The following is a 288,358-nucleotide window of genomic DNA, read 5'->3' as shown; positions in this document are numbered from 1 at the left end:
TTATTATTAAAGTGCCATTTCCTTTCGCATTGTTTACGTTCATATCATGTCCTGGTCTGGTTAGCTGAATATACATACTTTTGCCATTGTTATGTGTTATGTCACGTGCTACCAAGGGTTTTGTTTTTAGGCAAGATTTTAGCTCCTTTTGTGCGAAGGAGAAAACTCTCCCTCCAACTTGTTGTAGACGAACCTTCTTATATTGCAATACATATCCGTTAGCGCATATAAGCTAAGCGCTAAGCTAAGCGCTAACCTTTACAGCCATGCTATTGCTAACAACATGCATTCGCCTATACTGCCTATGCCACGGGCCAGCCCTAAAACGTAAAACTGAAATATCGTGGTTAAACATGATTAGTAGAAAAACGACAGCATTAATTAAAAGCGTAAACAAATCAAATGAAATACAGAAATCAGATTTACCACTTGTAAAGCTCTGACGCTCTTTAACAATTCTTCTTCTTCTTCATATTCTTCTTCATCTTCATCTTCTTGGCTCGTCGCACTTTTATTGATGCGCAAGGTTGAAGTTCACGGGATTACGATCGTGACAAAACGTGACAAAAGGTCGTAATAAACTGCTGCTAGAAATGAATAATGGGAAAGCTACGTGGCTATGGGTCGTAATATCGTGATCAACACTGCTTCGACCTATTTGGTCGTTTTTTGTAGGAGGACAGGCTGGTTGAGAGATGTATCCATAGATCTCTTAATGTTGCTCTCAAAGTGCACCAGATTGATGCTTTTAACTTCAATATTTAAAAAAAATCTTTCCGGGGGAGCATCCCCCCGGACCCCCCTAGAGGAGGTGCGGTCCACTCCCCACTCGTAAAAAATAGCACTTTACCCCTGCCTATATGCCGTGAGCTGATTATCGAGCCTTCATTGTAACAGTCGCGGGTTTACTGTGTGTTTGCGTGTGGGGAGTTTTTTTCTGCGTGCTCTATAGTGCCCGTAATAGGGTTCACTGGAGTCCAGCACCTCAGCACCCCCACTCAAAATACCTTCCCGCGCCTCTGCTGGGATCCGCTGGGCTTTCGACTGGGACACACCCATGTGGATCCTATCTGGAGTGCTACATCTGTATCTCAGCCAATGACAGCTCTGCATGCATCCCCTGGATATTATTTTATTAACTGCTTTCATCGCGACGCAATGTTTACAGTGAGAACAGCTGTGAGGTCTGTGCAGAAAGCAGAGCAGTGTGTATAATATATATCACTCAGTATAACAGACCTTCTCTCTTTATTTGCTTTACTTTAGTAGATATCTACAAACAAAGAGTCAATATCTTTCTAAGACCATTTAGTGCTTCACATAATAAAATACACAACGGCTTTAGCCTGATAATGCTTTAGGAGCTGTAGGTGTGCGTGGTACAGTGTGTAGGTGTGTGTGTTGTATAGTGCGTAGATGCGGCGGACATACGGTTCTCAGTTGGTTTGGTATCCTATGCTTCCTTTAAATACTGGTAAATACAACTTTTAGCCCGTAATTTCAATTCCCCATTTCAGCGACCAGAGAGAGAGGGGGGGATATATCCAGTCTCTGATTGTGTTAAGTTATTATGAGAGTGCTCTCATACTTGTTTGATTCTGAAATTGTAAATTTATATAAATATATGTGTGAGTATACAGATGTAGCAATTCATTTCAGACAGTTTGAAACGCGAGGGCCGTGATTGGTACGTGATCTGCCCTCGCTCAAGGGAAAACCTCCAGCTTGACTTGAGACCGCCCCCGTGATAGATAAATGTAATTATAATGAAGCCAGCTGCAATGGATCATTGATCCACCAGGGGGTGCAGTGGGGTTCCACACTGGAGCTGATGTGAAATAAAGTGAGATACAGTATGCTGGATGTACAGCGGAACTTTGTTGAGATCCATATGTCACGGATCTCATACTACTGTGCTAAATAAGAGACATGTAATCATTTACAAAACATCACCATGTTGTTATTTAACAAAATAATTGTGTTATTCGAAAAAAACGAACGGGAGGAAATGCAGCCCGGCTCTCGATTTTTAATCCTAATTTAATCATCAATCTTCACCACGATCATTTATGTTTATGTTCGCCGAATTGACATGAAATCACTGACACATATGACTATACTGTATTCAACTTCATTAAAACGTTATTAACGTGCCTAAACTCAGTAATTCACCAAAAATATGTATATTTTAATGGAGCTTCGTCGGTCGATCAGGATCCCAAAGTGTAGCGCAGGGATCCTCATCTGGATGAAGGGTGTTATTTTCCCCATAAGGAACAAGTCGCTGCAAATTATCCCGCTTATTACATGGCCACATTCTCAACAAAGTAACGACATGACTCCCAATATTAATTTAAATGCTTTTATGGATTTAGAAAATGTTTTTATTGATTTAAAAAATAGTTGTATGTATTGATTTAAATTGACATGCATCCGCTAAGAAAAATAGTCCGTTGTTACCTTTTTTAAACAGTCTGAATGAAACGGCAGCTCTCAGCTGTGTATTTACACAACAAATGGCCCATCAACCACAGCTCTCTCCCCCCCTCCCCCCCTGATCTTTCTTCTCCAGCAGCTAAATTAACAGTAGGTTACTCTGAGTGACCATAGACTGTATGTGACAAGTTTACAGTTAGTGACGTAACAACACCATAAAAGCTGGTGGGTTGAAAGCAATACGGGAGGTAAAAATAACTAGAATAATTGTGATTTATTTATTGTGGCTTTTATGTTTTTAGGTATAAAATGTTATGTAATTCAGGCTTATAGTTCACCCTTCTCTAAAAGCCTTCAACAATGACAATATTCATTGTAATTTAATAAATCCTTCCAACACATATTGTAAAATATAGCCGACTGTAAGTTAAGAAATCATTTCAATATGTACATCTTCTGATGTAACAACAATAACATTATAAATAGTAACATAGCTGAACATGGTATTGCACATTTAGCTTTGAGTGTTACTGACCTGAGATGTTTTTATTACATGAATTAAGGTGACTGAGGCTTTTTAACATACAGGGATGCAAACTCATCAGGTATGAAAAAGGTAACAAGGATCCGAGCCCCCGGCTCCCCCACCCCACGGAATGACAGAGGATTTTAGCAGTCAGAACTAAAGCAGCAGTGTTAATAATAACAGAAACGCCAAAGAGTCACATCTAATAGAAATATATAAAAGCATTTATTTTAAATTGTGTAGCAGTCAGTTTATAATTTTGGCAGCACTGTTGAGCATTTTGAAAATGTATTTTCGTGCCTCTGTGCAAGGCTTAAGTCTTTTTATCTTTATAGCCACATGGTGTAAAGTAACTAAGTTCATAAACTCAACAAGTACTATACTTGGGCACAATTTTGAGATACTTGTACTTTATTTAAGTATTTCAATGTTTTGCTACTTTGTTCTTCTACTCCACTACAGTTCAGAGGTACATGGTGTACTTTGACTCCACTACATGTATTTAATACCTTTAGTTACTTCACAGATCTGGATTAATTAAGTGAAATATAATCAAGTGTTAAATCAGACTTTAGTTCCACCTGGAGTAAATCCACAAGCTACTCTGCAGTATACAAAGTCATTCAAACTAGCTGCACCTTTACCAGCTTTGAGAACACTTTCATGATCAATCATTATAAAACATATCATATATATAATTCTGAAATGGACCAATCTGCACAATGACTACTTTTACTGTCGCTACTTTCACTATATTTTGATGATAATACTTTTTTACTTTTACTTGAGGAACATTTTGAATGCAGGACTTTTACTGTAACAGAGTATTCCTACACTCTGGGACTATTACTTTTACTCAATTACAAGATCTGAGTACTTCTACTTTTACTCAAGTACAATATATATATACTTATACCACCTCTGTTTATAGCCTATGAAAAAAACTATTAGAAATAGAAGGCTAAAGCTAACGTTAGCAGATAGTGACAATGTATGCTAGCTAGCTAGCTCAACGATTCCTTAAATAATATTGCCACAGAAAAACTTTTCAGTTCACATCACGCTCTGCCGCTCCGACAGGGAGCTCCGCTCTGAACATCTGAACGGCCCGTTCTAACAGCTGTTCACCAGCGGTCCAGTCTGTGCCACAGTGACTCCGGACGCACAGTTAATATTAACGAACGCACCCGTAGGTAATATAGCTGCTGAAGCTAGACCATCATCTCGGAGCAGCAGATCCTTATTATACATCCATGAGCAGAGCCGACAGGCAGGAAGACTCGAGCACACAGCTCGTACTTCATTATAATATATATAAAAAAGAACACCATGCGTGTCATGATGGCACATAACAGCTCACGGCCGCAGATTACTCCGGGTCCCAGCCCCCCCCATACCCCAAAAATATTTGTATTGCAGATCTACATGAATCACACAAACAACTTATTTTGGATTCAAAACGGCGAATTTCGCCGAAAGGTGACAAGTTTGCATCACTGAACATAGACAGAGCACAACTGAAACATAACATCTGAGATGTAACAACATATTACACTTTTCGGGGATGCTTGGGATGTGAGGAGTGAGGGACACGGCTTAGAACGGGCGTGTCGCCTGGCAGGACAGGAGAGTGTGTGCACCAGTCTGCCTTGATCTATGAATTCATGTCCGTGACACTCACTGCTGCCCACAGCTGTTTTATAGAAGGACATTCCTTCACTTCATGAAAGTGTTTTAACCACACACACCTCTACACACACGACGGGTGTTATTTTCCCCATAAGGAACAAGTCGCTGCAAATTATCTCGCTTATTACACGGCCACATTCTCAACAAAGTAACGAGATGACTCCCAATATTAATTGAAATGCTTTTATGAATTTAGAAAAAAAATTTATCGATTTAAAAAATAGTTGTATGTATTGATTTAAAAAATAGTTGTATGTATTGATTTAAATTGACATGCATCTGCTAAGAAAAATAGTCCGTTGTTACAGTTTTTTAAACAGTCTGAATGAAACGGCAGCTCTCAGCTGTGTATTTACACAACTAATGGCCCATCAACCACAGCTCTCTCCCCCCCTCCCCCCTGATCTTTCTTCTCCAGCAGCTAAATTAACGGTAGGTTACTCTGAGTGACGGTAGGTTACTCTGAGTGACAAGTTAGAAGTTAGACACAACACTGTAATTGCAAGTGACCCTCAGTTAGTTGACTTTTATGTTCAACTGCTAAATTCGTTACTGATAAAAAAGGGCTTCTACTGTACCTAATTACCTTAACACTAGAACCGCCAGAGGTTTTTGTATAGGCCTACCTAAACCCGTCAAATCCCGCTATTAGAATGCAATTTTTAACAACATAGGGTGCTACATAACACACTTTCAGGAAAAGTCACGGACTGGGAGACTTTAATATTTTATTGAAAAAAAGTTACATTGCACACACACAACACACATCACACAAATTGACCCGATTGGCGGTTCTAGTGTTAAATAAACTCACTAATTAATTAAACCAGTTCAATACGCATTATTCTTATTCTTATCATTCTTTATGAGCGCAGAAATAGTCTTAAAATCAGATCTGTTTTTTAAATGAAATCTGACGGCAGGCAGTTAGCTCTGATCACCTATGATAAATGCGCCGCACCTAATCACTGGCCATTCAGCCACAGACACTGTTCGAAATGGGGGGGAGCTAAGGGGAGCTTGGCTCCCCAGAAGAGGGAGGGAGCTCCCCTGATGGCTGACTTTGAGATAAATAGGGGGAGCCCAAAACAATCGTGCATATTTGTGTCACACAGATTAGAAATGTTGAGTTTCTGTAAATAACAGTTCTTGAAATAAATAATAGTTATTGTTCATTACAGTTTCTGAATATTGGTTTTATATTTGTGAATATATCTGGGTGTTGCCATCTGTACGTGGCGGCGCTGCATTCTTACTTACGTTGCTATGGTTATGCCGGTGATGCCGGCGCGGTATTTGAAATGTTCATATTGATATTTTTTTAACTCTGGCTGTGTAATAAAAAAATATGGCAAAACGAAAACAGCCAAGCGTCACAGCTTTTGGATTCACAAGCAAAGAAGCGAAGGAGTCTAAAAAGGACAACGTGAACGGAAAACAACTTTTAGTTGGCCGGCTGTAAGCGGCGTTAGGGTCGAGCTTGACAGCTCCAAACCGAGGGAGAGGCCTGCCGATGCGGAGCCTGAAGAGGCTTCAACAACGGCCACATCCGCCGGCATAGTGACACCGTCTGTATTAGTAGAAGAGTGTTTTTATAGCAATTGATCGCATCCGCGCTGCTGCGCCAGTCAACAGAGCGTGCGTGTGACATATTTAGTAGCAGGATGTTCTCTGAAAAATAGGGCTCCCCGAAAGCAAATGGGTAATTCGAAAACTGACAGAGCTCCCTCTATACAAATCAAACTGTAGACGGTGTGAAAGCACCTATTGTTTTAAATAATGGTCGGAATGTGACCTGTGAGCCTTCTGAATTACCGTGGGACAGCACATTCTAAACTAAAATGTTCAATCAATAAAGTTTCATCTTATCTTATCTTAATAATATCTTCATATTAATAATAAATCATGCAGTATGTGTCCGAAAGGGAGCAGGAGGAAGCAAACACAAAAATATACTGCATAATAAAGCAAACGATTGTAAAGGTTAAAGTATGAGCATAACAAATAAAGAAGTGTAATGTAAACATTTACATTATAATTATGATTATTTAATATATAAAGACTATATATTATTGAATTACAAGTTTAGATATACTTTAGTTGATCTAAAATATTGATGTGTTCAAATGCTCTTCAAAACACAACTGAAAGTCCATGAAACTTGTCTTTCTGTATTTGTGAATGAAGCGCCATCTCCTGGTTAAAACCTGAAATTGAAAATCTGGCAACGCCCTCTTGGAAAATAGTGGGAGGGCTTAACATTCCTCTATACTGGTTTTAGGCAGGTCGTAGGCAGGAAGCTGTAAGCTGGAGTCTGAAACTCAGTGCTACATCTGTATGCTCCGACCGTCCACACTCACAACAACGGCCTATACAGACATAAATAAACCAGCGACTGTATTCGCCATGACACAGGCAGTCTGTGGTTTGTACTTGTTTAACTTTTGTCTAGTTTCTGAACAGATATGAAGAGCTGTGAGCTCTGAGTGCTAAGAGCTAACGGCTATGTTGTTTTTCTGGGGCGCTCATTTAAGATGACGTCACGGCTCCGCCTACACTGCGTTACTATAGATACTACCCCAGTTCCTAAACTGTAATGTGAGCGCAGCATTAAAGTGAGCCGGGCCTAATAAGGCCTAACCAAACCGAGCGAGGCCGAGCGAGGCCTGCAGTGTAAATGCGCCATTAGTGTCCAGAAGTGACTACTGAGCCGGGAAGAGAAGTAGCTTCGATGGGATGTAGCTTAAACCCTGCCTGCCTGCAGGAGGGGTTGTGTTTGGAGCCAGAAATGGGTAAAGCTTTGCATGCGATGAGGGCCCGTTCCGCGTGAAGCCGGAAGCGCCGCATTTGAGCGGCCCTGATGCCAGTGATGCTAATCAGACTGAAGGCGTGCGTCAATTGTTTGTGTGAAGTAGGCCATTTCTATTAAGCCGGAGGAACTTCCGTGGAGCCCGATTTCCTTGTCTTTTCCTCCCCCGGGGCGGCCGGCTGGAACCGCTAGCCGACTGGGGAACGCCGCCTGTAGCTTAATCCTCGAGACTGCGGAGCTGATGAATATATGCCTGGAGCTGGGACGAAGCCCTACTGCTGCTTGCGCGTTGACACCTGAAATGACAACTGGCGGAGAGGGAAAAGCAGATTTAAAGGGGTTAGCGGGTGCGATGATTGGCTAGCCGGGGAGTAACGCCCCTGATCACTTAATGAGAGAGGAGAGAGTATTGAAGTGACGTGTAACACCAGAGGATGTTGGTCTTCCTGATTGAACTTGCGCTGAGCTACATTCTCCAAACTTTTTTGCTGTTCCAGACGAGCCTTTCTCAGCCTAGATGTTATTTCAATTATTTTCCCTCTTATAACTGCTTTTCCAGCCTCCCATAAAGTTGATGGTGATACCTCTCCATTATCATTAATTTGAAAGTATTCCATTAGATTTTGTTTTATCTCCTTCACCACTTTCTGGTCCAATAGAATTGACACATTAAGCCGCCAATATTTAAAAAAAGATTCTCTTCCCATGTCTATAGTCAATGTTATAGGAGCATGGTAACTTATGGTTATAGTCTCTATGTCACAATTCAAGACTTTGTGTATATGTTGTTGTGACACACAAAAAAGGTCTATCCTTGAATAGCTACCATGTGGGTTAGAATAGAACGTAAAATCCTTCCCTCCGGGGTTGTTGTTTCTCCATGGATCTATGAGACCCAGCTCTTTAACAACATTGTTCAACACCTTAGATTTTTTGGAAGTTGGTCCTTGTTCTGGTGGCAACCTGTCTAATTTGCCGCTCTGTATAGTATTAAAATCCCCTCCAACTATTATCATGCCTTTTCCATTAGTAGTAATAATCTTAGCTATGTTTAAAAAGAAATCCTCGTTCTCTTCATTTGGGGCGTACACGTTCAGTATGGAAATAGCCATGTCTCCAATAGAGCCAATTACCATTACAAATCTTCCCATGTCATCTTTTATCACTTTCTCTGCTGAAAATGGCAAAGATCTATTAATTAGAATGGCCACGCCCCTTCTTTTGCCATATGAAGCATGAAATACTTGGTTTACCCACTCTCTTTTTAGCTTTTGGCTTTCAACCTCGACAAGATGGGTTTCTTGAAGCAACGCAATTGAACATTTTAGTTTCTTTAGTTGGCTCATTATCTTTTTCCTTTTTATGGGGTGATTTAAACCGTGGACATTATAGGATACAATATTAAACCTACTCATATTGAATTATTTTGAAACCCCTCAGTTTTGCACCTCATGTAAATCAAAACAACTGTGCAAAACGACACACAGCGAAAAAGGTAAACAATAAACATCTCCATCAGAACACATAAACAATGACAAAACAACATGACTCCCAAAAGTCCCCTAACCAGAGAGGTGTGGCGAATTCTCCCTGGGGAAATAGCACGTGCACTTGCAACTTCCAGCTGTTATGTAAAGTTGCTACTTATTCAAAGTGAGTTGTGAATTTGCTCTATATTACCAACATTTTCAGTAGTTTGCACAGGTAGTATATTACTCTAAAAAGCTCTGCTTGTGTTATACGTACACTATGTTAGGCATATCTCTAATTGTCTCACTATGTTTCAGGACCTTCTCCTGGTTTTGTATATATTTGTTTTAGCCCTTTTTCTCGTCATTACCATAGTGATCATGACCGTGAGTTTATTCTGTGACGGCCTGTTGGTCTGGCCCTGTGGTGTGAGGCTGACTCCTCTTCTCCTTCTGTCTCGTCAACATTGTCCAACTGCTTTGCGTTCTCAGCCTCTGTAGTTCATCCCTCTCCTCCTCCTGTACATGGATCCTCATGTCCCTCAGCATAGGCGCAGCCTCCGTTAATGTAGTGAATATCTTATATTAGTCCCTGATGCCAGGAACACTTTTAGCTGTGCAGGATATGGGGACAGTGCCTTGACGTTCTTGTCCTTTCACTTTTTTATTACGTCCCGCACCTGCTTTCTCTTTTTCTGAACCTCATTCGTGTAGTCTGGATTGAAGTAGATGGTCCGTCCCTCATATGTGGTCTTTTGTTTCCATGCCTGCTATATGACCTGCTCTTTCACCCTGTAGTCTAGAAAGCGAACAATTATCGCCCTCAGAGGAGCCGTGTTCTGCTTCGGTTTGGCGAGCAGCGAGCGGTGCGCTCTTTCGATGCGAATATCCACCTCCGCCAGGATTTGCAGTGATGAACGAATAAAGCCAGATATAAACCCTATTGTGTCATTTTTCTCAGAGCCCTCGGGTATGCCATGTATCCGCACATTGTTGCGTCTCGACCTTGATTCCAGATCGTCACACTTGGCAGCTAACTTTACCTCTTGGTGAAGCAGGAAGGCAACCGAACGTTCCAGCCACGCCATCCTGTCTTCCGTGTCCCCTAGCCTCTCTTCACTATAGAGAGCCGCAGTGACGCGTCCTTAAACCCGGAAGTAAACTTCTTCCGGTTCCTTCGTCTAAAACGCAATGCAATTTCTCCATAGGATTTTGGAAAATAGCTCGAAATAAGGTCTGTGGTTGACACATATTTAAGAGATGGATCACGTTTTGTTCAGCCGGATAATATCCACATGTCAACCCTACTTTTATAATTTTTGAATAATAAATTTAGTCGGCAGAAGCAAAATGCTAACGTTATGCTATAGACGAACTACAAGCCAGTACAGCAGCAGGGTCGCACGACTTCAACGTCACGCCAACTTAAGATCGTTTCAACTGACTTGCACTGAAACTGCACTTTGAAAACTTTAAATATATTAACATTTTAAACTGTATGCCCCGGTTATCTAGGCCCGTTTTGTTAAATGTATACCACGTTTATCTAGGCCCTTTTTGTTTTATGTATACATGTCACACTGTGGGAAACGATATTTCGATATTTCTGGATGTATAACACATGTAGAATTTTTGACAATAAAGCTGAATTTGACTTTCGCGTGCTTGCATATTTTAACAAAGCTTTTAATTTTAGCCACACTGAATTTAACTAGAAGTCATGGCTGTGTCAATTACCAGTCTGATATCGTTTTACAAAGATGACAAGAAGAGTGTAGATAGAGGAGAGAACCACTACAAGTCAGGACACGTTACAGTGCAGCCTAGATGAAGGTGTGCTTACCGGTGTTGTCAGGGCTAGCATGAGGGACAAGGTTTATAGTGTCGGTGAGTAGTGATAGCAAGAGTACCGTTAACCTTTTAAGACCGAGTTAATTTATTCACATTAATTCCCATCAACAAATCAATTTTATGTGTCACATGAAATCTTTATTAGGCAAGGCAAGTTTATTTATATAGCACTTTTCAACACAAGGCAATTCAAAGTGCTTTACAAAAAATGAAAGACATTAAGAAAATGGCATTTAAAATCAGTCATTAAAAAGAAAAGCTAATAAAATAAACATTAAAAGAAAAAATACATGGATAAAAGTTACAGTGCAGTCTAAGATATTAATAGTTCAATTAAGAGCAGCGACAAAAAGAAAAGTCTTCAGCCTGGATTTAAAAGTAGTAAGTTGCAGCGGACCTGCAGGTTTCTGGGAGTTTGCTCCAGATATTTGGAGCCTAATAACTGAACGCTGCTTCTCCATGTTTAGTTCCGACTCTGGGGACAGAAAGCTGACCCGTCCCTGAAGACCTGAGAGAACTGGATGGTTCATCATTTAGCAGGAGGTCAGAAATGCATTTTGGTCCTCAACCATTCAGTGCTTTATAAACAGCAGCAGTATTTTGAAATCTATTCTTTGACACACAGGAAGCCGGTGTAAAGACTTCAGAACAGGAGTGATGTGATCCACTTTCTTAGTGATAGTGAGGACTCGAGCAGCGGTGTTCTGAATCAGCTGCAGCTTTCTAATAGATTTTTTAGTGAGATCTGTGAAGACACCATTGCAGTAGTCCAGTCTACTGAAGATAAAAGCATGGACACGTTTTTCCAAATCCTGCTGTGACATTAGTCTTTTAATCCTAGATATGTTCTTTAGGTGATAGTAAGCTGATTTAGTAACTGTTTTAATGTGACTGTTGAAACCCATAACTAATTTAACCCGCTGACAAGAGAGCCTACCTCCGAAGATCGTGACTGGCTGAGGGACAGACTCGGGGGCAGGTTCTCAGGAATTTCTTGGCTTCTCTCCCCCGAGCCAGAAGAGGAACACTACAGCTTGGAAACACTTACTGTTCCTGAAATTATCAAATCTGTTGGGCATCAGGGACCTGAGGCAATTGTGGCAAGCATGGCATTGTCTGAAGAGCAACAGAGGGCAATTCAGGTGGCTACCACTGGTCGCGAACCAGCCCAAACTGGCATTTGTTCAGGAAAGGAAGGTTGACTGCCAGCAACTTTGGAGCTGTCCTGAGGTCAAAGCGTGTGACTGCTTCCTTTATTGCCAGGGTGCTAAGGCAACAACAGGCCCTTGATGGTGTTTTGTCTGTACAGTGGGGGACGATGAATGAATGTGAGGGCGTCAGGGCATTCACCACTGCAACTCAGATGCAGGTCCATGAGTCAGATTTGTGGCTCTCCCAATCAGGAATGTTGGGGGCATCTCCAGATGGTCTGGTAGGGTCTTCCGCTGTGCTTGAGGTAAAGTGTCCCTACGGAGCAAGGGAAATGACAATTAGTGAAGCATTGCAAATCAAGGGCTTCTTTGTCAGTAAGGAAGGAGAAACATTCAGCCTGCGTGAGGAACATCCTTACTGGCACCAAGTGCAAGGTCAGCTTCACCTCACTGCAAGAAAGAAGAAGAAATAATACAATTGTGAATTGTTTTTAATTTACATTTACTTGCCTTTGCAATGTTGTGGTTGTTAGAGTGTTAGGTTTTCTGTCAGCTCGTCTGTTGGGAAGATATAAAATATAGTTTCATGGAAGTCACACCGTCACATATACTGTAAGAGCATTAAGACATACAGTACATAGGCTAAAACAAAACATCTAAAGATATAACCTTGCACTTTGATAAGTCTCGTGAACATTTTCACTATTTTGAAATTTTTATAGATGAAAATTGAACTAAAGAAATAAATGGTAGATTAATCCATATTGAAAATAGGTGTCAGCTGCTACACTAATTATAATAGTTATATTTCTTAATTAATTAAGATAAGATATTACTGTATTGATCCCAATTTGGGAAATGTTTGTGTTGCAGCAGCATAACAAGAAAAACAAAATATAAGTTATTATATATACAAAAGTATGTGAGGGATGGAATATTAAATTGAATATAAATGTAAAATGTACATGTGATTTTACATCCAAGAGAAGCTATGGAGCAGAGAGTTCTCTGCCAGCCAGAGGTGATTTGTTATTAGTTCAATATGTCAAACTGATTTCCCTGACTACCATCTTTAGTTACATGGTGAAACGTTATGCTGCTTGTACTAATTAGACTTATCATATAAGCCACACAGGTTTTAATAGGATGTATTCATTATCTTTACTTATGTTGCGGTCTTTTCAGCAGTGCCATCTCTATAACGGCGATACAGTCACTACCCATTATTTACATTTCACCGTGACATGGACAAAAATGTAACGTCAGCTTACCTCATGGCACGAATCCAGACTCTCCTTTGGAAAACATTGGCCGGGAAACGATAGAACAAGCACGTTTCATGCGAAGACCTGTGGCTGCAACCCGGAGCAAAGCAACAAACCATTGCGTAGCTAACTAGTAGCGCTAGCTTTAGCTAACGTTAGCAAACGAAACGAACTGCCGAGTAAAATTGGAAAACACTACGGTGTTAAAAACGACAATTTCAAAAATACAGATTCTAATGGTCAGATATAGATATACAGATACTAAAGATAGGCAGGTACTTGCTTTTAAGCAGAACACAGGGGAAAACAAACTTTGCGGGAGTGTTTACGTGTTCGGCGTAATGACGTACAACGGCCTCGACAATTTCTGTAGTCCTATTCAGCCATTCGGTAACAACCATCGTTTTTCAGACACGTAAACTCTTCAAAAATCCCCAGTTGGGTTACTGCTGATGTATTTAATGTCGTAGAACAAAACGTCAATTACCTCTTAAATTTGTGTCAACCACAGACCTTATTTTGAGCTATTTTCCAAAACCCTATGGAAAAAATGCATTGCTTTTTGAGGAAGGAACCGGAAGTGCTAAAAATGCTAACTTAGGCTACTTCCGGGTTTTACGACGCGTCACTGCGGCTCTCTATTCGCTGCTCTAACAAGGCTGTTCTTTCCACCATGTCTTTAAGGACATTGTCTAGTCGTGTCAGAGCCTCTTTCGTGTCGTTAGCCGCTTCTGTGTGCTCGTTTCTCAGCTTGCGTATCTCCGCCAGTATCACCGAGTCCTCCTCTCCGCTCACACGCTTCATCTCCGGCCTCGTTGTTTCGGTGTGTCGGTCGCTCGCAATATTTTTCTTACCAGGTTTCAGTTTTTTATCCATCCTTTTAAAAAATTACTTGTATCCGTCAGGTTTTGTCTTAGGTAAAGTTACTGCCTTAAATATTGTTTTAGTTGGTTTTTGGACGAGTTAGTTTTTACCCTCTGTTCTACCTCATGGCGCCACCGGAAGTCCCCGGACGTGGATTCTAAAGGTACAATATACACTTCTCGCTAGAAATCTAATCAAAAAGCGGTTTAATGGCCAAACTATCCTACAATTTAGGATTTTACAGGGAGGGTTATTTGTGAATAAACGACCATCTGTAACGTTTGCATTCAACGGGAGCACTAGAGGGCAAAAACTTTAAAACGTAATTATAGGACGTATTAAGCGCTTGAACAAACGACATATTTGGTCGTAATAATTGGGCCTGAACAATCTGCCCATTTGGTCGTATGAGTTTGAGGACTTGTTGTCTCTCAACTATAATACACTATATCATCAGGAGATTGCACCTCCCTTTATGCCATACCATCTTTGAGAAACATGGCACACCCTCCACCATTTTGATTATTATCTCTATCATGCCTTATACAGCTAAATCCCGAAATGACAAAGTCTAATTGAGGTCGTAACCAGGTTTCTTGCACACATATTATTGTTTTGCAAATCCGAGTCAAGTCTCAAGTCTTTGTGCTCAAGTCCGAGTCAAGTCTCAAGTCTTTGCGCTCAAGTCGAAGTCAAGTCTAAAGTCTTTGCGCTCAAGTTCAAGTCAAGTCCAAGTACTAAACTTTGACAAAACGAGTCATAAACAAGTCATTATGTGCTTTTCACCAAATGTAATGACATCGATCAACAGAATAATACTTAATAATCCAACTGCTCTTTATTAGTCACATTAATAATTTAATAATCAATTTACTCTCTGCTGGTAAAGTAACGTGTTTTTTTCTAATTTAAGAGGGATCAGTAAGGTAAGGCTTCCGTGACGGTTTGATTCAGAAGGAGTTTAATGTGCAAGATCCCTGATGTTGAGGTGACCAGAATGTTTATTTCCACTGTGTACAACATGTTATAAGGGACCCACAATCTATCTTTATGCAAGGGATAATGTGCACTGAGGCGGTCTCTATGGGGAAAAGAACACCTGAATCTAGATCCCTCTGCAGTTGGTACTTTTAGTATATTTTGATGCTAATCAGGGCTCGACATTAAGGACTGCCCGATGGCCCGGGGCCATCTAGTATTTAGCTCGGGCAATGTAGCCTCACCTGCTGGTTGCCCGATCGGGCAATCTATTATGCTAGTATCATGCAGCTCACGGATCCAGTAATGAGTGACCTGACAGCAAAGCTAAACGTATCTATAACTAGTTTAGGTAGTTTGAGAGGTAATTAAAATAGCTGTGTGATATTCTAACATGAAGTGTGTGTTTTGTCCGCTCACTGCTGCATGTGATCATGCGGAGCTGGGTGTCGACTCGTCAGCAGCAGCTGATCTCTCTCTCCCGCCAGTTTAGACTTCACTCGCGTTTATGTCCATATTGATCAGATCTAGCTAGTTCTAGCTAATGATAGGACTACCTGCTTATTAAAAGACACCTAAACAATAAGCGTCGCTATGCAACTGGGTGAGGCCACAAAGTATAGCGCAGCATTATGCATTTGTTTACATGCCCACCGGAACCTCGAGGCATTACCAACAGATCAACGCACAATCAACCCATACAGGACATCTCTTTCTCCACATTAAGTGTTAGACATTAAAATTGACTATTCTTGTCTGTCACATACTCTTCTTGTCTGTCACATAAGTGGCGCTAAAGGGAAATTATTTTGACCGAAGAGATTTAAATTTGCCGGCTAAAGGGAACTCTGACGTCGCTTCGCGGATGCGCTCGGCTCCTCTCAGCTCCTCTCGACTGCTGCTTGGGTCTGCTCCGTCAGCTTCCGCATGAGGAGGCATTCGTTCGACCAACTTACAGTAGATAACATTACAAACATTTTTAACAGGGGCCATAATAGAGTACATAATGTTTGTTTTGGCAGTTATAATTGAATGTAATGTTTTCTACTTTTATACATCTGGGAAGGCATTTGCCTTCATCAGATGGAAAGTGTCTTGACCAACAACTTAAGTATTTATTATAGCTATACAGGGCATGCAAGAGAGCAAACACAAACAAGAACAAACAAACAAGTGAAATTAAGAATAACATTGAAATTGTACAATATAATATTGTGGTGGTTCATCTTATAATTCAGTCTAGAGAATGCACCAGACAGCATCTACAGTAAGACCTGCAAAAATGGAAATGTTCTAGGGGGAGGCCCCTCAAAATCTTCGTGCAATTTCGTCCGCGCGCATTTTTTAGGGCAATCTCTATTGGGCTCAAGGCCATCTGTAAATTAGCTTAGATGGCCCACAGGGCCATCTCCAAAAATCCTTAATGTCATGCACTGCTAATACTTTTGTACTTTTACTTGTAACATTTTGAATGCAGGACTTTTTATTGTAACCGATTATTACACTCTGGTACTTTTACTCAATCTAAACTTCTCCCACCTCTGACAATAAATCCTGAGTGCCAAAAATAAAACCTGCTCTGAAGGTTATTTTCATTTTACAAATCCTGCACTCAGCTTTGCTTTCTCCAATATCATTGAAATGCAGCCAAATGCTGCTTATTTTTTCGGTTTTCTCTAATTTCTTGACTTTGTCCGACGCGCTTGCATTTAAATCCGGCTCCCGTCGCTCTGTGCAGCTGGCCTGTACCACTACACCTGCTGTGCCCCCCACCCTTCTTTCACATAATGGTATGATCCTAGTGTGTCCTCGCATATGATTGGCCGCATGGTGGCCCAGCTAAATAAAGACTGCATGCAAGGATTCTCAGCAAGAGTAGAAGCGGCTGGAGATTCTGCTCTCCCCGACGGGAGTCTGCTCTTCTAGCGGTATCTCGCGATCGGCGTGTTGGAGACCCCTGAATTAAATTATCAAGTCACCTCAAAACAGAAGGCTCAAGTCCAAGTCAAGTCCCAAGTCATTGGTTTTCAAGTCCAAGTCGAGTCGCAAGTGTTTTGTGATTTTTTCAAGTCGAGTCTCAAGTCATCAAATTGATGACTCGAGTCTGACTCGAGTCCAAGAAATGTGACTCGAGTCCACACCTCTGGGGACTACCATAGGTCATATATATATATTTCTTGAATTCTTGACCATTAGCTATGAGGCTTCTTGTCTTGCATTCCACTGTAGTATGTGCAGAACCATGATTAAGGCTCTAACCCTCATCCTGATTTTCATTTCCCCCAGCTCCATTTATAGGTAGCATTCCATGTATCTGGTCTGCTTTAATATCTTTCATGTCAAGGAATTTTCCAGCTGCCTCCACAATGGCTTTGATTCTATTACTTTTCTTTTTTAGCTGTAATGCAACATTTACAGTATGGCATATGAATACAACAAAATTCACCTTTTTCACTCCTAAAACTATTCTTGTTTTGCTCGATCTCAGTGCTGCATTTGATACTATCGACCATGATATCCTATTGCAAAGACTAGAGCACTTAGTTGGCATAAAGGGAACTGCTTTAGGCTGGTTTAGGTCCTTTTTGTCTGAACGCTCTCAGTTTGTGTGTCAAGGATGAGTCTTCCATGCAAACCAAAGTTAGCCACAGGGCTCAGTGCTTGGACCTATTTTGTTCACACTATATATGCTTCCGCTAGGCAATATTATAAGGAATTATTCTGTAAATTTCCACTGTTATGCGGATGATACTCAACTATATTTATTAATCACCTAAATAAAATTCAAGACTGCCTCAAGGACTTAAAAACGTGGATGACCTTAAACCTTTCGATGTTAAACACGCCTAAAACTGAAGTTATTGTACTCGGCCCAAAGAATCTAAGAAACATACTATCTAAAGATATACTAGTTATGGATGGCATTAATTTGGCCTCCAGTGAGACTGTAAGGAATCTTGGTGTTATATTTGATCAGGATCTATCCTTTAACGCCCACATAAAATCAATCTCAAGGACCGCCTACTTCCATCTACGCAACATTGCCAAAATTAGGCATATCCTGCCTCAAAACGATGCAGAGAAACTAGTCCATGCATTTGTTACTTCTAGGCTGGATTATTGTAACTCCTTATTATCAGGGTGTACCAAGAAGTCAGTTAAGTCGCTTCAGTTGATTCAAAATGCTGCAGCACGTGTACTAACTAGAGTTAGGAAAAGGGACCACATTATCCAGAACACAGGATATAATTTAAAATTCTTCTTCTCGCCTACAAAGCCCTTAATGGGCAGGCGCCATCTTACCTTAAAGAACTCATTATACCCTACTGTCCTACTAGGGCATTGCGTTCCAAGAATGCAGGGTTGTTGGTTGTTCCTAGAGTCTCTAAAAGTACAATGGGAGCCAGAGCCTTTTCTTATCAAGCTCCACATTTGTGGAATCAGCTTCCAGTTTGTGTTCAGGCGGCAGACAGCCTATCCGTTTTTAAGAGTACGCTTAAGACCTTCCTTTTGATAAAGCTTATAGTGATAAAACAAAATAATCTAATAAGAGTGCATTGACGTAGATATGTTGTGCCTCTTCACCTATACATTTTAGTTGTTACTCTTTCACTTAAATCTTAAAAACTTAGATCTTATATTTAAAACTTTATCCAAAAACCTTTCCCCTCTCTGACCTCTCGAGGTTCTATTAGAGGTTGCAGAGAACGCCTAGCCCGGCACCGGGAGTGTGGAATGTAGCCACCGACCTACTCCTTACCTCTAACCAATTCAGGTTCCAGTGGGGACCTTTCTCCCTGTGTGTGCCTCTCCACCTCTGTTTCCTACTTCTTACTTGCTACCCTTTTCCCTCAACCATCCTAAGGGAGTGCATGTATGTAGTCACGTTAGTTTATCTGCTATAGGCTTGGACTGTTGGGGGGGGTACCTTACTCCGTCTTTCTGGCTGTTTGTACCTGTGTACTCTCATGTTCCGATTAACCCAGTTTCCCCAAAATCTCTTTTTTGTGTCCATATATACGCCGGGATCCTGAGTCGAGGCTAATCCTGTTGCTGTGGTCGTGTGTCCTGGATCCTCTATCCTGAGCACTGGATCTGAGTCCTGGACTTCGAGTCGTGGCTGAACCTGTCTCTGCGGTCCTGCCTGACTCTCCCCATACTACTTCCCTGATGGCTCCCACAAAATTGCTGACATCCTCGTGGATTCATCTTCTTATTATAGCCACATGCATTTCCAAACATTTGGTCTACCTATGTTGTAAATTTATTATCTTTTCGATTTACACACGGCATCTATTGCACGTCTGTCCGTCCTGGGAGAGGGATGCCTCCTCTGTTGCTCTCCCTGAGGTTTCTCCCATTTTTCCCTTTAAACTGTGGGTTTTCTCTGGAAGTTTTTCCTTGTACGATGTGAGGGTCTAAGGACAGAGGGTGTCGTGTTGTCATACTGATATTCTGTACAAACTGTGAAGACCACTGAGACAAATGTAACATTTGTGATATTGGGCTATATAAATAAACATTGATTGATTGATTGATAGAACATCATCATCCTCTTTACTCTTGGTGGCGCTGTGGGGTTGGATTTGAAGATTACTTTTTGGTGTGTTCCTGCCATTTTGTATTGTAATGCTCTGCTCCATTCCACTAGGGGTCTTATTGATTGTTACTGTTCCGCTTACTTTCTTTATTGCTTCTGCGTATGAAACTTTTTTTGTAATCTTAACTCTCTGCACCTCTCTGGCCTCTCTCTCCACTTCACATCCTCCAAACGCAGCACTGTGATCTCCTCCGCAGTTACAACATTTAACCTTTGCATCCTTTTCACATTTTCCATACTCATGTTGTCCTCCGCATCTCGCACACCTTAGCTGTCCTTTAAACTGCTGCGCTGTGTGCCCCATTTGTTGACATGCGTAGCACCTGAGAGGTTTGGGGATGTACTCCCTAACAATGACGTTCAAATATCCCATTTGTGCTGCCTTAGTAAGGTTCTCTCAAACTGAATGAGAACTGATCATGTTTCTTTGAGTGTGCCATCCCGTGTGCTTTTAAGCCTTGTGACTTCCACTACTTTGCCTCCTTTTAATTCACTCTTAACATCTTCCATTGACATGTCCAATGGTACTCCTGAGATTACTCCTCTCAGTTTTGCCATTGCTCCTGGGACATGCGCCTTCAATTTCTCCCCATTTAGTGAGTTCATTCCCAGAATCTTTTCCTTTTTTTATTGGCATGTATCAATACCCGCTTGTTGTTCATGAATTTAGCTAATTAAATGTTTCCAATCTCTTTTTCAATTGCTTTGGTAAATTTAATCGGGTGGTAATGCCCACCATCCTGATTGAATTCTATTACAACTTTCCACTCGTGTTCTACAGTAGTTCTTTATTCAAAATTGCTTGGCTGTCATTTTGACTGACTTTAGATTTTTGGCTTTGGTTAGTCTGGTCTGCTTCACCCGACCAACTTCGCGCTCTTACTGAGCTATCTCTTTCTCTCACAGCCCTTTTCTTCCTCGCGGCTTTGGATATAATCCATTCCATATCGTTTATTTGGCTACCATCTGAGCTGGTTGACATGATGAAACAGTCAATGTACAGTTTATGCAAATCCGCCAAAATAACAGTCCAATGCTACCGTTTCTGTATGTTTCCGAGTTTTCCAATCCTCTCTGAGCTTTCTGCAACGCATCTCCGATTCCACTTCCTTCTTCCAGTCCGAACCCCCTACATTGGTTGGGATGATGACAGGGTTTTGTTCCCCTTCACAAGTTGCTCTCGGCTGGTGAGGAATGAGGAAAACCAGTAAATCAGGTATGCATTGATATCCATTTTGGCCATTTTTGACACCAAGATGTCTGCTTGTATTGTGTTGAATGCTGATGAGAAATCTAGGTAGAGGACTCTTGCATAGGTGTGACCTTTATCTAAATGTTTAGTAATAATATGAACCAGAGTATCACACCCTTTCTTATAGGAAAATTGGTATGGATCAAGTTTGTCTTTGTTGTACTGATAAGAAATCGGAGCAGAATTATTTCTAATAATTTCATAATCACAGAGTTGAGGGCTATTGGTCTTTAAACCTTATGTTATTTTGGGCAGTGGTTTTATGCGTGAAGTTTTCCATGACAGAGGGATGGTGTGCATGTTGATGGAAGCCTGAAAGTTATAGCCATCAGCTGCATCAGATCAAAATCAGCTCAAGTCTTTCGAGGCCACTAGATATGCATCATGAAGCCTCAGTTATCTACCACTTACTGTCAATCTGTTTTCAGATTATTTTCTGGTATCTAATAACAGATTGTAATGCTTTCCAGACCACAGGGGATTCCACCCTTTTGTCATGTCTTTGCAATAGCTATTTCCTGGTTTCGTCATATTGTGTTTCTTGTATGTTTGTCTGTCTTGGAAAATCTTTAATAAAATCCCAACAAACGAAACAAAATACGATACAATTTGAAATAACATTTAAGACATTCATCTGCTTTGAATCCGACCAGGCCCGGACTGGCCATCGGGAGCACCGGGAGGTTTCCCGATGGCCTGGCCTGTTAAGTGGCCTGCTGGCCTGAGGATTCTTTTTTTTATGTGTGTATTGTGAACGCAACGCTGCGCAAATGTGGTTCTTACTCTGCCTCACAGAGGGTGACTGGCTGTCTACATGATGTGGCCTGCCGACATGGCCACTTTCATACAGATCATCATAAACTAAAGCCCTCGATTGGTCTCCGTGTCATTCAAACTCGGGAGGGTGTGTGTGTATGTGTGGCGCGAGCGAGAGAGAGAGAGAGAGAGAGAGAGAGAGAGAGAGAAAGAGAGAGAGAGAGAGAGCGCGCGCACCAGTTACGTGTATTGTTGCTGTTAGCATCTGGTGCTAGCTAGCTGCGCTAACGGATATAAGGAGCTGTTTCAACAACAAGGTGGAGGAGAGTCCTCTCCTGTCAGACTGAGAGGCTGATAACTCAGCTCAGGTGAGGTAAAGGACTCTCTGAGTGTTTAGATAGTTAACTTTGTCTAAGTTATCTCTGTGGGTCTCAAACGGTTTAAACTATTTATGTAAACACTTAGGCCTATTTCCATTTGAGGGGGGAGTGAGATTAGTGAAATATGCATGAATAATTAAAAACAAATGTTAACTAGGGGAAAAAAGGTAAGATAAACTTTTAAAACTTGTTGAGAGCTAAAACTAGTCTTTGCTTCTGCCTCAAACAGGAGCAGGGGGGAGAGGGGGGAGACAGGTGAGGCTGGTTGAGGAGCTCAGACACACTCACAACTATAAATGAACCAAAAATAAATAAATAAACAAATTCAAATGTTTTTAAATATTGGATATGGTATGTTATTGGTTATGTCCATGTTCTTATGATTATTGAAATGTTTACAGTTCTGTTTCATATGGGAGTTTCCATAGATCTAGTCTCTTTATTTCCCCCTCAAAGTGCACCATATTGATGCATTTAACTCCAACATTTAACAAAAAAATCTTACCGGGTCAACAATATGTTCACATGAATAGATTCCTAAATAGATTTTCACATTTTTTAAATAGTGACCCATGTCCATATGTTTATCTTTGGGTATAGTAGATTTAAACTATAGGGCTATCACTATGGGCAGCAACACTGTAAATATTGACAAATAAATCCAGCAAAATGAAACAAAAAAAACTGGTCGTGGCCTGGCTGGGTGTATAATTCCCGGCCTGATTTATTGTCCCAGTCCGGCCCTGAATCCGACTCACTATGAGCCACATGTTGCTGATGAAGTGCCAGACACCCAACCTTCAGAGCCTTGAAAGGCTGATGGCGCCATCTGCTGGAATTTAAACACTTCTTGGCTCACCATTCATAAATAATTGTCAAGTTTTAAATCTCACAGAGCCTGTTTTGGTGTAGTTCCCGATTATTGAATCTTGGTAGTTATTTCATTTTTTTTTTTAAAAACACCCTAAAATCTTAATTGTTGAGAATCTTTTTGACCTCTTTGTGAACTCAGAAAATCAAGAAACATTCATATAGGATTGTTCTTCATAATTGTTATCCTTGCATGAACCAAATATTATAGAATAGGCCTATATAGTAGACCTACATTCCATATATAGTGGTACAAAGTACAGGGTTCTTACACCTTTTCCAAAGTCAAATTCAAGCACTTTTCAAGCATTTTCAAGGTGCATTTTCAAGCTTTTCAAGCAGCGTACAGCTGTTGTAAATTACATATTTATATGCACATATTTATACTCAAATGATTATTTCCCTACCTCACATTAAATCCGATGTTCTTTATGCTATAAACAACCAAATGTGTGTTTCGTAATAGAATTCTACATAAGGATGAACAATTAAAGATAAGAAAACAAAGTTTAATATTGTAAAATGAGTGACCCATATCATATATAGTAGACTGGGCATCCCATATAACTTAGCTGAGCCAATATAAAACAATCAGCCAACTAACTTTTCAATAAATTCTTTATTAACATTTTTAACATTTTTGAGGTCCTTTTAGGGTGGCAGTAAACATACGGCTCTCAAAGGTTAGGACAAAACCATTGAAACACAAAGCTGATATAAAAAAAAGCGTGTGCAGAGATCCTCTTTCTGTGTAAGGGTTTTGGAGGTTTCCAGGGAATTTTTTGCAGAATATGAAACTTTTATTGCCAAAATCTCCTGATAAATACATGTTTGAAGCTTGTAAAGGGAAGATGACAGCTCTCCCTCGCACTAATGTTTTTCGTAGCGATGCTCCCCCCTCCCTCCCGCTGACATTATGAATGTATGGCGTATAGCAGGGGTCGGCAACCTTTTTGATATGAAGTGCCATTTTAAAAATGTTATCAGCGTGCCAACGATCGATAATTATCAACGGCGGGGGGGGGGGTTGAGGAGCTTGACGCTCGTCAACTATCAGCTGGAGGGCGGGGGAGCCTCGCTGCGGGGAAGCAGTGCGTGGACCTGTCAGCGCAACTTACATGATGCCGAATTTAACAAACACATTTAAATAATTGGTTTAAACGGCATAATAATAAGGACGATCGTCCGTTCTGTGATTCTCCAGAACACACAAGTTATGATATTAGGGTCATGCAGAGTGAGATGAGATCGCTGTCCCTTTAAGAGAGAGAGAGAGGGGTGCGGCTTGTGCATGTGTGTTTGTGAATGGTAGAGCGACAGTGAGGGAACGTGTATATGTTTCTGGAAGTGAAATGCGAAAGCAGAAAAATAGAGGTCTGTGATGTATTTTGTGAAACAGAAGAACAGCTAAATAAATGCAACGTCCTCCCAAGAAGAGCTCGCCTCTCTCCAGTCATTTAAGCTAAAGTGGGTTATTGAACCTGAAGCTTGTTGCTTCTGCCCTCCTCGACTACGGTCTGGGAGCCGACAGGAAAGTTCAACACACAGATGGCCAGTCCGCCCCTTTGTAGCATATTATTTCGATGAGAGATGAGCAGATCGCCACTGGGCTTTCAACTAAATACACAGCCACGCACAAACTGCGGCATTTGTACAGCTCCTTATGGGTACTGCAATTAGTGAAGTGCTTTCCTCCGTGGTGAAACGATCAGCACTGCACCACGGAGGAAAGCGGCAGAAAGTCAACTGGAGATAAAGAGAGCGGGGCTGCGTTGCGTGCATGGCTTCCTTCTGCAAGTTACGGGGAGACGAGCTCTGGCGCCGGTCTCGCGTTCAGGATCCGAAAATTAATTTAAATATTTTGCACACTTATTCCACTTATTCCTAGTGTGCCACTGGTTATGCCAATGCTGGCACGCGTGCCAGGGGTTGCCGACCCCTGGCGTATAGTAATCATAGATAACACGGCAGGGTCCGTTACAGTTTGTTTTCATCTGATTTCAAATAAACAAAGTCTTGGCTTTCAGAATATTAAACTTGTTTCGGCAAATTCAGATGATAAATACAACTTTGAAGCTTGTAACGGCATAATTACAAGCGGAGAACGGAGTAACTTTACGTCAAAGCAGGCATAACAACAGCCGGTGTTTCTCGTGAGTGTTTTCCCCGGGAAACTAACACAATACACACAAACGCAAAAATACACAAACACACAAACACACACTCGCGAGCTTCCCCCAGACCATTAATACAAACGAAAATATGTTTCCTCCGTTAGAAAGCTAGGAATATCCTCTTTCCAACAGTGTATAACTCAAAATGTGTCTTCGGGTCAATGTGACTGATTTCGATGGAGCAAGTTTAGGCACGAAAAATACTACCAGTAGAAATACATTGCTTTTATGTGCTTCATCCTCTGAAAACCACAGGATGGCGACTGTCGCAAATACTGACATAGGTACGCTCCTTTTTATTATTGTCACCTGCATAAGCAATTATCCCACATCGAGTTCGCTAACGTTACTAGCTTAAACAAACGTAACATGCAACGTTAGCCTAATCCAAAATGCTCTACTACGGCTTACCTTTCATATGGCTCGTCAGCGCAGACTCTCCCATCGCGAATAATTGAAATTCTTTGTGGCAAACTGTGCAGAAGGCGAATCGTTGGGTTGATCCTCGTTTTAGCCACAGCTTGTATTTCTTTTCGGATAGCCAACGCTCGTTAAAACAGCAACCTCCTGGCATACTGTCATTCTCTCATTAGAATGCCCAGGTCACACAAAATAAAACACTAGCAGGTCGCGCGCATAGCGCGGGAAGGCCAGAGCGGAGCTGTTTTATGTAGAAGCGAAGCAACTAAGCGCGCTCCGACTTCTTTATTTTCTTTTAATCTAAAAAGCGAACTATTCAGTCAGACAGCAATTTATTGTAAAAGTAAAGCATTTACAATTTCAAGCACTTTATCTCAAATTCAAGCACCATTCCCAAAATTCAAGCACTTTTCAAGTCATGAAAACACCTCGTAAAAATTCAAGCATTTTCAAGGATTTCAAGCACCCGTACGAACCCTGAAAGTAGAATATTCTTGAGTAGTGTTAAAATGTAATGACTCTTAGCTAAATTATACCTCCCTCTTAAATATTTGAATGTTAAAGTTTTGAAAAGTAGAAAGCTGTGACATATCTTATTTGGCTTCATTATGGTATTTAATTACTATTAGATTGAATCACATAGTTTTTTGTGTTGTGCACTTCTTGCAGTAAGTTGTATTTGCAGCGTTTTGTTTATGCAGTGCTTTTTGTGAACGTCTGCATGTTTCACAAAGTTGGTATTTTTTAATTTGCATGTGTTTTGGCACATTGGTGTTCTTATATTTGCATAATTTCATGAAGTTGATGGAGCTCAAATGCTTTCGCTCTTGCAGGTTTACCACAAGGACAGTATACCTTTTATATCCGGCTTCTTTACACATACTCTCTCCAGTACAGCGTTAGCTCTGAATGTTAGCGATGCTTGTTAATGTAAACACAGACCATATTACTTCCAGAACACGCCGCCCATTGTTTCTGATACACCACATAGCTTGACATGTTTTTTATTCAGTCTATATGATTTTGGCCGCTACAAAGTAAAAAAACTGTGTCGTTAAAGCGGACTTGTTTTTTCCTTTGTAGCGGCCAAAATCATATAGAAATGAAACAAATAATTAACTTAAAATAACACTCCTGCTGAGGCACTAGTTAGCAGAACTTACGCAGGGCAATGATCCAGGTCCAGACAAAAATGTCCGTTTACACCTTTTATTCCAATAACCATGTACATTCTACAGGTTTCCTTATTGTTTCTTCCCTAAGCCTTTCCTATGGCTTTCCTTCTTTTTCTGGCTTGAAATACCCTGGTAAAAAAACATGTGCCTATAGTGCTCTGCTTCCTCACCTGTCTTCAATATATACAATTACACCAGGTGCTCTAATCACCCAGTGCCCAAAACTGCCTTCAAAATAAAAGCATAGAAACGACTTTAATGACTAAGAATACATTTACTATAAACACTATAAACAGCAAGAAAATAAATGTTTAAATATTAAATAATATAAAGAGATATATAGCTCCAACAGACTGTATATGCGGACGATAGGTTGGGCCGTGGGCAGGACGTTGCCAGGAGTTCAACGTACAGTAAAGCCAGTTATGACGTCATGACCAGTGGTGTAGTGGGCGTTGGACACGGGTGTACACCGTACGCCCACTTATTTGAAGCATGATTTTTTTATAATAGTCTAATAAATATAAAATCATTGCCAGTGTTATCAGTTGAAAGTGTGTATTTGTTGTAATAATGTCGAAAACATAATAAGCAGATTTCACAGTAATTATAATAAAAACGTAGCTCAAGCATTTATGCAACTTAATTTGAAGCGTGTGTGTGTGGGGGGCAGCACCGTGTGTGTGTGTGTGTGTGTGTGTAGGGTGACACTGTGCGGGACTGCACACACAAACAGCATTTTTATTATTTGTGCCGCGTCCCACAAATTGAGACTATGTCCCGCATTTGAGTGACAGTCGCGCAGAAAGGCCAGTGCATTTATGCATAATAGGTGACCTTTGATGTCAACTGGGCAAATTCTGACAGGATAGATAATACTGTGTAATGACCTTGGCTTTAGTTTTAAACTTTTCATGAAAATATTCATTTGCTTTTCTCTTTATTTCTTGTATTGTTTTACTTCCTGCCTTAGTAATTGTTTGCCCTGGGCTGCAGTTGAATTGTCAGTTTAGCTTACAGCTGTAGGAACATTCCTAACGGAGTGAAATGACCCGGAAGTCCCTCAGTGGCAGCTATGATAAGAGCCGTTCGAATTCTCTAGATGATGGGAAAGGAGGTTTCAAACTTCCTTTATAACCTCCTTTAGCTTAAGAAACACTGGTCCTTCCTTTATGAAAGGAAAGGAGAAAATGCTGCCCCATAATGCCTTGCGGCCGCAACATTTACCGTGACACAACATTCGGCCGTTCACGGAAACAACCGATTATTACCAAGAAATGATATCATGAAAGTTACGGTGCTTATTAAGCATTTTAAAACGTATGTGGTAAGTTGCCAAAGTGCTTTGTTTTGAACGTTCATAAGTATTATAATCAAAAAGAGAAATATGAACGTTAGTTTTTTACTGAAATTATCAAATAAAGTCAATGCTATATTAGTCCCTGTTAAACCATTGTTAGCATCCATAGCACATCAACTAAACAGTAGTATTAACAAAAACATATTCATATAAAGATTTAAAAATGAAAACTGAATTGCCTGAAACCTTGAAAACCTCTTTGATTCGTTCACGTAAAACTCTGACTAAAATAATGTCAGATGGCAAATAGTGAACACAATATGAACATAAATTATCTCAAGAAAACATTTGAATTATTTTTAAAAATAAAATAAATACAAACATTTGCCCTCCAATAGTCGATTAAGAGTGCCTCCCTTTAAACAGGCAGGATAAGTATTGCATACAGCAGTCTATGCATTTGCTAAACCAAAGTCAGTGTGCTGCTAACGGAAATATTAATCCACGTGATGTGTTTAATTTGTCGTGCTTCATGTGGGTTTTTTTATGTCTACAAAAGTGTTGTGTGTGTAATTGTATGTCAAACTGTGTGAAAATTGTGTACACTTATGTGAATAAAATTGTGTAAACTTATGTAAACTAAGTTATGTAAACGTATGTAAACTAAGTTATGTAAACTTAAAAGGCATGCTTTGTATTAACCTATTTTTTTGTATTTGTGTGAACTCAATGAACAAATTAAACTTAAATATACAAATCACCAGAACTTAACCCTTTTAAATTTGACTAACTCGTAATTTCTAAGGTTTACTATTAAATTAAACAAACTAATTCCTGCTAACTAAGATAATTGTACTACAACAAATCTCTAAACACGTTTTCTAAACTCCCAACAATCTCCAAAAAGAAGGCATTAAAAACACAAATTGATTCAGTTGCAATATAACATTTATTTTCAAGTGCCAACAAACAGTGCTTTTTAAGTACTAAAAACCCTTATCTTAATAAAAAACAGCAGTGCACAACACACCAATTGTAAACATGTAAAATCTATAATGACCACTATGAAGAAGAGTACTTTAAAAAAACAAACATTGTACTTTGCTCTCAACAATTAACAGAGTTATAACAGTGTCCCCCATAGTGACAAACTTTTGTCATAATATTTAACAGTGCAACTTTTTTAAGTGCCAAGTTCTATCTGATAGCTGATGACTATCTTCATTAAGGTCTAATCCAATAGAGCGTTTCGTAGCGTTAATAGCTTAGGTGAGAATGTATTGGTTCCCAGTCCAAGCATCACTCTTTGTAGGAACATCAGAGTATTTGCCATGCATTTTGGGTAGTCTAAATGCAAAGCATATATCAGGCCAAATAACAGGCAAACAGCCGGTGGAAAGTTTTTGATATTTTCCATCACAATACCTCCCTCAAGCACAATGTCAGTGGAGATGGGCTCGAGTTGCATTGAGCTTGGACCCTCCTGAGGACTGTCTTCGCTGAGAACAGTCAGCACACCAACGGTGACGGATGATAGGGCCTCATCTCTCGTTGTATCCTGCAAAGAAAAACACGTTATTTAGAATATCATCGCTACCTATTAGAGTAGGTCTTCCTATGAAAACATTCATGTTGCATTTGCTTTGAAGTATTTGCTAAAAATGTAGCTCAAGTACACACTCAAACGGCGTTGTAACATTATATCCAAGAAGGTTCTGTAAATGTGGTATGAGGAAACTAATGCTATGGATGCATATACAGCTAGGAACGTACATTTATTTTACACCTCATTTCTAATCTAGACTCCTGGTCATGGAATTTAGTGTACAGTATTTTGAACATACCAAATTAAATCTTTTGGTTGCAAGTTTGTGTAAATAGGGGATATAACTTTTCAATAAATGCAAACCAAACCGTTTTTTGTTTTCAAGTACTTACAAAGCATGTCTTGAAAAAATCCCTGGAGTCGTCGCCAAGAACAATTGGAATGCCTTTGAGGACAACAGAGCGCTGTTCAGTCACGTCCGGTGTCTAATGATAGAGATAAAGAAGATACAGATGAGATTAAATGACAAACTCACAAGATGAAACATTTTGGCCTTTTCCATCTTTTTGAGGGGTTGTTTTAATTATTTTAGAAGGCTTTTTAAGTAGTACCATATCGTCATCAATGTATGTGACAAAAAGTTGCTAAGTTATATTACTTACCGGCCAGTTGATGCTCTGCATCAACTCTGTCAGTTTCTGTCCAACCGATCCTTTTCTTGACTTGAACAGTTGGATGAAACCTGGGGTGTGCTGGTCCAGAGCCTCAAAGAAGTCTGCTTCGAAGTTCCGACTGGTAATCCGATTAAATTCGGCAAATACATGAAAAAGTAGAGAAGGGGGTGGGGTAGGAGATGGAAAACCAGCACATTAGGAAGACATCAGTTTAAATCATAACAATTGTTCAAGCAGGCAATCACTATGGCTTAGATAGAAAGGCAGGGTACACTTATAGCCCACAACAATATAATATTAACATTAACATATATAACAATAATATTTGCCAAATGTTATGATAATGAATGTGGTAAGTAATTTTTCATGAAAAGATTTTGGTAAAAATTCTTCCTATCAATCAAAAATAAATTTGACATCATATTAAAGTCAATATCTTTAGATGTTGAACTTACACAACAAAACATTTTAAAAAATCACCTTTTATAGACCATATCTTTAATCAATCACCGAATAATTGGATGAATAATCGATAATGAAAATAATTATTAGTTGCAGCCTTATTTTGATTGGCATTATATTAGTGGTTGGGAAGTTGGTAAAGTGAAATGCTGACATGGAGGAAAGTCAACCTTAAAGGCATTATTCAGTACAAACTAAAAGTAGCCTACCTGTCTCTCTGTGAAAAGGGCCGGCCATCGTTCAACCATGTTCTGTACAGCAGGCTCCTTTTTCACAATCTTTCGTCTACGCAGTGGGAATGTTTGGTCCATCATTTGTGAGATGAGAGTGCCATTAGGTGTTTTTTTCTTCATTTCCTCCGTGAGAATCTTTCTGGCATTTTCGAGGCTTGTTTCATCCTGTCCTTCAGGTAAATTAGGCAGATCATTTGCTTCACCTCTTTTTGGTCGTTTTATATTCTTGCTTGACGATTCACCCTGTGGGTTGACTTTACTTCTTTTTCCTCCGTTGATTGCTACATCCTCACATCCAGCTTTTCGAAGTTTTGTGCAATAGTTGGCCATTTTAAATTTCAGGCTATTCTTCCAGCCATACCATCCAGGCTGAGAACCAGGCTCCGTAAGGCAGGGATGTTTGCTAATAAGGGATTTTGCAACACTGCTGAAGTCATCATCATCAGGATAAGCCTTGAAACTGTACACTGTTTCAGCAAGCTTTTGTAATATGTCATGCTTCATATCTCTTGATGGAGTCAGTCGTGTTCCATCTTTCATATAGGCAAGATCTCCCTGTCTAAGTCTTTAGTTCACATCAACTGAGAAATTTGGTGTGTTAAAGAACTCTGGCCATTGTTGATGTCTTAGCAATGGTGAGGTTCCTGCAGTCGACAGGATCTCAGTGTCTGCTGTGCTGCACTCACTCGTTTCTGATCTTGTTGAGGGTGATGAAATGGTAGTTAAATGGAGAGTCACGATAGGGATGATTTTCAGTGTAGCTCTTTCAGGCAAATCTGATATTTCCGTCAAATTGCAGAGTGCGTTATTGAAGTCTTGGTCTTCATACTGAAGTTTAAATTCATACTGCAGAGATAATTTATCCCTGAGTTGAGCAATCAATTCTTCGACGGAATCCGGTCTCTTATTTAAAGTTAACTTCATAATAGAATCTTCGGTGATGACAACTCTCAGCAATAACCGTTGGTCCATGTTGAGGTCTTATCCTGGGGGAAAGGAAGACATTTGTGAGATTGCCACAATGCTGAATTCACATCGCTCAGCATAATATGTACCGTTTAAGGGTAACAAGCTGTTTGCCTCCAACTCTGTAGATTGACAGGGGGAAAACATCGTTCAGTTCACACAACTGTGTGACTGAAAAGGTAGACAAATGGCTTCTAGACAGCTCATATGCTTGCAGATGCTCATCATACCAGGAAGTCATATGTCTGTAGACAAAAAATATGTCGGTATTGATAACCACAATTTTAGTTATTTGTCTGAAATCCGGGAGCCCTGAGCAACATCCAACTGAAATGACCATATCAGCACTTTACTTAATGCCATCTATGCAGACAGATGATGCAACAAGGACTGTGTTCTGCTGGGCATTCCTGTGATGAAGAAAGTTCTGCACATTTTCAGGAAATTAAGCCACCATGGCGGACTTTACTTTATTGATTTCAACAGATGGCTTGAAAAAGGAGGTGGAAGCTAAATGAAATGCTATCATTTTTTGGTGTCTGAGAGCTAAAGTGAGGGCTACATTCTTGAAATTGTGAGAATGCCTCACAACTTTTTTGAAAAACTTGTGTTTTCCTTCAAAACGCATTGTCTACACGTCACATAATGGACCAAACTTTTGAATCGATTGAGGGTAGTGCTCAATGTAGTGGTGCTTTGGGCGAATTCTTTGATTTGGGAAAACTTTCTGAAACAAATCTCAATGTTCTGAGATCTTGCATTCAAGAAAGTGCAACGACTCCTCTGTGAAGCTTGAGGACACTGACTATTCCAGCACATCTTTTAGGTTCATTAAAGCCTCCAATGTTTCATCCTCCTCAGGAATGTGATGACCAACCAGTAGTGGCAGAAGTCGGAGTAGTGTCCAATTTTCATGACCATTTCCTCCAATTGTTCCCTTTGAGGAAAAGGTCTTTGTGATGAGCTGGGGTTGATTTGTTCTGTCTGAAAATGTATACGGAAACTTCTTAATGGCCCCATTCAGGAATTCAAGGGAGAAGTATTTCTTTGATATCAGTGCCTTCAAACACAAGGCCAATTCAGTTGGAACGATACCCTCCAGAAGATCATGCAAAAGGTCTGGTGGGAAACCATCGACAACATGAAAATGTTCCAAGCTTTCACTAAGTGGACAGCTTCCTTTGACACCATATTGTTGAGCCATTATAGAATCATGCAACACATCTTGCACCTGTCTGTCATGATTTTCTTTTGTTCTTAGTTGGAATGAGCCTGTCCGAACTTCCTTGTGTTGTATTTCCTCCCGCGTTGCCATACAGAATCGACACATCTGGCTAACTCTGAAGCTTTCAAAGAAGCCTCCTAAAGAATGGGCAGCTAAATTGTCAGCAGCCACAAATAATACAGTGCCTTTTATGCTGGCTCCTAGCTGCTCGACATACAGTATACACCATGTTGCTCAAGAGACACAAGGTCTTGGATGAGAGGGTGGAGAATTTCAGCATAGCCATGGCCTTTGATGTTGTCAACCTTGCAAAGAATAGCAAGCTGAATGGAATGAAGAGAAGAGCGATATTTAGGGTGCAGATTGCCAAGTACCCAGTAGATAGCACATAGCTTGTTTCTTTCTCGAGGTTCCCAAGGGGTTAGCTACCTCAAAATCATCTATGTACAAAAACAGAGCAATCCTGAACTCTTCATCTGTCAAGAAAGAATTGCCTTTAAAGTGGGAACCATCCCTGTGCGATTTGTATCCCTGTGAAAAATTGTTTTCAAGTGACATGGCCTTGTCCAAAATGTCTCCATTGCTTAGCAAAGTCTGCAGCATTTCCAGTATGGGGACATACACCACTGACTGCTTGTCGTTTTTTAGGAGAAATTCAATAGGCTTTACCAGAGAATTCTCTTGTAATGTATGATGTTCGTCTTTTAGCAGTTGACAATGATCCCCCAGCAGAAGTGAATTTCAGGAAAACATTATTCTCAGTGACTACTCTGGCTATCTCGCTCACTAAAGAGTTATCAACTTCTTCACAATGTTGATTTAGTATTTTTCGAATTGAGGAATGTAACAAGGGCTTCGACAGCAAATACATTTGGTTGACCTGCTCTATAACCTCTTGCATTGCACTTTCAGAGATGTGAAGAATGGATGACATCTTCAGAAAAAGAGCAGCAACATTATGCTCCAACTGACTCTCCAAATCTTCCACATCTTCACCGAACTCAACATCATCAGCTTCAGTGACACTATCCTCAGCTTTAGGGACACTATCCTCAGGTGGATCATTCAGATTAGGGGGAAGATCTTCAAGTATATTCTCTGAAAAAATGTCAGGTTTGAATGCTGACCTATCTGATGTTCTTTGCTTTTGTGTGAATTAAAGGTGGAATAAACATTGCTCTGAAAGTTACAGCCTTGATATGGACAAGTCACCTCTTGCTTCAACTTCAAATGTCTTCGCAAATGTGTGAAAAAATCTGCTTGACTGCAAGGCTCTATAAAGTCGCATAGCTGACAATGGAACGCTGTTTCACTCACTTTCTCGATATCCTTACGAGTGTGCCATGTTGATAAGTGAACCTTGAGTGCATTAAAAGATTTAAATGTGCAAAGGCATTCCTTATGGAGGCATGGGAGTGGTGATGTCCTAGTATGGCAGCCATGTTTGAGGCGGTAATGCTCAAGTAAAAAGCCTCTTTTTACAGAGCAAAATGAGCAGAACTTACAGGTCCACTGCATCGGAGGTTTTCGATCTGCTTGGGAAATCTGAAAATCAAGAACGACAAACCAACAAAAATAATCAAACATCACCTATACAACCATTTAGAAACTACAGTGTTGTATTTACCTGATTTAGAATGCAAAACGTGTATTATGAAATATGTGAAAGGGAGAAGAGGACTAAATTGCATCCATGCTATTGTTGTGATCAAATTCTAGTGATGTTAAAGGTACCATGTCATAATTCCATTGTTGAGGTATAGTAAAATAGATTTATATTGTGCTATTTTCCCAAATCACATTGGTTTCTCATACAGCATCTCTGTATAGTATGTGTATTCACTGAATTTCACTCTGTCGTAAACGCCTTGTTGGAGCTCCCCCCCCCCTCCCTGTGAGCCCAGTGTGCTCTGATTGGTCGGGACGTTGAGAAGCTCCCAGCTGCAGTCTGAGCTGCAGTGTGTGCTCCATGGCGGTGTGGTTTCCTGATTGGCGATACACACCTAAACACACCTAAACACAGCCAAACTCATCCTGAGCACACACAAACACTCACAGCCGAAGTAAAAACAATAAGTGTGGCTTAATATTGAGTAAGAAAAAGGTTTATAAATGCTGTGAGATCCCAACTCGTCTGTCAGCGCTCACAGAGCTCTATGCACGTCAAGGCTCTGGGTGGGGCAACTGGGTGTTCACACATCATAACGGCCAGGAAGAAAAAATTGGAAAATGAGAAATCTCCAACAAGGCGTTTTGGGGAGGTATTTTCTGTGAGAGTTTTACTCTCTACAGGGTGTACTTTGAGGGTTTGTGACTCTGCAGACCATTTACATGCAGAAAAACCTTCATAATACACAAGGGGACGGGTAATAACCGGAAAAGCATGACATTGGCCCTTTAACATAAAGCTCTTACGCCGCTGCTCATAGAAAAATACAAACGATCAGAGAGGAATTGTGTAGTGCGTAAAAATACCTTTTACTGCTGGGATCATGGAATGTGTGGAGTTGCCACTATCTGTTAAATCCTGAATGGGGAAAAAAAAAACATTGAAAGCAGATATTTCTAACAAAAACATAGACATTTAATCGATTATAGCAAAGATTGCAAACATGACAAATCCTCACCACATTTTTTTTAAATATGGCATAGCCTTTAAATCACAAAGACCTGGATATTATAACCATCAAATACATATTATTCAACTGAGTATGCCAGCCAACATCTTCACTATTATAACAGATTATGGTTGCATTTAATGTAAACACTATACTCTTTTTAAATGTAGAGTAATATCAGTTAGCTTTTATGCTATGCTAATTTAAATCAAGTTTCACCAAATGCACTTTAAACTTATGCAGGAGTGAAACAACCATTTCAGTTGGTACCTCCATATGATTATTGTAAAATAAATTATTAAAAGGTAATAGCCTACTATTACTGTGTAATACATAATTCAACTGTCACACATTGTTTGGGATTTTTTGTTTTTGTTGAACATTTCAGGAGATATATTTTATATTTGAAAATTGAAATCCATTAATCTGATGCACTTTGTTAATTAAACAATTAAAATAGAAAGAAACTGATTGTATAATTATCAACAGTGACTTCAGACGGCAAGAACGTTACATCTACACCTCACGTCGGAACCTGACGACCCCCGCCACTCCCCGTTGCGGCGAATTGTAATGCCCATAGACACAGCCGCCACACATTTAAAAAAGAGCGAGTCGCGGTGAAGTAATGCCCGCTAAATGGCCAAGCCAGCCCCGCGGAGCTTGCACCCGCAGTCTCCACCCAGGCACGGCCTCCCATAGCGGGAGGGTCTCTCCGCAGTGACGGCTTGCAGCACCGCGGAGCTGGCGGAGGGACCCGCAGTCTGCACCCATGAACGGCCGCCCGAAGCGGGAGAGTCCCTCCTCAAGCTCCCGGTCCCGCACCGCAACCCGCTTGGAGTATATACTGATTGGCGCTCACACGTTGTGAAGTGTAACTTTATACTTTGTTGTATAGGCTAATATATAAAACTGAAAACAGCCACAAGTCACGGCATTAAGCTAACACACTGACATTAATAATGAAGTTACTCACGTGCTAGTCTTTGTTCAATGCCTTCTAAACAGAACTTCAACTCATACAAAAAGTATTTAAAAACGTTTATGCAGATAAATCAAGTCAGCCCTCGTGTATCTCCATATATTAAATGTTTTAAGACTATCTCCTGGGCCAAGCTGCAACACGATTTTGCCACATTATGTCTGCAATAGTTAGCATTAGCTAACATTAGCTAACGTTAGCTAATGTTATCTTAACTAGCAAGCATATAAACCTTGAGATTAAATACAACAACAAGACAGCAAAACGGTTGGGATGTTAATATGTACTCACCAAAGCAGTGTGCTAAGCACAAGATTCACTGTAATGTGACAATGATAATGACCATAGCGGCTAGCCGTTGGGGAGACGTCCATCCGCTGCAAGGCATGCTCGTAAATGTTCCAGAAAGTTCCGGAAAGTAACTTTGAGCGCGAAGTGGTCAAGGAGTGATCTGCGCATGTCCTAATGTTGAAAAAAAAAAAACATTTCCACTAACTTAACTTAGCATTTCCACTAACTTAGCTCACATCAATTACATTGAGTTAGTTAGGTTTTTCGACCCTGTATTACAGCTTAATTATTTAAACTGAGTGTTAATAACAAGTTAATAAAAAATAAGTAAGGCTTACTTATTCATTCTTATTTAACACAATGTTAGGTTTTACAGTGTAGGGATAGAGAGCAACAGGGGAGGGCAATAAAGATGAGTACCGTGGAGGGTAAGAAAGTGGAGTGTTCACTGTTTAGTGGTAAAAAGCTAGTCAGGGGAGTGGTGACAGGAATCCCCGTCAGAATTACAGCGGATGATGTGAAAGAGAATATAACAAATGCAAAAATTAGTGATGTCAAACGCATGAAAGCAAACCGCAATGGGGTTAAAGAAGATAGTCTTTCGGTTCTGATCACCTTTGATGAGAAAAGGCTTCCGGAAAAAATACTTATTGTATACATGTGTTATTATGTGAGACCGTATGTTCCACCACCAATAAGATGTTTTAAATGTCAGAGATTTGGACATGTGGCGGCAGTGTGCAGAGGGAAACAAAGGTGTGGCAGATGTGGTGGAGATCATGAATACGGCAAATGTGAAGAAGGGGTAAAGCTGAAATGTTGCAATTGCGGAGGGGAGCATAGTTCAGCGTACCGTGGATGCGAGGTTAGCAAGAAAGCAGAAGAGGTTCAGCGAGTCAGGGTGACCCAGGGAGTAAGCTATGCAGAGGCAGCAAAGACAGTTTCAGGAGGAACGCAGGTTACAATGGAAAACAAGAATAAGAGCAAAGAAAACAGAAAAAGTCCACAACTGTGTTAAGTTGAAGGAGGACACTCTGATAGTGAGTAAAACAGAGTTTGTATTGTTTATGGCAGAGATTATCAACTGTTCAGCGCAGACTAAAAGCCGGAATGAAAGAATAAAAATAATTGTCAGATCAGCTGAAAAGTACCTTGATGTGAAAGGGATGCAGTGGGAAAGTGTGAAAGATATACTAAATGATGACGTCCAACAATCTCAGACATGCAGTGGATCAACTTGATGGTGTTAGTTGTACTGCAGTGGAATGCCAGAAGTTTAATTGCAAATGGACAAGAGTTTAAAAAATATAATGACAATCTGGGAGAGAAACCTAATGTAATTTGTATTCAGGAAACATGGCTGAAACCACAACTGGATTTTATTGTGAAGGGATATACTGCAGTTAGAAGAGATAGGGACTCTGGCAGAGGGGGAGGAGTTGCAACATTCATACAGAGTGGTGTAAATTACAAAGTTATGCATGTAAGTATAGATCATGAAGCAATAGTTATAAGGGTATGGAATGATAGAGGACCTATATAGATATAGTAAATTATTATAATCCATGTGGGAAATTAGATCAAAGTATATTAGAGGATGTTGGGGGTTTACTGCAAGGAAAAGTCATATGGTGTGGGGATTTTAATTCACATAACTCACTATGGGGTAGCAGTAGCACAGATGCAAATGGTGCAGTAGTTGAGGAATTTATAGATGACCACGGGCTAGTGTGTATTAACACTGGGGAAGGAACAAGATATAATTGTACAAAGAATATAGAAACAGTCCTCGATCTGACATTTGTGTCTAGTGATATAGCAGGTATAAGTACATGGAGTGTGGTAAAGCATACTACAGTGGGCAGTGATCATTATCCTATAATGACTAAAGTTGGGACCAACATACGTTTTGAAAAGGAGAAGAAAATTCCTAGATGGAAATTGGGAAAGGCTAATTGGGATGCTTTCAAAGTTGTAAGTACAAATAGATGTAAAACACTTCAAGAGGAAAATGATGATGATATAAATAAATTGAATGAGGAGCTCGTTAAGGTTATCATACATTCAGCTAAAGAAACAATTCCGGAAGTTGAAGGAGTTAGGCGCACCAAGAGTGTACCCTGGTGGAATGGTGAATGTAACAAATCCATTAAAGACAGAAATAAAGCATTCAGACAACTCAAACAACTCCATTCTCAGGAAGCTTTGAATCAGTATAAAAGGGCTCAGGCTATAGTAAGGAGGACGATACGAACGCAAAAACGTACTTTTTGGAGGCAATATTGCAATAGTATTGGAAGAGAAGTACAGCTTGCAGATGTTTGGGGCATGATTAGGAGAATGGGGGGAGTTCGAAGGAATTATGAGTTGCCAGTTTTGAGCAGAGGGGACATAATATCTGTCACAAACTTAGGAAAGGCAGAACTTCTAGCTCAGACATTTAAGAAAGTTCATAGTTCAGATAACCTTACAGAGGAAGCCAGGCAGTGCAGAGATAATACATTAATGGAAAACCCGAGAATATTGGATAGAGTAGAAGTGTTGGGGGATCAGGTGGATCTGCATTTTAGTATGTTTGAGTTGAGGAAAGCAATTATTAGTGCTCGTCAAATCACTCCTGGGAAAGATGGTGTTTGCTATAAAATGTTGGAATATATGACGGATAACTCTCTAATCATTGTGTTAAGGTTGTTTAATAGGGTGTGGGATTCTGGCCAACTTCCTTCGGTTTGGAAACAAGCGATAATAGTGCCCATACTAAAGACAGGGAAAGACCCTTCAGATCCATCTAGCTACAGACCTATTGCCCTGACATCGCATTTATGCAAAATCATGGAAAGAATGGTTACAGAAAGGTTGACATATATCTTAGAAAGTAAAGCTCTGTTATCACCATATCAATGTGGGTTCCGTAGGGGTCGGAATACAATGGATTCTATATTGTGCTTAGAATCAGACATCAGGAAAGCACAGACCAACAAGGAAGTAGTGATTGCAGTCTTTTTTGATATTGAAAAGGCTTACTACATGCTCTGGAAGGAAGGACTACTGATCAAGTTAAAATCATTGGGAATTGGTGGTAAAGCATATAATTGGGTTATGAATTTTTTACTGGACAGAAAAATACAAGTAAGAGTAGGTGCAGAATATTCAAGTGTGTATGATGTGGAAAATGGTACTCCGCAAGGTAGTGTATGTAGTCCGTTGTTGTTCAATATAATGATACATGACATTTTTAATCAAGTTCATCCAAGTGTGGGAAAATCTTTGTATGCAGATGATGGGGCTTTGTGGGCAAAAGGCCGCAATGTAGCACATGTTGGAAAGAAAATACAATCTGCAATAGTTGAAGTGGAGAAATGGTCAAATAAATGGGGATTCAAACTGTCAGTAGCTAAGACGCAAGTCATTTGTTTTACAAAACGGCATAAAATTGCTCCTGTATCATTAAAATTGTATGAGCAACCTCTTGAACAGGTAAATACAATAAGATTTCTTGGTGTTTGGTTTGATGGAAAGCTAACGTGGAGCAATCATATAGGAAAAGTTCAAAGTAAATGTAAAAAGGTCAACAATGTACTTCGGTGTTTGGTGGGACAGGAGTGGGGAGCGAGTAGGTCATCACTACTGAACATATATTGGGCACTCATAAGACCTGTATTCGATTATGGGTGTATAGCGTTCATGGCAGCAGCAGAATCAAACCTTAAAAAGCTGGATGTCCTACAAGCTCAGGCCCTGAGGATTTGTAGATGAGCTTTTAAAACATCTCCAGTATCAGCAATACAGGTGGAAATGGGAGAAATGCCTTTAAGGATAAGAAGAGTAAAGTTAATGTTGGCATACTGGGTAAACCTTCAGGGGCATGGGGATAGTCATCCAGCGAAAAGTATTTTTGAAAGACTGCTGGGAGCACAATGAGTCACATTTAACAAGTTTCGGATGGATTGGTGATGTTAAAGCGGCAAGTATAGGATTGAATCAAATACAGTATTGCCCTACAGTTGCAATCTCATCCATTCCACCCTGGTTATTCCCATTGCCAAGTGTAGACCTCAATATACAAAAAGAGTTGAAGGAAAAGAAAGAAATACCAGTATGGCGCATAGTCCAGAATTATTTTGCAAGATATCACTCAGACTCAACAATCATATTTACAGATGGCTCCAAAGATCCAGAGACAGGGCGTGCTGGGGAAGCAGTTTATATCCCAGTGAGTAATTCACATATAAAGAAAAGGGTAACCGACCATGTGTCAGTATACACCACAGAGTTGTTGGCATTGGTATTGGCATTGGAATGGATAGAGGAGAAAGGAATACATAATACTGTAATTGCATCTGACAGCTATTCAGCTTTATCGAGTATACGATCAGGCAGATCTTCATTTAGAATGGACATAATAAATGAAATATTTCTAATTTTGTATAAAATGCAAATCAAAGGAATAGCAACTCGTTTCATCTGGGTTCCTGCTCATGTTGGTGTGGAGAGTAATGAACAGGTGGATATTCTGGCCAAACAAACACTCAGAATTACGAATATAGACATTGAAGTTCCGCTCAGCAAAGCGGAGGTTAAAACCTTCATACATATATATGCGCAAACAACATGGCAAGATCATTGGGACCTTAGTGACACAGGAAGACATCTTTATAACATTCAAAGGTATGTGGGTGATGGAAGGAAGGTGGGGTTTAAAAGAAGGGAGGAAAATGTCATTTCTCGGATGAGAATAGGTCACACAGGTATCAATCATACATTAAGGGTAATAGGAAAGCATCCAACCGGAAAGTGTACACACTGTAGCCAGCCAGAAACGGTTGAACATGTTTTGCTGCATTGCAGGAAATATAGTATTCAGAGGAATGTGCTTTTCCAAACACTGAAGAAAGCAAAATACATTGACTTTTCGCTATCAGGGCTGTTAGGGAAAACATCAGGCAATATGTATTGTGAGCTTATTACGTTTCTTAGAGAAATTGATAAATTAAAAATAATCTAGAGTTTTGGTTTTATTTATTTTTGTTTGTTTTATTTTGTTTATTGTTTTCTGCATAGTCTCTTGTCCATACTCCAGTCCAGTTGTTGGTGGTAATGCACCTAACATTTGGTTTGCCAACCGCCAATAAACACTAAAGAAGAAGAAGAAGAAGAAGAAGAAGAAGGAGGACCCAGAGCGCACGGAGCACAGAGCGGACAGCAGATAACGGAATTGCAGTTTTATTGTTTATAGATTATCAGAACATTTCAAAGGGGACACAGCCACATTGGATTAACTACATCATCATCGTTGTTATCGTTTTAATGCCATTGAAGACCAGTTTAGACCAGACAAAGACAAAGGTAAGCCACGTTAGCATTGTGTAGCTACCTAGCTCCACTTCTTTTGATTTACGTTTTTGTTGATAACGTTGCAAGTGGTATCTTTCAGTGTTGAGGTGGGCACCGTTAGATTCTGTGTCTTTACGATCATAAACGATGTGTTGGATGTGCAGCTGGGATAAGTAATAAGGGAGCTAGGAGTGATTTCCGGTGCATAATAGGTTAGCATTTTTCGCTCGGGGCTAATCCAGAGGCTCACTGTTATCATTGTGGGGCCTAAGAGGATAACAGAGTATTTTTTTTCTAAAACAAAATATTTTTAATTTTTTCACAACAGTTGTATTTGGATGGAATGAATACCTATAGTGATAATTAAAAGCAATACAATTATTTTTACAGTGAAAAGGTCAAATGGAACCGATGGTTTCCAAATTATCCAGAGGTGAGTCCGCCTGGACTTTATTTTTCTAAACCTCTCTAAAAAGATCAAATTTCACTTGTTTTGCATCAATCTTGATACAGGGTTCTTATTATATGTTATAGTTTGGATTCCTAAATATTTTAGTCTACTAACCCATCATTCAAGGGTGGTTTTCACTATAAGTAATGGTTTTTATTTAGGTGGACATTATAATTTACATGTTTTTACTATGTTCCATCTGAATTTACTTTAAAATAAAAACATCTAGATTGATTCTGACACTTCTACATCCAACTCACAGATGTAACCTTGCTTTGAGAGAAAGGATTATTAATTTACCCCTTTTAGAAGTGAAGATATAGTCTTTGCTGTGTTAGTGGCATTTTGGAGCCTGAAACCTGAAAAACAGGCTCAGTGCTTAAGAGGTTAAGGACATGTCAATGAGATGCGGCCTGGACATTGGTGACGTGACAACCCTGTGGTTGTCCACCATGTGGTGCTGTTGTAACCTGGGTTTATCTTTGTGATCAGCAGTGATGAGATCCACCTTTGGCACCTGGTTCCAGCATTTAAGAGGGCTGCAGAACAGGCTCTCGCTCTCTCTCGGCTGCCCTGCTCGGTGCACCAGGACACCGCTCCTCTGTTTGTTTTATTGTTGGTTGTAACCACTGTGTTGGGTTAAATAAATACTTATTTTGGGCAACTCCTGTGTAGAACTGTTTTCCTTATGTTACAAGCAGAGCCAGCTTGTAGTGATGGCAAAATGAAGCTTTGAATGAAGCGTCGAACCACTTGGACAATTGTGTCGGAAATAGGTTCATTTCTCGAAGCTTCAGTTACAGCGACCTCTCCTGGCGAAGTGCAAGGCTGCAGTTGGTTTAACGCATCTTTGCCTTTAAAAATATTCGATACACACACACACACTAAGACTGAATATCATGTTCTATTTGCAATTTAAAGATTGATAATAGTGTATATTGGGTTATTGAGAAGAGACTAGAGAGTGCTTGACATTTTTTGGGGCGGAGAGGGCCTTTTATCAGTTATTAAAGTATTAAAGTTGAAAAGCAATGATGACAAGTTTAACTATTCCGAGCTTTGAACAAGCTGCGCGGAGGATATCCCCGCATCCTAGCCGCCGGCTCTATCCACTGGGCTATCAATTCCTTAGACCATTGAAGTGTTTTTATATTACTCATTGCCTTTTTGTTCACAACTTCTCCACATTTCGAAGTGTTTCACGAGCCAGAACGACCTATTTTTCTTCCTGGCTTACTCTATAATGATCCAATTCAAATGCAATGCCAACAACAACTCAACAGCAACAATGCAAACTACGACAACAACCCACACATTGCGCATTGTTTAGAGCGGTTATAAAGTGTTGAAGCGCTCAAATTTGAAACTGTTTCAACCTGTCACCTGTCAGAATCGAGACGAGGCAGTGCATTGAATCACCTGATTGGACGGCGAACCAGTGAGTTGATTCATTCAGGAAATGAAGCAGTTGCTGGTTCGGACGTCACATGTCACGTGATTTTCATTTAAAGCATATGCAGGACCCCAGTGAGCTCCAGACTATGTGTATTAATTTAAGGAACCATATTAATGATAATACACATCATTTAATGATTAAAAATCATTTTAGGGGGAAAACTGTGGCTCTGTCCATTTCGTTAACAAACTGATAGCCAAATGGACAAAGCCTGATTAAAGCATATGCAGGACCCCAGTGAGCTCCAGACTATGTGCATTGGGTAAAGGAACCATATGAATTATAACGTACATCATTTAAATGCAAAGATAATGACTTAAAATCATTTTAGGGGGAAAACTGTGGCTCTGTCCATTTGGTTAACAAACTGATAGCCAAATGGACAAAGCCAGACTGCACCCAGAGAACAGAATGCTTCACAGCCAGGAAAAGTGATTGAATCCTGGGTATACATGTTTTAAATAGTAGGATACCTCCAGGGCGCATCACCGCATTTTACAAGACAGGGGAGGTGTCTGAATCCTGGGTAAACATTGTTTAAGTGTTTTTAAATGTGTGGAACAGTGTTTTGTCACTTTCAAAACTCTCCTGTCATTGACCGGAGAAATTGGGTCGATGTTGTATTCAATCTGGCCATTAATATTCCAGTGAGACGAAGTACGTACATTGACCGAAGTGATCCAATGTTAATTTTGTCCCAAAACCGGAGCATTCCCTAACCCCTCCCGCAGGACTTGATACGCCCCATTGATAAATAAATGTAATTTTAATGAAACCAGCTGCAATGGATCATGGATCCACCAGGGGGAGCCGTGAAAAGCTGCCACACTGGAACTCATGTGAAATAAACAGCCGATAGATCTACAGGTATCTGATATAGCGGATATTTGTTAAGATCCATATGTCACGGATAGGATCATATTCTGTGCTAAATAAGAGACATGTAATCATTTACAAAACATCACCATGTTTTTATTTAACAAAATAATGTTGTTTAATTCACGTTGGCGTAAGTACAAAACCTTCGTTTTTTCATCAGTAAATGCAGCCCGGCTCAAACAAACGATTTTCAATCATCATCCTCACGATCATTTAATGTATCATATGTTTGCGAATTGAAATGAATGCACTAATACATGTAGTTTAATCCACGTGAGTTTACAACAACAAAAATAATCGCTTTGTTTTTATATCACATCCGACTGGAGGAAAATGCAGCACGGCTCTCACTACGGATAATCCTAATCCCACGGGCAAACAATAATATGTACAGTGTTAATAGTTTACTGTATTATTAGTGTCTAATATTACTGCTATAACAATCACACATTGAGTTGTTAAAATCAGACCGTTGTTTTTTTTTAAACAGTCTGAATGAAACGGCAGCTCTCAGGTGATCAGCTGTGTGTTTACCAGTGTTGGGACTTACGCGTTACAAACTAACGCACACAACTACCTTTTGCGGTAACTAATAACGTTACTAGTTAACTATTCCCATTCAGTAACGCCGTTATAGTTACTGTGATTTAAATGGGTGCGTTACTGCGTTACATTATGTGATCCAACTGAACCGAATCTCCCTGCGGATGTAATTTACAGGCGAATACAGCGATGTCCTCTCACAGTACCATGGAAAAGTGAAAGTGACCAGAGAGGAGTGATGATTGGTTAACGCGGGGTAACATTTCAGGGTAAGCCAATCTGAGACAGAGTTGGGCGGTCCTTGCCTTATGGGGAAAATACACAGACACACAAACACTTGCTAAGGCTAACACACATACATACACGGCAACGCCCACCACCAGCACACACACTATGGCAGATGCAAGTATCAGCGAGAGCAGCAGCGCATTTACAACTTGGAGATATAACCACTATTTTCAATTTGTGGGGATAAAGGACGCACAAAATATAACGGTAAAATGTAAACTGTGTGCAGGACAGAAAGCATTGTCCACATCAAATAACAGCAATGCCGATCTCCTGAAGTCGCCAAAGACCCCACCGTCTCAACCACCGGCAGTGACCAAGATGGAGAAACACCATCAAAACAGCCAAAAAACGATTTTTTTAAATCGCCACATGTGACCCAGAGTCAACTAAACAGATTGATTGCTGAAAATAGTTTGTTTGTCTTCAGTGTCAGTCTCACAGTTTATTATTTATCTAATTGTTACTGCCAAAAGAGTGTAGTTCTTGTTTAATTGTTACACTGCCAAAATAGTGTAGTTGTTGTTAATGTGTACACTGTTGAGATTGACATTATTCACCCACGGATCTATGGGTTGGGGTCAAGCGGCAAACTCTGGGGAAGAGCCGGGACGCCAATGCGGAAGTGCCTCAAACTGCAGTTCATCTAGTGGCCAGTAGGAGCAGTCTGCAGAAGGGAGCAATTTTCATAGACCCCAATGTTAAAATGCCCAACTTTAGAGCAGAATTAAACATGTTTACATCGTGGTTCAAAAAAACATATTCTCTGTATAGTTATATCCCCCCCTTCATGAATATGGATTGGGGGGGTGAATGTTTTTCTCAAGTCATCTGTTTAATTAATATTAAGCCTTAAAGCTTTTGCATAAATTAGGGCGTGGTCACTTTGATGGACATGTACATGCCTCACTGTCAGCTAACAGCAACTTGTCCACTCTGCTAGGCTACAACCATAGAGGCTACAACGTTAGTTAGTTGTAGTTACTGTACTTGACCCTTTAGCTTTAGGCGTGTTCGTGGTGATTGTGCCTTTTTAGGGAATATTGTTACAAATACCCAACCCACTCTCTTCAGTCTGCATACAAATGACACGACTTTACACATTGGAAAATGCGTGCAATAGATACGCTAAAGTCCGATTTTGCGTGCCTATCATACGCCAACTATTCCCATTGAATTCTGAGTCCGAGTTTTGCGTGCATATGAGACACAAATGTATACGGTCGTGTCTGAGAAGACCGGAAGCTGTGTGGTCCATAAAAACATGTTATTAATCAATATCAAGCCACGATTATTGATTTTATTTGTAATCGTATAATGTCTGACTTTTTTTGCCGTCCGTGAGGAAAATAAATGGGGCTCAGAGCCTCAAAATACTGAAATCCGTATTGTTTTTAATCTTTTTTTCTTTCAAATTTGTTATCCTTTTCTAAATAACACACTGTTATTTACTCAACAATAACACACTATTATCCTTGTTTTTATTTATTCGTTTAATTCTATAATATTTGGCTTTTTAGCCGTCCGTCAGCAACTGATTTTCAAAATAAAGTCACCGGAAACAGAAGTAGGCCCGGTTCAAGCTCGGTGATTTGGATGTTGTAGCCGCAATGCACGCTGGGATATGGTGTTTCCCACATAGCACGTTTAGTTAAAGGTCCACTGGAAGCAGCGCAGTCCAATTCGAGAAGGCGATTCGCCATTAAAAGAAGAAGACGACGACGACATTGAACCCTCCTTGACACGGAGTTCCTCGAGGTAAACCCGTTTTCTGTAATGTAACAGTGTTTTTTAAAAATGATTTCAGCTTTTGCATCACTTTACACAGCACCATGTGTCGACATACAAGCTTACGCGTGCTAATTATTTGCTATTTAAACCGTGAACTGCTCAGTTAGCATCATTGAGTTAGCCTTAGCTAACGTCTGTCGTTTTACGGAGCTGTTGCAGTTTAAAATCAATCGATAGTAACATAGTTAATCATGTTATGACATGGTTCTTCAGTTTTTTTTTACTTGGCCTGTGACAGCACCACACACGAACAGACTGTGTTAGTGTTATTAAGTAATGGTAGCCGACTGAACCCGCTTTAAACGCATTTGTCAACCTGATTTAATCCCAAATGAGTGGCGATTTACTTCTTATAAATCATGTTTGGGGAAAAGGCATGTTAATGCATACATCTGTAAGTCTTATATGTCACTTGGTATTCCTGTTTAAGGTGATTATCGTACATAATACTTTACTGAATCCAGATCAGTATTTCGGGTTTTTAAGCTTATATTCACTCTTCGAGCCAATCTGAGATCTGCTCAGATATTTGTCCCATTGATATTTAAACAGACATTACTAGCCGATACACGATCCGGTCCACATAAACTGTGAGTTTAGGAGTAGGCCTATATGGATATGTAATTTATAATTTAAATCATATGTACATGTCGTCCTTTTAACCTAAACGAATAGTGTATAGATAGATACTTTATTCATCCCAAATTGGGAAATTATTTCGTTGCAGCCCAGTGTTATTGGACATTACATATTAATAAAAAATATGTGGAATATAAAATACAAAATACAATACAAATAATTAGCATAAACATCAAATATATTCATATCAACAGTAGCTCGAAAAAGTATCTGAATAATAGAAATATAAAAAAAATGTGTATTACTCTATAATAAAAATCTAAAAGAAAATTATGAATAAAACTGAATATATGAATATTTACTTCAGGAACATAAGAGCAATTTAATATTAAGTACTAGTTTGACTACAGTAGAGTGTCTATCTCAAAAAACATGCATTATATCACGCAATAACAGATACATTTTATGAACAAACATGATTTGAGGTTTATGATGATAGCTAATAGAAAACATCTTATCATGCCAAAAAAACGTTACACAATATGTACTGACTATTACCAGAAATTGAAAGTTATTTATGATATTACACTGGAATTTGTGAATTTTAAAGTGCTACTAATTGAACTTTGATATCACACTTAACATTATTTTGAAGTTGAATTCAATCAACATCATTTGGATTATATCATTTGACTTTAGTAATCATACATGGTTATATGGAAGAATTTTTGTTTTGTGCCATGCCAATAACTATATGTGATACATGTGATGTTTTTGTTTTGTTCATAAGGTAGCAACGATGCCAGGTGGATCCAGAATCCAGTGCCCCCATTGTTTGGAAAAATCAAACTGCGCAAATCGTAGATGCACAAAGGTAAATATAACTATATATATATATATATATATATATATATATATATATATATATATATATATATATATGTCTACTAAAGTATTCATAATACAGTCTATTATACTGTCTCTCGGACAAAGCCATTTTCATACATAAATGACAGTTAGTTTTGCCTATAAATATCTCATTGTTTTCTGCAAAACCCGAACAATAAAAGTGGCGAACAACGTGGTGACTTTTTTCTCACAAAAGCCGGAAAGAGTTTTGTCACTCCACAAATGTGCATCACAGTATAGGTGTTTTTTAGAACATTACATTTACTGCATGTGCCTGTTCCATTGAAAGGTTTGACTGTTGGTTCTTTTAAATAACAATATTTTGATTTTAAAAAATGAATAATATTTTATTATGATTATATATGAGGCCATATAATGGACATTCATAGTGTCAATTAAAATGTGAATTGCTACAAATAGTTAGATAAAGTGAATGTGGCCCCTCTGTATACTGTTAATTAGATATCCTAACTTGGTTAGCCCGCTGAATAAATGATCCGGTACATTTACTCGGTAGCATATTTTGTCAGTCTGTACAATCAGTTGAATTTAATTGATTTTCCGATTCATTTTTTTGGGAAGTATTATATTATATTTAAGCAATAGCTCACGACAGGCCGTGGTATATGCTCATTATATCACAGCTAAGGGGCGTGGTTCGGCCCGACGCGAAGCGGAGGGTCGACAACCCCCTTAGCTGTGATATAATGAGCATATATCACGGCCTGAAGTGAGCTATTGCTTTTATAAAACGGTTACCAAGTGTGGCAATATGAAAGAAAAATACACACTCTAATTTAAATAGTTTTTATTAGTAAATAATGATGTTCAAAATAAAATAGTCCCTCCGTTGCCTTCTGCACAAAACATAGTGCAAGGTGGTTGCTATGCAACAACACTAACAGCAAGCGAACATATTAGACAGAGAGCGTTGATCCATTATTTGGCTGTTTATTTACAATAATGTGTATGTTGCTGTTTATTGTGCATCCACTGAAAAACTGTCCAGCATCAGTGGCATGGCTTACGTGGTCACTTGTATAGGTTGAGGTTGTTCGAGGCTGTTGCTTGGCGTGGCGAGAATATTGCTCCACTTTCTCCGGTCCCCGAGATTGGGCTTCCAGTAGCTCTGGAGAGAGCTTTCACACCTGTGGCCACTAACGGTCATAATTTCTCTGCTTTGTTTCAAGACCCGCATCAGAAAGCTTTTGAATGGTGGTACTTTTCCAGTTGGTCTGCTTGCTCTTCACGTAGCTCTGCATGTCGTAGTTTAGGTGCTTTTTTTTCTGGAGATAGGCACTGCTCAATCCACTCCTCCATACTATAGTAAGACCCCCCCGGAGGTCGAAGTTAATCTTAAATGTTTCCATTTTATGCTTTGTAAGTTTGTTTCGTAACGGAAGAAATTTAAATATATTTATAAAACTGACAAGTCAAATCAAGCAATCTGATTGGTCGATAGCGTTTTTGCGGACCTCTTTGATTACAGATTTGAAAACATCGTTGCTTGCTTTAAAAGTAGCACAATTCATTATGTTAAACCTAAAAGTATCTAGATATCCCTGCCCTAATGCCAAAGGAACTGCACACTGAATATGTTTTGCCGTTTGATGTCTATGTCTGGACCGCTGCGTCAAAAAGGAGGGCTTCTGCCCCGTTACTTCTCCGCTGCTTTCTTGTTCCAGTCTGAAAAGCAAACTGCAGGCAGGCAGTTTGCTTTTCAACCCAAAGGTATACTGTTTTTCTCAGACGCGGAGGGATACTGACTTGTTGTGAAAAGTAACTTACAATTCTACCCGTGCTATACGCTCAGTATATCACGGCTAAGAACCAATCAGATTGCTTGATTTGACTTGTCCGTTTTATAATACAATATATATCGTTAAAAGAAAGAAATAAGCAATACTTTGTTTCCCAACTGTTTATAACTGTCTTTCTATGAGAAAAAGTAAGTATGCCCTTCCTACTCCCTCTTTCCCTCTCACTTCCTCAGTGTGGGAAGATGTTGGAGCTGAAATCAAGGCACACGACCCGTATGAAGGATTTCCGGCAGAAAGCAAAAGACTGGGCCCAAAAAGTACACCGGTTGAGAAATCAATCGAAGATATTCGATCATTCTGCCCTGGTGGTAATAAACATTTTATTTGATTTTGGTCAGCCATTGAAGGTTACTGTCCCACAACATTAGAGAAATATTAATTGAATCTATATTGTACAGGGAAGGAACAACTTTTGAAATGTCATTCAATTATGTGTCAAGATTTCATTAACCCAAATGTATTTGCAATATTTCAATAATTAGCTAGTATAAATATAAAAAATGATACATTGACTTTAGCCCTGTCAACATTGTTTGCCATTCATCCCCACCCCCCAAAGCAATTTTAGACTAAATGTTCTGACTCACCAACCAACATCAAAGAACTAGTAGCGATGTATGGTATCCTCACGTTGCCTACGTTTAAGCCAGAAGGTCAAACACCACACAAATTAAAACCTACTGCCAACTCTCACTTACACTCTGCACCTGCATAAGAGGATTTTATTCTCCATAACAGCAGTAGGCAGAAGTATGTCTTCCTCATTTCGAAAAGGGACAACAAAATACATAAGGCTCTAGAAATAAAGGCAATGTTTGTGATACACTCTTTAAAACATTTTCACAACACTCTCCACTCAGCTTCATGTTGAGAATATCTGAGTAATAGAACGACCAGATGAGATAACAAATTAAAAGACTTTGTGTGAGCCTTTGGACTGTAGTAGTTAGTTTTCCTCAAGTCCGTTTTTCTTCTTGTGCACAGATTTCCTTAAGCTAGCTTATTTTGCAGACAGCTCTGCTGCCAATTCAACCTGTTGAATCATCAGCAAAGGTTGTTGGGAATGGCAAAAAATGCCAATGATACGGGACACACCACAAAAATATGGCCGACGGCCAATGCGGTGTGGTTAAGAGGTGTCTCCTTTGGTTCACTTGTAATGTGGTAGAGTGAATATAACTTCATGGCAGATGCTAATGAATGGCAAAACAGAACAGGAACACAATTGTCTCTTTAGAAAATAGTAGTGGTGTTGCTCTGATGGTTCTCTCTGATTAAGACACACTATAGAGAGTGGACTGCCAACTCTCTTTTTTTAAAGTCTTGCCTTTTTAACACTGCCTGGAAAATCTATCTCTGTCTGTATCTATTTGTGTGATGTTTGTCTATGTTTTTCTTTGTTTTTAAGGTCGAAAAACTGAAGGCCCTTGGGTACTTTCCTCTCCTCTTCTGGGGGAAGTACCACAATAAAAATAAGAAGTGGACGGCCCAGCTCCAGTGCCCCTTCGAGCTGCCACTGGTAGCCCATGCGGTCCTGGAAAAAATGGTTTGCCTTTTTGAAGGCTTTTTAGAAGGTAGTTCACAGCACATTCATGATTCTTTATTAAGTTTAATCCTGTATTGTGTACCTATCCAGATGGATCAGATAGAAATGTCAGTCAGATAATATTTTAGACAACCTAAATTGGTTTTGGGCAATTCATTTATTCCTTTTTCTTTGTTAAACTTTAATATTTTTTGGTTAATCATATTTTCAACCCTGCACTACATCTTTAATGTCTTGTTTGTCTGCTTTGTTTAACTTCAAAGCATGGGATCCTGAGACAGAGGGTCTAGGGCAGCATGAAAGGACTGGAGAAGAAGAGGACCAGACAGAACAGGGGGAGGGAGGTGAAATGGATGAGACTGAGGGAACTACTGAGATGCAGGAGATGGAGACAGAAGGGGACATAGAGACACAGACAGACAGATTAGCGAGTGAAGGACTGGAGAGAGGAGAGCTGGAGGGACAGAAAGACTCAGAGGAAGAGTTTGGACCGGTGGTGGCAGGAGAGATGGAGGCAGGCAAGGAGAAAGAACAGGTGGTGGAAGTGGAGAAAGAAGAGTTTGAGGCAGAGAAAAAAGCAATCGACAGGTAGGTATCAATATAGAACATATGATGTAGAACAATGAGGGAAATCTTGACTATACAATATGAGATAAAGAACGGTTAAAAAAAAGTGCCAGTGTAAAATAAAAAGTAGCACCACCAACTGGCCTCTAAGCCAGAAGATTTTTCACTCTTTGCTTTTCCAACTTTTTCTTAAAATGTAAGTGTTCTCGCAAGTACTTCCCTGGTTTGCAAAGCACAAACCACATGACTATTGCAATTAACACTTGTTTTTTGTTTCTCTTTATAAAAAGAGAGCTGTTAAAATATCAGCAAAAAAGAAGCGAGGCAAGAAAAATCAAAACAAGGAGGAAGGTATGAAAAAAAACACAGGCATTACAGATCTGTAATAAAACAAATATACAACTTTTGACATAATAGTAGTTCTTTTGATTCCTAAAAAAAGCTTTGTGGCACATGGAGATAATCTGTGGTTCACTATGTGGTCATTTGTGGTACCTAAGAGGTGCATTATGTCATATAAAGTATGGGAAAATTATGACATGCATTTGTTTGAGGCCTTACAAATGGTGTTTTTCAATTTGAAAACCCAACTTAAAAGTTTGCAAGACCATACATGATATCAAGTTTTGGATTTATGGACAATTTAATTTCATGTTTCTTTACAGTGTGTGAATATCACAGCAAACTGGACGCGTTTCCAGTGCAATCTGTGTTAAAGACACGTGAAAGTAAGGTTAGTAGCTATATTGTTTGCATGAAGTACACAACAGGTATGGACCTTCAACACAACAAACATAATAGTTTTCAAATTGTTGAATTTTGTCAGAAATTCAACAATTACATGTTGAGCTGTTCTCTGGGAGGTCTTACATTAATCCAAACATTTACCATTTTAAAATCCTGGGGGATGAAATGCAATGAAGTATTGAATTATAAATTAAAATAATTAATATTTAGTTTTTGTCCTCTCTTCTGTTTCAAAGGGCTGTAAAGAAGTGCTGGTCCATTGGCTGCCCTGCCCTGCATGGTAAATTCAGATTTCTTGTTTAACTCAATTGTCAATAAATTGACAGTTCGGCCTAATTAATAATGGAGTGTAACGGGTACACCTGTATGTTTGTATACCTTATGTATGCCCTGTGATCTTTGTAGTGTATCTGTGACTCTGGTTGTTCTCTATGTATACCTGTGTTTATGTGTATTCTCTCGACTGCCCAAGGCAAATCTCTCCCAAGGGAGACAATAAATCTCTATCTATCTATTTAAGAAGTCAGTTTTGCCATGAATTGTGAGTTATTTAAGTTCATGTAATAAGCACCTGCACCATTTTAAGTTCAGAAATCCGAGAAATCAGGGTTGCTTTGTAATTATAGACTGAGAGAACTTAAAGAGGACATAGTCTGTTAATTTCCAGGTTCATTAGTATTACGTTTTTCCTGCTTAAATGTTCAAAAAGCTCTTTATTGTTCTCATACTGCCTGTGCTGCTGCACCTCTTTTCACCCTCTGTCTGAAACCAGAGCCAACCGCTTGGATACGTCCCGCCCCTTAGTCTATTACGTTTAATGTAGGAATTAGTTTCAGTCAGGTGTGTTGGAGAGAAACTCTGGGGGAACTTTTTCTATTAAGCTTTTGCAGTCCCTTTACATTCACAATTACGTAATCAACACACTACTGGAAATGGAAAACCCCAAAAAGCACTATTGGGCCCTTTTTAATATGTGGCATTGGTGATAGCCTAAAGAGAGATGTAGCTTTGTCAACACCTAAATCTACTGTTAAGTGTGTTTTTACTAATAATAGTTATGAAGACTTAAATGACATGCTAAATTGTGACCAGCTTGAATGTCAACAATGTCCAATATGCAGTTATGGTCATCATTATTGTTGAAGGAATCAGTTGAACTGCTTATCATACAATTCAAATAATGCAGTATGGTTTGGGGTAAACAACGTTTAAAATATTGCTGTCCCACAGACAACATTTTAAAAAAAAACACGCTGAATACGTTTCGGTGGTTGGAAGCTTAGCAGCATAAGGATCACCCTCAGTTTCCTTGGAAAGTCGGAACAAGAGTAGGCACTAAAGGCCCGACCGACAGGCCTAGCATCCAGGATTTGAAAACAGACCGTTATGTGTATGGCCCTTCTTAGGGTTGAGAAGACATTTGAAAGGATTTTGTATACTCAACATATTTCAGAAATTGAAAAAAAATGTCTCACTGTTTTTTTTTTGCCTTGTTTTTCTTTTAGCAAAAAGACCTGGCCACCATCCTGGGAACTGCACATGAATATAAACATGACAGTGTCCTAAATTTTCGTTGTTGTGTTGTAAGTTATGAAGTTCTGTTGACGAACTAGTTCATTTAAAAAATCTCATAAATAAATCATATATAAATATATTTGAAATCAAAATCAAAGTATTTGTTTATAAACATCTGTTTCATCATTTACAGTGTTAGCAAGGCACTCACCATATTGTTCAATACAGTCGTGATTGATACAAGTTATGATTGATAAAACTAGTAAATCTGTCAGATTTGACCCGAAGACAACAACCCAACTTTGTAGGCTGGTTTTTTTCCTCATTGCTATTGATATCAATTAAGAAATTAACTTATAGGGACAACCATAGCTGGTCAGGGTCAGGAACTTTCCAAAAACGACAGATCTTATAGGACAAAGTTTATTGCTCACCTCTGTCCGGCAGAAGCCTCTTTCAGGTGTAGATTCTGAGACCATTTGGGACTGCAGCCTCAAGTATTTTGAATAGTTGATTGTTTGATGGCAGGAGATCTTTAAGGTATAAAAACATTTTATGCCTTCAGATATGGGCTTTATACCTTTTTTAACTACAAAATACACAAAGATATAGACTGAGGGTCAGGATTAGATAACACTGCTGTATTCAACCCGGTATCAGGGCAAGACGTGAACATGTGACGATTTACCATGCTGGGAGACGTTAAGATGTCACGATTTCGTCCCTTCAAACGTGACAGTTACACGGTATTGTGAACATGGAGAACCAGTGGAGAAATACCCGGAAGTGCCAAGCAAATAAAATAATTCTTTATTCCGAGTGTGCTTGCTTTTCTCTTTGGAAGTCATCACTGTTGGGGAAATATTTTCCAAGGTCCATAACTTTGACCCAGTTTATCAGTTCAAACTGTCCTGACTGAGCACACGCACCTGTAACCTTGGCTGCTGTGCTCTCAGTGTTCTGTCTCCCTGTTCCTGCCTGTTGGATCAGCTGATACAGGAGTTATGATTATATCTTGTTATGCACAAAGTAGATTATTCTCTCTGAACTAGCTAAATACATGGGTCTAGGGTAGAGTTCTTCAGAATTGACATGGCAACTCTACCGTGAAGTCAGAACCTCTGGCTGCTGTGACATGTGATGTGAATTCTCCGGACGATACTCCTAAATAAACTATCAGTGTTTGACATCAAAGCTCCTGCTCTCCTCATGTCTCTCCGAGTCCTGACTCTCCATTGCTACAGAGGTTTCCATTACAATCACATAAATGCATTGTAATACACGGTTCGGCTGCATTAAATATTACACATCTGCCATAGTTATTTATTTATAGAGCTCTGACGAGAAGACTTCTGGACAAACTGAATAACTGCCGCCGAAACTGAATACGTGACGTGGATCATAAATATATCAACAATTAAACAACATCTTACATTTATTTTCACAAAATACGTCTCCTTGCAGAATAAATACTAATTCGGCTGAATTTTATATTTGATATATATTTGGTAGATAGGCTTTATTTACCCCATAATGGTGTACAGCTAGATAGATAGAAAAGGATACCTAGTGGTTAAAGCTCGCTATTGAATATTTTAGGGGGAAAGTAGAAATTATAGAAATATAGAAAGAATAGAAAAAATCAAGAAGATGCTGTAAGTGATCTCTACAATAAAACTGTTTAGTGCCGGATGTACAAAGATATTAATAGGAGGATGTGCAAAACAGACAAACTAATAAGGCACTATATGTATTTTACTCTTATAAGATGTATGTAGATAGTATAATGAATGTGCAGAATAGGACAGTTTATTGTTGAGGAACCTGCAACCCAAGCTTTTCATTCATTGCATAACGTTTTTTATGTAGTTGTGTATATGATACTGTATGTCAATAAACCACAATCCTGAAAGGGATGTGCAAAATAGCCATTATATACAGTCTTTAATTAACTATTAGTAGAGAATAACAAGTAATGAATATACTTTATAGGGATCTGCAGATAAATGTTTAGTCTTTTCAAGCACCAACTATCAAATATCTCTCCTGATTGTTGGCACTTGACAATCACTTTCCCTGAATTTTACTCAGGTGTAACTGAAGTCTGATTTAAGGGTTGTTTATATTTCACATCATTAATCAGAATGTGGTCTAGTTAATAAAACATAATATCAAACATAATATTACTATTAACTTTATTGTGAAATAAATACACACAGCATACAATGCCATATTAACATAATGTGTATTATTAGTGTAGGACACGTATGCATGTATAACATCTGAATATGTGTAGTTTTATTCAAGTTTTCACATAATTTTACAGGATATTGCTATAATATTTCACATTAATATCTGATTTGCAGACAGAAAGGTATATCCGTCATTTAACGCTAAGCTATTGAAATTCTGATTCCATAGATGTGTCTCCCATCACCCAACACCCCTGAATATTCTCTCAACTCAGTAATTACATTCTTATATTCAAAGAAAATAAAAAGAAATACAAGTCCCTGTCTGTCAGCTGTGCACCATTATGGTGTAAATACAGCCTATCTACCGATTGGGTCAAATATAAAAGTCAGCCGAATTAGTGTTGATACTGCGAGGAGATGCATTCTGTGAAAATAAATTGAAGATGTTGTTTAATTGTTGATATATTTATGATCCACGTCACGTATTTTTCGGCGGCAGTTCTTCAGTTTGTCCAGAAGTCTTCTCATCAGGGCTCTATAAAGAGAGAACAACGGCAGATGTCTAATATTTAATGCAGCCGAACCGTGTATTATAATGCATTTATGTGATGACTTTCAAAGAGAAAAGCAAGCACAATCGGAATAAAGTATTATTTTATTTTTAAAACATGTTTTCAGATTTCATATCGCATAAACACCATATCCCAACATGCTTTGCGGCTAAAACATCCAATCAGCTGAGGATCACACGTCACATCACTACGTCTGTTTCCGGTATTGTGTTTATGACGGATGTATTTTGTTATACACACATTCCTTTACATTTTAATTTACATTAAAGTATTTCGCGAGGCCTTCTAAAAATGTTTTAAATATAACTAGGGTTGGAGTTGAAGAGTTTGTAAATTAACATGAACCAAAGCTGTTGCATGGCAACGCAATCGCACAACGTCACGTCCAGTATTTCCACAACCACACACATCGATTTAATACATTTAAATGTGTTTACCACTGGTGGATGAGTTTTTACTATGGGAGATATTTCCTATGCATAGCCTCAGATTAGTAAGCTTTTTAAAATAATGATCCAACTCGGATGTTTTAATGGGTATTGGACATTTTTGGTAATATTTGTATTAAACTTTATAGCCGATAGTAGCCTATGACAAGTGGTGACTATGTGGTTAATATTGTTGAATTGTTACTTTGATGTACTCAGTGTTAGGGCTTTACACGTTACAACAACGTTACACTGCCAATGTCTGTCTTTATTATCTGACCCTTTAAGATGTCCCTTACACTACCAGTGCTTTTTGGAAGAACTGTTGTCCCTCTCCCGATCCTCAACATAGGTTCTAGTTAGTTATGAATTATGTTACACATCCAATATCAATCTCTGTTATAAATGACTGTAACCTCAGTTCAAGCTAATTATTTGATGTGTGAAGACAACTCTATAATGTAATAACATATCAAGTGGGTATCAGTAAATATTTACAGACATCAGTTATGTACAAAATCAAGTTTATTACTATTTTGGTAAGATAAAAGAGCATATGTAGCAAAACACAGGTAAGAATATATGATAATGCACATGACAAAGTAAAGAAAAGAGGTGCTGCAGCACAGGTAATATGAGAAAAAAGTAATTTTTCAACATTAAAGCATGGAAACATGTCACAGTAGAAGCACTCATTTCAAACTAAAATAAGCTTAATATGTCCGCTTTAATGTAAAAACGGCACACTTAATCAAATCCAGACGGAAACATCTACATGTTAGCTCGCTGTGTTAGCATGCTAGTGTTGTGCCTGTTAGCTAGCTAAACACCACAGGTTAGTTGTTAGACTGCTTTGTGTTTGGTGTCACTTTACTACCTTTTTATTCACTTAAAACAGTCAGCTAGCTGAAATCTGATTATTAACTCAGAATGGCTGAAGGGAGCTGTGAAAATGAAGAACAGTAAAAAAGCAGATATATGGACACAATATGAACCTGAAAATAAGCATAATATGTCCGCGTTAACTATAGAACTGCATAAGGGCACCAAGTAATTTTCCACAAGTCAAATCCCTTCTTCTGCGTCATCTTTATCATCTGAGCTGTTGTCACTTCCATGTCCTCGTCCTCCTCCTCCACCAGCCTAGGACTGGGTTCCAGAATTCCTCTGTGGCGCCTGCTACTGTCTGCTGTTTGAGTCTGAGGTCATGCAGATTTCTCCTTAGAAGACACATAAGGCCCCTGTACCCCTCCTCTGTGATTCCATTCGGATAGCCCACAAGTTATTTAGCAAACATATAAATTGTGAAAATGATTCAGAGAAAACGTATTTAGGTCAAGAAAGACTAGAATGCAGTCAGACTCAAATAAAAACAAACAGATGGATAAAATCTTCTTTAAAGTGTGTTTGCCTTTGCTGGTTTGAAAAACATTGGCTTATGTATTTTAAAGTAAATAAATCCATGTGGTTCACTTACTTCCTGTCTGTGTGATCAATGAAACTGGGGCCATCAGTGTCTGGACCTTTGATACAGAGTCCTTGAGGTACTGACAGTGCTGCATCATCTCCTTCACAAGGATCTGCTTTTCTTCTGTCAGTTGTGACAGAAGCATTTTTTGGTCAAACAGCCCCTTCTTAGTGAGAATGTCCACACCGTCTGAGAATGAATATAAACATTTCACATTAATGAACACATTTTATTACTACAGTTTTGTAGATTAGAAGTAAAATCTTTATACAGCACCTCTGTTGGGTTCCTGCCAAGGTCAGATCATGCTCTCTGTAGATTTGGTTGAGAGTTTCTCCACAACCGAATTGGTGTCAATAGGGTCACCATCAGGTTGCTGGTTGTACTTGTGGATGTCCTCTAGCAACCTTTTCTTTTCTTGGGCAACCTTTTGGACGATCTTTTGACGCCTTTTGTTACGATCTGTAATGAGAGTAAAACATAGATTACAAAAGAGCTGACGGGATTTAATCAACACAACCAATAAATGTCCCAAAATGCTTACCATTTTGTCTCTAAAGGTAGTGCTTTTTCTGACAAATGCTCACAAAAAGTGCTTCTATTGAGATCTGCAAACAACGAGCATCTGCAGGACTGGCTGATGCACTTCCTAAATGAATAAGATAAAAAGAAGAAAACAAGTTTCAAACACAATCAAGGTCTGTTATTTGCATATCGCACACTAACAGGCGCACTAACAGGCACATTAACAGACACACTAACAGACCCACTAACAGGCACATTAACAGGCACACTAAAGGACAAAGTTTAATTTGGACAGCATTATTTAGTTTTTATGAACCGACTCCATCTATGTATATGTCAAAACAGCATTGTTCTTACCTTTACTGGCCCACTGTTTGACATCATAAACCCACAGTTCTAGCATGTCATCAGAGCAATTCAACTGGTCCTGCATTTTCTTCAGGCTCTCAGTTACAGCCTCTGTCTTTTCTGCTGTCTGCAAAATAGCAAAACAGAATCATGCCATTTTATAAAATAATTTAATGAAAATAAACCAAAAGTATGCATTTTAAGGAGGAAATTAACACAATAACATATTTAATGAATTTCGTAGCTCTAGTCCTGCACCACTGCAATGTCTATATGGGGGTGTAATTTTTATATATATTGGGTGGACTTAAATGTCAAATTTTACAGCTTAAAATAGTTATCTCCATTTCAATACACAAACATACTTTTTTGAATCTAAAGGACATGGCAATGTGGAGGCCATTCTCTTTGCGATGATTCCAGCCCATAGCATAGACTGTGAGCATGTCAGTTCTTGCTGTGAAGAAGAATACATCTCATTACAATGTTATAAAATATAAATGTGTACATTTATAGGAAGGCAGGGCCCAAACAAGTTCACAAACCTGACTTGGCCATATATTTAGTTGTTAGGCCACATCTGGATAAGAAGCTGTTAACTTGTTCCACTTCTTCACCAAGAGTGGTGCCGGCACCCTCCTGGTTCCGTGCATTCCAAATAATCTAAAGCAGGGGTCACCAACCTTTTTGTCACCGAGGGCTACTTCAAGGGTACTGAGTAATACGAAGGGCTACTTGTTTGATACAAACTTCCTGAATAACATAATTGCACGGTTCACCTTTAATGATAATATTATTATTAATAATAATCAGAATACATATTAATTTACTGTATGTGAAGGACTGTCTGATCACATATTAATGTTAATTATTCCTCACAATAATTATTAACAATGATTTACCATGGTGGGAAACACAGATATATTTAAACATACAATATTATTTATTTATTATAATCATATAATAATATTAATATTATTATGTGAAGTTTAAAAAAGAACATCAATTCAATCAGATCATATTTTTATTAATCACTTAATCTGTAGAATTGTTAACAAAATAGCACATTTTTTACACTTTTTGATCAAATTATTCTCCACATTTGACAATATTTGAGTTGACCGTTGGCATGGTGTTTCACTGAAAACATCTGTTGTCTCTTTCTTTGCCTTCTATTAGTGGGAGGTCTGGCATTGCATGCTGTCCACTAGTGTACTGTAATCTGGGGTATAATTTGACACTGCAACTCTGAGTAAATCTTGTAGATTTGCATCAGTAAGGCGTGTTCTGTGTTTGTTCTTGATGAAGTTCATGTCTGAAAAGGCTGACTCACAAAGATAGGTTGAACCAAAAAGGCAGGCAACTTTCATAGCTGCTGTGCATACACCTTTGTAATTTTCTGTGTCCAGAAGGCACCAAAAGTTTGGTGCATCCTTATGGGCTTTGAGGTGGAGGTCATTTTGCAACGTTAGGATTTCAATCTCCACCTGTCCAGCATCCACGTTGAAGGTTGCACTTAGTTGCTCAGCAATGCATGTCAGGTCCACTTGCATGAAAGGATTTGAAATGAATGGCACACATGGCTCAAGTTGACCAAAGTCACAAAACCTGTTTTCAAACTCTTGACCAAGTCTGTTTATGACTTGAGAGTACCTTTCTGCAGCTTTGTCGAAAGCCCAAATGCAGAAACATTGTCATGCAGCACTGACTGCACAGAGGGAAAGTGCAACACTTTCTTTCCCTGTAAATGCACAGACAATATGCTCATCATAGCTTTAAATGCATTTACAGCACTTATCATGTCAGCAACAGTCTTGCCTTTGCCTTGCAGTTCACAGTTCAAATTGTTCAGTTTCCCAGTGATGTCTGTTAAAAATGCAAGGTCAAGTATCCACTCGGTGTCCTCTAGCAGTGAGGCGTCTTCCCCTTTGGATTGCAAGAATACTTTGATTTCACCCAAAAGTGACAAAAAACGCTGCAATACTCTTCCCCTGCTGAGCCATCGGATTTCTGAGTGTAATAACAGGTCACCATATTCAGCTGACAGCTCCTCCAACAGCACTTTGAATGTCCTGTGTTGTTTGGCTTTGGAGCGGATGCTGTTTATGATTTTCACGACAGGGGTCATCAAAGCCGGTCACTTTTGCACATAATGCCTCCTGGGGAATGATGCAGTGGTAATGTAGAAATGTTGGGAAGTCTGAGTCACCTTTGCATTGCGCAATGAAGCCTGCATGTCGGCCCGTCATTGCGGGAGCCCCGTCTGTGGTCACAGACACCAGCTTTTCTAATGGTACCTTCTTCTCCACGAAGAAGCTCTTGACCGCAGTGTAAACGTCAACTCCCCTCGTTGTTGTCTTCAGGGGCAGTAGTGTCAAGAGTTCTTCTTTTGTGGAGAAATCATCAAACACCATTTGGATAAACATCATCAGCTGTGCTGTACTGCTTCTGTCCATGGACTCGTCGCACTGGACGCTAAACCACCGGCACGTAGCCAGATCCCGGTCCAGCTGCTCTGTCAAGTTCCCGCACATAGCCGACACTCTTCTAACGATCGTACTTGCCCCCAGCTGGACATCGGAGAGATGATATCGGAACCATTCTTCTCGTCACTGAACACGGTGTTTGCAATAACCATCATTGCACCTTTCAAGACCTCTCCGTCCGAAAAGGCTTTCTTGTTCTTTACTAAAAAATGAGCAGCTCTAAATGAGGCTTCCGTTTCTTTTGTGTCTTTTTCACCGGCCTCGTGAAAAAAGACTGCTGCCTTTAAGTCACGGGCTTTTTCTGCCCGTAGTGCGCTGCCAGGTGGGTAGTTAGCATTGTAGCTTTTGTGACACGTTTCAAAGTGTCTCTCCACATTGTGCTGCTTTGCGATCGCCACAGTCGCACCGCAAATGAGACATACACATTTTTCTTTTACTGTAGTAAAAATTCTCGCGAGATCTATCAGGGGTCGTTGTAATGTGTTAAATGTGTTCTTTATTCTCGCGTCCAGGAGAGAAGCTTTAAAATGAGACTAAATGGAGTCTCTGAAAAGATTCAAATGGGATACTTTAATTAAAAAAGGCGCGGTTGTGTTACAGACAGAATATTGTTCCGTCAGACAAACAGCTGTGATCCGGTTCTCCTGAGCAAGAAGAAGACAGCGGATCTCTCCTCCGGCGCTGCTATACAGGACTGTCTCAGAAAATTAGAATATTGTGATAAAGTTCTTTATTTTCTGTAATGCAATTAAAAAAACAAAAATGTCATACATTCTGGATTCATTACAAATCAACTGAAATATTGCAAGCCTTTTATTATTTTAATATTGCTGATTATGGCATACAGCTTAAGAAAACTCAAATATCCTATCTCTAAATATTAGAATATCATGAAAAAGTATACTAGTAGGGTGTTCAACGAATCACTTGAATCGTCTAATTAACTCGAAACACCTGCAAGGGTTTCCTGAGCCTTGAAAAACACTCAGCTTGGTTCAGTAAACTAAATCACAAGTATGGGGAAGACTGCTGATCTGACTGCTGTCCAGAGGACCGTCATTGACACCCTCCATCAGGAGGGTAAGACACAAAAAGAAATTTCTCAAAGAGCAAGCTGTTCACAGAGTGCAGTTTCAAAGCACATCCACAAAAAGTCTGTTGGAAGGGGGAAATGTGGCAGGAAACGCTGCACAACCAAGAGAGATGACCGCAGCCTTAACAGCATTGTGAAGAAGAGTCGCTTCCAGAATTTGGGGGAGCTTCAAAGACAGTGGACTGAAGCTGGAGTCCAGGTATCAAAAGTCACTGTTCACAGACGTGTCCGGGAAATGGGCTACAATAGCCGTATTCCCATGGTCAAGCCACTTCTGAACTCAAGACAACGGAAGAGGCGTCTGACTTGGGCTAAGGAAAAGAAGCACTGGACAGTTGCACAGTGGTCCAAAGTCCTCTTTTCAGACGAAAGCAAGTTTTGTATTTCATTTGGAAGTCAAGGCGCCAGAGTCTGGAGAAAGGCTGGAGAGGAGCAAAATCCAAGTTGCTTGAAATCCAGTGTGAAGTTCCCACAGTCAGCGATGGTTTGGGGAGCCATGTCAGCTGCTGGTGTTGGTCCACTGTGTTTCATCAAGCCCAGAGTAAATGCAGCTGTGTACCAAGAGATTTTAGAGCACTACATGCTTCCGTCTGCTGAAAAGCTCTATGGAGATGAGGAATTCATTTTCCAGCATGATCTGGCACCTGCCCACAGTGCCAAAACCACCAGTAACTGGTGTACTGACCATGGCATTACTGTCCTCGATTGGCCTGCAAATTCCCCTGACCTGAACCCCATAGAGAATATGTGGGGTATTGTGAAGAAGAAGCTGAAAGACACCAGACCCAACAATGCTAATGAGCTAAAGGCCGCTATTGAAGCATCCTGGGCATCCATAACACCTCAGCAATGCCACAGGCTGATTGCCTCCATGCCACGCCGCATTGATGCAGTAATCCGTGCAAAAGGATTCCCAACCAAGTACTGAGTGCATTAATGGACATTTTCAAATGTTTGATTGTGTTTTGCTGTTATAAATCTTTTTTTTTTACTTGGTCTGAGGAACTATTCTAATTTTTTGAGATAGGATTTTTGAGTTTTCTTAAGCTGTATGCCATAATCAGCAATATTAAAATAATAAAAGGCTTGCAATATTTCAGTTGATTTGTAATGAATCCAGAATGTATGACATTTGTTTTTTTAAATTGCATTACAGAAAATAAAGAACTTTATCACAATATTCTAATTTTCTGAGACAGTCCTGTATATATCCTCTGCTGGCTCCTCCCCGCCAGCCGGCTCACCTCGTCTCCAATGTCCGTTATTGCATTTAAACAGAGGATAGGTTCTTTTCACATTCAATATATGCTTAACACGCCGTTTCTCCTCATATTCTCTTTCATCACTTTTCATTTAACACATTCTAAACGCTGTAATCAATACTCTAAACAATACTTCTCGGCTCGTTTGGTTGCCGGTCATTCCGGATGTTGTCACATGCTACTCTCGTCTGTAAACAATAATGTATTCAAATAAACTGTACTTTCATTTAATATTCAACATGGTAGTATCTCGACATCTATCGTTGTAGTGTTAAATCAGTAGGTTTCGGTTTTCACCACACCAAGTCATTTCGCTCCTCAGTTCACCTCTTTAGGAAATCGTATATTAGCCACATGCTACATGCTAACCGTAGATGAAGGATTTTCAGAATAAAAGCTTAACTGCTTGTGCACAAGAATTTCTGGTTTTTCAGTATAAAAGAGCGTTTGAACTGACGGTATGTTTAAGCTACATTATACCATCAAAACATTGATTTTAATTTCTAACAGTCCCTCCTTACACACCTAAAAGGTGTGTATAATACTGAAATCAATGAGTTCTTCATCTGAACTTTGCATATTACATATCTCATATTAACAAACATACAATCAAATGGAATGGTTTCACAGCCGGCTTTACAAAAATACAAAATAAATTATTGTCTGTGTTCAAACATAAAAGTTTTCCCTTGTGCATAACTTCTAGTGTTTACATTCAATATCATTCTTCAAAATAGCAGCAATGGCTTGGTATCAGAACATTTCTTCCTCCCTCCTTTCACAGAAACCGTTCTCATACCACGCTCAGTGTTAAGGCACTTGTTTTTACAAAGTGAAAAGAAACAAACCATTTTAGAATAGCAATGATTTATACAACATGAAATCTACCATATTAGAATAGTATAAAATAATAAAGTCAAATAAAATGGACTATCTTAGAATAGTGTAAAATTAATTGGAATAATAAAAATATACTATCTTGGAATAGTATGAAGTAAATTGAAATGGATTCACTCCATTTTAATTTTGCTCACTTCTTCACATGATTTCATCATTTAAAGAATCACATCGGCTGGACATTCATTGATCAATCTCATCTCCGAACATCCATATCATTTAAACTAACTCATCATTGTCATCCACATCTGTATACGGGGTGGGTCGTCTTGTTCTGCTAGCATTTGTAACTGTCTCCTCCTGAGAAATTTACCCTCCCTCCTTTCATACCATTTAAGGTATGAAAGTAATATGTTCTCTAGAAGGGGCCGTTGTGCGTTCTACTCTGGGGTACGGCATTCTAGACAGTCATTTCTGGGAGAAGATTTTGGTCAGTTACAACAGTTGTAGAGTTTCATCACTTAAAAGTTCCTACTCAGTACCTTTGGGTGGTCTGTTCTAATGCAGTGATAAAGTCCCTGAAATGGTGTGAAAACCGGTGGAATATCAATAACTCATTATACTAATTTATTTTCAATTATGGTCTACTTAAATAACTATGCTAACCCCTTTTACAGTGTGTGGAACCTTGGGTGCCCGAGCATGTGATAATTACTCCCTCCTTTAACAAGGATTTTAAAAACAGAAGTCATTTCATTAATGGTTTGTAGTTTAATTCAGGAATTTACACCTATGGCAGATATGTTTCTCCTTTAAATAACATCTCTAAAAGTCAGGTCATCTGGTGAATGGATGACCTTTAGGAGCTGGTGGCGCTTGTCTTTTAAAACTCATACTCTGGTGCCGTGCGCTCCCTCTGAAGCTGCAAGTAAGATTTAAAACATCTGCAGGGTGGGTTGAGCGACCCCTTCTCCCTAAACGATGTTTGTTGTAACAAATATGTACCATCAGAATGAGTGATCCAAGGCCCCGCATGTATTACTCCCAACTACATTAGTTTTTTTTTTTTAAATTAAACTTTGCTTTCGCTCTTTGCCCAGTGTCATTTTAAAACTCTACATCTTGGACGAAAAACAAATGTTATTTCCACCTTAATCTTCCCTCCTGAGGTAATAACCATGCTACAATGGAGAAATCAATACTCTAGATTGGAACACCATCTTTGGCTTGGTACTAGCTCTACCTTTAACATTTTCCATACAAATAAAGATTTGTCTGCTTTTATAGAGTGGTTACTAAAACCATTCCTTTAAACTGTAGGTCTATACTGTAACAAGTTCAATCTTCCCCAAATTCACACATGAATAAAAAAACTCTTAAAGATTGAATAATATGTTCTACCCTCAGTGTGTTTTTAGGGTTATTTAATAGTTTCCTCTTTTTTCTTTATAAATTCACCAATTTATTAATTCATGGCTGATAAATCTTTTTCTTTACGTATTTCTCATTGGTGAATAAGTGTGTTTATGTGTAAACTCACTCACTCCCGTTTTCCTTCTCTCCCCCTCTGGTTGTCAAGCCACGACCCCCTCACATTCTGCCGGACCATGCCAACTCCTCCGTTCTTTCCTCTCCTCCGTCCACCTTCTCCTCAGTCCATCTGCTCTTGGATCCTTCCGCTGTAACTCTCTTCAGTGTCCCATCTGCTTTGCTTTTCATCTCCTCCTTTACAGTCTCTACTTTGTTGCATGGAGGGCGTATTCCGCTCTCATGTCCCACACTCTGCTCTTGTGCCCAAATCTTGTGGCTCAGCTTGGAACTTCATGTCCTGTGGGGGACCGATGAGAGTGTGCCTTTTTATGTCACCTGGTTTTGGTTCTTGGTGCCTCAGGTGGAGATAGTTCTGGATGCAGCGTTGGAGTTGTTGGTTCAGCTCTGGTTCTCTGTCTGTTCTATGGAGGAGGAGGAGTCTTCCGTGGTGAGGTCTTTTGTCTGCTTGGACGATGGGGTCGTAGCGTTCTGACAGGCGGAGAGAGAGAGAGAGAGAGATCTCGGGAGGCATTACGTATAGTTAAATTCTAACACACTGAGGTAAAATAAATCCAACCTTTTCCACTCTATTTTCCTAATCTTACTATCCATCTTAGTTGTTAAATGCCATCTAAACACAATTCATGTCTACTAATAATTTTACCATATCCCTAAACATTGCCTTCACCCACTGTAACATGTTTATTCCAATTAACTCTTTCAGGAAACCATTTTCTTCTATAAATTTAAATACCTAGATGTTTCAAGCACCACATATTTCGCACACTATAAAAGAACGTCTCCATATTTTCTCCATCACTTTAAATCTCACTGTTATTTAGAACCGTAGTAACTTTGGTGACTGGACATATCTGCAATGTCGCCACTATCTGCTGGGGAATCTTGTTCATAGAGTTTGTACATACAAAGCTGTACTTGTGGGTTAGTAGCCTGTGTCTAACAATCATTTTCAATAATTGTGCTCAGGTCACCGATCGGTTGTTCATAGCTTAACAGGGGGTGTTTCTGGTACAGACTAAAACATGGATCCAGTGTATTTAGAGATTCCCCTAATCTGTAAATCCCCATCACTTACATATCCCAATCACTTAAACCCATCTCATCATTTGATACAAGAACTGCATATAAGGGGGTGAATCATCTTGATTATAACCGCCTCTTGTTTGGGACCGAGTATTTCTAACTCCTCCTCTTGTTGCTCAGCTGATCTTTTGGCTCTGGGGATAAGTGAAAGTCTCTGAAACACAGCTGGAGTCTTGTTAGTGATGTGGGCATTCTATGAGTGAACTAATGGATCCATGTCTTACATAATATTGTACTCCCCTTCCAACCAGAAAGGTGCCAAGTGTAATGAGCACAATCAACAATGCTATTCTGACTCTTATCCCTAGGGGACCCCACAATTGGTTTGGCTTTGTTCTCATCTCTATTTTAAACCTGGTTGTGTCCGTTACAGAATTTAAATAATGAGTACAAAAATAACATAACAAATTGGACTCTTTTTACAGATGTAAAACAAAAAATAGGTATTCACATTAATGTACAATCTATACAAATCTATAGACAATTTTTCTTTTGAGCTGTTTCTATCTTTATCTTATTTCTATTTATTGTTTTGTTCCAGCTCTGTTAAATCAGTCCTAACTCCCAATAATGTTCTGGAAGTTGCCAGTGAAGGGTGACAATGTGTGAGGTGGTGTCAATTTGCTCCTTTTTCTTTACCTTTAAACCGGAGCGCGTGTGAAGTTTGTTACAACCTTTCACGCTTCCGTCCACCGGGGATCAGCCCACTGTCTTTTGTGAACTTTCACCCTCACCCAATCACCTGGCCGAACAGGAGTCTCTTCTGGTGTCTCGTCTGGTATCTCTGTAGTTTTCCTAGCCTGCTGTGTAGACAAAACTTGCATAATATTACTCAGAGTTCTGACATATTCATCCACTTCTATTTGTCTAATATCTCAAACTGGACCACTCCCTCCTTGGAGAAGGCCCGAGCTTCGGCATACCTCTTGTTGACTACATGTTATTATTTATTAACTACAACGTCACTGAAATCAACATCTCTGTATAATCATGACACTCCCTCCTTTGAGCATAAAATGCTCAATTAATATTGCAATGATTACCCTATTCTGAACAGGACATGTAAAACCCATAACGTTGCATTAAACTTCTCCGTGTACCCACAAGGGGTACAAAAATATCGTATGATTTATGGTTTTCTGATGGTATAAATGCATATTCACTATAAAAAAAATCAGCAATTAGCACTTCTAATAGTTTACTTGTTTCAATAATGGCTTTTGTCATGGTATTATGCATCATCGTTGCTGCGAAAAACAATACCCCTGGTGTCGCTAATGCGTCTCAATAATTCTAGGATTAGAGGATTGGTTGACACTGCTGAACTAACATATGATAAAATAATATTTCTCCAAACTGGAGGGAAAATATGAACTATTCTCTCAGAGAGTGACCTGCATGAAGGGCTGGTGCCCCTCACTCAAACGAGATATTGCCTTACGCACAACACCACAAATCAGTAAAGTTACTCAAGAATAAATAAATAAAGACTGATTCTTGAAACTGTTGTAAAAACCCTACAACTTCTTCATCCAAGCTCTCAATCAGTGTTATGTTATCTAATCTGCAGCTCACGCCTTAAAACAGATACTTCAGACCGATTATAAAATTGTGTTTATGAGAAAAATGTAATCTGACTCCATAAATCAAATAATTGTTTGATTAAAAACTGCACTTCTGGCTAACAATAAATGAAGTTCCCCTTTAAACACAGCCCCGGTCTTCTGACGGGGTCCATCTATGTACTGGCTGGAAAATGTTGGGCCAGTCTCCGTCGCTCCGTCACTGTTCTCCCATTAACAGTCACTCTCTAGTTCAGCTGGGTTCTTGTTGACTTCTTCACTGGTTTGAGACAAGCGACCCTATCGGACACCTCCCTTTGTAGCCAGACTTCACCACAGCAGAATCGAGTTTCTGTTTTCAGGTCTGGACAGCTTCACGTCAGGTGTATCGCCGCCCCTTGCATATTTTGGGTGGAAGCCCGTCTTCTTGACCTCACTAGTTGTGTGGACACAATAGTTTTCTGTGTGGGGGAACAACATCACTCGTAATGTATTTTCCTTCTCATAATTACAAAAATAGTCTACTAAATGTTCTACTCTGCTACTTCTAATCTGTGGATGCTCTGTGTAAATGCAATATTCTACTCACTATCTTTTAAATAACATTCAACCTCTCCCTCCTGTGGTGACATATGTGGCTCTATGTAGCTGGATTTCCAAATACTCTAGTGCTGAAGATGCATCACCTGATGGTCTGGTCTGTTGATTGCCACAGAATAGGTGATTCCGTCGCCAACCATTCTGTGTTCAATGCAGTCTTTATCATTGGACCCAATGATCTGGACTCAGCTCCTATGGTCATGGCGAGTGTGACATGAGGAACAGCTTCTTCAGATAAATTGTACCATTGTTTTTGTTCTGGTGTGAATTTTACCGCGGCTGCTACACCCTGTGGTCCGACGTAGATGTCTACAGTCAAATCTTCCATCCTTCCCTCTTTATCTTCCATCCATGCATCTTGATATTCTTCATCCGGTCGCCTTATATAATTGTACGTACAATGTAGAGGATCCTGCGGGGGGCGTGGCTTGGTTGGACAGGAGTATACACAAGCGGAAACGGTTGCTGTACTTGGTGATAATACTGCTGTGTCTGGGGCTGGAATTGTGTAGGATTGTATGGCATCTGTTGATGCGGACAGTTTCTGGCCCAATGATCCACCTGACCGCATGTGTAACATCCCGCTTTTTGGAAACCTCTTCCTCTGCTCTTTCCTCTGAAACTTCCTCCACCTCTTTGTTGGTACTGCGTCTGATTTTCTGGCGCCACCTGAGCTTGAACTGTTAGTGGTGTCTGCATTACTGTCTCTGTTTCTATGGTCTTATCTGCTTTAGTTGTCATTTGCCTTGCCACTTTCCTGTTTTTATTAGCTTCGGCATCTTTCTCAGCTATTTGTATCTTCACGAGTCTCCTTGCTTGGATTTGATCGTCTTCATCAAGTCCCTTTAGAGCCGCCTGGTGTCTGGTATCGTGGTGAATGAGATGTTGTCTCCATTCTTCTGCTGTTTGTGGTTGAAGAGAGAAGATAGGCTCTGCCGCTCTCTCATAAGCGGCCATTTTTCCTGGATCTGCACTTGATGATCTGTTGATTGACTGGAATGACATAGGTGTTTGTAGCATGTCTCGCTGAAGTTGTCTATCTCTAGGCATAGTTCTTAATGCTTGCATTTCGGCTAATCGTTTGTGTTCCTCCAGCAGCTGATTTGATTGAATCGTGAGCATTCTTACTCCGTATTCCAATTCTTGGAGACTTCTTTCTGTGGGGACTCCTTCCAATTCCAATACTCCTCCCGAAATACCAAAAGTTGGGGCTTGTATTGAGGGTTGAAGGAGAGTTTTATTATCTGAAATGTAGGGAGGAGGTTCTTCAACCAAGTTAGGATAGAGCTTTGGAGTTTGGATTACTGGTTCTTCCATTTTTATTTTTTTTTCTTCTTCTGCTTGCGAATTTGCTTCTTTGGCGACGCACATGTTTGCCATCCCACTAGCAGAATACTTTAAATGGAGCATCAGACTTGTAACTTGTGCTTTCCTTATTTCGGCTTTGTTCATAGCAATCTTTGCAGGTCCATACCAAGAGGGTTGTCCGGCTTTGATCCATGCTTGTTGTTCTCGCAGGTATTCTCCATTTTCATGGTCAATTACTGCTTTTCTATGGGCTTTCGTTGGTGCTGGTTGATCATCAGCTGGATACAGTCCTCTTGTTTGCCATTGTTCCAACAGTTTCTCCATGTGGTTCCATGTTTTTTGTCTAAGATTTGGAGCTGTTATGGCATCTGATCTGATTTTTACCCTTTCCTTGATATCTGCAGTTGAGCCTGGCCCTGCGTCTAGTCTCAACTTAGTTTGTTTTGGTGACATGTTCTCTAATTATGTATTAACCTATCAAAGATGAAGCACTAATCTTCTGACTAGCACCTTCGTTGCTGTTCGTCCGAACTTTAAATTGTTTTTTTTTTGTTTTTTTTTTTTGCTCAAAGTTTTATTATTTTTATAGATTTTTTTTTTTTTTTTTTTTTTTTTAAGTTTAAGGTAAAATATTAATAAAGTTAATTAATATATAAAAAATATGCAAAATTAAAATATGAAATGTTAAAATAAAGTTGTACCGTGTATGGTTTTGACTTTGAAATATGAATTTGGTTCAAAATCACAATGTTATGGTGTTTCCGCTATTTGGGTAATAATTCTGTACTACCACCAGAGTGCGCTATTTTAAATTCCAGCTTAATCCACTAGGGAATAGCTGTTTCAAAACTGACTCGTTTTTAACACAGGAGAAACTTAGTTTCCTCAAAAATATCTTTAAAATAGGAATTTACACTATGGTTAAACAACACAACACATAACCGCCAAAACACATTTGCAAAGAAGAATATTCACAATGCTATGGTGTTTCCGCTATTTGGGTAATAATTCTGTACTACCACCAGAGTGCGCTATTTTAAATTCCAGCTTAATCCACTAGGGAATAGCTGTTTCAAAACTGACTCGTTTTTAACAAAGGAGAAACTTAGTTTCCTCAAAAATATCTTTAAAATAGGAATTTACACTATGGTTAAACAACAGAGCACATAAGCGCCAAAACACATTTGCAAAGAAGAATATTCACAAAACCGCCAATACACATTTACCAGTAGAAGTACTTCCAATAGTTCTAACTCTAACAAGAAGTATGATGTTCTTTAGAAGATGGAATGCCTACCCTCAGTGTGTTAAAGCAAACAGAGTACTTCAATTAGCATTTCATGAAATGGTGACTGCCGTGTGGCTCACCGTGAACATGAGGTCAAGACAAGATGGCAACTGGTTTTCCAACCTTTGACCTGAAGAACAAAGGGATTTGAGAAAACACCTGGAGTTGAAATTGGTGAGGTGATATTTTGTCTAGTAAATTCAACACACAACACTGTAGTTTAAAATAACATTTCTATTTAGTTTACAATGATAAATGGGCCTCATACCCTTACGTCATAGCCCTCTACCCATGTACGTAAATGTTTTGACTTTAAGAGCCAGTATGGTCATTTCTTCTGTTTAAACACGCTATTTATGGGACAAATAGGACGCTAAGCAAACACAATTAGAAGAATATCGTCTATCTAACGCACGAATGTCGCACTTCCTGCCGTAATCCACAACGCAATGTCTTGAAAAACAGAATGGTGTAACCACTGAGAGCTTCAAACTACTCAGGCCTTTCCCTTGAAATAGGACTTTTTTAAAACAGCCTCACGCTGTTGTTACACAAAACACTCACTCCAATAACCTTAGCTTCAAACTTTGGCTGTGTCTTTGCCTCAAGCAGTCCCGACTGCTTAATGGCCTAAAACCATTCACGTAAAACGTAAAACGCCACAAAAGACACATATAGTGATTGGCCTCTAGCCGACATGTACTAACAGACAAACGAATAGCATGCAGGGTTAAATAGAAAAAAAAGAAATTGAACTCACCCTGCCTGTAACAAAGCAACGCCACGTGGTAATGCTACCAATATTTATCAATTTAGGCTTGTTTTAACTTAAATTGCACAGCTATTTTCAGGATCCGCTGGCCGCCGTCAAACACACAGAACTAACATTGTCCTACATTAACTATTGAAGAATTCGATATAACAGGTTTCTCCATACCTAGTTGATTTGAGCTCTCTGTGTGCTGAACGGATGCCAGCGGGTCCAGCAAGCAGCCTGCTGTAGTCTCTCCCGGTTTTGCGAGATCCTGGGCTAGCTCGCCAATTGTTAAATGTGTTCTTTATTCTCGCGTCCAGGAGAGAAGCTTTAAAATGAGACTAAATGGAGTCTCTGAAAAGATTCAAATGGGATACTTTAATTAAAAAAGGCGCGGTTGTGTTACAGACAGAATATTGTTCCGTCAGACAAACAGCTGTGATCCGGTTCTCCTGAGCAAGAAGAAGACAGCGGATCTCTCCTCCGGCGCTGCTATATATATCCTCTGCTGGCTCCTCCCCGCCAGCCGGCTCACCTCGTCTCCAATGTCCGTTATTGCATTTAAACAGAGGATAGGTTCTTTTCACATTCAATATATGCTTAACACGCCGTTTCTCCTCATATTCTCTTTCTTCACTTTTCATTTAACACATTCTAAACGCTGTAATCAATACTCTAAACAATACTTCTCGGCTCGTTTGGTTGCCGGTCATTCCGGATGTTGTCACATGCTACTCTCGTCTGTAAACAATAATGTATTCAAATAAACTGTACTTTCATTTAATATTCAACATGGTAGTATCTCGACATCTATCGTTGTAGTGTTAAATCAGTAGGTTTCGGTTTTCACCACACCAAGTCATTTCGCTCCTCAGTTCACCTCTTTAGGAAATCGTATATTAGCCACATGCTACATGCTAACCGTAGATGAAGGATTTTCAGAATAAAAGCTTAACTGCTTGTGCACAAGAATTTCTGGTTTTTCAGTATAAAAGAGCGTTTGAACTGACGGTATGTTTAAGCTACATTATACCATCAAAACATTGATTTTAATTTCTAACAAATGCTGCGTTCACACCGGACGCGACTTCGCTCTAATCGCTCGAGTTTCACCGCTGCTGCCAGCTGTGTTTACTCGCATCATTCAAACAAGACGCGCTGGCTCGGGAGCTACAACTACAACAAAATGAACAATACCGTGATTAAATTGTAATACACGTTTCTAAATGATGCCGAAGTAACAACATACTGATACCGGTTAGTAAAAACCATGAATTAATGCTTGACAAGTCTGCAGACAAGACGGCAGGCGAAAAACCTTTTAAAATGCTTGTTTTCTGAATGAAGATAGGGTCGACCAGGCTAAGCTAACGTTGTATATGCTCATTCCACACTCATAACAACGGCCTACAGACATAAATAAACCAGCGACTGTATTCGCCATGACACAGACAGTCTGTGGTTTGTACTTGTTTAACTTTTGTCCAGTTTCTGAAAATATATGAGGAGCTGTGATCTCTGTTTGCTAACTGCTAACAGCTAACTGCTGATGTTTTCTGGTTGAACGTCAGTGGCAGGCTGAGATCCTCACCACTGCTATGTGTGTGTGTGTGTGTGTGTGTGTGTGTGTGTGTGTGTGTGTGTGTGTGTGTGTGTGTGTGTGTTTGTCTGTTTGCGGTGTGGTGATGAGGCCCATGATCGTAGCTGCTCATGCTAGCTTGTCTCAGCTAAAGGTGGAACGGAGATTTGGTGCGTGGAGTTCAACTCTGAACTTATCTGGGGTCAGAGTTCAATTTCACGCACCAAATCTCCATTTCACTTACATATGTACATACAAAATGTGTGCTTTTAAAATGTTATATTCAATATTGTCATTTTAAAAATAAAAATGTATTCAATAATTTTTTTAGACGGAGCTCCATGGTGACTTGTGCTATTTTTAGAACATGCACGCGGGCGACAACTTTCCCCCCTGCGGGCGACTTAGTGCCCGCGGGCACCGCGTTGGCTACCCCTGATCTGAAGCATGAGGTAATCAATGTTGATGCAAATCTCAAGGTCAACAACTCATAACTTAAAACATTCTCTTGGATCAGTTCAGACTCATGTGTAGTGGTCAGATTTACCATTAATTGTTGTTTAAGTCATTCAAATCCTCACCTCGCATTTGGTGTTGTGGGCTTTGGCATGCATCACAGACAAGCAATGTCTCATTTCCTTTAGGGGCTGAAGATGAGGCAAGGCTTCTGACACTTTGTCAAGATATGGTACATACCAACACGTCACGTCCAATGCCAAAAGTGAGGCACTCTGGAACTCTTTTTGGAGAAACATCGGATAGGCAAAGATTTCTCCTCTGTAGGCCTACATATTTAAAGCTTTTAAAAAAAAATAAAAAAAAATAGTGAGTACAAAGCAGATTGAAGGTAAGGCTTCAGATTATCTACAAATATTTTAATTGAAAATGATCAAGACAACTACCAACATTTGAGAAGAAATCCATGCCTACACACAGCAATTTCAACACCTTCTTCACTGGCTCGTTTAGAGGTCTCCCTTTCTGCTGTCCAGTGAGATTCCCCACACATTGCTTTTCCTGCAGTCTACCAAAGTAAATCGTTTTTAGAGAATCATTATCGGAAGTTATTTCAAAACACTGGATAGTGGGACCAACTGACGGTATTATCAAACATGTAAACTATTACACACAAGTGTTTTGTGCTCGACGGCCAGATTCACCTGGATATGCAACTCCCTGGATAATAACAAACCTGTTTTTGGATAATTGGAAGGCTCCACATGTGTAATATATTCTGGATTAGAATTTAGCTGTTTTTTCAATCCAGTTTTACAGCAATAATGTTTGACAGTTTGACCGCATTGCTAACCTCCTCACCCTGTCATCTGATCTCAACACTTCTATCCCATCTCCCAAAAAATATGAAGGCAACTGTGTTACTACTATTTTAACTTCTATTAGTTATTAAGAAAGGTGAGATACATTTTGCTCTGCTTAATTTAAAACTCACACTTTTGACAGCCCCTCGAACATCCTCCACAAAAGTGGAAACCTCAGAGTCTTGGGCTAAAAACACTCCGTCAAAGAAGCCTGGCTCTTCACTCCTATAAGAAAAGGAATTATAGATAACCACTCTAGTTACAAATTGAACATAGTAATAATAATAATAATTATATTTAAAGCACATCTTTCAAAACAAGGTTATAAAGTCTAACAGAAATATTTTAGATTCAACAGCTGTAGTTTTAACAGCTATATAACAGGAAAGAACTATAGCTACTAATTGCTCCTGTGGGGATTGTCCACTGTACTGAATGTATGTAAGTTGCTTTGGATAAAAGCGTCTAACAAATGACATGTAATGTAAAAAATAAATAAAAATAGCAATCCCAATGTCAAATTAAAATACAAGGACTAAGGACAATTGCTGTGTCAATGTGAAAAACTTACTGGTTTGTTTTCTGGAACCTGTAAAGTTTCCTATTGCCATCTACTGAAACAGCCACCATTTCAGGGCTACAGGCTGGACAGACAAATGGCTCTTTACCCAGAAGTTTATTCTCTTCAAATGTGCAGTACACATACTGCAGAAAGCTTCTCTGAAAAGCATCTGCATTCACCTTGCCAGTCTGAAATAAAAATACATTATATATGTTATCATATTTTGTATCATATCTCGCTCATCCATATTTGGCCATAAATATATTTATTATGATAATACATGTATTTGTCTTTCAGCTTCACATTTGTACTTACTCTTCCAAACTGCTTTGTTCTCTGGTCCAACATTGCAGTAAAAGGCTTGTCTAGACATTCCTGGAGCTGCCGTCTTCATAGCCTCAAAGGAATGGAACAGATCTTGGTGGAACAGGGTCTGTGCTTGCATGGTAGCTGGCCAGTATCCACTCCTAACCAAGTCATTGAATTCTGGACCCCATTTCTTAGTGCAATGTTTGCATGTTAGCTCTGGAACATTAAGATCGTAACGGCCTAAGAACACATAAAGAAAAAAACAATAACAATGAATTAGAGTAATGTATTAGTTAAAAAATACTTTAAAAAAACTATTTCACTAAAACCTACCATTTATGCACACCAATATGATAGGTCTACCAACAGAGATTGCAACATCGAAAACTTCACAAGAAAATAACCTTGAAGGAAAGGATGTTGGAAGCAAACGGTCTGCAAGGTCAAAGTACAATCAGGATGAGATTTAACAATGTTGTAAGCAAGCACTATGATAACAGAATGCAATTTGAGATTAAAATGGGTTTTTTTGTGAGGGGAAAAAAAGGCTGATCAATTTTTAAAAATGGGACACTAACCTTGTTTAGAAATGATGTATTTGCCATCCTGGAGTTTCACAGACTCTGTTGGAGGAATGTACTTGTAAAATCCATTACAGGTGGTTTGCCTACTGTGCAGAGTGTGTTTTGTATGAACCAAGATATCACACTCTGCACAAAACCCCTCTGATGGCATACATTCCTCACAATGGATGACAGCTTCTTCCAGGAGACAGTGATTGCAGGTCATCTTGACGATATTCTTAGTTATTAATAAGTTGTCAACGTTCTGGCCTCTGTGGCCTCGCCTGTTGCCAACACTGTTGAAACTCTTTTTGCCTTTGAGTCCAAGATGACAATGGTGGCACATCGCCAACATCTTGCTCCTTAATGGTCTGAGAGTCCCGTAGAAGGTCTTCTAGTCTCCGCATATTCAAATCTTTAAATACAGAAATATAAATACATACCATGAGGAAAACTTTTCATATGAAACATACCTTATCTAGAAAAAGTCTTAAAAAGTAGCTTTTTTCTTACCAGGATCTTGGTAGATTAGACATGGTGTTGTTATGGTGGAACGACTGCATGGAGGAGTACCATCTGTTTGGGGGGGAAATTATTCAAACCCATTAAACAGATTATTTTTAGCTAATTGACAGATTTAAAGAAATGTTACAAAAACACCAACCTTCAGCAAACATGAAAAATATCAAAGCTCAATGTATTTTTTTTGCATTATCATGTCATTTACATCCGCTTATTGGTTTTAGTCCTTAGTCCTCTGACAAAATCGATGTGCAAATATATAGAAATATGAAGTATCAACAGCATTATTAAACCCGTGGCTACTTTAAATCACATATACTGACTTTGATTAAATTCATAAAATGTAGACTAACCATTAGAAGAACTTTTTTTCCTTCGTTTGCTGCTGGCCACACGTTGCCCATCTTGGTCTCTCTTCCACCAGGTCACTTTTGGACGTGGTTCGTCTTCTTTTTGCGTCTTCTTTTTGCGTCTCCTTGTTGAGTTTCCTTGTTGAGTTTCTTTATGGACATTGAATGTAATGAAACACAGAGGGAGAACAAATGGGCATTAACTAACTGGATTTAAATAATGACACTTTGGGTATAAAAAAAACAAGAAACTTGCCTGTGTGTCCTCAACATATGCATCCCCAAGCAGAAGAAGAGCTTCTAGTTTGTTGGTTTTTTCAGTTTCTTTCGACAATGTGCTGGAACAAAAAAAGAAGTTGTTAGTTAGACCATATATGTAGCTGTAATTTAAACTAGCCTAATATTAAGTGAATTAAAGTTTAGACCAACATCAGCATTATGAGGGAAAGGTATGATTAAAATGTTTTGGTATAGGGCATTGATGTTATTCTAGTAGCAATGGAGGAACAAGAGTATGTAGATCTCCTTTGAAACCCCACCCCTGGTTTTAACAATAATTCAGTTATTATGAATTACTAATGTATAACATATCATCTTCAGATGCATGTTTTTTGGTAACCTGTACCTGCTAATGCGTTTTTACTTTTGGTTAATGCACAGAATATACTGGATCATGTATCGGCTAGCGGCTAGTAATGTCTGTTTAAATATCAACGGGACAAATATCTGAGCAGATCTCAGATTGGCTCGAAGAGTAAATTTACGCTTTAAAACCCAAAATACTGTCAAAAAACTGAAGAAGCCATATTATATTTACAACATGATCAACTATGTTACTATCGATTGATTTTAAACTGCAACAGCTCCGTAAAACGACAGACGTTAGCTAAGGCTAACTCAATGATGCTAACTGAGCAGTTCACGGTTTAACTAGCAAATAATTTGCACGCGTAAGCTTGTATTTCGACACATGGTGCTGTGTAAAGTGATGCAAAAGCTGAAATCATTTAAAAAACACTGTAAATGTCTTTATTACATTACAGAAAACGGGTTTACCTCGAGGAACTTCGTGTCAAGGAGGGTTCAATGTCTTCTTCTTCTTCTTCTTCTTCTTCTTCTTCTTCTTCTTCTTTTAATGGCGAATCGCCTTCTCGAATTGGACTGCGCTGCGTCCAGTGGACCTTTAACGAAACGTGCTATGTGGGAAACACCATATCCCAGCGTGCATTGCGGCTACAACATCCAAATCATCGAGCTTGAACCGGGCCTACGTCTGTTTCCGGTGACTTTATTTTGAAAATCAGTTGCTGACGGACGGCTAAAAAGCCAAATATTATAGAATTAAACGAATAAATAAAAACAAGGATAATAGTGTGTTATTGTTGAGTAAATAACAGTGTGTTATTTAGAAAAGGATAACAAATTCGAAGGAAAAAAAGATTAAAAACAATACGGATTTCAGTATTTTGAGGCTCTGAGCCCCATTTATTTTCCTCACGGACGGCAAAAAAAGTCAGACATTATACGATTACAAATCAAATCAATAATCGTGGCTTGATATTGAGTAATAACATGTTTTTATGGACCACACAGCTTCCGGTCTTCTCAGACACGACTGTATCCATGCGTCTCATATGCACGCAAAACTCGGACTCAGAACTCACTGGGAATAGTTGGCGTATGATAGGCACTAGAGATGTTAAGATTAACCGATTCGCATCGGTGCACCGGCATAAACGTTCAAGATGCGAGTGCACCAGTTGAAAGAGTGCACATCGGCTACAGTTTGGGTTGAACCGGGTTGAACTCGCGATGCATCGTTTGCGTAGCGTCTTTGCATCGGTAAAAAAATGATTCATTCGTATAAAATCCCCTCATCTTGTCAACGCTCAGCAGAGACGATCTTTGATATTTGCTTCGCCACTACGGAGAACGAGAGTCTCAGTTATCAACACACACGGAAGTTGAGGAGAAAGAGAAACACAGCGCACCGAAAAATACCTACAAATCCAACGTTTGGCAACACTTCGGATTGTTCAAGAAAGACGGTGTAATAGTCCTTTATGCTATATAGTTGACCGCAGGTCATGGAGAGTAATAAGGTATCCGTAGACCTTTGTATGAGGTATCTTTATTACTTAACAGGTCTACAGCCATGATACATAGATCCGTCCTAGATGCTGACTTGCATACACACAGTATCACTCCGCAGCCGCACCCCATCAGTAACGTCCTGATGGTATATGTGCGCGGCACTATTACTACAGACGGTCAACTTGAAAAATCCCTCGCAAATTGTTAACGATGCCGAGCCGCTTTAAAGTACACAAGTAGTACGAGGAACTTAGCAACGCACATAAAGAGGCGACGTGGGGTCTGCGGCTGAAAAGAGAAACCTGAAAGTGAGACATATGAGTTAAATCACTCAGTGAGGTGTTCTGTCAGAGAGAGGTGTTTAGCTTACAGCAGCCTGTGACGGCCAATAATAATTTAAATGTCTTCCTTACTGTAAGCAGTTATGAAATACCTGTTTGTGAAAGGTTATTTGTTTTCTTTATTGTTCATATAGAAACCACTGCTTTCTGCTCACTGGTGAGTTAGCCTTTGAGTGTTAAGCACATCAGGCTGGCAGCTGTATGGGCATTGCTCTATGGTAGCTGTTATTTGCACATTGTTAATCATGAGCAATGCATCCTTACATTGTTTAACTGTAAGGTGTTATACAATTGTACTCTGGAGAGCTTTTAAAGGTAAAAACATAAACGGCATGATGGGATGTGCAGTACCAAATATGTAAAGCACTTTTTTGTTAATGTATGATTTGCTGCATATAAGGAATAAAACAAAAATCCTCTGTCTTACCATATTGAAGTATCATTATTTTTGCATCGTGTTGAATCGCATCGTATCGCCCCGAATCGCATAATGTTGAATCAAATCGTATCGAACTGTATCGCAACAGGGGTGAATCGTATCGTATCGCATGGCCTGGTGTTTCAAAGGTATCGTTAATGTATCGTATCGTGGCAACGTATCGAGATGCGCATCGCATCGGCCTCAGTGATGGAGATGCACATCCCTAATAGGCACGCAAAATCGGACTTTAGCGTGCATTTTCCAATGTTTAAAGTCGTGTCATTTGTACGCAGACTGAAGAGAGTGGGTTGAAATACCAGACAATTAAAATGTTGTGCTGTGCACTTGAATATACTAACAGAACTTCCAAGAAGTCTAAAATGATAATATTATACATGTCCCGTTCGCAGGTGTTTGTGTGCTTGGTAGCTTAGCTTGTTACTTATTAGCCAGCTAAGGACGTAACCCTTTATACTATATACATTTTAGTTTATGATTCAGCCTTGGGGAAGACTTTTGTAGTCTATGGCTATGACGCCCATAATGCTAAACGGGAGCAAATGTTAATAGGGGACCCAATTATCCCAGTGGTGGCCGCCGGAGCTAACGGAGCCGCAGGGGGCTAGCTGCAGCCGGCGTCCCGGAGCTAGCCCACTGCGGCTCCGTTAGGTCCGGGGCCTGGCGGTGGAGTCCGTCTTTTCTTAACCTGTGAATGACAAGCATTAAGAATAACAAAATATAGCTAATTCTCTTGCAGATTGTCTCATTTGATTATGAATGTAACGTTTAAATAGGGGAACTACACTGTTAGCAGTAACTTGGTATGCACGTATTTCATGTTAGCTTAGCTTCTTAGCCTGAGCTAGCTCTGTTTACTTCCAGTTCGGAGGCAGCAGGTCCCGCCTCGGCTCCGCCTCTTTGCCCTTATTTGGAGCAGGCAGGATTAGACTCTGACGTCGCTGTCAAGCCGTTAGTGGCCGACTCCGCTTACTAAGGGCTTCTCGGCAACTCTGCAGAATCCTATGGGTGACGTCACGGACACGACGTCCATTTATATATACAGTCTATGGTTGGGGTATTGTTCTGCACGGACATTTTAGTGAAACGGACTTCCTGTTTCCGCCGGTCTTCGCTTCCCGGGCATTAAGTTGTTTACAATGGTTTTCAGATGCTAAATAAAAGTCTAGCTTGTACCTTTGATACCCTGCCTCCGACTCCCATCTCTCGGCACCACAAAATTGCCAAAAGAGTGTAGTTGTTTTTATTTCATATTGCACTACTTAGAACTTGATTGTTGAGGCTACAATAAAGATGCCTGCTTTATTGTTATTGCACAGATTACAGGTACTGAGACAACGAAATGCAGTGTAGCTTCTAACGGTGCAACAAGCAGTAAAGTGAAAAGTAATGTACACAATCTACAGAATAAAATATAGAATTAATTGAATGATGAATAAACAGTGAGGGGTATGAATACACTAGATATACACAGTAGCCTGTGAGCAGTATTAACAGTGTGTATGAATATGCTAAGATATATAAAGTATGAAAACGGTAAGCAGTGGAAGTATAGAATAAAATATATGGATATTAATTTCATGATAAACATTGTGGAACAATGATGAAAAATGTGAATGGAAGTGGCGACGTAAAACTGACACAAAACAAGAACAAACTTTTGCCGAGCCAATGGAGCCAGTTTCATCAGCAGCACGGGGTACAAACCACCAATGAGTGCTCAGCTCGAGATACCAGCGAATCGAGAGAGTGAATTATATCTGCATTTTCTCTTTTGAGAAGCCCCCACCCCCCATGTTGCAAACTCTTTGTTTAAAACTAATTGGCCATCGGAATGTGTGGAGTAACGGTACGTCTACACTACAGGCATCGAAAAATGCTTTCAACGCTTCGCCCATTCACTTGAATGGGGTGACGTAAAAGATTTTTAATCTTCGCCGAACTGCATTGTGGGGAGCATGGCATGGCTTTGCAAGCATCGCGAAGCATCTATCGATGCTTGGCATCAGCCAATCAAATCCCGTTTATGCAATTCCCGCCAGTACAAGCGCTAGCCAATCAAACCGCGTGTATGCTGATACCGCAGGTCTTGACTATTTTCCATATGTCATAAAATGGAGGATAAATTAATCATTGCCGTGGCAAGTGTCCCAGTCCTGTATGACTGTACTCTGTTCATCTACCGGGACCTAAACCGGAGGAACCAGGCATGGCGGGAGGTGGCAGAGACAGTTGGTGAAACTGGTAGGTTTTCAACTGTTTGGGGAGTTTATATCCAGTTTACTTCGTTTTAACATTGAATGTACAGCTAGTAATGTAGCATAACATATAATATATATTGATATAATAATAAAATAATAATATATATAATATATATAATATAATAAGTATAAGCATAATATATAACATAACATATAATACATGCACAGCTATCAAGCATAGACAGTATATTTAGCCAGCATGTATCATAAAAATAGCATTCATTATTGGAGGAATAATTTAGTAAATTCAAGAAATTAACTATTATTTATTAACTTTATCATTCTATTTCATTTTATTAGAGGATGTGTGCAAAAAGAGATGGAAGACTCTGAGGGACAGGTTCCGCAAGGAGAAGAATATGGAGAAGGAGGCAAAAAGAAGCGGGGCAGGGTCTGCAGGGGGGTACAAGCCCTGGCGTTTCATGGCAGTGATGGGTTTTTTAACCCCATTCATCATAGACCGTGCGACGTCCAGCAATGTCCCCCGGCAGACCCTGCCTCCATCCACCCTGGTGGCAGAGGAAGAGAGCCAGGTAGAGAGTGAGCCAGCCAGCCAGTCCACCAGCCAGTCCACCAGTCAGCCCGCCAGTCAGCCAGCAGCAGCAGCAAGCCAGGAGGAGAATGCTGAGGTCCAGGGCAAAAAACGGGGGAGGGAGAGGGAGAGGGAGATGTCCTCGTTCGAACGAAGTCTGCTGTCTGCTGTCAGCAATTACCCAGCAATCTCCCAGCCAACCCCACCAGTGGTGGAGGAGGACGAGGACTTGCAGTTTTTTAAGAGCCTCTTGCCCACCATGAGGCTGATGACAAGGGGACAGAGGGCAAAAGTCCGCCTCGGGATACACCAGTTAATTTTTGACGTGGACCAGGACAATTTATAATTTAATAATTTTTTCACACATACTGATCCACATTACATTTTTTTACACTCATCACTCATCACACACACTTCACTCACAACATTACCATATAAAACATTAAAGTATGTTATGGCTATACTGTGTCTTCACTTGTTCATGTGGTTTGTCAGTTGCAACATACCAGAAGCTTAATGTATGTTGGTATATATACTGAAATGTGCTTTCTTCTGTAATTGTTCATGTGAAAACCAATTGAAATTATGAGTGGTTTATCAGTAAAAACAGGGCTGAAAGAAAAAGGTTGTTAGTCATATCATAATATAATAATATCAATTCAAGAAACATGTTTATTAGGAATGTTTGATTTTAAAATGGCTCATTTGGAATATTTGCTCTTTAAAGAAAATGGGTAGCTCTTAAAAGAGCTTTTGGTTTGGAGGAGCCATGGTGACCCTACACCACTTTATGCTGCCATGAGACTACACCCTCCTCATTCAAATAGGAGCAGAAGGTCTCCCGCAGTTGGATGGATCGGCGTGTGGCGTTGTTTGAGCCCATCCTAGGTGCATCGCGCAGGGTTGGAGCGTCATCACTCGACTCTGCGACGACAGGGACGACAGGTTTGCGTGATGGCCTTCCTATTGTCTAACTGCGGAGGAAGTTGTGTAACACACAGGTGGCCTTCACACACAACTCTGTTACCTCCGGGCTGGTGTTGATGACACGCCGGAACATTCTCCACTGTGATGCGAGGATGCCAAACGCACATTCAACCACCAACCTGGCCCGGCTGAGGCGGTAATTGAACAGCCTCCTTTCACGCGTGAGTTGACGTCCAGGGAATGGACGCAGCAGGTTGTCCAGCAGCAGAAAAGCCTCATCCCCAACAAACACATGGGGAAGAAGGCCCAGCCGCTCTGCTCCTGGGATGACGCTGTCAGGTGGTAGCTACAGACTGCCATCTCGGAAGCCCTCTCCAAAAGCGGAATTTCGCAGGCTCCCACCGCGCTGCTCCTTCCAAAACCTCCGACATCCACTACCCTGAAGAGGTACTGGGCATCCACGACAGCCAGTAGTACCAAGGAGTGGGAGGACTTGAAGTTGAAGTACAGGGACCCAGAATTTGCCGGAGCCTGGATCACCACGTGCTTCCCATCAATGGCACCAACGCAATTCGGAAAGTTCCAGCGCTCCTGGAACCCAGCAGCGATGGCTCTCCAGTCCTCCGTCTGTGGTACTGGCATGGTCTCCTCGACCAGCGCGGTCCAGATGGCACTCGCAACCTCCTTCACTATGACAGCCACTGTTGCATGCCCGACCCGATAGCTGAATGCTATGGTCCTGTACGACACCGGTTGTCAGGTACCTGAGAAAAAAGTAATATACATGATTAAAAAAAAGAAAACACAGACACAGATCCCCCACATACCACACACCACACAGACACACACCCCAGACACACACACAGACCACACACACAGACCACAGACACACACACACACACACACACACACACACACACACACACACACACACACACACACACACACACACACACACACACACACACACACACACACACACACACACACACACACACACACACACACACACACACAGACCACAGACACACACACACACAGACCACACACAGACACACACACACCACAGACATAAACACACACATACCACAGACACACACACCACAGACACACACACATACCACAGACCACATTCACACACACACCACAGACACACACACATACCACAGACACACAGACCACAGACACACACATAGACCACAGACACACACACATATACCCCAGACACACACACACACACACACACACACACACACACACACACACACACACACACAAAGACCACACACACATATACCCCAGGCACACACACATATACCCCAGACACACACACACAGAGACCACACACACACACACACACACACACACACACACACACACACACACGCACACGCACACGCACACACACAAGGGAGCAATACTGTGTTTACCTAGCTATCTTAATTAATGTCATTCATCTGAACTAAATCACAGACTTCATTCATCATTCATCCATTGCATGCATTCTCTCTCTTTATATACAGAGTCATATTAAAGAAGTAGAAATACACAAAACGTACCGTAGGCAGATGGCGAGTCGCTCGGCGGGTCGGATTGACAAACGCATACGGGTGTCTGCCTTTGCAATCAGTGGACCCACTTTTCCGAGCAACTCGTTGAACACGTATTTGCTCATCCTGAAGTACTGCTGAAACAGTACACCATCCAGGCGGAGCTCTTGGACAAGAACGTGGTATTCCCCCCGTTGCAGACGTTTTCTCAGTATCGGATGTACCCAACAGCGACGCACAATACATGGCCTCCTGCGAGACATTGCATAAACCAACGCTACCCTTGCTACAAAACCGGCATCGATTTTGGTGATAGTGGAGAAGAAGAGGGCTTTTTTTCGCTTTGTATGCCGGGGGCGGGCGGGAGATTCCTGATTGGTTGTTGGTCGCCTTGGGCGCGAGAAATCGCCAAGCTTCAGACACGCCCAGCTTCAAGATTTTTTGATGCCTGTAGTGTAGACATACCGTAAGTCTCCCAAGGGGGATGGTCACATTCCACAACTCCCGCCCCCCCTCCTGTGATCTCCCAACCCCCAGTCTGTAGGTTTGTGTTCGCATATTTCAGTGTTAATTTTGGCAGCTGTTTTTGATTTAGTCTTAGTCTTTAGACGAAAATGGTTATTAGTTTTAGTCACATTTTAGTCATTCCTATCCTTCGTAATTTTAGTCTAGTTTTAGTCGACGAAAACTCACAATGTTTTAGTCAACTTTTAGTCGATGAAAAAATTAATTTTAGTCAACTTTTAGTCAAAATGTGTCTCTCTGAACGCTCCGTCCCCGGCAGATCTCTGTGTCTGCTGCAGCATGTCTGTTAGGCCCCGCCCCCCGCACACAGAGAGACACAGGGAGATTGCTCTTCTGGAGTAAAGAGAGTGGAAATAATGATATTGGAAGTTAGAAACGTAAGATGCATTTTGACAGACAAGATGGACAAAATGGGAAAAATATGCTGCATTTTGAATGTCCGATATACCACCATTAACCCCTTAGTCCCGTCTCCTCTCGTCAACGAAAACGAAATATACATTTCGTCATAGTTTTCGTCATCAAGAATCTATTTTTAGCTCTTCATCGTCTCGTCTTACTCATGTAAAAAAGGTTGTTGACGAACATTTTTTGTCATAGTTTTCGTTAACAAAATTAACACTGGCATATTTAAACTGTCGCACTTTCTGTTGTTTCTATCGCGCATTGCCGGTATGAAAGGGTCTGTGCCGGAAATATCAAACATTTAATACAAGTGAAAAACAATGAACAAGACATAAAGTATTAATAATAATTAATTATATTTATTCCGTTTGGATGTAGGATTTTTGACTTTGTTTAGAGCAGTGATCTTCTCTGCAGCAGAGAGCTAACCCATGTCAAAAAAGTCACAGTTTGCCGTAAAACTGTTGAAATATAAGACTATGAAAAATATGCAACTAGAAAGACTACAAATCCCAGAGTCGCGTAAGTGATATCATAACGGTTTTCCTCCACTAAGAGATAGCTAAGATCAGCACCATATAGATAGAATCTATCTATATGGCGCTGGCTAAGATAAGATAACTTTAACAAGATGCCTGTGTGCTTAGTACCAGGTTGTTATCATATCAGCAATGGGTCTTGCTCGTTATTTCGCTTCCCGTCTGATGAAAGGACCAGGAGTGGCTGGATCAAGTTAGCTACCTTGCTAGTAGCTTGCACATTAGTTAACATTACTGCCTTGTCATTTGTATTAGCCTTAACATGAAGTGCCAGTATTTCGTGAACCCTTTGAAGAGTACTGTCACACCGGTGTGATCATTCTATAATACACAATTTAAGCCCGGGGGAGAAATGCTAACGCTACATTAGCATCTGCGATCTTTTTTTATCTGCACAAATGGTTGACTTTAAACATTAAAAAGACCAGGCAGTTCCGAGAGAATCAAAGGAAGGAAGGCAGGTAGGCAGCTTTGCATGACGTTCTTCTGGACGTGTTTCATTGTGGTGATAGTGAGGGTAGGCAATCCTTTTGTTGACAAGACAGTAGTGATGGCAATCTTGGTGACGTGTGTTGTTCTGCTAGACCGGAGATGTAGTTCATTGAGCGTTTCACACAAACAAATGTGTTACTTCACAGTTTTACAACACATTTTTATTTTTTTTACTTGCAAAATTATCTTTTAAATTGACAAACATTACACATATGTGTAATTCGTGACACAATTCAAACGGGATCAAAAGATAATCTTTCTCTCTCCATTGACTTCAATACATAATTTTTCCGAAATAAGGTCCAATGGGGGTCCACCGGAAGGGGAGGGACTTCGCCACTCTATAAATACATAACATTTTTTATCTCTGGAAGCCGTAGCGCTGTAAAAAGCACGACCAATCATTTTAGCAGTCTCGGTTAAAATAACTGGATGGCCTACCTGCCTGTCAGCCTTCCATCTGTGCACAAACTTATCTCGTGCCCTCATTGGTCATGTGCGCGTTCATGTGTGTTGGATGAGGGGCTCTGTAAGGAAGTCTGAAGGAAGAGGCAGATTTTTTCCAGTTGTGTATTTTCAAATTCTAGCGCACTCAAGCTGGTTTCTCCATTCTTACCTACCCTACCTTTAACTCTTTTTAGGGTGCAGCTATACGTTTTATTTATTTCAAAGTGGGCCCATTTTAATTATATTTGTTTTCCTTCAAATGTGCAGAGGACTCCCCAAGTGCTGTGTTTAATTTATTTTAAAGTAGGCCTGTGTATTATTTTTAAATCTCCTTATAGGAGTTCTTTGTTTCTTATTAGAGGTTAACAGTTTTATATAATGTAATAAATAGCCTAATAAATGCAAAAAAACTGTAGTTTTTGTCTGATATAACAATAAATACAACTTTATAAGCTATCAAGCTATGAAATAGGTTTTGCGGCTCCAGACAAAAAATGTTTTCGAAAAAGGAGCAAAATGGCTCTTTTGGTCAAAAAGGTTGCAGACCCCTGCCCTAATGTACATTTGTTTGTTGGTTGCTCCACCCTCATCTGTTACTGGACATTTTAGTCATGTGATTTTAATCACACGGCATCACAGCTTGTGTTAACAAGCTTGTTATACGTTCTTTTCACAAGAATTGTTGTTTGGTTCGGTTAAATAAATAATTTGTCAATTTCTTGAATTTCTTGAAATATGTTTCATGAATTGCATTACCTGTAGCCAGCGTCATATAGAGAGAGAGTTACGACAATGGAAGTCCAAAATGCTTGATCGTCACGTGGTTCATGGAGACTCAGATTGTTCCCGGAAGTTCGTGGCGGGCCGTTCGAATGCATTGATAACAGGAGATAGAACTGCGATTTTTGGTAATTAGTAGTCAATAAAGGTTTTTATTTGCAATATTTATACAACATATCGATATTTGTATGTAGTTACATAAATATGTTTTAAAAAAAGTTTAAGTTTAAGTCGCTAATATTTGATGATTGAGATAAAATAAGTACTTTAGATAAAATAAGTACTTTATTGATACCAATTTGGGAAATGTTTGCTTTGCAACAGCAAAAGACAATCGAAAATGTAAACATCCATCCATCCATCCATCTTCTCCCGCTTATCCGTGGTCGGGTCGCGGAGGTAGCAGTTCCAGCAGAGAGCCCCAAACTTTCTTTTCCCTGGCCACATCAACCAGCTCTGACTGGGGGATCCCAAGGCGCCCCCAGGCCAGCGAAGAGATATAATCCCTCCACCTGGTCCTAGGTCTACCCCTTGGTCTCTTCCCAGCTGGACGTGCCGGGAACACCTCCCTAGGGAGGCGCCCATGTGGCATCCTAACTAGGTGCCCGAACCACCTCAACTGGCTCCTTTCAACGCGAAGGAGGAGCGGTTCAACTCCGAGTCCTTCCCGGATGACCGAACTTCTCACCTTATCCCTAAGGGAGACACCAGCCACCCTGTGGAGAAAACCCATCTCGGGCCGCTTGTACCCGTGTTCTCGTGTAAACATCTTAAATAGAAATAAAATAGCAGAAAATATACAGTGGGGCAAAAAAGTAGTTACAGTAGTCAGCCACCAATTAAAGGCCTCTCACCAATGAGAGAGGCCTGTCATTTTCATCCTAGGTACACTTCAACTATGAGAGACAGAATGGGGGGAAAGAATACAGGAAATCACATTCTAGGATTTTTAATGAATTAACTGGTAAATTCCTCTGTAAAATAAGTATTTGGTCACCTACAAACAAACAAGATTTCTGGCTCTCACAGACCTGTAACTTCTTCTTTAAGAGCCTCCTCTGTCCTACACTTGTTAACTGTATTAATGGCACCTGTTTGAACTCGTTAAAAGACACCTGTCCACAACCTCAAACAGTCACACTCCAAACTCCACTATGGCCAAGACCAAAGAACTGTCAAAGGACACCAGAAACACAACTGTAGACCTGCACCAGGCTGGGAAGACTGAATCTGCAATAGGTAAGCAGCTTGGTGTGAAGAAATCAATTGTGGGAGCAATTATTAGAAAATGGAAGACATACAAGACCACTGATAATCTCCCTCGATCTGGGGCTCCACGCAAGATCTCACCCCGTGGGGTCAAAATGATCACAAGAACGGTGAGCAAAAATCCCAGAACCATACGGGGGACCTAGTCAATGACCTGCAGAGAGCTGGGACCAAAGTAACAAAGGCTACCATCAGTAACACACTACGCCGCCAGGGACTCAAATCCTGCAGTGCCAGACGTGTCCCCCTGCTTAAGCCAGTACATGTCCAGGCCTGTCTGAAGTTTGCTAGAGAGCATTTAGATGATCCAGAAGAGGATTGGGAGAATGTCATATGATCAGATGAAACCAAAATATAACTTTTTGGTAAAAACTCAACTAGACGTGTTTGGAGGAGAAAGAATGCTGAGTTGACTTAATGGGCAGGCGCCATCTTACCTTAAAGAACTCATTATACCCTATTGTCCTACTAGGGCATTGCGTTCCAAGAATGCAGAGTTGTTGGTTGTTCCTAGAGTCTCTAAAAGTACAATGGGAGCCAGAGTCTTTTCTTATCAAGCTCCACTTTTGTGGAATCAGCTTCCAGTTTGTGTTCGGACGGCAGACACCCTATCCGTTTTTAAGAGTGCGCTTAAGACCTTCCTTTTTGATAAAGCTTATAGTTAGGGCTGATTAGATTCAGCCCCTAGTTTTGCTGATATAGGCTTAGTTTGTCGGGGGACATCTTACTTCTTCCTTCTCTCTGTCTATACCTGTGTACTCTCATGTTCCGATTAACCCAGCTTCCCCAAATTTCTTTCTTTTTGGTGTCTATATACGCCGGGATCCGGAGTCATGGATGATCCTGCGGTCCTGTGTCATGGATCGCGAGTCCTGGATCTTGAGTCGTGGATGTGGTCCTGGATCATAAGTCCTGGATGGATATACTCATGGATTCATCTTCCTATTATACACACATGCATTTCCAAACATTTGGACTACCTATGTTGCAAATGTATTATCTTTTCAATTTACACACGGCATCTATTGCACGTCTGTCCGTCCTGGGAGAGGGATCCCTCCTCTGTTGCTCTCCCTGAGGTTTCTCCCATTTTTCCCTTTAAACTGTGGGTTTTCTCTGGAAGTTTTTCCTTGTACGATGTGAGGGTCTAAGGACAGAGGGTGTCGTATTGTCATACTGATATTCTGTACAAACTGTGAAGTCCACTGAGACAAATGTAACATTTGTGATATTGGGCTATATAAATAAACATTGATTGATTGATTGATTGATTGATTGAGTTGCATCCAAAGAACACCATACCTACTGTGAAACATGGGGGTGGAAACATCATGCTTTGGGGCTGTTTTTCTGCAAAGGGACCAGGACGACTGATCCGTGTAAAGGAAATAATTAATGGGGCCATGTATCGTGAGATTTTGAGTGACAACCTCCTTCCATCAGCAAGGGCATTGAAGATGAAACGTGGCTGGGTCTTTCAGCATGACAATGATCCCAAACACACCGCCCGGGCAATGAAGGAGTGGCTTCTTAAGAAGCATTTCAAGGTCCTGGAGTGGCCTAGCCAGTCTCCAGATCTCAACCCCATAGAAAATCTTTGGAGGGAGTTGAAAGTCCGTGTTGCCCAGCGACAGCCCCAAAACATCACTGCTCTGGAGGAGATCTGCATGGAGGAATGGGCCAAAAATACCAGCAACAGTGTGTGAAAACCTTGTGAAGACTTACAGAAAACGTTTGACCTCTGTCATTGCCAACAAAGGGTATATAGCAAAGTATTGAGATGAACTTTTGTTATTGACCAAATACTTATTTTCCACCATAATTTGCAAATAAAATCTTTAAAAATCAGACAATGTGATTTTCTGGATTGTTTTTTCTCATTCTGTCTCTCATAGTTGAGGTATACCTAGGATGAAAATTACAGGCCTCTCTCATCTTTTTGAAGTGGGAGAACTTGCACAATTGGTGGCTGACTAAATACTTTTTTAACAGCTATCTTACCTGTTAACATATACATGTTAGCAGTGGCGGCCGGCCCATAGGGGCGATAGGGGCGCCGCCCCTCCTCTTCCCACATGTTTGATGGTCATTACAAATTTAAAATAAATAAAAAAATATATTTCCAAAAAATATATTTGTTTTATTTTTATTTTTAAAGAACAAGGTAAATATTATATAGTTGGTATCAGTCAAATGTATAATCTACAATAAAATCTTGTTTAAAATTGTTTTACGATGTCTAAAGTTACTGATAAGTCACGTGTTTCCTGGCTGGCCACAGCGTGTATCATTACCCTCTCTCGTCCGGGCGGTAGAAAGGAGCCCTCAGCCAGAGCAGCAGCAGCCAACAAGCTGACTGTTGCTATCTGTAAACTATGCCGCCGAAACATAATTTCAGCCAATCAGCGTCGTCAGATCTGATGCTCAAAGGGCGCCCTTTCAGCGCCCTGGCCTGTGTGTCTGTGAGTTGTTTGGGCTCGTATCCAAGGTGAGGCTACAGTAGTTGTCTGCAGGTGTAGACTCCGGTGCTAGTGGATCGCCGGAGCTGTAGATTAACATTTACATGCTTATTGTAGTCGAAAGGGCAATAGAGAACCTCAGTGACGCGTCGTAAAACCCGGAAGTAAACTTCTTCCAGTTCCTTCGCGAAAAACCAATGCAAATTCTCCATAGGATTTTGGAAAATAACTCGAAATAAGGTCTGTGGTTGAAACACATTTAAGAGAGGGATCACGTTTTGTTCAGCCGGATAATCTCCACATGTCAACCCTACTTTTATAATCTTTGAATCATAAATCTAGTCGCCAAAAGCGAAATGCTAACGTTATGCTATAAACGAACTACAAGCCAGTACAGCAGCAGGGTCGCATGACTTCAACGTCACGCCAACTTAAGATCGTTTCAACTGACTTGCATTGAAACTGCACTTTGAACACTTTAAATATATTAACATTTTAAACTGTATACCCCGGTTATCTAGGCCCGTTTTGTTTAATGTATACCACGTTTATCTAGGCCCTTTTTGTTTTATGTATACATGTCACACTGTGGGAAACGATATTTCGATATTTCTGGATGTATAACACATGTAGAATTTTTGACAATAACGCTGAATTTGACTTTCGCGTGCTTGCATATTTTAACAAAGCTTTTCATTTTAGCCACACTGAATTTAACTAGAAGTCATGGCTGTGTCAATTACCAGTCTGATATCGTTTTACAAAGATGACAAGAAGAGTGTAGATAGAGGAGAGAACCACTACAAGTCAGGACACGTTACAGTGCAGCCTAGATGAAGGTGTGCTTACCGGTGTTGTCAGGGCTAGCATGAGGGACAACGTTTATAGTTTCGGTGAGTAGTGATAGCAAGAGTACCGTTAACCTAGAGTTAAATTATTCACATTAATTCCCATCAACAAATCAATTGTTTGTGTCACATGAAATCTTTATTAGGCAAGGCAAGGCAAGTTTATTTATATAGCACTTTTCAACACAAGGCAATTCAAAGTGCTTTACAAAAAATGAAAGACATTAAGAAAATGGCATTTAAAATCAGTCATTAAAAAGAAAAGCTAATAAAATAAACATTAAAAGAAAAAATACATGGATAAAAGTTACAGTGCAGTCTAAGATATGAATAGTTCAATTAAAAGCAGCGACAAAAAGAAAAGTCTTCAGCCTGGATTTAAAAGTAGTAAGAGTTGCAGCGGACCTGCAGGTTTCTGGGAGTTAGTTCCAGATATTTGGAGCATAATAACTGTACGCTGCTTTACCATGTTTAGTTCTGACTCTGGGGACAGAAAGCTGACCAGTCCCTGAAGACCTGAGAGATCTGGATGGTTCATCATTTAGGAGGAGGTCAGAAATGCATTTTGGTCATAAACCATTCAGTGCTTTATAAACAGCAGCAGTATTTTGAAATCTATTCTTTGACACACAGGAAGCTAGTGTAAAGACTTCAGAACTGGAGCGATGTGATCCACTTTCTTAGTGTTGGTAAGGACTCGAGCAGCGGTGTTCTGAATCAGCTGCAGCTTTCTAATAGATGTTTTAGTGAGACCTGTGAAGACACCATTGCAGTAGTCCAGTCTACTGAAGATAAAAGCATGGACACGTTTTTCCAAATCCTGCTGTGACATTAGTCTTTTAATCCTAGATATGTTCTTTAGGTGATAGTAAGCTGATTTAGTAACTTTTTTAATGTGACTGTTGAAACCAATAACTAATTTAACTCGCTGACAAGAGAGCCCACCTCCGAAGATCGTGACTGGCTGAGGGACAGACTCGGGGGCAGGTTCTCAGGAATTTCTTGGCTTCTCTCCCCCGAGCCAGAAGAGGAACACTACAGCTTGGAAACACTTACTGTTCCTGAAATTATCAAATCTGTTGGGCATCAGGGACCTGAGGCAATTGTGGCAAGCATGGCATTGTCTGAAGAGCAACAGAGGGCAATTCAGGTGGCTACCACTGGTCAGCGAACCAACCCAAACTGGCATTTGTTCAGGAAAGGAAGGTTGACTGCCAGCAACTTTGGAGCTGTCCTGAGGTCAAAGCGTGTGACTGCTTCCTTTATTGCCAGGGTGCTAGGGCAACAACAGGCCCTTGATGGTGTTTTGTCTGTACAGTGGGGGACTATGAATGAATGTGAGGGCGTCAGGGCATTCACCACTGCAACTCAGATGCAGGTCCATGAGTCAGATTTGTGGCTCTCCCTATCAGGATTGTTGGGGGCATCTCCAGATGGTCCGGTAGGGTCTTCCGCTGTGCTGGAGGTAAAGTGTCCCTAAGGAGCCAGGGAAATGACAATTAGTGAAGCATTGCAAATCAAGGGCTTCTGTGTCAGTAAGGAAGGAGAAACATTCAGCCTGCGTGAGGAACATCCTTACTGGCACCAAGTGCAAGGTCAGCTTCACCTCACTGCAAGGAAGAAGAAATACAAAAATTGTGAATTGTTCTTAATTTACATTTACTCGCCTTTGCAATGTTGTGGTTGTTAGAGTGTTAGGTTTCCTGTCAGCTCGTCTGTTGGGAAGATATAAAATATTAGTTTCATGGAAGTCACACCGTCACATATACTGTAAGAGCATTAAGACATACAGTACATAGGCTAAAACAAAACATCTAAAGATATAACCTTGCACTTTGATAAGTCTCGTGAACATTTTCACTATTTTGACATTTTTATAGATGAAAATTGAACTAAAGAAATAAATGCAGGGCTCTCAAGTTTTGACAGAGTTCAGAGTGAGATTTTGGCAGCGGTGTTTGGTACTCCAACTTCTGGCTCCCCTCAAAGTTCGCATGAAGCCCTCTGTATCGCAAATGTCAACGGGGGGGGGGGGGGGGGAGTGCTAGTGGAGTGCACGCGTCCCAAAGCCTAGTTTGTTTACAAAATTGCGGCGCAACTTGGTGGGCGGTACCCTGGAAAGAAATCTCTGCGTGAGAAAATCTCTGCGTGAGAAATACAAGGTGTGGCGTGTGAGCGTGTGAATGGAGTGAACTGCGTGTGTCTCACGCCGAATGCGTGACACTTGAGCGCTCTGTATATGGTAGATTAATCCATATTGAAAATAGGTGTCAGCTGCTACACTAATTATAATAGTTATATTTCTTAATTAATTAAGATAAGATATTACTGTATTGATCCCAATTTGGGAAATGTTTGTGTTGCAGCAGCATAACAAGAAAAACAAAATATAAGTTATTATATATACAAAAGTATGTGAGGGATGGAATATTAAATTGAATATAAATGTAAAATGTACATGTGATTTTACGTCCAAGAGAAGCTATGGAGCAGAGAGTTCTCTGCCAGCCAGAGGTGATTTGTTATTAGTTCAATATGTCACACTGATTTCCCTGACTACCATCTTTAGTTACATGGTGAAACGTTATGCTGCTTGTACGAATAAGACTTATCATATAAGCCACACAGGTTTTAATAGGATGTATTCATTATCTTTACTTATGTTGCGGTCTTTTCAGCAGCGCCATCTCTATAACGGCGATACAGTCACTACCCATTATTTACATTTCACCGTGACATGGACAAAAATGTAACGTCAGCTTACCTCATGGCACGAATCCAAACTCTCCTTTGGAAAACATTGTCCGGGAAACGATAGAACAAGCACGTTTCATGCGAAGACCTGTGGCTGCAACCCGGAGCAAAGCAACAAACCATTGCGTAGCTAACTAGTAGCGCTAGCTTTAGCTAACGTTAGGCAACGAAACGAACTGCCGAGTAAAATTGGAAAACACTGATAATTAATTATTCTATAATTTGTAAAACTACGGTGTTAAAAACGACAATTTCAAAAATACAGATTCTAATGGTCAGATATAGATATACAGATAATAAAGATAGGCAGGTACTTGCTTTCAAGCAGAACACAGGGGAAAACAAACTTAGCGGGAGTGTTTACGTGTTCGGCGTAATGACGTACAACGGCCTCGACAATTTCTGTAGTCCCATTCAGCCATCCGGTAACAACCATCGTTTTTCAGACACGTAAACTCTTCAAAAATCCCCAGTGGGGTCACTGCTGATGTATTTAATGTCGTAGAAAAAAACGTGATTTACCTCTTAAATTTGTGTCAACCAAAGACCTTATTTCGAGCTATTTTCCAAAACCCTCTGGAAAAAATGCATTGCTTTTTGAGCAAGGAACCGGAAGTGCTAAAAATGCTAACTTACTTCCGGGTTTTACGACGCGTCACTGCGGTTCTCTATGCCTGTAGCACCATGGAGCATATGTGTGGGCTGGACCTGTATTTTACAGGAAAGGAGTGATCAGAGGGTCGAGTTATTGATTCTTGTTCAGTTTTCATCTTCCTCACCCTCTCAGACTCAGAGTTGCGCGCGCTGCTAAAAGAGACGCGCTACCATGGAAACCAAACAATGGTGTAGCTGTATTAAAGTCTGAGTGGAAACAGTTGTGAGTAAATCTGTTTTTCTCAGAAATCGGGAGAAATGCGGGAGTTTCCCGCGAAAATCGGGAGGGTTGGCAAGTATAACACACACACACACACACACACACACACACACACACACACACACACACACACACACACACACACACACACACACACACACACACACACACACACACACACACACACACACACACACACACACACACACACACACACACACACACACACACACACACACACACACACACACACAGACACACACAATGTTCGTATTTAGTCTCCTGATTTTAAATGGGAATTAATTCATTTGAGTCTTCCCAAAACACCAGTGTTCTGCAGTTCCCCCCCCCCCCCCCTCCCCTCCAACATCACCAGAAGTCATAATTTAAGGCAGGGGTGGGGAACACCCCCGGGCCGTATACGGCCTGCGAGACCATTTGCTACGGCCCTCGAGGTAATTTATAAACACACGCAAAAAAGAAAAAAATGTAAGAAATCTAAACCGCCAAAAAATTAAACAAGCGAGTGCCTGTTTTTCCTGGCCAAGGTCAGGGTCCTTGAACACAACACGAGCCTAACGTGTCATCACGTGGTATATGTGTCGTCTGACAGGGGTGCAGTTCTTCTGACGGAGAGCACCAGAGCGTTGTACCCATAAAGAGCCGGACACATGCCGCAGTATTTTCGTGGCTGTGTCTTTAGTTGTAATCCCAGTGGCGATCTGTTCATCTCTCATACTGATAATACAGTCAATAACTTTGTTGTTATTAGCATCTGGTTAGCTAGCTATGCTAACGAATATAAGAAGCTTTTTCTACAACCAGTGAGGTAAAGGCACAATTGTATATGATCATTATAGTTATAAAAAAACAAGATAATAAAGTAAACCGGTATAAAATACTATATGACAGTAAATATTTGTTTTTATTAATAAACAAGAATACAGTTTGAAAGGGGAGTGATTTGTAAAATATCCATAAAGAAAAATAAATCTGCTTACAGTTCTGTTTCATATTGATGTTGAGAGATCTATCCATAGATCTCCTAATGTTGCTCTCAAAGTGCACCAGATTGATGCTTTTAACTTCAACATTTAAAAAAAAATCTCGGGGGAGCATGCCCCCCGGACCCCACTGGAGGAGGTGAGGACCCCCCTAGAGGAGGTTAGGTCCCCCCCACTTAAAGCAGTCCACATGGATAGGAAACTAAATAATTTTGCACACATCTGGTGTCCAATATGCTTTCTGTTTTGGTGGTCATGCCACAACCGTGCACGTGAATGCATGCACGAGTCATGGTAAAATATCTGGATTAAGAGGTTGCTTTTTCTTTGCACGGCATGAAAGAAAGGCGAAATGAATGGGCTGTGATTTTAGTATTTTTAAGCAGAGGTCAATAATTTGTACGGCCCTCTGAGGATGTTGAAAAAATTGAAATGGCCCTTGAGAGGAAAAAGGTTCCCCACCCCTGATTTAAGGGGTCATTTCTCAAAAAATCTTTCCGGGGGACGATCGCCCAGACCGTCCTAGTATGGTTTTGTCACCATTTCCATAGCCCCACCAAAAATATTTTCCACCAGCCGCCACTGCATGTTAGGCTAACGTTGCCTTGGTTAAAGAGCCTGTTGTTGTTGTTGTTTATTGCTTTGAATTCTTTAAAACAAACATTATCTTCTTAAACTTGTATGGTATTCAGAAGCATCACATCCTAATGTTTATTGATATATTTAGAGGGAGGGGATGGGAAGGAAGGCTTCAAAATTCAGATTAGATTAATTTCTACCATTTCTTTAGTTCATGGTGGTTTCAGTAATCCTATGGTAATTGAGGACATAAGTAATCTAAATGACTAATGTAATCTTTATGACTTTCAGAAAGGACAGGAGACCGACAGGTGCCTATCAATGAGTCAAAGGACTAGCAGCAGCAGCATAATGATGATGATGTTACATGTGTAGCTTTAGGAACATCCCTTGTAAATAAATGGAGTTCAATAAACATTGAATAGCATATCATGCAGTTTGTCTGTGCCTTTTCCTCTGTGTTGTCCTGGCATATAGTCTCCCCCATGGTTTGCTGTGCTGCTTGGGGATGCTCCAAGCGCTCAGAGAAAGGAGTATGAATGTAAAGTTTCCCCACTGACACAGAGAGGGGGAAAGAATGGCTGGCTCAAGTCAGCAGGAGCAATTTAACTATCACAAAAGACAACAACAGCAACAACAACATATGTATAATCATATTTTTCACAAAACGAAGACCACACCATTGGGAAGCTTAACTTCTGTTTAATCAAAATAAGGAACAGGGAGAGGCTTGCAAAACTCTGGGAGTTGAGACTCAGGTGCAGGGTGAGGGTCTCATTGCAGGTCTTCCAGCTCCATTGAATCCCCCTGGGGTTCTTGTGCTGAAAGAGGGAGACAGGAGAAAGGGTTAGATACATCTAGCAACCTATAGGATGGGAAATTGCTGACCTATTTTAAACTTACCTTGTGTTTTCCCTCTCACTTAAGTCCCTCTCCCTTTGCCATCAATCCAAAATCAGCTGAGCTGCAACATAATAGAGACAGGTAATAATCAACAGAATCACAAGGATATTATATGACTCTCCTAAAAACATTCACTCATAAATTACGTTTTTGTTTACTGTTTGGAAGTCTCAAATATGCACTCTAAATCCATATCAATAGTGATGTATCACAAAAATAGCTCTCTTATTATTGTGTCACGTTAACTATGTTATACTAGCTTGAACTCCAAAATGGATATCCTCATTTCACCACCTCCACCCACTACAATCACACGCCCCAATGTTATATTTAACTAATATGTAACTCCCACCACCCCGGATAAAAGCATGTTAAGAACCCCTTTTTCTCTAATTCCACAACGTTGGATGAAATAACATTAAGAGAACGGATTAATAGGCTGTTCATGGTTAACGTGTGTTGCTAACTTTATCCGGTATCCTTGCCTAATCTGTTATCTGTAAACGTTCCCTATATCTACTGATTTAGGGATAATCCACTAAAATCCTTTAATGAACATGTTAATTTGACTCAGATGTGCTGATAATATCCACAATATAAATCTTTAAACGTCTTCTTACCTTTAAAAGTCCATCACGAACAGTCTATTATGCTGCAACCAGTGGCGGCCGGCCCATAGGGGCGCTAGGGGCGCCGCCCCACCTCTTCCCACATACAAAAAAAAATATTACAAAAAAAATTCAATAAAAAAATATATATTTAAAAAATATATATTTTTATTTTTAATGAACAAGGTAAATATCATACAATTGGTATCAGTAAAATGTATAATCTACAATAAAATCTCGTTTAAAATTGTGTTACGATGTCTAAAGTTACTGATAAGTCACATGTTTCCTGCCTGGCCTTGCCCGTGGCATTAGTTTATCATTACCGGGCGCCGTGCAAGGAGCCCCCGAGCCAAACAACAGCAACCAGCACGTTGCAAAAGTCTCAATAGTAAACTGTGCCGCTGAAACATAATTTCAGCCAATCAGCGCCGTCAAATATTTTGGTCACGAGGGCGCTCACGTTGGCGCCCACGTTCCTTACGTGCGTTGACGTGAGTTGTTTTCCGTGAGTGACCAAGGTGACGCAGCAGTTGGATGAGAATGGCTTCGTGTGCAGGTGGAGTCGCCGGACCTCGGTCCGCACCCAATTCCGTGCAAGAGCTACTCTCCAATCATTTCGAAAGCAGAAGTTTGGGAGATAAATTGATAATTAAAGACCTTGGACCGGACCAACCCGATTTGTGCATAACACAGAATGCTCGTGAGAAAAGCAAATCATATACGCAAAGTTTCACACGTAGCTGGTACACGAGAAAGGCTTCGCTAGCTGGATGCAACAAGGTAAATGCTGTCTTCTGTTTTCCATGCTTGCTAATCAAACAGCCGGGGACAGATACGTTGTGCCCGTGGACTGTGAAGGGGGTAAATGACATGAAACATTTGTCCGAAATAATTAAAAAGCATGAGTGCACGAAGGCACACATGACATGTACCATTAAGCTAGCCATGCTAGGCAAAGCTAACATAGCCGCGCAGCTAGATCAAGGTTACAAGATCTCAGTAATAAAGCACAACGAAGAAGTAGACAAGAACAGGCACGTCTTGTCGAAGATTATTGATTGTGTGACATTTTGTGGGGGCTTTGAACTGGCTTTGCGTGGCCATGAGGAGACTGACACGTCCGACAACCCCCAGCGTCTTTCGGGGTTTAGTTAACCTGCTGGCCTCGTTAGATAGCGTCTTGGAGGAGCACCTTAAAACGGCTACCGTTTTCAAAGGCACCTCAAAGACGGTGCAAAATGAACTGTTGGACTGCATGTTAGCAGTTACTAAAGATCACATTCTGGAGGAGGTCAAAAATGCCAGTTATTTAGCTATTCAGGCGGATGAGACCACTGATATTTCCACCCACTGCCAGTTAGTCCTTGTGCTACGCTACATCGATCCCCATAACAACGTCTAGGAGCGTTTTTTTGAGTTCATCCTTCTTCAAAATGCGAATGCTGACACAGTTGCCACCGCACTGATGGAGAGGCTGGGCACTATACTCCCCGATGGACAACAGGGCAAACTAATCGCTCAAGCCTATGACTGTGCAGCGGTGATGAGGGGAGCTAAAGGTGGAGTTCAGCGGAAAGTGAAGGGTGTTTACAGTAGTGCGCACTACATCCACTGCTATGTGCAACAGCTGAACCTCATTATGCAGCAGGCAACATCCCACATCCCCAAAATAAGTGCATTTTTTTCAGACCTTGGTGGATTTGCTGCATTTTTCTCCAGGTCTTTTAAGAGAACTGCGATCCTGGATCAAGTGGTGGCACACAGACTTCCTGGCACTTCCACAACACGATGGCACTTTCACAGTCGTGCTGTTAACACTGTGTATGAGCAGAAGGAGAACATCCTGAAGTGTTTCAAGACAATCAGAGACTCAGGTGACTTTGATCCCATAACAGTGAGAGAAGCTGGGGGCTTTGTGAGAATGATGGAAGATGAAGTTTTTTGCTTTTTCCTGACATTGTTCCACAACATCATGCCACATGTAGACATGCTGTTTAGCCAACTGCAGAAGAGGAACATCGACTCTGTCTACATCAAAGGACTCATCAAGAGGTTCACCAGCAGCATACAGACAATCAGGTAAATCATTATTTACAATGGCTGAGATGTGCTTATTATAGAAAATCTGTGAAACCTAAATGTGATTTAGCTAAACACAATAGACCAACTCATACATACTTGTTTAAATATCTGAAACAGGCTTACTGGAAATGTATATATTATATAACGTTTATAAGGTGTATCTCTGACTACTATTTAAAATAGTCAAACCTAATTTGTCAATTCTTTCCACAATGAGTAATTGTACATGGTTACTCGTGGTTTGGATCAGGGACTCCATTCCTCCTGATGGATCTGTGCAACAGCCGCCCACAACAAAACGGAGGGGACTTGGACATGAAGAGCAACAGCGGTTGGCTAGAGAGGTAAGCAGTAATAGGAACGTGTTCTATGACCAAAAGCTCCTTTCATAATATAGGTAATTTCATATCACAATAATGATACATTTCACAATAAAGCCCATTTTCTGCAAATTCAATAAATAGATAGGCTAGTTAAAATATCCACATAAAAGGCCTATTGCTTATTACATTCTGAATTGTATACACTTAACAAGGCCTAAACGGCAAAAAGTGTCCCACAGTCTCTACATTTCAAAGGGGATCAAGACAGATCAGAAAAGGTTTAGGCCTCCAGAAGCAACCACAGTGGACAGAAAGGGCCCAACAATAAATGAATGAAGTGTAAACATAGTCATTACATGTATATATTGTAGTGACTTAATTTTAAACAGTAATATTGTTCTGTTGACGCTCAGATAGATGTCCTGTTATTCTGATAGGTTCCATTCGCAAGAAAGCTCTTTGTTTGTTACACATCGTATAGGGAACACTAATGACATTATGACTGATAGATGTGAAAAGATGATTCTGTTATTTATTATGTCTTGATTTTTTCATTGTGCATTATTTCATAGGTATGTGATACCATACTGAGTCACGCAAAGGAAAGATTTTCCTTCACCAAACACCTGATCAGCGCCACCCTCCTGCAAGGAGGGAGACCTGTTCGAGCAACATAGCCAAACATTCCCTGAAGCAGCGCTGAAAACAACTGTTGAGGCCTACCCTCTACTGGACAAGGCAAAGCTCAAGACGGAACTGTCCCTCGTCTATGACACTGACCAGTTCAGGGCTTGCAGTGGTGCTGTTAATCTGCTCCAGTTCTTTGTTGACAACAATCTGCAGGAGACATTCTAAGAGACTGTCAGTCTTCTGAAGGTTCTTGTAACCACACCGATGGCTACAGCTGAGGCAGAGAGGTGCTTTTCCACTCTGAAAAGGATCAAGACTTTCTTGAGGAACAGCATGACACAGGATCGCCTGAATGCTCTGGCGATGCTGTCAATTGAGAAAAAACTAATTAGCAGCATTCCTGACTTCAACACCAGAGTCATTGAGAGGTTTGCCACTCAGAAGGAGAGAAGGGCAAAATTCCTATACAAATAAAGACACACACACACACACACACACACACACACACACACACACACACACACACACACACACACACACACACACACACACACACACACACACACACACACACACACACACACACACACACACACACACACACACACACACACACACACACACACACACACACACACACACACACACACACACACAAACACACACACACACACACACACACACACACACACACACACGACCCTTAATAAATAAAATGCGTTTTATTAGAGAGACAATAGACCCTTTTTGTGTTTGTACACAATGATGACGTAGAACGTATGCGCGCGCATTGTGGCAACAGAAGGATGACAGAGATAAACAGCTTGTCAAGCTACGCAAGGGGATTATCTATTACAGATCGTGAATGTTACCTTAACAAGTTGACTTTGACAAATGGTGTCCGATTTCCAGATCCGTGTTCTATTGATGAGTGGGTTGAAGACGTTAGCAAGTGGCCGAATATACAGTGGCCAGATATATATACCTATTTAATTGAGAAACCGAGCGTGTACACCAGAGAGAAATTACGAGCCTATAAATCAGTGGATGCTTACGAATACGTTGTCTGTGGTCATGTACAGAACGTAAAATACCATGACATAGACTCAGAGTTTTGTATTTTGAGATCAGAAATTCTCCCTAGTCAAAGACAAGGACACAAGACAACGATGTATGAGGCTTGGGTCATAATCAACCAACGAGAAAACTACGTCCTCACAGCGAATTGCACCTGTATGGCGGGGTGAGTAGCCTATTATTTGGTGTTGTGGGCTTGTAGTTAACAGTTCAGGGGTGTGTTACTGTCCTTTCAGCTGGCTATTACTCTCCTTTCCATATCAAAAATCGTATGCCTTGCCCTGTAACTTTCTCATCATAACCAGGGTTTGAAACTAACATGTTCATGAACAACAACACAGTGACAACAGGGTTCAAAATGTCAGCAGCCAATATCATTCGGTTACATTCAAAACCTGATTAAGCTTAGGATACTCACATGTCTAGTAAGTTAGATGTTTACCTACTTCATAGCCAGAGCCGAGATTTGTCTGAGAGCAAATGTTACTTTCAAGCCCAGTATGTTTATTATGATTTTGTGAAATGTCAGGCTTGGGTCATGCTGCAGCCATGCAGCTGCAATATTATTCAAAGTTGAGCTCTATGTTAGGATGGGAAGGACAGAGAAAGCAGTGGTTACTTCTGGAGTGTGCATGTGGAAAGACATCAGCAGGAAAGAAGTCAGACCAGCTCCATTGAGGGAAATCAGCTTCCACAAACCAAAGAGGCTTGGCAGGCAACTTCCAGCAGCTTCAACATCTGCTAGGAAGAATAGTATCACAGCCAGAGGCATGTAATAGTTGACAGAGCCTAGATAAGTTTCCTTTTGCCATAGTGCATTTAATTAATTCTCAGGATTTCTCCTCAGTGTCTTGACACCATAATGTAGCCTGAGAAAGTTGTTACTTGGTGATGCAGAGATGAAAAGGCCTACCGACCAACGTGGCATCATGACTTTTTGTAAACATACACGCTCAGTTTGAATAGTTTCAGTATCATTTGTTATGTTAGTTTGAATATGTCTGTCCTTTTGTCTTCAGATTACTGATTCTAGAAATTCGATTGTTTGTTATCTACAGCTTAACTGGTCTGATTTTAGAATAATTCAGTCATTATTCTTAAAATGTGAACATTATGCAGCACACTAATTGTGTCTTTTTGTTGCTCTATTATCAGTGTTGACAGATGATGACATCCGGGAACTGCTGGATGTGTACCCAGGTGCTGCAGTGCTGACGAGCCTGGAAAACAGTGACACTGCATTGTCTGACACTGATTCAGAAGAGCATCCAGACTTACCTGAGCCCTTGACTGCTTTATTTGATGCAACACTCCGGGAACTCTCACCACAGGAAATGAAGGTGAAATGTGAGGATACATTTCACAAACTAAAAACTACACTACAACCTCAACAATGTGAGAAACTGGAATTTGTGACACGGAAACAGTCAAGGTCAAATGAGTGGCAGACCTATAGGGCTGGTCGGATCACAAGTACCAAATTTCACCATGCAGCCACAACTGACAAGATCAGCAAAACATACCTAAATGGTATAATGCAGTACAACAAAACAGAGTTAAATGTCCCATCTGTGCTCTGGGGTCAAAACATGGAGGAAACGGCAAGACAAGCCTACACTGCATTTATGTCGCAAAGCCATCCAGATTTCAGCATCAGCTCATGTGGCTTAGTAGTGCAACCTTCTGAGCCACACCTTGGATCATCGCCAGATGGGATAGCAAGATGTACCTGCTGTGGCAAAGGGGTGGTAGAGATCAAATGTCCCTACAAATACAGGAATAGCCTTCAAGGATGTACAGAAGACAAGCAGTTTTGTCTGGACAAGTCATTCTCTTTGAAACATTCACACACGCACTACTATCAAACTCAACTTCACATGTTTGTGTGTGGTGTTAGCTACTGTGACTTTGTGTTGTGGACTAAGGAGAAGTTCATTGTGCAACGTATCCTAAGAAATGAAGAGTTTCTGCAGGAGGCTTTGCCAAAAGCACATGAGTTCTTTAGCTCGAGTGTGTTGCCTGAATTACTGACAAGAAGACATGATCCTGTCTTGGTGTCACAGAGAGCCTGCGAATACTGTGAAAGACCAGATTTAGGTAAAATGATCATCTGTGTCAAATGCAACAACCACATTCACTACAGTTGTGCACACATAAAAAGGAAGCCAGCAACATGGTTATGTAGGAAATGTCTGAGAGTTGAGGCTTGAATGCCTTCATGTAGGAGTGGGCAATATAATGTATTGTATTGTGATAGGAGACCAGATATGGTGTTAGATGTCGGTTATGGATTGTCTTTCCCTGGTTGTTAAAGTTGCATTACAGTTGAAACAATGAATTCATCATCAGCCTTTTCTTTACATTTGATGATGTTATTGACAGCTGTGTCTAGATGCACTTCAGTGCAACAAGATATTTTAAGTTTTATTCTGTAATGCTATATATGTATCCATAGAGATCATTTGCGACCTAAAATTATTATTTACTGTTTACAGCATACAGAACCAGTTTGATTCTAATATATTGTACATACTCCTACTTTTTATGTTGTTAATGTTTAGTGGCACTTTAATGCCACCTGAATGGAATGAAACTCTGTTAGTAACAACATTACAAATAAATGTGATACTGCACTCTGAATTGTTGAGATAATCTGGGGGGGAAAGGACCATTAGACACACCAGTGGCAGCCAATGTGGGGAGGTTTATTAAAATGCATTCAGTTTTAAGTACAGTAGGCCTATATACATGTTTTACAAATGTAAAATCACTTTATAAGTCATACATGGTTATGTGTAACTCATTTGGGAACAACACTCTTACAGAGGTTTGTGAGGGCACCACATACAATAACAACATCATCTAGTATGTCAACCTGCGACAAAGGAATAAATGTTTGTAAAATCTTAAAGTTTTTCCACCGACCAATAACTCGCTCTACATGGATCCTCACACGAGAAAGTTGTCTAGATGTGTCCACTTCCTGTGCAGAAAGCTGCTTCTTTCCTTTTGTGAAATGAGGGATACGAAGGGTTGCACCATAGGCCGCAAGCTCATCTCTGATGAGAAATCCTCTGTCTGCTAAAACCTCATCCCTAGGCTCCAAAGGTTTGAGGAAACCTGACTCCTTAGTGATCTGCTTGTCTGAAACCCGTCCACCCCACCCAGGAGACAGAAAGGAAATTGCACCAGCTGGAGTGATGCCGATCAAATATTTAATGGTGTTGTTGTGTTTATAGTTTGACCATGTCTGGGCCCTGGAAGTCAGATTACTGGGTCTAGCTATAAACATTTCTGTGCAATCTATTATGCACCGGCATCTTCTAAAGTTGCGCTTGAATATTTTTGGCATATTTTTAAGTACTGCACCCTTACTTGGCCATTTAATAAGTGGCTTGAGGACCAAGGCCATAGCAGGGACCCAGCTCCGCAAAATATTTGATAAGGTGGTTTTTGATACCTGAAATCTATAAGCCAAGTCAGTATTAAGTAGGCCCAACCTTAATTTCATCAATATAATCAATAGGTGGTCCTCTACTGTAAGTTTGTTGTGAATTCTTTCTACGCTGCCCATCATTTTTGTAATCAGCCACTCAAAGACCACAGAGGTCAGTCCTGTGAGAAAAATCAATTGTCCAATGTTGCACTTAACAGTGGTGTAGGAGAATGTAGATTTTTGCAGCTCTTCTTTCAGCTTTACATTTTCTGCTCGTAGTGTGTCAAACTCCTGTCGCAGGTTGACATATTCCTCCTGAAGTTGACTGTATCTCAGGTTCAGATCATCGTACTCTCTCTTTGGAACTGGGATATCCTCTTCAGCTTAAATATAGAACTGTGAAAAATTAGCATGTGCTGCAACCAATGCAAACAAGTTTACAATTCAGGGGTTCTCACACATTTTTACCAATGAATTTTCAAAACTTTTCCATGACAGAAGAGAAGATACATTATCGATCCCAGGGGGAGATTTTTCCTCTGCATTTGACCCATCCAGGGGCCAGTGTCCACGTCACACACAGACATACATAGCAATTGGAGCAGTGGGCCTGGCAGGAGCACACACACACACTAGGAGCACATTGACTCTTTCAGTGAGGGTGGGAACCCTGACAATCAATCAGTTAATTCTAAGATGATATATTCATATATTCATACCAGGACAATGATCCATGCTGCATTCTTGTTCTGGAGTTTCAGAAGTAACACGTTGATTTACTGCAGTGTCAGCTCTCCTCCTTTTCCTATGGTACCTACAGTAACAGCAGAAATTCATAGTTAGACTAATCCATATCTCAAAACAGCAGCTGTAGGCACCAAAGCTTATGCAAGAGAGGAAAACAAAACAAAAAACGACTGAGAGGATGTCAACTCTAATCTTACCTGTCCATCTTTGCATTTGGGTTCTGGCTTTGTTTTGTGTACATGAACACAGATGGCACAAAATCAGGACTACTAGAGTCCAATGATGCCTCGTCTGCAAAAATAAAACACAAACACGTTTGTTTAGCCTAGCAAGCTACTAGGCAAATCTAACACCAGCTTATCAAACTTTAGCTGCATTCGATTATTATATTTACATCATACAGACAATCACTATGTAAATGTAAACAAGGCTCTCCCGTAAAATCAAAGAGTAGGCTAGATAACCTCATTACCTGATATAAAGTGGGCGCTGCAGATGCGAGCATTTTTGATTATGTCCTCATTCCAGTCCACACGTTTAATCGCCTGCAGCCACAGACGCCGCCGGTTGCTCTGAAATGGTCGTGGTCCTCTCGGAATCCTATAAAACTTTAGTCCGCCGGTGGAATAGCGATTCGTACAACCGTATACGCAACAACCAGACATGTTGATGCTGGGTACAGTTTGTAAATGCTTGCTAACCAGTTGCTACCTCGTCTTTGTCATTCAGAACTGCTTGAAAACAACACCACTTCCGTTGCCCACATGCGCGCTGTTAGAAATTAAAATCAATGTTTTGATGGTATAATGTAGCTTAAACATACCGTCAGTTCAAACGCTCTTTTATACTGAAAAACCAGAAATTCTTGTGCACAAGCAGTTAAGCTTTTATTCTGAAAATCCTTCATCTACGGTTAGCATGTAGCATGTGGTTAATATACGATTTCCTAAAGAGGTGAATTGAGGAGCGAAATGACTTGGTGTGGTGAAAACCGAAACCTACTGATTTAACACTACAACGATAGATGTCGAGATATTACCATGCTGAATATTAAATGAAGGTACAGTTTATTTGAATACATTATTGTTTACAGACGAGTAGCATGTGACAACATCCGGAATGACCGGCAACCAAACGAGCCGAGAAGTATTGTTTAGAGTATTGATTACAGCGTTTAGAATGTGTTAAATGAAAAGTGATGAAAGAGAATATGAGGAGAAACGGCGTGTTAAGCATATATTGAATGTGAAAAGAACCTATCCTCTGTTTAAATGCAATAACGGACATTGGAGACGAGGTGAGCCGGCTGGCGGGGAGGAGCCAGCAGAGGATATATATAGCAGCGCCGGAGGAGAGATCCGGTGTCTTCTTCTTGCTCAGGAGAACCGGACCACAGCTGTTTGTCTGACGGAACAATATTCTGTCTGTAACACTACCGCGCCTTTTTTAATTAAAGTATCCCATTTGAATCTTTTCAGAGACTCCATTTAGTCTCATTTTAAAGCTTCTCTCCTGGACGCGAGAATAAAGAACACATTTTAACAATTGGGGGCTCGTCCGGGATCTCGCAAAACCGGGAGAGACTACAGCAGGCTGCTTGCTGGACCCGCTGGCATCCGTTCAGCACACAGAGAGCTCAAATCAACTAGGTATGGAGAAACCTGTTATATCGAATTCTTCAATAGTTAATGTAGGACAATGTTAGTTATGTGTGTTTGACGGCGGCCAGCGGATCCTGAAAATAGCTGTGCAATTTAAGTTAAAACAAGCCTAAATTGATAAATATTGGTAGCCTACCACGTGGCGTTGCTTTGTTACAGGCAGGGTGAGTTCAATTTCTTTTTTTCTATTTAACCCTGCATGCTATTCGTTTGTCTGTTAGTACATGTCGGCTAGAGGCCAATCACTATATGTGTCTTTTGTGGCGTTTTACGTTTTACGTGAATGGTTTTAGGCCAAGCAGTCGGGACTGCTTGAGGGAAAGACACAGCCAAAGTTTGAAGCTAAGGTTATTGGAGTGAGTGTTTTGTGTAACAACAGCGTGAGGCTGTTTTAAAAAAGTCCTATTTCAAGGAAAAGGCCTGAGTAGTTTGAAGCTCTCAGTGGTTACACCATTCTGTTTTTCAAGACATTGCGTTGTGGATTACGGCAGGAAGTGCGACATTCGTGCGTTAGATAGACGATATTCTTCTAATTGTGTTTGCTTAGCGTCCTATTTGTCCCATAAATAGCGTGTTTAAACAGAAGAAATGACCATACTGGCTCTTAAAGTCAAAACATTTACGTACATGGGTAGAGGGCTATGACGTAAGGGTATGAGGCCCATTTATCATTGTAAACTAAATGGAAATGTTATTTTAAACTACAGTGTTGTGTGTTGAATTTACTAGACAAAATATCACCTCACCAATTTCAACTCCAGGTGTTTTCTCAAATCCCTTTGTTCTTCAGGTCAAAGGTTGGAAAACCAGTTGCCATTTTGTCTTGACCTCATGTTCACGGTGAGCCACGGCAGTCACCATTTCATGAAATGCTAATTGAAGTACTCTGTTTGCTTTAACACACTGAGGCTGGGCATTCCATCTTCTAAAGAACATCATACTTCTTGTTAGAGTTAGAATTATTGGAAGTACTTCTGCTGGCAAATGTGTTTTGGCGGTTATGTGTTGTGTTGTTTAACCATAGTGTAAATTCCTATTTTAAAGATATTTTTGAGGAAACTACGTTTCTCCTTTGTCAAAAACGAGTCAGTTTTGAAACAGCTATTCCCTAGTGGATTAAGCTGGAATTTAAAATAGCGCACTCTGGTGGTAGTACAGAATTATTACCCAAATAGCGGAAACACCATAACATTGTGATTTTGAACCAAATTCATATTTCAAAGTCAAAACCATACACGGTACAACTTTATTTTAACATTTCATATTTTAATTTTGCATATTTTTTATATATTAATTAACTTTATTAATATTTTACCTTAAACTTAAAAAAAAAAAAAAAAGACATCTATAAAAATAATAAAACTTTGAGCAAAAAAAAAAAAAAAAGAAATTAAAGTTCGGACGAACAGCAACGACGGTGCTAGTCAGAAGATTAGTGCTTCATCTTTGATAGGTTAATAAATAATTAGAGAACATGTCACCAAAACAAACTAAGTTGAGACTAGACGCAGGGCCAGGCTCAACTGCAGATATCAAGGAAAGGGTAAAAATCAGATCCGATGCTTTAACAGTTTCAAGAATCAGTCTTTATTTATTTATTCTTGAGTAACTTTACTGATTTGTGGTGTTGTGCGTAAGGCAATATCTCATTTGAGTGAGGGGCACCAGCCCTTCATGCAGGTCACTCTCTGAGAGAATAGTTCATATTTTCCCTCCAGTTTGGAGAAATATTATTTTATCATATGTTAGTTCAGCAGTGTCAACCAATCCTCTAATCCTAGAGTTATTGAGACGCATTAGCGACACCAGGGGTATTGTTTTTCGCAGCAACGATGACGCATAATACCATTACAAAAGCCATTATTGAAACAAGTAAACTATTAGAAGTGCTAATTGCTGATTTTTTTTTTATAGTGAATATGCATTTATACCATCAGAAAACCATAAATCATACGATATTTTTGTACCCCTTGTGGGTACACGGAGAAGTTATATTTATTTAATGCAACGTTATGAGTTTTACATGTCCTGTACAGAATAGGGTAATCATTGCAATATTAATTGAGCATTTTATGCTCAAAGGAGGGAGTGTCATGATTATACAGATATGTTGATTTCAGTGACGTTGTAGTTAATAAATAATAACATGTAGTCAACAAGAGGTATGCCGAAGCTCGGGCCTTCTCCAAGGAGGGAGTGGTCCAGTTTTAGATATTAGACAAATAGAAGTGGATGAATATGTCAGAACTCTGAGTAATATTATGCAAGTTTTGTCTACACAGGCTAGGAAAACTACAGAGATACCAGACGAGACACCAGAAGAGACTCCTGTTCGGCCAGGTGATTGGGTGAGGGTGAAAGTTCACAAAAGACAGTGGGCTGATCCCCGGTGGACGGAAGCGTGAAAGGTTGTAACAAACTTCACACGCGCTCCGGTTTAAAGGTAAAGAAAAAGGAGCAAATTGACACCACCTCACACATTGTCACCCTTCACTGGCAACTTCCAGAACATTATTGGGAGTTAGGACTGATTTGGCAGAGCTGGAACAAAACAATAAATAGAAATAAGATAAAGATAGAAACAGCTCAAAAGACAAATTGTCTATAGATTTTTATAGATTGTACATTAATGTGAATACCTATTTTTTGTTTTACATCTGTAAAAAGAGTCCAATTTGTTATGTTATTTTTGTACTCATTATTTAAATTCTGTAACGGACACAACCAGGTTTAAAATAGAGATGATGAGAACAAAGCCAAACCAATTGTGGGGTCCCCTAGGGATAAGAGTCAGAATAGCATTGTTGATTGTGCTCATTACACTTGGCACCTTTCTGGTTGGAAGGGGAGTACAATATTATGTAAGGCATGGATCCATTAGTTCACTCATAGAATGCCCACATCACTAACAAGACTCCAGCTGGGTTTCAGAGACTTTCACTTATCCCCAGAGCCAAAAGATCAGCTGAGCAACAAGAGGAGGAGTTAGAAATACTCGGTCCCAAACAAGAGGCGGTTATAATCAAGATGATTCACCCCCTTATATGCAGTTCTTGTATCAAATGATGAGATGGGTTTAAGTGATCGGGATATGTAAGTGATGGGGATTTACAGATTAGGGGAATCTCTAAATACACTGGATCCATGTTTTAGTCTGTACCAGAAACACCCCCTGTTAAGCTATGAACAACCGATCGGTGACCTGAGCACAATTATTGAAAATGATTGTTAGACACAGGCTACTAACCCACAAGTACAGCTTTGTACGTACAAACTCTATGAACAAGATTCCCCAGCAGATAGTGGCGACATTGCAGATATGTCCAGTCACAAAAGTTACTACGGTTCTAAATAACAGTGAGATTTAAAGTGATGGAGAAAATATGGAGACGTTCTTTTATAGTGTGTGAAATATGTGGTGCTTGAAACATCTAGGTATTTAAATGTATAGAAGAAAATGGTTTCCTGAAAGAGTTAATTGGAATAAACATGTTACAGTGGGTGAAGGCAATGTTTAGGGATATGGTAAAATTATTAGTAGACATGAATTGTGTTTAGATGGCATTTAACAACTAAGATGGATAGTATGGTTAGGAAAATAGAGTGGAAAAGGTTGGATTTATTTTACCTCAGTGTGTTAGAATTTAACTATACGTAATGCCTCCCGAGATCTCTCTCTCTCCACCTGTCAGAACGCTACGACCCCATCGTCCAAGCAGACAAAAGACCTCACCACGGAAGACTCCTCCTCCTCCATAGAACAGACAGAGAACCAGAGCTGAACCAACAACTCCAACGCTGCATCCAGAACCATCTCCACCTGAGGCACCAAGAACCAAAACCAGGTGACATAAAAAGGCACACTCTCATCGGTCCCCCACAGGACATGAAGTTCCAAGCTGAGCCACAAGATTTGGGCACAAGAGCAGAGTGTGGGACATGAGAGCGGAATACGCCCTCCATGCAACAAAGTAGAGACTGTAAAGGAGGAGATGAAAAGCAAAGCAGATGGGACACTGAGAAGAGTTACAGCGGAAGGATCCAAGAGCGGATGGACTGAGGAGAAGGTGGACGGAGGAGAGGAAAGAACGGAGGAGTTGGCATGGTCCGGCAGAATGTGAGGGGGTCGTGGCGACAACCAGAGGGGGAGAGAAGGAAAACGGGAGTGAGTGAGTTTACACATAAACACACTTATTCACCAACGAGAAATACGTAAAGAAAAAGATTTATCAGCCATGAATTAATCAATTGGTGAATTTATAAAGAAAAAAGAGGAAACTATTAAATAACCCTAAAAACACACTGAGGGTAGAACATATTATTCAATCTTTTCATCATATGAACAAATTATTCTTTAAGAGTTTTTTTATTCATGTGTGAATTTGGGGAAGATTTAATTTGTTACAGTATAGACCTACAGTTTAAAGGGATGGTTTTAGTAACCACTCTATAAAAGCAGACAAATCTTTATTTGTATGGAAAATGTTAAAGGTAGAGCTAGTACCAAGCCAAAGATGGTGTTCCAATCTAGAGTATTGATTTCTCCATTGTAGCATGGTTATTACCTCAGGAGGGAAGATTAAGGTGGAAATAACATTTGTTTTTCGTCCAAGATGTAGAGTTTTAAAATGACACTGGGCAAAGAGCGAAAGCAAAGTTTAATTTAAAAAAAAAAACTAATGTAGTTGGGAGTAATACATGCGGGGCCTTGGATCACTCATTGTGATGGTACATATTTGTTACAACAAACATCGTTTAGGGAGAAGGGGTCGCTCAACCCACCCTGCAGATGTTTTAAATCTTACTTGCAGCTTCAGAGGGAGCGCACGGCACCAGAGTATGAGTTTTAAAAGACAAGCGCCACCAGCTCCTAAAGGTCATCCATTCACCAGATGACCTGACGTTTAGAGATGTTATTTAAAGGAGAAACATATCTGCCATAGGTGTAAATTCCTGAATTAAACTACAAACCATTAATGAAATGACTTCTGTTTTTAAAATCCTTGTTAAAGGAGGGAGTAATTATCACATGCTCGGGCACCCAAGGTTCCACACACTGTAAAAGGGGTTAGCATAGTTATTTAAGTAGACCATAATTGAAAATAAATTAGTATAATGAGTTATTGATATTCCACCGGTTTTCACACCATTTCAGGGACTTTATCACTGCATTAGAACAGACCACCCAAAGGTAATGAGTAGGAACCTTTAAGTGATGAAACTCTACAACTGTTGTAACTGACCAAAATCTTCTCCCAGAAATGACTGTCTAGAATGCCGTACCCCAGAGTAGAACGCACAACGGCCCCCTCTAGAGAACATATTACTTTCATACCTTAAATGGTATGAAAGGAGGCAGGGTAAATTTCTCAGGAGGAGACGGTTACAAATGCTAGCAGAACAAGACGACCCACCCCGTATACAGATGTGGATGACAATGATGAGTTAGTTTAAATGATATGGATGTTCGGAGATGAGATTGATCAATGAATGTCCAGCCGATGTGATTCTTTAAATGATGAAATCATGTGAAGATCTGAGCAAAATTAAAATGGAGTGAATCCATTTCAATTTACTTCATACTACTATTCCAAGATAGCATATTTTTAATATTTTTATTATTCCAATTAATTTTACACTATTCTAAGATAGTCCATTTTATTTGACTTTATTACTTTATACTATTCTAATATGGTAGATTTCATGTTGTATAAATCATTGCTATTCTAAAATGGTTTGTTTCTTTTCACTTTGTAAAAACAAGTGCCTTAACACTGAGCGTGGTATGAGAACGGTTTCTGTGAAAGGAGGGAGGAAGAAATGTTCTGATACCAAGCCATTGCTGCTATTTTGAAGAATGATATTGAATGTAAACACTAGAAGTTATGCACAAGGGACAACTTTTATGTTTGAACACAGACAAGAATTTATTTTGTATTTTTGTAAAGCCGGCTGTGAAACCATTCCATTTGATTGTATGTTTGTTAATATGAGAAATGTAATATGCAAAGTTCAGATGAAGAACTCATTGATTTCAGTATTATACACACCTTTTAGGTGTGTAAGGAGGGACTGTTAGAAATTAAAATCAATGTTTTGATGGTATAATGTAGCTTAAACATACCGTCAGTTCAAACGCTCTTTTATACTGAAAAACCAGAAATTCTTGTGCACAAGCAGTTAAGCTTTTATTCTGAAAATCCTTCATCTACGGTTAGCATGTAGCATGTGGTTAATATACGATTTCCTAAAGAGGTGAATTGAGGAGCGAAATGACTTGGTGTGGTGAAAACCGAAACCTACTGATTTAACACTACAACGATAGATGTCGAGATATTACCATGCTGAATATTAAATGAAGGTACAGTTTATTTGAATACATTATTGTTTACAGACGAGTAGCATGTGACAACATCCGGAATGACCGGCAACCAAACGAGCCGAGAAGTATTGTTTAGAGTATTGATTACAGCGTTTAGAATGTGTTAAATGAAAAGTGATGAAAGAGAATATGAGGAGAAACGGCGTGTTAAGCATATATTGAATGTGAAAAGAACCTATCCTCTGTTTAAATGCAATAACGGACATTGGAGACGAGGTGAGCCGGCTGGCGGGGAGGAGCCAGCAGAGGATATATATAGCAGCGCCGGAGGAGAGATCCGGTGTCTTCTTCTTGCTCAGGAGAACCGGACCACAGCTGTTTGTCTGACGGAACAATATTCTGTCTGTAACACTACCGCGCCTTTTTTAATTAAAGTATCCCATTTGAATCTTTTCAGAGACTCCATTTAGTCTCATTTTAAAGCTTCTCTCCTGGACGCGAGAATAAAGAACACATTTTAACAGCGCGCAACTTTTTGATGACGTCGGCTGTAAAAGGGTCTATTAAACGGCCGCAGAATTTTGTTTATTTTATTTTACCTTTATTTAACCAGGATAGGTCTCATTGAGATCAAAACTCTCTTTTTCAAGAGAGTCCTGTGTTGTGAAGTTACTTTTGGATACCAAAGATGTTTTCAATGTTGTTCAACCACAAAGTCCAGGAACATGAGGACTGTTTGGAAACCTGTTGCGTTCGACTCATTTCCCCCAGAGGAACAGTTGTTTATTGTTTCCTTTTGTTTTTGTTTTTGTTATTCAAAGCAGTAAAAAAGGTGCTATATGCCAATAAGCTGGATATCACTTTATACATGTATGTAGAGAGGAGGTTTCCCATGGTTGTGTTAGAAGTTTATTAATATAATAATAATCACAGAAGTGATTGTTCTGTCTCCACGTTTGTTGCATTGTCTGTGATGTATTTTCCAACGGTTATAGCTCCTCCTGTCCTGTCCCAGCAACACTACACGGTTTGCAGCTCCACCACATTGTTGGTTTATCTTCGGTGTCGCTTTAAATCTGCTTCCCATCGGACTAAAACCTCCACGAAATCTGAAGACAGATACTTGAAGTTATTTAAACCTTTTGCAAATTTCTTTATGTTCTTTCTTGCTCTAGTCTTGCCAGTTACATTGTACATAACAAATGTATTATCATTATGCTAACTGGTTGTTCGTGCTAGATGATGTAGGTTTTTCATTTCTGAGTTATTGCTATATGTAAATAAGCCTGTTTGTAAATAATCCTCAGAGAAACAAAAACAAGTGTTATACAAATGTAAAGCTCTACGTTTTGTGCAGTGGGTCTTTTTTTTTTTAAATTGCATTCATTCACAACCACTTAAATATTTATAATTAATGCTACTGAAAAGATGCTATTAATAACCAGAAACACATTATCTACATAACACATAAAGATCACTGTAAAGCCACTTGGTGGAGGTGTTGGTTCATAAAACATGAACCGTTTTAAGAAAGAAAAAAACAAAGAACAGTTCTGAGAATACAAATTCCTGGTACAGTGTAGATGTTCAGGTTGATAAATAATATTTTCCACACTGAAGATTATGGAGGTATTGATCAGTCTTCTCATATTTTTAAGCCTCAATGTGTCCTCCGCCCCCCCGCCCCCAACATCACCAGAAGTCATAACTTAAGGGGTAATTTCTCGGAACCCCCCCAGGTGAGGGGGGGGAGGGGGGGAAGCTAGAGCCCCACCGGAAAATTACGCCACCGGCCGCCACTGGCTGCAACTCTACTGTGCTGGATCGTGGAGCCTCTCAAAAGTTCAAAGCTCCACAATCCGCCATTGCTGTAAAAAAAATGATTTTACACACCTGGCAAAGTTCTTAAAACCCCCTCTGTGGTAGTTTAGACAGAAGTGTCACAGGTTTACATTTGTCAGGTTGACAGACTCAAAATGTAGAACAATACCAGTGTTGATGTTAGCACAGGTAAAATCATCTCAATCATGTGGTGACATGTTGCTATCTTGTGTTTGTAATACAGGTGCATCTCAATAAATTTGAATATCGTGGAAAAGTTAATTTATTTCATTAATTAAAATCAAAAAGTGAAACTCATATATTATATGGATTCATTACACACAAAGTGAAATATTTCAAGGGTTTATTTGTTTTAATCTTGATTATTACGGCTTACAGCTGATGAAAACCCCAATCTCAGAAAATTAGAATATTGTGAAAAGGTTCAATATTGTAGTCACACTCTAATCAGCTAATGAACTCAAAACACCTGCGAAGGTTTCTTGAGCCTTTAAATGGTCTCTCAATCTGGTTCAGTAGGCTTCAAAATCATGGGGAAGACTGCTGACTTGACAGTTGTCCCCCCTTGGGGTGGCGCCAGGCCTCAGATGATTTGAGGCCAAATAACATATTTAGACTTTTTTTTTACATATAATTGTAACGCAATACATGATTGTCACTAAAAGCCTTGCCTCTATATTACAATAGAATAATTGATTAATTAATTTGAATACAAATTCAAGTTAGTAGCTATTATAGGCATAAAAAGACATTCATTTCATTTCATTTCAAACCTTTATTTATCCAGGTGTATCCCATTGAGATCATTGATCTCTTTTTCAAGGGAGACATGCTCAAGTAGGTTCCACATGAAACATAAAAACATAAACAGAACAACAAAAAGGACATCATACAGCAGGGGTGGCCAACCAGTCAGAGGTTAAGAGCCACATTTTTTCTATGTTACTGCAAAGAGCCACATCAAACACACAGTCACTGATACCGCTTGTTTCAGTTTTTTGTTTTCTGGAGACAAGATTTCAACCACGTCACTGAGTGATGCATTTTTGTGGCATTGGGATATGTATTTTTTAAATCCTCTGGAGCAGAGAGAGGAGCTGTGGATTATTGTTATTGATTAATGCATCAGTGTTTCTTAGGGTCAAAAACACTAAACTCACAACTTAAAATTAAAGCGTTTAGTTTATTTAATAATAGAGCACATGTTCAATGTGAAAAGTGACAGTAGTTATTCAGTGTGCGAAAAAGTACACGTCCCACCGTCCGGGACATGTTATTTACAATATCGGACAAGTAGATCTTTCAATTGACTTGTCCGGCGGACAAGTGACGTTTTTCGCCCGGATTTATTGTTATATTATTGATAGATTCAGTTTACAAAAGGCAGAACTCATTCGCAAATTGGACGTGTCCGCCATTGTTCGTTTAGAAATGTTAGTTTCGGTTCTGTTTGTCGATTCCTAATGAAATGCATCTCGCCGCTTTCTGTGCAGGGGCGGGGCGGGAAGTGTAGCACAGTGGCAGGGTTGGGAAGCAAAACTCGGTTCCGAGTAGGAACAAATAACAATTGTCCGTTCCCGGGATTGATAAGAGTTGTGAGGACAGGAGGCGAAGCCGAGCCCCGCGGACCGCAGCTCCCTCTCTCTGCTCCGGATCAGCTGATCGCTGCATGGTGCAGCTCAGCGTCTCTCTCTCTCTCTCTCTCTCTCTCTCTCTCTCTCTCTCTCTCTCTCTCTCTCTCTCTTTCTACACACAGCGGATTCACTGCCCGTTTAACAGCCTCATCTTTGTCAAACTTTCTTATGTTATTTCTCTAACACGTAATGGAGGTTATTAGGACTTTTAGCTCCTTTGTTGTTAATATTGACCGCCATTTCCTTTATGAAGTGAAGCAGCCTCCCTGTGTCCTCGCGCTGTAATCATATCCCCGGACCCCCATACTCGGAGGAGCACAGGGATGTCAGTATTGTTTATAAGGCAGGGTATAGAAATTATTGAAATTAAAATACTATCTATTTACTTTTACAAACAGTGAACAGCTGGGCAGCTGCAGCATGTGTATTGCAGGACATGTGTAAGCGTCTTTGAGTTTTAGAAAAGCGCTAGGCCTATAGGCTATAAATATAATGTATTATTATTATTATTATTAGGCTTATGTGTTGGACATGTGTGGTTGGACTCTGTCTCACAGGCAGGTTGCAGCATGTGTGTTGCAGGACATGTGTTGGACACACAGATTGTGTGGTTGGACTCTGTCTCACAGGCAGGTTGCAGTGTAACATCAGAGGAGACTGGGCCAATTGTACATTCTTAAACTGCACCACTTAGAACTAACAAAACAATGCAGAGATTATGTTTATATAATTGTATTCAATAACCGTAATAAATTTAACAGTATGAACTGATTTGTAAATAGGAATACAGATTTGACTTAATGTTTTAATAAATATATTTTTCTCCCAGTTTGTCATGGGACTTATTTTTACCCTCTCAAAGAACCGGAATCGAGAACCGAAAATAACTGGAATCGAAAAGCAGAACCGGAATCGTTAAAATCTAAACGATACCCAGCCCTATGTGTGATGCAGTAAAATCTTACCGCTCACTCACGTGAGCGGTGTCGTAAAAACCGTGGGAAAATGTGAAATACGATGGCGAAGAAGAAGATTCCAGTGGCCCCAATTTGTGTCCATTCTGGACAAGTGAAAATGTATTCGGACAAGTAAATTGCCAAACTCACTTGTCCATGGACAAGTACTCTCTAAAAACTTTTTCTCACACTGGTTATAGGTTATTTGCAATTTGGTGCTATATATATATTAAAAAAATATATTATTTATATATTTTAAACACCTTGAATTTCAGGGGGGGTGCGGGGCTCCATTGGCGCGCCTCCAAGACAATGGTAGGGGAAACACTGGATAGTGTTTAATCAACGATAGGTTTCCCCCCCTCAAAGGTGATTGGTTCACTGCATCGCAGGTATTATTGGGATTGGCTCTTGGGCCACATCAAAATGAGACACGCTGTCATCCTCTCATTCTGACACTTGACACCACACATACACACGTAGGGAGAGCCGGGACGAAAGTAACACGGGACGAAAGTAACGGAGCGATCTTATCCGAGCCCAAACAACTTTGACCGGCCACATTTTGGTTTCGATGCCGATACCAAGTTAAGAATTGCGATTACGATTCTTTTTCGATACTTTTCGTAAAAAAAGGGAAACAGTCTTAAAGGTAATTATTGTGCTTTATTTCACACCAGAAGCATAGCCATAACACAAACTTTTAAACAATGAGAACAATAAATAAAATAAATGACAATAATTCGTATTAAATAAAATTAATACATTTCTTACAGACAGGCCTCGTGGTGTCCGTAGGCTTGCCCTCACTGTCAGAGATATAGCTAAAATACATCAAAATGTAGCTTCTGGTGTCTTTTTTGTCAACAAGCTGAGGCGCAGCGGCAATTGCACTCCCACTTGCAGCAGCCATGCTTCTCGTTTTCTCACATGCTCTGGCAGCTAGCGCGTGCACGAGAGAGGGGAGGCACTTGAGCGTGCTTGAGAGGGGCGGGACTACAGGCACGGCTTCAGTGCAGGGAGTGGAAGCAGAGCGCTGAACACACACGGCTCTTATTAAAACGGCGCTTTCTCACCGGAGTACTTTCCCCCTTCATTCTTAAAGTACCGACACTAATGAAACGGAGGAATCGCAACGTTTTTAACGGCAGGGTATCGCGTTATACCTTTCAAGTATTGGTACACTGTGCAACACTAGTCAGTAGTCAGTGTCTCTCCCCCAAACTCACACATATACAATTCAATATGAACTGAAGAGCCGCATGAAACTAGGCAAAGAGCCGCATGTGGCTAGAGAGCCGCGGGTTGGCCACCCCTGTCATACAGCATCATTACAGGGATTTACAATTTACATAACTATCCACATGAAAAGGTACCAACAGCTTCCGATTGAGTAGCATCCAACCAAGCTTTAAAAACATTTAGTGGCACCAGATTGCTCAGTGTCCATATCAATTGCAGACTATTCCAAGACAGTGGAGCTGTGCATCTAAATGCTATCTTCCCTAAGACAGTCCTAGCAGTTAGCACATTTAATAAAAACACAGCATACGATCTCAGGCAGTAGCCACTTACAATTTGCCGTGAGATCAGGGAGCAGATGTAGGATGGAAGTTTCCCTAACATGCCTTAGGTGGTGCGTGTCGCTATATTGACGCGACGTCCAAATGAAATACAACGGCTGCGTGCGAGAGGGACAGACATAAATCCAGCCTAACCACTTCCGCCAGGGCACGCTAAAAATGATCCAGGGTGATGCACAAGGCTTTTCTACCCAGCAAAAGGTCTCTGAAAGGCGGGGAAGGTGTTACTGCAGCCCCCCCCCCCCCCACCCCCTCAGGGCCGGCTCTAGACAATTTGCAGCCCTAGGCGAGATTTTAGCTGGCGCCCCCCCCCATAGAATATATAAAGAACAAATTAAAAATCTCTACAAAAGACGAATACACTACAAAAACAGAAACTTATTGACATAGGCAAAAAGGCTTACCAATAACCAATAACCTACAATAGCCAATAAATGTAACTTATTTTATTTTTGTTGTTCATTCATATCTTATTTGACCTAGTTAACACTCATTTATGTATTCATATTTTTATCTCTCCAGTTTTTAAACGATATTTTTTGTTTACTGTCTTATAGTATACATTGAAAACACCAACCCCCCCACCCTACACACAAATACAAAAACCACACTTGCTTTAGTTATAATTCAACAAACATCTTTTAATAAACAAGTAGCTTCCACAGAAGGAGTTATAGAAATATTTTAAAGAACACTTAAGAACACACGTATTGTAATAATAAATAAATAAAATAAAATAAATGAAAAAATATTAACAAATACATAAAAACGCTTTATACAAAAAAGAACAATTACATTTCTGTTTTTGAACACGCATATTGTAATAATAAATAAATACCTTACTGACTTGCTTGACTTAAACACTCAGAATTGCACTCGTCTTGACTTCTTTGCTGCAAAGTCATCGATAACATCCTCATATGACAGCTGACGAGAAAAATCACTGTTAATGCTGATGATGGCAAGTCCACTGAGGCGTTCTTGGACCATTGTAGACCTCAGGTAGGTTTTAATTAACTTCAGCTTTGAGAAGCTTCTTTCTGCTGAAGCCACTGTCACTGGCATAGTGACGTCGATCCTGAGGGCCACCCACATATTAGGATAAACCTCCCTCAGGTTCTTCCTTTCCAAGAACACCAACAGTTCCAGGGTGGTCATTGTGGGTGAGGGGAGAGTTGGAAAGTTCATCAGCTCCAGTGCCAACTCTTTTCCATCTATGTCTGACTGTCCGCCAGAGCTCAGGGTGTTGCTCAGTGTTTGACACTGCTTTGTCAGCTCGTTTCTGGGCAGTTCGGGGAAGTTGACAAGCACCCCAAACTTTGCCTGAACTTCTTCCAGGTGTTCAAAACGCTCATTGAGGGAAGTGATGCAAACATCAACCACCCTGTTGAAAAATGTAACTTCCATCTTTTTTAGGGCATTGGCCATTGGCTCATCAGGTGCTTCATAGGAGAACTGCCTCTTGGTTGACCTCAGCCTCTTCTCCTTGAGGACAGCATCCACATCCATGTCCTCACACATGTCTTTAGCACTGATCTGAGCAGAGGCAAATCCAGTGGCTCTGTAGTCTTCCAGGGTGGCCTTTGTCTTTCTCAGGAGGTCAACTGCGATGTCAAGTTGCATTGACACAGACTGCATGACCTTACTGACCTGTTTGACTTTACTGAGGATGTCGTACCACACCACAGTGCAAATGGAGAAGCGGTAGGACCCCACTTCCTCAGCCAAAGACTGTGCCTCTATTTTGATCATTATGTCAGTGGCCTTGTCCCTCACCTCCAAAAGTGCATCTCGAACATGTTGAGCCTGATATCGCACAGCTTCCACACTGTTGACCCGGCTCTCCCACCTGGTTTCAGACCATGATTTCAAGGTAGTGGTGACATGGCTCATCAAAATGTCCCAGCGCTTTGTGGATGCTGAAAACAATGTAAAAAGCTTTTGGAGGTAGCCAAAGTATCCAGTTCCATCTAGGGAGCTTTTCGCTGCATCAGCTAACACCAGATTGAGAGTATGTGCGCCACATGGCACGAATAGTGCCCTCGAGTTTAGTTCAAGTAACCTGGCCTGAACTCCTTTGTTTTTCCCTCGCATATTGGCACCATTGTCATAAGACTGTCCCCTACAGTCCTCAAAGGGGATGTTCAGTTCTTGGAGCCTGTCCAGAATGAGGGATGACAAACTCTCGCCAGTTGATTCCTCAGCGACAAGGAACCCCATGAAGTGTTCCTTAACTTGTGGCATCTCCTCCATTGTAACAATCCTTAAGATGACTGATAACTGCTCTGTGTGGCTAATGTCAGGTGTGCAGTCCAGAATGATGGAATAATATTTAGCCTTCTTAATTTCTTCAATCATGTGGGCACTGATTCTCTCACCGATACATTCAATGAGTTCATTTTGAATATTTTTTCCGAGATATGTGGTATGGCTTGCACCCCTTTCGACTTTAGCAACGTGTTCTTTCATTACAGGGTCAAACATTGCCATCAGCTCCACTTCTTTAAGGAAGTTGCCATTGTTGGGTTTGTTGAGTGTGTCACATGTTCCCCTGAGGCCCATGTTTCTCTCAGCTAATGATTGAATGATGGCGACCAACCTTGTTACCACCTCACGCCATCTCTTCCTTTCTATGTCTGTAAGCGCCATCTCAGTCCTATCAATAGTTTGCCCCTTTTGTAATCGAAACTCTAACTCTTTCCATGATTCCATGTGTTTAGTATGTTCTGGAGTGTTCTCGTGTGTTTTCAGTAATTGGTGGCTATTTTTCCAGTCATTTAGTCCTGCACTGATTAATTTGTATTCCTTCTGGGAGAACAGCTTGCAGCAAAAACAGTAAAGGCTGTCGTTTTTCTGTGAGTACAATAGCCAGCTTCTCTTGATTCTTTCCCCATTTACCAGTTTTCTATAAAAGTATTGGTGGTGGCAGCTTCTCCCATCCTGTCTTTTTGGAAAAATGAAGTGTGGTTTTGCCTGATAGGGTCCTCTGCTCACAAACTCTGTTCTTACCTTATCATACATGGATGGCCAGTCGGCAGGGTCAACAGCTGCTGCCTTTGTGGTGTCACATGCTGCAGACTGTGTTGTGGTACTCGGGATCAATGTTTCCCCTGCAGATTGTGTAGCAGTAGGTTCACTTGGGACAGGTAGTGATATGTTTTCACCTGCAGACAGTCAAACATGCATGGATACAGTCGGACACCCACTGTGTGTGTGTGTGTGTGTGTGTGTGTGTGTGTGTTTTACATTAACATGTACATTATTAGTAAGAGAAGTGCTATTGTAATGTGCAATAATAAACTGGACTCACTCGCTGCAGACTGTGTTGTGGTACTCGGGACCAATGTCTCTCCTGCAGATTGTGTAGCAGCTGGTTCACTTGGGACAGGTAGTAGTGATACGTTTTCACCTGCAGACAGTCGAACATGCATGGATACAGTCAGACACCCACTGTTTTACATTAACATGTACATTATAAGTGATATAGGTGCTATTGTAATGTGCAGGTGTGAACATGTATGAACTACCCACAACCCTAATAAACTCAACAGGCAATATCACAAAAAAATTGACTGAACTCACCTGCTACAGGCAGTGATGCAGTAGACTCAGGTTGTGCAGTGGTGGGAGTGGGATTACCCAGATATTTTAACAATGCACCTGGAAATTACACAGAGAATAATGTAGTAGGTATCTATCTGCAATAATACTGAGCAGTTCAGACTAGCTGACATAATTTCCTGTGCCCAAATATGCAAAATATATATTTTAAGTGATAACCTAGCTAGTTAATGATTTAGCATAATTATTTTGTGTTCATTACCATTTGTAAGCTAAATATGGAACAAAATAGATAGCTTTAATAATAATAAATATATATAAAGAATACAAGAAAAACCACACAGTGCAGTTGGTGTAAAAAGAGCTATCAAGCTAGATGGTAAAGCAGCTCATCTGCTAGCTTCTATCATACTATATATCAGCTGCTATCATTAGCTAACGTTAGCTAGCTAGCTTTATACCGTTGTTTGAAAAATGCCAATAAACACAAACAGTCATCAGACATACCTCTGTTTTCCTGGAGTTTTTCCTCCTCTCTCTTTCTTCGCCTTTTCCAATGCGCCCCAGACGGCTTTTTGTTGGGGTTGCCCCGCTTCATGTTGTGACAGTGAAGTTCTAATTCTCGTTCAAAACGCGAGCGCGCGCGACACGCGAAACACAAATGAACAGAACCAAAGAAAACATTGAGAGGGTTGGTGCAGTGTTGGGGCGCCCCTACGTTTTATTTTTCATATTCTCAAAAAAACAAATGAATCCTGATCTGAGCGGCGCCTAAAAAAAAGGAATCTGGGGGGCGCCTACAAAAATAAAAAAATATACATAGGCCTTTTTTTTTTTTTAATCTGGACTGCACTACTGCGCTCCCTCTACAGTTCAGCGCCCTAGGCGAACATTTATAACGCCAGTGCGGCGGGCCGGCCCTGCCCCCCCTCCCTAGTCACTGCTGTTAGGGTCTCAGGCTCACAGGCACACACACATGCAGAGATCCAGGGCGGCAGGCAGGCAGAGAGGAGGCAGGCAGAGAGGAGCAAGCTGCGATACTCCCCCCCCCCCCCCCCCCCCACAGAGCGCACCCAGAGGATAGGCAGAGCGCACCTCACTTTGTAACCCAGGAAAGGAGCAGGACTCCTGGGTACGTGAGTCTTAAAAGTGCATTAAACTGTTTTAATCCGGCAGCCGCTGATGTGCACGGAAGTCTGTCCGTTTCGTTAACATTTGAATGACAAAATGGACGGAAATCCGTCCGTTTCGTTAACATTTGACTCACGAAATGGACAAGCAGGGAAAAACAGCAGAGTCGCTGCTGTTACGGCCTCAGAATCACAGGCACACACACATGCAGAGATCCAGGGTGACGCACACGGCTTTCCTGCCCAGTAATAGGTCTCTGAAAGGCGGAGAAAAGCGCTGAGAACAGAGGGGGTGAGAGTGTGCAGCACGAAACAGCAGCAGCGGGGAAACCCCACGGATGGCGCACACCCAGAGCACAGCAGAGTACAGATGTAGCACTGAATTTCGGACTCCAGCTTACAGCTTCCTGCCTACTACCTGCCAAAGACCAGTATAGAGGAATGTTAAGCCCTCCCACTATTTTCCAAGAGGGCGGTGCCAGATTTTCAATTTCAGGTTTTAACCAGGAGATGGCGCTTCATTCACAAATACAGAAAGACAAGTTTCATGGACTTTCAGTTGTGTTTTGAAGAGCATTTGAACACATCAATATTTTAGATCGACTAAAGTATATCTAATCTTGTAATTCAATAATATATAGTCTTTATATATTAAATAATCATAATGTAAATGTTTACATTACACTTCTTTATTTGTTATGCTCATACTTTAACCTTTACAATCGTTTGCTTTAATATGCAGTATATTTTTGTGTTTGCTTCCTCCTGCTCCCTTTCGGACACATACTGTATGATTTATTATTATTATTAATATGAAGATATTATTAAGATAAGATAAGATGTTACTTTATTGATTGAACATTTTAGTTTAGAATGTTCTGTCCCACGGTAATTCAGAAGGCTCACAGGTCACATTCCGACCATTATTTAAAACAATAGGTGCTTTCACACCGTCTACAGTTTGATTTGTATAGAGGGAGCTCTGTCAGTTTTCGAATTACCCATTTGCTTTCGGGGAGCCCTATTTTTCAGAGCACATCCTGCTACTAAATATGTCACACGCACGCTCTGTTGACTGGCGCAGCAGCGCGGATGCGATCAATTGCTATAAAAACACTCTTCTACTAATACAGACGGTGTCACTATGCCGGCGGATGTGGCCGTTGTTGAAGCCTCTTCAGGCTCCGCATCGGCAGGCCTCTCCCTCGGTGTGGAGCTGTCAAGCTCGACCCTAACGCCGCTTACAGCCGGCCAACTAAAAGTTGTTTTCCGTTCACGTTGTCATTTTTAGACTCCTTCGCTTCTTTGCTTGTGAATCCAAAAGCTGTGACGCTTCGCTGTTTTCGTTTTGCCATATTTTTTTATTACACAGCCAGAGTTACAAAATTATCAATATGAACATTTCAAATACCGCGCCGGCATCACCGCCATAACCATAGCAACGTAAGTAAGAATGCAGCGCCGCCACGTACAGATGGCAACACCCAGACATATTCACAAATATAAAACAAATATTCAGAAACTGTAATGAACAATAACTATTATTTATTTCAAGAACTGTTATTTACAGAAACTCAACATTTCATCTGTGTGACACAAATATGCACGATTGTTTTGGGCTCCCCCTATTTATCTCAAAGTCAGCCTTCAGGGGAGCTCCCTCCCTCTTCGGGGGAGCCAAGCTCCCACTAGCTCCCCCCCATTTTGAACAGTGTCTGTGGCTGAATGGCCAGCGATTAGGTGCGGTGCATTTATCATAGGTGATCAGAGCTAACTGCCTGCCGTCAGATTTCATTTAAAAAACAGATCTGATTTTAAGACTATTTCTGCGCTCATAAAGAATGATACGAATAAGAATAATGCGTATTGAACTGGTTTCATTAATTAGTGAGTTTATTTAACACTAGAACCGCCAATCGGGTCAATTTGTGTGATGTGTGTTGTGTATGTGCAATGTAACTTTTTTTCAATATTAAAGTCTCCCAGTCCGTGACTTTTCCTGAAAGTGTGTTATGTAGCACCCTATGTTGTTAAAAATTGCATTCTAATAGCGGGATTTGACAGGTTTAGGTCTATACAAAAACCTCTGGCGGTTCTAGTGTTAAGGTAATTAGGTACAGTAGAAGCCCTTTTTTATCAGTAACGAATTTAGCAGTTGAACATAAAAGTCAACTAACTGAGGGTCACTTGCAATTACGGTGTTGTGTCTAACTGTAAGCTTGTCACTCAGAGTAACCTACCGTTAATTTAGCTTCTGGAGAAGAAAGATCAAGGGGGCAGGGGGGGAGAGAGCTGTGGTTGATGGGCCATTAGTTGTGTAAATACACAGCTGAGAGCTGCCGTTTCATTCAGACTGTTTAAAAAACTGTAACAACGGACTATTTTTCTTAGCGGATGCATGTCAATTTAAATCAATACATACAACTATTTTTTAAATCAATACATACAACAATTTTTTAAATCAATAAAAACATTTTCTAAATCCATAAAAGCATTTCAATTAATATTGGGAGTCATGTCGTTACTTTGTTGAGAATGTGGCCATGTAATAAGCGGGATAATTTGCAGCGACTTGTTCCTTATGGGGAAAATAACACCCGTCATGTGTGTGTAGAGGTGTGTGTGGTTAAAACACTTTCATGAAGTGAAGGAATTTCCTTCTATAAAACAGCTGTGGGCAGCAGTGAGTGTCACGGACATGAATTCATAGATCAAGGCAGACTGGTGCACACACTCTCCTGTCCTGCCAGGCGACACGCCCGTTCTAAGCCGTGTCCCTCATTCCTCACATACCAAGCATCCCCGAAAAGTGTATTATGTTGTTACATCTCAGATGTTATGTTTCAGTTGTGCTCTGTCTATGTTCAGTGATGCAAACTTGTCACCTTTCGGCGAAATTCGCCGTTTTGAATCCAAAATAACTCGTTTGTGTGATTCATGTAGATCTGCAATACAAATATTTTTGGGGTATGGGGGGGCTGGGACCCGGAGTAATCTGCGGCCGTGAGCTGTTATGTGCCATCATGACACGCATGGTGTTCTTTTTTTATATACTATAATGAAGTACGAGCTGTGTGCTGTGTGCTCGAGTCTTCCTGCCTGTCGGCTCAGCTCATGGATGTATAATAAGGCTCTGCTGCTCCGAGATGGTCTAGCTTCAGCAGCTACATTACCTACGGGTGCGCTCGTTAATATTAACTGTGCGTCCGGAGTCACTGTGGCACAGACTGGACCGCTGGTGAACAGCTGTTAGAACGGGCCGTTCAGGTGTTCAGAGCAGAGCTCCCTGTCGGAGCGGCAGAGCGTGATGTGAACTGAAAAGTTTTTCTGTCGCAATATTATTTAAGGAATCGTTGAGCTAGCTAGCTAGCATACATTGTCACGATCTGCTAACGTTAGCTTTAGCCTTCTATTTCTAATAGTTTTTTTCATAGGCTATAAACAGAGGTGGTATAAGTATATATATATTGTACTTGAGTAAAAGTAGAAGTACTCAGATCTTGTACTTGAGTAAAAGTAGAAGTACTCAGGTCTTGTACTTGAGTAAAAGTAGAAGTACTCAGATCTTGTATTTGAGTAAAAGTAGAAGCACACAGATCTTGTACTAGAGTAAAAGTAGAAGTATTCAAATCTTGTACTTGAGTAAAAGTAGAAGCACACAGATCTTGTACTAGAGTAAAAGTAGAAGTACTCAAATCTTGTACTTGAGTAAAAGTAGAAGCACTCAGGTCTTGTACTTGAGTAAAAGTAGAAGCACACAGATCTTGTACTAGAGTAAAAGTAGAAGTACTCGGGTCTTGTACTTGAGTAAAAGTAGAAGTACTCAGATCTTGTACTTAAAAAAAAGTAATAGTCCCAGAGTGTAGGAATACTCTGTTACAGTACAAGTCCTGCATTCAAAATGTTCCTCAAGTAAAAGTAGAAAAGTATTATCATCAAAATATAGTGAAAGTAGCGACAGTAAAAGTAGTCATTGTGCAGATTGGTCCATTTCAGAATAATAGATATGATATGTTTTATAATGATTGATCATGAAAGTGTTCTCAAAGCTGGTAAAGGTGCAGCTAGTTTGAATGACTTTGTATACTGCAGGGTAGCTTGTGGATTTACTCCAGGTGGAACTAAAGTCTGATTTAACACTTTATTATATTTATATTTCACTTTATATTTCACTTAATTAATCCAGATCTGTGAAGTAACTAAAGGTATTAAATACATGTAGTGGAGTCAAAGTACACCATGTACCTCTGAACTGTAGTGGAGTACAAGAACAAAGTAGCAAAACATTGAAATACTTAAATAAAGTACAAGTATCTCAAAATTGTGCCCAAGTATAGTACTTGTTGAGTTTATGAACTTAGTTACTTTACACCATGTGGCTATAAAGATAAAAAGACTTAAGCCTTGCACAGAGGCACGAAAATACATTTTCAAAATGCTCAACAGTGCTGCCAAAATTATAAACTGACTGCTACACAATTTAAAATAAATGCTTTTATATATTTCTATTAGATGTTACTCTTTGGCGTTTCTGTTATTATTAACACTGCTGCTTTAGTTGTTCTGACTGCTAAAATCCTCTGTCATTCCGTGGGGTGGGGGAGCCGGGGGCTCGGATCATTGTCACCTTTTTCATACCTGATGAGTTTGCATCCCTGTATGTTAAAAAGCCTCGGTCACCTTAATTCATGTAATAAAAACATCTCAGGTCAGTAACACTCAAAGCTAAATGTACAATACCATGTTCAGCTATGTTAATATTTATAATGTTATTGTTGTTACATCAGAAGATGTACATTTTGAAATGATTTCTTAACTTACAGTAGGCTATTTTTTACAATGTGTGTTGGAAGGATTTATTAAATTACAATGAATATTGTCATTGTTGAAGGCTTTTAGAGAAGGGTGAACTATAAGCCTGAATTACATAACATTTTATACCTAAAAACATAAAAGCCACAATAAATAAACCACAATTATTCTAGTTATTTTTACCTCCCATATTGCTTTCAACCCACCAGCTTTTATGGTGTTGTTACGTCACTAACTGTAAGCTTGTCACATACAGTCTATGGTCACTCAGAGTAACCTACTGTTAATTTAGCTGCTGGAGAAGAAAGATCAGGGGGGGAGGGGGGGAGGGGGGGAGAGAGCTGTGGTTGATGGGACATTTGTTGTGTAAATACACAGCTGAGAGCTGCCGTTTCATTCAGACTGTTTAAAAAACTGTAACAACGGACTATTTTTCTTAGCGGATGCATGTCAATTTAAATCAATACAACTATTTTTTAAATCAATAAAAACCTTTTCTAAATCCATAAAAGCATTTCAATTAATATTGAGAGTCATGTCGTTACTTGGTTGAGAATGTGGCCATGTAATAAGCGGGATAATTTGCAGCGACTTGTTCCTTATGGGGAAAATAACACCCTTCATCCAGATGAGGATCCCTCCGCTACACTTCGGGATCCTGATCGACCGACGAAGCTCCATTTAAAATATACATATTTTTGGTGAATTACTGAGTTTAGGCACGTTAATAACGTTTTAATGAAGTTGAATACAGTATATTCATATGTGTCAGTGATTTCATGTCAATTCGGCGAACATAAACATAAATGATCGTGGCGAAGATTAGGATTAAATTAGGATTAAAAATCGAGAGCCGGGCTGCATTTCCTTCCGTTCGTTTTTTTTCGAATAACAAAATTATTTTGTTAAATAACAACATGGTGATGTTTTGTAAATGATTACATGTCTCTTATTTAGCACAGTAGTATGATATCCGTGACATATGGATCTTAACAAAGTTCCGCTGTACATCCAGCATACTGTATCTCACTTTATTTCACATGAACTCCAGTGTGGAACCCCACTGCACCCCCTGGTGGATCAATGATCCATTGCAGCTGGCTTCATTATAATTACATTTATCTATCACGGGGGCGGTCTCAAGTCAAGCTGGAGGTTTTCCCTTGAGTGAGGGCAGATCACGTACCAATCACGGCCCTCGCGTTTCAAACTGTCTGAAATGAATCGCTACATCTGTAGCTGCTGTTAGGGCCTCAGAATCACAGGCACACACACATGCAGAGATCCAGGGTGACGCACATGGCTTTCCTGCCCAGCAATAGGTCTCTGAAAGGCGGGGAAAAGCGCTAAGAACAGAGGGGGTGAGAGCGCGCAGCACGAAACAGCAGCAGCGGGGAGACCCCACGGATGGCGAACACCCAGAGCACAGCAGAGCCGCTGCTGTTAGGGCCTCAGACTCACAGGCACACACACATGCAGAGATCCAGGGTGACGCACACGGCTTTTCTACAAAGCAATAAGTCTCTGAAAGGCGGGGAAAGTGTTCCTGCAGCCCCTCCATAACGGTAATAATGATTATAAATCATTTCCAGGGCAGAAAGCGGGTTTTAAAAGTGGAAAAACTACTTTAAACCGTTAGAAAGGACTCTGTGGTGCTGATGGAAAGCAGGCAGAAACAGATGGATTATTTTACCCAGGAATAAGTCTTTGAAAGGCGGGGAAAGTGTTCTTGCAGCCCCTCCATAACGGTAATAATGATTAGAAATGATTTCCAGGGCAGAAAGCGTTTTTTAAATTGGAAAAACTATTTTAAACCGTTTAAAAACCACAAAGTGATTTGAGTGCAGTTCTCATGTGTCCCCACAGGAGGGCACATCACCCCAGTGAGCACAGTGCATTAAACAGTAAAAAATACACCAAAAAAAGGCAAATCAATGGATTTAAAGTGCAGGGAAGCTCCACACCACACAAAGGTACATTCCTAAATCCCCACCATAGTGACAACGGTGATTTAAACGAGTTTCTGCGGGGAAAAGAGCGCGAAAGCCACCTCTCTTTGGCCCCTCACAGAGCCCCGAAGGACGGACTCAGCAGCTCCAGCATGGCTTCCTAACACGGGCAAACAGGTTTTTTCACACCTCCAGGACACAGACCGCAAAAGCCACCTCTCTTTGGCCCCTCACAGAGCCCCGAAGGACGGACTCAGCAGCTCCAGCATGGCTTCCTAACACGGGCAAACAGGTTTTTTCACACCTCCAGGACACAGACCGCGAAAGCCACCTCTCTTTGGCCCCCTTAAAGGGGGGAGGATTTTGTGGTGTTTTATCGTCCTCCCTCAAGCATCCTACAGCGGACATGTGACTACCAGAAATGTAGACACACATATAGGTGACCAGGGGTACGTTTGTATGCAATTCATTCATTTCTGTTTTTTGTCAGAGGATGTGTGCTTAAATTTGGATACCTGGGCCCTCACGGTGCGCATGGAGGTGCCAGCACTTTGACAGAGTCCCAGAGAGAAAAACAGAAGGTAAACAGCGCCTCAACGGTCACCAAATGCACCAGTACTGATGGAAAGCATATATGCTGGTGCGCCTGGGAACCACAGAGTGGGCTAAAATAGAATTTTTACCAAGAGCCTCCGCTCTGATAGCCCGGTGCTGACTTTGTGGGTGCATTTTGAAAAGAAGAAACAGTATTTAATTATAACAATATATTTATTTTCAATTGCACAAGAACATGTATACATGTATGCACATTTACAGTGAGTCTTTAGCGAATTTGCTTCTGGAGAGTCTTCGATAAGCAAGTAGACTCTAAGGGATTGTCACTGTCATTGTTAGCAGAATCGAGGTTCTTTCTCCCGTTTATTCGCCCGCTCCAGAAGCCCAGCCCAGAACTATGCATCGGCTCCATCCTCCGAGGGATCACTGGTGGTATCTTGGTAAACCAGAGTTAATTCATCTTCGCTGCTGCTGAACTCGGGACAATGGGCTGGAGCTCGCCCTGCTCGAACGGAGGATGTCTTTTGTTTTGCCTTTCGCTCTGGCCCTTGGGCAGCGGAGGGACCTGCTGCTTCAGGCTCCATCCCGGCCTCGGCCTGTGCATCCATTGTCGCCTGTACAAACGACTGCTGAAACATGTATCTGATGCCCAAGGCCTCCTTAACACCGGGGTTGCTGGCGTAGTACCGGTTAGCAGTCCTTAAGTTGTGGCACATAAACCGTGACAGCACCTCACGATTGGATGGGTCCTGGTATCTCTTCACCTGGAAAGATACGGATAATTAGTAAAACTGGAATTGGTAACAGTTTGTGCAGTCATTACCAAACTCACAGTGTCTGGCAGGGCAGTGCGGAACAGGGTGTGGGAAATGGAACCCTGAAGCCCTACATCAGTCCATGCAAGGTTGAGAAACATGTGGAGGTTCTTTGAGGGGCCGTCCCCCGCCGTGTAGAGGAAGTAGCGATTCTGTTGCCCAACCAACGCCTTTTTGATTTGCATCTATTGCTGGACCCAGCCAAATTCCTCCAAAGTACAGTGCAGCTGCGCTGCTCCATAGGCTTTGGCGGTCTTGTGTGCCTTCACATGGATGACATAACCGTGCGTGGTGCCCCTGTCTTCTGCATCATTCACATCTGAATTAGTCATGTTTGCGTAGACTCCTGCACGGTGACCATAGAGCAGGGACCAATGGAGTGAGAAATAGCCGTATAAGAGGTAGCGGGCTTCTACAGAGGGGGAACGCTCCATTTGATCCAATAGTTCCGGGATGCGCTTGACAGAGGCAGAAAGACACTTTTCAAGATCACCATAGCCAGGCAGGCTGTCCAGCTTACGCCTCTTCACATGGAACTGGTGCACTGTGACATCCCTGTGCAGACGGTCCAGGCAACCTTGCAACTCCCGCTTTATGGTCTTCATGTCAGACACACTGAGCCTGTTTGTTTTCACATGCGATTCCATCAAGTACCGGATAAACTGCATTATATCTTTTATATAAAAGGCAACAGTCGTGACGGCAACGTTGGAGTTTTCTCTCAGGTCATGTGGCCAGGCACGGATCTTTGAAGTGTCCTTCAGGAACAGCCAGTCCAACAGACGGGGAGAGTCTCACCCCATAAATAGTAGAAAGTTCTTGACCCGGCTCACCTTAGACCGCACATTTTCGGACAACTTTGTGTCTGGATCGACCCCCGCGTTGTAGTACCGGTACTCTGTCATCACCGCCTCCATGCTGGGTTGAAGTGTGATGTACCGCATTGTATTCGCACGCCCACTACCAGAGTGCCTGGAAGGTGTGGGTGACACTTTCCCAGCCACAGGGACCACTGCCCGTCTAGCGCACCGAGCTTCGGTGTTCCTGAGCAATACAGGGGTACGGAACGATGGCAATGTCCTGCTGGTGGAGGACGATTGAGCACTGACAATGGCTGCAGCATTTAAAATGCTACTGTGTAGGCGGGTGACCCTGACCGTGGGCTGTGTCACTGGAGTCGTGATGCCGGAGATAGTTGAGATGGTGGGTTGCTTTTGACCCATAAGGAGCTCCGTGACTTCAATTGCCATCTCCGGCTCTTCCACGTCAGTCAGAGTCCTCACAGTCCTCACAGTCCCCATGCAGCTCATCCCGATGTCTGGTTCCCACACCACCACGACACTCATCACGGCCCGTCTTAGAGCCATGCTCATGCGATGTGTTTTTCTGCTTGTATTTGTACTTCACCCCAGAGGACCTCGGCATGGTTGCTCGCCGCTGAGACAAGTCTACTTGGTTCACACTGGGGGGGGGCAGACATCGATCTCCTTAATCCTTCGCCCATAGACTCCTCATCGCCAACGTATTTCGATTGAGGCCAGCCGCGTTCAACCAAGGGGGGGTATCTGCCGGAGGAAGCTGGCCTTGCTGGCTGCTGGATCGTAATGCTTTCAGCCGGTGGAGTCGCTGACGAGCTACGGAGGTCCCTCTTGGCACTGGAAGGCTTCAACTGCTTCAGCTTACTTCGTAGAAAACACACCTCCTTATTGAAGGCCTCTTTTTGAGCCTTCAGTGCGACGTTTTCCAGCCTTAACAGTCTGTGTGTTGTTCCCTCATCAGAGTCGAGGTCAATTTCCCCGGAAAATGAGTCTGGTTGTTCATCATAAGCACCATATTCCACATCAAGTGTCGTTGTCATGTGTACTTGTACATTTTAAGCCCCACCATGCGTTTCATTTGTCGCAGTACTAAGTCTGCTTCTTGTTGGCTGAGCTCCGGGTGCTCAGTTTCGAGATGCCGGTCCAGCCTTGTGCCATGGTATCCACAACCAACAACAGAGCAGGGCTCCAGGCGAATGTTTATTCTTCCATTGGCCATGCGTAGGAGAATGCTGCGTTCAGTTTTGTTGCGGACTAGGTGCCGGAACACCAAGTGTCTTGGGAGAGAGCGGTATTTCAGGTGCGACAGCGGGCATTCTGTCGTCATCTTGGACTGAATCTTGGACCGCATCTTGGAAGTCATATTAGCCGAACCTTTGGAGACACAAGCAGATTGAAATAGATTAAAATCGATTGAAAGGTACGCTATTTCGGAAGATGGGAGGTTCCATCTGCGTTCAACATTGCTGGGTAAATCATATTTACCCGGAAAAGGGGGGCTCCAACTCGAATATCAACACTGAGCTATAGAGTGCCCCGAAGTACCAGGCCGACACTCATATACGAGCCATTAATTAATGTTACTCACCCAGCAAATGAGTCACAAACTGACCCGTAACCGGGCGTCAGTAGGGAGAACCGGGGTGCTGGGGAAGAAGATTGAGTTGAGGAGAGTTGATCCATACCGGGGGTAAAGCAAAGAAAGGCTCCGAAAATAGTGACTTGTAACCCGGGTAGAGAGTATGTCATCTATCGGTTCTATCCTCCAGACAACATGGCAACGTGGGGACAACGGTACCTCCGGGCACTCCATCCCGCTCCGGCCTTTGCCGCAGCGGGGAGAGGAGGCATTGAACCCCTCGCACCTGCCCCCGGAGGAGGCAGGGGAGTCAGGTACCCGGAGGTGCACGGTGGACGGCCAGGGCGAGGCCGCCACACCGCACTGGAGTCAGGGTTCAGAGTTTTTCGAGCCAGGTCCCGGTGAAACGCAGCTCGGAGCACCCGGCAGGAGCCTCCAGCAGACCCCCCCGCGCGGTTCCCTCGTCCCTCGGAAGAGGCGGAGAAGTGGGTGTTTTTCCTCTGCTGGCGGACTGCCGGGGAGAACGCGCTGCTCGGGAGCCATGCTCAGAGTGAGTGGCAGTGGGTGCCCGCGCACCCGCCTTTTACAGCGGGAGCACAAGCTCACCTCTGGGGGGGTAGAGAAGAGAGAAGCGGAGGCTGCAGAAACAGCCAGAGCAGTCACCTCAGACACACCCCTCATTTGGATGTTTACAGACAAGCACTGGGTAGACTCCCATGGTCTGTCAGTCATTTCCGTGTCCGGGCCGGGTGAGGTCATGCCTGTGTTGAGTCAAATTAAGCCACAGGCTCCACTCCTGGTGGTGCGCTATTATTAGAAGCAATGTCAGTTAGAAGATGGTCTCTGTCAATCCTTTCCGTGTCTGGGCTGGGTGAGGTTGCCCGTGTTGAGTCAAATTAAGCCGCAGGCTCAACTCCCGGTGGTGCGTTTCCGTCAATTCCTTTGAGTTTCAATTTGCTATCATCTTCAGCTTCCGCAGGACCAATTGCTCATATCAGAGCTTAAGGCTGGACAAGCTGTAGAGAAACACCCGGGCTGGACCAGGCCATTACTCCTTTGAGACAAGCATATGTGGTTACACAGGATCAAATAGGTAGCCTTTGATGAAGTAGGGTCGACCTATATCATGTGAAGCCACCGAACACTGGTCCCCGGGGCAACCGTTGCCCGGAGCAAGGTCAATTGCTGAATGCCGCAGCCGACGAAGGCCGCTATGCAACAGTGGAGGGTTCGAGAAACAACAGTGTTTGCCGGGCGCACCGCGGCGGAGGTGGGGAGGTTCGAGCCCAGAACATATTTATAACATAAATCATTGAAATGCAAAAATAATGATTATAAATCATTTTTACGGGGACAATTGTAGAGAGGAGCCTGAAAATGACTCTGCAGCACCCAGGAGAAGCAGGCTGCTGCTGCTGCTTCACCTCATCACTTTATAACCCAGGAAAGGAGCAGGAATTCTGGGTACATGAGTGTTAAAAGTGCATTAAATAGACCCTCCAGAAAAACGCGATTCTGCGATCGCAGAATTTACCGCATAATCAGCAAAATGGCGCAGATTTTTAAAAAGCCGCATATTTATCAAAAGGCCGCATAATCCCCGCATTTTTCCACACAAAGTTGAGAAGAAAAAAAAGTTAACTCGTCTTGACGTGACGTCATCAGCTCGCGCATCACAGAATGTAAACAACACTGTATAGAGCTCATTTACCAACGAACATTTCTACTAAAGACCGGGCAAAAAGTGGGGGGAAACTATTCTGCACCCCGTGCAACTGTGTGTTGGAGCATAAGAGAAAATCGACGGTGGCGACCCACTTTGATTCATTCAAACATTCGAAAATGCTTTCTGCTGCTGCGGAGTAACCTACAAGATTGAAGCTGGTCAGATAACGAACGAGTAAATGAAAACAGAATGAGGCGGAGAAGTGTGTGTGTGTGTGGGGGGGGGGGGGGGGGGTGTGTGTGTGTGTGTGTGTGAGATTAAAATAGCCCAACTGCTTTTACAATAAATAAACATTGAATGTGTTTAATTGAATAGTAAAGGGGTTTAATGTTAATGGAAGGTTGTGTGTGAGAGAGAATAAATAAGACAGCCCAATATTTTAAAAGATGGTTATTCTTTTCCCCCGCATATTTAGCATATTTCGCAACTTTCCGCATATTTCGCAACTTCCCGCAATTTCACCGCATAAAATCACATAAAAACCCCGCATGTTTAATCGCATAATCAAGGATTTTAGCCCGCATAATCAAGGAATTTAGCCCAAATAATCAAGGATTTTTGCCCGCGTTTTTCTGGAGGGTCTAATTAAACTGTTTTAATCCAACAGCTGCTGATGTGCACGGAAGTCTGTCCATTTCGTTAACATTTGAATAGCCAAATGGACAATGTTACCAATAACCCTTATTTTACTCTCAAATAATGCACGCGTAAATGTAATGAGTATTATTTACGTTAACGAGGTAAATAGGCTAAAAGAAAAACATGTTTTCCAAAAGAACTACGCATCTCTTGAATGACAATATGTCTGCACTAGACCTCCAAGGTGCGCAATACATTATTGCGCAATCTATGCCTGTGAGCGTGCTGTGCGAGCAGAGATGATGTGTGTGTGCTTAGTTGAACCTTTTCATATTTAAGTTTGTAGCAAGTAGAGGGCTGCTGTGTGTGTGTGTGTGTGCGCGCGCGTTAGTTTTTAAAAAAAAAACATAGAGCTCAGTTTATAACCCGAACCCTGTACTTAGACCAATGCATGTATTAACATAACGTTTATATTATGCAGGTAAACAGAGAGGGAGAAAGCCAGGCCTGTGGAAGGTGGACTTGTTCTTGTTTCAATCGTCACAAAGAAAAAAGCTTCCCAGCGCAGAGGAAAGCAAGTACCTAACATAAATTGGTCTAGGCCTAGGTAGGTACTTGGTGCATTGGTATCCTGTCTTTCTCTTTATTTCTTTATTACTGGGCATGAGTGCATTGTCTTTCAGGGTTGAGGACTGGCAATGATCCTGGCAACTGGCAAAAATCCCCCTCTCGTCGACCCTTACAGAATTCCATGGGTTTATAACCCAGAGTTTCCCTACATACTGCCTTGGTGTAATTGGCTTAATTCTAGCCAAGGCAGACAAGAGGAGGATGCTGACGAGAGTGGAGGCCAACACTATGTTGGATTAAAAAAAACAAGTAGGCTCTATATTATACCCAACACCAACATACTTTTACCTGGGCAGGTGGGTTATGAAGATTGGTATTTTAGATGTGCATGTTAATGTTAGCTCTGTTCATTAAATGTTAAATGGAATGATTTTCCTTGCTTTGTTATATAACATATATGCAACTCCATAGGTCATAGATACCAATGCGGTTATAAGTGAAGCAACTGCACCAACTCAGGTAGGAAACCATGTAACTTTGACAATATGTTGGACATGCCATTAATTACTTTTTTCGTTCAGTTTTGTGTAATATCTAAAGGACTGTTCACAGATTAATTCATCCTCAAATGAAATATAACTTCACTGCTAATTGTCACTACCCTTTTAGGGCTCCAGTGCAGAATCAGGTCCACAATCGGGCATTGTGTGTGCGACACATTAACCTGAGGTAAACTATTCACATTAAAGATTGCTGTCATGACAGAAGTGGGTTTTGAGCTTCACAAAACTATAGCCCACATAAAACAAGGTCATCCTTTAATCTTGACAGTTGAACTTCTCTTCCATATGCAGGACATATTCCCTGAAAGGTCTACAATCAGGTGTTATGGAGGTGGAAAATATAACTGAGGTAAGCATACTCGCAAGTTTTTCATGATGGAAGTGTGTTTGGAGCCTTACAAAAACATCAAAGCTTGACAGTGAAGCCTCTCTTCCATATACAGTATACTATTGGTCCTGAATACATCAATGTTGGCACACCAGAGGTAATTAAATACATGTGATACCATTTCTCATATAGGCTATAACACTTGTGATAATGACAATAAATCATCATTGATCTACTTAGAGCACTTCCCATCAGTGTTGGGCAAGTTACTTCCAAAATGTAATATATTACATATTACTTATTACTCTCTTTTGAAAGTAATAAGTTACATTACAATATTACTGTCTCTGAAATGTAATGAGTTACACTACTTTACTTTCACCTAAATAACCGCAAAAAAATGGCAGGGTATTTTAAATGCTAAAATGTAGTTTAGTGCAGCTCATTATACATCCAGTGAAGGGCAATGTGGTATAGCATAACAACTGTAGGCCCTTAAGGCTACTAACAACTTGTATTACACGGCTTAGTTGAATACTCGATTCTGATTGTAAATTCTTAACATGTGACACGTTGTTAATACAGTACAGACCACTGTCAAGGACTATAATGAAGGTTGCTAAGGAGGATCAAGAAAGAGAAAGTAAAAGAGGTTAAAAGACGGAGCGCTGGACATCAGATAAATCACCAGAAGAAGGCAGAGAGGAAGTAAACCATAACAGGACACGGAATGGGCTCTGGAGTTTGTTTAGTATATGGCCGTGTACAGGCCCGGTTCCAGAATAAAATGACTCGGGGTGCATCTGAGATTACAGGGGGCGCAGCAGTAGTAGGTTTACATGAGCAATAGTGGCCGGCAACAGCAATGAAAAATAGCATTGATAATCCCTAATGAACAGATTATGGCCTTTGTTATATTTTGAAACCAAGCAAGTGAGAACATTTCAAGTGAGTTAAAAGTGCAATCCTGAAATATTTAATATAGTCCAAAGTGGACTATGGCAAAGAAAAGCACAAAAGCTTCAAAACTGTAGTGATAAAACAAAGGAGAACATATTGTAAATCAAGGCCAATATTATTTAAACCAGCTCATGGTTTGAAATGGCAAACATTGAAGCAAAAGTATTATTAAAACCATGTTCTAAATCATCACTTTGGTCCCATCATATACTCTGGGAAGAGAACATTTACTGTCCTTCAAAACTGGTATCACATCATCATGTGACTGAGGTTGACTTTGTGACCTGGAGAACATTTCAGCTGCAACATTAGCTCGTTGATAAGCTTGGGATATGAGATAGTTTTGTAGCCATTTGTGGTGAAGGCATTTGTGCTATTGTATGCATTATTTTTGACCCAACATTTCTACAGGCATGGCAGAATATGGCACTATTTTCACATGAATATTCTAGCCCTTGTCTATTTGTATACCACAAGCTGCAAAATGACCGCCTAACCCCACAGGCGGGTACTTGTTTAGATATACCTGGGCAGGCTCTGTTTTGCCGTGGTATCCTGGCACCTGCGGTCCGCACAGGGGCGGCGTAGTTTCGGGCGACGAAGACTGCTGCTCCGGGGGCGAGGGCGGCGAGTCAGGCGGGAGTAAGCTAGTGTCCACAACGGAGGGTAACGTGATGTCCCCATCTGACCTGTTGCCACTGTCTGCAGTAGATGCAGTGTTGCTTGCGTTTACTGATGGTTGCTTTAACCATTTTTGTGTAAATGATTATCCACAGATGTGTGTCACTGCTGTGGAAGCACTTTGGAAATGATGCAAGCGCAGCGGAGCAGGTCACGTTCACCTGACACAATTTGTTGTTAGTATTTTTCGCTCCGTTCTCTTTTTTGAATAGAGAGGGTGCATAAAATTCAACTGCCCCGAAGAACCCGACGCGAAGCCTGAAGGGTAAACACCAGGTTTACTAATCTACCCGCGCTATTTGTCTGGTGTTGGAATGTCTCGCTATGTTAGTACATTCTTAAAAAACAAAACACCCTTTAATTTCGGGTTAAAATGTGTTGTAACTGCGTTACTGAGCATTGTAACGGGTAATATATTACCCACATTTCATTTGTAATGCGTTACATTACTTTGTTACAGCAAAAAGTAATATATTACTGTAACGCGTTACACCCAACCATGGGCGTAGGAAGCATCCTGAATGTGGGGGGGACATTTTTAACAGGGGGTTTGGGGATCCCCCCCACGAAACAAAAAATAGATTTCCTGTATTCTGGTGCATTTTAACAGGTGGTTTGATACTTTTATGTGGCTATACTAGCATGAGGAAAATGATGGGTACATTTTGTAATTTCATCCAGTCGTAAAGAAAGGAAACATATTTGACTATTAATTCAGAGCCGTCTTTGAATTAATAAAAAGCAGTTTAAATGCCCATTTTTTGTACATTTATATACAACAATAAATATTGGTGAGTGCATTGAGAGATATTGTTGTGGAGAGTCATTTATATATAAATCGCAAAATAGATTTGTGAATTCTTCTTTGAGCATTTATTAATATTGAGACTGATCTGAATCCATACGGATGTTAAGTTCACCTAGGAATGGTATCGACTTAAATGTTCAAATAAATGTTGCTCTTCTGTCTATATTGGTCATATGATGCCCCTTGACTGAAATGTTTCCTGTTCAATATCCCCACTGATTTCCTTAAAATTCTGGGATGAGAGTCCACATCACAATTTACACTAAAATATAATTTCCCTTTCATCACTCACCTCAGCAATGGACCTCTCTCCACTGTCCCTGTGTTCTGCCTCTGACTCACTCTCAAGCGCCTAGATATCAAGAGAGGTGGTGAAGTGATAATTATTTATTGAGCAGTATACTCTTTCACATTGAATCATAACAAGTCATACTGAATGTAAATACAACTGACTATACAGTAAGTCCCAGTCTGTGACATTGGATATTTTGAAGACTCAAAGTCCCAAGCAGTAGGTAGAATATTAGCTAGTCTATGTAATGTGCACAGAAAATAAATAGTTAACTGAATACTCGGATGGAAATTGCCTATAAGCACTCAGTAAAACATAAACTCACACAAAAAGCTTCTGAATGATAAGAAGTATAATTAAAACATAATGCACATTACCATTTTGAGAGAGAGCACCTTAAAGAACTCAGAAAATAATCTCTTATCGAACTGAGGCTCCAGTAAAACACACTGACTGCATCTCTACATGGACATCATGGTGTTTACATGAGCACAGAGAGATCGGTTATTCATGTTCTCTGTTTACATGATAAATACTAGTAACCTGGCATTTCGATGCCTTTTCTCATCTAAACTATTCAGTATTTGTATCTCTCGATCATGACATAAAGACGAAACTCCTCTCAAGAAGTGAGACGCTTTTGCCGCCGCCGCCGCCATCACTGTTAACTGATTAAATGCTACTGTGGCATACAGAGCCATCAGTGGGTTGATATACCTACATTATTAGTAATTACATGGTTAACATGATTTGCATTTAGTACAGCTCATGTTCAGAGTGTGGTGAGAATTGTCTGTGTGTTTTCTGATAATAAATGGTTGGTTTATAGTTTGAAAAATGTAGTGTTATCTAGCAGTATGTAGTGTCTAACTCCGACCAGCAGAGGGCGAGTTCGCTACACTGTGTTCGGGGACAAAGAGAAGTCTCGCGTGAATACATTCAGAGAACGTAAACACACGTGTGTGTGTGTGTGTGTGTGTGTGTGTGTGTGTGTGTGTGTGTGTGTGTGTGTGTGTGTGTGTGTGTGTGTGTGTGTGTGTGTGTGTGTGTGTGTGTGTGTGTGGTGAACTGTGATAATAAGATACATATTTTTGCTCTTTGCAGGTAAGAACGGAGAGTTGGAATTGTGTAATTGATGGGTGAATATGTTATGTGTGAGTTTATGATCCCGGTTGGATTTTATGTAGGAGTGTTTATGAACGTTACATGTTCAGCAAACTTAACGTACTGAAAATGGCTAGCCAGTAGTTAGCACTGGTGGCCTAGTTAGCTTGAGCGAGTGTGAGGCGGGAGAGTAGAACAATGAGCCGGTCTAAAGAGCCCGGACTGCTCGTGTATAGTTAACAAATAAATACGTTAAAAGAGATACATAATTGATATTGAATGTACAAGATGAAACTGGTTTGGAATAGCAATGCAATAGACATGATTATTGTTTGGATGTTGATGCAAATGTTCATTATGTTTCTGTGTTAGTATAGTGAATACGTGCAGAGAACTTAAACACACACTTGAGTGAAGTCACGGTGTGTGTGTGTGTGTGTGTGTGTGTGTGTGTGTGTGTGTGTGTGTGTGTGTGTGGCGAACTGTGATAATAAGATACATATTTTTGCTCTTCGCAGAACAAAATAAAAGACTTTCAAATTAAATGTGTAGTGGAGGGCTACTTCACTCTGTACCACGCTACATATTTTGGTAGCAGAGGATGGTTAGATTCAGCCCCACGCCCAGCCGCATAGAAGCATAGATGGACGAGCAGAGGAGGACCATGGAGGAAGTAAGGGACGAAGTAAGCAGGATACTGCTGACGCTGGAGGAGAGGGAGCTCATTTCCCTGTGTGAGCATCTAAAGTGTAACGCACCTGTTGGGGGGTTTGCCAGCAAAACAAGACGCACCCTCAACAGGTTGGTGGAGACGACGTTAGATGAAATCGAGGAGGATGAAAAGTCTGCAGAGTCGTATCAGCAGTATCTGCAACATGTGCTGTCCTACCTGGCCTCTCTGAAGCCGACACCGGGGGAAACTGAGGCTGAGATTGTAATTCAGGAGACAAGTGAGTTAGAGAAGTTGAAAATGCAGTACCAGAAGTTACAGCAGCAGATGGAAGAGGAAATCGGGGCGTTGGAGGAAAAGATCAAGCGGAAGACACAAGCAGCAGGAGGAGACACTGCGCCTGCCAGCGTGACCGCAAAAGTAGAGGGCACAAGGACTGCTACCACAGCACCAATCAGACTGCCCGAGGTGACGCTGAGGCGGGAGTTCCGGATAATTGGACAGATTGGTGAAGCGGGGCAAAAGGACAAATTGTTCTAAACAAGCCTCATCAACCAGATCGAGTCTGGACAGCGGAAAGGACATGGAGAATCGGAGATCATTGAAGCAGTCACACGTGCTGTGAGCCCAGGTCTTCATCTGCGGGAGATGTTGGAAATAAAGCGAGAGCTGACGCTGCACACCCTCAAGACCATACTCAAGGGTCACTACAAAGTGGACTCCTCCTCCGAACTACTGCATCGCCTGATGAACATGACACAAGATCCAAAGGAGTCAGCGCAGAATTTCTTATTCAGAGCAATAGAACTGAAAGAGAAACTAATGAGAAAAGCCAGTGATGATGATGCAGGTGAGGAAGGTGAGCAGTTTAGCCCAGCGCTAAATTCCTCCGCTCCGTAGAGACTGGTCTTTAGAGTGATGCGGTTAAGTTCTAGTTCAAGCCGTATCTCAGTGACTGTAGTGTCACAGATGAGGTGTTAATTGAGCGAACCAGTGAGGCTGCAAACTTAGAACAAGAAAGACAAATACAACTGAGAAAGTCAGTCATAAACAAGCCCCCAAAAGTCAGTGAAGTGCAGGTGGAGGTGTATCCACCTGACGCCTCAGCGGCAGCAGTTGACACTGTTACTCTCCGTGAAGCAGGGGGGAAGAGTAAGAAAAGTCAGGGACCCAAGACAGAGACAGACCCAATAGGAGCGCTCAGGGCGGAGGTTCTAGAAATTAAGAAGTTGATGTTACAGACAGTGGAGGCCACACAAGCTAGACCGACAGAGAAAACGTTCACACACAGCCGTAGTCGGCCCAGGGGTTGTAGGGCGTGTCAGGAAGCTCAGATAGGTGACTCCTGCAGACATTGCTTTAAGTGTGGACAAGAGGGGCATCTCTACAGAGGATGTCGACGGGCCGGAGAGCAGCAGGGAAACGAGACCGGGCTGCCGAGCCGGGACCCTCGGTAGCCCGTGAATCATCCAGTCTCAACATGCAGCAACCTGTCCCCCCTCCCGCACCGCCTCAAATCTCATCAGTCAACTGTCTCCCACCACGACGCAAGGGAAAACTCATCAAGTTGATTGCGAAGAGACACATTGTCCACTGCACACTGGATACGGTTCCAGTAGTAGCATTATGGGACTCAGGCGCGCAGGCGACCATCATTAATGAAGAATGGAGAAAGCTGCACTTACCACACAGCACGGTGCGACCTCTCAGTGAATTGTTAGGCTCCGACATTTTGTTGGGAGTGGCAGCCAACCAGACTGAGATTCCCTTCATGGGCTGAGTGGAGGTAAAGTTTAGACTAGGGAAAGAATCCGCCAGGACAAAGCCACTTCTAGTACCTATTTTAGTGTCAAGTGACCCACACGTAGCAGCGGAGCCCATAATTGGCTAAAACGTGATAGAGGAAATAACAGGAGAGGGTAGTCAGACAACAAAGACAGAGACCATCCATACTGTGTGTCAAGCCTTCCAGATAACAGTCAAGACAGCACAAGCAGTGCTTCAGCTTATCCATGCCATAGTGAGGAAGATGTAGGAATGGTACACACAGGAAAAAGAACAATCACTCTGGGCGCTGAACAGATCACCACAGTGTATGTTAATGTCAACATTGGGGCTCAGTATCATGGCCAAGACCTGCTACTAGTCCCAAGTGAAGAGCCGACATTGCCAGAGGGGGTGGTGATAGAGGAGGGTCTAGTCAGGGTCCCCAGAAAAAGGTAAGGTTATGTACCAGTCCCCATCGCCAACACAAACAAATACAGTGTAACCCTGACTCAACGCACTGTGGTTGGTTACCTGCAAACAGTCAAAACCGCCTATGCGGCCAGTGTTGAGCAGATAACCGGAGGAGAGGGATTAAAATCACCAACTAACACCGCATCAGCCCCAGGTGACAACTCAAAAAAACATAAACCCGCCTGGTGGGACCCTCCGGTCGACCTTAGTCACTTAAACGAGGAGCAAAAGAGGATCACAAAACAGCTGCTGAGAGAGTAGTGTCACGCGTTCATTTACGACGATGACGACATCGGCTCAATCCCCTCACTAAAACTCCACATCACGCTGCACGACACTAACCCAGTAAGAAAAACGTACATGGCAGTCCCAAAGCCACTACACCAGGAGGTGAAAGAGTATATCCAGGATTTATTGAATCGGGGCTGGATGACCCCTTCACGCTCTCCGTACGCCTCACCGGTCGTGTGCGTACGGAAGAAGGATGGGACTTTAAGACTGTGTTGTGACTACAGAGAACTGAACAAAAAGTCACTTCCTGATCGCCACCCCATACCCAAAATCCAAGACATGCTGGACTCCCTCACTTGCAGCTCCTGGTTCTCTGTACTGAACCAGGGGAAGACCTATCACCAGGGGTCCCTGGACAAGGAGAGCCAGCCCCTGACAGCTTTCATAACCCCCTGGGGTCTGTACCACTGGGTCCGAATCCCGTTCGGGTTGAGTGCTGCGCCCGCGGAATTCCAGAGGAACATGGAAGATTGTTTGCGTGGCTTGAGAGATGAAATGTGTCAACTGTATCTGGACGACAATCTGGTCCATAGCTCCAGCTTTGAGGACCACATTGAGCACCTGAGAACTGTGTTACAGAGATATCAGGGGCACAGGGTAAAAACTCAGCCCCCGGAAGTGTGAGGTGTTGAAGAGGACGGTGAGATTTTTGGGGCGGATAGTGTCTGGACAGGGCAACACTATGGACCCATCTGAGGTGGCTCCAGTCCAAGCCTTAAAGGAGAAAGCGCCTACAACAGTGAGAGAGCTGAGAAGAGTAATGGGATTCCTCTCATACTACCGCACATACATCCCAAACTTCTCCAAAATAGCCCAGCCTCTCTACCAGCTGCTCTCAACAACACCTGATCAAATGAACAGAGAGAAGGTCAGGGCCACTACCAGGAAGAAAGGGAACCTCCCACCTAACACTCCTATACAATGGACAGATAACCTACAAAGGACATTGAACTCTTTCATAGACAAGCTGGTAGAGCCTCCCCTTCTGGGATACCCAGAGATGACCCAACCATTCGTTCTCCACACAGACGCATCCCAGGAGGGATTGGGAGCAGTACTGTATCAGAGACAGAATGGTAGTTATAGGCTATGGTTCCAGCACTCTAACACCACCGGAAAAGAACTATCACATGCACTCGGGAAAATTAGAGTTTTTAGCACTGAAATGGGCAATATGTGAACGGTTTCGGGATTATCTTTATCATGCCCCACACTTTGTAGTATATACAGATAACAATCCCTTAACCTATATCCTCTCAACAGCTAAGCTTAATGCTACAGGTCATAGGTGGGTTGGGGAGATGTCCGAGTTTGACTTTTCCATTAAGTATACAGATGTAGCGATTCATTTCAGACAGTTTGAAACGCGTAATCATTTACAAAACATCACCATGTTGTTATTTAACAAAATAATGTTGTTTAGTCGAAAAAAACGAACAGGAGGAAATGCAGCCCGGCTCTCGAATTTTAATCCTAATTTAATCATCATCTTCACCACGATCATTTATTTTTATGTTCGCCGAATTAACATGAAATCACTGACACATATGAATATACTGTATTCAACTTCATTAAAACGTTATTAACGTGCCTAAACTCAGTAATTCATTAAAAATATTTATATTTTAATGGAGCCTCGTCGGCAGATCAGGATCCCAAAGCTCGGCGGAGGGATCCTGATCTGCATGACGGGTGTTATTTTCCCCATAAGGAACAAATCGCTGCAAATTATCCCGCTTATTACACGGCCACATTCTCAACAAAGTAACGACATGACTCCCAGTATTAATTGAAATGTTTTTATGGATTTAGAAAATGTTTTTATTGATTTAAAAAATAGTTGTATGTATTGATTTAAATTGACATGCATCCGCAAAGAAAAATAGTCCGTTGTTACCTTTTTTAAACAGTCTGAATGAAACGGCAGCTCTCAGCTGTGTATTTATACAACTAATGGCCCATCAACCACAGCTCTCTCCCCCCCTCCCCCCCTGATCTTTCTTCTACAGCAGCTAAATTAACTGTAGGTTACTCTGAGTGACCATAGACTGTATGTGACAAGCTTACAGTTAGTGATTTAACAACACCATAAAAGCTGGTGGGTTGAAAGCAATACGGGAGGTAAAATTAACTACAATAATTGTGATTTATTTATTGTGGCTTTTATGTTTTTAGGTATAAAATGTTATGTAATTCAGGCTTATAGTTCATCCTTCTCTAAAAGCCTTCTACAATGACAATATTCATAGTAATTTAATAAATCCTTCCAACACACAATGTAAAAAATAGCCTACTGTAAGTTAAGAATTCATTCCAATATGTACATCTTCTGATGTAACAACAATAACATTATAAATAGTAACATAGCTGAACATGGTATTGCACATTTAGCTTTGAGTGTTACTGACCTGAGATGTTTTTATTACATGAATTAAGGTGACTGAGGCTTTTTAACATACAGGGATGCAAACTCATCAGGTATGAAAAAGGTGACAAGGATCCGAGCCCCCGGCTCCCCCACCCCACAGAATATCGGCTTTAAAATGAGGAATAACAGAGGATATTAGCAGAACAACTAAAGCAGCAGTGTTAATAATAACAGAAATGCCAAAGAGTCACATCTAATAGAAATATATAAAAGCATTTATTTTAAATTGTGTAGCAGTCAGTTTATAATTTTGGCAGCACTGTTGAGCATTTTGAAAATGTATTTTCATGCCTCTGTGCAAGGCTTAGTCTTTCTATCTTTATAGTCACATGGTGTAAAGTAACTAAGTTCATAAACTCAACAAGTACTATACTTGGGCACAATTTTGAGATACTTGTACTTCATTTAAGTATTTCAATGTTTTGCTACTTTGTTCTTCTACCCCACTACAGTTCAGAGGTACATGGTGTACTTCTACTCCACTACATGTATTTAATACATTTAGTTACTTTACAGATGTGGATGAATGATGTGAAATATAATCAAGTGTTAAATCAGACTTTAGTTCCACCTGGAGCAAATCCACAAGCTACCCTGCAGTATACAAAGTCATTCAAACTAGCTGCACCTTTACCAGCTTTGAGAACACTTTCATGATCAATCATTATAAAACATATCATATATATTATTCTGAAATGGACCAATCTGCACAATGACTACTTTTACTGTCACTACTTTCACTACATTTTGATGAGAATACTTTTCTACTTTTACTTGAGGAACATTTTGAATGCAGGACTTTTACTGTAACAGAGTATTCCTACACTCTGGTACTTCTACTTTTACTCAAGTACAAGATCTGAGTACTTTTACTTTTACTCTAGTACAAGATCTGAGTACTTCTACTTTTACTCAAGTACAAGATCTGAGTACTTCTCCTTTTACTCAAGTACAAGACCTGAGTGCTTCTACTTTTACTCAAGTACAAGATCTATGTGCTTCTACTTTTACTCAAGGACAAGATCTGAGTACTTCTCCTTTTACTCAAGTACAATATATATATATACTTATACCACCTCTGTTTATAGCCTATGAAAAAAACTATTAGAAATAGAAGGCTAAAGCTAACGTTAGCAGATAGTGACAATGTATGCTAGCTAGCTAGCTCAACGATTCCTTAAATAATATTGCCACAGAAAAACTTTTCAGTTCACATCACGCTCTGCCGCTCCGACAGGGAGCTCTGCTCTGAATACCTGAACGGCCCGTTCTAACAGCTGTTCACCAGCGGTCCAGTCTGTGCCACAGTGACTCCGGACGCACAGTTAATATTAATGAACGCACCCGTAGGTAATGTAGCTGCTGAAGCTAGACCATCATGTCGGAGCAGCAGAGCTTTATCATACATCCACCATGAGCAGAGCCGACAGGCAGGAAGACTTGAGCACACAGCTCGCACTTCATTATAATATAAATAAAAAAGAACACCATGCGTGTCATGATGGCACATAACAGCTCACGGCCGCAGATTACTCCGGGTCCCAGACCCCCCCATACCCCAAAAATATTTTTATTGCAGATCTACATGAATCACACAAACTAACTATTTTGGATTCAAAACGGCGAATTTCGTCGAAGGTGACAAGTTTGCATCACTGAACATAGACAGAGCACAACTGAAACATAACATCTGAGATGTAACAACATAATACACTTGTGGGGATGCTTGGGATGTGAGGAGTGGGGGACACGGCTTAGAACGGGCGTGTCGCCTGGCAGGACAGGAGAGTGTGTGCATGAATTCATGTCCGTGACACTCACTGCTGCCCACAGCTGTTTTATAGAAGGGAAACCTCCTTCACTTCATGAAAGTGTTTTAACCACACACACCTCTACACACACATGACGGGTGCTATTTTCCCCATAAGGAACAAGTCGCTGCAAATTATCCCGCTTATTACATGGCCACATTCTCAACAAAGTAACGACATGACTCCCAATATTAATTTAAATGCTTTTATGGATTTAGAAAATGTTTTTATTGATTTAAAAAATAGTTGTATTGATTTAAAAAATAGTTGTATGTATTGATTTAAATTGACATGCATCCGCTAAGAAAAATAGTCCGTTGTTACCGTTTTTAAACAGTCTGAATGAAACGGCAGCTCTCAGCTGTGTATTTACACAACTAATGGCCCATCAACCACAGCTCTCTCCCCCCCTCCCCCCCTGATCTTTCTTCTCCAGCAGCTAAATTGCACTGTCATTGCAAGTGACCCTCAGTTAGTTGACTTTTATGTTCAACTGCTAAATTCGTTACTGATAAAAAAGGGCTTCCACTGTACCTAATTACCTTAACACTAGAACCGCCAGAGGTTTTTGTATAGACCTAAACCTGTCAAATCCCGCTATTAGAATGCAATTTTTAACAACATAGGGTGCTACATAACACACTTTCAGGAAAAGTCACGGACTGGGAGACTTTAATATTGAAAAAAAGTTATATTGCACATACACAACACACATCACACAAATTGACCCGATTGGCGGTTCTAGTGTTAAATAAACTCACTAATTAATTAAACCAGTTCAATACGCATTATTCTTATTCTTATCATTCTTTATGAGCGCAGAAATAGTCTTAAAATCAGATCTGTTTTTTAAAATTAAATCTGACGGCAGGCAGTTAGCTCTGATCACCTATGATAAATGCGCCACACCTAATCGCTGGCCATTCAGCCACAGAGCTCCCTCTATACAAATCAAACTGTAGACGGTGTGAAAGCACCTATTGTTTTAAATAATGGTCGGAATGTGACCTGTGAGCCTTCTGAATTACCGTGGGACAGACAGCACATTCTAAACTAAAATGTTCAATCAATAAAGTAACATCTTATCTTATCTTATCTTAATAATATCTTCATATTAATAATAATAATAAATGATACAGTATTTGTCCGAAAGGGAGCAGGAGGAAGCAAACACAAAAATATACAACAAATATACTGCATATTAAAGCAAACGATTGTAAAGGTAAAGGTATGAGCATAACAAATAAAGAAGTGTAATGTAAACATTTACATTATAATTATGATTATTTAATATATAAAGACTATATATTATTGAATTACAAGATTAGATATACTTTAGTTGATCTAAAATATTGATGTGTTCAAAAGCTCTTCAAAACACAACTGAAAGTCCATGAAACTTGTCTTTCTGTATTTGTGAATGAAGCGCCATCTCCTGGTTAAAACCTGAAATTGAAAATCTGGCAACGCCCTCTTGGAAAGTAGTGGGAGGGCTTAACATTCCTCTATACTGGTCTTTGGCAGGTCGTAGGCAGGAAGCTGTAAGCTGGAGTCTGAAATTCAGTGCTACATCTGTAGGCCGGGAAAGAGTAACACAGATGCGGATGGCCTATCCCGCATGCCATTAGACATTAATGCGTTCATGACACAGTGTACAGAGGAGGTGGGTCAGGAGGTGTTCAGTGCAGCAGTGCAGGGAGTCAGTGTGCAGGGAGACACCCCCTCGGTCTGGTTAGCAACCGTCCCCATAGAGACACTAGACTTAGTGAGAGATGCGAGTGCACACCCTCGATCCAAGTCCCTGACACCAGAACAGATACGAGACAGTCAGGAGAGAGATCCTGTCATAGGCCAAGTTCTGCATTATAACAGGGACAATCAGCACCCGTCCAGGAGAGCTCTGAAAGCAGAACCGGCGGACGTCAGAGTTTTAATGAGACAGTGGGCAAAGTTGAATGTCAATGAGGAGGGAATTCTCTTTAGGAAAGTAGGAGATAAACAACAGCTTATCCTCCCAAAAGAGCATTGTCAAACAGTATTCCACGAGCTTCATAGAGAAATGGGACACCTCAGGGTCGAGAGAACTTTGAACCTGATCCAAGATCGATTCTATTGGGCTTGTATGTACTCTGACATAGAACAGTTTGTCACCCAAGAGTGTGAGTGTCTCAAGACAAAGCAACCTCACAAAGCAACCAGGGCTCCCATGACAACCATTGTCACAGCACGCCCAGGTGAGCTAGTACGCATTGACCTTTTACACTTAGAGACATGCAAACAGGGGTTTGAGTACATTCTTATTGTGATCAATCATTTCACTGGTTTCGCCCAAGCCTACGCCACGAAAAACAAATCTGCTAAAACTGTTGTTGACAAGCTATTCAATGAGTTTGCACTCCGCGTCGGATTTCCAGAGAGAATTCACCACGACATGGGGAGAGAGTTTTACAACCAGTTGATGGACCAACTACAGAAGAGCTGTGACGTGCGGGGGTCCCACACAACATGTTACCACCCCCAAGGCAACGGGAAGTGTGAACGGTTCAATAGAACTATCTTATCAATGCTCCGCGCCCTCACAAGTGAACAGAAGGCTGATTGGAAGTGCTCATTGGCAAAACTGGTGCACACGTACAACTGCACCCGCAGTACAGTAGGGTCACAGGGTTCTCTCCCTACTACTTGCTCTACGGAAGGTCACCTCTCTGGGCTGTGACCTCGGAAGGTCACAGCTAGGGCTGTAACGATACACTAATCTCACGATACGATACGATACACGATATTGAGCTCAAGATACGATATATATCACGATATTCAGCCAACGATACGATTCGATACGATTCGATATAATTCGATACACTTACATCATTTCCTGAAAGATTTTAAAGGGACAGTGTGATTTTGGTGACATCTTGTGAGTGTTCCATTGACTTGGATTGAATTAATTCAACTGAAAACTGAAAGCATCAATTATACAATATATGGCTCTGACTAGACAGAGAGTCTACAGCTTGCAAATGCTGGACAAAATGACTCAAAAGACGTGGTGAGAACATATCACAATGGACAATGGAGAATTAAAAGGTGCAGCAGGTGGCCTGTTCTGAACAGATTATTTTACAGCATTTTTAGCTTAACACAGAATATGAGGTAGCCAATAATTCAAGTCACTAAGAACAACATTTAATGTAAAATGTACCTGCCAATAATTCAAGTCCAAAGGAGTAACATTTAAGCCAAAAACACTAAACAGAAAGGCTTCTCTCTACATAACTGCATCTACATTCTCTTCAGATTTTTTTTCAGGAATATAATCTGATCAACGTGGTCTGGGAGAAGTGCACTTCTCTGAGCAGTGACGATGGCCCATTCCCAAACCGCCCCCTACACCCTACCCCTCCGTTTGCGCGTTCACGCGGAGGGTCCGCCTACGAGTGTGGAGCGGTGTGGAGGGGGAGTGGGCTATCAAGCCCTCAAACAGCGAGTCTGCAGCGGTGCTGACTTGAGACCGGTCTCTACCTGACCAGTAGCGTGGCGTGGGGAAAAAATTAGGGGAAGCCAATAATACGTCCTTTCTTTTGGGGTGGGGTGGTCAATGTAATAACGTAACCAGATGAGTGATTACAGCGCCCGGTATCATTTTACACACATTTGTATCATACAAATGCAGGACTTACACACGCCTGTTATCTGACCGACAGGTCCGCACGCACTCTCCAGCCGAAACTCTAATAAGCATTCATTCACAAACTAAATCAGGAGACCTTTAACGTTTTACATCCGGTTCGCTCCTTTGTTCCTCGCTGTACACAGCTCCAGTTTGGGCATTGGCCTTTCATCAGATTGTATTTGTTGTTGCTGCTGCTGCTGCAGCGGAAGTTTAGTACAATTATTTTTTGATTAAATAATCCAAATCTCCACCCTCCATAATTGCACTTGCTTCAGTTGCTTGCTACTTTCTAACGGCGGTGAGAGTGGTGCAGTGACGCTATCTATCTTCTATCGATTAGATTTATGATTCGAAAATTATAAAAGTAGGGTAGACATGTGGATATTATCCGACTGAACAAAACGTGCATTTACCTAACAGGTTTGTTTTCCACTGACCTTTTTTCGAGCCATTTTCCAAAATCCTTTGGAGAAATCCCATTGCTATTTTGTCGAGGGAAACCGAGCGCAGCTTACTTCCGCTTTTTGGGACGCGTCACTGCACCACTAAATTGATGCGATTTGATTGGATTGTGAGGCAAGGGAAGCCAGCCGCCTCTGGCTTCCCTTGGCATGGCCCTGACCAATCACAGGTTGGCAGGGGCATGACGTGAGCCTCATCTGATTGGTCAATCCCTCCATTTTTTTTCACCAAGGGAAGCAAATTTCGGCTGGCCTCCTCTCGCAACAGAGTGCAATCTACTGTTTCACCATAACATCTAGAGGGTCGCTGTTTCACTCTTTGTAAAATACTCAATGAGAATGGGGGAGAGACGGGCCGGCAGCAACACACAACAAATAATTTCCGAAACTAAACGAAGTGTTTTCATTTATTTATTAAAATTATAACTACAATCCGAAAAAACAGGGGAAGCCTGGCTTCCCTTGGCCTCCAGGAGAAAACGCCACTGTACCTGACCGGAGTCGCGCTGTGTGTGTCCGCTGCTGTCAAGCTGTTAACAAGTAGTTCCAGCAAACATCCACTGATAAACTGCGATGTTAACAACCTCATGATAACCTCATATGTTTTAACTTAGGATCATACCTATGTTTAGTCTAGAAAAAGGTAAATGTGTGCATTTTATTATAAAGTTGTGTATATTTACAGACTGTTGCAAAAACTAAGAAGCTTATAAACATCAGGTTTAAAACTAAAAGAGCTTTGAAACACAATGAAAGATGTTAGGAGTTTTATTTGAGTTATTAATTTAAACTTTTTGTCTAAGAGATGCTGATTTGAAACCGTTGTTACATACAGTTACGGCATTTTCTGTTTCTGCCGGAGAGAGGGGAGGCCGTCCCAAAGCTTGCTGCTGTATTTACTCCCTCCATCTGACAGGAGGGAGCCTCGTTGAGCTGCGAGTGTGGCTACAGACGGAGTTCATTCCGTCGAGGGAGTGGTTTGGGATTGGGCCGATACAGTGGTGTAGTGGTCCCTGGAGAAGTGGGTATACTCTTAGTTTTGCAATTTTTTTTAAGCAGCCCATAGTGCAAAGGATTATCGCCCTGTTTTATAGTGACATACTCTATTTAGTTCACCCCAAAAATATTAACCCAGTATAGTTACTCAGTATTACTTACACACAGTGGTGGACAGTAACGAAGTAAATGTAATTCGTTACTGTACTTAAGTACTTTTTTGAAGTATCTGTACTTTACTTAAGTATTTCCATTTTGGGGGACTTTTTACTTTTACTCCACTACATTTCAAAGTAAAATATCTTACTTTTACTCCACTACATTACGGGACATCTGTCGTTCCTTCTCATGAGTGAATTATTTGTTATATAAATAAGCAGAGCGTTCCACAAGGTTTAGGAGTGTGTTTATGGGAATTTTTTACCATTCTTCCAGAGGCGCATTTGTGAGGTAATTTAACCAAGAGATTTTGGACAATTCCATACTCCCAACTTTGAAAACAGTTTGGGAATGGCCCCTTCATGTTCCAACATGATCGTGCACCAGTGCACAAAGCAAGGTCCATAAAGACATGGATGACAGAGTTTGGTGTGGATGAACTTGACTGGCCTGCACAGAGTCCTGACCTCAAACCAATAGAACTCCCTTGGGATGAATTAGGAGCACAGCCTGAGAGCCAGTCTCTTCATCCAACTTCAGTTGCCGCTTCTGGAAGAATGGTGAAATATTTCCATAAACACACTACTAAACCTGGTGGAAAGCCTTCCCATAAGAGTTGAAGCTGTTATAGATGCAAAGGGTGGACCGACGTCATATGAAACCCTATGGATTAAGAATGGGATGTCACTTAAGTTCATATGCACATCAAGGCAGGTGACCCAATACTTTTGGCAATATAGTGTATATATATATATATATATATATATATATAAATAAATATCACCACAAATATTGAATATCATCATTCAAATAATTCAACAATAAATTCAAAACGATATGTTACAAAACAACAATATATAGTTAACAATGAACAAAAATATATACATTTTACAACATATCCATGAAAACCAAAGTGACTCTCTCAACCCAGTGCTGGGTTTCTAAGTAAGTGCTCATATTACAGTATTTTCCAGACAGACTTGCTTTCTGCAGGAGTTTTCACACCGCATTGCCTTGAACGCATAGAAGTGGCAGCACGGTGTCTCTTCAACCAGGTCCTCATATACTTTTGAGGATCAAACATAGAAGTAGGGGGGCCGTTGATATTAATCATCATCAAGTTTGATATGTTTGAGATCAGTAGTACAGCCCTTTTGTCTGAGCTTATATTGTTCATAAGGCTAAAGTTCCTCTCACACTCTGCTGTGCTGACAGGGAATGTCTTCATACAGTTCATGAGTGGTTTTAGGTCCTTGGGCTCACTATTGGGCTCTTCCAGTAGGTCTCGCATCCCATTCAGTGCTTGGTCTGTGCACAAGTGAAATCGCTTGCACAGTCGCTTAACCTGGTCTTCACCATGGCGAATGCTGGGGTTTGATGGCCATTTACTCTGATCAAGGATGCTGAAGTCCTTGATGACCGCACCTTCGAAAGACAAGCGTTGCTCAAGATTGTTCACAAGGCTTTGTAAGAACTGGCCTGGATTGATTGACTTCAGCTTTGCATTTCCTACTAGAGCTATAGAGCGATACTCCCCAGCCTCTTTTGCCTCTAAAGCCTCACAGTATTTTTCACCTGGACTCTCTTTGAAAGACTGTATCACTCTGATTGAGCGTTTCAGCAGATGCTCTGCTCTGAGGAGAGTTATAGAATGAGCTTGAAGCTCCAGTGACAGGACACTTAGTTAATGGAGAGTGTCATACATGAGCCCAAGGTCACAGATAAATTCAGGACTTTGAAGACGGTATAATAAACCTCTGTACATTTGTTTCTCTTTGGTGGACCTCATCTCATCGGAAGACGCATTCTTAAAGTGCTGCACAAGACCTCCCAGGGATGTCCACACAGCACGAACAGTACGAAAGCTACTGTCCACCCAGCGTACATCTAAAACTCTGCCAATGCGAAGAAGTTGTGAGCCTACTTCAGCTGCTGCATCTTTGAGTTCACGCTCATTTTTGTTCGACATACTATAAAGTGAATATAGCTTCTGCATAAATATTTTAAAGTGGTTGACACCCGTCACCTCATCAACAGCATTTGACACAGCTAGTTCCAGCCTATGGTTCATACAGTGCAACACAAAGAGCCTTGGGAATCTCGAGGTCAACCTGGTTGCTACTCCTGACTTCTTTCCTAGCATGACACTGGCTCCATCAGACACAAATGTTACCCAGTTTTCAAGAAGCCACTCTTCTGTAAAGCCAGCCTTCATTAAACAGGTGAGTAAAGCCTGTTCTATGCCATCTGCTCTCTGATTGTCTAATTCAACTAGATCAAGGAATATGAACTCAGGGCTTGCTCCTTCAATTGACGCTTTTACAGAAACTGTCATGACAGGTTTGTGACTTAAAGAAGAGGCCTCGTCAATAAGGACAGCTAACTTTGTGGATGATGCTATTATGTTACTCACAATTTTGCTCTGCATCTCACTGGCAACATGTTGTATGATTTGTGTTGCACTGTAACGTGAATGAAGTATTGAGCCCATCTTAACACCATTCAGTTCCTGCAGCTCAATGAGGCTCTCATGGTCAGAAAAGGGTCTGTTCTTTTTGGCCAAATGGTAGGCTGTTCGGAACACAGCATCAGTTTCCTTCTTGTAGGGCTCAGTCATAACCTCCACTGCATTCTCAATGGCCGATTCTTTTTGTTGTTCTGCCACCTTCACAGCCTGAGAGTGTGCCTTGGACAAAGCATGTTTCCTGATCTTATTTCTCAAGACTGACAGACTTGTTTCTCTACTTCCCTGAGAAGACACTTGAATTTCAAAGTTCATCCATTCTCTTGAGAGTGATACACCTTGCTCCTTGTTGATCCCAATGGAGTTCACACTGCTACAAACCAGACATCCTGTGAAGCATAAACATACAATGTAACTACTGTATCCACAGCTGTATGTGTGCATGGTCTATTTTTCCCATATACATAAAAGGACACACACACACACACGCACACAATATTAATGTGTGTCCACTGTTTCAGAAGCTACCTAAACTAACAAGATACCTAAACTTACCAAGTTTTTTGTTTTTGGATCCCAACCAGGGGTTCTTGGATTTAAAATCCTCTTTTTGATTGACAGTCCACAGGTCAGGCCAGTCATTATTGATGTCTAAGGGAAGAACAACAAAAGTGATTGAATTATAGGCTATAAAAGGGGAACAATGACCATAACCTATTCAAAAGTGTAAAGTTGTCACCTTCATAATCTGCATTATTAGATTTTTTCATTTTAGCCCCCAAATAGTCAAATAGTCAATTACACAGGGCCTAGCTGTAGCTTTATCCATGGCTGTGTCAATACAAAGTGTGAAAACTCTTCTAAGAAAAGGCGTTATGACGTGATTCAATGTTGCAGACAAATTAGACCTAAACACAGACAAACCTTGTGCCCTTTTCAACCAGGTCCTTGGTAAACAACAGCACGTTTCCTTTCGTGAGGAAGACGCACTTTTAAACTTTGACCGTCATATACGTCTTTTACTTCCTACCGCATCCTGCCTTCAAAATAAAAGTACCCGTTTTCATAATGTATCCAAATTCGTGGATTCCACGTAGCGTCGCTATGCCCGAATCTGGCTGTGCGTCGCACAAGGTCAAAATGCCCTTGCTATTTTTAAGCTGTTGGCTGAAACAACAGTCGCCAAAGTAACACAGATATAAGACTTTATTCAATCCTAAAAGAGGTAGATCGGCGGGATAAATGGCTGTCTTTAATTAGAAGAGACCACTGGCAGCCAACATCTACCCTCAGATTGTGCAGTCTCCTATAAATTAGCACTAGCTACATTTGACCTCAAATTATGTAGCTGCTAGTGCTAGCTAGCTAATTTTTTATCTCCATTTGACAGGAAAACACTGACAATCCAAAACACTAATCTTCAGTTGCCACAGCTAATGTTACAATTAAGCAGATAGCTGTGTCACGTCACCAAACACACGATGATCTTAGCATTATGTTAGCTAACGTTAGCTAAGCGCTAACGTTCTTCAGATTGCGTGGTACCTAGCTATGCTCTTGAAAAGCCTTCAGGCTATCTCTGGTGTATGGGGATGGATTTTGTGTACAAGATAAATGTAAATGTCGGGAAAATAAAGTTGGGGCAGACACTTAGCATAAGGGACACAATAAAGTTCAGAGTAATACATATGGATTGCAGCAAATAATGGATGTATTTTCCAAATGTCTTTCTGTCTCACTAAGGTGTGCTGTGCTCATTGCCATGAAGCTATAATAGCTAACTAGCGCCACTAGAATCAGAAATACTACATTTAAAAGTTGAAACCAACTATTAACGAAAATAATGCTATTACTACTTTTATGTTAGTATATATGACTACCTAGCTACGATTTGTTACAAAAATCTTAAAATATAGAAGTGAGACCCACCGTTATTGTCGTCTTCATCTCCTTCCCTGTCAGCATCCTCTTCAACGGATAAGGGGGACGGAGGGAGCGCTGATGTCAGGGCTGATGATAACAGGGCTATCAGCTAACAGCTCCGGTGTTCTAGCCTCACTATCTGTAGCTGAGCTGCTGGCCGATGTAGTTCCACAAGGATGTTTATTGTAAAAGGAAATTTTAGTCTGAATGGCTCGCTTCATTCTAACAGTTCATACAATTTTTGTAATGGCAAATAGTTGAAAGTAAATTAACATTTGTCTATATGCAGTTTTTTTCCCTTATTAAGACCCGCCCTACTCTGCCTCTGATTGGTTTTTCATCAGTTCTCGCGCTGAAAACCTGACCAATCTAACCAGCGAAGGCATAGAGTTAGCCAATATGAGGCAGAGTAGGTTTGTGTCATGAGTCTTCACAGTACTATGAAATGACATTGAGCCACTACTAAATAATGCGCACCAGCGGTGATTGAGAAGTGGGTATACGCCATGCTGTCTGAAAAATAAGTGGGTATACGCCGTATACCTGCGTATACCCTGGACTACACCACTGGGCCGATATCTCCGGCGGTAGAGAAGACCCTCTCCAGTGTGGTTAATGTTTGCCGCCATTCTCCTGAACCGCTTCGCACTCACTGCGAGAAGAAGACACCGGCGTCTGTGTATCTAGAAATGCTCTACAGCGACACTAGCGGCTCGGCTGGCTGACGTAACCGCTCTTCATGCAAAGCGAACGGGGGGGAATGGGCAGCGAGCAGAGTGCCAGGCGGAACACGGGGGATTTGAATGGGAGTTAATGTATCGATACCCGCGGCTGAAATATCGATACTTTCTCCGAAAACAAAATATCGATATATATCGCAGGATCGATGAAATTGCACAGCCCTAGTCACAGCCCAGAGAGGCAAAAGAGACTTACACTGAATATGTACAGAACTGGCAAAACCGAATGCGACAAGCCTATGAGATCGCATCCAAAACAGCGGCCCGGGAAGCTCTACGGGGCAAGAAAGGCTATGACAAAAGAGCACATGGAGCCGACCTGCAACCTGGTGGACGGGTGCTCGTGCGTAACCTGTCAGAGAGGGGCGGCCCTGGTAAACTGCGGTCCTATTGGGAAACTAAAGTACATGTGGTGGTGAAGAGAAGGAGCAGTGACAGCCCGGTGTATGCACCAAAGGGAGGAGGTAAGAGTCGCGTATTGCACAGGAACCTCCTACTCCCATGTGACAGTCTGCCCTTGGGGAAACCGGAACCCGCCCCTGCAAAACAAGAAAGGAAAATACAGACACGGACAAGAACAAGACAACACCAAACCGGCGAACCAGAGGAAGATTCAGACAGCGAAAGCAGTGATGAAGTTGAGCTGGTGTGCTGTTTCCCTTACGACCAAGAACTAAGTCAGAGAGCTGCAGAGTTGAATCCAGCTGCAGATTTGAATCCAGAGGCAGAGCCATTTGCACCAGCTCTGACGATGCAAGACGGAGCTCCAGATCTGGAAGATGCAACGGTTGCTCAAGAGGAGACAGAGACTGACAACAGAGGCATCACAGCTGATGGAGATGGTGAGAACGGCACGGCAGAGCCTGGGGAAAGTCTACAAGAGTCATCAGAGGAAGATGATCCTGACCCTCCGCCAGCGACCAGCTATCCGCAGCGAAACAGGCACCGTCCCCTCAAGCTGACCTACAACGCTTTGGGTGAGCCGACGTGGGAGGAAGCAGGGGCCGAGAGTCTGCACGTCGTGAGTATGTCACCAGCCTGCAACCCACCGGTCATGTGGCGACCGTGGGCATCACTAGACGTTGAGGTAATGGGTTGAACTCACATTATACGAACATTACCCTAGTTCAGAGAAAATGGACTCTGAAGAGTAGAATGGTGAAATTATATGGACTGTGAAGAAGAAACAATTCCGGAAAAACATATTGCACTGGTACTGTACAAAAGAAGAGACTGGTAACAGACTAAAATAACTGAGGCCGATATGAGTTCTGTTACATTTGAGAGTTGATCTGATTGGGATCCAGAGTACAGTAACTGATGTTTAGTGGTATAGATCTAAATGGGTCAGATACTTGGATAAATGGGAACTAATTGAATTGAATGTCAAGTACCACTTTAAAATAAGTAATACCATGTTTTCAGTGTGAAAATTCAATGTGTGAAAAGGTACACTTTGGGTATCTGAAATATCTGGAGACATTTATTATTGGGGGGGAGAGTGTGGCATACAGAGCCATCAGTGGGTTGATATACCTACATTATTAGTAATTACATGGTTAACATGATTTGCATTTAGTACAGCTCATGTTTAGAGTGTGGTGAGAATTGTCTGTGTGTTTTCTGATAAGGAATGGTTGGTTTATTGTTTGAAAAATGTAGTGTTATCTAGCAGTATGTAGTGTCTAACTCCGACCAGCAGAGGGCGAGTTCGCTACACTGTGTTCGGGGACAAAGAGAAGTCTCGCGTGAATACATTCAGAGAACTTAAACACACACTTGAGTGAAGTCACGGGCCCTTTCTCATTTCTCTAACTCCCCTCCTCGACTCCCCTCCTCGACTCCTATCCTCGAGACTTAGTCCCGCCCACAGGAGATGCGAACGGAGGAGCCGAGGAGGGGAACCGAGGAGAGAGGAGGGGAAGCAGCAGGCGGTTAGAGAAATGAGAACTCCTCTCCTCTGAGCGGTCATTTTAAAGAGACGTCCATTAATGATGACAGGAGGCACAGCAGCCCTCTGTCTGATGGACAGATGTGTTCATGACGACTTATATATGTACTTTTAATTCATTCACAGTGCGGTATAATGAGACAATAACAGGCTACAGGTGCGGACACATACACACACACACACACACACACACACGCACGTATATATTTATATAAATATATACAATTTCAGAATCAAACAGAGCACTCTCATAAAAACGTAACACTATCAGAGACTGGATATATCCCCCCCCTCCCCTCTCCCCTCTCTGGTCGCTACAATGAGGAAAATAAATTACGGGCCAAAAGTTGTATTTACAAGTAGGCTATTAAAAGTAAGCAGAGGACAACAAACCAACTGAGACCTGTCTGTCCGCTGCATACGCACACACTGTACCACACACACCTATGCTACAGATGTAGCACTTCATTTCAGACTCCAGCTTACAGCTTCCTGCCTACGACCTGCCTAAGACCAGTATAGAGGAATGTTAAGCCCTCCCACTATTTTCCAAGAGGGCGTGGCCAGATTTTCAATTTCAGGTTTTAACCAGGAGATGGCGCTTCATTCACAAATACAGAAAGACAAGTTTCATGGACTTTCAGTTGTGTTTTGAAGAGCATTTGAACACATCAATATTTTAGATACTATACTGAAGTATATCTAATCTTGTAATTCAATAATATATAGTCTTTATATATTAAATAATCATAATTATAATGTAAATGTTTACATTACACTTCTTTATTTGTTATGCTCATACTTTTACCTTTACAATCGTTTGCTTTAATATGCAGTATATTTGTTGTATATTTTTGTGTTTGCTTCCTCCTGCTCCCTTTCGGACACATACTGTATGATTTATTATTATTATTAATATGAAGATATTATTAAGATAAGATAAGATGTTACTTTATTGATTGAACATTTTAGTTTAGAGTGTGCTGTCCCACGGTAATTCAGAAGGCTCACAGGTCACATTCCGACCATTATTTAAAACAATAGGTGCTTTCACACCGCCTACAGTTTGATTTGTATAGAGGGAGCTCTGTGGCTGAATGGCCAGCGATTAGGTGTGGCGCATTTATCATAGGTGATCAGAGCTAACTGCCTGCCGTCAGATTTCATTTAAAAAACAGATCTGATTTTAAGACTATTTCTGCGCTCATAAAGAATGATAAGAATAAGAATAATGCGTATTGAACTGGTTTCATTAATTAGTGAGTTTATTTAACACTAGAACCACCAATCGGGTCAATTTGTTTGATATGTGTTGTGTGTGTGCGATGTAACTTTTTTTCAATAAAATACTAAAGTCTCCCAGTCTGTGACTTTTCCTGAAAGTGTGTTATGTAGCACCCTACGTTGTTAAAAATTGCATTCTAATAGCGGGATTTGACGGTTTTAGGTAGGCCAACACAAAAACCTCTGGTGGTTCTAGTGTTAAGGTAATTAGGTACAGTAGAAGCCCTTTTTTATCAGTAACGAATTTAGCAGTTGAACATAAAAGTCAACGAACTGAGGGTCACTTGCAATGACAGTGTTGTGTCTACTGTAAGCTTGTCACTCAGAGTAACCAGTTAATTTAGCTGCTGGAGAAGAAAGATCAGGGGGGAGGGGGGAGAGAGCTGTGGTTGATGGGCCATTAGTTGTGTAAATACACAGCTGAGAGCTGCCGTTTCATTCAGACTGTTTAAAAAACCGTAACAACGGATTATTTTTCAAGATCAAGAAAAATCAGGATCAGGATCCCTCCGCTACGCTTTGGGATCCTGATCTGCCGACGAGGCTCCATTAAAATATAAATATTTTTAGTGAATTACTGAGTTTAGGCACGTTAATAACGTTTTAATGAAGTTGAATACAGTATATTCATATGTGTCAGTGATTTCATGTCATTTCATGTAGATATGCAATACAAATATTTTTGGGGTATGGGGGGGTCTGGGACCCGGAGTAATCTGCGGCCGTGAGCTGTTATTTGCATTATGACACGCATGGTGTTCTTTTTATATATATATTATAATGAAGTGCGAGCTGTGTGCTCGAGTCTTCCTGCCTGTCGGCTCTGCTCATGGATGTATAATAAGGCTCTGCTGCTCCGAGATGATGGTCTAGCTTCAGCAGAGCTTACCTACGGGTGCGTTCGTTAATATTAACTTTGCGTCCAGAGTCACTGTGGCACAGACTGGACTGCTGGTGAACAGTTGTTAGAACGGGCCGTTCAGGTGTTCAGAGCAGAGCTCCCTGTCGGAGCGGCAGATAAGATACGTTTTTCTGTAGCAATATTATTTAAGGAATCGTTGAGCTAGCTAGCTAGCATATATTGTCACTATCTGCTAACGTTAGCTTTAGCCTTCTATTTCTAATAGTTTTTTTCATAGGTTATAAACAGAGGTGGTATATATATATTGTACTTGAGTAAAAGTAGAAGCACTCAGATCTTGTACTAGAAAAAAAGTAGAAGTACTCAGATCTTGTACCTAAGTAAAAGTAGAAGCACTCAGGTCTTGTAGAGTAAAAGTAGAAGTACTCAGGTCTTGTACTTGAGTACAAGTAGAAGTACTCAGGTCTTGTACTTGAGTAAAAGTAGAAGTACTCAGATCTCGTACTTGAGTAAAAGTAGAAGTACTCAGATCTTGTACTTGAGTAAAAGTAGAAGTACCAGAGTGTAGGAATACTCTTTTACAGTAAAAGTCCTGCATTGTTCCTCAAGTGAAAGTAGAAAAGTATTCTCATCAAAATATAGAGAAAGTAGCGAAAGTAAAAGTAGTCATTGTGCAGATTGGTCCATTTCAGAATAATATATATGATATGTTTTATAATGATTGATCATGAAAGTGTTCTCTAAGCTGGTAAAGGTGCAGCTAGTTTGAATGACTTTGTATACTGTACTGTACTTTGTATACTGCAGGGTAGCTTGTGGATTTACTCCAGGTGGAACTAAAGTCTGATTTAACACTTGATTATATTTCACATCATTCATCCACATCTGTAAAGTAACTAAAGGTATTAAATACATGTAGGGGAGTAGAAGTACACCATGTACCTCTGAACTGTAGTGGAGTAGAAGAACAAAGTAGCAAAACATTGAAATACTTAAATAAAGTAAAAGTATCTCAAAATTGTGCCCAAGTATAGTATTTGTTGAGTTTATCAACTTAGTTACTTTACACCATGTGGCTATAAAGTTAGAAAGACTAAGCCTTGCACAGAGGCATGAAAATACATTTTCAAAATGCTCAACAGTGCTGCCAAAATTATAAACTGACTGCTACACAATTAAAATAAATGCTTTTATATATTTCTATTAGATGTGACTCTTTGGCGTTTCTGTTAACACTGCTGCTTTAGTTGTTCTGACTGCTGAAATCCTCTGTTATTCCTCATTTTAAAGCCGATATTCCGTGGGGTGGGGGAGCCGGGGGCTCAGATCCTTGTCACCTTTTTCATACAGATGAGTTTGCATCCCAAAGCCTCAGTCACCTTAATGCATGTAATAAAAACATCTCAGGTCAGTAACACTCAAAGCTAAATGTGCAATACCATGTTCAGCTATGTTACTATTTATAATGTTATTGTTGTTACATCCGAAGATGTACATATTGGAATGATTTCTTAACTTACAGTAGGCTATGTTTTACAATGTATGTTGGAAGGATTTATTAAATTACAATGAATATTGTCATTGTTTAAGGCTTTTAGAGAAGGATGAACTATAAGCCTGAATTACATAACATTTTATACCTAAAAACATAAAAGCCACAATAAATAAATCACAATTATTCTAGTTATTTTTACCTCCCGTATTGCTTTCAACCCACCAGCTTTTATGGTGTTGTTACGTCACTAACTGTAAGCTTGTCACATACAGTCTATGGTCACTCAGAGTAACCTACAGTTCATTTTGCTGCTGGAGAAGAAAGATCAGGGGGGGAGGGGGGAGAGAGCTGCCGTTTCATTCACACTGTTTAAAAAACGGTAAAAACTGACAATTTTTCTTAGCGGATGCATGTCAATTTAAATCAATACATACAACTATTTTTTAAATCAATAAAAACATTTTCTAAATCCATAAAAGCATTTAAATTAATATTGGGAATCATGTCGTTACTTTGTTGAGAATGTGGCCATGTAATAAGTGGGATAAATTGCAGCGAATTGTTCCTTATGGGGAAAATAACACCCGTCATGCAGACCAAGATCCCTCCGCTGCGCGTTGTGATCCTGATCTGCCGACGAGGCTCCACTAAAATATAAATATTTTTAGTGAATTACTGAGTTTAGGCACGTTAATAACGTTTTAATGAAGTTGAATACAGTATATTCATATGTGTCAGTGATTTTATGTCAATTCGGCGAACATAAACATAAATGATCGTGTTGAAGATGTTGATTAAATTAGGATTAAAAATCGAGAGCCGGGCTGCATTTCCTCCCGTTCGTTTTTTTTTACTAAACAACATTATTTTGTAAATGATTACATGTCTCTTATTTAGCACAGAGCATGATATCCGTGACATATGGATCTTAACAAAGTTCCGCTGTACATCCAGCGTACTGTATCTGACTTTATTTCACATGACAGTGATGCAAACACGGGTATGGTGAAAAAAGAGAGAACTATTCGAAGCAGAAAGAAACAGCGTAATATACCATCTGACAAAGGCCTGTAATATAATGCTTCAATTAACTGGCTATTCTTTATAATATACTCACATCAATAGGAGACAGATATTTTAAGTTATAAATCAAGGGTTTTTATTATTATTTACAGCAGGGGTGGGGAACCTTTTTCCTTTCAATTTTTACAACATCCTCCGAGGTCCCTACAAATTATTGAACTCAACTTCTGCTTAAAAAAACTAAAATCACAGACAATTCATTTGGCCTTTCTTTCATGCTGTGCAAAGAAAACGCAACCTCTTAATCCAGATATTTTACCATGACTCGCGCATGCATGCATGCATGCACGGTGTGGCATGACCACCAAAACAGAACGATATGGACACAAGATGTGCGCAAATGTACTTAGTATCCATGTGAACATGATTTAAGTGGGGGGGACCTAACCTTCTCTAGGGGGGTCCGGGGGCATGCTCCCCCCGGGAAGATTTTTTTTTAAATATTGAAGTTAAAAGCATCAATCTGGTGCACTTTGAGAACAACATGAGCAGATCTATGGGTACATCTTTCAACACCCATTTGTAAGCAGATTTTTCTTTCTGGATATTTTACAAATAATCACTCCCCTTTTAAACTCTATTCTTGTTATTTTTAACAACTTTTTTGTTACTGTCATTTTTATTTTATACCTGTTTTTCATTTAGTCTCTAATGTCTCATTAATAATTATAATGATCATATCAAGGTGTGTCTTAACCTCACTGAGCTGAGGTTATTTGAGCCTCTCAGGAGAGAGCTCTCTTCCACCCGGTTGTAGAAAAGCTCTTCGTTTTCGTTAGCATAGCTCGCTAACCAGATGCTAATAACAACAGATCGCCACTGTGCTTACAACTAAAGACACAGCCACACAAACACTGCGGCATGTGTACGGCTCCTTATGGGTACTGCAATTTTTGAAGAGTTGGAGCGGCGTTCCGGTGCTCTCCGTAAGAACTTAAGTCTAGTCTACACTCCTTTCAGACGAGACATAACCACGTGAAGACACGTTACGCTCGTGTTGTGTTCAAGGAACCTGTCCTTGGCCAGGAAAAACAGGCACTCGCTTGTTTAATTATTTGGCGATCTAGATTTCTTCTTCTTTTTTGAAGTGAGAAGTTGTCCGTCAGTCGGACGGACTAACGGACGGATTAAACGGACCCCCACCCCCCCCCCCCCCCCCCCCCCCGAAAACGAAAACTCTTCGGTTCTCCACGAATTACACAAGTCACCCAAAGCAGCGTTAAAAAAGCGGGAGGCGCCGAAAAGCGACTAATTTGCATCACTGACATGAGCTCCAGTGTGGAACCCCACTGCACCCCCTGGTGGATCAATGATCCATTGCAGCTGGCTTCATTATAATTACATTTATCTATCACGAGGGCGGTCTCAAGTCAAGCTGGAGGTTTTCCCTTGAGCGAGGGCAGATCACGTACTAATCAAGGCCCTCGCGTTTCAAACTGTCTGAAATGAATCGCTCCATCTGTACACCACACACACGCACCTACAGGTCCTAAAACAGGTTACAGCCGTTGTGTATTTTATTATGTGAAGCACTAAATGGTTTTAGAAAAATATCGACTCTTTGTTTGTAGATATCTACTAAACTAAATCAAATACAGAGAGTAGATCTGTTATACTGAGTGATATATATTAAACACACTGCTCTGCTTTCTGCACGGACCTCACAGCTGTTCTCACTGTAAACATCGCGTCGCGATGAAAGCAGAATAAAATAATATCCAGGGGATGCTTGCAGAGCTGTCATTGGCTGAGATAAGTCCGGCCGTGCGTCATGACTCTTAGAAACATCTCTGTTCCCGGAAATGCATCCACGAAGGAGCCATGGAGGACCCATCAGTGTATCCTCGGTTATAGCTCCTCCAGAGAGCCTCCTCAACGCTCGATCCTCGGTCCTCGAAGTGTATTTAGCGAAATAAGATGTCCTTCAACATGCCGCGCTGAAATTCATATCCGGGTCACTACCGGTGGAACGAGGAGTCGAGGAGTCGAGGAGGGGGATTTGATTAAATGAGAAAGGGCCTCAGTGTGTGTGTGTGGCGAACTGTGATAATAAGATACATATATTTGCTCTTTGCAGGTAAGAACGGAGAGTTGGAATTGTGTAATTGATGGGTGAATATGTTATGTGTGAGTTTATGATCCCGGTTGGATTTTATGTAGTATTGTTTATGAACGTTACTTGTTCATTAAACATGTGTGTGTGTGTGTGTGTGTGTGTGTGTGTGTGTGTGTGTGTGTGTGTGTGTGTGTGTGTGTGTGTGTGTGGTGAACTGTGATAAGATACATATTGTTGCTCTTTGCAGAACAAAATAAAAGACTTTCAAATTAAATGTGTAGTGGAGGGCTACTTCACTCTGTACCACGCTACACTACCAGCTGATGACTTACTTTCCTCTTCTTTGAATTTTTTTTTCTTATGTCCATGTTGTCTGGGGGAGAAAACATATCAAACCAAGAGATCGTCAGCTTTGATTTTCGCTGTATTAACAATGTTGTGAACATTTGGTGTATGTGCCTTACCTCCGCTACCGACATCGCTTCATACAACAGATCTATGAGGTGTGATTTGTGCCAATGAACCAACTCACTGAGCTCACTAACGTGTCGATCGTCGCCTACCATGCCGTGAACTATGCCGCGAGAGAAGTAACGTGACACTCTCGTCGCCACCCCTCTCGTCTGAGAAGCTACTCATCTGCGTCTGAAGTTACTTTATTTTGGTAGTTACCACCAGTGTTGGGACTAACGCGTTACAAAGTAAGGCGTTACTGTAACGCAACTACCTTTTGAGGTAACTAATAGCGTTACTAGTTACCCATTCCCATTAAGTAACGCCGTTATAGTTACTGTGATTTAAATGGGTGCGTTACTGCGTTACATTATGTGATGGAACTGAACCGAATCTCCCTGCTGATGTAACTTACAGGCAAATGCAGTGATGTCCTCTCACAGCACCATTGAAAAGTGAAAGTAACCAGAGAGTAGTGATGATTGGTTAACGCGGGGTAACATTTCAGGATAAGCCAATCAGAGACAGAGTTGGGCGGGTCTTGCCTTATGGGGAACATACACAGACACACAAACACTTGCTAATGCTAACACACACACACACACACACAATGGCAGATGCAAGTATCAGCGAGAGCAGCAGCGCATTTACAACTTGGAGATATAACCACTATTTTCAATTTGTGGGGATAAAGGACGCACAAAATATTACGGTAAAATGTAAACTGTGTGCAGGACAGAAAGCATTGTCCACATCGAATAACAACAATGCCAATCTCCTGAAGCACCTAACTAATGTACATGGGGCTATAAAACTAGTCGCCAAAGACCCCACCGTCTCAACCACCGGCAGTGACCCAGATGGAGCAACACCATCTAAACAGCCAAAAAACGATTATTTCAAATCGCCACATGTCACCCAGAGTCAACTAAATAGATTGCCAGGTATGTTGTTGAGGACATGCTGCCCATCGCAACGGTCGAGTCTGTTGCCTTCAGAGAACTAGTCAGCAAAAAATAACACAAAAACTTGTATTTTTATTGTTATTATTTTTAAAGTAAAGTAAAATAACTTGTTACTAGTTACTTTTATAATTTAGTAACTAATAAAGTAAGTAGTTACTTTTTGAGAGCAGTAACTATAACTATTACTAGTAACTTTTTAAAAGTAACTTGCCCAACACTGGTTATCACCAAGTAGTGGCATATCATTACACTGGCAATTCTACCAATGGAGCAGAGTACAGGCCAATCATTATTGATATAATACAGAGGGCAGCATCCATAGGGCTTCATGTGCTTGATGTCACCACCGACATGGGTAGCCCTAACCGAGCCATGTGGAAATCCTTTGGGGTGGACCAAAATAAAACATTGGTGGCACATCCAGCAAAACCAGACAGGCAGCTTTATTTCATGCCCGATGTCCCACATCTGGTAAAAGATCTAAAAAGTGCCCTTGTCCGTGGGCAGGTCTTCATAATTCCTGAGGATGTTGTTAACAGAGAGAACCTCCCCTCTAACGAGGTTTCTGTGGTCCCCATTAAGGACTTATTGACCTTTCAGGAAGGGATGGCCTTAAAAATAGCTCCCTATCTTTCAGCTGCAGCCATCGAGCCAAGTCACTTTGATAAGATGAAGGTTGGTCTTGCTCTAAATGTTTTTCAGTAAGGCTACAAGTGCTGGGCTGAAATACATGGTGCAGCAAGAAAACCGCCCTCTGTCCTACCTGACGACAGCGTGGTTCCTGGAGCAGGTTGATCGTTGGTTTGATCTCATGTCATCTCGCCATCCAATTACAGCCCTGAGCAGGCTCAAGATGGAGGAGTACCAAAAGGCCATCACCGTCCTCCAGAACATCGTCCATCTGTTTCGTGGGATAAGGATAGGTCAAAAGGGAGGTTGGAAGCCTGTTCAAACAGGGGTGATAATGGCAACAACATCAATATTGGCCATACAAGAGGAGATGCTTACACAAGGACACAGGTTTGTGTTAACGTCAAGGTTCACACAAGACTGCCTTGAAAATACATTCAGCTGTGTGAGGTCTAAAAATCCTATCCCAACTCCAGTGGAATTCCATCATGCACTGAGAATCATATCTGTGGGGCAGTTCCTCACCACCATCAGCTCTGGGAGCTATCAGGTAGACCACAGTAGCTTTTTGGCAGACTTCCTGGACACAGGGGAGCCAAAAATCACTCCATCAGTTAGAGTGGAACAGCTGATGGCGGTGAACAGAGCAGCTGCACCTGACCTCACAAACACTGCGAAATGTATTCTCTTCCATCTTGCAGGCTACATCGTCCACAAAATCATCAAGTTTGCCAGCATCTGTGAAAAATGCAAAATTGCAACAGAGCACCATGATGAGAGTCCTTCTGGTGACAACAGCTTGTTAGTGGACTTGAAAGACTTCAATGCAGGTGCTCTTTGTCGTCCCTCCCAAGAAGCCTTTGACTTCATTCACCAGATTGAGGAACTATTTAGGACCAAGACTGGTCCCTCCCTCATGCAGCTCCCCAACGCAGTGGGTGTCTTGGAGAAAGAAGCTCAGGCCCTCTCCAGCAGGCTTCCGTCATGCTGTGGGGTACAACAAAAACTCGTAACCCAGGTAGTGAGTCAGCAGTTTGTTGATTCCATCTGTTGATTCTATGCGTGTGTGTGTGTGTGTGTGTGTGTGTGTGTGTGTGTGTGTGTGTGTGTGTGTGTGTGTGTGTGTGTGTGTGTGTGTGTGTGTGTGTGTGTGTGTGTGTGTGTTTGTCCCTCTGCCCTCAGACAGATCCCCCAATCAATGATTTGGAGTCATGACAGAGGACTCTTTGACAGGACACATACTCATTCCCCCTAAACATCTTCAACACACACACACATCCTATCATGTATCTTATCACACAACAGTCACCTATTTTTCTCTATGAAAGCCATATTTGTAAATATCCAAACGCCATCGTCCCATGACAGTCACCGAATCAGTCAACCAACCTAAGTTAATTGTTATTGTGGCTTAATGGCTTCCCTGAACTTCCCTTCACCCCAAAGTCAGCTCTCTGGAATGAATACATTTAAAAATGAGAACAAAGGACTATGGCCTCGGTAACTGTTTGACTCAATTCTCAAGGCCTCTTTTGGGGTCTGTAGGAGATAAATCATTAATTCTACAAGACTTTAACTGCCTTATATCTGAAAATGTATCTGGGAATTCCCCTGTTAATTGCAAGGACTATTGATAATTAACAGAAAGACCCTAGGGGCCTCTTCTTGGTATCTGCTGGGCAGAAGTCACTCAATGCAGAAATCACAAGTTTAACACACATTCTATATAAGGTGACATTAAAATGAATATACCAGATTGAACTTTCCTGCCATAACACTTTACTTTAATCCTTCAAATAATTCAAATAATACTTCAATTCCCCCTTTTGGTCTCGCCCCACAAGACCAACTCACATAAGACATTTGAAACACAACTACTGTCATTCTTTGCTACTGTGTCTGTCCCCCTACATTAAACCTTTGGGAACAGAACACAACTTTTCATGTCAGTGAAGGAACTATTAGAGTGAGAGCCTGAGTGCCAGAAAGCAGCATCCTTGCGTGTTGTTGAATCCTCAGGGCCCCCCTCCCCCTCAAAGGAATACGCCAACAAGGGCAGCTGATAGGGCGGGGGAGATGCGGCCTTTCCTTCAAAGGTGGAACTGATTAATCTGATCAGAGAGAAGTAGACTCCTCTGCTTTCTCGTGATGTCCCCCAGACTGCTGACGGCGACTTCTGGGCCGTCTGCTGTAGGGATGTCCGCGAGGTCCTTCTCCTCCAGTCCGCTGATGACAGCTTCCGAGTCGTCTGCTGTAGGGATGTCCTCGTTGACGATAGCCAGATCCGTCCTGATGTTTCTGGGTCCTTCCAGGTGATTTCCTCGCCGCACACTGGCTCCAGTAGTACCCGATGTCCCCCTTTTCTCCTAGGCGGACAGCATGAGATGTCCTCTGGGTCACTCAGTGGGGGCCGGAGTTGAGCCACGTAGGCCTGATGACCTTCAGCCAGACGAACTCCGCTGTGTCGGCCTCCTGCTCCCAGTCCCCCTTTGGCGTCAGCAACCTGTGTGGAAAATCTAATACCCACCCCTCCAGTCTACGCTCAGGGCTCCTGGGCCCTCAGGTGTTTGACCCAACACTGCTAGGCCGCTTAGAGCCTGTCGGTGGGGTGTCTTAAAACAACAGCCGTCTGTGAACAGGTTTTCTAAATTAGTTGCAGACCTCCTATCTGCCAGTGCCACTTCAGAATCCTAATACTTGGCCGGTGTCAACAAAATAAACCCCAACATCTTCAGGTGAACTAAACAACATATTTCAATAGCTCTGAATTTCTGACAAGCATCTGTGTTATTTTTAAATGAAATCCTATTTAAAATATAAATATAATATGAACTGCTAATGTTTCTGATAAAGAAACACACTAATGTTATGGATTAAAAACAACTAAAATCATGACACTGACAAAGTGAATAATTTCCTGGTGATACTGCTTCTACTTGTCAGTGCTTAGATATTATCAAGCTGAAAAAATGAATACAGAAATCCAACATACTGTCATCAAATGTCTTTCTATTATGAATTTAAATTAAATGTACATCCCCATAATGATCTAAACAGTCTATGGCTTTTACTTCTTTACCAGGCTAGTTACAAGATGTTGTCTAAATTAAATTCTATCTCAATACATTACTATGTTTTAACTTAACTGTAATATGTTTTTTCTACATTTCAAACCTCAGTTACTTTAATACCTGTTGAAATATTACAAAATTGTTTCATTATCACAGTTCACCTTCTCTGGTATTCTCATTCTGGAATTACCTCTCAGTAGCCCCTTGGCCATTGATTCTACATCTGTGTAACCTGTTATAACTTAATCAATATTAGAAACATGTCAATTTTTTTTAGGAAAACCTCTCGTTTCCCTTGGAGCTCCGCAATAATGTGTTAGTCTAAAAATATGCTTGGTTAGTCATTGTTTTAGAATCATGCAGTTGCACTGATCACATGCAGACATACATTCACACTCACACTGTCAGTCAGGGTCAAAGGTAATTTGGTCTCAGTCTTTTGGCCATGTGTCGTGCTCTGCAGAGACTTTAATATTCTACTAGCTGGAGTTGTACTAGTGACATCATTGTGTTGATGTCAACCAATGCAACAAAGTTTTTCTCGTGTTCGCAGCACCATTTTCTTCAGATGTTTAACAAACAAATTATCAATACACTTTATTAATATACCGCCCCTAGGAAACACAATACCTGACAAATGTTCATGCAAGGCATTCTTAAGTGAACTTGCAGAAAACTCACTTTTGAATTAATATTCCAAATTAATCAATAATAATAACAATAATCAATTGTATCAATTTGTTTACCCTTAGAAGTGAACATACCTCATAATTTTACATCAGGATGTTAAACTAAGCTTTGGCCAAATCAATCATTATTACTGTTTCAGGTTTAACTGGTGGTTGAACAAACAAAACCTTTTTTTGTACATCATGCAAACCACTAACATATTTTCCAATTTCAGCATCAGCCTTGTTACTCTAAAATTACATCCTAAATAGGAATATTAGGAATGAAAAAAATATTTAATCTTCAGAAATGTTCTCAACAAATGGAGAGTAATGCCATCTTTCTATCTAGTGAATATCCAACATATTTAAAAAATGTCAGATATACAAAAATAAGCCTAAATACTCTTTTACTATCAAAGTCTAAAGCTAGACCTAAGCTGAACAGTTTTTTAATGGACAATTTAATCTAGAAACAAAACAAAACTGGACTTGTGTTCTTGTTATGTGTTCTTCAAAATACATTAGTAAATACCTTGTGAAGTATTCACAATATAACTAATCCTCTCTAGGATATGAAATCCATTCATCTTTAACCAGATACTATTTCCCTATTTATTTTTAGTTCATGATAATAATGGTATAATGTCCACACGTTTACCCATAGCTAGTCACTATGTCAAGATTATCATGTGTGACATAATAATCAGATGTCTTGTTTGCCAAACAAGGATATTAAACTTTAATCTTTTTAGTATTCCAGACCATCATTAAACATCAGCCTCCCTTCCTAAACACTAAGCATATCGTTCTACACCGCCTTCTGATAAACTCTTGCACAGTTATGCTGTAAAATCATTGCATGTTTTCTTCAGAGTCTGAACAGACTGAGACCAGCCTGTCTCAAGAACTTGTCATATTGAGAACAGTCAGTGATTCATTGTCCTCTTCAGCTGTAGCCAGTGGCAGGGTCCCCAAAAAGCTAGAACCGGCCCTGGTCAGTGGGCTCCAAGGAAACTCTCTCTGGCCTTGGGATGTCCTGAGGGGGAGGGGAACTCTGGATCAATGTGATACAATCAGCAGACACACGTTGTCGTCTGTACAGCAGAAATCCCCAAAAACTGCAGTACCTCTTCACACCACTGTTGCCTTGACAACGAGGCACAAGCAAACTGTCAATACCTCCTCAGAGATGCATTCTTTGCACACTTCTTCTGTTTCTGTAATGAGCAACTTTTCACCAACACACTAATTCAGAGTACAACCCAAAGGTGGCGCACAACTATCCAATGCTGCTGTAATCACAGCAAATAAGCTACTAGAGAAAAACTCAATGTAAATCTCTCCCCCAGCGGGTGACAAAACAAAACAGCTGAGTGTCTATATGGTCAGGAATGCTGAAACATGTGAATGTTAAACCCATTAATGTTAACAGTCTTCCTATTCTTCATTACTTCAGTTCTAAGTTAATAGGCAAAACAAAGACACCTTTCTTAACCACTATAGATTCATCTTTTATCTACTTGCTTATTCTATTCTTTTTCAAATTGTTTATCTAATTTGTGTTACAAGCATGGTTAGATTTGTAACAGAATACAAAACTAACTGTATTCAGCGCTATATATTTAAAACAAGTAATCTGACTACAGTTAATGAATATATTTTTGGAACACCTAAAAGGAATTATTACAAAATGTAATCTTCATTATTACTAAAGCTGAAACCTAAATAAATCATCACGGAACAGTTTTCTGTCCTTATTACTTAATTTGTTCAATAAAAACAAAAAAACATTGTGAAAACTCCTCCTTTGAGAACATCTCAACACTTTTATTCCATCTAAGCACGGATGTTTATGACAAACTCGTCCTATTAATCTCAAACGGTCTTTAATTGTGAACTTTTCTTAATATTAATTGTAAATGTAACGTATGTTCTCTTTAGAACAAAGACAGGATAGTTGCATCTGAAACTGGTTAGTAGCAATTTTCTGTTAACCTAGATAAGCCTGTTGTTCTTATATCTAGTAAATATATTCTTATTTTATGTTACTCACAAAACAATATGACATTTTCCAGAATAGTAGTAACTCTATATAACCTTTAATCTCTCTATACTTTTCAAACCATCTGACTTTTCTCTCTCTCTTCCTCTCTGCGCCCTGCAGCCCCTTTGTGTAACCGTGTGAGATGGCTGGAGCAAAACCTCGTGCAGGAACTCTGTCATTCTTAAACATTAACAGATTCCCTCTGATTGACAAACTTACAAAAACCTTCTTTTTACTTTCTACTCTTTCTTCATAAACTTAAAAACACCATTCTGGTGGATTGTTTACGTTTTCAGTTTCCTATCTACTTTAAACAACCATCAACTGAGAGTAACTGTATATGATAACAACTCCTAAATAACATTACAATATATATTTCCTCCAGTGAGTTCATTATTTCATGTCTAACAAATTCTCCTCTTTCCATGTCTTATTCTAGGTGGAAAAATCTACCTATTATATTTAATTTGAATAAAACCTTAACTTTAATGTACTTCATATACTCAGTAAATCTCTTTTTACTTTCTCCTAAGGTTACTGTATGTAATATAATTTTTCTTTGAAGTACAATCCTTAGTTAATGACAAATACCATGAAATTCACAATGCAATGCAACGGTATCAATCAGTTCTCAAGGACTATGTTTAAATAGCAGCAAATCATTGTTTCTTATTTATTTCCATATATCTAACACTTCAAGTCACACATTGATCTGTTAATTTTCTATGTCTTTCCTTCCAACTTCAGGCATTAGAGAAAAAAGCAAGCAGACACACTCCGGGCCGCTGCTGCTCTCGAGAGGAAAAAGGGGGGGGGGACTCTCACAGACAAATACTGACACCCCCCTCTCTCCCCCGCTGCAGCTCTCAGCCTTTTTAGGAGAACGGGGGCTTCTTTCAACAATTAACACTTCTGCTATCCTTTTATTCAATTTTTCTGCTTGAACCCACTGTTCTCGTAAGCTCTTAACTCACGCTCCTCTCGTTCAAATTCTCCCTCTATTATGACTTTGTATCTATTCATCTGACTAAGGCTGTTTCATGTTCAATAATATATTCTATTTATTCACAAGAAATATATCCTCCTCACTGTCTGTCCAGCTTTTAAGATGCGATATTTCTTTCAACAGAATGGGAGTTTAAACCCAACAGAACAAGAGATAGCGAGATCCGTTAGTTTCAAATGGCTTTTCAAAGTTTGCGTTTTCTCCTCTTGGATTTTTACATATAACTCAACTTTGATTCCTATGAACCTAATAATTGTTATTCTGATTTGTTCCGGATCGCGTCTGAAAACAGCCACTGAACATCCCCCAACGAGTCTTAGCCGTCTACTTTTGAAAAAAGTACGGGGCCTTTCACCGTCTTCTTACACACCACACCTCGTTGATTCACTTTTATTTTATATAACTTTCCTACCTATCTAAAATATGTATTGTATATTCCACCTCAACAACTATGACACCGGAATATGTCTCTGACAACTCTAACATTTAGTTTAGCCAATTACAGACCTTCGATAGAAACAGGCTCGTCTGCTCACCTTTCAATTGTAGGATCCTCGTTTTAGTTGTCAGAGATTATTCTAGGCCTCTTCTCCGGACCATTCGTCCGCTGGCTGCTGATTTTCCTCTAAAAAAAACCTACTCACGTCGCCACCTCATGACGTCATCACGTCGGGGTCACCATTTGTTGAGGCAGAATCTCTGCTTCGCGCCGTTCCTCTATGAGTTTGTTTTAAAAGGAGGAAAAGTCAAAGCAGCCAGGATAAGGGTTAAACAATAATCCGCTTTAATGGCAAAAACATACAATACATCACCCAATCACCTAATCACGAAGCACTCTGCAGAGTACTCCGGGCTCAGGTTCTACCACCGTGTGAGACACCTCTCACGAACGGCCAGTCAAAAACAAGAGCGCCGATCTTCAAAATGATCACAACATTTATACACAGGTGGGGAGGAGTTTTATCGCTTGCTCTTCCCTAGCTATTTTTTATTGGCGAGTTCACTTCTGAGCGAGCTAGCCAGTGAGTTGGCAGTGTTCCATTGGTCGGTTTCACTTCTGGGCGGGACCCCAGGTATTGAGTCAGCAGTTTGTTGATTCCATCTGTTGATTCTGTGCGTGTGTGTGTGTGTGTGTGTGTGTGTGTGTGTGTGTGTGTGTTTGTCCCTCTGCCCTCAGGCAGATCCCCCAATCAATGATTTGGAGTCATGACAGAGGACTCTTTGACAGGACACATACTCATTCCCCCTAAACATCTTCAACACACACACACATCCTATCATGTATCTTATCACACAACAGTCACCTATTTTTCTCTATGAAAGCCATATTTGTAAATATCCAAACGCCATCGTCCCATGACAGTCACCGAATCAGTCAACCAACCTAAGTTAATTTTTTCTTGTGGCTTAATGGCTTCCCGGAACTTCCCTTCACCCCAAAGTCAGCTCTCTGGAATGAATACATTTAAAAATGAGAACAAAGGACTATGGCCTCGGTAACTGTTTGACTCAATTCTCAAGGCCTCTTTTGGGGTCTGTAGGAGATAAATCATTAATTCTACAAGACTTTAACTGTCTTATATCTGAAAATGTATCTGGGAATTCCCCTGTTAATTGCAAGGACTATTGATAATTAACAGAAAGACCCTAGGGGCCTCTTCTTGGTATCTGCTAGGCAGAAGTCACTCAATGCAGAAATCACAAGTTTAACACACATTCTATATAAGGTGACATTAAAATGAATATACCAGATTGAACTTTCCTGCCATAACACGTTACTTTAATACTTCAAATAATTCAAATAATACTTCAGTGTCCCGTCATGTACCTGGAAGTTTGGGTTGGCAAAATGGAGTAAGAGAGGGACTTGAAAAACCTTGGTGGCTCTCTACTCATGTTGTTACAGTTGTCTTGGTTACAGCTCTCAAGTTATTTTTTTTGCCATTTCCACATCTTTAGAAAATATGAAATAAAAAATGTAAGTGAAATCAACCTCTTCTCTGGAGAACAAACTTTGATTTCTCTGTCTTGTGAGTTTGCAGTCTTGCAGTTTTGCTCCTCCACCTGTAACATCACTGCCCCTCCACCTGCCATACAGTAGTTTACTAACAAGATTACTGATATAATACAGTGATAGAATACATGTTTAGTATGCTTACTTATAAAAAACAGTAGTATTAAATGTACCTTGTGTTTTCACTCTCACTTAAGTCCCTCTCCCTTTGCCATCAATCCAAAATCAGCTGAGCTGCAACATAATACAGACAGGTAATAATCAACATAATCACAAGGACACAATATGGCTCTGCTAAAAACACTCACTCTTACACGCACCAAACTTTATATTTATCTAATATTTAACTCCCTCCACCCCCGCATACAATCCCGTTTAGAAGCCCCTCTTCTCTAATTCAACAACGTTGGACGAAATGACATTAAGAGAACGGAATTTACAATTAAAAGGCTGTTCAACGTGTGCTGCTAACTTGATCCGGTGGCTTAATCTGTTATCTGTAAACGTTCCCTAAATCTACTAATTTAGGGATAATCCACTGACATCCTTTAATAAACATGTTAATTTGAATCATATGTTGTGATAATATCCGCAATATAAATCTTTAAACTTCTTCTTACCTTTAAAAGTCCGTCACGAACGGTCTATTATGCTGCAACTCTACAGCTCTGCTAGCCTTGGCGCTAACTTCCGGGGAACGATTGAGAGGCTCCACGATCCGCCATTGCTGTAAAAAAGTGGTCCATTGGAGTGAACGGAGATGACGTAACTCTCAGTCTATATGGCGCTGCGTCAACCCATTCAAAATTGATGGAGGCGTTGGCGCACGTTGAAACGTTAGTTCTCCGCTAAGTCAGCTTAGTTCTCTGTTCTTTGTCTCAAGTCACACCCCATACAGATCTGAGCTGTCCAACTATGACAACACTCCTTGAACATGCGCGCTATGTGAGAATCTGCCTTTGTACAAAGTACCAGTGAAAACATGGTACGGAGCTTCATTGATTTGTGCATTCTCTCAATAAGCAAGTGGAATGGATTTGATAGTGAAGCACTGACACAGCGCTCTACAAAATGCGGCGAGTGGATAGACCGATTCACGGACTTTCCACATGGTAAAAATGGGGGGGTCTAAACTAATAATTTCAAAAAGTGGGGGGGACTTGTCCCACCCTCATATAATGGCTGCGACGCCCATGCACCCAACACTGCTTCCCATGGGATATTCAAATATTGAATTAGTTTGGATCAAATTAAGTCAGCAATGCACAAGAGTTCAGGTCATTTGTCTATTATAAATGGAGAGAGATGTGTCAAAAATATCCTAACATATGCAACTTTTGTACAAGTTTTTTACAGAGTTTGTAGACAAACTAAAGAAGAGTCAAAAGCACCAATCAGGTAATCATTTTGTTGTTAACATTTCTCAGAATGCACATGACATTGTTTAAATATTGTCGCTTGCGCAAAACGACTGTATAAAGCACAACACCGGTGTGGTACAATTTGTTTTGCTCATTGATAGAGAATGAACCAGATTTTGGCTACAACGGCATAAGTGTGCTGATACACAATAGTCTGTGTGTAATTATGGAATATGCTATGCATGTCTTACACTTGTATGTGTAGAATGGACCAGTCCACCTTGGATGATACACTGGTACATGAGGTCCAAAGGAAAAGCTCACCTGTGAGTCAAGTCAGACTGAATTTCTCTCAGAATGTTTGTGTGAAATAAATGGATTAATCTCTGGTATTTTTGTAATTGCTGATTTGTGTTTTCCATCAGCTTGCACATTTAAAAAATGTATATGCACATGTCTTTTTATTTATTTGATAAAGACAAGACAAGGAGCATCAGCAGAAAATCGGGTAGATCAATGGATGTTCACACAGACAAGTCCAATGGTGAAACCTACTCCAGTTGAAAGAACTTAGTGAAATGCATCTCACAATGTGTCAATGTCTACTCTGATTTCATGAATATTGAATTAATTCATGTTAATGTTTCAATGTTTTTTTTAATCATATATCATGAACACCACTGTCACGACCCCTCTACACCACGTGGGGTCCCTTCGCAAAAAAATCTATAGAATACTATAGAAAAATCTATGGAAGAATTTTATAGACATTTTCTGTAGAATACTACAGGATTTTTGCGGATATACTATAGAAATGTTACTATAGATTCTGGGAAATAATCTATAGAATACTATAGAAAAATCTATGGACGAATTCTATAGAAATTTTCTGTAGAATACTACAGGATTTTTGCGGATATACTATAGAGATTTTACTATAGATTCTGGGAAATAATCTATAGAATTCTACTATAGATTCTGGGAAATAATCTATAGAATTCTATAGTACTAAAGATCAGGAGGATACGTCCCCAGCTGACCCAGACATCAGCGCAGATTCTGGTCCAGGCTCTCGTCATCTCACGCCTAGACTACTGCAACTCCCTCCTGGCTGGTCTACCTGCATGTGCCATCCGACCTCTGCAGCTCATCCAGAATGCAGCGGCTCGTCTGGTCTTCAACCTTCCCAAATTCTCCCACACCACACCGCTCCTCCGCTCCCTTCACTGGCTTCCAGTAACTGCTAGAATCCACTTCAAGACACTGGTACTTGCGTACCATGCTGCGAATGGATCTGGCCCTTCCTACATCCAGGACATGGTTAAACCGTACACCCCAGCACGTGCACTCCGCTCTGCATCAGCCAAACAGCTCGCTGCACCCGCACTGCGAGGGGGACCCAAGTTCCCGTCAGCAAAAACACGTGGGTTTGCTATCCTGGCTCCAAAATGGTGGAATGAGCTCCCCATTGAAATCAGGACAGCAGATAGCTTACACATCTTCCGACGCAAACTGAAAACTCATCTCTTTAGACTCCACTTCGAGCGATAGAATTACTAACAAAGCACTTATATACTAATAAAGGGCTGGCTTTCTAAATGCCAGTTGAGTAGCACTTGAAATGTTTGGCTCTATGAAACCTGATGTACTTATATGATTCTGTTTTCTTAAAGGTTGTATCTTCCTGGTCGAATGCACTTATTGTAAGTCGCTTTGGATAAAAGCGTCAGCTACATGCAATGTAATGTAATGTAATGTAAAGAAAATATATACTGTGTAGATGTTTTTTTTGTAGAAAAGAATCTATAGAATCCTATAGAAAACCCCATGGATGCTTTCTATAAACTTTTCTGTAGAATACCATTCTGTAGAATACTATAGAAAGTGACCTATATTCTGTAGAACCTGTGGAAATTTCTATAGAACTTCTTTGAAGAATACTATAGAATATTTGCAGATATTCTATAGAATTTACCTATGTATTTTACGATAGATTCTGCAAAATAATCTATAGAAAGATCTATTGATGTTTCTATAGAATTTCTGTAGAATATACTGCAGGATAGTGGCAAATATTCTATAGAATTCATATATGAATTTTACTATAGATTCCACAAAATAATCTATAGAATCCTATAGAAAATTGCTATTGTTTTCTATAAAATTGTTCTGGAGAACAGTACAGGATTGGTGTAGAAATTCTATAGTTCAGCAGTGAAATACTGTTATTTTACAGTTTTATCCTAAATTATTACGGTCAAACACCTTCAATAAATTGACCCACTAAAAACTCAGCAGAGAAACACTGTTATTTCACAGAAGACCAAACACCTTCAATAAAGTGCTAACACTTGCTCAAGTTTGTAAAATAGCAATTTTATTTTGGAAGCAAGTGCTGTAAACAGCTCAAACAGTTTAAATCATTTCAAACTTTAGCTTACAGTGTTTGTTAGATTTAATGTTTAAAGACAGTATGTAATGTTAAACCTATAGAAGTACAATCTAAACAAAACATTTAATGATTCCTTTTTTTTAGAATTACAGTACAGACCTTAAATGAAACACACATTTTAATATGTAAACTACTGTGTGTGTGTGTGTGTGTGTGTGTGTGTGTGTGTGTGTGTGTGTGTGTGTGTGTGTGTGTGTGTGTGTGTGTGTGTGTGTGTGTGTGTGTGTGTGTTTCAGATGATATATATACAGTGTATTACTAAGTCAAATCAAAACATACCACGCCAGTACAGTTCAATGAGTGACAGTCAATCACCGGACAACAATCCTCCTCCAAATTGGCAGTAATCAGCTCGATCCCTGGTGCATCTGGGGTGGAACAAAAAACAGGGAAAAAGGACACTATGATTCACTGGAAAGTCCTTAAATTGGCTGGATTCGAAATGACACACATATTCAGGGTTCTTACACCTTTTCCAAAGTCAAAAGTCAAATTCAAGCACTTTTCAAGGTGCATTTTCAAGGTGCATTTTCAAGCATCTTACAGCTGTTGTAAATTACATATTTATATTATACACATACTCAAATAATTATTTCCCTACCTCACATTAAATCAGATGTTCTTTATGCTATAAACTATAAACAACCAATTTCATAATAGCATTCTACACGAGGATGAAAAATTAAAGAAAACAAAATAAGTTTAATATTTCAAAATGAGTGACCTGAGTGATCTGTAAGTAGACTGGGCCTCCCATATAACGTGGCTGAGCCAATATAAAACAATCAGCCAAATAACTTTTCAATACATTATTGATTACTATTTTTGAGGTACTTTTAGGTTGGCAGTAAACATAAGTCAGAGGTAAATGTTGTACTTTTCCTCCACTACATGTATTTAATACCTTTAGTTACTTTACAGATGTGAATGATGTGAAATATCATCGAGTGTTAAATCAGACTTTAGTTCCACCTGGAGTAAATCCACGCTACCCTGCAGTATACAAAGTCAATCAAACTAGCTGCACCTTTACCAGCTTTGAGAACACTTTCATGGTCAATCATTATAAAACATATCATATCTATTATTCTGAAATGGACCAATCTGCACAATGACTACTTTTACTGTCGCTACTTTCACTATATTTTGATGATAATACTTTTCTACTTTTGCTTGAGGAACATTTTGAATGCAGGACTTTTACCGTAACAGAGTATTCCTACACTCTGGTACTTCTACTTTTACTCAAGTACAACATCTGAGTACTTCTACTTTCACTACAAGATCTGAGTACTTCTACTTTTACTCAAGTACAATATCTGAGTACTTAGTCCACCTCCGGTAGCGTATTAGCCTGAATTGTAGCCGCAAAATCACACAGAGCTGCATAGAAATAGACTCACAATGGTAACAAGTGGAAAATAATATTTACAAATATGTACAATGATTTGTAGATAATGTTGACTACTCAAGACACCTGACTTATACATCTTCAAAGGAAGACTGTATTTATTCTACAATTAAAAGCTAAATGTAGTTTTACTTGTATAATACTTCAAGATTTTATATAAAAGCCTGTTTCTAAAAGTATCAACCATAGCGACGCGGTCAAATCCTCAGTTTATAATTTATAACAACAAACTAACAAGCACCTAAGGTGTACCCCCCTTGTGTATTTGTTTCCTGTTAACTACCTGTGCCTTCCCGGTCAACATTGAGCGTTCCCTTATAACTGATTGTAAATCCATAATACATATATTATCACCTAATGTTGTGTTTCAGTGTTTTATCAACTCAAATTATTGTGAATAATACCAGTTTTTCATAGATAATGCGGATGGCCTTGTAGTCAGCAGGGTCCCCCTCTGGCTGCTGCCCTCTGGCTGAGGTGTTAACCGAGGCATAGATCACCACAGTATCATCCGTCTGAGAACATAATAAAGCTTTAGACAGTGGATAGCATGGGGATGACATAGTTGTGCTGTATACTCATACTGCAAAAGCTTCCCTTATATCAGCTTTTGGAGCAGTCTCATGTTGACTGACTGGTTGATGGAGGCATAGGTGATGATGTCATCAGGTTCATCCTGCAGGTGTGGAAGGTAGGATTATAGAAACGTTAAAAACAGGTCATCTGTAACGTTACTCTAATCAGTTGAAACTTGACATTTATTTACTTGATCTTGCATACTCATGGAGGAATATTTCATGTTCTACTGGAGTTACTAATATGAAATGACTGATATTATTTGACTGATATGACTGGTACTTTTCTCTAACCTTGTCTGTGCTGGTTGGTGGGTTGGGCTGGTTTCCTGTGGTGTTGGTAACATTGCCTGTGGTCTGATCCTACACAGACTTACAATGAATATTATCTCTAGTTATTTTTATATATATTATATATAATATATATATTCAATATCTAATATTCCTTCTGTGATATATTTATGCATATATATATATATATATATATATATATTTGTATATATAATACCTTGTTAAATTCAACATGTATATTTTCTACTCTCTTGATTATTTCTAGTCTTTTAATTTGCATTGTATATTGCTTTGTCTTCTTATGCTGCTGTAATACAAACAATTCCCAAATTGGGATCAATAAAGTACCATCTTATCTTATTTTAGGATTTTGTTCTCTGAAAGACAATTCAACAAGCATCCATCAATACCTGACCAAAAAGGAGAAAAATCGGGTGATTTCTTCCTGAAGTCCACAACCATTCAACCATGCAATAAACCATTAAATATCCTGTTGAATAACCATAAAAAGCTCTCACACAGTAACTAGAGGCAATGTGTGGATAACTTGAGCGGTGACATCAAAAAGTGAGGTGAAGACTCTCGGGTTTTCAAAGTGAAACAGCAGCTCAGAGTACAGTATATGCCAACTCTCCTTAGGGTCCTCTGCATCTATGTAGTTCAGTTAAATGATGTCAGTCAGGAGCCACTGGAACGCCACATCCTACACGACCAGACCCAGCGCCAGAAGAAATCTGAAGGGAGGGCATATGATTTTCATGGGAGGGCACACAAAACAGTCATGTGTTGCCGCTTGCGGCACAATATATATCAAACAGCAAGGCCAACAGCATTGCGTATCGCAAATACATACACAAATAAAGGGCAACATAGAAACCACTGTTGAAACATTGTGTGCGTGGCAGCACAAACACTGGTAAATCACCAGCAAGGCACACTGGTTAAGGATGGCAGCTTCCTCATCGTTGCACTCGGAGAGAAATAGTATAGAGACGGAGACGATGAACTGTTTAGCCCACCTTGGGCATGGTTTATTTTCCTATGCACTGCAGGTGCATCCTTTCACTAACTTAGAACATTATTTTGGCCAACTCTGTATCTTTGTGCAGCGTATACTCAAACAGTGATAGGAAGAGCCCACTGCCTGACTCGGACATGCTGTGGAGTGAATCGTGGTCACCTCTGAGAGGGAGTTGGTTGACAGCTAAAAAAGCTATAATATCAACGACAGCTGACACGTAATAATGGTTCCGTGCCAGCTGATCTGCACCAAAGTAATAATTTCTTTATTTGTTTCCCGGCGTATCTGTCTCTCTCTCCACAAACTCTCACATGAAATGTGTTCTTTTGATGCGGCATGCCTTATCAGTCCTTTATCAGTCTGTAATGCGTGTTTCCAGTCGCAAAAACCTTTGACAGTAAAAGCTGCATCAGATGAAGACGTATTTAGCCTACTTTAAACTGTCTACAGGGGAAACAAAAGGCTGCGTCTGCTTTTAACGAATATTCAAGCCATGGTCTGTTGTTGTACCATGCAGCGGCAAAAGTGAGCTTCTTTCCTGAAAACAATCTCCCTGGATAACGATCCAGTTTCACCTGGTTGGGTTTATTAACCCCAAAATCACCTGGGGCTGTTGGTCTTTGATCAGTTGCTGGCCCAATAGTAGCCTACCTGTTGATGTGCTACAAGGTAGCGTCTGTAGTGGAGGCACCGGCACGGAGGAGGATGCTGGCGGGTGTGGTACAGGGTGTGTGGCAACGCAGGTGGTGATGGTAGGGGCACAAGGAGCCGTGCCTCGGAGGACAGCGTTGGTGGCGGCCGCCTTGATGAGTCAAGGCTTGGGCTCGGTAACTCAGCCCCGGGGTTTGCCGAGGTCAAGCTTGTGACATTAAGGCGTGCTGCTGCAGCAGGTGCAGGGTCACCAGCAGCACTATCGGCTGCAGTTCTTTCATCGCTATTTCGTTTTAATAAATCCTTAAACCTTTTAAGCCAATTTCTGATGTCCACTTTGTAATTCAAAGAAGAAATGGGAGTCTACAGAATGCACAATAACCAATAAACAAATCCAGACTAGGCGGCAGATTGTGACGCTGTGATTGGTCTAAATGTGGACGAATCACAAATCACAACAGACACATGCATTTATTTGATGTAGCCTGCGATTCTTTTTAGTTACTATCTGATATCACATACATCGTAGCATAAAAGTTCACAGTGTATTTATAATTAAAAACAATTACAAATATATATTTTTAATTTTTATAAATAAGAAAAATCGTGTTTATTGGGGGAGGGCAGGAATGTCAAATGGGAGGGCCTGGCCCTCCCACGGTGACGGGCATGTACACGACACAAAATATCATTGTGAATTTACATGAATATTTGAAATCATGGACACGAAAACAGTGAACATAGCCCACAAGTTTAATCAACATCAAAGGGCTGTCAGCTTTGCACTAAGCTTTCTAAGGCCTTGTCTAAGGCCTAAGTGTGGTCACTTCTGCATGGACTTCACTGTTTCTATTTAACGTTACCAGTGAAAACATTAACGTTACTGCTGAAAGCAATTCTAGAACCCTGAAGGCAGGAGAGACTGAAAAGAGTCAAGGGAAGCTTATAAAAGTTAACAGCATTTAATTACACAAAAGATGCGGTGGTGTACAAAATGAAATGTGCGAGTGGAGGCGCTCTCCACATCCGACGACCGGTCAGTACAGGTCAGGGGGTAGAAGAGGTAAATTCTTGGCTTGCTCTTCCTGTTGTCATCGGAGGTCTTCTCCTATTGGCCGTCGTCGTCGAGGGGCGGGTCCAATGCAATTCCTGCCTTTTTCTGTAGCTAAATTGCATCATTCTGGTGTCTGTGGTTATTTAAACATTCCCTGCTACACATTATTCAGCGTCAATAAATGAGTGCTAATCCGAGTGTGCTCAGTGTACAACATCACATGTCATTTCACCTTGGTTCAAGGTTTGAAATCGTATTATTCCGCCAGATGCTAAATGCTAACCAGAAGTGACGAATTTTCAGAATAAAAGTGTTAGCTAATAGTGAGAACTTCCGGTTTTTCAGAATAAAAGATTTAAATCAAATTGTGTATTTAATTCAAATTACGCCATATCAACATTGATTTTAATTTCTAACAATCCCTCCTTACATACCATTTAAGGTATGTAAATAATATTGAAATCAATGAGTTCTTCATCCGAACATTGCATGGTACATAACTCATAAAAGTAAAAAATACAAATAAGAATACATATTCATCATAAATATGAAGTTTTTCATGTGTGCATAACTTCTATCTTAAACCTTTAATGTCACTTCGCAAAATAGCAGCAATTAGCTTGGTATGGAAAACGTCTAACGCCCTCCTTTCACATCATAAATCATCTTCATACTGTATCTGGTGTAAAGGCACTTGTTCTTTTACAAAGTATAAGAAGGATTAAACTATCTAAAAATAGCTAAATATTAGTCTTTATTTAAACAAGTCTAGCGCCATTCTATCGGTCTGTTTTTATCTAACTGTTTGTGTCATCCTTTTACTGTGTCTCTGGTGCAATTTACGAATCTCTGCTGGCTCCAGTAGATATAGTTATCTCCATCCACATTCTTGTTGGTTGTGGGACAGAGGAATAATAATTCAGAACCTGCTGATATTTGAATCTTACTACTTGGCATATGTTACAAACAAAAAACATCTTCTTGGTGAACTAAATAAAAACCTTGTAAACTTTTTTAAAATCTAATATACCGTAATTTTCGGACTATGAGCCGCGCCTTTTTCCCTATTTTTTGACGCTGCGGTTTATATAACGGTGCGGCTAATCTATGGATTTTTACAGCTAACGGCCAACACCTTTAACTCTATGGGCTCTATGGCCGGTCCGCGGACCCCCACCTTTAAGCGGCGGGTTCCAGCAGGAAAAGCTGGAGGCCGGAAAAGAGTGAGACAGGTAGCGCGCAAAAGTAAAAGTGGAACCGAGATTGGTATGCCACTGCTGCGGCTTATATTCAGGTGCGGCTTATAGTCCGAAAATTACGGTAATCAATCAATCAATCAATGTTTATTTATATAGCCCAATATAACAAATGTTACATTTGTCTCAGTGGACTTCACAGTTTGTACAGAATATCAGTATGACAATACGACACCCTCTGTCCTTAGACCCTCACATCGTACAAGGAAAAACTTCCAGAGAAAACCCACAGTTTAAAGGGAAAAATGGGAGAAACCTCAGGGAGAGCAACAGAGGAGGGATCCCTCTCCCAGGACGGACAGACGTGCAATAGATGCCGTGTGTAAATTGAAAAGATAATACATTTGCAACATAGGTAGTCCAAATGTTTGGAAATGCATGTGTGTATAATAGGAAGATGAATCCACGAGGATATCCATCCAGGACTTATGATCCAGGACCACAGCCACGACTCGCGATCCAGGACTCGCGATCCATGACACAGGACCGCAGGATCATCCATGACTCCGGATTCCGGCGTATATAGACACCAAAAAGAAAGAAATTTGGGGAAGCTGGGTTAATCGGAATATGAGAGTACACAGGTATAGACAGAGAGAAGGAAGAAGTAAGATGTCCCCCGACAAACTAAGCCTATATCAGCAAAACTAGGGGCTGAATCTAATCAGCCCTAACTATAAGCTTTATCAAAAAGGAATGTCTTAAGCGCACTCTTAAAAACGGATAGGGTGTCTGCCGCCCGAACACAAACTGGAAGCTGATTCCACAAAAGTGGAGCTTGATAAGAAAAGGCTCTGGCTCCCATTGTACTTTCAGAGACTCTAGGAACAACCAACAACCCTGCATTCTTGGAACGCAATGCCCTAGTAGGACAGTAGGGTATAATGAATTCTTTAAGGTAAGATGGCGCCTGCCCATTAAGGGCTTTGTAGGCGAGAAGAAGAATTTTTAATTCTATCCTGTGTTCTATAGGGAGCCAGTGTAAGGCAGCCAGAACAAGAGTAATGTGGTCCCTTTTCCTAACTCTGGTTAGTACATGAGCTGCAGCATTTTGAATCAACTGAAGCGACTTGACTGACTTCTTGGTACACCCTGATAATAAGGAGTTACAATAATCCAGCCTTGAAGTAACAAATGCATGGACTAATTTCTCTGCATCGTTTTGAGGCAAGATATGCCTGATTTTTGCAATGTTACGTAGATGGAAGTAGGCGGTCCTTGAAATTGATTTTATGTGGGTGTTAAAGGATAAATCCTGATCAAATATAACACCAAGATTCCTTACAGTCTCACTGGAGGCCAAATTAATGCCATCCATAGTTAGTATATCTTTAGATAATTTGTTTCGTAGATTCTTCGGGCCAAGTACAATAACTTCAGTTTTGGTCGTGTTTAACATCAAAAAATGTAAGGTCATCCACGTTTTTAAGTCCTTGAGGCAGTCTTGAATTTTATTTAAATGATTAATTTCATCAGGCTTGATTGATAAATATAGTTGAGTATCATCCGCATAACAATGAAAGTTGACAGAATGATTCCTTATAATATTGCCTAACGGAAGCATATATAGTGTGAACAAAATAGGTCCAAGCACTGAGCCCTTCGGCACTCCATGGCTAACTTTGGTTTGCATGGAAGATTCATCGTTGACACATACAAACTGAGAGCGTTCAGATAGATAGGACCTAAAACAGCCTAAAGCAGTTCCCTGTATGCCAACTAAGTGCTCTAGTCTTTGCAATAGGATATCATGGTCGATAGTATCAAATGCAGCACTAAGATCGAGCAAGACAAGAATAGAGACAAGTCCCTTGTCTGAGGCTATTAGAATGTCATTTGTGACTTTAACCAGAGCTGTCTCTGTGCTATGTTGTGTTTTAAAGCCAGACTGAAAATCTTCAAATAAATCATAGTTTTTTAAGTAATCACACAGCTGCTTTGCGACTGCTTTCTCAAGAATTTTTGAGAGGAACGGAAGATTAGAAATAGGTCTATAGTTGGCTAAAACCTCTGAATCGAGGTTGTGCTTTTTAAGAAGCGGTTTTATCACTGCTACTTTGAATGATTGTGGAACATAGCCTGATAAAGACATATTCATAATATTTAATAAAGAAGTGCTAATTAATGGAAAAACTTATTTTTACAGCTTAGTTGGAATCGGGTCTAAGATACACGTTGATGGTTTATAAGAGAGAATCATTGAATTTAATTGTTCAAGGTTTATGGCTGAAAATCATTCTAGTTTACTATCTAGTGTAATATTAGAACTTACGTTTCCGGGAGCTGTTGATAACACTATACTGGTCAAAGGCAAGAGGTCATTGATTTTGTTTCTAAGAGTAACAATTTTATCGTTAAAAAAGCACATAAAATCATTACTACTGAGTGCTATGGGAATAGAAGGCTCAGTCGAGCTGTGGCTCTCTGTCAGCCTGGCTACAGTGCTGAAAAGAAATCTTGCCTTTTTCTTATTCTCATCTATTAATGAAGAGTAGTAGGCTGCTCTCGCTTTACGCAGTGCTTTCTTATATTCATTGAGAGTAATATGCCAAATTAAACGAGATTCTTCAAGTTTAGTGGAACGCCATATCCTTTCAAGTTGTCTCGACTTTTGCTTTATTTTGCGGGTTTCGGCATTATGCCATGGAGCTAATCTATGTTGTTTTATTTTCTTCTTTTTCAAAGGAGCAACAGAGTCTAATTTTATTCGCAGCGCATCTATAGCACTATCAACAACATGATCAATTTGAGGTGGTGTACATTTTGTATAAGTTTCCTCCCTTACATGCAGACATGCTATCGAGTTAAGTATTGGTGGAATCTCTTCCTTAAATTTGGCTATAGCACTAACGGATAGGTTTCTGCTGCAGGAGCTTTTGGCTAATGCTTTGTAGTCTAGTAACAGTACTTCAAAAGTTACTAAGAAATGGTCGGATAAGGCAGGATTATGCGGTTCGACTAATAGTTGCTCAATTTCAATACCATAAGTCAGAACAAGGTCAAGAGTGTGATTATAGCAGTGGGTTGGTTTATTTACACTCTGACAGAAACCAACAGAATCTAATATAGAGTTAAATGCAACAGTAAGGCTATTTTTATCTTCATCAACATGAATATTAAAGTCACCTACGATAATTACTTTATCTGTTTTAAGTACCAAAGTTGATAAAAACTCAGAGAATTCTGACAATTAACTATTCCTGTTTGTGTATAGACACACACTAACGTTATGTAATACAATTTCATTATGGATTCAAAAACAACTAAAGTCATGATGCTGTCAGAGTGAATGATTTCCTGAGTGTGTCCGTCCTGTAAGGTACGTCATTCTCTGCTTGGATCGTGTGCAGAGATCCCATCGATTGCACCTGGCAATACTGCTTCTACCTATCTATTATCAAGCTGAAAAATGAATACAGAATTCCAACATACTGTCATCAAATGTCTTTCTTTATGAATTTAAATTGAATGTATATCCCCATCATGACCTAAACAAAGTCAATGGCTTTTACTTCTTTACCAGGCTAGTTACAAGATGTTGTCTAAATTAAATGATGTCTCATTACATTACCATGTTTTAGCTTAACTGTAATATGTTCTTTCTACATTTCGAACCTCAGTTACTCTACTATCTGTTGAAATATTACAAAATTGCTTCATTATCACAGGTCAACTTCTGCGGTATTCTATTCTGGAATTACATCTCTCACAGTAGTCCCTTGGCCACTGTTTCTGTGTTACCTGTTACAATTCAATCAATATTTAGAAACATCTCAACATTCACCAAACAGTATATTATCCCTAGATATGGAGCAGGTTAATTCTAAAACTATCTTCAATGCTCAGTTTGAACATCTGGGTTGGGGCGGAAAGTTTCTTTCAATCCTTAAAAGAAACATTTAAATTGTGAATTTTACATTTTCAACCATGTTGACATTATACTTTATACACACTCCCCCCTTTTACACATGAACTCATGTGTAACAACATCCAGTAATGGGGAGGGGGAAAAAACTTTCAGGTAAATATTGGTTAGGGACATAACGAACATTATTTACAATTTTAGATCCATTATTATTATTTCCACACTAAACACTTCAGTGAAAATAAGTGTTTCTCTCTGTCTTTCAGGCCCAAAAGAAACAGAATCTTCAGATTTTTGTTTGAGTTTTACATTTGCAAACCGCCAACTCCTGTGGGAGTAAAATATCATCAAGTAGATTAGAAACGGGTCACTTGTGCGGTTTCCCCTTTTTGTGGAATTTTTAGGAAACCTTTGTTTCCCTTGGAGCTCCAAAATAATGTGATAGTCCAAAAACATGCTTGGTTAGTTATTGATTTAGAATCATGCAGTTACACTGATCACATGCCGGCATTCATTCACACTCACACTGTCTGGTTGTCAAGTCAGGTTTGGTCAGGTACACCCCAGGGTCAGTCATTGACAGTGCTTTTGTCACACTGTCAGTCAGGGTCAACGGTCATTTGGTCTCAGTCTTTTGGCCATGTCGTGCTCTGCAGAGTCTTTTCAGAGGTATTTCAGCATAGGCGGGTTCCCTTTATCTACAAAAATATGTCATATGTGGAGCGCCATTCCTTATTCATTCACGATTTCAACTATGATTTTCAAGATGGTTCTAACTTTCCATTTGGACTTCTGCCTCCCATCTTTCCTGAAACTTGGTACAAAACTCACTTCCTTATAGTACTACTACTACTGCAATTCATTTACACCTAATTAGTATTACAATATCTAATAGATCGAATTCAGAAACTTGTATACATAACTATTATCTTGAGTCAAACCATTACTAGGATCTGTGCAGCTCTGCATTTCATAGCTCATTATACTTATTTATCTTCAACTCTGGTCTACTTAAAGAACAATGTTAAACTCTTTAGCAGTTTGTGGAAGCCTGGGTGTCCGAACATGCAACAATTACTCCCTCCTTTATCAAGGATTTAAAAACAGAAGTCATTTCATATTTTCATCCTAAAGCCCTCCTATGGTAATAACTATGCTACAATGGAGAAATCAATACTTTAGATTGGAATACTATATTTGGCCTGGAACTAGCTCTCCCTTTAACATTATCCATACAAATAAAGATTTGTCTTATGGAGTGGTTCCTAAAACTATCCTTTTAATGGTGATCAATATTGTAACAAATGAGATCACTACTTTATTCACACCTGAATAAAAATGTCTTAAAGAATGATTTGTTAACATGATGAAAAGATTGAAGAATATGGTTCTACTGTGTCATGTCTCCCCCTTTATCCCTCAGTGTGTTTTAGGAAGATTTTCTCATTTTACTTTAATAGTGTCCTCTTTCCTGCTATTTTTAATTTACCAATTTATTAATTCATGGTTAATAAATCTTTCTGTCTTTACATATTTATGAAGTTAATTCAAGTTCTTTAAATGTGCGTTTGTGAATAAGTGTGTTTATGTGTAAACTCACTCATTCCCGTTCTCCTTTTCTCCTCCCCTGGTTGTCTTAAGCCGTGACCCCGGCCTCCTCACTTCTAATCGACCATGCCAACTCCTCTGATTCTGTCTTCTCTTCAGTCCATCAGCTCTTGAATCCATCCGCTGTAACTCTTTTAGGCAGCCTTTGGCCCAGTTACATCTGCAGCCCACATCATGCCACTGTTCTTGCACTGCTTTGCATGTCATCTCCTCCTTTACAGTCTCTTCGCTGTTTTTATGGAGGGCGGATTCTGCTCTCAAGTTTCACACTTTGCTCTTGCCAAATCTCGTGGCTCAGCTTGGAACTTCATGCCCGGTCTGAGGGACTGATGAGAGTATCTCTTTATGTCAGCAAGCCGTTTGGTTCTGGATGCCTAAGGTGGAGATAGTTCTGGCTGCAGTTCTGTTGTTGTTGTTGTTGTTGTTTCAGCTCTGGTTCTCTGTCTGTTTGATGGAGAAGGAGGAGTCTCCTGTTGGGTTAGGTCTTTTGTCTGCTTGGAGGGACGGGGTCGTAGCCTTTCTGACTCAGGGGGAGTCCAGGTCTCGGGACGCATTACCTATAAGAAGTCTAGCACACTGAGGTTAATTAAATCCAACCCTTTCCACTCTGTCTTTTTCTAATCATACTATCCGTCTTAGTTGTTAAATGCCATCTAAACAACACAATTAATGTATATGTGACCCGCTCTATCGAAATCAGTCGGAAGTCGCAACGGCTCATTTCAAAATAAACGTGGATTTGCGTAAAAAACAATTTTTTCGTGGTTCGGGTGTTTTGTTTGATTTTAAACAAACAAAGTCTTGGCTTTCAGAATATGAAACTTTTATTTCCAAACTCACACGATAAATGCATTTTTTAAGCTTGTAAAGGGAAGATGACAGGCAATCTGCTCTTCCGCAGCGCCGCCCCCCTCCCTCCGGCTGACATTATGAATGTAAGCGTAGAGTAATCATAAATAACACGGCAGGGTCCGTTACAGTTTGTTTTCATCTGATTTCAATTAAACAAAGTCTTGGCTTTCAGAATATTAAACTTGTTTTGGCAAATTCAGATGATAAATACAACTTTGAAGCTTGTAACGGCATAATTACAAGCGGAGAACGGAGTAATTTAACGTCACAGCAGGCATAACAACAGCCGGTGTTTCTCGTGAGCGTTTTCCCCGGGAAACAAACGCAATACACACAAACGCAAAAAGACACAAACACACACACGTATACACACACACACACACACTCGCAAGCTTCCCCCAGACCAGTAATCCAAACGAAAATATCTTCCCTCCGTAGTATTTTGATAATTTGCTCCGCTAATAATCAATCAGATCGATGGATTCCAGAGAAGAGAAAACTTTGAAGGCCTTTTTCTCAAAATGATGACTTGGTGACAGTCATTATATAATGTGACATATTTTGCTTAATATTTGGAGTACAAAACCAATCCTGATATCATTAGAAAGCTAGGAATATCCTCTTTCCAGCAGTGTATACAACTCAAAATGTGTCTTCGGGTCAATGCGACTGATTTCGATAGAGCAGGTCACATATTATAAAAACTCCCTCTAGAAATTGTTTCATCCATTGTTACATATTTACCCAACATAACTCTTTCAGGAAACCATTTTCTCCCATAAATTGAAACACCTACATGTTTCAAGCATCACATATACCACACACTACGAAAGAACATCTCCATATTTTCTCCAATATTCTAAATCCCACTGTTACTTAGAACAATAGTAAACCTGAAGAGCACACCAATCAGATCACAGTAATATAATTTGACTCAAGTGTAGGGCTATGTCTACTTTCCATTATACTTATTACTTTTGGTGAACATTTATTTATATTGTCTAAATTCCTTGTCTATGATGTGTAGGGCTGCAACAAACGACTAATTTGATAATCGATTAATCTATCGATTAATGAAACGATTAATCGATTATTCGGATCGTTAAGGTTTTAACTGTACTACTACTTATATCAATACTGCTTATCGATCCGGTCCTTTCAACGATAGTATTAACGGTTCTTTTGACAAGAAATAAGGTAAACTAACTCAACAAATTGTGAACAAAACTAACATTGCTTTTTATTTTAATTAAATGCATAATATTTCACATCAAAAGAAACAACAATGTTTTAACAAATCATATTAAATAATGTGATGACAGAACTGTAAACAGAATAGCTGAAACTTTAACAAAATAACTAATTCAGTTACCTCTAATCATTAACCTATGTTTTTATAACTGAGTTAACTCTGCGTGTTGCTGCTAGCATACATAACACCTGACGTGGAAAGGTTACTCTTGGAAGGGGCTACAGAGCTACTAGAAAGACAGCCGAACCCGGTGCATTTCTCCGTCTGAATGTGGTGCACTTTTGCTAAATGTTTAGACAAATTGCTCGTTTTACCGTCTTTATATGATAAACTGTTATTGCAATTTTGGTAACGAGCATTGTCCACATCGAGACGGATAAAGTTTAACCACACCTCGGAGCGCGTTCTCTCCGCCATCTCCTGCGTGTGTGTGTAAACTGCCCCGCCCCCTCGCAAGCAGGCGGGGGAGAGATCGCTCGTCTGAATTCGGAAGATCGAAAATACATTATAGACGCATTTTGTAGTCATATTGCATATTAGAAACTGAGTTGGCGACACTAAGACTGCGATATAATGTTTATGTAGCAATAATACATAACATATGTTTTTAAATGTCTCCTGTACCCATACAAAAGAGCGATAACGTTTGAGATTAACGGGGTGTAGAACAGATGTGATGACGTCACCAACGAATCGACGACTGAATTAGTTGCCAACTAATTTGGTAATCGATTTTAATCGATTAAGTCGATTAGTTGTTGCACCCCTAATGATGTGCAAACAGTTTGAGTGTAAAAATGTGTTTTTCTCTATGTATTTACACTCTACGGATTCTTGAGTTTACTCATCTCCTGGTGCTGTCGTTGTAAAAATGTTCGATTCCTTATTGTTTTGAACCAGTTTTCCAAAATCAGTTCTAACTGCCGTGCCGTTTCTGGAAATGTGGCGGTACGGCTACACACTGTGTAAGTGGGTGCCAACATGTTCCTTTTTAACTTGATCCGGAGTGCATCTGCAGTGCGTTCTACAACTTCCAACGGTCCACTCCATACAGGTTGCAACAACTTCATCTTGTGGATTTTTACATTTACCCAATCCTCTGGTCCAACAGAAATATTCGTCATGGCCCTGGCATATGCTTCCGCCTCAATTTCTCTCATATCTAACACTGGTTCTCCTCTGTATTGTGAGGTGATACCTTGTGGTGGATATTGCTGAGTGGGGCAATCTCTGGCCAAATGTCTTCAATCACTACATATGAAGCAGCCGCCATCTCTTCTTCCTCTTGAGCGTTGCTTTCCTCTCCACTGTCCCTTTTGTTGATGCTGTATGGGAGTGTATACCTGAGCTGGCGGCTGTACTTGTGTACAAGATACACAGGTATTTTCTGTTGCTGGAATTGTGTGGGAAGATACTGCGGTGTTTGCGGCTGTACTTGCGTAGCAAGATACACAGGTATCTGCTGAACTTGGTTTTGTGGACATACACTTCCTCCTCCGCTTTGTTAGTTCTGCATTTGATTCTCTGGTTCTTCCTGAGTTTGAACTGTTGGAGGTGTCCACCCAGCCTTCTCTGCTAGTATCGCCATCTGATTAGCTTCAGTATCTTTCTCAGCCACCTGCATCTTCAAAAGTATTTTTTCCCAGTTTCTTTGTTTCTTCATCATCTTCCTTTGTTATTTCCTGGCATTTGATGTCATGGTGAATGAGATGTAGTCTCCATTCTTCTGGGATTTTAGCTTCTAACCCCACCACATCTCTAAGGCGTGCCTGCACTGATTGGGGAAGGGCTTTAATGACCGCGTCCTTCCACAGCATTGTGACAGCCGGCGAAACGTCATGTCGTTCTCCAGTACAGTCCTCCCACACTCCTTCGCATCTCTTCAGGAAGGCATGCACGTTTTCCGTGCCTTTCCTCAGGCCGGTGAGGGCATGTAAACTGCGTGTTGTCGGGTAAATGTGACGAATAGCAGCCCAATAATTCGATCTGATGTAGTTGAATGAAGTGTCATCTGGGTCGTGCGTGCAATTGGCCTCGGAATCTACTGCTTTTGCTTCCAGTCGTCCTTCAATCCGTCCGAGCAGGGCCCTCATGTCTCCCAATCACAGGTGGTCTTGGGCTGTGTATCTCTCCAGATCAGTCACCCACTTCTGACCTCCTTTCGTGAGTGGAGGTAGTTTTGCCACTAATGCTTCCATGTCCCTGTGAGTCCATGGTTGGTATTGAAATCCTCCTCTTCCAGCCGCTATCAATGGCATGGAGGTATGTGCACCGGCCTTGGTTCTTTTAGTTTTCTTGGTTCTTCTCGTTTTGGGGCATGTCCCAGGGTAATGTTGCTCATTTTCGTCGCTACTATTATTCCCAGGAGGAGATGCAAAACCGCGTTGTTGCTGTGACTGTTCATGGTATGGGGAGTGTCTACTGGTTTCAGACTGTGTACCGCCGTCGTCATCTTCATCTCCCTGTCCTTCGGAATAGTCAGGAGAGTAGTTTGTTCTGCGTTTTCTTTGAGTTCTTTGTTCTTCTTGTTCTCTCCTTTCTCTCTGTTGTCTATCTGCCTTCATGTCCTGAAATCTTACATCTTCTTGTCGTCTTTCCGCCAGAAGTTGTTGGTATTTATCTTCCTCCCTTTGTCTTTCGGCAATAATGTCATTATGGGCTTCAACTGCCTTTCGTCTCTCTTCAATAATGTCATTATGGGCTTCAACTGCCTTTCGTCTCTCTTCAATAATGTCATTATGGGCTTCAACAGCCTTTCGTCTCTCTTCAATAATGTCATTATGTGCTTCATCTGCTTTTCGTCTCTCTTCCATTCCTCTGTTGAGCTGCTCTTCCATTCTTCTGTTGAGTTCCTTTTCATTATTCTGCAGAGTTCTTCCATTATTCTGTTGGATTCTTCCATTCTTCTGTTGGTCTCCTCTTCCATTCTTCTGTTGAGTTCCTTTTCCATTATTCTGCCGAGTTCTTCCATTCTTCTGCTGAGTTCTTCCATTCTTCTGTTGGTCTCCTCTTCCATTCTTCTGCTGAGTTCTACCACATGTAAGCTGTTTGTCAATCCTTGGCTGGCATCTTCCAGATGGAATACCAGACTTGCAACCATAACTTTTCTTTTTTCAGCTCTGTTCATAGCAATGTTTTCAGGTCCATACCAAGAGGGTTTTCCGGCTTTGATCCATGCTTTTTCCTGTTGTAGGCATTCTCATGTTCAACTACAGCTTTTCTATGGGCTTCCGTTGGTCCAGGTTGATCATCTGCTGGAATCAATCCTCTCGTTTGCCACTGTTCTAACAGTTTCTCCATTTGGTTCCATGTCTTCTGTCTTTTACTTGAAACTGTTAAAGCATCTGATCTGATTTTTACCCTTTCCTTGATATCTGCAGTTGAGCCTGGCTCTGCGACTGGTCTCAACTTGGTGTCTTTTGGCGACATGTTTAAGTACTTGGATAATATTATTAAGTTATCAAAGATGAAAAACTAATCCTCTGAATAGTACCTTTGTATTCTTTATAAAGATATCCTATGTCACCTGAACTTAACTTTAAAATCTGGTTGTTGTTTTTTTGTTTTGTTTTTTAAAATAAATTAAAATGTTGTAAAACTGAAATTGGAAAATCAAAATCAAAATTAGACAAATTCAATTAACGTTTTGAAATTATGCAAATTTTAAAATCTGAATAAAGAAATAAAAATGAACAGGAGTTCACTTAGTAATATGAAAATAGGAATATGGTGCAAATCCAAATAAACCGTGCACAGTGTATACTCAAGTTTATGAAATTATGCAAATGTCATAAAATGAGTCAACTACAATACTTCAATTCAAAGAAACCACCTGTAATCTGTATCTCTGTGGTGAAGAATGTATTAACTGTAATACTTATTATGTCCGCTAGGGGAGCTGTTTTATTTTGAACTCCTCTCAAATGTATCAACTAGTACTTCCGGTTCATAAACCTACTTCCTGTTTATTTCCCCAAAATAATAAAGTTCAAATGACTTTCTTTGAAAAGCATGAAAAACAAAACAACTCAATCTACTCTCAACGTTCATCTACACCATCCCTGTGTATTTAATCAGTAATTACCAGTTGTATCTTCACTCAAACTACTTCATCATCTAGTAATGCCAACTGGCTAGCTAACTAGCTTAGCAGTATAGCATAAACCTCATGTGACTGGGGGAATGGGAACACTCAACATGTGCAGATTAAAACCACACTGCTTGACAATACAAAACAACACAATCTTAATTTATTTTAGCTCTAAATTCTATAGATGCTGACCTTAAAAGCTGATCTCATACCAATCTTGTACACAATCGTTTCGGCTTAGAACATCGCACAAAAATATACTTTTCGGCTTAAAAACTCCACACAATATACTTTATTAAACCAGACTACGCCGGTTTAACACATCAAACATATAGACTAACATGAATGGACCCAGTCCAGTGTAAACCAGATCACGTCTGGTACCTCCCCAGAAGGTCTTAATACTATGTAATATTCACATTAATCGGGCGGCGCCGAAGATACAACAGAGATGAATAGAAACACTATATACAATCTCAACACCACTCGCAATCACCACATTATCACCACAGATCAATCTACAGATCACTACCAACGCTTGCACCTAATGTAAGTTATTTAACTATACAGTTTTTGAATTGAACAGGTAACTGTCTCACCTTTCGTTTAGGCCCAGCCAAAAACTCCAGCAGTGAGTCTGTAGCCTGTCCTCCCTTTGTGCAGCCTGGTGTGATGCTAGTTAGCTTGCAGCCTTCCCCTCTACTCAGCTCTATCCTGCTTCAGGCCCACCCAGGGACGCCAAATTGAAAGCAATTCTAGAACCCTGAAGGCAAGAGAGACTGAAAAGAGTCAAGGGAAGCTTATAAAAGTTAACAGCATTTAATTACACAAAAGATGCGGTGGTGTACAAAATGAAATGTGCGAGTGGAGGCGCTCTCCACATCCGACGACCGGTCAGTACAGTTCAGGGGGTAGAAGAGGTAAATTCTTCTTCTTCTTCTTCTCTTGCTTTTGGCGGATTGCAAACAACTTAAAAGGTGCATACCGCCACCCACTGTACATGAGTATGCATCATCACATCATTCCAACTCATTAACCTATGTTCTAATCAAAATTAAATTAAAAATAAATCAATAAAACCATTAAGTAAATAAAACAAAACAAAAAACAAAACAAATCTATGTTCTTTCCTGACCTAAAGTTAAATTATTTTTCCTACCCCAGTTTCACTCAAGAATTTAAACAGTGCCTTTCTGGTAGCTTTTACTCCCTCTCCTTTTGTTCCCAAAAGACCAACCACACTCCACTCCCTCTCTGCCTCTAAGACTTTAGCCTTTAATTGTTCTCTTTCCGCTTTATAGATGTCACAATGTAACAATATATGTTCTACATCTTCTTTTACTGCACAGTTCCCACACTTGTTACTGTCACTTTTCCCCATGATATACAGCGTACTGTTCAAAGCCGTGTGATTTATTCGGAGTCTAGCCATCATGATTTCCTCCCTTCTGTTTCTTTCTTTATGAATATTAATTGTAATTGTATTTTGTACTTTGTGATAGTCCTTGCCTTTCTTGTCTTTCTCCCACCTTTTCTGCCAGATCTTCATCCCTTTTTTCTTAATGACTGCTTTTCCTTCTCCTTTACCAAGTTCAACTGGTAGTGTTATTTGCTTTTGTAGTGCAGTTTTTGCTAATCTATCAGCACACTCGTTCCCTTTCACCCCCTCATGTGCAGGCACCCAGCAGAACTGAAGATCTATGCCGCTTCTGTGCAGTCTTAACAGGCTATGATTCAGTTCTATGAGAATGTATTCTCCAGTAGTTGTTGTTGATTGTATGCTTTGTAATATGGACAATGAATCTGTACATATAACCACCCTATCTGGTCTGACCTCTTCAACCACTTTTTCATACCACTGCTACGCTGACGACACCCAACTAATTCTGTCCTTTCCCCGCTCAGAGACCCAGGTCGTCGCACGCATCTCTGCTTGCCTAGCAGACATCTCTCGGTGGATGTCTGCTCATCACCTCAAGCTCAACCTTGACAAGACTGAACTGCTCTTCCTTCCGGGAAAAGATTGTCCCACTCTTGACCTAACAATCAACATCGGCACCTCTGTTGTTTCCCCGACTCAGACTGCAAGGAATCTGGGTGTGGTCCTAGATAACAAATTGTCCTTCACTGCAAACATCGCTGCTACAACCCGCTGCTGCAGATACACGCTTTACAACATCAGGAGGATACGTCCCCAGCTGACCCAGACATCAGCGCAGATTCTGGTCCAGGCTCTCGTCATCTCACGCCTAGACTACTGCAACTCCCTCCTGGCTGGTCTACCTGCATGTGCCATCCGACCTCTGCAGCTCATCCAGAATGCAGCGGCTCGTCTGGTCTTCAACCTTCCCAAATTCTCCCACACCACACCGCTCCTCCGCTCCCTTCACTGGCTTCCAGTAACTGCTAGAATCCACTTCAAGACACTGGTACTTGCGTACCATGCTGTGAATGGATCTGGCCCTTCCTACATCCAGGACATGGTTAAACCGTACACCCCAGCACGTGCACTCCGCTCTGCATCAGCCAAACAGCTCGCTGCACCCGCACTGCGAGGGGGACCCAAGTTCCCGTCAGCAAAAACACGTGGGTTTGCTATCCTGGCTCCAAAATGGTGGAATGAGCTCCCCATTGAAATCAGGACAGCAGATAGCTTACACATCTTCCGACGCAAACTGAAAACTCATCTCTTTAGACTCCACTTCGAGCGATAGAATTACTAACAAAGCACTTATATACTAATAAAGGGCTGGCTTTCTAAATGCCAGTTGAGTAGCACTTGAAATGTTTGGCTCTATGAAACCTGATGTACTTATATGATTCTGTTTTCTTAAAGGTTGTATCTTCCTGGTCGAATGCACTTATTGTAAGTCGCTTTGGATAAAAGCGTCAGCTAAATGCAATGTAATGTAATGTAATGTAACCCACTGCAATCCTATTATTACAGCAAGCATTTCTGCTGTATACACTGATAATTGATCAGATGTTCTTTTTAAAATAGATATTTTAAAGTCTGGGATGTATATGCCAACTCCAACACGCTCTTCCTTGTTCCTAGAACCATCTGTATACATTTGTAGGTAATTGTAGTACTTTTCGTTCAGATACATACTTGTTTTAATTCCCACTTCATTTATTTTCCACTCTTTTTTCCTTTCTACAATACTCATATCTATTTTAGCTTCTGGGAACAGCCATGGGGGAACACTGCTAAATGGGGTTGCTTTGGCAAACGTGATATTCTCCACTCCATATGCCCTCGTTCTTTCCTTACTCGTCCAGCCAAACCCACGTCCCTGGAATTTTGCATATTCCCAGCAATCCTGTAATATTCTGTTTGGAATAATTTCTTCTCCACTTCCTTGTAGCCTGACCCAGTATGACAGAGCAAGTTTCTCTCTTCTGATCTCCAGAGGTGTCTCTCCTGCTTCTATCTGAACTGCATTAATAGGGGATGACTTTATTGCTCCAATACACAGCCGCAATGCTTTATATTGTATTCTATCAATTTTTAAAAGCGATGTTTTTGCTGCCATACCATAGTCTATTGTGGACCTCATCATTGATCTGTAAATGTCTATTAATGCTTGTTTATCTGCGCCCCAGTTGCATCCAGCTACAGCCCGCAATAAATGTAATACTTTTTTGCATTTTGTTTCCACTTGATTAATATGCATTTTCCATGTGTATTTGCTATCAAACCACAGTCCTAGGTATTTGAACTCATCACCTTTGTCATTGGACGCTCATATAGTGTTGGCTGTTGGCCATCAATCTTGCGTTTGTTTATAAATACCATGTAGCATGACTTGCTTTCTGACATTTTGAATCCCCAGTTATATGACCACCTCTCCACTTTTGTAATCGCTCTAGCTATATTCTCCATAACTTATGGGGCATTTCTTGCCCTCATCCAAATAGCCCCATCATCGGCGTACAGAGCCGATTGTATGCATGTGTCTAAGCATGTCAATATATCATTAATCATGATGTTAAATAATATCGGACTGACTGCACTCCCTTGGGGAATACCATTTTCTATTTCAAAATAGTTGGAAATATCTGCTCCAACCTTTACTCTAAATGTCCTGTCTGTTAAAAAGGCCCTTACCCAATTGTACATTCTCCCTCCAATACCCATTCTACCAAATTTGATCAGTAACCCATCCCTCCACATAGAGTCATACGCCTTTTCAATGTCAAAGTACACTATTGCCATTATCTCTTTCATTTTCAATGTTTTTTCCACATCGTTACTCACTCTTACTAGCGCATCTATTGTGGAACGCCCTTTACGAAATCCGCTCTGAAAACTACTCAGCAGCCCTTTCTGGTCCAGTACATGTGAGAGCCTACGGACAATGATCTTTTCCAACTATTTACATAGGTGTGATGTAAGAGCTATTGGTCTGTAGTTACTAGGGTTAGCTGTGCCTTTCCCTGGCTTATTGAATGGTAGCACGATTGCTGTTTTCCACACACTTGGCATATCTCCTTCTCTCCAGATTTTATTGAAAAGACTCAACACTTTTTTCATAGTTTCCATAGGTAATTGTCTAAACATAGCATAGCATAGCTGGTCTTGTCCTGGGGCTGTATATCCTGTACCTTGTAAGGTTATTTTGAGTTCTGACATTGTAAATTCCACATCCAGAGCTGACCTATTATCCTGTCTCTTCTCCTTCACGTTTTCATTCTCTGCTAGTAACTGCTGTTTTTGCTGCCTATGAATATCACTGAGATGCTCCCCACTATGTACTCCTGCAAGTGTCCTTCCTAACATATCTGCCTTCTCTTTATCTGTCACTGCCAGCCTCTCCCCATCCACCAAGGCTGGAATTTTACTGGATTTCCTTTTCCCACTCATCCGCTTAAACATGGACCAGACATCACCCAATTTAACTCCTCTGCCAATGGTAGAACAAAATTCCCTCCATGTTCTCTTTTTTGTATATTTAATTGTCCTTCGAGAAGCTGCCCTTTTCCTTTGAAACTCTATAACATTATTTTGCGTCATGTTTTTCTTCTCTAAATGCATTATTTTGCTCTTTAATAGCCCTACTGCATTCCTCATTCCACCATGGCACCACTTTCTTCCTACCCTTGATTGTTGTTTTGGGTATACTGTTCTCTGCTGCATTTAGTATATGTTGCGTTATTTGGCTTGTAATGACTTCTATGCTTCCCTCTGATGTTAGCAGGTGTACCGACTCCTCACACCATATCCTAAATTTCCCCCAATCAGCTTTAGCAAAGCACCACCTGGTTATTACACCTCCTTCCTGCATATATACATTAGTATTCATTTTAGTAAGCACTGGATAATGGTCACTTCCTACAGTGGAGCTATTCCAAACAAACAATTCGCATGTATGAACCAAACAGTTTGACACTAATGTCAGATCCAGGCATGAGACTTTCCCCCTGTGTACATCTACTCTTGTGCCATGTCCATCATTAAGGCATACTAGTGTTCTTTCCTCCAGCATTTCTTCCACTATATTTCCGTTACTATCTGTATGGTTGCTGCCCCATAGACTGTTGTGTGCATTGAAATCACCACACCAAAATTCCTTCCTATGTTTATTGCCTGCTATTTCTTTAAATATATCAGTGGTTAGTTTTTTACATGGGTTGTATAAATTGATTATCCTAATGTTATCTTGTTTCCTATAGGGTTGCAAATGTCCACTATAATACACTCTATATCATCAGGAGATTGCACCTCCCTATATGCCACACCATCTTTGAGAAACATGGCACACCCTCCACCATTTTGACTATTAGCTCTATCATGCCTTATACAGCTAAATCCTGGAATGACAAAGTCTAATTGAGGTCGTAACCAGGTTTCTTGCACACATATTACCTCAGGGACTACCTCTAGCTCATATATATATTTCTTGAATTCTTGACCATTAGCTATGAGGCTTCTTGCGTTCCACTGTAGTATGTGCAGAACCATGCTTAAGGCTCTAACCCTCATCCTGATTTTCATTTTCCCCAGCTCCATTTATAGCTAACATTGCATGTATCTGATCTGCTTTAATATCTTTCATGTCTAGGAATTTTCCAGCTGCCTCCACAATGGCTTTGATTCTATCACTTTTCTTTTTTAACTGTAATGCAACATTTACAGTATGGCATATGAATACCACAAAATTCACCTTTTTCACTCCTAGAACATCATCATCCTCTTTACTCTTGGTGGCGCTGTGGGGTTGGATTTGAAGACTACTTTTTGGTGTGTTCCTGCCATTTTGTATTGTAATGCTCTGCTCCATTACACTAGGGGTCTTATTGATTGTTATTGTTCCCCTTACTTTCTTTATTGCTTCTGCGTATGATTTTTTTTTTGTAATCTTAACTCTCTGCAGCTCTCTGGCCTCTCTCTGCACTTCACATCCTCCAAACGCAGCACTGTGATCTCCTCCGCAGTTACAACATTTAACCTTTGCATCCTTTTCACATTTTCCATACTCATGTTTTCCTCCGCATCTCGCACACCTTAGCTGCCCTTTACACTGCTGCGCTGTGTGCCCCATTCGTTGACATGCGTAACACCTGAGAGGTTTGGGAATGTACTCCCTAACAATGAAGTTCAAATATCACATTTGTACTGCCTTAGGTAATGTTCTCTCAAACTGAATGAGAACTGATAATGTTTCTTTGAATGTGCCATCCCGTTTGCTTTTAAGCCTTGTGACTTCCACTACTTTACCTCCAAGAGGTAAATTCTTGGCTTGCTCTTCCTGTTGTCATCTGAGGTCTTCTCCTATTGGCCGGTGTCGACGGGGGGCGGGTCCAATGCAATTCCTGCCTTTTTCTGTAGCTAAATTGCATCATTCTGGTGTCTGTGGTTATTTAAACATTCCTTGCTACACATTATTCAGCGTCAATAAATGAGTGCTAATCCCAGTGTGCTCAGTGTACAACATCACATGTCATTTCACCTTGGTTCAAGGTTTGAAATCGTATGATCCGCCAGATGCTAAATGTTAACCAGAACTTCCGGTTTTTCAGAATAAAACTGATTTAAATCAAATAGTGCAGTGGTTCTCAACCTTTTTACACCGAGTACCACCTGAGAAAATAGTTGGCTCTCCAAGTACCACCCTATGACCAATGATAAAATACAGTCCATGCAGGACTCGGAGGCAAATGTATATATTTTTTTTCTCTCTCTCTCTCTCTCTCTCTCTCTCTCTCTCTCTCTCTCTCTCTCTCTCTCTCTCACCACAAGTGAGAATATAAAGAACAAAATAATAACTTATTCTCACACAACAAATGTCAACTGTACACACATGTCATTTCCTGGACCTATACCAAAGTTTGAATTTAGGCCTCCTGCAACAACCTACATCGTAACAGAAAATGTCCTCTTGGGAATTCAGTTCCACAATAATAATGAAAGCCTCCAGGAGCAGATGAGCCTAAGGGCTAATAGCTCATCTTCAGTCTGCTGATGTTTGCTATTGCCATTTCTGTGGTGGCAAAGTAAAAAAGAAAAGAGATAAGAAAAAAGACAACAATTAAGGACAAGTGTTTGCTTTTTCAGCGTTTGACCTCGGTCACAGCCTTCTCTCCATTATTTGAGCAAATGCCTTCTTCCTGAGTCACTTCTCTCCTCCATCACAGCGGCTGTGCATATCACTTTTGCGTTGCTTGCGGAGCCTGCGCTTGTGCTCGGTTGATGACTGTCCTCCTCCTCATTCACTTGTTCACTTTAGCTGGTAATATTCTCCTCTGTACCTCTCTTCCGAATACCTCCCGTTTTGAGCCACTTTTTTAACATCATTCAGCTTTCTTCTTTCTTTAGCTTGCTTGCAACGTTAGCGGGTAGTAAGGTCGTAATTAGCAACGCCAGAAATTTAAAAAAAAATGTTTTCGTTTCTAAATCTAAAAGCAGCAATAGCCTATTAGAACTAATTTAAACCACAGTTTCAATTATCTCAATCTTATTTTCATTCGTTGTAGTATTTTGATAGTATGATTTATTTTTTAATTAATGTTATTCAATCAAGCCTCAAACTGATGGCACTTGTCCCTATAGCCTGTTTTAAATTGAAGTTGTCTGAGGTCCTTACCATCAGCTGCTCTTGCAGTAATAATAGTGTACCTTAATGTCCCAAATGTGCACAATGTAGTGACTGCTTTTCGTCTTTTTTCGTCTTTTTGTTTACTTAGTTCGGTTTCCTGTATTTTATATGTCTGTGTTATGTGTAAAGGTTAAAGGAGGGGTAGGTACGTTTGAGAAACCGGCTCGAGATACACTTTTGTTATATTCCATGAAATGCTCTTAACATCCCGATAGCAATGAATATCTGAAGTGCTTTGACAAAAAATCCTTAAAAAAATGTCATCTGTGGAAGGCTCTGTAGAGAAGTGGCATATTTTTTCTGGTTGTGTATTTTCAAATTCTAGCTCAATCGAGCTGGTTTCTCCAAAATTACCTACCCCACCTTTGAATAAAAAAATTAAAAAAATTAAAATTAATTAATCTACGCGTACCACAGGTTGAAAACTGAAATAGTGTATTTAATTCAAATTACGCCATATCAACATTGATTTTCATTTCTAACACTGCATTTCACATTGCTAACGTTTGCAACTAGGCAGTAAAAGACTAGCCAGCTAGCTATAGGCTATATATATATAGCTACGCTGACGACACCTATCCACACACACACCCACCAGACACACCCACCAGACACACACACACACACCAGACACACACACCCACGCCCAAACCCACACCCACACACACACACACACACTCCCCCCACACACACCCCTCCACACACACACACACACACACACCCCCACACACACACACACACACACACACACACACACACACACACACACACACACACACACACACACACACACACACACACACACACACACACACACACACACACACCACACACACACACACACACACACACACACCCACAAACACACACACACACACACACCACACACACACAAACAGAGACCGGACTCACGCACACACCGTAAATTAGAACTGGGTCCAAACGTGTGTATTATTAAAACAAAACACATACGTTCTCTCTCTCCCGCTCTCACACCAACCACACTGATATCAGTGGGCTACCTTATTTAGCTTGCTGGCTAATTGCTAATGCTACTAAATCTCAATATATATATATATATATATATATATATATATATATATATATATATATATATATAGCTATACTAACGTAACGTTGTGGGCCAGAACAAGCGCTATTGCTAGCGAGTAATCTAATATAATTAAAACATAATGGTTCAAATAATTAGCGATATAGCGACATTATAGATCAATCTTACTGAGGTCACATTTACTGCAACTTACAAAGCAGAAGTGCCCTGCCCTGTAACACGCTAATCAATAACGCCACCTATCTTGTGCTGTTGCTTTTTGTTCAACACATATATTGTATTTGAGCTAGCTGAGAGTTATTATTAGACCCTCCAGAAAAACGCGATTCTGCGATCGCAGAATTTAGCGCATAATCAGCAAAATGGCGCAGATTTCTAAAAGGCCGCATATTTATCAAAAGGCCGCATAATCCCCGCATTTTTCCACACAAAGTTGAGAAAAAAAAAAGTTAACTCGTCTTGACATGACGTCATCAGCTCGCGCATCACAGAATGTAAACAACACTGTATAGAGTCAACGTGTGGAGCTCACACGATAGAGAAAACACCAAGATGAAAATATCTAATCCATCTCATTTACCGACGAACATTTCTACTAAAGACCGGGCACAAAGTGGGGGGAAACTATTCTGCACCCCGTGCAACTGTGTGTTGGAGCATAAGAGAAAATCGACGGTGACGACCCACTTTGATTCATTCAAACATTCGAAAATGCTTTCTGCTGCTGCGGACAAGAAAGCCAAACAACTCACGTTCACGAGGCATCAACCTCCAAAACCCTTTCGAGGGCTACAAGAAACGAGGTGAGTAGCCTACAAGATTGAAGCTGCAGATAACGAACGAGTAAATGAAAACAGAATGAGGCGGAGAAGTGTGTGTGTGTGTGTGTGTGTGTGTGTGTGTGTGTTTGTGTGTGTTTGCGTGAGATTAAAATAGCCCAATTGCTTTTACAATAAATAAACATTGAATGTGTTTAATTGAATAGTAAAGGGGTTTAACGTTAGTGGCAGGTTGTGTGTGAGAGAGAATAAATAAGACAGCCCAATATTTAAAAAAAAATCGATAATCTTTTCCCGCATATTTAACATATTTCGCAACTTTCCGCATATTTCGCAACTTCCCGCAGTTTCACCGCATAAAATCACATAAAACCCTGCATGTTTAATCGCATAATCAAGGATTTTAGCCCGCATAATCAAGGAATTTAGCCTGCATAATCAAGGATTTTTGCCCGCGTTTTTCTGGAGGGTCTATATTATGATACTCTATATCCATACATTCATAAAATATGTCACATACCTGAGATGTGCTCTTTATTCCGGTCATTGCACACTAATGCAGTTAACGTGTGCTCCCTCTCTGGTACCGGTCCGTTCGCGCAAAATTCAGGAGTGGAGTGCACCAGCTGGGCGTAAACTGAGCGTAACTCTATGTCCGACGTAGAACCGAAGGTTAAGACCAAACTAAAGTTATGACTAGTGCACCACTTACCACTTAGACTTAAGCCCTGTATGCGTACTAGATATTGTACAGGGTGAACCTTTCATTGTAATAATGCATTAATAGTGACTCTACTGGTTTGTTTGTTTGTCTGTTTGTTTGTATATCCCCATAAGCAACAATTAAGTCTGTTCAAAATTGTGCAAATATATGGATATCCAGCATTTGGTATAATAGCCAACTACCGGTATATCTGCTGTATAGAATAGTATTTATTTGGTATAATTCTGGTTCTGTAGAATGATATAAAAAATCTACAGATTATTAAATTAAAATGTTGTGGATCACTGTTTTTCTCAATAGAATTCTATAGAATACTGTATCATAGAAACTTGTTTAGTATACAGTTGTAAAGCTTTCAAAGGGATCTACCCGTACAGCTTTTGCAAAGCAGCTCAGTTCCACAAAATGATGTAGATTACTATGATTTTCTCTGTTCCAATTTAAAGACGAGTTTGATATCATTCTATAGAATTCTATAGAATTTAGTATAGGGAGAGAGAAAATGTCATGCATGTTTTCTTTGAATGCTATAGATTTCTACAGATTTCTATAGATTTCTATAGATTTCTATAGATATGTCATGAGTCGGTTCTGTCCTATAGAATTCTTTAGATTGTTATAGTTTTCATTATAGAAGTTTATAGAAAAGTACAAATTTATAGTATTCTACAGAATGATCTATAGATTTCTACAGATATGTCATGAGTCGGTTCTGTCCAATTGAATTCTTTAGATTCTTATAGTTTTAATTATAGAAGTTTATAGAAAAGTACAAATGTATAGTATTCTACAGAATGATCGAGAGATTTCTATAGTATTCTATAGAATTCTTTAGCCTGGCGACTATGTTCTATAACATGCTATAGATTTCTAAAAGATTCTATAGATTTCTCCAAGATTCTATAGATTTTTTTGCTAAGGGGTGCCGTCTGGATGTGTGTGTGTGTTTGTGTTTGATTGCAGGTTCCAGCTGCAGCTGTTGATGAGTTACACCTGTTGACGAGCTGCATGAAGCTTGATGAGCTACACCTGGCCGGAAGCCTTCAAGAGGAGCCCAGCCGGTTACGTCTGTCTCACTCCTCTGGGCACTCACGCCGGGCCAGCTTCGGAGATCTGTTGCTGGTGCTGCTGGATCATTGTGTGGCATTTAAAATAAACGTCTTCTTTATTTACAACCCTCGTCTCGCCTCCCTGCTTTTTGTTACAGCCCAGGAGCCGGGTTGTAACACCACATTGACATCTTAGCTGATACTGACTCAGAAGAGGACATAACAATGTTGGGCTCTCCTGTGCAGACCTACAGTCCAGCCATTGTGAGTAAACCTTTTTGTTTGGGTAAAAATAAAGTCAAATGTTCTGGTCATTTAGAAATGTTTTGACATTTGTTGAGTTGAGCCCTGAAGTAGCTTTTAAGATAGGAAAATATAGGAAAGAGAAGATGTTGCTGAAATCCTAAAAGATTTCCAAAGACAGCCCGTTGAGGATGGACAACTGACAGTGGCGGCCAGACGCAGACGAATTCTGCACAGCACCCTAACAGCTTTGAACAACGGTTTCTTTGATTGGCACAAACAGCCACAGGTAGAGTTTGTGGGAGAGATGAGATGGCTGATGATTATGGAGGTCATAGAAGAGAGTTTTTCAGGTTAGTTTATTTTGCGTTTTAATCTATACAGTGCTGTGAAAAGGTGTATGAAAACCCATTTAAGATTTTATTATATTATAAGATTACATTTTTCATTATAAATATTATCAGCTATGTTAACCTAATCCTAATATTAAATAAGGAAAACCTAAATTAACAAAGAGTCCTTTTTGATTTAGTTTATATAATACACAATGTTATGCAACACCCAAAAGGATCTGACCAAATTCAATGCAAAACATTGACAATATAAAAAAAGAACGCTAATGTCACAAAGTGAATAAAGTCAGTATGTTGGACAGTGGGACGGATGTTTAAACCTCTTTTATAATTTTTGCATGTTACATATAGTGTTGTGATTTTAATGTTGTGTGCTATATGGCGATGAACTCTTTTTGTTTGCATGCTTGTTTGTTAAACCAGCTTGATTAACTTATCTTTTAACACTAGAACCGCCAGAGGTCGCTGTATACCTAAAACCGCCAACGGGTAAAATGTACCTGCTATAGATTTTCAAGGTACAATGTTCTTTTATTTATCATACAGAACAGTGAGTTTTGATCGCACAGGGATGAAATTTATACCAATATAATCTGTGGACTCTCAGCTTTTCATATGATATAGGTTGTGCAGATAGCATGAAGTTTAAAATATCGCTAAGAGTGCTGATTTAAACGCTTGGTGTTAGACTTGTGTTTTGTTTAGGTACAAATCTCTCTATCTCTCTCTATAGATATATCTGTAATGTTCTGTTCTATGAACACATAATTATCTACATAAATAGACGACACGGACTACTTCTCTCATTCCGAGTGTCCATCTTTCTTCAACCGGCACGTAACCTGCACACATGCATTACGTCAACGTGAGCTCAGTCATCCAAGATCTTGTATTCTCCAAGATGTTACACTATCTATAAGTCTATCTCTCTCTCTATCCATCTATCAATATATCTATCTTTCTATCTATCTCTCAATATATGTCTCAATCTATAAGGAACCGCAATAGACAAAAGGCGTTGCTATAGCAACACGTCATGTTTACGCTGCATTTTCTATGAGGTAAATATTAACCGCTGGCGGATATGGCATTTTTTTTGGCGGTTTTTTCAATCTGACTTCCTATTGACAATTGTTAACAACAGAGGGTGCTACATAACACACTTTCAGGAAAAGTCACGGACTGGGAGACTTTAATATGTTATTGAACAAAAGTTACATACAATCAAAATCAGCTGCGGGTAAAATGTACCCGTTGGCGGTTCTAGTGTTAAGATGGCGCTGCCATGGGTGGCTGCCTGCTAGAGTTGCTCGTAACATTGTCTGTTTTTGCCTATTTTTCTTTACTTATCGCACTTTAGGTTAGTATTTTCAGTTATTTCCGCTGCTAAGCACAGTGCAGCTCGCTCTGAATTGCAACTATGCAGTTCCTGTGCACTGTTGGTCTCATTTTAATCACTTTTGCACTGATATCATGCCGGACTGTTCTGGCTGAGTTGCACCGGGGCTCTGTTGTTTACACGAGGGAGCAGCTGATGGACCTACAATCTAGCAGCATGTCTAGACTGAGACACGAAATCCCCAAGGAGCTGAGGAGGAAACAACGGGGCTGCAAAGCGGGGAGAAGACGACTGCTAAGGAAGAGGAGATACAGACCCTATCTCCCATCGGTCGTTATGGGGAACGTAAGATCTCTAGCAAACAAAATGGACGAGTTAACATCACTCACAGAGAGTCAGAGCGTGTTTCGTGAGGCCTCAGTTATGGTTTACAAAGAGACATGGCTGCATGACAACATCCCGGATTCGATTGTGAGTCTACCCGGCTTTCAGTTTGTACGAGTGGACAGGAATTGCAGAGAGAGCGGCCAGAAGACCAGAGGGGGATTCGCGATCTATGTAAACAACAGATGGTGCAATCCTGGACACATTACAGTGAAGGACCGTATGTGCAGCCCGGACATTGAACTGCTGTCTGTAAGTATTCGTCCCTATTACCTGCCAAGAGAGTGTTCACATGTCATTATGATCGGTGTTTACATTCCTCCCACGGCGGATGCGGCGCGGGCGGGCTGCTGACGTCATCAACTCCGCGACTGCAAGACTTCAGACTCTGCATCCCAATGCCTTCGTAGCAATATCTGGGGATTTCAACCATGTCAATCTAAAGAAATCTCTTCCCACCTTTAAACAGTATGTTGATTGCAAAACGAGGGAAAATAAAACATTAGACTTACTGTATGCTAATGTCAAGGAGGCATATAGCTCAATAGCACTGCCCCCCTTAGGCAGATCAGACCATAACCTGGTGCACTTAAAACCCCTTTATAAACCAGCAGTCCAGCGGCAACCTGTGACTACCACTACTGTACGGACGTGGTCACAGGAGGCTGTGGAGACTTTACAGGGATGTTTTGAGGTGACTGACTGGGATGTCCTCTGTAATGCACATTGGGAGGATATAGACGGACTCACAGACTGCATCACCGACTATATTCATTTTTGCACGGACAATATAATCCCCGCCAGAACAATTAAGTGTTTTTCCAATAATAAACCCTGGGTGACCAAAGACATCAAGGCGTCACTTAACAGGAAAAAAGCTGCCTTCAGGAGTGGTGACAAGGAGGAGATGAAGAAGGCACAGTTACAACTGCAGAAGGAAATACAAACGGGCAAGGAGTGATACAGGAGGAAGCTGGAGAGTAAACTGGCACAAAACAACACCAGGGAAGTGTCACGGTTTGTGAAACAAGCAGGACCCAAATGCAGATATAAACTGAAAATTCCTTTATTTCAAGGCTATGATATATATATATATATATATATATATATATATATATATATATATATATATATATATACATATACAATGACAAACAGAACACTCACCGCAGAACTAGTCAGGGAACAAGACGAACTGACCAAGACAGACAGACAACCCAGAACTTAAATACACACAAGACTCAATCACACAACAAGACACTGGTGAGGAGGGAGGAGAAAACACAGGGGCCCAGGTGAACATAATCAGACAATTAGACACACCAGGGAAACTAATGACAAGAGGAAAATACAGGGAAAAGGACCAGACAATAACCCAAAGGAAAACATGACATGGAAAACAGCAAAAACACCCAAACCTACAAAACTATAAACGTGACATAACATGAGAATTGTGACAGGAAGTGTGGCGTGGGATGAGAACCATCACTGGGTATGGAAACAAGACTGACCAGGTGATGGGAGGAGATCTACAGGAGGCCAATGACTTAAACCTGTTTTTCAACAGGTTTGATGATGAGGTTACCACCCCTCCCTCCTCCAGCTCCTCCTCCACCTGTGACTCACCCCCTGTGATTCCCAGGGAGCCTTTCCTCCCATCTCATCCCTCTCATCCCTCTTGCCCCCCCCCCGACCAGGGCTCTCTCTCAGCCCCACTGTGCATGCCCCCACTCACCATCACTGCAGAGGACGTGAGGGGAGAGTTCAGCCGTCTACACTCAAGGAAGGCTGCAGGACCTGACGGCCTCAGCCCCCGTCTGCTGAAAGGATGTGCTACTCAGCTCTGTGCAGTTTTTCGGCACATTTTCAACCTGAGCCTGGACATGATGACCGTCCCTGCCCTGTGGAAGACAACATGCCTGGTTCCTGTGCCGAAAAAGATACATCCACGCACACACAGTGACTACAGACCGGTGGCTTTGACATCACATGCCATGAAGTCGCTGGAGAGGCTGGTCCTTAAACACCTCCGTACAGTGGTCGCACCATCACTAGACCCCCTGCAGTTTGCATATCAGCCTCGTATTGGAGTGGAGGACGCCATCATCTTCCTGCTGCACAGAGTACACACACACCTTGAGAAGTCATGTTTTTTTACTTTTCCAGTGCTTTCAATACCATCAGACCTGCCCTGCTCAGCAGTAAGCTACTGGACATGCAGGTGGATGCTCCACTGGTGAGCTGGATAACCAACTATCTCACTGCTCGGCCACAGTACGTGAAGCTGCAGAATAACACCTCTGACATTATATTGAGCAGCACGGGCGCTCCTCAGGGCACGGTCCTCTCTCCCTTCCTGTTCACAGTCTATACATCAGACTTCAGACACTGCTCACAGTCCTGCCATCTGCAGAAATTCTCAGATGACTCTGCCATTGTGGGCTGTATCATCAGAGATCAAGAAGCTGAGTACAGGAGTGTGGTGGACAGTTTTGTGGAGTGGTGCAGTCAGAACCATCTGCAGCTCAACGTCACAAACTAAGGAGCTAGTGGTTAACTTCAGGAAGCGGAGTACCGCCCCAAGCCCAATTACCATCGTGGGCATGGATGTGGACATTGTGGACAGCTACAAGTTCCTGGGTGTCCACATAGACAATAAACTGGACTGGAGTAAAAACACTGACGCCCTATATAAGAAAGGCCAGAGTCGCCTGTATTTCCTCAGGAGACTCAGGTCCTTTAACGTCTGCAGCACTATGTTGCAGATGTTTTATGACTCAGTGGTCTCCAGTGGGATCTTCTTTGTTGTAGTGTGTTGGGGCAGCGGGGTGAAGACAGCTGATGCCAACAGACTCAACAAGCTCATCAGGAGAGCAGGTTCTGTCCTGGGAGTGGATCAATCAATCAATCAATCAATCAATGTTTATTTATATAGCCCAATATCACAAATGTTACATTTGTCTCAGTGGACTTCACAGTTTGTACAGAATATCAGTATGACAATACGACACCCTCTGTCCTTAGACCCTCACATCGTACAAGGAAAAACTTCCAGAGAAAACCCCACAGTTTAAAGGGAAAAATGGGAGAAACCTCAGGGAGAGCAACAGAGGAGGGATCCCTCTCCCAGGACGGACAGACGTGCAATAGATGCCGTGTGTAAATTGAAAAGATAATACATTTGCAACATAGGTAGTCCAAATGTTTTGAAATGCATGTGTGTATAATAAGAAGATGAATCCACGAGGATATCCATCCAGGACTTATGATCCAGGACCGCAGCCACGACTCAAGATCCAGGACTCGCAATCCATGACACAGGACCGCAGGATCATCCATGACTCCGGATCCCGGCGTATATAGACACCAAAAAGAAAGAAATTTGGGGAAGCTGGGTTAATCGGAACATGAGAGTACACAGGTATAGACAGAGAGAAGGAAGAAGTAAGATGTCCCCCGACAAACTAAGCCTATATCAGCAAAACTAGGGGCTGAATCTAATCAGCCCTAACTATAAGCTTTATCAAAAAGGAAAGTCTTAAGCGCACTCTTAAAAACGGATAGGGTGTCTGCCGTCCGAACACAAACTGGAAGCTGATTCCACAAAAGTGGAGCTTGATAAGAAAAGGCTCTGGCTCCCATTGTACTTTTAGAGACTCTAGGAACAACCAACAACCCTGCATTCTTGGAACGCAATGCCCTAGTAGGACAATAGGGTATAATGAGTTCTTTAAGGTAAGATGGCGCCTGCCCATTAAGGGCTTTGTAGGCGGATCAGGAGTCGTTGGCAGTGGTGTCAGAGGGGAGAATGCTGAGGAAACTTCTCAGCATTCTGGACAACGGGTCTCACCCCCTGCATGCCACACTGCTTTCTTACAGGAGCACTTTCAGCCACAGACTGAGCCCACCAAAGACCACCACGGAGCGCCACAGGAGGTCTTTCCTCCCAGTGGCAATCAAACTCTTTAACTCTTCACCCCTAAGTAAAGGGCACTGATAACTTCCACACCAACACTATGTGCAATATACATATAAATATAATTAACATAATTGCAATACACTCGCTGCTATATATATATATATAACTATGTGCTTTATTATTATTAGTATTATTAATAATGCTATGATAACGTGCAATTACGTAACTGCCACTACGTTGTATCTTTTTGCACTACTAACTACTAAATACTGCTAATAATAATTGCATTGATTGTGTGACCATCTATGTTTCTATGTTTATACGTTTCATGTTGGATGTGGATGTTTAATTGCTCTTTTTGCTGCACTTTTAATGTACAGTTTCGCTGCTGTGTTTATTGTATTTTGTTACTCTGGCACAACAATTTCCTTCATGATGAATAAAGTCTTATCTTATCTTGTTTAACCTCCTCAACGAACTGTCACAACTAATGGCGCGTTTCCACGTGCCGAGCCGTGTGGCGGGCCCGTTTTTGGTTGCGCTTCCACTTGGCCTAGTTTTGGCCCGGGGATACTTTTTCACCTTTTTTCTGGCCCGACTAAATCGTGGTTCTATCGAGGCCAACAAGCGGGGCCAACAACCGGGCGGAATATGCTAAACTAGTGACGACTGCTGATTGGTCAGAGAATCGTCACAATTCTCGCGCAACTTAATTCCTAGTGTCGCATATATTAAGGGACGCTTGCAGCATTTTTGAAAACAGTGAACCTAAGAAATGGTAAAGAAAAGCACACCGTGGTCGATTGACGAAGTTGTGACGTTCCTCCAGCTGATTGCAGATGATAAAATCCAGCGGGAGCTCGACGGCACAACTTTAAGTCATTGGCCTCCTATAGATCTCCTCCCAACACCTGGTCAGTCTTGTTTCCATACCCAGTGATGGTTCTCATCCCACGCCACACTTCCCTGGTGTTGTTTTGGGCCAGTTTACTCTCCAGCTTCCTCCTGTAGCACTCCTTGCCCGTTTGTATTTCCTTCTTCAGTTGTAACTGTGCCTTCTTCATCTCCTCCTTGTCAACACTCCTGAAGGCAGCTTTTTTCCTGTTAAGTGACGCCTTGATGTCTTTGGTCACCCAGGGTTTATTATTGGAAAAACACTTAATTGTTCTGGCGGGGATTATATTGTCCGTGCAAAAATGAATATAGTGATGCAGTCTGTGACGGCAACCTTTTGCTAACGCTCTGTTATTTGCTTGAAAGCGTTGTGTCCCTATCTATTCTAAAGCTCACTTCTAACAAACAAGTCTATTTTATCCTTACATTTATGTTCGACAATCCATGCTTTTATGGAGCCCCGAAGAGCTACATCGCTAGCTAAGGCAGATAGCATTAGCTAAAGCCACCACATGCGCCATTGTTTACGTTCAGTTCTTCTTTTCTACAGTTGTTGTTGCTATTTAGTATTGTGCTACAGCAGTATGTGGAATTAACAAGTCATGTTGCTGTCCTAGATGATGCCATTGGGACTAGTGAGGAGCAGAGTTGGGTGTAACGCGTTACTCTAATAATATTACTTTTGTCGGTAACGGAGTAGTGTAACGCGCTACTTTTATAATTCAGTAATCACACTACAGTTACTAACATTGGACCGACACGCGTTACTTCGTTACTTACTAAAATCGGTCATAATCAAACCTCAACAAACACCTGCAAAGAACACAAGCTAAGGTGAAGCTAACGCACAGCTATTTGTTGTTTGTTTATATCACGTAGTCTCTTCTTCTTCTCTGTTTTCCGGTTGTTGCCCGTTTTGAATGATGAATACACACTACCGCCGCCTGCTGGTAAGGAGGGTATTGCCACTCACGCATGCGCAGTTTGTACGTGCTCGGCTGAAGTCTTAGCGGTGTGTTTCAGTCTGGTTCCAGGGTTCCAGTGCAGCACATGGCCAACGCGCAGGAGAACACGCAGGAGAACACGCCGACGCAACAGCGTGAGCAGAGATATACCGCACATAATATACAGATAGCAGGAGACAGAGGACAGCCATGGTCAGATAGGAAAACATTCAGGAGCTATCTGGATCAGTCTTATGCGACAATGGAAACTGAACTAAAGAGAACATTTAAAACTTTAGCAGTATGCGTGATCTGTCTGCAGGGAGGGGCGGGCCGCCCCTGCAAGTAAAGTAACGAGTAAAGTAGCGAGTAAAGTAACGAGTTACTTTATGTAGAGAGTAACGAAGTAGTGTAATATATAATATGTAATATTACTTTTTTTAGTAACGACCCCATCTCTGGTGAGGAGGAACTTTCCCGAACAACGGGTGGTGGCAGTGTTCCGTCCTCAACATCATCAGAACGGACCCCAACTCGACCACAGACACCGGCCGAGGAACCGACACCGACGCCGAGTGCCATCACGACACCGCAGCGTGTGGTTCTAGGTAAGAAATAGGCATGGCAAAACGACTGGAATTGTGACTTTCTTTAAACTTTAGATCATCCATCGTCATTAAGTAAAATAAGCTATACCACTGTGTGGAAATGCTCTGTTACAAACTAGCTAGTAAGCAGCTAGTACAATTGTGTGTGACATCCTATTATATACATATATTTACATTCATTATCAACAGGCTGGACATAATGTAATTCACTTTCACAATCAGTGTAAACATCTAGGTCATAACTGTCTTTACTTCATCCTTACTGTTGTTCTGCTTATACATTGTATTGTATCCTTGTGTGACCTGTACCTGTCCTGTGTTTTTCATTGTTATTGCTAATTCTTATTGTTATAATTATCTTATCGTCATACAGGCAAGAGGAAACGAGGAGGGGACGAGCACCTAGCACAGCAGGAACGGCACCATGAACACAGCCTGGCCCAGGTGGTTCGGCACTGGCAGCTGACCATGGAGGCTACTGCCCGGGCGAGGGAGGAGGAAATGGCCTTGAGAAGGGAGGAGAACGCTCAAACTCATGCGTTCAACCTAGCCTTCCTGCGCACTCTCGGCCAGGTTCTAGGGGGCAGCCGACGTGGCCCGTCTCCTCGGGAAGACGAACCACCTCTGTAATTTTAATATTATTCAGTTTCATCTCTCTTGTTTTTGTTGATTTGTAAATGCAACATTTGTACTTTCTTGTTTATTTCTTATCTTTCCTTTTTTTTTTATATATATATAATGCCATATATTTTTATGCTGCTGCAATACAAAAATGTTTTTATTTTGTATTTGTATTGTACAATGCCATGCCTTTTTATGCTAGTGCAACAAATATATATATTTTTTTTATTTATATTGTACATACAATGCCATGCCTTTTTATGCTACAACAAAAAACACTTCCCAAATTGGGATTCAATAAAGTACTTCTCATCTTATCTCTTGTTGATAAATGCATCATCTGATTTCCTGCCATAATCTGATTAACAAACTGATTTTCGTGATAATGTAAACAAAGACACTGGGTTGCCACTCACACACAAAATTACAGTTTTGGAATCCAATCATAAACTGAAATGTACAATTTAAAGGGCTTTAAATCAGCAGAACAAAAACTCAGACTCAAATCATTTTGAGGCAGAAGTTATAGGCCTATATTTTTTCTAAATAAAAATAGGCTACAACTATACTAATATTTATGTGGATCTTTAAAAATAAAAGGAAGCCTACAATATCACTCAAAAACAATTGTAAAAATAGCCCAATTAAGATCTAGAGATATAAACATACATGAATTTATAAAGCAATAAGAAACACCATCAGTTAGGAAAAAGCCCATAAGATAAAAGTTAATTTTAAGAAGAGATTTAAAGCAAGAAATTGAGTTTGCTTGCTTGAGGTCCTCCTCTAAAACATTATTTGGTAACTGACACATTACTTAAAATCAAAGATTTCCTTTTACAAATAAACTGGAAGGGGGTATTTAGAAAAAAAACAGAAAGAGAAGGGGGATAAGAGATCATTTGTATTGTATATGTATGTATGGGGCAACAAAGTATTTAGTCAGCCACCAATTGTGCAAGTTCTCCCACTTAAAAAGATGAGACAGGCCTGTCATTTTCATCCTAGGTATACCTCAACTATGAGAGACAAAATGAGAAAAAACAATCCAGAAAATCACATTGTCTGATTTTTAAAGAATTTATTTGCAAATTATGTTGGAAAATAAGTTTTTGGTCAATAACAAAAGTTCATCTCAATACTTTGTTATATACCCTTTGTTGGCAATGACAGAGGTCAAACGTTTTCTGTAAGTCTTCACAAGGTTTTCACACACTGTTGCTGGTATTTTGGCCCATTCCTCCATGCAGATCTCCTCTAGAGCAGTGATGTTTTGGGGCTGTCGCTGGGCAGCACAGAGTTTCAACTCCCTCCAAAGATTTTCTATGGGGTTGAGATCTGGAGACTGGTTAGGCCACTCCAGGACCTTGAAATGCTTCTTACGAAGCCACTCCTTCGTTGCCTGGGCGGTGTGTTTGGGATCATTGTCATGCTGAAAGACCCAGCCACGTTTCATCTTCAATGCCCTTGCTGATGGAAGGAGGTTGTCACTCAAAATCCCACGATACATGGCCCCATTCATTCTTTCCTTTACACGGATCAGTCGTCCTGGTCCCTTTGCAGAAAACAGCCCCAAAGCATGATATTTCCACCCCCATGTTTCACAGTAGGTATGGTGTTCTTTGGATGCAACTCAGCATTCTTTCTCCTCCAAACACGTCGAGTTGAGTTTTTACCAAAAAGTTCTATTTTGGTTTCATCTGACCATATGACATTCTCCCAATCCTCTTCTGGATCGTCTAAATGCTCTCTGGCAAACTTCAGACGGGCCTGGACATGTACTGGCTTAAGCAGGGGGAGTCCCTGGCGGCGTAGTGTGTTACTGATGGTAGCCTTTGTTACTTTGGTCCCAGCTCTCTGCAGGTCATTGACTATGTCCCCCCGTGTGGTTCTGGGATTTTTGCTCACCGTTCTTGTGATCATTTTGACCCCACAGGGTGAGATCTTGCGTGGAGCCCCAGATCGAGGGAGATTATCAGTGGTCTTGTATGTCTTCCATTTTCTAATAATTGCTCCCACAGTTGATTTCTTCACACCAAGCTACTTACCTATTGCAGATTCAGTCTTCCCAGCCTGGTGCAGGTCTACAATTTTGTTTCTGATGTCCTTTGACAGTTCTTTGGTCTTGGCCATAGTGGAGTTTGGAGTGTGACTGTTTGAGGTTGTGGACAGGTGTCTTTTATACTGATAACAAGTTCAAACAGGTGCCATTAATACAGTTAACAAGTGGAGGACAGAGGACGCTCTTAAAGAAGAAGTTACAGGTCTATGAGAGCCAGAAATCTTGTTTGTTTGTAGGTGACCAAATACTTATTTTCCACCATAATTTGCAAATAAATTCTTTAAAAATCAGACAATGTGATTTTCTGGATTTTCTTTTCTCATTTTGTCTCTCATAGTTGAGGTTTACCTAGGATGAAAATTACAGGCCTCTCTCATCTTTTTAAGTGGGAAAACTTACACAATTGCTGGCTGACTAAATACCTTTTTGCCCCACTGTATATGTTTACTTTCATATTTGCTCAAATGTTATTATTATGGGGAAGTACTTACTGGTGCTTGAAAATCAAATATTTACTAATGTTACGATGTGAGGTGCAGGTGAAAGAACGATACGTGGAGAGAGGGTTTTCTTGCAAAAAATAAACAGGCGTTTTATTCTTAGCCTTCCACATTATTCCCCAGAAACACAAACTGCATGTCTGGTGCTGCGTTCACCAGCAAGGAACAAACACAAAAAATGCCCCTTCCCCTCTCTTCCCAACCACATTTATAGGAGACTGCCCGCCTTCCCACTCCAACCTGGCCAATCAGGTCATGGTTCTGAAAGCGGAGTGAAGGGTTAAATACAAAATTAAACACTGTTGTCTACATTTAATAAAACCCTAAAGGCTTAAGTAAATTCATTATTGCATCAACATACATATTATACCTTCAAAAACAACAAGGTCTGCTTAAAACGGATAGTTTTTAACCTAATTGACACTCATAAAATCACACATTTCCTGACCAATCGCATCCAAGACTCCGCCTACTCATACGCCACATATAAGGAGTACTTTGGAGGCGTGCTCCCCCTTTGAGCACTGGGACAAGATGGCCTCCAGGTCTGAACAAAGGAAATGGTGATTACTTGGTGCTTGTGTATTTTACAGACTGACAAATTAATTGAGATGCATTTTATTAGTTTGTCTATGTAAACTGTTTTTATAACTTTAACTGAAATAAAGACAACTCTGAAAAAACATGTACTACCTTTCTTAACAAACAAATAGTTAAGACCAACATGTAAGTGAGGGAGTGTGTGCGCTTCCTCACATTTCAAACCTCCTCCCCCTCTGGCTTGCACAGGTCAGGCAAACGAGAAAGATAGTCAGCTATAAGATTGTTCTTACCGGGACAATACTGTATGGTGAACTGGTATGGCTGGAGGGCTAGGCACCAACGTAGAATCCTTGCATTCTGATGCTGCTTAGATTGCATCCACTTCAAAGGTCTGTGGTCTGTCTGCAACACAAACTCTCTTCCAAGAAGGTAATACTTCAATGAATATATTGCCCACTTTATAGCCAGTCCCTCTTTTTCCACCGTAGAGTACTTTTTTTCCCGGTCAAACAGTTTCTTACTCAAGAACACTATAGGCTTCTCTTCGCCAGGCTCTCCTTGGGCTAGCACTGCTCCTAGTCCAACACCAGAGGCATCAACTTGCACAAGAAATTGTTTTGTGAAGTCCGGGCTCTGCAACACAGGAGCTTGACAGATCTGCCTCTTTAATGCCTGGAAGGCATTTTCACACTCATCATTCCACACAACTTTTGTGGGAGATTTTTTTGTTAGATCAGTAAGTGGGGCAGCTAATGTAGCAAAGTGGGGAACAAACCTTCTGTACCACCCCACCAGGCCTAAAAAGGACCTCACTTGCTTCTTTGTCTGGGGTCTGGGTATTACCTGTATGGCCTTTACCTTCTCCACTTGTGGTCGTATTTGCCCACGTCCAACCACGTATCCAAGGTATTTCACCTCCTCTTGAGCCCAGGAACACTTGTTGGCATTCAGGGTTAGCCCGGCTTCCTGTATCTTGCCCAACACAGCTTTAAGATGCTGCAGATGTTCTTCCCAGGATTCACTGTAGATTACCACATCATCTAGGTAGGCTGCTGCAAACCTGGTGCAATCATTAAGAACAATGTCCATTAATCTTTGAAAGGTTGCAGGCGCTCCATGAAGACCAAAGGGTAGTACAGTGTAATGAAACAAACCCATTCCTGGAATCTGAAAAGCTGTATACTCTTTGCAGGCTGGCTCAATAGGCACTTGCCAGTAACCTTTACAGAGGTCTAAAGCTGTGATGTACTTAGCTTTCCCCAACTTCTCCAGTAGCTCGTCAATACGCGGCATAGGGTATGAATCAAAACAGGAAATGCTGTTCAGCTTCCTCATGTCCGAGCAGAATCGAGGTTCAGTGGTGTTTTTCTTAGGAACAAGCACTATAGGATTTGACCACTCACTTCTAGATGGTTCAATGACTCCCATGTCCAACATCAACTCCACTTCCTTCCTCAGTGGTTCCATCATTCTTTCAGGAATTCTGTAAGGCCTCAGGCGAACAGGTTTAGGGTCCTTCAGTATAATGTTATGCTTTATCACATTAGTGCGTCCAGGTTTTTCTGAGAACGATGTTGGGAAAGATTGTTTAAGCTCACCCAGTTGATGCCCCTGATCCAAACTCAGATGCTCCGGAGGAGCCTGGGGTTTACACTTCTCTCTGTGCGGCACCATGTCAGCCTCCTCTGTTTCCAACACATCCTCTTCTTCCAGCTGGACATCTTGGATCATCAGAACATGTTCTCCACCTGCCTTCTGGTTTTTCCTGTCATGATATTCTTTTAAAAGGTTTACATGCAACAACTGTTTGCACTTTCTTTTATCAGGACAGAGAATTTCATAGGTCACAGGGCCTGCCTTTCGGGTTACTGTATAAGGGCCTTGCCACTTGGCTAGTAACTTACTTGGCCTGTAGGGAGCAGTATCAAGACTTTCTGGCCAGCTTTCAGCTCTCTTTCACGAGCACGTTTGTCGTACCACACCTTCTGCTTATGTTGAGCTTCATGCATGTGTTCTTTGACCGTTTCTCTGTAACTGTCCAGTTTGTCTCTCATCTGCAGAATGTAAGAGATGATGCTGTTGGTTGTAGTTGCCACTGCCTCACCAGCCACCCAGTTCTCCTTCAGCACATCCAAAGGGCCTCTGACCTGTCTGCCATATAACAACTCAAAAGGGGAGAAACCAGTAGAAGCCTGTGGCACTTCTCTGTATGCAAACAAAAGGAACGGCAACCATTTATCCCAATCTTTGCCAGTATCATCAATACATTTTCTCAACATTTGTTTCAGTGTACCATTAAAATGTTCTACCAGACCATCAGTTTCAGGGTGGTATGGAGTCGTTCTGATCCCTTTAACCCCAAGTTGCGAGTACAGTGACTTCATCAAATGGGACATAAAGTTTGTACCTTGATCTGTTAAGATCTCTTTAGGGATGCCAACTCTAGAGAATAGCTCTACTAAACACCGCACTATATGTTTGACCTGAATGGAACGCAATGGATAGACATCTGGATATCTGGTGGCGTAGTCACAAATAACCAGGGCAAACCTGTGACCCTTGCTACTTTTTGGCAGAGGACCAATTATATCCATGGCTATTCTTTCATAAGGTACACTCATTATTGGTAATGGTTGTGGAGGGGTTCTGTTTGAAAGTTTGGTAGGAGCTACAACCTGACATTCATGGCACGTTTTACAGTAATCAATTACCTCCTTGTATAATCCTGGCCAATAGAAACGCTGAGCAATGCGATCATACGTTTTTGCCTGCCCCAGATGCCCAGCCCATGGCACAGTATGACCCACCTGCAGGATTACGTGGCGAAACTCTTTAGGAATGACTAGCCTAGGTTTCTCTATGTCTGCCAAATACAAAAGGTTGTCTTTTATGATGAAGGGATCCCCAATTAGATTTTTCAGCCCCCCTGTGTTTGCATCTTCCTCCCCATCTACTTTGCATGCTTTTGAAAATAGAGGTTTTAGAGATGGGTCATTCTCCTGACTCTCTCTGAAGTTATCTGGGATTTGCCATTAAGGCTCTATGGGGGGGGGGGGGGGGGGGGGGTTACAGGGAGAGTAAGCTCAGGACATTTAGCCTAAATCGTGATTTCTGTTTTTCTCTTGACGGCGCTGTCGCCTTGTTTTCTTAAGCTTATCACCCCCTTCACACAAACTATCATCTGCATCTGGTAAAGGTTCTAACCCCTTAGTCATAGAGCACATAGCTACATAGGAGTATGCTAGTGAGTTTTGCTGTTCCAAGTAGTCTAAGATTGGCAAATCATCTCCAAGGATCACATCATAAGCTAGGTGCTCTAGCACACCAACAGTTAGCATAAAGGCTTGCCCTTCAACCTCAATGATAACATCTGCAGTTGGGTAATCTTTTTTACAACCATGAACACATGTGATATTTACCCTGCCATCAAAATCAGTTATTGCATTGCTAAGTAAGCTGGACTTCACCAAGGTTTGTGAACTACCAGTGTCAGCTAGGGCTTTCACTGCTTGACCATTTACAGTGACCTCTACTACATGTCTATGTGGAACAATTCCACTATCAGTAACATTAGCAGAGTCAACACTTTCTGCACGAGGTACCGAATACATCTCAACCGACTTAGACTTTCTTAATGGACACAATGAAGCCTTGTGACCAGGTTGCTGACAGTAATAACATATAAAGTTCGTTTTTAAGTTTGGATATGCAGGTTTCTTACCAACCCCAGTGTCCATGCTCTCAACAGCTGGCCAAGTGTGAGGTTTGCCCTCCCCATACCTTGGCTTCCCAACAGTCACTCTTTTCTTTGAAGGTTCCCTGTGGGCCGCTGCATACCGTTCTGCTATATCTGCCGCTTCTTCCCCAGTCTGGGGATTGTGCTCCTTGACCCAGGTGCGGACGTCTGGTTGAAGCACACGGAGGTACTGCTCCAAAACGATAGTCTCTCCAATCTCCTCCTTAGTACGGCTGTTCGGTCTCATCCATCTTTTGTAATGCCCTTAAAGACCCTGTGAAGTGTGCACCTGTGCATGATCTGTTATGCTAATACGTATAGTTATGACCAAAATTGTCCATTGGAACCCATATCAAAAGATGTTGGAATAGCAACGAATTTGACGAGTTTTGAATTTGCCGGGGAAATCTGCAGTCGACCTTCGCCTTCGTGGGCGTGGCTTGCGATCTACTGCGTGACTTCACGAGATGGACGCCGCCGCACTGTTTACATTCACCACCGTTCATTTTTTCTCTTTTTCAAAGTCGAATTTCTCAACGTTTTTGAGCTAGTATTTTCCTGGAAAGTGTGTCGGAGTCGACTGGAAGTGATTGCCAATCGAGAAAACCTGACAATGGAGGCGACAGTGAAGAAAGAGGGATGAAAAACACAGGGGAAACGATGCATTGCCGCTGGCTGTAGTAATGTTCAAGTCTGCCGAAGTGGCGATGTTTCTGTTCCCAAAAGATGAAGGTGAGCCTGGCTGGTGTCATTGTTTCGTAGATTCTTTGATTGATCATGATAAATAAAGGCCACTGGTCGATTCGAGAGAGAGAGAAAGAGAGACTGAGAGAGTTACAGGGTTGTCGCTAGCATCTGGTGCTAGCTCGGAGCTAACGGAGATTAGCTGTTTCAACAATAAGGAGAGGGAGAGTGCTCTCCTGTGGGACTGAGAGAGATAACGTTGGCTCAGGGAGGTAAACTGTAGCCTAAGTTATCTCAGTGGGTTTGGTCATCTATGTAAACAAATATTTCCATCTATGTAATATTAGTTGTATAAAATAGGTTAAGAAATCCTTCCAATGTTTTTTGATTATTTAAATATATGTTTCATATGAGTGTTGAGAGCTGTATCCATAAATCTCTTAATGTTGCCCTCAAAGTGCACCAAATTGATCACTTTCCTCATCTATCCTGTCCGAAAAGCTGTCCAAATCAATAATTTCTCTCACACTAGTATCACTTTCCAAAGTCTCCGCCATGTTTACAATCGCAACTGGGTACATCTTGTTACGTCACAGCCACTATCGTCTGCAACTTCCGTTAGGCTCAGACGGCAAAATTAATAATTAATTCATTCATTAATTATGAATTATTAAAAAATATTTTAGCCATGAACAGGCACAATGATATGTAAGGAATGAAACTGCCATTTCATTTTGGTGCAAATACATGCACTTCACTGGGTCTTTAATACGGTTGTAGGTTTCTTTTACAGTCTCTCCCACTGGCAAAATGGTGCTCCGGAACCGCTGTCTGTAAGTCTCTTCAGTCATATTAAACTTCATTAACACTGCTGCTTTAACTGCTTCATATGACTCTGACTGTTCCTCATCCATTCCAGCGTAGGCCTCAAGAGCTCTTCCTGTCAACAAGGTTACTACTCTGGCTGCCCACTCAAATGGCGGCCACCCCCAAGTTCTGGCCATCCGTTCAAACCGAACAAAAAAACTTTCTGGGCCTTGAAGTATTATTTGAATTATTTGAAGGATTAAAGTAACGTGTTATGGTAGGAAAGTTCAATCTGGTATATTCATTTTAATGTCACCTTATATAGAATGTGTGTTAAACTTGTGATTTCTGCATTGAGTGACTTCTGCCTAGCAGATACCAAGAAGAGGCCCCTAGGGTCTCTCTGTTAATTATCAATAGTCCTTGCAATCAACAGGGGAATTCCCGGATACATTTTCAGATATAAGGCAGTTAAAGTCTTGTAGAATGAATATTTATCTCCTACACATCCTGCAGGCCTTGAGACTTGGGTCACCCAGCAGTAAATGAGATAAAGGTCCTTTTGAGCTTATCAATAAAATGTATTCATTCCTAGTAAGCTGACTTTGGGGTGAAGGGAAGTTCAGGGAAGCCATTAAGCCACAAGAACAATTAACTTCTGTTGGTTGACTGATGCGGTGACTGTCATGGGACGATGGCGTTTGGATATTTACAAATATGGCTTTCATAAAGAAAAACAAGTGACTGTTGTGTGAGAAGATACATGATACGATGTTTGTGTGTGTTGAAGATGTTTAGGAGGAATGAGTATGTGTCCTGTCAAAGAGTCCTCTGTCATGACTCCGAATCATTGATTGGGGGATCTGCCTAAGGGCAGAGGGACAAACACACACACACACACACACACACACACACACACACACACACACACACACACACACACACACACACACACACACACACACACACACACACACACACACACACACACACACACACACACACACACACACACACACACACACACACACACACACACACACTGTGAAGCAACAGATGGAATCAACAAACTGACTTACTACCTGGGATCCCGCCCAGAAGGGAAACCGACCAATGGAATACTGCCAACTCACTGTCTAGCTCGCTCAGAAGTCAACTCTGTGTATAAATGTTGTGATCATTTTGAAGATAGGCGCTCTTGTTTTTTACTTGCCGTTCCTGAGACGTGTCTCACACGGTGGTAGAACCTGAGCCCGGAGTACTCTGCAGAGAGCTTCGTGATTAGGTGAAGTATTTGTATGTTTTCCACCATTAAAGCAGATTATTGTTTAACCCTTATCCTGGCTGCTTTGAATTTTTCCTTCTTTTGAGAACCCGCTCATATAGGAACGGCGCGGAGCAGAGATTCTGCCCCAACAGCCTTCACCTTCTTTGAAGTCAGGTATCCTCGGCTCACTTAGATAGGGCCTTGCTGTCCGGATTGGTGGATCAATATTCTGCAGAGGCTGGACAGGCCAATCGGATAAGGAGACAGGCCTGCTAGTTTGAAGTGGGTTGAATTTTCCATGTGGCTCAGCTTTTAGCAGGTGTGTTGAGGTTTCAGCTTGTAGCCTTGGAATATCAGCACGCATTGCATAGGGATACTGTTGAACAGGGTCATAGTATACTTCTGAGTCCTGCCTTGACTTTGAAACCATGTCACTTCTTAATTGTTTAATCTGTTCAAAAAGTATTGCCTCAGTCTGCTTAGACCTGTGCACAAACTCTCTAATTTCTTCCACAAAGCTTACTGTAGAGAGTTCCTCACCCCCAATATGGGCTGTAAACACTTTGGGGCGAACTACCAGCTCTTCCTCATCTTCTTCACTTTCAGCTGCCACGGCTCCCTCAAGTGGCGATTCTTCTTCCATCGTCCCTCGTCTTTTTTCTTCCTCCATGTCAGGCAAGGCTGTGGCCCTTGCCTGACGACCTCTTCCACGTCCACCTCTCATTTAGTCACTCTGTCCTCAAAGACTCCTCACAGGCGTTTAAATATCCCACCACTGCCACCAATTGTTACGATGTGAGGTGCAGGTGAAAGAATGATACGTGGAGAGAGGGTTTTCTTGCAAAAAATAAACAGGTGTTTTATTCTTAGCCTTCATCATTATTCCCCAGAAACACAAACTGCATGTCTGGTGCTGCGTTCACCAGCAAGGAACAAACACAAAAAATGCCCCTTCCCCTCTCTTCCCAACCACATTTATAGGAGACTGCCCGCCTTCCCACTCCAACCTGGCCAATCAGGTCATGGTTCTAAAAGCGGAGTGAAGGGTTAAATACAAAATTAAACACTGTGGTCTACATTTAATAAAACCCTAAAGGCTTAAGTAAATTCATTATTGCATCAACATACATATTATACCTTCAAAAACAACAAGGTCTGCTTAAAACGGATAGTTTTTAACCTAATTGACACTCATAAAATCACACATTTCCTGACCAATCGCATCCAAGACTCCGCCTACTCATACGCCACATATAAGGAGTACTTTGGAGGCGTGCTCCCCCTTTGAGCACTGGGACAAGATGGCCTCCAGGTCTGAACAAAGGAAATGGTGATTACTTGGTGCTTGTGTATTTTACAGACTGACAAATTAATTGAGATGCATTTTATTAGTTTGTCTATGTAAACTGTTTTTATAACTTTAACTGAAATAAAGACAACTCTGAAAAAACATGTACTACCTTTCTTAACAAACAAATAGTTAAGACCAACATGTTAGTGAGGGAGTGTGTGCGCTTCCTCACAACTAAATAGTCAATTCTGATAACATCTTTTTGTTTAAATCATTTGACAAACACATATATGTGAAAGAGAAAAAAAGATTTATTTATGTTCAATACAATGTAGTAATAATAAAAACAAAACAAAATGTCACTAGCCTTAATGGCCCACAATCTTACAATGTCGTGTTTATTATTACAAACACAAGAAATGTATATCACTGAACCATGATGTTATGAACCAAAACATTCAAGTTTCCTGTATACAATGAATATTTAGCTATTCAGGTAGCGCATCAAACCCTCTCGTATTTCAGTGCCCTCCTCCTCTGCACCTTGTTCCACTGCTACCCCAGGCTCTGCTACTGCTGGTGCATCCCATTCATCATCATAGGCCTCTCCATGACTCTCGCAGAGGTTATGTAGAGCATGTCAGCACCATTGATTTAACAAGTTTCACATCACAGTCATTTCTTTTCATGAGGCAACGCCACCTTCCCTTCAGTCTACCAAAAGCGTTTTCTACCACTACCTGTGCTCTGCAAATTATCTTGTTCTAGATCACATGTTCTGCTGTCAGCTGTCCATTGTCAGGGAACATTTTTATGAGCCAGTTTTGCAAGGGATAGGCATTGTCTCCCAGGATGTAATAGCCAGCATTCACCCCACCAATGTTCCTGGTGCAAGGTCGAAAGTAGATGCCATGACTGGCTAACTCCCACAATGAGGACAGCCTCAAAACCTGAGCGTCATGCAAGCTCCCAGGCATTCCTGCAAACACATTCCAGAAATGTCCCTTTCCATCTACAACTCCTTGAAGGATGATGGAGTGCCAGCCTTTATGGTTGAAATAGTCGCAGTGGTATTCCTGTGGTGCCAAGATGGGTATGTGTGATCCATCAATAGCACCTACACACTGAGGGAGCCCCCACCTGTTCTCAGCGTAGGCAGCCATTTCTGCAAACTTCTCCCGGTCTGGTGAACAAATTATTTCCAGTACTAACAATGTCTCTGCAGCAGCACAGAAGTCTTGCACACACCGGCACACAGTTGTGTTGCTCACTCCGAAAAGATGTCCAATGCTTCTGTACTCTGAGCCGGTCGCAAGCTTCCACAGTGCGATGGCCACCCTCTTCTTTAGAGGTATACACTCGCGGAATGGTGTGTCCTGTCTCTCCATCGTTTGCCGCAGTTTGTTGCACAGGTAGACGTAGGTTTCCTCAGACATCCTGAAGTTCTTCACCCACTGAGTGTGTGTGAAAGATGGAACAATCACACCCCACCACTCGGTTGCTCGGTCGAGCATCCAAACACATGGTCTGCGGCGGCAACCTAACTTCTGAAATATACAAACAAAAGCATACATATTTTAATACGTAAAAGTGGTAGCTACAATTAATTAAATACTTGAAACACTTTTGTCGTATAGTGAGCGTGAAACACATTGCTAGTTAGCGAATGTTAGCTTACAGAGTAGCGTTGTCGTTGAGTCGTCCTGGAGTAGTCTCTGCTGCGTTGTACGATTACCTTAAGTCTCCCCTCAGCTTCTTCTGTATTACGTCTTGCTATAAGCAGCCTTTTCCGAAACAAAGTTTTCCTTCTTGCTGTGATAAAAAACCACATTCCAAGATAAGGACATGATGGCTTCCACATCCTCCATTGTTTTTGTGTGTTTTGTGAGTTGTGTCGCATTGAAGATGATGTCACGGCAGTTGTATGCAGCGTCGCTCCGCCCGCCAAAAAGCCGATCGCCCCGCCTACACTGCGTTACTATAGTAACTACCCCAGTTCCTAAACTGTAATGGAAGCGCAGCATTAAAGTGAGCCGGGCCTAACAAGGCCTAACCAAACCGAACGAGGCCTGCAGTGGAAACGCGCCAAAAGACACAGACACTGCTGATTGACACACCGGCACCCAGTGAAAATCAGCGATCTCATTCGCCAGTTGCCAAATCCACTCCCCCATAAATACGCCGACTATAGCTGTTAGGCAGCTATTCTTCTCTTGACAGTTGCTGCCTCACCTGGCCGCAGATCGGACCGGATCGGATCCTTCCTGCTCCTCCTCACCTCGCAGTAAATCGGACCGGATCGGATCCTTCCTGCTCCTCCTCACCTCGCATTAAATCGGACCGGATCGGATCCTTCCTGCTCCTCCTCACCTCGCAGTAAATCGGACCGGACCGGATCCTTCCTGCTCCTCGCAAAGAACGGACCCCTGCAGTTCCTCTTCCTGTCGGCTGGACCAGACCCTCCTCTAACCATCGGACTCAACGCTCAAACAAACTCCAGATTAAGGGAAGTGGCTATTTCTCCTACTTTTGGGCGTCTAGTTTTACGTCACGAAAGTTACATTGTTGTCCCTATCACTACCCGATCTGCAGCTCTGCCCGATCTGCAGTGCGCATGTGCGAGGTGGTCCGCCAGATTGGAGAACTCCGGACGGCAACCCAAGAACACTTGACACAGTGGCTTTTGGCAAAGCTGAAAAATAAAAAGAGAGAGAGATGAGTTATTGTTATTACAACGTGACTTCACTATTATTTAACAACTCTTTTTATTGGGTTCTTTTATTTGGGGTTAAGTACATTGTCAGAATAAGTGAGAAATGGATTTAACTTCTGTTAGACAGCTATCATACTGAATACATATTTACTGTGAATGTATGCAAAACTGTATGGCATATGGCTGTCTAACATCTGCTGATGTGTAAAATATACAAAATATACAAAATAACGGTTTACATACTTACTCTCTTGTTAAAAGGTGATGAAGTTTGCAGCGTAAGCCAGCCATTAGTGTTCTAGTTTTAAGGTTTTGCATACCTCAAAGTGTGTCTAAAAGTATCTTGGCAAGAGAAAAAAGCCAAAATCCGCCTAGGCCATTAAAAAGAAACCGAATTCCACGTTTTACAAATGAACAGACACAAATGCAGACTTGACTACTTGGCAGTTGATTGAAGCAGATTTGTCCTTTTTCATCTCTCATAGGTTTGGGTTCTGTTCAACACTGGGTACAGAAATATATTCAATATACAGTCATTTGTACGTAAAGATTTTTTAAGTTGTAAGCACTTAGAAATATACATTTGATTGCATTTAAAGTGGTTGTAGACAACTTATCATAACGAAGTAGTTGAATGCACAAATTTGTAATGGATGTAAAATAAAGACGACATTAGCATTTCAATTGGCTCCCTATAAGACTTGTTTTCTCTATGAAATTATGTCTGGCTCTGAGTAGTGTTCTCCCTTTCACAATAAAAAGCCTAAATACAATACTTTCTGAATCACTGCAGGAAGTAATGTGCTAAAATGCAAATACAAATAGCTTACAGTAGCTCCCAATTAGTTGAACAATTGGAAAACCACAAGGACTGTGGAAACACCGACTGGCAAAGGATTGTGGATGCAAATTATGCAAAGAGGAAGAAAAAACATTCTATCTAAAGCTATATAACACGATCTGCAATAAACACATCAGTATTTTAAAAAGTCGATGGGAGGCTTGAATTTTTAAAATACTGATGTGTTTATTCAAAAACCATACTAGCACACAAGCCTGTTTTCGGTGTTTCTGTGTGTCAGTGTTTTTGTGTTTTTGTGTTTCTGTGTTTCAGTGTTTTTGTGTTTCTGTGTTTCTGTGTTTTTGTGTTTTTGTGTGTCAGTGTTTTCTGTGTTTCTGTGTTTCTGTGGTTCTGTATTTCTGTGTTTCAGTGTTTTTGTGTTTTTGTGTTTCAGTGTTTTTGTGTTTTTGTGTTTCTGTGTTTCTGTATTTTTATGTGTTTTTGTGTTTCTGTGTTTCTGTGTCTCGGTGTGTCAGTGTTTCAGTGTTTTTCTGTTTTTCTGTTTCAGTGTTTTTGTGTTTTTGTGTTTCTGTGTTTCTGTGTTTCTGTGTCTCTGTGGTTCTGTGTCTCTGTGTTTCTGTGTTTCTGTGGTTCTGTGTCTCTGTGTTTCGGTGTTTCTGTGTGTCGGTGTTTCAGTGTTTCTTTGTTATTTCAGTGTTTCAGTGGTTTCAGTGTTTTCTGTGTTTCTGTGTTTCTGTGTTTCCATGTTTCTGTGTTTCTGTGGGGGTATAATACGCACGTTTCAATACACATGTATCATACATCTTCCCTGTTACCCTCCCCTTATTATAATGAAGACAACAATGCATGTGAAGGACTGTAATACACATGTATCAGACACGCTCCCCTTGCTATAATGAAGACAACAGTTTTTAAAATGTAAAAAACACTTTTTTTTTTTAAATGTCCTATTTACATTTGAATTTTTTCACACACAAAATCAATAGTTATACTGATTGTAACATCCCCAGGACCGTCTCCAGCTTAGAATTCCCCAGATTACTGGAAATATCATGATGGAGTTTTTTCTTCAGTCAAAATATTCATGTGTATGCTGTTTTTGACACAAAGATGCATTACATCTACAAACAGAGCATACAATGAGAGCACATGATACACTTTTGATGTTTGTTTCATTTCTTCGGTAATATTACAGAATGTTTCGGAAAATGAAGATTCCAGGACCACTTTAAATGTTTCGTTTACAATCGTTTCCCAATGACCAGGAATAGTACTGCCAGAACGAACGATATCCAAAATGTCTTCTAGTTTACAAACTTCAGCCATTCTGTTTACACGGGGATCACTATTCACTCTGTTTTCAATCGTCCTCATCACCACACTTATTAAAAGGGTATTGACTATATTCTGATCAATATATACCGAGCGTTTTGCATAGTAGTTCCCCATTTTTATTTTACTTTAAAGAAAAAGTCAATGTATCGAAAAAGAAAAAATCCCTGGCTTCAACCAACCGCAGGTTATTAGTCTTCTTCTTCTCCATCCAACTCGGCATGGATCTTTTCAAGTCTCTCCTTGATGCGTCTACAATTTTTGAGATTGTGCAGAAAAGCCTCCGAAGCGCCTTGGATCCTCCAATCATCCGTGAAAATTTCTTTATCAATAAGAGTCTGGTCGATCTCAGTAATGAAGTCGGTGAGCCAGAGTCTTTTAATCAACGCGTTGTAATTGTTTCTGAAGAAAAAATCGGGCATGTCATTCAGACAATCGTGTTGCCTCTGGCCGGGGTGACTGACTCGGTATCCGTTGCATATTTGTTCTCTGTACCGATGTATCCCCCCCTCCACAATATCAACCAACACTGATTTCACTGTGTCCATAAACAGAGACGTCTTGGCCCAAGGAGCAATATAAGCAGCAGTAGTACTGCAAGATTCGGGTGTCCAGAATGGTGGTGATGATGGTAGTCCAGGAGTTTGTTCCTGGCTGCAACTCGCGGGGGGAGACTTGGTTTTTCTCAGATCCATAGCTAGTTTTCAACTGTCGTCTTAGTGGGGTCCTTAGTTTTAGATGCTTTGCTGAGTGGATGGAGGGACTTATTGCGTTGAGTGGGGGGAGTCATCTGTAGAATTGAGAGTTTTTTTCACCAGCATAATGTCCCTCGCTGTTTGAGTCTTTTTTTTTTTAAAGTTATTTTTCATCTATCATTTTCAACCAAGCAGCAAGAGGTCAAATTTAAGAATAAGTAATAGTTTGTCACGATTTTACGGGGAATAGTCAGAGCGCAATGTCACATCTTAAAGACAGCTTGAACTGGATAAATGGTTAGTCTTCAAACATACCGTACGTTCTGCATGTTAGTATATCTGGCCAATTGGTTTAGACCCTACTGCCCGAGACGCATGCTCTCAATAGGGAAGTCACGCTTTGGGAAGAGGTGTTTCATTTCACAGATCCACCTTGATTCTTGTTGTGCTGGCTGAAGGAAGAGGGACGGGGGAGGAAAATTCAGAGGATGAAGAAGCAGAAAAATAACTTGTTTTGTAAAACGGACAGCACGTCAGTTTCGAGGAAAAGATGACACCGTGTTTATGCATGACATGCAAAATATCTTGAAGCCCTACAACCACAAAAAAAAAAAAAAGGTACAAGCATATTGTGTTAAAAATATGGCAAAAAGTCGTAATATTGTATAATGTATTGTTTCATCGAAACAGTGTTAAAATCACAAACTTGCCTTTTAGAGTCGCAGTCTTTTACAAAAATTATGTTTTGTTAAGAGCTACCAAAACATAGTAAACATCGCAATTATTCCCAAAACAAACTGGGAATGGGGACATCGATAACATATTTTAATGTTTAATTTTCTTCAGGGCTACCGTAGTGCACATTGATGAACACTTTAAAACAAAAATAATGCTTACAAGTGTAAATGAGCCAGATTTTAGCTTTGAGCTAATTTCCATCTATAGTCCCGTCACATACAGCATATAAGAACATGACATTTATATATACAGCAAAAATAAAATACATGATATGCAGAAAGAGCATGAGCAGCATACAAGCATTTACCACATGGCAGTACAATGTAGCAGCTATGATATATAAAGTGCAAGATAAGATCAAAAGCGCTACATAAAAGTGCAAGAGGAGATACCCCTGTGTTGAAGTGCATTTATTTAGCGGTGATTACACGTCTGTTTGTTGCTCAATCATTCTTTAAGTTGACCTTTAAAACTATTGAGAGTGGGACAATCCCGTATCTCAGTTGGGGGGCTATTCCACAATGAGCTGCCTTTAATGGAGAGGACATTTTGTCCAAAGGTGGTCCGTCTGTGGTGGACTTCACAGTCTCCTCTGGTTTCTGACCTAGTGCTGCGTCCAGTGTGTTTTCTGTGGATGACTTCCCCCAAGGGGAGGGGGGCCAGCCCATGTAAATATTATTTAAAAAAACACATACTTTTAAAAGACATTAAATTGTCAAAAACTCAAGAAATTGTGATTTTCAAGGATGGTACAGTGGTGGTATGACTGTGGCTTTCTGTCAAACACCTGGATAGCTCTCTTGAACAGCTGTTCTATGGGTTTCAGGTGTGTGGCACAAGCAAACGACCAGTTTGTAAAACAGTATTCAATGTGGGATAGAATCATACAGTGGAGGTATGACTTTGCAGCATTGACAGTGAAGAAAAAGGTCTAATTTGTTTAAAATGTTGCAAGTTGAATTTAATGGTATTGGATACTTTCTGGATATGTTTCTTAAAAAGTCAAGTGCGAGTCCAATATGACACTCCCTGTTCAAGATACTTGAACTGGGAGACTAGTTCTATTTCTGCTCCATTTAAAAATACATTGGATCCTTCGATTTTGATTGATCGTTTACTGAACATTGTCGTTTGCATCAATGCATACTGTTTTTGTTGTACTCATACTGTCAATATGCAGATTGTGTTATATAGCTTTAGATAGAATGTTTTTTCTTCCTCTTTGCATAATTTGCATCCACAATCCTTTGCCAGTAGGTGTTTACATAGTCCTTGTGGTTTTCCAATTGTTCAACTAATTGGGAGCTGCTGTAAGCTATTTGTATTTGCATTTTAGCACATTACTTCCTGCAGTGATTCAGAAAGTATTCTGTTTGGGCTTTTTAATGTGAAAGGGAGAACACTACTCAGAGCCAGACATAATTTCATAGAGAAAGCAAGTCTTATAGGGAGCCAATTGAAATGCTAATGTCGTCTTTATTTTACATCCATTACAAATTTGTGCATTCAACTACTTCGTTATGATAAGTTGTCTACAGCCACTTTAAATGCAATCAAATGTATATTTCTAAGTGCTTACAACTTAAAAAATCTTTACGTACAAATGACTGTATATTGAATATATTTCTGTACCCAGTGTTGAACAGGACCCAAACCTTTGAGAGATGAAAAAGGACAAATCTGCTTCAATCAACTGCCAAGTAGTCAAGTCTGCATTTGTGTCTGTTCATTTGTAAAACGTGGAATTCGGTTTCTTTTTCATGGCCTATGCGGATTTTGGCTTTTTTCTCTTTCCAAGATACTTTTAGACACACTTTGAGGTATGCAAAACCTTAAAACTAGAACACTGATGGCTGGCTTACGCTGCAAACTTCATCACCTTTTAACAAGAGAGTAAGTATATAAAACGTTATTTTGTATATTTTACACATCAGCAGAAACAGAGAGAGAGATGGCAGGAAAGGGGGAGACAGTCTCCCCTACCTTTACAGACACTGTGTTTTAGAGAGAACCCCTCCCCCCTCTGTCTAGTGATAAGATGGCAGGAAGGGGGGAGGAGGGGGCAGGGCCAGGCTCACACACACACACACACACACACACACACACACACACACACATACACATACACATACACATACACACACACACACACACACACACACACACACACACACACACACACACACACACCAAAAGGCCTGACACAGGGAGTGTGTGCAGACTAACTTTTGACTAGGAAGGTGCTTTCTTTGTTCTGATCAGCCCCAAACGTTAAAACGTTAAAACGTTATTTTGTATATTTTACACATCATCAGAAACAGAGAGAGATGGCAGGAATGGGGGAGACAGTCTCCCCCACCTTTACAGACACTGGCCATAGTAAGAGTAAAGTGTGACAGTAAGGGAGTGTGTGCAGACTTTCTTTGTTCTGATCAGACCAAATCCACATACTCTATCTGAAATACCTGGAGAGTTACTTTTGTTAGAGCTTTCAGAGCTTTCTGAAATTATTTCTTAGCAGCACTGGGAATTTTTGTGTTTTATTGTATACAGTTGAAAGTGCACAGATAAACAGTCAAGCATGGGCGGTAACAATGTGTCTCCTCAGGCTCTCTAATACACACACAGTCATCTCTAAAACGAGGTGCCTGCCTGCTTTCCAGGACTTTTACAGCCTCTGGCCGACTGCAGGGCCATGGGGTGTTAAGACAGGCACCTATAGCTCAGGAGTGAAGGTCCCCCCCCCCCACACACACACACACACACCCGGGGGACTCCCGAGGCAGTTGCAAGGTACCGACAGGCCCGAAGGGCAGCAGCCTCAGCCGTGGCCGAGGCAAAGCAGCGGGTGTGGGAGAAGTTTGGAGAAGACATGGAAAAAGACTTTCGGGCGGCACCAAAGTTGTTCTGGAAAACTGTCCGACACCTCAGGAGGGGAAAGCAGGGAACCATCAAAGCTGTGTACAGTAAGGATGGGACGTTGTTGACCTCAACTGATGGAGTGTTAGGGCGGTGGAAGGAGCACTTTGAGGAACTCCTGAACCCGACAACTCCGCCCTCTATGTTAGAGGCAGAGCTGGAGTATGGCGGGGTATCGACACCAATCTCCCGGGGGGAGGTCACTGAGGTCGTCAAACAACTTCACAGTGGCAAAGCCCCGGGGGTGGATGAGATCCGCCCAGAAATGCTGAAGGCTCTGGGTGTTGAGGGACTGTCATGGTTGACACGTCTCATCAACGTTGCGTGGAAGTCGGAAACAGTACCGAAGGAGTGGCAGACCGGGGTGGTGGTTCCCCTTTTTTAAAAGGGGGATCAGAGGGTGTGTGCCAATTACAGAGGCATCACACTACTCAGCCTCCCCGGGAAAGTTTACTCTAAGGTACTCGAAAGGAGGGTCAGGCCGATTGTCGAACCTCAGATTGAGGAGGAACAATGCGGATTCCGTCCTGGTCGTGGAACGACGGATCAGCTTTTTACTCTCGCAAGGATCCTGGAGGGGGCCTGGGAGTACGCTCATCCAGTCTACATGTGTTTTGTAGACTTGGAGAAGGCGTATGACCGGGTTCCCAGGGAGTCACTGTGGGAGGTGCTGCGGGAGTATGGGGTGAGGGGGTCTCTACTCAGGGCCATCCAATCTCTGTACTCCCAAAGCGAGAGCTGTGTCCGGGTCCTCGGCAGTAAGTCGGACCCATTTCAGGTGAGGGTTGGCCTCCGCCAGGGCTGCGCTTTGTCACCAATCCTGTTTGTAGTATACATGGATCGGATTTCGAGGCGTAGTCGTGGGGCAGGGGGTCTGCTGTTCGGTGGACTAAGGATTACACCACTGCTTTTTGCAGATGATGTGGTTCTGATGGCTTCATCGGTCTGCGACCTTCAGCACTCACTGGATCAGTTCGCAACCGAGTGTGAAGCAGCTGGGATGAGGATCAGCACCTCCAAATCTGAGGCCATGGTTCTCAGCAGGAAACCGATGGACTGTCCACTCCAAGTAGGGAATGAGTCCTTACCCCAAGTGAAGGAGTTCAAGTATCTCGGGGTCTTGTTCTCGAGTGAGGGATCAATGGAGCGTGAGATGGGTCGGAGAATCGGAGCAGCGGGAGCGGTACTGCAGTCTCTTTACCGCACCGTTGTGACGAAAAGGGAGCTGAGCCAGAAGGCAAAGCTCTCTGTCTACCGCGCCATTTTCGTTCCTACTCTCACCTATGGTCATGAAGGATGGGTCATGACCGAAAGAACGAGATCGTGGGTACAAGCGGCCGAGATGGGTTTTCTCCGCAGGGTGGCTGGTGTCTCCCTTAGGGATAAGGTGAGAAGTTTGGTCATCCGGGAGGGACTCAGAGTTGAACCGCTCCTCCTTCGCGTCGAAAGGAGCCAGTTGAGGTGGTTCGGGCACCTAGTTAGGATGCCACCTGGGCGCCTCCCTAGGGAGGTGTTCCAGGCACGTCCAGCTGGGAAGAGACCAAGGGGTAGACCTAGAACCAGATGGAGGGATTATATCTCTTCGCTGGCCTGGGAGCGCCTTGGGATCCCCCAGTCAGAGCTGGTTGATGTGGCCAGGGAAAAGAAAGTTTGGGGCTCTCTGCTGGAACTGCTACCTCCGCGACCCGACCACGGATAAGCGGGAGAAGATGGATGGATGGATGGATGGTAACTATTAAAGAAAAAATGGGGACAATTCGGTTTTAATGTAGTATGACCATTGTAACTGCTGTGCAGAAATACTGATGAAATAGGGCTTCTAACTAGGCTAATTGCCTTAAATAAAATCACTAATGAAACCAGTTCAATTCACCTTACGGCACATCCACACAGCAGCTTTAAAAAAATCTTGAAAATCTTGGAGCTGGGCATGCTTGAAAGCTTGGGGATTTTTTGCGAGCAACGCGACCAACAACCAATCACATGAATCTCCCGCCCCCGACATACAAAGCAAAAAACCCCGGTTCTTCTCGACTCAGAATATGTGCAGAAAGGAGTATGACATTGTGTGGATTAATGTGATGCATATAGTCTATGATGTGGCAGAGGTAAAGTGTCAGCGGGAAGGGCTATGATGAACATTTATGAGATTAATGTCTATGGTGCTATTTTATGCTACATTCCATGCTGGCTAAAGATACTGTCTATGCTTGCTAGCAATGTTTAAACAACGTATTAAAACTGGATATAAAATCCCCAAACAGTCGAAAACCTACCAGTTTCACCCACTGTCTCTACCACCTCCCTCCATGCCTGGTTCCTCCGGTTTGTATCCCGGTAAGTTATTAGCGACTGGTCATAAATAACCGGGTGATTTGCTATAGTAATTTCTCGTTTGGAATATGAGGAAATGAACTGCGTCTGGCCATGGGTCTGGCTCTCCCAGCTTGCACGCGGTTTGATTGGCTAGTGCTTGTACTGTCAGATTTGCATAAACGGGATTTGATTTGCTGACGCTTCCAGCTCAGCTTCAAAAGTTGAACATTGCTCAGCTTTTGAATCCTGAAAATCCTGGAAATCTTCGCTTTGCTTCCCCACAATGCAGTTCGGCGAAAAGCGAGGCAGAGTGACGTTACCCCCATTCAAAGTCAATGGGCAGAGAAGCGTTGGAAGCGTTGGAACAGTGGCGGCCGGCCCATAGGGGCGCTAGGGGCGCCGCCCCACCTCTTCCCACATTACAAATTAAAATAAAAATTTAAAAAAAAAAAAAAAAATTTTTTAAAATATATATATTTTTAAATATATATTTTTAATTTTAATTTTTAATGAACAAGGTAAATATTATATAATTGGTATCAGTCAAATGTATAATCTACAATAAAATCTCGTTTAAAATGGTGTTACGATGTCTAAAGTTAAGTCTACTGATAAGTCACATGTTTCCTGCCTGGCCTTGCCCGTGTATCATTACCCTCTCTCGTCTGGGCGCTAAGAGAGGAGCCCTCAACCAGTGCAGCAGCAGCCACTAGCAGCTGACTGTTGCTATCTGTAAGCTATGGCTCCGAAACATAATTTCAGCCAATCAGCGTCGTCAAATCTGATGATCACCGGGCGCCAGTGGTGTAGTGGGGATTTTTTTACTGGGTGGATGGGGTGGTGGGTGGACGGGAGACACTATGGACGCGCTTGTGAACTGTCAATGGGGGGAGGGGGGGGGGGCTTGGGGGAGCTCTGTGTCGCCTGTCAGCGCAACTTACATGATGATGCCGTTTAGACAATATAATAATAAAGGGCGGTGCCGGCTGTCAGCGAACCGATCCGGCCTTTCTGCGCGACTATCACTCAAATGCGGGACCTACTCTCAATGTGTGGGACGCGGGACAAATAATAAAAATGCTGTGTGTGCAGTCCCGCACAGTGCGGGACACCTGGTCACCCTACACACACGGTTCTGCCCCTCACAAACACACACGCTTCAAATCAAGTTGCATAAATGCTTGAGCTACATTTTTTTTACAATTACTGTGAAATCTGCCTATTATGTTTTCGTCATTATTACAACAAACACACACTTGCAACTGATAACACTTGCAATGATTAAAGATATATTAGACTATTAAAAAAAGAAATAATTCTTCAAATAAGTGGGGGTAAGGCGTACCCCCGCGTCCAACGCCCACTACACCACTGCCGGGCGCCAATGTCAGCGCCCGGTGCAGGGTTATGGCTAGAAAGGATCCGTCTTGTGTAAAACTCTCGCGAGAGTTTGCGAGTCACGTGGCTGAATGTTTACGTTTGACAGGCAGCCTTTCAGTTACGATCGTTAACATCAGTGGGCCACAGCAAATTATGGTGAGAAGCTAAACTATCTATTCATTATGTCAATTACAGGGAGTGTGATGTGTGTGTGACTAGCTGGATGCAAATAGGTAAACACTGTCTTTTGTTTCCCATGCTTGCTCTTCAAACAGCCGGGGACAGATACTATGTGCCCGTGCTAAATTAACACACACACACACACACACACACACACACACACACACACACACACACACACACACACACACATACACATACACATACACATACACACACACACACACACACACACACACACACACACACACACACATATTGTTGTAGTTGAGTTTTGACAGCATCCATCAAACTAGATGTTTTGCCTTAATGATCTGTTTTCTAATATTTCAGTTTTTCTGAACCACGTCTGTGTCTGCATATAATGTTCGTATTTAGTCTCCTCAGGGTTCCCGCTGGGTCTTAAAAAGTCTTAAATGTGATAATCTGAATGTAAGACCTTAAAAAGGTCTTAAATATGACCCAAACAATTAGAAAGGTCTTAAATATGATTTAGAAGGTCTTACAAATGATCGGATTTGAAAGGTACTTCTGTGTTGCGATAGCGTCTAAATGTGTTTTGGGGGAAATGTCCGGGCTGCAAAGTAACCAGTACGGTAATAGCCTTTCAGTTGCCCCCAACAATTTGTATTGAATTAAATCGACATGGAACCAGTAATCACTAACTTTGTTTCCCCCGGCCCCTTATTGGAGAACACCCAGCTAGTAACCTAGCAACCAAGCTTCAGCTTGCGGCAGTCAGAAACTCATGTATCTTCGAATCTACTTACAAATAAATATGGGGAAGTGTCAGTTAAACCGTATTTGGTTGGAAAACATCTAATTTAGTGCTAGGTTGAAACCAGTGGAGGGGAACGTGTTTGAAGCCCGCCGCACCATTTGCAAAAGAAATAAGCGTTTGTTTTGCTTATGTAGCATTAGCTAGTGCAGCGTTAGCTATTGCAGCAGCTCCCGCAACAACACCGGGGGACCTCCGGGCGACGTTTGGGTCTACGTCAACCCTAAAAGCGGAGGTGCTGTAGACACTAAATACCGTAGCTAAACACCAATCATACAACAGCAACGATGAAATAGTGTAGCCAATTTAATTTAAGGGGTAATTTCTCAAAATGTTCCCCGTGTGGTTTATTCACCATTACAATAGCCCCACCTAAAATAATTTCCACCAGCCGCCACTGCGTTGGAAGATTTGTTTAAAGCTGCTGTGTGGACGGGGCGTTATTCTTATCATTCTTTATGACCGCAGTAACCGTAAGGTATCTAATTACTTATTTATTTAGTATTCCATAATTTAATAACAGAGATGGTCCAACTGAAGTGGCAGAAATCCTACAATGAAGCGGGATGGTGAAGTGTTCTCCGTGAGAGGGTGATCAAGAAAAGAGAGCGAGGGGCCCCTTCGAGGGAGTTTACGGAGCAGAGTAAAAGACACAGAAAGACAGAAGCACAATAAAAAGTATATTTAGGTGGTTTTTTGGTAAATAACCGACGGTGTCAAGAGGAAGTAAAGTCCCCTGATTTGTCCCTTATACTCTAACGCCAGGCAGGCATTTGGTATGATCCCCATAGCCATGTGAGGCCGGAGGGCTTTCCTTTGCTTCCAGCTGTCAGATTGTAAACAAAGTCACGTGACTGGGGGCAGATGACAGTTCTGAAAAGGTGTTTTTCCCGCAGTGAGACGCTACAATACTAATTGTGGGTTTATCATGTTGATTCGGACACAATAGAAACAAAATCAAAACTGCTCTCTCTAGAGGGGCAGGTCAGACAAAAATGGCAAACGGGCTGTTGCCCGGGCAACATTATCCCGTACCTGTGCACGTCCCTGTATAGGATATATATATTTGTATACATATCTGTAAATTGTATATTTTTATTTTTCGTATTTGGGATTTCTCTTTTGTCCACTCAAATACACTTGGCCCTTTCTCTTTTCCATGTGGAAAATAGCAGCTGCATATTCTGCTTTTCTCATCTGGCTCCCTGTCTGCTCATCTACAATGAGACAATTATATAATGAATTACTAATAATCATTTAAACCTGTTATTACCAATATTTCACAAATTCTTCATGTAAACTTAAGAGCACAGCTGTATGTTGAGTGTCAACTTTGCTTGGTTCATCTTACTGGGGGGCAGCTACATGGATGTCGGTGCAGTCCACAATAATTTTGCAGTTGAAGGCAGAATGAATTTATTATTGACTCAGAATGAAGCACAACTTCATGTCATACAATACATTGACTTTATTTGTAATTGTGTAAAAAAATATGAGCATTGATTAGCAAGCAGGACCTGCAGGAACAGAGAAGGGTGATGGATGGAGGTGGGAAGAGAGAAGAATAAAGAAAACAGATCAACTTTATTATCGGATAATAAAAATGTCCAAACAAGTTGCCGCTCCTACAGTTTTCTAGAATTTAAAGATGATTTCACATGACCAATGCAAAATATCACACTCAATACATGTGTGTCTCTGGGGGGTGCATTGTGCCTTTGATGTATATAAATAATATACCATAACCAAATACTATTACGTACAGTGGAAATCAGGTTGCCAGAGCAGGTCAGTCCAGTGTGCATGTTCCTCAGGTAGACCCTCCAGAAAAACGCGGGCTAAATTCCTTGATTATGCGGTCTAAAATCCTTGATTATGCGATTAAACATGCAGGGTTTTTATGTGATTTTATGCGGTGAAATTGCGGGAAGTTGCGAAATATGCCGAAAGTTGCGAACGTTGCGAAATATGCTAAATATGCGGGGGAAAAGAATAACAATTTTTTTAAATATTGGGCTGTCTTATTTATTCTCTCTCACACACAACCTGCCACTAACGTTAAACCCCTTTACTATTCAATTAAACACATTCAATGTTTATTTATTGTAAAAGCAATTGGGCTATTTTAATCTCACACACACACACACCCCCCCCCCCCCCCCCACACACACACACACACTTCTCCGCCTCATTCTGTTTTCATTTACTCGTTCGTTATCTGGTCAGCTTCAATCTTGTAGGCTACTCACTTCGTTTCTTGTAGCCCTCGAAAGGGTTTTGGAGGTTGATGCCTCGGTGAACGTGAGTTGAATGGCTTTCTTGTCCGCAGCAGCAGAAAGCATTTTCGAATGTTTGAATGAATCAAAGTGGGTCGCCACCGTCGATTTTCTCTTATGCTCCAACACACAGTTGCACGGGGTGCAGAATAGTTTCCCCCCACTTTTTGCCCGGTCTTTAGTAGAAATGTTCGTCGGTAAATGAGATGGATTAGATTTTTTTATCTTGGTGTTTTCTCTATCGTGTGAGCTCCACACGTTCACTCTATTCAGTGTTGTTTACATTCTGTGATGCGCGAGCTGATGACGTCACGTAAAGACGAGTTAACTTTTTTTCTTTCTCAACTTTGTGTGGAATACAGCCTGTCCTCCTACAAAAAACGACCAAATAGGACGATTGTTTAAGCAGTGTTGATCACGATATTACGACCCATAGCCACATAGCTTTCCCCCAATTCATTTCTAGCAGCAGTTTATTACGACCTTTTGTCACGTTTTGTCACGATCGTAATCCCGTGAACTTCAACCTTGCGCATCAATAAAAGTGCGACGAGCCAAGAAGATGAAGAAGAAGATGAAGAAGAAGAGGAATTGCTAAAGAGCGTCAGAGCTTTACAAGTGGTAAATCTGATTTCTGTATTTCATTCGATTTGTTTACGCTTTTAATTAATCCTGTCGTTTTTCTACTAATCATGTTTAACCACGATATTTCAGTTTTACGTTTTAGGGCTGGCCCGTGGCATAGGCAGTATAGGCGAATGCTTGTTGTTAGCAATAGCATGGCTGTAAAGGTTAGCGCTTAGCTTAGCGCTTAGCTTATATGCGCTAACGGATATGTATTGCAATATAAGAAGGTTCTTCTACAACAAGTTGGAGGGAGAGTTTTCTCCTTCGCACAAAAGGAGCTAAAATCTTGCCTAAAAACAAAACCCTTGGTAGCACGTGACATAACACATAACAATGGCAAAAGTATGTATATTCAGCTAACCAGACCAGGACATGATATGACCTTAAACAATGCGAAAGGAAATGGAATTTTAATAATAATAATAATAGTTGACATTTACATGGCGCTTTTCATAATGCACACACTTTTTTTTTCTTCTAAATGTCACCTAACATGTTGCATTAATGATAGTTAGGGTAAGTTCAACACTTGAATATCATCAGGTCATAGTTGTTTTACTACTTTAAACATTCGCTAATTCAATTTAAGTGTTGTGAAAGCATTACATCTAGTTAAAAAGAGAGATATATTTCCCTGTAATTACTGATTTACCTGGGACTTGATAGATTTTGGTGCCTGTAGTTTTATTTTGGCAAATGCTTATTTATGAAGCAACAATTAAATTACATGGTAGCACAGCTAATCTGAGTTCATCTGTTGGTTTTTTTTCAGGTCATCTATCAATTCAATTATTTGAAGTAGCCTATTATCATAAAAACATCAACGGTTCTTTTCAGAGCCATATTCCTCTTCCTACTCTCTTTCACCCCTCTCGTTTTCTTGTCTTTTGTTTTGTTTTTCTCCCTCCCTGTATGTCAGTTCATCCTTTGTTTGTTGTTGCCCTTTTTATCCTCACTTAAAAATGGCATCCAAGCAACTGAATGAATGGCTAGAGATAGGGAATGCTCTCGCAGATGAGTTGGCAAATAAGGCAAGTACAACATTATCCAAATATGTATTATAACATTTACTCAAATTACAAAGATGTGTGTGCAACAATTAAGGGAAATATATAATCTCTTTTATATATTTATATATTAAGATACCAAAGAAAATAACGCAAGGATCAAATGTTTCCTGGAGGAAGAGGGACCTGGATGGGAACATTATAGCCCAACATTGGAATAAGAATCGATCTGGTCTGTAAAATATCATCTAGTTATAGTGTTTCATTAAGTTTTAATGTCGTTGATCGGTCCTCAATAATGTTTCCCATATCATCGTACTTTGTTTTATGCAGTTAAACCTTCCAGCTCTCAGGAGTCCCCAGAGGTCGAGGAGACACATGAGATTCCTCTACAGGTCCCAAGTCTTGGTATGCACAATGAATTCTTAAATTATCCTTCAACTTGAAATGTAGGTAATTGTTTGTAGTATGTAATAGCTTTGTTCATGATACATTGTAAAGTGAAAAGCCATGTATGGAATATCTTTTTTTAATTAAACTAAATTCCATGATTTGTTTTATATTTTGTTATTTTAGATCAACATCTTCAGACACTGAGAAACCTGTTGGGTTCTCTCACTGTCCCTGCATCATCAGAAGAAACACCCACTGCATCAACATGGAACCAAAGACAGTTGAAACGTGAACAAAAATTCAGAGCTGCAATGCCAGAGCTCCTTAATTTGAAATTGGCTGCAGAGACTGTCACTACACGTTCCTGTCTCCAATGCAAAACTGCTGATGCTGTGGTCCGGTGCTTGGACTGTGTTCCACCAGGAACTCCCTTTCTTTGTCCGGCATGTGACCCTATTATCCATGGTAAACATGTCTTCCATGACAGGGAAGCCATGTTTGATGGGTTTTACAGACCTATTCCTCCCACATCCTTAGTGGTTGTGGATGAAAGTGGCCAATATGGACTCTGTGAACAAGGTGGGTTCAAATAATGTATTACATATTCCCTTACCATGGTTTCCTAATGTGCACTACATATACAGCGGCATCATTTTCACCATGTCGGAAGTTTGCTTTAACTGTTAAAATGTCTCAATTTGTATTGACTACATGTCCTAACATGTCCTAACATGCATATGAATCTCTGAAATTGTCTTTGCTGCAGTGTGTCTGCTTCCAATTCCTCCACCATCCCAAATCTGCTTCTGTGGTCCAAGCCAAGATTTCACCATCATCCCAGGAAAGCAAGCCGTGTTGGTGACTATCAATGGTTTGTTGCCACCAGAAGACGATCAAGCAGAAATACAGGATTACTATTATACTTTTGTCCTACATTGCATAGATAGCTGTCAAATTGCACATTTATATTTTTTCTCAGGTCCATACAACGTTCGTCTGCCTTCTGTGTGCTGTCCAATTTGTTCCGCCAAATGGTCCCCGAGCATAGGTGACTTGCTGGGATACAAATACTGGCCAGCAACCGACAGCTGCAGAATTATTTTTAAGTTTGATGTGTTCACATCATTCGAGCAAATGAAATTGGCCAGCCCAGCATTATCCCAGCAAGTATTTATAAAAATGCTTGAACATCGATCGTTTTCCACAGGAAGGGTAAGAATAAAATGTGGTTTTCAAGATTTTTGAATACCAAACTTTTAATTAACCAAATGAATACCATTCTTGTTTCCAGACAGGCAGAATCTGTAGCGATACCTTCCACAGAGTCTTTCGGGAGTTTGCCTTCTGTAATTACAGACAAGAAGATCTGTGCCTGGTGGAGCCCTTTAAATGCCCAGCATGCACACCTGACATGCTGGCTATTGCTGTAGATGGCAATAGAAAGCATTATCGCTTCAAGAAGTCCAGAGGGTCAGTGAAATCATATTCTCATTTTAGTTGTTGTTTTATTGACTAAGCTGAATGTCTTTGCTGAAATGTCTAACTTTCCCCAACTCTGCAATTTCTTTTTCCAAAGTTTGTAGACCATCAGAAAACAATAGTTGGTTTGAAATTACACATAATTATATAAATCCAATTCATAAACATTATTGTATATGACGCCTGTAAAGTTAACTCAACTTTAAAATGTTAAATGGTTGACGTTAGTTGGATATGTTGGAGCTAAGAACCAGTTTTGGATATAATCGCTTCATGAAAAATGTATTAAATTGCCCAGGAACCTTTTTCTATGCCTTCCTCTGCCCTATTCCATGCCCATCAATATAAAGGATGTACTTTTATTTTTACCTTTTTACAAGAAGTCAGTAAACTTTTCACTAATGTTAAATAATGGTGACAAAAGACTTTACACAGAATTACAGATCAAATTCACAAAGACCTTTTCCACATTTATGAAAATGTTATGGCAAAAGCAAATTGGCCACATTAAATAGAGGACACAATCAAACTTATGTATGTATGATAATGTTGCTTACAATTTCTTTCTCGAATTTCGCAGGACAGATGAACCGTCTCTATTTGATGGACTGTTCATTGCCCAGGACAGTAAAGTGTCTGCCTTTGTCGACAAAATCAGGAGCCAGATGACGATTGTAAGAATCTATTCAATCCCCTAACCCTTTATTTATTTTTCTTAGCACAGGGTTAAATGTAACAGATTGTGTCTATTTCAGAAAAGTGGTTGTGATGTTTGTGGACCCGCAACATTCACAGCTTGCAGAGAAACCTCACACAAGTCCAGGGCCAAGGTGGATGAGGAAGGCCTGCAAATAGCTGTGTGCAGACATGGCATCTTGCTACAAGGCCTAAATCACTACCGTGGTGAAATATATGCCTACCCAATGTTCCTGCAGAAGGAGCTGGCTGAAGTTGCGAATGCAACATTCTTTTGTATGGATGTTGCCTGCAGGTAGTTATAACTATTGCAAAATTGGAAGTGTTTGTGTGAAACGTGTTATCTATTTAATTCTGGCACATCCAGTAGATGTAAAGCAAAAAAGCATTCATTTGGATAAATGCTGATGTTGGTTACAAGGATTGTACTGGTAATTTTAAGGACCTGGTTTATCTTTTTACTATTATGCCATCATGCAACTGGAAAAGCTAATTGATTTTGTCATTACAGGTACTGGCCTTATTTGGAGAAGATGGCAGCAAAGTTGCCTGAGCTCCAACCACTTACAGAGATGAAACCTTTTCTCTCTGTAATGCACGCCAAGGCCCACACAGGCAAATGCGAGGTACAGTATGCAAGTTAAACATTTGTGTCACTATGTTTTAGAAATTGTAGTGCACATAAGAATATCATGTAGTATATTCTATTCAAGCCTGTGGAATAATTGTAATAGTTACAAATGTTGACAAAATTGTTACAAAACAGACTGTCACATCACAAGGATAGGCTTCCAGAACCCATTATATTTATTTTAGTAAATATATCCGCACTGTAGAAATAATGAATGAACAGAGCTTCAAATAACTGCAGTTGTGACATTGTAGTTCAAAGCATAATTCAATCTCAGAACATTTTAACTTTCTGAAATTGCTCCTGACACTGATGTTAACTAAAGATGTACAGTAGCCTACAATAAATTATAATATTGAACTAAATAGCTAGATCTCATTGTTTATGATTCTGAGCAGGTGAAGTGGGGTGGCAGAAGCCAGGAAGGTGCTGGAAATACTGTTGGCGAGGAAGTGGAACAGGTTAACAGCTTCCTCTCAAGGGCAGCTCTGACAACAAAATACATGACCAAATCAGGTTGGTAGAGGAAAACAAATAGTTTTAAGTAGTGCCACATTGTAAAGCTCATATGAATTTTCATGTTTTTGTGTTTACAGCTAGAGCAGATATGATAACCGTGCTGGCTATGCAATGGAACCACAGGAAGGTGGAGAATCTCCACAAGACACTCTCAAAGAGATTTGTCAAAGTAAGACGTCCATGCTGCATTTCAAAATGTATATTAAGAATATCTGAGTTTCTTGTTGTAGTAATTTAACACCATCCTTAGCTACATGTTGTTGAATTGAATGTATTCTGCAATCATTTCATTATGATGATGCTGCCATGGCACACTGTTCTGCCAAGAGAGTCTCTGTTCTGTTTGTTTTTAATAAAGCACTATAGGTTGATTCATCTGAATTTCTGGATAATAATAATAATAATAATAATAATAATAATGTTAATCCTGCTTGATCTTGAAAAAAAAGGGACACTAAGGTGATACTTGCCAACCTTGAAGAGAAGGTGTTTAGCATTTCATGTTGTTGTCTGGTCAGTTAATGTGCATAAAGGAATTCAGTAAAAAAAACAACCTTCTCAACCAACTGGAAAGCATATTCACTTTTTCCTTTTAAACATTCTAACCAGACTACACAGAGAGCACAAACTGAAGTGGACAATCTTGAGAGTCTCAAGCAAGAGCTGAACATCTCCCTGGAGGACACGGAGCAGTGGGTGTTGGAGGTCAAGCGATGGGCAGCCACTGGTATGTTATATGATCACTGTGCTTTAGATTTGGTTCCATATTTCCGAACATTTGGCTTCATGTTTTAGGATTATACCTGGTTGTTTCTGTCAAGGGGAGAACACTGAGGCATGAACTCAATTGCATGACTCAAAACTCAGACTCAGATAGCGTTTCAAAATAAAGACTTTACTGGAATTTGCACAGTAATAAAACAAGGAAAACAAAACCACTCTTTCGAGGAAAACTATAATGCGATCTATAGCATAGGTCCGTGAAAGGTCCGTGAAAAGGTCCGTGAGGTAAGCCGATACGTGGTCTTCGAGAGACAACGAACTGACAATTAACAGGAGGGAGCTAACACAATATATACACAGGTAAAGGGGACACAGTTGGAAACAATCAGGGCGGGGAAAATAATCAAGGACGCAGGAGACAGAAAAGGGGCGGGGAGCGTGGAGGCCTGAAATGAGAGGAAGAAATAATTAAGGGTATAGACATAAAGCACAAGACAAAGGGACATGACAACTCTAACATAAAGAATAAACTTTCACAATAAGTTTCTTGGACATGACAGTACCCTCCCTTCTAGGGACGGCTCCTGACGGCCCAGGCTCCTCTGAGTTGAGGCGGTCAAAATCCTCAATGAGGCTTTTGTCCACGATGAAGCGGGAAGGAATCCATTGCCGCTCCTCAGGACCATAACCCTTCCAGTCAACCAGTAACTGTCGCCCTCTACCCCTTTTCCGACTAGCCAATAGTGACTTGACCGTGTAAACCGGACCTCCATCGATCATCCGGGGGGGCGGGGGGGGTTTGACGGTGGGAACCATAGCGCTCTCCTTCAATGGTTTTAATTTCCCTACATGGAAGGTGGGATGTACCTTCATGGCCCTGGGAAGCCGTAGTCTCACTGAGACTGGGTTTATGACCTTGGTGATGGGAAAAGGACCCACAAACCGGGGAGCCAGTTTTCGGGAGAGTACGTGGAGGGGAAGGTCTCGTGTAGAGAGCCAGACTTTTTGGCCTGGCTGGTATACAGGGGCTGGTCGGCGTTTTCGGTCTGCTGCTCTTTTAACCAGTTGTGAATTCCTGCAGAGTATCTTCCTAGCCGCAGCCCACACGCGCCGACAACGCCTGACCAGAGCGTGGGCAGACGGGACCGTGACCTCCCTCTCCGTGGCTGGGAACAGTGGCGGCTGGTAGCCATAAACACAGTGAAACGGGGACAGGCCCGTGGCAGAAGTAGGGAGGATGTTGTGTGCATACTCAACCCAGGTGAGGTGCTCGCTCCAGGAGGATGGATTCTGGGACACCAGGCAGCGCAGGCAGGTCTCCAGTTCTTGATTTAGGCGCTCTGTCTGGCCGTTAGACTCCGGATGATATCCAGACGAGAGACTGACCGTGGCACCGATGAGGCTGCAGAACTCCTTCCAGAAGCGTGACACAAACTGGGGGCCCCGGTCGGAGACAATATCCTTAGGGAAACCATGAAGCCGAAACACATTCTGCATCATGACCTCCGCCGTTTCCTTAGCTGAGGGCATCTTTGGCAGAGCAATGAAATGTGTCATTTTGGAAAATCTGTCCACTACCGTGAGAACTGTGGTTTTACCTCTAGAGAGGGGCAGGCCAGTGACGAAGTCCATGGAGATCTCTGACCAGGGCCTGTTGGGAATAGGGAGTGGTTGTAATAACCCTATTCGCGACCTGGAAGAGGTCTTGTTTCGAGCGCAGATAGGGCACGCCTCCACATACTCCTTCACCTCCTTCTCCATGGATGTCCACCAGAAACGTTGTTTAACAATGAACATAGTTCTCTTGACTCCGGGGTGACAGGTGAGCAGCGAAGTGTGAGCCCAGTGGATCACCTGTGGTCGCTCGGCCTCCTGAACAAAAATCCGGTTAGGCGGGCAACCCCTTGGTGCAGGAGCTCCAGCATTGGCACGTATTACCTCCTTCTCTACTGGCCAAGTCAGCGCTCCTACCACCCGGTTCAATGGGATGATGGGTTCCGGCTCCTTGGCTGCAGGCACAGGGTCAAACAGACGGGACAGAGCGTCAGGCTTGACATTCTGAGACCCCGGCCTGTAGGAAAGAACAAAGTCAAAACGGTTGAAAAACAAGGTCCACCTAGCCTGGCGGGAGTTCAGTCTTTTGGCCTTTCTGATGTACTCCAGGTTCTTGTGGTCGGTCCAGACCACAAAAGGATGCTCGGCTCCCTCCAACCAATGCCTCCACTCTTCCAACGCTAACTTCACGGCCAGCAACTCACGGTTTCCCACGTCATAATTTCTCTCTGCCGGGGAGAGCTTCCTGGACAGGAAGGCGCAGGGGTGAAGTTTGTTGTCCTTCTGTTGTTGCTGGGAGAGGACCGCTCCCACCCCCTCGTTGGAGGCATCCACTTCCACCAGGAACTGGCGAGTGGGATCCGGCATGGTAAGTATGGGGGCAGTGGTGAACATCTTTTTCAGCCGAGAAAAAGCCTCCTCAGCCTGAGGAGACCACACAAAAGGCACCTGAGGGGACGTGAGGACATGAAGAGGGGCTGCAATAGCGCTGAAGCTCCGCACAAAACGTCTGTAAAAATTAGCAAAGCCTAAAAACTGCTGCACTTTTTTGCGAGAGTCAGGGGTAGGCCAACAGGCTACTGCGCTAACCTTCTCTGGGTCCATCATAACCTGACCTGGGGAAATGATGAAGCCCAAAAAAGTGACTGTTTCCACATGAAATTCACACTTTTCAGCTTTGACAAACAACTTATTTTGGAGCAGTTTCTGTAGAACCAGGCGGACATGTTGTTTGTGGGTGTGAAGGTCAGGGGAGTAGATCAGAATGTCGTCCAGATAAACAAAAACGAAACGGTTCAGAAACTCCCTCAACACGTCGTTGATCATAGCCTGGAAGACTGCAGGAGCGTTTGACAATCCAAACGGCATGACCAGGTATTCATAATGTCCTGAAGGGGTGTTAAAACCCGTCTTCCATTCATCGCCCTCCCTGATCCTGACCAAATGATAGGCGTTCCGCAGGTCTAATTTGGTGAAAACCTTGGCTTCCTGAAGCTGCTCGAAAGCGGACGAGATGAGAGGGAGGGGGTACCGGTTTTTAACCGTAATGTCATTGAGAGGTGAGTAGTCGATACATGGCCTAAGAGACCCATCCTTTTTGCCCACGAAAAAAAAACCTGCCCCTGCTGGGGATGAGGAATGACGAATAAGCCCTGTCTTGAGGGAGGCATCAATATAGTCCTTCATGGCCTCTTTCTCAGGTCCTGAAATTGCATAAAGTCGACCCTTAGGAATGGGAGACCCGGCAATTAAGTCAATAGCACAGTCATAGGAGCGGTGAGGAGGAAGAGCCAGAGCTTTGGACTTACTAAAAACTTCACTAAGGTCGTGGTAGCAGGAAGGAACTGAAAGTACATCCGGAAGATATATTTTTGGGACTGTATCCTGCCTAACACTCCCAGTGTTACATCCCCTGTCAATCTCTGCTACCTGCTTAATACAGAGATCAATGCAATTCTTTCCCCACCCCTCCACCCTCCCAGATTGCCAATCTATGTGAGGGTTATGAAGTTTCAACCAGGGAAACCCCAAAATGAGTGGATGTTGGGCTGAGTTAAATAAGTGAAAAGACATTGTCTCATGGTGGTTATCATTACATCTTACTTCTAAAGGCTCCGTTTGGTGAGTCACTTTAAACAACAGCCGCCCATCGAGAGCACTCGCTTCAAGAGGCTGGGGTAGAGGTTTAGTTTTTATGTCCCATTTTTTAACTAAACCCCAATCCATAAGACTTTCGTCCGCCCCTGAGTCAATGAGAACACCATGAGTAACTACATTGTCTCTGATTTTTACCTGGATCCGGGTCAGGGTGCGAGGAGGAAAGTCAGAGGAAGAGATCCGGCTCACCAACGTACTCCTCTTCATTGGTGAGCCTCCTCTTTTACCGGACAAGCCGCTTGTGGGTGTCCGCGCTGCCCGCAGTAGAAACACAGACCTTCCTTGAATCGACGCTGACGTTCTGCCAGCGACAGCTTGGCGCGGCCCAACTGCATTGGCTCCTCCACGGAGCCAGGGGGCGCTGTTGTCCGGAACGCAGGTGGTGAGGGGTGACGGGGCCTCCAAGAAGAAGTAATATCCAGCGGCGAGCGTCTCCTCTGGAGAGGTGGATCAACCGCATCCTTGGATTTATTCCTTCTCCTCTCCGTCAAACGATTGTCTATACGTAAAGCCATGGATATGACAGAGTCCAAATCAGCGGGCAGATCGAGAGGCGCCAGCTGGTCTTGTAAAGAATCCGAGAGACCGCTGACGAAAGCGTCCAACAATGCAGCGGAGTTCCAGCCGCTGTCGGCTGCCTTAGTCCGGAACTCGATGGCGTAGTCAGCCACACTCCGCTGATGTTGTCGCAGCTTGATCAGAGCCCGAGCTGCTTCCCTGCCCGGCGTGGTTTGATCGAAGGTCTTCCTCATAGTGTCTATGAAGTTTTCCAGAGACCCGCAGATAGGCGAGCCTCGGGACCATTCTGCCGTGGCCCACGCTGCTGCTCGGCCGGAGAGATGAGAGATCATAAAGGCCACTTTGGAAATGTCCGTGGGAAAAGCAGCCGGTTGGTGGTGATAGTGTAACTCACACTGCACGATGAACGGCCGGCAGCCTTCTGAGTCCCCGGAGTACCTTTCGGGTGGAGCCAGACGCATGGAAGCACTGTGCGGCTCAGTAACCCGGTTGGGATCGAATCCGGTCACCGCTGGAACCGGAGGAGTCGTAGGAGGAGAAACAGCCTGCAGGTGAGTGAGCACACGCTGAACCTCTGCTGCCAGTAGATTAACTTGGGTCGTCAACGATGTTTGTAGTTCCCCCTGGCTGCTGGTTAGATCCTGCACTCCCTGCTGCATGGTGGCCATACGCTCCTCTTGTTGCCCAAGACGTTGGCCCTGAGAACGGATAGCGTTCTTAATCTGATCTGAGTCGGCTGAGTTCATTTTGATGGTCAGTTCGTACTGTCAAGGGGAGAACACTGAGGCATGAACTCAATTGCACGACTCAAAACTCAGACTCAGATAGCGTTTCAAAATAAAGACTTTACTGGAATTTGCACAGTAATAAAACAAGGAAAACAAAACCACTCTTTCGAGGAAAACTATAATGCGATCTATAGCATAGGTCCGTGAAAGGTCCGTGAAAAGGTCCGTGAGATAAGCCGATACGTGGTCTTCGAGAGACAACGAACTGACAATTAACAGGAGGGAGCTAACACAATATATACACAGGTAAAGGGGACACAGTTGGAAACAATCAGGGCGGGGAAAATAATCAAGGACGCAGGAGACAGAAAAGGGGCGGGGAGCGTGGAGGCCTGAAATGAGAGGAAGAAATAATTAAGGGTATAGACATAAAGCACAAGACAAAGGGACATGACAACTCTAACATAAAGAATAAACTTTCACAATAAGTTTCTTGGACATGACAGTTTCTGTTTTCAAGAGAAACATGGAGCCCAGAGTAGCCAGGAGGAGCTCCAGAGAGAAATAGATGAAATTATTTATTCCCTCCGAAGAAAGAAACACGACCTCTATCGACAAAATGGTATTTATTATTACGTTATCTAGAAACAATATTTGTTTCTTGTTGTTGTTGTTTGTATTATTAATATTAGTTTATTTGTATTTTGTTTTACTTTACAGACAGCAACCAAACAAGGCAACGCAAACGGAGAAGACTGACAGAGCTCAAGAAGAAACTCAGAGAGAGGATACTGCAGTACAACACCATTGATGCCTGTACAGAGACAATTGACACAGAAGCAGCATGCAGTCTGTCTGAGGATGTCATTCTGCCCTGGGAGGCGCAAGATGGTGAGAAACAACTTGTTTTTGTTTAACCTAGATATTCCATAAATTCAGTTGTAGTACTAGAATACAATCACCAATGTAACACAGAGCTGTCAACATAGGTGTCACAAATCATCATGATCACAAAAAAATCATTTTGAAATAATTATATTGAAAGTTCTGTATGATGTTGCCCTATCAAGTCTTAATAGTCATGCTATAGTCTCACTGGGACAGGCACATCTATGGAAACAGTAAAACCCTTCCTGACCACCCTGAACTGCATACTAATGTTGAATCTCAAGACATACTGAATGTAATTCTGCCAACATAGACAGAATTGAACAAATTCAGCAAGCGGCGAGGTTGAACATTTTTTACCAGATTTCAAGGTTTTGGTCAATTTAAGTTAAAAAGATTGAATACAAACTGATATTATTTGTTTTATTAGCCTTACCATTGTGGTTGTTATATTTTGTATTTTTTCCATTATAGTGGTGAACCTGCGCACAAAGAGGCGACTTTTTGACCAGGTTATGCTGGTCAGGCGTATGGAAGAGGAGAAAGTCATCATTGTGAAGGAGATGACCCAGCATTGTCAAAATCTGAGGCAGGCACTGGACAAACTGGACCACCTCCTTCATCAGACAAAAGACGACATCAGGAACCAAAGTATGTTCCACAAATACCAATTTATAACATTTGCCACTGCCCCCCTCCCAGTGTCAAATGTCTATCACTGAATAGCATCTGTAATGATTGCATTTTTTCTGAATCACAAATCTTTTTAGCTAATATACAGCCTCGGAGATAAACATTAAAATTGCTTATATGGAACCAACATCAATGCTAATTAAAAGTTGCCTTACATAGACTGTCATTTTGTCTTTTTATTTTAGTTTCTTCAAGCGATATAACAGAAGACGGATAAAGGGGACTGCACTGCTGTATTTTACACCATCAATATCTTCTGGAGCAGAAACTGAGCAGAGTCACCAGCACCTACAGCTGTATTGGCTCGGACTCGTCTTTTCTCATGATGGAGGAAGACATTGAAGACGGTAATGAGGACAACGAACAGGACGGTGATGAGGACGGTGATGAGGACAACGAACAGGATGGTGATGAGGACAACGAACAGGATGGTGATGAGGACAACGAACAGGACGGTGATGAGGACGGTGATGAGGACAACTAACAGGACGGTGATGAGGACAACAAACAGGACAACGAACAGGACTTAACAAGTCTATTGTGTTGTATGCATGTGAACGTATTAAAACGAGTATTACGATTGAATGGCTTGTTTATTACCTTTTTTTTATATGATCCTGCTTTGCATTTAGTATGTCTGGTATTCAACTAAATGCCATTAGCAGTTATCAGTCACCTTCAGATCCGAGTTACCTCGAGGGCCGGAGGTTCCCCACCCCTGGTATAAGGTTTTGGTGATCACCCTTATTATCATCATGTCATTTAATCATGATCTGTTTAATTAGCCAATGCTTACATCCAAAGAATGTGTCTAGACTTTACTCCGACAGACACACACTAACACTAAAAATGGACCTAAGTAACACACTCAACGGCCACTTAATTTGGTACACCTTGCTAGGATGGGTTGGACCCCCATCTGCTTTCAGAACTGCATTAAGTCTTCATGGCATAGATTAAACAAGGTACTGGAAGCATTCCTCAGAGATTTTGCTCAATATTGACCTGATCGCATCACGCAGTTGCTGCAGATTTGTCGGCTGCACATCCATGACGCAAATCTCTGGCTCACCACATCCCAATGGTGCACTGTAGGATTTGGATCTGATGACTGTGGACTGTGACATTTGAGTAAAATTCATTGTCATGTTCAAGAAACCAGTTGGAGAATATTTGAGCTTTGTGACACGGTGAGTTATCCTGCCGGAAGTAGCCATCAGAAGATTGGTACACTGTTGTCATAAAGGCATGGACATGGTCAGCACAACCCGGTATCACGGCAAGACGTGAACATGTGACGATTTACCATGATGGGAGACGTGAAGCTGTCACGATTTCATCCCTTCAAACGTGACAATTACACAGTATTGTTAACGTGGCCCAACCAGTGGAGATATACCCGGAAATGCCAAGCAAATGCTACCCCGACGGTCGGTTGTTATTATTATCAATATTAATATAATAATGATTTAATTTGTAACAGTCACACTCGATTTCGCCAATTTTCTTGTTGCCCCAGCTGGTCGACACCTCTTTTAGCAGATACAAAAGCTACATTCATTTATTAAATCGATGTGTGTGGATGTGGAATTAACGGACGTGACGTTGCACGATTGCGTTACCAGGCAACAGCTTCGGTTCATGTTAATTTATAAACTCTTCAACTCGAACCGTAGTTATATTTTAAAACATTTTAGAAAGCCTCATGAAATACTTTAATGTACATTTTAATTTAAATGTGAAGGAATGTGTGTAGAACAAAATACATCCGTCAAAAACAATACCGGAAACAGACGTAGGCAAGATCCTCGGCTATGGCTAGAAAGGATCCGTCTAGTTTAAATATGACGTCACGTTCTCGTTGTAACTCTCGTTGTAATCGGAGCGGCTCGGAAACACATCTACAGCAGTATCATGATGCAACATACACATTAATGCAGCAGCAATATTAATAGAGAAACATCAGACTTAATAGTAAAACACTGCAAGGGAACATTTTATTGCACCAGGAGCTATCTTGGGACTTTTACTGCGACAACGTTGACTTGCCTGTGAATAAAAAATAAACCATAGTGTTGGTGATCTCCAGTGTTGTCATTCTTCTTTGAACACCAACAAGACTGCTAACACCCTATTTCAATAATCACACTCCCTGTCATTGACATAATTAATAGATAGTTTAGCTTCTCACCATCTTTTGCTGCGGCCAACTGATGTTAACGATCCTAACTGAAAGGCTGCCTGCCAAACGTAAACATTCAGCCACGTGACATTCAGCCGAACTCTCGCGAGAGTTTTACACAAGACGGATCCTTTCTAGCCATAACCAAGATCCTCAGTTCGGTGATTCATGGTTTAGCCGCAATGCACGTTGGGAAATGGTGTTTATGCGATGTGAAATCCGAAAACATTTAAAAAAAAATAATAATACTTTATTCCGAGTTTGCTTGCTTTTCTCTTTGGAGCTAATCACATAACGGCATTGTAATACACGGTTTGGCTGCATTACATATTACATATCTGCCGTAGTTATCTATTTATAGAGCCCTGATGAGAAGACTTCTAGACAAACAGGAAGAACTGCCGCCAAAACTGAAAACGTGACGTGGATCACAAATATATCAGCCATTTAACAACATCTTAGATTTATTTTCACACAATACGTCTCCTTGCAATATCAACAGTAATTCGGCTGACTTTTATATTTGATCCAATTGGTAGATAGGCAGTATTTACACCATAACTGTTACGACTGATTAAACGGGTATGAACTCAAATGCACAACTCACAGAATTTAACAAAAAAAAGGTTTTATTCAAACCAACGCTCAACGATAGTGGTACAAAAACAAAATCACTCTTAAAGAGGAAAAACACTAGGAGCATGAACAACAAAAATATTTAAACAAGACGTGGCTCAAAGCTCTGCTTGGGGTTAATCCTGGATTGCTAATGCTGGTGGTAGTCACAAGGAACGAAACGAACTGGCACAGGACAAAGGGAGACGAGGACAATAAATACACCAGGTAATGGAGAACAGGTGGAAACAATCAGGGGCGGGGTCGACAATCACAGGAGTGGGAGACACACAAGGAAGGGAGGTCAGAGTATCTGAAACGAGAGGGAAGGTTACTATTCAAAAATAAAGGGGAAAATCACTAGACCAAGACAAAAACTAACTAACATAATTTGCGAGACATGACAGTACTCCCCCCTCTAGGGACGACTCCTGACGGCCCAGGAACCTGAGGGTGCTGGCGAAAAAAGTCATTCATGAGAGTTTGATCCTCAACAAATCTTGATGGGATCCAGGAGCGTTCCTCTGGTCCATAACCCTCCCAGTCAACCAGGAACTGTCTCCCTTTGCCTCTGTTCCGGACCGCCAACAGGCGCTTGACCGTATAGACCAGGCCGCCGTCGAGCATTCGGGGGGGTGGAGGGGGTTTGGCCGCGGGAACCATGGGGCTTTCCTTTACCGGCTTCAGTCGTCCCACATGGAAGGTGGGATGAACCCTCAGAGACCTGGGGAGACGAAGGCGAACAGAGACAGGGTTAATTACTTTGGCCACTGGGAATGGGCCTACGAACCTAGGTGCCAATTTTCGTGACACCACATGAAGGGGAAGGTCCCTGGTAGAGAGCCAGACCCTCTGGCCGGGCCTGTACTCCGGAGCTGGCCGACGCTTCCGATCTGCCGCCACCTTCATGCGTTCCCCACTCCTTAGAAGAGCCCTGCGGGTGGCGGACCAGATCCGGTGACAACGCCGAACCAGGGCATGGGCGGACGGGACTGTGACTTCCTTCTCGAGGTCCGGGAAGGTAGGAGGTTGATACCCATAGGCAGCCTGGAAGGGAGTCAACCCAGTAGGGGCCGTGGGGAGCGTGTTGTGGGCGTACTCTACCCATGTGAGATGCCTGCTCCAGGAGGAAGGGTTCTGGAAGCTGAGGCAGCGGAGCCCAGTTTCTAATTCCCGATTAAGGCGTTCGGTCTGGCCATTGGACTCCGGATGGTACCCGGATGACAGGCTCACCGACGCCCCGATGAGGTTGCAGAACTCCCTCCAGAAGCGTGAGATGAACTGCGGACCCCGGTCTGAGACAATATCTTTGGGGAAACCATGGATACGGAACACATGAGTCATCATGATCTCTGCCGTCTCTTTGGCAGATGGCAGCTTGGGTAAGGCAATATAATGAACCATCTTAGAAAAACGGTCCACCACCGTGAGTACGGTGGTGTTACCTTCTGACATTGGGAGCCCAGTGACGAAATCCACGGAAATCTCAGACCAGGGCCGGCTGGGAACCGGAAGCGGCTGGAGCAGCCCCATCTGTGCCCTCCACATACTCCCGGACCTCACGCTCCATGGATCTCCACCAAAAACGTTGCTTGATAAAGAATATGGTCCTCTTGACGCCAGGATGGCAGGTGAGCAGCGATGAGTGAGCCCAATGGACGACCTGTGGACGTACAGTAACAGGCACAAACAGACGGTTTGGCGGACAACCACTAGGTGCTGGGCTCTCACCGTTAGCTTGCTTCACCACAGATTCTATTTGCCAAGTGACCGCCCCTACCACACGGTTCAGTGGCAGGATGGATTCAGGCTTCTTGGCAACCGGCTCGGGGTCAAACAAACGGGACAGGGCATCCGGCTTGGCGTTCTGGGACCCCGGCCTGTAAGACAGAGTGAAGTTAAAACGGTTAAAAAACAGAGACCATCTTGATTGGCGAGAATTTAGTCTTTTAGCCTTCCTAATGTACTCGAGATTCTTGTGGTCGGTCCACACTATAAAAGGGAGCTGAGCCCCCTCCAACCAATGTCTCCATTCCTCCAGAGCAATCTTTACCGCCAACAACTCACGGTTCCCCACGTCGTAGTTCCGCTCTGCAGAGGAGAGTTTCTTGGAGAGAAAGGCACAGGGATGAAGTTTGTTGTCTTCCTTGGACCGCTGCGACAGGACAGCCCCCACCCCTTCATTTGAGGCGTCAACCTCTACAACGAAATGACGAGTTGGGTCGGGGATGATGAGGATGGGGGCTGAGGTGAACCTCTCCTTGAGACGGCGGAAAGCCTCCTCGGCCTGAGGAGACCATACAAAAGGCACCTGAGGGGACGTGAGAACATGAAGGGGAGAAGCAATGGCGCTGAAACTTCTGATGAAGCGCCTGTAAAAGTTAGCAAAGCCTAGAAAACGTTGCACCCCCTTGCGGTTGTCTGGCGTAGGCCACTTAGCCACCGCACTGATTTTGGCCGGGTCCATCTGGATCAGACCAGGAGCTATGATAAAGCCTAGGAAGGATACAGTCTTAGCATGAAACTCACATTTCTCTGCCTTCACATACAGTTTGTTCTCCAGGAGTTTTTGGAGGACCTGACGTACATGGTGAACATGAGAGTCTTTGTCAGGTGAGTATATTAAAATATCGTCAAGATATACAAACACAAAACGGTTTAAAAACTCCCTTAAAACATCGTTAATGAGTGCTTGAAAAACTCCTGGAGCATTGGTGAGACCAAATGGCATGACGAGATACTCATAGTGCCCTGTGGGTGTGTTAAAACCAGTCTTCCACTCATCCCCCTCACGAATTCTCACCAGATGGTAGGCATTACGCAAGTCTAACTTGGTAAAAATGTTAGAGTCTTGAAGTTGTTCAAAAGCAGTAGCCATGAGGGGGAGAGGATACCTGTTCTTTACCGTAATGTCATTTAAAGGAGAATAATCAATGCATGGCCTAAGGGACCCGTCCTTTTTTCCCACAAAGAAAAAACCCGCCCCAGCCGGGGAGGAAGACGGGCGGATCAGACCTGCACGAAGAGAGGTGTCAATGTACTCCTTCATAGCCTCCTTCTCCGGACCCGAGATGGAGTATAACCTACCCTTCGGAATTGGAGCCCCAGGTAACAGATTGATGGCACAATCATACGGCCTATGAGGAGGAAGGGAGGTGGCGCTCACTTTACAAAATACCTTGGCCAGGTCATCGTAACAGGGGGGAACAGAAGTTAAATCTGGGGTTTGATTCTTGCGGTCCAGGCTATGTTGAGTATTAGTAACCCGATCGGTACTACATTCCCCAGAAACCCCTCCTACTGCCATGTTTCCCACACACTTAAAACAATCCTGTGAACACTCCTGCCCCCACCCCTTAATTTTACCTGACCGCCAATCAACATAGGGGTTATGCTTGGTTAGCCAGGGAAAACCTAGGATGAGAGGATGTTGAGCAGAATTAAACAGGTGAAACGACATGAGTTCACAATGATCATCAATCATGATAGTGACGGGTTCGGTCTTGTGTGTGACATGAAATAGAAGTTTGCCATCCAGAGCACTGGCTTTCAAAGGGGACGACAAAAGTTCAGTATTAAGTCTCAGTTCATGAGCTAATCCCCAATCCATCAGGCTTTCGTCAGCCCCAGAGTCAATTAACACTTTTTGAGAGTTACTTCTTTCATGGCAGATTACCTTTATGTTGGTCAACTAGCGGGGAGGAAAGTCTGCTGTGGAAAGACGGCTCACCAGTGCCCTCCCTTTCACTGGTGAGCCCCGTCTTTTACCGGGCATCCAGAGAGAAGATGACCTTGTTGACCGCAGTAAAAACATCTTCCCTCCAGCAGGCGGCGCCGCCGCTCCTCCGTGGACAGCTTGGCACGTCCCAGCTGCATTGGCTCCTCGGCCTTGTTGGGGGACGCTGATCTCTGGGATGGAAGGAAAGAGGAACGTGGCATGGCAGTCTCCTGAGAGTGAGAAGAGTAGGAGTGCCCTCTAGGGTGGAAATAGGGTAGTGCAGCCCTGTCCTTCTCCCGTTTCCTCTTAGCAAGTCTGTTATCAATCCTTATGGACATGGCAATGACAGAGTCTAGTTCCACTGGCAGATCCAAGGGTGCCAGCTGATCCTTAATAGGGTCAGAAAGCCCATTAATAAAGGCATCGAACAAAGCAGAAGAATTCCAGCCGCTATCGGCCGCAATGGTGCGAAATTCCACTGCGTAGTCTGACACACTGCGTCTTCCTTGACTTAACTTGTAAAGAGCCCGAGCTGCTTCCCTGCCTGGGGACGTGTGGTCAAAAATGTTCGTCAGGGAGTCCGTAAACTGTCCCAAAGACTCGCATATCGGCGAGTCACGTGACCATTCAGCCGTAGCCCACGCCGCCGCTCGTCCGGTGAGATGGGAAATCATAAAAGCTACCTTGGATCTCTCCGTGGGAAAGGCTGTCGGTAGTTTGCTATAATGTAAGCTGCAATTCACCAGGAATGGACGGCAGTCATGGGATTCCCCGGAAAACTTCTCAGGCGGAGCCAGGCAGATTGACACGGTGTGGGAAGCGGGCGCCGGGTCCGCATTCGCTTCGGGTCCGGCCGGAGGTGGGTGTGAGGGCTCAGTCTTGAGGTGAGCGAGCAGTTGGTGGATCTGCCCCGCCAGTTGGTTAATCTGGTTTGTAACAGATGACTCGAACTCCCTCTGGCTGTCTGTGACGTGTGATACTCCCTGCTGGATGGCCGTTAACTGATCCTCCTGTTGAGCGAGGCGGCCTCCCTGAGAGCGAAGCGCTGCTCTCAGCTGTTCAGAGTCGGCTGGGTTCATGTTTAGGCCAGTTCGTACTGTTACGACTGATTAAACGGGTATGAACTCAAATGCACAACTCACAGAATTTAACAAAAAAAAGGTTTTATTCAAACCAAAGCTCAACGATAGTGGTACAAAAACAAAATCACTCTTAAAGAGGAAAAACACTAGGAGCATGAACAACAAAAATATTTAAACAAGACGTGGCTCAAAGCTCTGCTTGGGGTTAATCCTGGATTGCTAATGCTGGTGGTAGTCACAAGGAACGAAACGAACTGGCACAGGACAAAGGGAGACGAGGACAATAAATACACCAGGTAATGGAGAACAGGTGGAAACAATCAGGGGCGGGGTCGACAATCACAGGAGTGGGAGACACACAAGGAAGGGAGGTCAGAGTATCTGAAACGAGAGGGAAGGTTACTATTCAAAAATAAAGGGGAAAATCACTAGACCAAGACAAAAACTAACTAACATAATTTGCGAGACATGACAATAACGGTGCACAGCTGATAGACGGGCACCTAGTGGTTAAAGCGCGTTATTGAATTTTATTATTATTATTAACTAACAGAATAAGAGACCTGACAGGTGATGGTCAGACGTTGACCTGGCTGCACAGTCACAGAGGCTGGCTGTGTCAACTGTTCACACTTCACACCTGTACAAATACAAAAAAAAGTTATATGACAGATTATCCTGTTAAACAGCAGTATAATAAGTGTTGACTCACTTCCAGCTGCCAGCAGCAGCAGCAGAGAGAACATGATGATGATGACTCTCATTTCATTTCATTTCAAATCTTTATTTATACAGGTGTATCCCATTGAGATCATTGATCTCTTTTTCAAGGGAGACCTGCTCAAGTAGGTTCCACATGAAACATAAAAACATAAACAGAACAACAAAAGGACATCATACAGCATCATTTACATAACTATCCACATAAACAATAGCTTCCGATTGAGTAGCATCCAACCGAGCTTTAAAAACATTTAGTGGCACCAGATTGCTCAGTTTCCATTTAATTTGCAGACTATTCCAAGACAGAGGAGCTGCGCATCTAAAAGCTATCTTCCCTAAGAGAGTCCCAACAGTTGGCACATTTAATAAAACCACAGCATTCGATCTCAGGCAGTAGCCACTTACAATTTTCCGTGAGATCAGGGAGCAGATATAAGATGGAAGTTTCCCTAACATGGCTTTGTATATAAAAATGTACCAGTGACTGAGCCTCCGTACAGTTAGTGAAAGCAAACCAGCCCTTGCATACAGGGTACAGTGATGGGTTAATGCTTTACAGTTTGTAACAAATCTCAGTGCACTGTGATACGCAGCATCTAACTTGACCAGGAAATTGGCAGGTGCATTCATATAAATCAAATCACCATAGTCCAGCACAGGTCAAAAGTTCACAGTGACTAGCCTTTTCCTGGCCTCAAGCAGAGAAACGGCACTTGTTCCTGTAGAAGAAACCTAGCCTAACCCTCAGCTTTTTAAGCAGGTTATTGACATGAAGTTTAGAAATGTGAGACAATCATCAAGCCAGATACCAAGGACTCTGAGAAGACGTGAGCTCCTGATCCCCTTTAATCTCCACTGACAGTCTCTTGTGAAGGCCTTATAACTGTATCACAATGAATATTACTGAGTTTGCATAGAACCAAACGTGTTCACGTGTGAATGTGAACATTAATAAAATATCACCTCCCATCTTCAGAGCAATCTGACTATTATAACATTAGCGTTAAGAAAGCTTAATTAAATATCTGCCACAACATAAGTAACTGGATCAAAGTAACAGTACAGTCCGCGGCATCACATCATAATGTATCATATATTTCCTTATCTGAGTCAGCTGAGCCGTATCTGGCCGTGCAGTCTCACATACTGTATGCAGAAGTATTATTTTAAGCAACACATTACGAAACACTCGAGTCAAATGTAATTAAAGTCAGATCGTGTCTTAGACGGGGCATATCATAAACCTGTTAATGTACGCATTCAAACACTTTTTCTTGTACCAGCTGTATTCACCTTGCAGGTGCAGCTATGTGGCTTTCATCCTGGATAAAGTGTTTGAGTCATGGATGTTTAAAGTTTAACGTCTTCATATTTGTCTAATTATATCGTTGACTTTTCATTCAGGAAGTATGACGCTGCGCTGTCAGTACGCTTCTCCATGTTTGTGATTGGTTGAATGCTCCAAATACCACCCTTTATGTGAACGCGCACCTAACTAGATAGGACACGGCTGGCTTGAGCGATCCACTTGATAACCAGTGTCGTCGTGCCGTTTAGCGAGAGGGCGTATGTTTTGGATTAGGCCAACCGGCTAACTCAAACATATCCAGGTTAGGTTGAACCAGTTTCGTGGTATACCCCCCAGGTCTTGTCCTGACTGAGCACAGGCACCTGTAGCCTTGACTGCTGTGCTCTCAGTGTTTTGTCTCCCTGTTCCTGCCTATTGGCGTCAGCTGATAGAGGTGTTGGTTTTATCTTGTTACGCACAATGTTGATTCTTCTCTCAGAACTAGCTAAATATGGGTCTGGGGTAGAGATCTTCAGAATTGGTTTGGCATCTTTTGTGTCAATTCGTGGCACAAAACATGTCTTGTGAATAAACCATCAGTTTGCCATCAAAGTTCCTGCTCTCCTCGTGTCTCTCTGACTCCAGTTTCCATTGCTTCAGAAGTTTCCATCGCATATGAAAGATTTTTACATGTTTGTAAATTATTTTGGTTTCAGTGTGTTTTTCACATGGGTGAACAGTATATTTATATGTTATGGAATGAAATACAATGTCAGATTAGGGGAAAGTTAGGGGAGTGCATGTTAATGTGTCTGGAGGTGGCGTGTTCCAAAAGTGTTTGGGTTTGTCTGCCGTGTGTGGGCTGCGTTCCATTTCAAATTGCCGCCTGTACAATGTATGCACCAGTCTGTGATATGCCGATGTGCAGGCCCGCCCCTCCATACACGCCGATCACACAGACTGCGTCTGCCTCTCGCCCTCATCTTGTGGAGGGAGCCTCATCTGATGCGCAAATGCGGCGCAATTGAGCGCGCCACAGTTTCTGCTGCGAGGCTCCACTAGCTGTAATCGGCTTGGTGTGTCCAGGGTTTACACACCACCCCCTCGTCGACGCTCGCGAGGGCATCATCACATCACAGCCCTGCCGATGTGATATAATGTATAGGACCTTTTTCCTCATGGGTGTCATTCAACAGACCAATCATGACAGTTTTAGAGAATGAGTTTGTATGGATACACTTAAAACATATATTTGTATTTGTCTTGGCTTCAGCTCACTGATAACATAAGAACACAAATAGGCACAACACTTACATAGATGTTTTTTTTATATGTATTTTATTACTCCAAAGTAGAAAAAAAAAAAGTCAATCATATTTAACTGGGAAAGTTTTCCTTTGGCTCCCAGGAATTTTTCCACTTCGCCCCACTGTAAAACAGAAACACAGCAAAAAGTATTACTTTTTTTCAACTGTTTGGAATATGTAGTTCTACAGTATGTTGACAATGCTATTTCAAATGAGAAGATACACTAAGTCACTCAAAAATATCATGATGAAAGTGCAGTATAATGTATATATTTATATATAACACGTACATCATATATAATACAAGGTACATTTTTGATTTCAAAGTCAATGTTTCATTTGACCAATTCTTTGAATTTGCTGTCTTATCAATGCCCAAACATACAGCACTAAACTTAGACAACTGCCTGCAAGACTGCACACAGAAATAATACTACTTACTACTACTAACTATACTTATAGTATAATTGTTAAGAACAAATGTAACAAGTCAGTAATTACAAAAGAGATCAAATACCATCCAGCCTCACATATCAATCATTTAACCTTTAGTGATATTGATCAAGGATAAACTCTATTGTATATTTTATTTTAATTTCTATTTCAATGTAGGCTACTTCCCTGCTTATGTGTTACAATCAGACAGCGTTTCTAGGGCGCGATGTCTGAATGACGAAGGGCAGAGAACTTGGATGTCTTACTTTATGGCGCAAATGTCTGATAGAGCCATTGATGACATGGCTCCCCACCCCCATGTGATCAACTAAATTCAATTTACTGCTGAGGAACCCAAAATGTTTAAGTTAGTGATCTCAGGGTTGATGAAGTTGGTTGGTAAGACTACTTTGTGGCCCCTGTTCTGCTACACTGAAGGAAACTTCAGATTAGATACATACCATCCAGAGCAAGACTGCCACTGCACCAACACCTCGGTATGGCCCTGAGTAAAGAAAGACATATTTTAGGTAAACTTCATTTTTTTCAAATGTCATACATGTAAATATGAAAAGTCCAGTGAAATCAAATGATAATTTGAAATAATAGTAGGTACGATTAACTCAAACATATGAAGGACTGTAACATAGTCAATAACATTTTTTCCCATCAGTTTAATATTTTGGAATACTATTATTATTTTAAAAAATATTTTTACTGCCAAGAATAGGAATTCACCTACAAAGGATTACAAGAAAAAATGTAAGATACAAATAAATGGCTGGACATGATGCATTAATTTGACATGAAGCATTACACAAGTACCTCAACCTTAAATTAATAATAAATTATTGTTACTGTAATTTCAATATTTACATTAGCAGTCATGCTTAAGACTGAAACACTCCTTTTAAACAAAGTATACGAAAATCCAATAAGATAAGACTTGGTTCCACGGAAACATTATTGTCATTGTTTATTTATTTTAAAATATTTTCTAAACAAACCTCCCTGATTCGTTCCCTCAGTAGTTTTTTGTAGGGGAAAGTGTCTGACCCTTGATGAATGGGAAATTCTGCAAGGAATTAAAAGATGGTAATAAGTTGAAGTTCAGCAATAACCTCCTAAACATTGCCTAACATCACATTGTGCTCAATTAAACTGTTCAAAATGGCACTGAGACTTTTGATACTGAAAGTCTTAAACAAAACAAAAGGTGGCGTATTCTAATTGTACCGATGATTGTTTTCTCTCTCTTTAACTAATTCAATGTGCAAAATCAAACACAGTTTCAGTCTATATAAATAAGATAATTACTAATTAACCCGGAAATACCATTAATTGCCACTTTATTCCTCGTTGGTCTTCTTTTCTGTGAGGAAGACACTGAGGAGAGAGCAGGAGTCAGGCCGGAGGAGAGAGCAGGAGTCAGGCCGGAGGAGAGAGCAGGAGTCAGCCCGGAGGAGAGAGCAGGAGTCAGCCCGGAGGAGAGAGCAGGAGTCAGGCCGGAGGAGAGAGCAGGAGTCAGGCCGGAGGAGAGAGCAGGAGTCAGCCCGGAGGAGAGAGCAGGAGTCAGCCCGGAGGAGAGAGCAGGAGTCAGCCGGAGGAGAGAGCAGGAGTCAGCCCGGAGGAGAGAGCAGGAGTCAGGCCGGAGGACACAGGAGTGAGGAAGAGAGTGAACTCAGTGTCAGTCTCGGTGGTAAGAGGTACAGACAAGTCTGATCCTGGGTCTGCGGCCATTTCTGCCTGTGTGGTTGAAGGGCCCTCAGGTTCAACTGCCAAAGTCACTATTGAGAAGAAAAAAAAAAGTAGACGCATGGTGAATAAATGACCAAGTATAATCCGCCATATACATTTATAATCTGAGTAATTACAGCTAAAAATGAAACAGCGGAACATCAGTGATTATGTGTTACAATGGCGTTTGTTAGCAACCAGGAAATGACACCAGTAAGGACAAACAGATGAGAATGCTGCGTGGGGTCTGAGTGCCGTGTTCGCGGGACGTTGGGGGGCTCGCTGCTCCGCCCTTTGAGGCTCGAGGAGCAGACATTGTGAGCTGGATTACTGGTGTTGTTTCCTGGTTGCTGCGTGGGGTCTGCGAGACAGCGAGGAACTCAGCCTGAGCACACAGACACACGCACTCACACTCAAAGCCAGGCTGTGAGTGTGAGTGCGTGTGTGTGTGAGGAGATCCACGGAGCCTCGGCTGAGAAAATATAAGGCTGAGTGAGTGTGTGTGTGTGAGCCGGTACGTCACTATGCCCGTTACGTCACTATAGAGAACAGCAGTGACGCGTCGTAAAACCCGGAAGTAAACTTCTTCCGGTTCCTTCGCGAAAAACCAATGCAAATTCTCCATAGGATTTTGGAAAATAGCTCGAAATAAGGTCTGTGGTTGACACACATTTAAGAGAGGGATCACGTTTTGTTCAGCCGGATAATCTCCACATGTCAACCCTACTATTATCATTTCTGAATCATAAATCTAGTCGCCAAAAGCGAAACGCTAACGTTATGCTATAAACGAACTACAAGCCAGTACAGCAGCAGGGTCGCACGACTTCAACGTCACGCCAACTTAAGATCGTTTCAACTGACTTGCACTGAAACTGCACTTTGAACACTTTAAATATATTAACATTTTAAACTGTATACCCCGGTTATCTAGGCCCATTTTGTTTTATGTATACCACGTTTATCTAGGCCCTTTTTGTTTTATGTATACATGTCACACTGTGGGAAACGATATTTCGATATTTCTGGATGTATAACACATGTAGAATTTTTGACAATAAAGCTGAATTTGACTTTCGCGTGCTTGCATATTTTAACAGAGCTTTTCATTTTAGCCGCACTGAATTTAACTAGAAGTCATGGCTGTGTCAATTACCAGTCTGATATCGTTTTACAAAGATGACAAGAAGAGTGTAGATAGAGGAGAGAACCACTACAAGTCAGGACACGTAACAGTGCAGCCTAGATGAAGGTGTGCTTACCGGTGTTGTCAGGGCTAGCATGAGGGACAAGGTTTATAGTGTCGGTGAGTAGTGATAGCAAGAGTACCGTTAACCTTTTAAGACCGAGTTAATTTATTCACATTAATTCCCATCAACAAATCAATTGTATGTGTCACATGAAATCTTTATTAGGCAAGGCAAGGCAAGTTTATTTATATAGCACTTTTCAACACAAGGCAATTCAAAGTGCTTTACAAAAAATGAAAGACATTAAGAAAATGGCATTTAGAATCAGTCATTAAAAAGAAAAGCTAATAAAATAAACATTAAAAGAAAAAATACATGGATAAAAGTTACAGTGCAGTCTAAGATATGAATAGTTCAATTAAAAGCAGCGACAAAAAGAAAAGTCCTCAGCCTGGATTTAAAAGTAGTAAGTTGCAGCGGCCCTGCAGGTTTCTGGGAGTTTGCTCCAGATATTTGGAGCATAATAACTGTACGCTGCTTTACCATGTTTAGTTCTGACTCTGGGGACAGAAAGCTGACCCGTCCCTGAAGACCTGAGGGATCTGAATGGTTCATAATTTAGCAGGAGGTCAGAAATGCATTTTGTTCCTAAACCATTCAGTGCTTTATAAACAGCAGCAGTATTTTGAAATCTATTTTTTGACACACAGGAAGCCAGTGTAAAGACTTCAGAACTGGAGCGATCTGATCCACTTTCTTAGTGTCAGTGAGGAACCAGTGTAAAGACTTCAGAACAGGAGTGATGCGATCCTCTTTCTTAGTGTTAGTGAGGACTCGAGCAGCGGTGTTCTGAATCAGCTGCAGCTTTCTGATAGATTTTTTAGTGAGACCTGTGAAGACACCATTGCAGTAGTCCAGTGTACTGAAGATAAAAGCATGGACACATTTTTCCAAATCCTGCTGTGACATTAGTCTTTTAATCCTAGATATGTTCTTTAGGTGATAGTAAGCTGATTTAGTAACTGTTTTAATGTGACTGTTTATAACCAATAACAAATTTAACCCGCTGACAAGGGAGCCCACCTCCGAAGATCGTGACTGGCTGAGGGACAGACTCGGGGGCAGGTTCTCAGGAATTTCTTGGCTTCTCTCCCCCGAGCCAGAAGAGGAACACTACAGCTTGGAAACACTTACTGTTCCTGAAATTATCAAATCTGTTGGGCATCAGGGACCTGAGGCAATTGTGGCAAGCATGGCATTGTCTGAAGAGCAACAGAGGGCAATTCAGGTGGCTACCACTGGTCAGCGAACCAACCCAAACTGGCATTTGTTCAGGAAAGGAAGGTTGACTGCCAGCAACTTTGGAGCTGTCCTGAGGTCAAAGCGTGTGACTGCTTCCCTTATTGCCAGGGTGCTAGGGCAACAACAGGCCCTTGATGGTGTTTTGTCTGTACAGTGGGGGACGATGAATGAATGTGAGGGCGTCAGGGCATTCACCACTGCAACCCAGATGCAGGTCCATGAGTCAGATTTGTGGCTCTCCCTATCAGGATTGTTGGGGGCATCTCCGGATGGTCAGGTATGGTCTTCCGCTGTGCTGGAGGTAAAGTGTCCCTACGGAGCCAGGGAAATGACAATTAGTGAAGCATTGCAAATCAAGGGCTTCTGTGTCAGTAAGGAAGGAGAAACATTCAGCCTGCGTGAGGAACATCCTTACTGGCACCAAGTGCAAGGTCAGCTTCACCTCACTGCAAGGAAGAAGAAATAAAAAAATTGTGAATTGTTTTTAATTTACATTTACTCGCCTTTGCAATGTTGTGGTTGTTAGAGTGTTAGGTTTCCTGTCAGCTCATCTGTTGGGAAGATATAAAATATAGTTTCATGGAAGTCACACCGTCACATATACTGTAAGAGCATTAAGACATACAGTACATAGGCTAAAATAAAACATCTCAAGATATAACCTTGCATTTTGATAAGTCTTGTGAACATTTTCACTATTTTGACATTTTTATAGATGAAAATTGAACTAAAGAAATAAATGGTAGATTAATCCATATTGAAAATAGGTGTCAGCTGCTACACTAATTATAATAGTTATATTTCTTAATTAATTAAGATAAGATATTACTGTATTGATCCCAATTTGGGAAATGTTTGTGTTGCAGCAGCATAACAAGAAAAACAAAATGTAAGTTATTATATATACAAAAGTATGTGAGGGATGCAATATTAAATTGAATATAAATGTAAAATGTACATGTGATTTTACGTCCAAGAGAAGCTATGGAGCAGAGAGTTCTCTGCCAGCCAGAGGTGATTTGTTATTCGTTCAATATGTCAAACTGATTTCCCTGACTACAATCTTTAGTTACATGGTGAAATGTTATGCTGCTTGTACTAATTAGACTTATCATATAAGCCACACAGGTTTTAATAGGATTTATTCATTATCTTTACTTATGTTGCGGTCTTTTCAGCAGTGCCATCTCTATAACGGCGATACAGTCACTACCCATTATTTACATTTCACCGTGACATGGACAAAAATGTAACGTCAGCTTACCTCATGGCACGAATCCAGACTCTCCTTTGGAAAACATTGGCCGGGAAACGATAGAACAAGCACGTTTCATGCGAAGACCTGTGGCTGCAACCCGGAGCAAAGCAACAAACCATTGCGTAGCTAACTAGTAGCGCTAGCCTTAGCTAACGTTAGCCAACGAAACGAACTGCCAAGTAAAATTGGAAAACACTGGTAATTAATTATTCTATAATTTGTAAAACTACGGTGTTAAAAACGACAATTTCAAAAATACAGATTCTAATGGTCAGATATAGATATAGGCCTACAGATACTAAAGATAGGCAGGTACTTGCTTTCAAGCACAACACAGGGGAAAACAAACTTAGCGGGAGTGTTTACGTGTTCGGCGTAATGACGTACAACGGCCTCGACAATTTCTGTAGTCCTATTCAGCCATTCGGTAACAACCATCATTTTTCAGACACGTAAACTCTTCAAAAATCGCCAGTGGGGTCACTGCTGATGTATTTAATGTCGTAGAACAAAACGTCAATTACCTCTTAAATTTGTGTCAACCACAGACCTTATTTCGAGCTATTTTACAAAACCCTATGGAAAAAATGCATTGCTTTTTGAGCAAGGAACCGGAAGTGCTAAAAATGCTAACTTACTTCCGGGTTTTAAGACGCGTCACTGCGGTTCTCTTACTCAGGAAGAAAAAAATTGAAAAAAAGCAGCATAGACAGGTATTTTCTGTGTTAGAGTTATTTCGACTTTTTATCTCATAATTATGACTTTTTATCTCATTATTTCGACTTTTTATCTCATTATTTCGACTTTTTATCTCATAATTATGACTTTTTATCTCATTATTTCGACTTTTTATCTCATAATTTCGACTTTTTCTCTCATAATTATGACTTTTTATCACATTATTTCGACTTTTTATCTCATTATTTCGACTTTTTATCTCATAATTATGACTTTTTATCTCATTATTTTGACTTTTTATCTCATTATTTCGACTTTTTATCTCATAATTATGACTTTTTATCTCATAATTTCGACTTTTTTATCTCATAATTATGACTTTAGTGTCGGAAATGGGCTTCCATACAATAGTATGAATTGTAATGATTTCATCAATGTTTTAGATTTATTCGATTTTTTTTAGGGTGCTGTGTGACGTTGAACCTGCGACCTGCAACCTGTGACCTATGAACCTGTATTTGTATGCTACCAAAGGAGCTATTGAACCTAAGAACTTGAATTTCCGACTCCTATTGTGGAACATTACAATAATATAAAAGTGTGCCTTGGAAATATGTATTTCCATATATGGTGACCAAACTGTTTCAGACCCACTGAGATAACTTAGACTAAAGTTAACTGTGTAAACATTACATTAGGTACATTAGCCTCTTAGCCTATCCGTTATCATAGCTAGCTAGCACCAGATGCTAACAACCATCCCCGTTTTAGGTGCCGGAGCGGTGTTCCGGCAGTATTACACCCCTGGTGACTCTTCACTTAATAGATAAATAGTATTTAATATAGTTATAAAGAATGTGACGTGTGATAACATTTGGATCAACCGCATGAACCGATGGATCACATAACTTCCATACTCACGTTAACGTTAGCTGATTCCACTTTTGGCTAATTTAAAAATAAAAATAAAACAACATAATAAAACAACATAATACATATCCCAAAATGAATATACTTTTGATATCTGACTACTCACGTTTATTAGCTTGTCTGGGAAATAAATGGATGTTGTCAGTGATGCAGTGACGAGTCCAAAACCCCGGTGAGTTAGCATTTTACCACTTCCGGTTCCCTCGCCTCAGAACCAATGAGAGTTCTCCATAGAATTTGGGGAAATAGCTCGAAATAAGGTCTGTGGTCGACACAAATTTAAGAGACGGATCACGTTTTGTTCTACGACAGACAGCCGTGATTTTTGAAGAGTGTACGTGTCTGAAAAACGATGGTTGTTAACAGAAGTTGTGGAGGACGTTGTACGTCATTACCGCCTCCCGTTGATTTAAAACGCGCCCGTGGGTCGTAAAGGTACCTACAGGCTGACGCACCCGTTGATTGAAAACGCTGCTCTGGGTCGTATTAATGCCCATTAAAGCTCATATATGAGACTTCAAAGGTCTTTTATTTTGAAACTGTACATCAGAATGTCCTGATTTTTTCTGAGTGACGACATGGGGTGTCCTGCTATCACCCTGGAGTGAGATGGATCTATGATACTGGACAGTCTTTGTTTTATTCTCATCCAAAAACAGGGATGATAGCTCATATATGAGACTTCAAAGGTCTTTTATTTTGAAACTCTACATCAGAATGTCCTGATTTCTTCTGAGTGACTAGATGGGGTGTCCTGCTATCACCTTGGAGTGAGATGGATCTATGATACTGGACAGTTTTAGTTTTATTCTCATCTAAAAACAGGGATGATAGCTCATACAATAGAGATTTCAAAGGTCTTTTATTTTGAAACTCTATATCAGAATGTCCTGATCTATGATACTGGACAGTTTTTGTTTTATTCTCATCTAAACACAGAGGGATGTTTTTGTTTTTTTACTCTATCGTAATGCATAGGATATTCGCGCACCGCAATATCACGTGAGGGCTGGCTTGACTAGGTTTTCCCGAGTGGAGGCTGGCTTGACCGCAGTTAGTTTAGCATACTCAGCCCGACTCAGCCTGGCTGTTCCTGGCCCTAGAACCACGATTTTATGGGGCCATTACATCACCAGAAGTCCCAATTTAAGGGGTCATTTCTGGCCCAAAAAATGTTTTACTCACTATATCAACAGCCCCACCAAAAATATTTTCCACCAGCCGCCACTGATGACTACTCTTACTGTTTAACATTTTGGTTTACTTAATGTTAAGGCTAATACAAATGACAAGGCTAAGTAATGTAATGTAATGCTAATTAACGTGCTCGCTATTAGCTATGTAGCTAACTTGACTATGTTCCATGCAAATTACCTGATATGTTTGGTCCTGGTCCTTTCACCAGACGGGAAGCGATAGAACGAGCAATTGGTATGATCAATTTTTTGATTACAACCTGGTACAAAACACACAGGCATCTTGTAAAAGTGAATTTATTGGAGCAATCTCTTATATTTATTGGAGGGAATAAATCAGTGATGAGATCTTCTTCTTCTTCTTCTTCTTCTTCTTCTTCTTTGCTTTAATTGCGAGTCGCAACCACCAGTCTTGGAGCATTATCGCCTATGACATCACTTACGCGACCCAGAATGCGATTTGGGATTTGTAGTCTTTCTAGTTGCATATTTTTCATAGTCTTATATTTCAACAGTTTTACGACAAACTGTGACTTTTTTTACATGGAAATGATCGTTTAAGAATGACAAACATCATATGTGTCATTCGTGGCACAATTCAAACGGGATCAAAAGATAACTTTTCTCTCTCCATTGACTTCAATGTATAATTTTCCGCTTCCGGTGTCCCATGGAGGCTCCCGGAAGGGGAGGGAATTCGCCTCTCTATATGGCGGACCACCTCGCACATGCGCACTGCAGATCGGACAGAGCTGCAGATCGGGTAGTGAGGCTGACAGACAGAGTGCGGCGGGCCGGCAACGTGGAAATACTGGCACTGGATTTCCTGGAAGGGACTTGAACCTTGCACTTCTGCCTGGCAAAAAGGGGGAGTGGAGTTCGGTTCCAAGCGGACAGGAGTTTCAGGATTTTAAAAACCCCTGCTTGAACTGTAATTCTTAAGTAACTGGTTTATATTTATTGAACATTATTTTAACCTTACGCTATTTTAAGTATTTATCAAAGGAGTGTTTTTAAAGTAACTTTGTATAAATAAACCATTTTACACATATTGTGCTGTCCTTCTCACTGTATTGGTGTGGCCGGGAATCCGAATCGATTAATATAAATGTATGTTAACAGGCCTCACTAGGCTGTTACACTAATACTTTACATGGCACTGTGCAATTTCCAT

At 41.2% G+C, this 288,358-nt stretch overlaps 6 protein-coding genes and 4 long non-coding RNA genes across 30 annotated transcripts; 4 read left to right on the top strand and 6 right to left on the bottom strand.

Moving 5' to 3' along the window:
• Nucleotides 1-28,895: 28,895 nt before the first annotated feature.
• LOC307035779 lies at nucleotides 28,896-37,110 on the bottom strand. Its single transcript, XR_013807194.1, has 7 exons — nucleotides 36,963-37,110; nucleotides 35,547-35,598; nucleotides 34,577-34,616; nucleotides 30,857-31,866; nucleotides 30,174-30,303; nucleotides 29,904-29,996; nucleotides 28,896-29,523 (listed from the first exon to the last, which is right to left on the bottom strand). It is a non-coding gene; the product is annotated as an uncharacterized lncRNA (long non-coding RNA).
• Nucleotides 37,111-42,135: 5,025 nt separating this feature from the next.
• Nucleotides 42,136-56,673, top strand: LOC307035778 (uncharacterized protein). 9 transcript variants are annotated; one of them, XR_013807189.1, is made up of 9 exons: nucleotides 42,136-42,308; nucleotides 49,074-49,157; nucleotides 51,186-51,320; nucleotides 52,421-52,586; nucleotides 52,822-53,146; nucleotides 53,416-53,476; nucleotides 53,791-53,858; nucleotides 54,109-54,152; nucleotides 55,378-55,453. XR_013807189.1 is itself a non-coding variant. In XM_079675482.1 (8 exons), the coding sequence occupies exons 1-8, from the start codon at nucleotides 42,270-42,272 to the stop codon at nucleotides 55,436-55,438; spliced, it is 630 nt and encodes a 209-aa protein (XP_079531608.1). In that variant the 5' UTR covers nucleotides 42,136-42,269; the 3' UTR covers nucleotides 55,439-56,673. The 9 variants fall into 9 exon arrangements, 3 of the variants coding, with proteins under 3 accessions (XP_079531608.1, XP_079531606.1, XP_079531607.1); XR_013807190.1 differs by having other exon boundaries at nucleotides 42,161-42,308; nucleotides 49,078-49,157; XR_013807191.1 differs by lacking the exon at nucleotides 42,136-42,308 and adding an exon at nucleotides 46,324-47,671.
• Nucleotides 56,674-76,536: 19,863 nt separating this feature from the next.
• On the bottom strand, nucleotides 76,537-83,356 carry LOC307037238. 2 transcript variants are annotated; one of them, XR_013807630.1, is made up of 9 exons: nucleotides 81,008-83,356; nucleotides 80,208-80,275; nucleotides 79,955-80,101; nucleotides 79,593-79,655; nucleotides 79,095-79,494; nucleotides 78,850-78,951; nucleotides 78,217-78,756; nucleotides 77,777-77,870; nucleotides 76,537-77,350 (listed from the first exon to the last, which is right to left on the bottom strand). It is a non-coding gene; the product is annotated as an uncharacterized lncRNA (long non-coding RNA). The 2 variants fall into 2 exon arrangements; XR_013807631.1 differs by lacking the exon at nucleotides 76,537-77,350 and having other exon boundaries at nucleotides 77,375-77,870.
• Nucleotides 83,357-95,986: 12,630 nt separating this feature from the next.
• On the bottom strand, nucleotides 95,987-112,444 carry LOC307035776 (uncharacterized protein). Of its 7 annotated transcripts, XR_013807183.1 has the most exons (8): nucleotides 111,352-112,434; nucleotides 111,077-111,170; nucleotides 110,852-110,946; nucleotides 104,275-104,401; nucleotides 102,594-102,677; nucleotides 101,974-102,034; nucleotides 98,624-101,891; nucleotides 95,987-97,574 (listed from the first exon to the last, which is right to left on the bottom strand). XR_013807183.1 is itself a non-coding variant. In XM_079675477.1 (4 exons), exons 1-4 carry the CDS (start codon nucleotides 111,542-111,544, stop codon nucleotides 104,382-104,384), a joined length of 402 nt encoding a protein of 133 aa, XP_079531603.1. In that variant the 5' UTR covers nucleotides 111,545-112,434; the 3' UTR covers nucleotides 103,099-104,381. The 7 variants fall into 7 exon arrangements, 4 of the variants coding, with proteins under 4 accessions (XP_079531603.1, XP_079531602.1, XP_079531600.1 ...); XR_013807182.1 differs by having other exon boundaries at nucleotides 104,275-110,515; nucleotides 110,852-111,170; nucleotides 111,352-112,444; XR_013807184.1 differs by lacking the exon at nucleotides 104,275-104,401.
• A 13,171-nt stretch (nucleotides 112,445-125,615) lies between these two features.
• On the bottom strand, nucleotides 125,616-129,166 carry LOC307037154 (zinc finger MYM-type protein 1-like). The gene is made up of 4 exons (XM_079677934.1): nucleotides 128,946-129,166; nucleotides 128,460-128,537; nucleotides 128,188-128,286; nucleotides 125,616-128,041 (listed from the first exon to the last, which is right to left on the bottom strand). Exons 1-4 carry the CDS (start codon nucleotides 129,034-129,036, stop codon nucleotides 125,742-125,744), a joined length of 2,568 nt encoding a protein of 855 aa, XP_079534060.1. The 5' UTR covers nucleotides 129,037-129,166; the 3' UTR covers nucleotides 125,616-125,741.
• A 7,973-nt stretch (nucleotides 129,167-137,139) lies between these two features.
• LOC307035777 (uncharacterized protein) lies at nucleotides 137,140-191,348 on the bottom strand. Of its 5 annotated transcripts, XM_079675478.1 has the most exons (8): nucleotides 190,772-191,348; nucleotides 189,236-189,324; nucleotides 185,764-185,870; nucleotides 176,716-185,377; nucleotides 176,471-176,608; nucleotides 146,604-146,663; nucleotides 138,533-139,891; nucleotides 137,140-137,648 (listed from the first exon to the last, which is right to left on the bottom strand). In XM_079675478.1, exons 7-8 carry the CDS (start codon nucleotides 139,070-139,072, stop codon nucleotides 137,280-137,282), a joined length of 909 nt encoding a protein of 302 aa, XP_079531604.1. In that variant the 5' UTR covers nucleotides 139,073-139,891; nucleotides 146,604-146,663; nucleotides 176,471-176,608; nucleotides 176,716-185,377; nucleotides 185,764-185,870; nucleotides 189,236-189,324; nucleotides 190,772-191,348; the 3' UTR covers nucleotides 137,140-137,279. The 5 variants fall into 5 exon arrangements, 2 of the variants coding, with proteins under 2 accessions (XP_079531604.1, XP_079531605.1); XM_079675479.1 differs by lacking the exon at nucleotides 146,604-146,663; XR_013807187.1 differs by lacking the exons at nucleotides 138,533-139,891; nucleotides 189,236-189,324; nucleotides 190,772-191,348 and having other exon boundaries at nucleotides 176,716-177,324; nucleotides 185,317-185,377; nucleotides 185,764-186,047.
• A 27,270-nt stretch (nucleotides 191,349-218,618) lies between these two features.
• On the top strand, nucleotides 218,619-228,017 carry LOC307035780. Its single transcript, XR_013807195.1, has 3 exons — nucleotides 218,619-218,869; nucleotides 227,126-227,289; nucleotides 227,663-228,017. It is a non-coding gene; the product is annotated as an uncharacterized lncRNA (long non-coding RNA).
• A 28,684-nt stretch (nucleotides 228,018-256,701) lies between these two features.
• Nucleotides 256,702-259,166, top strand: LOC307038348 (uncharacterized protein). Its single transcript, XM_079679736.1, has 6 exons — nucleotides 256,702-256,795; nucleotides 256,897-256,971; nucleotides 257,140-257,535; nucleotides 257,723-258,168; nucleotides 258,248-258,426; nucleotides 259,016-259,166. Exons 3-6 carry the CDS (start codon nucleotides 257,268-257,270, stop codon nucleotides 259,131-259,133), a joined length of 1,011 nt encoding a protein of 336 aa, XP_079535862.1. The 5' UTR covers nucleotides 256,702-256,795; nucleotides 256,897-256,971; nucleotides 257,140-257,267; the 3' UTR covers nucleotides 259,134-259,166.
• Nucleotides 259,167-259,228: 62 nt separating this feature from the next.
• Nucleotides 259,229-267,760, top strand: LOC307034792 (uncharacterized protein; the record flags this gene model as incomplete). The annotated part of the gene is made up of 9 exons (XM_079673689.1): nucleotides 259,229-259,426; nucleotides 259,643-259,757; nucleotides 260,161-260,278; nucleotides 260,359-260,450; nucleotides 260,891-261,008; nucleotides 266,483-266,584; nucleotides 266,683-266,853; nucleotides 267,325-267,501; nucleotides 267,729-267,760. The coding sequence occupies exons 1-9, from the start codon at nucleotides 259,359-259,361 to the stop codon at nucleotides 267,758-267,760; spliced, it is 993 nt and encodes a 330-aa protein (XP_079529815.1). The 5' UTR covers nucleotides 259,229-259,358.
• A 10,763-nt stretch (nucleotides 267,761-278,523) lies between these two features.
• LOC307037620 lies at nucleotides 278,524-280,960 on the bottom strand. Of its 2 annotated transcripts, XR_013807725.1 has the most exons (4): nucleotides 280,229-280,960; nucleotides 279,901-279,968; nucleotides 279,355-279,398; nucleotides 278,524-278,580 (listed from the first exon to the last, which is right to left on the bottom strand). It is a non-coding gene; the product is annotated as an uncharacterized lncRNA (long non-coding RNA). The 2 variants fall into 2 exon arrangements; XR_013807726.1 differs by lacking the exon at nucleotides 279,901-279,968 and having other exon boundaries at nucleotides 278,536-278,580.
• Nucleotides 280,961-288,358: the final 7,398 nt, after the last annotated feature.

This window comes from Notothenia rossii, assembly GCF_949606895.1.
Source record: "Notothenia rossii genome assembly, chromosome: 4".
NCBI lineage: Eukaryota > Metazoa > Chordata > Actinopteri > Perciformes > Nototheniidae > Notothenia > Notothenia rossii.
Note: the sequence above shows the minus strand (reverse complement) of the source record. Positions and strands in the feature narration are given on the sequence as shown.

Excerpts from the sequence above, each read along its gene's own strand:
- LOC307035777 (XM_079675478.1), bottom strand. The coding sequence starts at position 139,072 with ATGAGCATGGCTCTAAGACGGGCCGTGATGAGTGTCGTGGTGGTGTGG. Across the intron at positions 137,649-138,532 it reads CCGAAAATGTGCGGTCTAAG|GTGAAGAGATACCAGGACCC; the intron begins GTGAGCCGGGTC and ends GTATCTTTCCAG.
- LOC307037154 (XM_079677934.1), bottom strand. The coding sequence starts at position 129,036 with ATGAAGCGGGGCAACCCCAACAAAAAGCCGTCTGGGGCGCATTGGAAA. Across the intron at positions 128,287-128,459 it reads TGCATCACTGCCTGTAGCAG|GTGAAAACGTATCACTACTA; the intron begins GTGAGTTCAGTC and ends GACTGTCTGCAG. Across the intron at positions 128,042-128,187 it reads CACAACACAGTCTGCAGCGA|GTGAAAACATATCACTACCT; the intron begins GTGAGTCCAGTT and ends GACTGTCTGCAG.
- LOC307038348 (XM_079679736.1), top strand. The coding sequence starts at position 257,268 with ATGCCAGAGCTCCTTAATTTGAAATTGGCTGCAGAGACTGTCACTACA. Across the intron at positions 258,169-258,247 it reads GATCGTTTTCCACAGGAAGG|ACAGGCAGAATCTGTAGCGA; the intron begins GTAAGAATAAAA and ends TCTTGTTTCCAG. Across the intron at positions 258,427-259,015 it reads CGCTTCAAGAAGTCCAGAGG|GACAGATGAACCGTCTCTAT; the intron begins GTCAGTGAAATC and ends CGAATTTCGCAG.
- LOC307035778 (XM_079675480.1), top strand. The coding sequence starts at position 42,270 with ATGCCATTGAAGACCAGTTTAGACCAGACAAAGACAAAG. Across the intron at positions 42,309-49,073 it reads TAGACCAGACAAAGACAAAG|GTAGCAACGATGCCAGGTGG; the intron begins GTAAGCCACGTT and ends TTTGTTCATAAG. Across the intron at positions 52,587-52,821 it reads TTTTGAAGGCTTTTTAGAAG|CATGGGATCCTGAGACAGAG; the intron begins GTAGTTCACAGC and ends TTAACTTCAAAG.
- LOC307035776 (XM_079675474.1), bottom strand. The coding sequence starts at position 111,544 with ATGTCTGGTTGTTGCGTATACGGTTGTACGAATCGCTATTCCACCGGC. Across the intron at positions 111,171-111,351 it reads CAGCGCCCACTTTATATCAG|ACGAGGCATCATTGGACTCT; the intron begins GTAATGAGGTTA and ends TTATTTTTGCAG. Across the intron at positions 110,947-111,076 it reads CCAAATGCAAAGATGGACAG|GTACCATAGGAAAAGGAGGA; the intron begins GTAAGATTAGAG and ends CTGTTACTGTAG.